General features: G+C 52.7%; 1 protein-coding gene and 1 long non-coding RNA gene across 6 annotated transcripts; one reads left to right on the top strand and one right to left on the bottom strand.

The window, feature by feature from the left end:
• The first annotated feature begins 3,724 nt into the window (after window positions 1-3,724).
• mmp24 (matrix metallopeptidase 24) lies at window positions 3,725-192,288 on the top strand. 5 transcript variants are annotated; one of them, XM_070896500.1, is made up of 10 exons: window positions 3,725-3,909; window positions 89,097-89,245; window positions 97,335-97,451; window positions 108,801-109,105; window positions 118,997-119,158; window positions 120,498-120,712; window positions 178,568-178,706; window positions 184,047-184,197; window positions 189,131-189,246; window positions 189,890-192,288. In XM_070896500.1, exons 1-10 carry the CDS (start codon window positions 3,781-3,783, stop codon window positions 190,225-190,227), a joined length of 1,821 nt encoding a protein of 606 aa, XP_070752601.1. In that variant the 5' UTR covers window positions 3,725-3,780; the 3' UTR covers window positions 190,228-192,288. The 5 variants fall into 5 exon arrangements, with proteins under 5 accessions (XP_070752601.1, XP_070752602.1, XP_070752605.1 ...); XM_070896504.1 differs by lacking the exon at window positions 3,725-3,909 and adding an exon at window positions 29,981-30,011; XM_070896502.1 differs by lacking the exon at window positions 3,725-3,909 and adding an exon at window positions 84,292-84,548.
• On the bottom strand, window positions 12,488-29,752 carry LOC139277686 (uncharacterized). Its single transcript, XR_011596129.1, has 3 exons — window positions 29,625-29,752; window positions 21,916-22,133; window positions 12,488-12,657 (listed from the first exon to the last, which is right to left on the bottom strand). It is a non-coding gene; the product is annotated as an uncharacterized lncRNA (long non-coding RNA).
• Window positions 192,289-233,838: the final 41,550 nt, after the last annotated feature.

Here is a 233,838-nt window from a genome sequence, read left to right as displayed (position 1 = left end):
TGTGCAGTGAGGACAGACTGGTGGAGGACCTTTGTCTTACTGATGTTTAGCGTAAGGCCCATGCTTTCGTACGCCTCGGTAAATACGTCGACTATGTCCTGGAGTTCAGCCTGTGTGTGTGCATAGACGCAGGTGTCATTTGCGTACTGTAGCTCGACGACAGAGGTTGGAGTGGTCTTGGACCTGGCCTGGGGACGGCGAAGGTTGAACAGCTTCCCACTGGTTCTGTAGTTTAGTTCCACTCCAGCGGGGAGCTTGTCAACTGTGAGGTGGAGCATGGCAGCGAGCAAGATTGAGAAGAGGGTTGGGGCGATGACGCAGCCCTGCTTGACCCCGGTCCGGATGTGGATTGGGTCCGTGCTGGATCTGTTGGTAAGGATCATGGCCTGCATGTCTTCGTGGAGCAGGCAGAGGATGGTGATGTACTTTTTGGGGCATCCGAACTGGAGGAAGACGCTCCATAGACCCTCACGGTTGACAGTGTCAAAGGCCTTTGTAAGGTCAAAGAAGGCCATGTATAAGGGCTGGTGCTGCTCCCTGCATTTTTCCTGCAGCTGTCACGCTGCAAAAATCATGTCCGTTGTGCCCATATAGGACGAAATCTGCACTGCGACTCCGGGAGGAGCTCCTCGGCCACGGGGAGAAGTCGGTTGAGGAGGACTCTAGCGACGACTTTCCTAGTTTCTGATAGCAGGGAGATTCCTCTATAGTTGCCGATGTCGGACTTGTCCCCTTTTTTTAAAGATGGTCACGATCACTGCATCCCTAAGATCTCTCGGCATGCTCTCCTCCCTCCAGATGAGAGATGAGGTCATGTATTCGCGCTAGCAGTGCCTCTTCACCATACTTCAGTTCCTCAGCAGGGATTTCATCCGCTCCCGTAGCCTTGTTGTTTTTTAGCTGTCTTATTGCTTTTTCTACCTCGTGCAGTGTTGGCGTTTTACTGAGGTGTTCCGACAGAGCGACAAATACAAGGCATCGTGGCAACACTCTCGTTCCAAATGTCATCGACCGAGCCAGGGATCGCAAGGATGTGTGCATCACCCGTGCCATGACAGCAGCTGATGACTGCTGGACGGACCACCGCCTAATCCAATCCATCATTGACATCAACATAGCCCCAAAGCGAAGGGGGCAGCAGAAGCAGTGTCGCAAAAAAGTCAATGCCGGGGCACTTAAGGACCCAGCTAAGAGAACCCTTTACAGTCAGCGCTTCATAGCTAATCTGGCATGCCTTGATGATCCTGAGACGCAGAATGCTCACAGCACTTGGTCTGCCCTCCAGGCCTCCATAACCAGTGCCTGCAAAGAGACACTCGATCACTCAACCAGGAAACACCAGGATTGGTTTGATGAGAATGATCAGGAGATTCAAGAGCTAATAGATTGCAAGCGCAGGGCATTTCTGAGCCTTAAACAACAACCCATCTCGGGAGCAGCAAAGCAGCATTACAGACGGCTAAAGGCTAAGGTCCAACAAAAAACCCTGGACCTAAAGAACAGGTGATGGATGGAGAAAGCACAGAAGATACAGCAGCTGGCCGACAGCCATGATGTGTGAGGATTCTTCATCGCAGTCAAGGCCACCTACGGTCCAAACACCCAAGGCCCCACCCCGCTGCTGGCCAAGAAAGGGGAAACACTCATCAAGGACACCGAGGCAGTCAGGGCCCACTGGAAGGAGCGCTTCGAAGATCTCCTCAATCAAGACTCTGCCTTTGACTCGAGTGTTCTCGACTCCATTCCGCAGCATGCTACCCGCCATTATCTGAGAGGAGCACAGACCAAAGTGCTATCCAGTGACCTGTCACAAAACTGCATCTGCTCCCTCCCCTTTATACCAGGATCCTACCCTTTATATCCGATTCCTGCCCCTTTATATCTGGTCTCTGTCCCGTTATATCCGATCCCTGCCACCTTCACATCACCCTGTGATTTCCGCTGCTCCCAGCAAGGCTCAGCATTGCCGTGTTGATGAGGCAGGAGATGCATTCCATGAGCACCCTGAGAAATTGGATCATCAGATCGAAGAGTCTGGGGGTTGGGGGGTTAGGTAGCAAGGCCAAGGCTGCCAAACAGGTAAGTTTTTGCCTCCAACAGAAGCCAGTGTCCCAGTACCCAATTCTCCAGTTCCCAATGCCCAATTCCTTGTTCCAAGTGACAAGTTCCCAATGCCCCAGTGCAGTGCCCAATTCCCAGTGCCCTAATTCCCAATGCCCCAGTGCACAGTGCCCAATTCCCAGTGCCCTAGTTCCCAATGCCCCAGTGCACAGTGCCCAATTCCCAGTGCCCTAGTTCCCAATGCCCCAGTTCCCAATGCCCCAGACTGGATCATTACTCCTGACTCCACCCTCTGGTCCCGGTGCAAGGTCTGAGCGGGACGTGGCGACTGGTCCTGTTAATGGCCCCGTCACCAAACTCTGGCCGAGCTCCGTCTGGACAAATGAAGACACCCGCTGCATTGGGTTCAGAAAGAAAGACTTGCAATTATATGCATTTGGGTCAGAGAAAGGACTTACGGGCACTGAATCTCTTTTCTACAGTACTACAATCACTGACCACTCATTCATGCACATCAAATTTCAATATTTTATTTGAAAGCCATATGACCCGTCCCTCACCCTGCCAGACTTTCTCAATTCAGCTTTTCTGGAAATAAAGACCCGCTGGAGAGGCGATGGAACAAATTCAGTGTCATCAGATTTCAAAATCTTCGTAAGTAAAGTGAATCTTCGCAATATTTTCCCTCAAACAGCTCTTTATTGGATCAGTTCAAACAAAATCTACCAGTGGCACAATATTTGAAGAGGAAATAGCTAAGGACGTGGGAATCGGAAATATAAAGTGCGGAAAATACACAACAGTGGGCTGGACTTGTGATAGAGTCCAGGTTGGTTAATACTCCGACTGTAATCATTCATCGGATGCAGGCAGGACCATAGAATGATACAGCGCAGGAGGCCACTCGGCCCATCGAGCATGTGCCGGCTCTTCGAAAGAGCGATCCAAATAGTCCCACTCCCCTGCTCTTTCCCCATAGCCCAGCAATTTTTATCCTTTTCAAGTATTTATCCAATTCCCTTTTGAAAGTTGCTATTGAAACTACTTCCACCCCCCTTTCAGGCAGCTTTGTGGCTTCTGTTTTCTGGCTTGGATTTCTAGCGTTTACAGTCTGTGTTTCTCTCACTGAGTGACCTGCATTTCCAGCATTTTGAATTTAATTTAGTAACAAAATGAATGTAAACTATTCCCAATTTAGGGTCTGTGTTATGTGGGTGTCAGAACCCCTTCAGCACCTGGTCCTTGAGAGTAATCCTACTGTGAGGATGCCAGGATGTTCGATCATTAACTGCTCCGATCCTGTTCTCACCCGATGTTTACTGTGCATAAAGCATCACTGGGTGGTGATGATCAGGGGGCCCTGGGCCCCGTCTCCTGAGTTTATCAGGAGGAGGGAGGGGTTTCGTTAGATGCATCAGGGCAGAGTGGAGAAGGCAGGTTTGCTGAGTAAATGCAAAGCTCAGTCCCGGAAGTGTGTAGGGTAACGGCAGGGAAACAGACGAGGCAGAGTGAGAGGGATAGAGGGAGATAGACAGAGAGAAAGGAGGGAGACGGACAGGCAATGTGAGTCCCAGAGACTGCCAGACAGTCTCGCTTTAAGACGGGAGCTTGCGCAGAGCCGGGCAGCGATTGGCGGCGGAGACACGGACTCTGCAGAGAAATCAAAGGGAGAAGGAGAGGAGCTGGAACCGGGAGCAGAGCTCGAGCGAGCCCGGGGTGATGGCGGGGGCCGGAGCCGGGGACCCGAGGAGGAGAGGGAGAGCCGTCCTGTCCTGGAGAACCTGCTACCTGCAGGCGGTGCTTTGGCTGCTCTCGGTGTGTGGAGAAGAAAGGACCTTCATCGTGGAGGTAGGCGGCGGGGGGGAGCCCGGTCCCGATCCCGATCCCGAACCGCAACCCCCCCGGTCCTGGCCCGAGGTGGACAATACATTGGCGGGGGGCCGTGCAATCTGCCCGCTCCACCGGCACCGCTTCATCTCAGAGCGGAGCTTTGTGCGATGGCGGAGCTGGGTTACAAGAGATCTGTTATTGAGGGTTTGCAGCATTTGCTGGGCTCGGGGTTGGGCTGGGCTGGGTTGAATTGAGCTGGGCTGGGTTGAGTTGAGAGCTGGGCTGGGTTGAGGGTTGAGTTGAGAGCTGGGCTGGGTTGATAGTTGAGTTGAGAGTTAGGCTGGGTGGAGAGCTGATCTGGGTTGAGGGTTGGGCTAGGCTGGGTTGGGTTGGGTTGAGAGCTGGGCTAGGTTGAGGGTTGAGTTGAGAGCTGGACTGGGTTGAGGGTTGAGTTGAGAGCTGGGCTGGGTTGATAGTTGAGTTGAGAGTTAGGCTGGGTGGAGAGCTGATCTGGGTTGAGGGTTGGGCTAGGCTAGGTTGAGGGTTGAGTTGAGAGCTTGGCTGGGTTGAGGGTTGGGCTAGGCTGGGTTGAGTTGAGATCGGGGCTGAGTTGAGAGCTAGGCTGGGTTGAGGGTTGAGTTGAGAGCTTGGCTGGGTTGAGGGTTGGCTGAGCTGGGTTGGTTTGAGAGCTGAGCTGAGCTGGGTTGAGGGCTGAGTTGAGAGCTGGGCTGAGTTGAAAGCTGGGCTGGGGTGAGGGTTGAATTGAGAGCTAGGCTGGGTTGAGGGTTGAGTTGAGAGCTGGGCTGGGTTGAGCTGGATTCCCTTGGGTGGTTTGTAGCCTGTGCTAGGAGGGTCGGTGACTGAGCCCGGGATGTTATGGGCTTTGTGTCTGTGTTGTGCAGATTACTGGGATGAGCGACTCTCTCCTGCTGCCTGGGCCCGCCTGATGTGCTGCAGTTTTACATCCAGATAAATTGCAGATGTTTCTCCCCTCCCAATAAAATACATCTAGGAACCGGACTATAAATAGCAGAGTGGGCGAGAGCCGGGGACGGGGGCTTGTTCTGTCTCGAGATGATTTTACAAATAATTTTGATGCTATTTTAATAAACCGAATTTATCGGAGGTTGTTCAATGTGGCGGTTGTGTGAATGAAAGGCAGAGGCGGCGGAGTGTGCGAGCTGATTGCAGAATCAGGACACGATTCCCGGTGTGTTCCTGAGCGTAGACTGCGCCCGGCTCCCGTCACAACCGCCCGCCCCAGCTGTTGTTTTGTTCCATTGAACCCGATCGCTGCTTAATGCAATGGATTCCGTCCATTTAGACACTGTGCACTGACCCAGATATGTACTGTAGATGGATCTGAAATGGTTAGCAAGGTGATGTATGAGTAATTTCCTATATTGTGTGTCCCTTGTTTTACAATGGCTGCACGTTACTGTTTATAACATCTCGGGAGTGCAACCTCTGGGATCAATCCACAGCGGGGCCTCCAGCTGCCAACAGCACAGTCTCTTTCTCTGTCTGTAATGATGTGTGTTTATATTAATTCCAATTCATGCGTCTGGCAGTCTGAGTCAGGATAGTTCTGAGAGAAAGTATGTTGTCATCCTGAAGTAGTCCCAGTGACCGATTGATGAGAGTGTCCTTGTGGAGAATGCAACCTACCCAAGGTGACCTCTTCACTTGAACCACATTTGACCTTGGTACTTTTATAAAACACTAACACCTACAATGTTGGAATGGATGGTTAGTGACTGAGATGTATTGAAAATCAGCTGTAATCTGTAGTTCCCTTGATAGCTCAGGAAAGTGTGGGGCTGACCACCCAACTAGCCATGGTCACAGGTCAAACCCTGGTCAGGGCAGTTGGAGATCTCAGCCAGGATTAACCCTGCGAGCTGCAAGTCAGTGTCCTGAGTTTGCATGCAGAAACAATCTATTTTCCCGCTCCTGATTGGGAACAAGGTTCACCAAACTGATTTCCCTGGATGACAGGATTGTCCTATGAGGAGCGATTGAGTAGATTAGCACTATATTCCATAGTGTTTAGAACAATGAGAGGTATCTCATTGAAACATTAAAAATTCTTAAAGGGTTTGATAGCGTAGATGCTGAGAGGTTATTTCCCCCGACTGGAGAGTCTAGAACTAGGGAGCACAGTCCTACAATAATGGGTCAGCCATTTCAGACTGAAATGAGGAAAAAAAATTTGGTTGTGAATTTTTGGAATTCTCTACCCCAGACAGCTTTGGATGTTCAGTCGTTAAGCACATTCAAGGCAGATTGTTGATTTTTGGATACTAAGGGAATTAAGGGATGTGGCGATTCGGCAGGAAGGTGGAGTTGAGGTGGAAGATCAGCCATGATTTTATTGAATGGCGGAGCAGGCTTGAAAAGCGTATGGCCTTCTCCTAATTTTTCTGTATGTTTTTCAGTGACTATGTTGATAATAACAGAAAGTTGCGGGAATACTCAGCAGGTCAGGCAGCATCTGTCATTAGGACTGGAAAAATTAGAGATATAACAGATTTTAAGCATTTGCAGGGGCAGGAAAAGGGGGAGGGGAGGAAAGAACGAAAGGAAAGGCAGGAGTGAGTAAATGACAAAAGGTATGATTGTACAAAGCAAAAGAAGATGGTAATGGAACAGGTAAAGAAACAAAAGCTGGGTCTGGAAGAGGTGTAAATGGGCATAGCAGAATCATCAACAGTTGCCATCTGAAAAAATGGGGCCAGAAATTATGATCTGTAATTGTTGAACTCGATGTTGAGTCCAGAAGGCTGTAAAGTGCCTAATCGAAAGGTGATGTGCTGTCCATTGAGCTTCGTTGGAACAGTGCAAGAGGCTGAAGACTGAAAGGGCAGAGTGGGTGTGGAGCAGAGAATTAAAGTGACAGGGGACCAGAAGCTCAGGGGTCACGGTGATAGAGTGAACGGAGGTGTTCTGCAAAGAGGTCACCCAATTTGTGTTTGGTCTCCCCAATATAGAGGAGACTGTATAGAGAGCAGCAAATCTACTAAACTGCAAGTAGTACAGGTAAATCTCTGTTTCACCTGAAAGGAGTGTTTGATGCCCTGTTGGTGGTAAAGGAGGAGATAAAAGGGCAGGTGTTGCATCTGCACGCTTGCATGGGAAGGTGCCGTGGGAAGGGGAGGAAGGCGGGTGAGATGGAGGGGGGGGGGAGGAGATGGTGGTGATTAAGGAGTGGATCAGGGTGTCTCAGAGGGAACGGTCCCTTTATTTCAGATTTCCAGTATTCCCAGTATTTTGCTTTTGTATAAGTGTTTGTCGATGTTGGATTAGAATAGGAATGAACCCGAGGATCCAGCAGCTTCTGGTAATCAAAGTCTAGCCTCACACATGAAGAATGACCACCCAGACAATGCCATAAGCCAATGGAATCACAACCCAGCAGCATCAGTACCATAACCCCAACTCCCTATAAACCCAGCAGCATCAGTACCATAACCCCTGACACCATATAAGAGGTTTAACATAACTTCCTTGCTTTTGTACTCAATTCCTCTATTTATAAAGCCAAGGATTCCATGCATTTTTAACAGCTTTTTCAACTTGTCCTGGCACCCTCAAAGACTTGTGTACAAGTGTAATGTAGCCAAGTTTGCTGATGACACAAAGATGGGTGGGAAAGCAAATTGTGAGGAGGACACACAAAGCGATATAGACAGGCTAAATTAGTGGGCAAAAATTTGGCAGATAGAGTATAATGTGGGAAAACGTGAGGTTATCCACTTTGGCAGAAAAAATAGAAACGCAAATTATAATTTAAATGGAGAAAAATTGCAAAATGCTGCAGTACAGAGTGACCTGGGCGTCCTTGTGCATGAAACACAAAAAGTGAGTATGCAGGTACAGCAAGTAATCAGGAAGGCAAATGGACTGTTGGCCTTTATTGCAAGGGGGAATGGAGTATAAAAGCAGAGAAGTCCTGCTACAACTGTACAGGGTATTGGTGAGGCCACACTTAGAGTACTGCGTACAGTTTTGGTCTCCGTATTTAAGGAAGGATATACTTGCATTGGAAACTGTCCAGAGATGGTTCACTAGGTTGATTCCGGAGACTTATGAAGCTAGGTTAAGCCTGTACTCATTGAAGTTCAGAAGAATGAGAGGTGATCTTATCGAAACATATAAGATAATAAGGGGGCTAGACAAGGTGGATGCAGAGAGGATATTTCCAGTCATAGGGGAAACTAAAACTAAGGGACAGAGTCCGAGAATAAGGGGCCGCCCATTTAAAACTGAGATGAGGAGGGATTTCTTCTGAGGGTTGTAAATCTATGGAATTCTCTGCCCGAGAGAGCTGTGGAGGCTGGGTCATTGAGTTGATTTAAGGCGGAGATAGACAGATTTTTGAGCAATAAGGAAATAAAGATATTGGGTTCCTAACACAGATGAGACTGCACACAGGGAGGTTAAAGTAACAGTGATCTCAGTCTTTATTAAGACACTCCAGAGTGAGGAACAGGCCTTAGGGGCTGGCTTATATACAGTGCTCCCAAGGGATGCTGGGATCCTTTGGGACTTCAGGGGATGAGCTCCCTGGTGGCGGAACATGGGAGTGCATGCTTTACAGATACACATCATTCCCCCCGGCAAAGTCAAAGTGAAAACTATTTACAAGGTGAGGCGATCGGGAGCCTTTCTTTCCCTGGTGGATCGCCTCGGTACAAATGTCTGTTCTGGTGTGTTGGCTGTGCCCTTGCTGGGCTGGCGTGTTGTTGGCCCTGCAGGGCTGCTGGGTGAGCCTGGCCTTGCTGGGCTGTTGGGCGTGATGGGTTCGATTTCCTGGTCCGGGGTGGTGTCGTTGATCCTTTGGGTGTGTGTTGTGGGCTCGAAAAAGGTGGTGTCTGCTGTGGGTTGTTCAGGGCAGTCTATGAATCGCAGCCTCGTTTGGTCCAGGTGCTTTCTGCAAATTTGTCCATTGTCTAGTTTGACTACAAACACCTTACTCCCTTCTTTAGCTATCACCGTGCCCGCGATCCACTTGGGATCATGTCCATCGTTTAGCACATACACAGGGTCATTCACATCAATTTCCCGTGACAACCATAGTTTACATTTTGTTGCTGCCGCCTGCTCTCTAGCTGATCATGCAGGTTGGGGTGAACCAGCAAGAGTCTGGTTTTAAGTGTCCTTTTCATGAGTAGCTCAGCCGGGGGCACCTCGTGAGCAAGTGGGGTCTCGTGCGGTAGCTGAGCAGTACTCGGGACAGGCAGGATTGGAGTGAGCCTTCTGTGACTCGTTTAAGGCTCTGTTTGATGGTTTGTACTGCCCGCTCTGCCTGCTCATTGGAGGCTGGTTTAAACGGGACCGAGGTGACATGTTTCATCCCATTGCGGGTCATGAATTCTTTAAATTTGGCACTGGTGAAACATGGCCCGTTGTCACTGACCAGTATGTCAGGCAGGCCGTGTCAAACATGGCCCTCAGGCTTTCAATGGTGGCGGTGGCGGTGCTTCACGACATTATTTCACATTCAATCTATTTTGAAAAAGCATCCACCACCACCAGGAACGTTTTACCGAGAAACGGGCCCGCATAGTCGACATGGATCCTTGACCATGATCTGGAGGGCCAGGATCACAAACTTAGTTGTGCCTCTCTGGGCGCGTTGCTCAACTGAGCACACACGCTGCATTGCCGTACACAGTACTCTAAGTCGGAGTCAATACCGGGCCACCACACGTGGGATCTGGCTATCGCTTTCATCATTACTGTACCGGGGTGCGTGCTGTGGAGATCTGAGATGAATGTCTCCCTGCCCTTTTTTGGTAGCACTACGCGGTTACCCCACAACAGCCAGTCTGTCTGAATGGACAGCTCGTCCTTTCGCTGCTGGAACGGCTTGATTAGCTCTCGCATTTCAACGGGGATGCTGGTCCAGCTCCCATGCAGTACACAGTTTTTTACTAGGGACAGCAGAGGATCTTGGCTAGTCCAAGTCCTAATCTGGTGGGCCGTGACAGGCGATTTATCATTTTCAAACGCTTCCATGACCATCAACAAGTCTGGGGGCTGCGCCACCATCAACAAGATTGCAGGCTGCGCCATTTCCACCCCCATGGTGGGCAATGGTAGCCGACTGAGAGCATCCAAACAGTTCTCGGTGCCTGGCCTGTGGCGGATGGTATAGTTATATGCCGATAGCGCGAGTGCCCACCATTGTATGCCGGCTGAGGCATTAGTATTTATCCCCTTGTTTTCAGCGAACAGGGATATGAGGGGCTTGTGATCGGTTTCCAGCTCAAATTTGAGGCCAAACAGGTACTGATGCATTTTCTTTACCCCGAACACACATGCTAATGCCTCTTTCTCAATCATGCTGTAGGCCCTCTCGGCCTTATACGAGCTCCTGGAGGCATAGGCGACAGGTTGCAACGTTAGCTTGTTGTAATACACACCCGGCTCTGTACGACGACACGTCACATGCTAGCACAAGTCTTTTACACAGGTTATACAGTACAAGCAGCTTGTTGGAGCATAAAATGTCTCTGGCTTTCTCAAAAACAATTACTTGTTTTTTTCCTCATACCCAGTTCTCACCTTTGCGCAATAACACATGTAGGGGCTCTAAGAGGGTGTTTAACCCTGGTAGGAGGTTACCAAAATAGTTGGAGTCTCAGGAATGACTGCAGCTCCGTGACGTTCTGCGGGCTGGGCATGTTCCTGATAGCCTCTATCTTGGTGTCTGTGGGCCGAATGCCATCCGCCGCGCTCTTTCTCCCCAAAAACTCCACTCCGGTTGCCATGAAGACGCATTTCGACCTCTTCAGCCGCAGCCCTACGCGATCCAATCGCTGGAGCACCTCCTCCAGGTTTTGTTAGGTGCTCGACGGTGTCCCTACCCGTGACCAATATATCGTCCTGAAAAACCACCGTGCGTGGTACCGACTTGAGTAGGCTCTCCATGTTTCTCTGGAAGATCGCTACAGCCGACCGAATTCCAAACGGGCATCTATTGTAGATGAACAGTCCCTTCTGCGTATTGATGCAGGTGAGGCCCTTCGAAGACTCCTCCAGCTCCTGCGTCATGTCGGCCGAAGTCAGGTCGAGCTTGGTGAATGTCTTGCCTCCTGCCAGCGTCGCAAAGAGGTCGTCTGCCTTAGGTAGCGGTTATTAGTCCTGTAGCGAGGAACGATTAATAGTTACTTTATAATCGCCGCAAATCCTCACCGTGCCATCACTTTTGAGTACTGGAACAATCGGGCTGGCCCACTTGCTGAATTCCACTGGGGAGATGATGCCCTCACGTTGCAGCCTGTCCAGCTCGATTTCCACTCTCTCCCTCATCATGCGAGGTACCGCTCGCGCCTTGTGGTGAATGGGTCATCTCTCTCGGACCAAGTAGATCCGCAACTTCACCCCGTAAAAGTTTCCAATGCCTGGCTCAAAAAGGGACGGAAATTTGTTCAGAACCTGGGTACGTGAGGCCTCATCGACATGTGATAGCGCTCGGATGTCATCCCAGTTCCAGCGGATTTTGCCCAGCCAGCTCCTTCCAAGCAGTGTGGGGCCATCGTCCGGGACAATCTAGAGTGGCAGTTCGTGCACCGTGCCCTCGTAGGTGACCTTGACCATGGCACTGCCCAGGACAGTGATAAGCTCTTTGGCGTACGTTCAGTTTCGTGTGCATGGGGCTCAGGGCTGGTCTGAGTGCCTTGTTGCACCACAGTCTCTCAAACATCTTTTTACTCATGATGGATTGGCTAGTGCCAGTGTCCAGTTCCATGGCTACGGGTAAGCCATTCAATTTTACATTTAGCATTATAGGTGGACATTTCGTCGAAAATGTGTGCACCCCATGTACTTCAGCATCTGCCTCCTCTCTCTGAGGCTCGAAATTGCTTTGATCCACCATGGACCGATCTTCCTCTGCCACGTGGTGGTTAGCAGGTTTTGCAGAGCTTGCAGCTCGTCTCTTGCAAATATACCCTTTGAAGCGGCATGAATAGTCTGAATGGAAGCCTCCACAATGCCAACAAGGTGTGAATTGCCTTGCATTCATCCTTTGTTGGGGACTCTGAGTCATCTGGGTCACCTGAGGCCTGCTGGCAGTTGCAGACTCGTGGTTTCTGCCCTATACATTTCTGCTCGCAAACACAGTTCCAGTTAATTTATGAACATTGCTAGCACTTGTGTGCTGAGAGATTTGTTTGGTGTTATCACTGGTGGACATAAACGTCTGTGCTATCGCAATGGCCTTACTGAGGGTCGGTGTCTCTGCAGTCAAAAGTTTTCGTAGGATGGTCTTGTGGCCAATGCCCAGTACAAAAAAGTCTGAGCATTTGCCCCAGGTAGTCATCAAACTCACATTGTCCTGCAAGTCGTCTTAGCTCGGCAACATAGCTCGCCACTTCCTGACCTTCAGACCGCTGGCACGTGTAGAACTGATACCTCGTCATCAGCACGCTCTCCCTCGGGTTAAGATGCTCCCGAACTAGTGTAAACAGCTCCTCATATGACTTATCTGTGGGTTTCACTGGAGCCAGAAGATTCTTCGAGGCTGTCGGTTGGTGCCCCACAGACCATGAGGAGGACCGCTCTCCTTTTTGCAGCGCTTCCTTCTCCGTCCAGCTCGTTGGCTACAAAGTACTGGTCTAGCCGTTCGACACAGGCTTCCCAGTCCTCACCCTCCGAGAACTTCTCTAGGATGCCCACAGTTTTCTGCATCTTTGCGTTGGATTCGTATACTCGTCGCCAGTTATTGTGTTCAATAAGGTGGCCAAGGTTAGTGGGAAACTGGAAGATTGGGAAAATTTTAAACGACAGCAAAGAATGACTATAAAGCAATAAAGAAAGGAAAGATAGATTACGAAAGTAAACTTGCGCAAAACATAAAAACAGATAGTAAAAGCTTTTACCGATTATATAAAACGGAAGCGAGTGACTAAAGTAAATGTTGGTCCCTTGGAAGATGAGAAGGGGGATTTAATAATGGGAAATGTGGAAACGGCTGAGACCTTAAACAACTATTTTGCTTCGGTCTTCACAGTGGAAGACACAAAAACTATGCCAAAAATTGTTGGTCACAGGAATGTGGGAAGGGAGGACCTTGAGACAATCACTATCACTAGAGAGGTAGTGCTGGACAGGCTAATGGGACTCAAGGTAAACAAGTTCCCTGGTTCTGATGAAATGCATCCCAGAGTATTAAAAGAGATGGCGGAAGTTATAGCAAATGCATTCGTTATAATCTACCAACATTCTCTGGACTCTGGGGAGGTACCAGCGGATTGGAAAGCAGCTAATGTAACGCCTCTGTTTAAAAAAAGGGGGCAGACAAAAGGCAGGTAACTATAGGCCGGTTAATTTAACATCTGTAGTGGGGAAAATGCTTGAAACTATCATTAAGGAAGAAATAGCGGGACATCTAGATAGGAATAGTGCAATCAAGCAGACGCAGCATGGATTCATGAAGGGAAATCATGTTTAACTAATTTACTGGAATTCTTTGAGGATATAACGAGCATGGTGGATAGAGGTGTACCGATGGATGTGGTGTATTTAGATTTCCAAAAGGCATTCGATAAGGTGCCACACAAAAGGTTACTGCAGAAGATAAGGTCAGAGGAAATGTATTAGCATGGATAGAGAATTGGCTGGCTAACAGAAAGCAGAGAGTCGGGATAAATGGGTCCTTTTCGGGTTGGAAATCGGTGGTTAGTGGTGTGCCACAGGGATCGGCGCTGGGACCACAAGTGTTTACAATATACATAGATGACCTGGAAGAGGGGACAGAGTGTAGTGTAACAAAATTTGCAGATGACACAAAGATTAGTGGGAAAGTGGGTTGTGTAGAGGACACAGAGAGGCTGCAAAGAGATTTAGATAGGTTAAGCGAATGGGCTAAGGTTTGGCAGATGGAATACAATGTCGGAAAATGTGAGTTCATCCACCTTGGGAGAAAAAAAACAGTAAAAGGGAATATTATTTGAATGGGGAGAAATTACAACATGCTGCGGTGCAGAGGGACCTCGGGGGTCCTTGTGCATGAATCCCAAAAAGTTAGTTTGCAGGTGCAGCAAGTAATCAGGAAAGCGAATGGCATGTTGGCCTTCATTGCGAGAGGGATGGAGTACAAAAGCAGGGAGGTCCTGCTGCAACTGTAAAGGGTATTGGTGAGGCCGCACCTGGAGTACTGCGTGCAGTTTTGGTCACCTTACTTAAGGAAGGATATACTTGCCTTGGAGGGGGTACAGAGACGATTCACTAGGCTGATTCCGGAGATGAGGGGGTTACCTTATGAAGATAGATTGAGTAGACTGGGTCTTTACTCGTTGGAGTTCAGAAGGATGATGGGTGATCTTATAAAAACATTTAAAATAATGAAAGGGATAGACAAGATAGAGGCAGAGAGGTTGTTTCCACTGGTCGGGGAGACTAGAACTCGGGGGCACAACCTCAAAATACGGGGGAGCCAATTTAAAACCGAGTTGAGAAAGAATTTCTTCTCCCAGAGGGTTGTGAATCTGTGGAATTCTCTGCCCAAGGAAGTAGTTGAGGCTAGCTCATTGAATGTATTCAAATCACAGATCGATAGATTTTTAACCAATAAGGGAATTAAGGGTTATGGGGAGCGGGCGGGTAAGCGGAGCCGAGTCCACGGCCAGATCAGCCTTGATCTTTTGAATGGCGGAGCAGGCTCGAGGGGCTAGATGGCCTCCTCCTGTTCCTAATTCTTATGTTCTTATGTTCCTAACACAGATGAGACTGCACACAGGGAGGTTAAAGTAACAGTGACCTCAGTCTTTATTAAGACACTCCAGAGTGAGGAACAGGCCTTAGGGGCCGGCTTATATACAGTGCTCCCAAGGGATGCTGGGATCCCTTGGGACTTCAGGGGATGTGTTCCCTGGTGGCGGAACATGGGAGTGCATGCTTTACAGATACACAACAAAAGGGTTGTGGGGAGCGGGCAAGGAAGTGGAGCTGAGTCCATGATCAGATGAGCCATGATCTTATCAAATGGCGGAGCAGGTTCAAGGTCCTGCTCATATTTCTTATGTACACCCCCAAGTCTCTGTTCCTGCATCCCCTTTAAAATTGTACCATTTTAGTTTATATTGCCTCTCAAAAATTCTTCCTACCAAAATGATTCACTTCACATTTGTGTTAAATTTTATCTGCTGTGTGCCTGCCCATTTCACCAATCTGTCTATGTCCTCCTAAAGTCTGTTACTATCCTTCTCACTGTTTACTACATTCCCGAGTTTCGTATCATCTGCAAACTTTGAAATGATGCCCTGTATACCCAATTTCAGGTTATTAATAAATATCAAAAAGAACAGTGGACCTAATCAACGTTCCCACTAAGCTGCGCGACCACGTAGTGGTCTGGAGGTCCCGCGCAAGCCGCTCACCAGCTTTACAATGGAAATAACCCCGCACAAAAAAAAATACAGTTAACGTTGGTCCTAATACCGACCCCTGGGGAACATCATTATACTTCATGCCAGTTTGGAAAAACAGCTGGCTGTACACTAATCTCTGCTTTCTGTCCCTTCGCCAATTTCATATCCACACAACCACTATCCTTTAATCTCCTGGGCTTCAATTTTGCTAACATGTCTATTATGTGGTACTTTGCCAAACACCTTTTTGAAACTACACATACACAACATCAACTGCGCTACCCTCATCAATCCTCTCTGTTACTTCATCAAAGAACTCAATCAAGTTGGTCAAACACAATTTGCTTTTAACGTGCTGGCTTTCATGCCTCTCCTGAACCCCGATCATGTCGCTCTACAATCGCTCGCTGCTCCTTCGCCCCGACCTCACCGCTCCTGCTGTACCTGCCCACGCTCCAATCACCTTAAAAGCGCCTCCAGTTCCTAAAATAAAGCTGTCATCATTGCCTCCTCCTTTACTGTGACATTGGCAGCATCCTCCTCTTTGGTGAAGTCAGATGCAAAGTACTAATTTAGTACCTCAGCCATGCCCTCTGCCTCCATAAAATCTCCTGGAAGCAATAAATCTGCGTGTGTGTGCCGGGTCCTAGTCCTGCTGGACAGTGTGTGCGCACACCCATTCCGGCCCCCGTGATGTTCCATCTAATCCCAGGCAACCAAATAATCAGTATCAAATCAGAATGATCAATCTCACGCCCAGTGTTTTCCTCTCTGGTGTCCAGCACATTGACCACACCATCCCAGTCTGACAGAAAGTGACAGGCCACCTGCTCGATCCTCACTCAGCACACGCTGTCCAGCAGGGCCTGGCCCCAGACACGCAGGGCCCAGATACAGTTTATTCAGACCCCTGCTTCTGCCTTACGTAAAACCTGCAAGCAAACGCAACCTTTTTATAATTTTTTTTTCTGCCACTTTTCTTCCTTTCTCTCCCGAAGACCAATCTTGCGAGTGTACTGGGCCAGAGGACGTAACTCCCTTTCCCCCCTCAGACCGGTCCCTCTGCCACCCTGTTGGCCTATACGGGGAGTTTAAGCTGAGGCCAATTTCCGTGGCCTGATCATCATTCTGGAGTCTGACCTAATATTCATCTCTTCCCTCCTGTAATAGTCACTCATTATTTCATGTTTGTTCCCAGGGTGTGGGCGATGTTGACAAGATCCCAATTATTGCCCATCCCTTGAAGGTGGTGGTGGGCCTTCACTTTGCGCCTGTGCAGACCCTGTGGTGATGGGATTGTGTCAATAATTCCAGGATATTGATCCAGTGACTGTGAAGGAACAGCAATACATTTCCAAGTCAGGAAGGTGTGTTACTTGGAGGTGATAATGTTCCTATGACATTGCTGCTCTTGCCTTTCTAGGTGGTGGAGGTCATGGGTTTGAGGTGCAGTTGAAGTAACCTTGGTGAGTTGCTGCAGTGCATCCTGCAGATAGTACACACTGCAGCCATGATGCACCGGAGGTGGAATGAGTGGCGATTGACCCCTGGGGTAGGGGTGCTGATCAAGGGAACTATTCTGACCCAGATGGTGAATAGTGATTAGCAGTGAGAACTCTGGTTGATTTCTCCCCACATAGTTAATACATGCTGGACTAATTGTAGAACCTCTTCTGTTGCCCCAGCTGAGATTCGCTGACTGAACACAGCTCAGGAGCAGACTGTAGGCCTGGTGTGTGTGTGTGTGTGTGTGTGTGTGTGTGTGTGTCTCACTATCACCTGCTTTACCCAGCTGAGGGGCGGTGGCAGAGGAGGACTAGGAGGTCAGGGCTGGGCACTTCCAATTCCACTTCTACCTCTCCTGTTACTGGGGATGTGGCTACTAAATGCTGGCAGTGCTCAGCTGGTTCAATGACTAATTTTTTTTAAATTCATTCATTCATGGGATGTGGACATCGCTAGCAATCCCTAGTTGCCCTCGCGAAGGTGGTAATGAGCTGCCTTGAACCGCTGCAGTCCGTGTGGTGAAGGTGCTCCCACAGTGCTGTTTGGGAGAGAGTTCCAGCATTTTGACTCAGCAATGATGAAGGAACGCCGATATATTTCCAAGTCAGAATGGTGTGTGATTTGGACGGGAACTTGGAGGTGGTGGTGTTCCCATGCGTCTGCTGAACTTGTCCTAGATGGTGGAAGTCGCGGGTTTGGCAGGTGCTGTTGAAGAAGCCTTAGTAAGTTGCTGCAGTGGATCTTGTAGATGGTACACACTGCAGCCAGTGTGCCAGTGGTGGAGGGAGTGAATGTTTAAGGTGGTAAATGGAGTGCCAATCAAACAGGCTGCTTTGTCCTGGATCGTGTCGAGCTTCTTGTGTTGTTTGAGCTTGCACTCATCCAGCCAATTAGAGTATTCCATCACACTCCTGACTTGTGCCTTGTAGGTGGTAGAAAGGCTTTAAAGAGTCCGAAGCAATGTTCTCGTTAAAGGGGCCACGCATCCAAAACAAATTTAAGGGTCTGCGTAGCCCATTCAAAATACCATGCATGCACTGTTTTTCCCAATGAAGAGCCGGCTGCGCGGGAAGTCCAGAGCGCAGTGCGAAAAGAAGTACTTGGATATGCACTTGAAGTACGGTAACCTACAAGGCTACGGACCAAGAGCTGGAAAGTGGGATTAGGCTGAATAGCGCTTTGTTGGCCGGCGCGGACACAATGGGCCGAAATGGCCTCCCTCTGTGCTGTAAATTTCTATTCTATGATTCTATGAATGCACAGCTTAAAGGGAAAATTGGTCAGGAGATGATTCACTCGCTCCAGAATTCCCAGTCTCTGGAATGTTCTTGTAGCCACAGTATTTATGTGGTTGGTCCAACAAGTTTCTGGTCAATGGTGACCCCCCCTCCCCTCCCAGGATGTTGATGCTGGGGGAATCAGTGATAGTAATGCCATTTAATGTTGAGTGGAGGTAGTTATACTCTCTCTTATTGGAGATAATAATTGCCTAGCACTTGTGTGACATGAATGTTACTTGCCACTTAGCGGCCCAAGCTTGGATGTTGTCCAGGTCTTGCTGCATGCGGGCATGGACTGCTTCATTATCTGAGGAGTTGTGAATGGAGCTGAACACTGCAATCAGCAGCGAACATTCCCACTTTTAACCTTGTGTTGGAGGTTAGATTATTGATGAAGCAGCTAAAGATGGTTGGGCCTAGGACACTGTCCTGAGGAACTCTTGCAGCTATGTGGGGCTGAGATGATTGGCCTCCAATAATCACAACCATCTTCCTTTCTGCTACATATGAATCCAGCCAATGGAGAGTATTCCCCGATTCTCATTGACTTCAATTTTACTAGTGCTCCTTGATGCCACCCTCTGTCAAATACTGCCTTGATATCAAGGGTAGTCATTCTCTCCTCACCTAGAATTCACCTCTTTTGTCCATGTTTGAACCAAAGCTGTAATGTGGTCTGGCGCCAAATGATCCTGGTGGAACCCAAACTGAACAGGTTATTGCTGAGTACATGCCACTTGATAATACTGTTGACGACACTTCCCATCACTTCACTGATGATTGCATAGGCTAATGGGATGATAAATGGTCGGATTGAATATGTCCTGCTTTTTGTGGACAGTACATACCTGGGCAATTTTCCATTTTGTCGGGTAGATAAGAACACAAGAATTATGAGCAGGAGGAGGCCATTCAGCCCCTCGAGCCTGCTCCAGCATTCAATATCATGGCTAATCTTCTACCTCAACTCCACTTTCCTGCACTATCCTCATATCCCTCGATTCCTTTAATATCCAAAAATCTATCGATCATTGTCCTGAATATACTCAATGACTGAGCTTCCACAGCTCTCTGGGGTAGAGAATTCCAAAGATTCACAACCCTCTAAGTGAAGAAATTTCTCATCTCAGTCTTAAATGGCCAACCCCTTATTCTCAGTCTGTGAACCCTGGTTCTAGACTTCCCAGCCAGAGGAAACATCCTCCCTGCATCTACCCTGTCAAGCCCTGTAAGCATTGTGTATGTTTCAATGAGATCACCTCAAATTCTTCTAAAATCTAGAGAATATAGGCCTAGTCTACTCAGTCTTTCCTCATAGGACAATACCCCACATCCCAGGAATCAGTTTGGTGAAACTTAGTTGCACTCCCTCTATGGCAAGTATATCCTTCCTTAGGTAAGGAGATTAAAACTGTACACAATAATCCACATGTGGTTTCACCAGGGTCCTATATCATTGCAGTAAGACGTCTTTACTCTTATACTCAAATCCTCTTGTAATAAAGGCCAGCACATACCATTTGCTTTCTTAATTCCTTGCTGTTCCTGCATGTTAACATTGTGATTCGTGTACAAGGACACACAGGTCCCTCTGAACACTAACATTTCCCAATATCTCTCCTTTTAAAAAATACTCTGCTTTTCTATTTTTCCTACCAAAATGGATAACTTTACATTTCTGTGCTTTATATTCCATTTGCCCTATTCTTGCCTACTCATTTAGTCTGACTATATCCCCTTGAAGCCTCTTTGCATCCTCCTCACAACTTACATTGCCACCCAGCTTTGTACAATCAACAAACTTGGATATATTACATTTGGTCCCCTCATCCAAATCATTGATGTAGATTGTGAATAGCTGGGGCCCAAGCTCCGATCCTTGCGGCATCCCACTAGTTACGGCCTGCCAACCTGAAAATAACCCGTTTATTCCTGCTCTCTTTTCTGTCCATTAACCGATCCTTAATCCATGCTAATATATTACCCCCAATCCCATAAGCTCTAATTTTGTTTAATAACGTTTTGTGTGGCACATAGAAACATAGAAAATAGGAGCAATAGTAGGCCATTCGGCCTTTCGAGTCTGCCCAGCATTCAATATGTTCATGGCTGATCCTCTATCTCAACACCATATTCCTGCTTTTCCCCCATACCCCTTGATGTCTTTTGTGTCTAGAAATCTATCTATCTCCCTCTTAAATATATTCAGCCTTCTGTGGTAGAGAATTCCACAGGTTCACCACCCTCAGAGTGAAAAATTTCTCCTCATCTCGGCCCTAAATTTCCTACCCCGTATCCTGAGATTGTGACCTCTTGTTCTAGACTTCCCAGCCCGGGGAAACATCCTCCCCGCATCCAGTCTATCCAACCTAGTCAGAATTTTATACGTTTCAATGAGATCCCCTCTCGTTCTTCTAAACTCTAATGAATACAGGCCGAGTCGATCCAATCTCTCCTCATACGATAGTCCTGCCATCCCAGAAATCAGTCTGGTGAACCTTTGCTGAACTCCCTCTATGGCAAGTATATCCTTTCTTAGGTACGGAGACCACAATATTCCAGGTGTATAACTGTAGTAGGACATCCTTGCTCCTGTACTCAAATCCTCTTGCAATGAAGGCCAACATACCATTTGCTTTCCTAACTGCTTGCTGCACCTGCATGTTTGCTTTCAATGACTGGTGTACAAGCACCTTATCGAAAGCCTTCTGAAAATCCAAATACACCACATGCACTGGTTCCCCCTTATCTATTCTACTAGTTACAACCTCAAAAAACTTGTGAAACATACCAATGTTGTAGATGTACTGGAACATCTTGGATAGAGATGGATGCGATTTCTAATACACCAGTCTTCATCAGTACAGCCAGAATGTTGTCAGGGTCCATAGCCTTTTCTGCATCCAAGCACTCAGCCATTTCTTGATATCACGTGGAGTAAATCGAATTGGCTGAAGACTGGCATCTGTGTTGGCAGGGATTTCAGGAGTAGGCCGAGATGGATCATCCACTCGGCACTTCTAACTGAAAGATGGTTGCGAACGCTTCAGCTTTGCCTTTTACACTTACATGCTGGGATCCTCCATCATTTAGGATAGGGATGTTCATGCAGCCGCCGCCACCTCCTCCAGTTAGTTACTGGATTGTCCTCCACCATTCTCGACTGGATGTAGCAGGATTAGAGCTTTGAGCTGACCTGTTGGTTGTGGGATCGCTTGGCTCTGTCTATAGCATGCTGCTTCTGCTGTTTAGTATGCATGAAGTCCTGTGTTGTAGCTTCACTAGGTTGGCACTTCATTTTCAAGTATGCCTGGTGCTGTTCCTTGGCATGCTCCTCTACACACCTCATTGAACCAGGGTTGATCGCTTGGTTTGATGGTGATGGTAGAGTGAGGGATATGCTAGGCCATGAGATTACATGTTATTGTGGTGGAATACAGATTGTAAGAGCTTCTACAAATATGTCCCCCCCCCCCGCGCCCCCCCCCCCCATCATAGGCAGTCCCTCAAATCGAGGATGACTTGCTTCCATGTCAAAAAGTTCACAGGTGTTTCAATGATGGACCTAAAATTCCAGGTCTGAACTCAATCTTGAAGGGTGGAAGATGCCTCTGCTTGGATTTTTTTAATGTGTGGTAACTGTTGCACACCAGCCACCACATAGGATTAACCAAGACGACTGGAGACCTGCTCTGCTGCACGGACCTAGTGCGCACACATGTTGTAGTGTGGGCTGGCCCGTGCTGCCCCTTGGCCCTCGCCTCTCCTGGGTCCCAATCACATCCCTCTATGAACTCTCGCCGCTCCTCCGCCCTGACCTTGCCGCTCCTGCAGTACCTGCCCACACTCCAATCACCGACCTGGACCTTGATGACATCACTCTTCGCTGCCGTTGCTCTCCTGTTCCAGCACGTGCTGCTCCCTGGAGTGGTATGCCGCCACGCTGCTCCTTCCGCTTCCGGCCTGCTCCGATGGTGCTCGCAGGCTGGGGGCCACTCAGCCTGCTGGGCTAGGCCGCCACACTGCTCCTTCCGCTCCCGGCCTGCTCCGATGGTGCTCGCAGGCCGGGGGCCACAGCCTACAAGTATGTAGAAAGGAAGCGAGTAGCAAAAGTAAACATTGGTCCTTTAGAGGCTGAGACAGGAGAAATTATTATGGGGAATAAGGAAATGGCAGAAACGTTAAAACAAATAGTTTGTCTTCACAGTAGAAGACACAAAAAGCATACCAAAAATGATGGGGAATCAAGGGTCTAATGAGGGTGAGGAACAACGTAATTAAAAAGGTAGAGAAAAAGTATTGGAGAAACTAATAGGACTAAAAGCAGACAAATCCGATGGACCCAACAGCCTACATCCTCGGGTTCTAAAAGAGGTTAATACAGATATAGTGGATGCATTGGTTTTGATCTTCCAAAATTCCCTAGATTCTAGAACGGTCCCAGCGGATTAGAAGGTAGCAAATGTAATACCGCTGTTCAAGAAAGGAGGGAGAGAGAAAACATAACTACAGGCCAGTTAGCCTGACATCAGTCATAGGAAAAATACTAGAATCCATTGTTAAGGAAGTGTTATCAGGGCATTTACAAAATCATCACATGATTAGATAGAGTCAACATGGTTTTATGAAAGGGAAATAGTGTTTGACAAATTTAGTAAAGTTATTTGAGGATGTAAATGGCAGGGTAGATAAAGGGGAACCAGTGGATGTAGTATATTTGGATTTCCAAAAAGCATTTGATAAGGTGCCACATAAAAGGTTATTACCCAAAATAAGAGCTCGTGGGAGTAGAGGGAACATATTAGCATGGATAGAGGATTGGTTAACGGACAGAAAACAGAGTAGGGATAAACGGGTCTTTTTTAGGTTGGCAGGCTGTAACTAGTAGGGTGCTGCAAGGATCAGTACTGGGGCCTCAGCTATTTATAATCTATATTAATGAGCTAGTTGAAGGGACCGAGTTTTTTTTTAATTCATTCATGGGATGTGGGCATCGCTGGCAAGGCCAGCATGTATTGCCCATCCATAATTGTCCTTGAGAAGATGGTGGTAAGTCGCCTTCTTGAACCGCTGCAGTCCGTGTGGTGAAGGTACTCCCACAGTGCTGTTAGGGAGGGAGCTCCAGGATTTTGACCCAGCGACAGTGAAGGAACGGCGATATACTTCCAAGTCAGGATGGTGTGTGACTTGGGAGGGGAACGTGGAGGTGGTGGTGTTCCCATGCGCCTCCTGCCCTTGTCCTTCTAGGTGGTAGAGGTCACGAGTTTGGGAAGTGCTGGCAAAAAGCCTTGGCGAGTTGCTGCAGTGCATCTTGTCGATGGTACACACTGCAGCCATGGTACGTTGGTGACTGAGGGAGTGAATGTTTAAGGTGGTGGATGGGGTGTCGATCAAGCGGGCTGCTTTGTCCTGGATGGTGTCTGAAAACACAGCATCAGTTTCCACATGTACAGTGATGACATCCAGCTTTACCTCACCACCACTTTTCTCGACCCCTGCCCCATCACTAAATTGTCAGACTGCTTTTCCGACATCTAGTACTGGATGAGCAGAAATTTCCTCCAACTATATATTAGGAAGACCAAAGCCATTGTCTTTGATGCCCGCCATAAACTCTGTTTCCTAACTACCGACTCCATCCGTCTTCCTAACATCTGTCCGAGGCTGAACCAGACTGTTCGCAACCTTGGTGTCATATTTGACCCCAAAATTAGCTTACGACCACATATCCACACCATCACTAAGACGGTATATTTCCACCTCCAGAACATCGCCCGACTCTGTCCCTGTCGCAGGTCACCTGCTGCTGAAACCCTCATCCAAACCTTTGTTACCTCTAGACTTGACTGTTGCAATGCTCTCCTGACCGGCCTCCCACGTTCTACCCTGCGTCAACTTGAGGTCATCCAAAATTCTACTCCCAGTGTCCTAACTCGCACCAAGTCCTGTTCAACCATCACCCCTGTGCTCGCTGATCTAGATTTGCTTCCGATTAAGCAACACCTCGATTTAAAAAAATTCTCATCCTCATTTTCAAATCCCTCCATGGTCTCGCCCCCTCCTTATCTCTAATTCCACAACCCTCCAAGATATCTGCGCTCCTCTGATTCTGGACCATTGGTGGCCGTGCCTTCACCTAACTTGAGGAAGGACATTCTTGCTATTGAGGGAGTGCAGCGAAGATTCACCAGACTGATTCCCGGGATGGTGGGACTGACATATCAAGAAAGACTGGATCAACTGGGCTTGTATTCACTGGAGTTCAGAAGAATGAGAGGGGACCTCATAGAAACGTTTAAAATTCTGACGGGTTTAGACAGGTTAGATGCAGGAAGAATGTTCCCAATGTTGGGGAAGTCCAGAACCAAGGGTCACAGTCTAAGGATAAGGGGTAAGCCATTTAAGCCCGAGATGAGGAGAAACTTCTTCACCCAGAGAGTGGTGAACCTGTGGAATTCTCTACCACAGAAAGTTGTTGAGGCCAATTCACTAAATATATTCAAAAGGGAGTTAGATGAAGTCCTTACTACTAGGGGGAATCAAGGGGTATGGCAAGAAAGCAGGAAGGGGGTACTGAAGTTGCATGTTCAGCCATGAACTCATTGAATGGTGGTGCAGGCTAGAAGGGCTGAATGGCCTACTCCTGCACCTATTTTCTATGTTTCTATGTTTCAGCTGCCAAAGCCCCAACCTCTAGAATTCCCTCCCTAAACCTCTCCGCCTCTCTTTCATCCTACAGGACGCTCCTTATGACCAACATCTTTGACCAATCTACCCTAATAGCTCCTTAAGAGGCTCGGTGTCAAATTTTATCTTATAAAGCTCCTATCAAGCGCCTTGGGAAGTTTTACTACTTTAAAAGGCGTTGTATAAATACAAGTTATAGTTGGTGATGGTGTTGTTGATGGGGTGCCAATCAAGCGGCTGCTTTGTCCTGGATGGTGTCAAGCTTCTTGAGTGTTGTTGGAGCTGCACTCATTCAGGCAAGTGGAAAGTATTCCATCACGCTCCTGACTTGTGTCTTGTAGATGGTGGAAAGGTTTTGGGGAGTCAGGAGGCGAGAAACTCACTGCAGAATACCCAACCTCTGACCTGCTCTTAGAATCATAGAAAAATTACGACACAGAAGGAGGCCATTCAGCCCATTGTGTTGGTGCCGGTCGAAAAAAAGCTACCCAGCCTAATCCCACCTTCCAGCACTAGGTCCGTAGCCCTTCTTGAACCACTGTTCTTTTGTAGCGGTTTGGTACAACTGAGTGGCTTGCTAGACCATTTCAGAGGGCAGTTAAGAGTCAACCACATGGCTGTGGGTCTGGAGTCACATATAAGCCAGACCAGGTAAGGACAGCAGATTTCCTTCCCTGAAGGACATTAGTGAACCAGATGGGTTTTTAATGACAATCCGGTAGCTTCAGGGTCACCATTACTGATGCTAGTATTTTTTTTAAACCACAGATTTATTTAATGAATTCCACAGGTGCCATGGTGGGATTTGAACTCATGTCTCCGGATCATTAGTTCAGGTCTCTGGATTACTAGTAACATAACTACTATGTTACTATTCCCGGTGCATTCAGTTCTGCAGCCCGTACCACAGGATGGATATATTGGTCTTGGAGGGGATGCAGTGCAGATTCACCAAAATGATAATTTAATGCTTTTAGCCATACTATGAGGACAGGTTGCATAGACTAGTTTTAGAAGATTAAGGGATGATCTAATTGAGATATTTAAGATGATTAAAGGATTCAATAGGGTTGATACAGAGAAACTATTCCCTCTGGTGGAGGAGTCCACAAAAGGCGTCTAGCCTTAAAATTAGAGCTAGGCCATTCAGGGGTTATGTCAGAAAGCACTTCTACACACAAGGGGTGGTGTAAATCTGGAACTCTTTCTCTTTCTCTCTTCCCCCCCCCTTCCACAGAAAGCTGTTGAGGCTGGGGGTCAATTGAAGCTTTCAAAACTGAGGTTGATAAATTTTTGTTAGACAAGGATATTAAGGGTTACAGAACCAAGGAGGGTCAATAGAGTTAAGTTACAGATCAGCCATGATCTAATTGAATGGTGGAACAGGTTTGAGGGACTCAATGGCCACCTGCTGTTGCTATGATGGATGGATGGATTGGAGGAGGTGCTGTACCTTCAGACGCGAGTGTAACATATTACTGACCGCCTGTCACTCCAGATTTAAGGAAAAATGTGCAGGGCTATGGGGAATGAGCAGTGGAGTGGGACTAATTGGATCGATCTTTCAAAGAGCCAGCACAGGCACCATGGGCTGAATGGCCTCCTTCTGTGCTGCAAGAGCCTATAATTCTATAATATTGGGGGTATTAATGATGATCAATGCCCATGGAATTGTCCGCCAACCCTGAGGTGCGCAGGGGATAGGCAGAAATCTGCACAACAAACCAGGTCTTACGCTGCTCGTATGGTACTGACCTCAGCTATCCTCGCAAACCTGTAACATGCTAAAAATAACGCATTGCCTCAGCCGCTAGCTGTGACCTCAGGTATGAACACTCATCAGATTTTTTTAAATAAATAATGGATAACGGGGAGTGACTGAGCCTAGAAACTCCAAGCTCAAGAGTGTGTTTGTTAAACACGTGAGCTTTGCTCTCTCAATTGGTGAGGTAATCTGAACCAGAGCTGTCAACACCAGCAATGTCACTCTTACCATCTCCCTGATCAGCTGGTGCCACTGAGGTGAAACCTGATTAACCATAAGAGAGCTGTGTCTATTTTTAAAGAATGACTTTCGCCAAAAATAGATTTGTTTAAAACCAAAATCAGTAATAATCACTCTTGATGCAGCACTCTCAGCCTACAGGAAATTTCAGCTAGAAGCACAAACAAATTGGCTGATAGTTCAGAGAACAGTTTAGGTGCATGAAAGCTCACAGAGCCAGACCTGGACAACATTCAGGCTTGGGCTGGTAATGTTCATGCCACCACACAAGAGAGTCTAACCACCTCCCCATGACATTCAATGGCATTACCACTGTCGAATCCTCCACCATTAACATCCTGGGGGTCACCGACCAGCTACTTAATTGGACCAGCCACATAAATACTGTGGCTACAAGAACAGGTTAGAAACTGGGTATTCTGCTGCAAGTGACTCACTTCTTGACTCTCCAAAGCCTTTCCACCATCTACAAGGCACAAGTCCTTCCTGAAGTTTGGCAGGAAAAAATTCTGCAAGTCAGATTTTCACCATATAAATGACATGGATGAAGGAATAGAGTTTTCAGGAGACAGGAGGCACAATGAGTTATGTGGATGGGAACATGAAGTTACAAAGGGACACAGCCGGATTGAGCGAGTGGGCAAAACTGTGGCAGATGGAGTTCAATGTGGGAAAGTGATAGATCATCCACTTTGCATCCAAGAAAGAAAAATTTGAATATTTTCCTAATTGTGCGAGATGAGGAACTGTGGAGGAGCAATGGGATTGAGGTGTCCAAGTACACCCGGCACTAAAGGCTCGTGGACAGGTACAAAAAGGATAATGGAATGTTAGCCTTTATCTGAAGTGGGGCTGGAAACCAAAAATGAGGAACTGATGCTTCAGTTGCACACAGCTCTGGTCATACCCCATCTAGAGTGCTGCGTTCGGTTTTGGGCACCGCACCACAGGAAGGCTTTATTGGCCTAGGAGGGAGTGCAGCACAGGTTCACGAGAATTATACCAGGGCTAAAATGGTTATATTATGAAGACTGGTTTGTATAAACTTGGCTTGTATTCCCTAGAGTTTAAACAGTTGCGGGAGTGAACTAATTAATGCATTTAAAATGATTAAGGGATTTGGTAGAGTAGATACGGAGAAATTAAATCAGGAAGCATTTCTTCACACACAGGGTAGTGAAAATCTGGAACTAGCCCTAGTAAAACTGAAGTCAATGGGAATCAGGGGAAAAATCTCCGCTGGCTGGAGTCATACCTAGCTCAAAGGAAGATGGTTGTGGTGGTTGGAAGTCAATCATCACAACACCAGGACATCACTGTAGGAGTTCCTCAGGGCAGTGGCGTAGGCCAAACCCTAACCCAACCATCTTCAGCTGCTTCATCAATGCCCTTCCCTCCATCATGTCAGAAGTGGGAATGTTCGCGGATGACTGCAGTGTTCAGTGCCACTTGCAGCTCCTCAGATAATAAAGCAGTCCATGCCCACATGTAGCCAGACCTGGACGACATTCAGGCTTGGGCTAATAAGTAGCAAGTAACATTCACACCACACAAGTGCCAGGCAATGACTATCTCCAACAAGTGAGTCTAACCACCGCCCCATGACATTCAACGGCATTACCATCACCAAATATCCCACCATCAAAAGACGTTCCACTAACTAAAAGGCACAAGTCAGGAGTGTGATGGAATACTCTCCACTTGTGTGGATGAGTGCAGCTCCAACAACACTGAAGCTGCTCAACACCACAAAGCAGCCCATTTGATCGGCACCCCATCCACCATCTTCAACATTCACTCCCTCCACCACTGGCACACCATGGCTGCAGTGTGTACCATCTACAAGATACACTGCAGCAACTTGCCATGGCTTCTTCGGCAGCAACTCCCAAACCCACCTAGAAGGACAAGGGCAGCAGGCACGTAGGAACACCATCACCTGCAAGTTCCCCTCCAAGTCACACATCATCCTGACTTGGAAGTACAGGTATAGCATCGAGAGCCCAGAGTTCCGGAACGAACCGTGGCAGGGTCGTCCAGAATTCGGAAAACGTTCCAGAATACGGACCCCTGCCGACATCTCCCCCGCCTCTGACCTCTCATCTGCCTTGGGCGGGCCGACCCACCACCCCACACCTACCTTGGCCCAGGCGTTTCAGGACTCGGGATGTTGGAAAGACGTTCCGAAGTTCGGAAGTACACGAACCTGGGCTTGGGGGTTTCTGGATTTGGGACATCATAAAGATGTTCCGAAGTTCATAAATACACAGAATCCGTAGCGGCCTCGGTCCCGAATTCTCGACGCTGTACCCGTATGTCGCCGTTCGTTCATCGTTGCTGGGTCAAAATCCTGGAACTCCCACCCCAACAGCACTGTGGGAGCACCTTCACCACACAGACTGTAGCGGTTCAAGGAGGCGGCTCACCACCACCTTCTCGAGGGCATTTAAGGGATGGGCAATAAATGCTGGTCATGGCAGTGATGCCCACATCCCACAAGCAAATAAAGAAATAATAATGATATATGTGTTAAATAACTCCCCGCTTAACTTTAATAGTGAGCTGAATTTGGCTATTACGTAGAAATGAGACTGTGAACACAGGCAGCAGAAACACTGAACCAGGAGCCAAATCCATAAGAAAACACCTGCATTGGACTGGTCAAACTAAACAAATGGTTTTCTATAATAGGGCTAGATATAAATAGAGACCGGGGACACTGCATGAAGGTCTGTAACGCACTGTGCTGTTAAACTAAATGCCCTGCAGTACAGCCACGCTATATGTGTGTATATAATGAATATACAGTATGTGTTATCCCAGCCCCCCACACCCGAGTCCCGTCTCTGTTTATACACCGCTCGCTCTCGCACTCACCCAGCTGTGAAGATGCCGGGAGCCGGTGTGTGTCCGTCCTGAAACCGCAGGGACTTTGCACCGGATGACTCCGGGCTCCCGCTGGGAGCGGCTCGGGAAATGTCAGCCCAGAGCCGGGCTAACCGGGGCAGCAGATTGCACTGGAAGCTGAAGCAAACCCGCAGCGCTCCCGACCTCCCGTCACTTTAAATTACTCGCGCCGAGTCCTGGCAAGGGGATTGGCCCAGGTCGGTCACATGGGGTGGGAAAGGGGCGGGGTCAAAATAACGGTCCACGACAAGAGTGGGAAACGTGAGGGGAAAAGCGGGAAACGTGAGGGAAAACACCGGGAAACGTGAGGGAAAACACCGGGGAAAGCGGGAAACGTGAGGGAAAACACCGGGAAACGTGAGGGAAAACACCGGGGAAAGCGGGAAACGCCGGGAAACGTGAGGGAAAACACCGGGAAAAGCGGGAAACGCCGGGAACCGTGAGGGAAAACACCGAGAAACGTGAGGGAAAAAAGCGGGAAACGTGAGGAAAAACACCGGGAAACGTGAGGGAAAACACCGGGAAAAGCGGGAAACGTGAGGGAAAACACCGGGACACGTGAGGGGAAACGCCGGGTAAAGCGGGAAACATGAGGGAAAACACCGGGAAAAGCGGGAAACGTGAGGGGGAAAAACACGGATAAGTGAGAGAGGAAAACAGCGGGAAACGTGAGGGGAAACGCCGGGAAACGTGACGAAAAACACTGAACCAGCAGCCAGGAGCCAAATCCATAAGAAAACACCTGCATTGGACTGGTCAAACTAAACAAAATGGTTTTCTACAATAGGGCTAGATATAAATAGAGACCGGGGACACTGCATGAAGGTCTGTAACGCACTGTGCTGTTAAACTAAATGCCCTGCAGTACAGCCACGCTGTGTGTGTGTATAATGAATATACAGTATGTGTTATCCCAGCCCCCCACACCTGAAACATAGAAAATAGGTGCAGGAGTAGGCCATTCGGCCCTTCGAGCCTGCACCACCATTCAATAAGATCATGGCTGATCATTCCTTCAGTACCCCTTTCCTGCTTTCTCTCCATACCCCTTGATCCCTTTAGCCGTAAGGGCCATATCTAACTCCCTCTTTAATATATCCAACGAACTGGCATCAACAACTCTTTGCAGTAGTGAATTCCACAGGTTAACAACTCTCTGAGTGAAGAAGTTTCTCCTCATCTCAGTCCTAAATGGCTTACCCCTTATCCTAAGACTGTGACCCCTGGTTCTGGACTTCCCCAACATCGGGAACATTCTTCCCGCATCTAACCTGTCCAGTCCCATCAGAATTTTGTGTGTTTCTATGAGATCCCCTCTCATTCTTTTGAACTCCAGTGAATACAGGCCCAGTCGATCCAATCTCTCCTCATTTGTCAGCCCAGCCATTCCGGGAATCAGTCTGGTGAACCTTCACTGCACTCCCTCAATAGCAAGAACGTCCTTCCTCAGATTAGGAGACCAAACTGAACACAATATTCCAGGTGAGGCCTCACCAAGGCCCTGTACAACTGTAGTAAGACCTCCCTGCCCCTATACTCAAATCCCCTAGCTATGAAGGCCAACATACCATTTGCCAACGTTCAATGACTGATGTACCATGGCACCCAGGTCTCGTTGCACCTCCCCTTTGTCTAATCTACCGCCATCCAGATAACATTCTGCCTTCGTGTTTTTGCCACCAAAGTGGATAACCTCACATTTATCCACATTATACTGCATTTGCCATGCATTTGCCCACTCACCTAATCTGTGCAAGTCACCCTGCAGCCTCTTAGCGTCCTCCTCACAGCTCACACCGCCCGCCACCTAGCTTAGTGTCATCTGCAAACTTGGAGATATTACACTCAATTCCTTCATCTAAATCATTGATGTATATTGTAAATAGCTGGGATCCCAGCACTGAGCCCTGCGGCACCCCAATAGTCACTGCCCGCCATTCTGAAAAGGACCCGTTTATCCCGACTCTCTGCTTCCTGTCTGCCAACCAGTTCTCTATCCACGTCAGTACATTACCCCCAATACCATGTGCTTTAATTTTGCACACCAATCTCTTGTGTGAGACCTTGTGAAAAGCCTTTTGAAAGTCCAAGAACCATCCACTGGTTCTCCCTTGTCCACTCTACTAGTTACATCCTCAAAAAATTCTAGAAGATTTGTCAAGCATGATTTCCCTTTCATAAATCCATGCTGACTTGGACCGATCCTGTCACTGCTTTCCAAATGCACTGCTATTTCATCTTTAATAATTGATTCCAACATTTTCCCACTATTGATGTCAGGCTAACCGGTCTATAATTACCCATTTTCTCTCTTCCTTTTTTAAAAACTGGTGTTACATTAGCTACCCTCCAATCCATAGGAACCTGAGTCCCGTCTCTGTTTATACACCGCTCGCTCTCGCACTCACCCAGCTGTGAAGATGCTGGGAGCCGGTGTGTGTTCATCCTGAAACCGCAGGGACTTTGCACCAGGTGACTCCGGGCTCCCGCTGGGAGCGGCTCGGGAAATCTCAGCCCAGAGCCGGGCTAACCGGGGCAAAGGATAGGGAAAGGCCTGATACCGCGACACTGATGGGTTTTTTTGTTTCAAAAATATACTTTATTCGTCTAAAAATTTTCACGATACATTGGGAAATAGTTCAGTACATTGCGGTCAGCAATTCCATACAATTCATTTGGATGCTGACAGCAGTTCCATACAATACACTTGTGTACATTTAATTTCAAGTTACAGTTTAGCAAATCACGTTACATGTAGTACTGTGCAAATAAGGGGATTACATGGAGCAGATAAGAACAGGTTTACATTACATTCCAGGATTTATTTCAATACCGATCACGAGTCACATTACATGTAACACTATGCAGATGAAAGCAGTACACGAAACAGATGAGAATACATTTACATTTCCTTACAAATTACTAAACAGTGCAGAAATTTCATTATACATGGCACAACACAGGTGTTTTTCAGTACATGGTGCTCTATGTATACAAACAGATTAACAAGTGCAGCCCGAGGGGGGTCTGATTCCATCCCCTGGGTTTATTGTGGCAGAAGGGCCCTAAACTGTCTTTGCGGGAACTGCACCAACCTTTAGTGCGTCCCTCAGCACATACTCCTGGACCTTGGATTGCGCCAGTCTGCAACACTCAGCCGTGGACATCTCCTTGTTCTGGAAGACCAGCAAGTTTCAGGAAGAACAAAGTGCGTCCTTCATCAAGTTGATGGCCCTCCAGCAGCAGATGATGTCTGTCTTGGTATGCGCCCTGGGAACAGTCCGCAGAGCATAGAGTCCTGTGTTACGGAGTTGCTTGGGGTGAACCTCAACAACAACCACTGCATCTCTTTCCAGACCTGCCTTGCAAAGGCGCAATCCTGAAGGAGGTGGATAATAGTCTCGTCTGCACCACAGCTGACTCGGGGGCAGAGTACTGTGGCACTGAAACCCCGGCTGTGCATGAAGGATCTAACGGGTAGGACCCTCCTCACCGCCAACCAAGCTACATCTTAGTGCTTGTGTGAAAGCTCTGGCGATGAGACATTCTGCCAAACGAGTTCGACAGTCTGCTCAGGGAACCGCCCAACAGGATCCACCATCCCCTTCTTCCGTAGGGCATCCAGGACCTTATGAGCCGACCACTGCTTTATGGCCTTGTGGTCAAAAGTGGTTTTTTTGAAAAACTTTTCCATGAAGGACAGGTGGTCAGGCATGGTCCAACTGGTTGGAACGTTCCGCGGCAGCCTGGCCAGACCCATCCTTCGCAACACCGGGGACAGATAGAATCTCAGCACGTAGTGACACTTGGTGTTTGCGTACCAAGGGTCTATGCCCTGCGACACTGATGTTTCGGGGCAGTGGACGGCATTGGAAGCTGAAGCAAACCCGCAGCGCACCTGATCTACCCTCAATTTAAATTACTCGCGCTGAGTCCTGGGAAGGGGATTGGCCCAGATCGGTTACATGGGGCGGGAAAGGGGCGGGGCCAAAATAACAGTCCACGGTGGCAGCAGGAACGTGAGGGAAAGCTCAGGGAAGCGTAAGGGGAAACACTGGGAAATGTGAGGGAAAATAGCGGAAAATGTGAGGGAAAACAGCGAAAATGTGAGGGAAAACAACGGGAAATGTGAGGGGAAACAGCGGGAAATGTGGGGAAACAGCGGGAAATGTGAGGGGAAACAGCGGGAAATGTAAGAGAAGAGACTGAGAAATGTGAGGGGAAATCACTGGGAAATGTGGGGAAATACCAGGAAATGTGAAGTTAAACACTGGTTAATGTGAGGGAAAGCATCGGGAAATGTGAGGGGAAACACTGGGAAATATGAAGAATTGTGAAGGAAAACACTGGTTAATGAGAGGTAAAACAGCAGGATATGTGAGGGGAAACAGCGGGACATGGAAGGGAAATGAGAAGGAAACGACGGGATATGGAGATCGGGCAGGAAAGTGGAGTTGAGGTCAATGATCAGCCACGATCTTACTGAATGGCAGAGCAAGCTCGAAGAGCTGTATGGCCTACTCCTACTCCTATTTCTTATGTTCTTATGAGACCAAAACTGGGCACAGTATTCCAAGTGTGACCTGACTAAGGGCTTGTACAAGAACAAAACAGTACACCTCGTCTTATATGGATACACCCTAACATCCTATTTGCTCTAGCTATCGCTGCACAGCATTGCTCATGTACCTTTAAGGATGTTTGCACTAGAATGCCTAAATCTCTTTCTATCTCCACTACCTTTAATGCCCCTACCTGGAGGGTGTATGAATGTTAAACATTTGCCTTGCCCACTTGCATAACACTACACTTATCTAAGTTATACATCATTTTCCAGTCTTGAGCCCAATATCCCAACATGTTAAGATCTGCCTGAATCAGACGAGCATCATCTACAGTTCTAACACTCGCACAGGTCTTGGTATCGTTTGCAAATTTGCTAATTGTGCTCCCAACCCCAAAACCCAGATCATTAATAAAAATAGTAAAAAACAACGGTCTCAACACTGATCTCTGTGGGACACCACTGGTGACCACTCTCCAAACAGTTCCAAATATATTTATAACTACTCTTTGCCTGTGTCCTGCCAGCCAGTTCTAAATCCAACTCAATATATTTCCACTAATACCAGAGGCTCCGATCTTTAGAGAAGCCTCTTATGCGGTCAAAAGCTTTTTGGAAAACTTTGTTGTAGACAGTGTCTACTGGCTTCCCTCATCTTTTTCAAAAAATACAATTAGATTTTTGAGACATGACCTAATTTTTATGAAGCCATGTTGGGTGTCTCTAATATGTCCCTCTCTATCTCAGTATTCAGATATTGCATCCCTTATGATTCCTTCAAGCATCTTGCCTATTACTGATGTTGAACTGATGGGCCTATAGTTACCAGGTCTGTCTTGTCACCTTTTTAAAAAATGGGGGCTACCATAGCCTCCTTCCAATCTGTAGGAACCATTCCAGAGTGCAGTGAGCTATTAAAAATACAGGCTAGGTGCTCGCACAGCACATATTCCATCTCCTGGAGGATCCTCGGGTGGATATCAGAGCATCGAAATATTAAATGAGTACTTTGCATCAGTCTTCACCCTTGAAGGAAAGGTGGAAATTGCGGAGGTGCTGATCATAATCTTCCAATCCTCCATGGATACGGGTCTGGTGCCAGAGAACTGGAGAATTGCAAATGTTAGATCCTTGTACAAAAATGGGTGTAAGGATAAACCTAGCAATTATAGTCCTGTCAGTTTAACCTCGGTAGTGGGGAAACTTTCAGAAACGATAATCCTGGACAAAATTAACAGTGACTTGGACAAATGTGGATTAATTAAGGAAAGCCAGCACGGATTTGTTCAAGGCAAATCGTGTCTAACTAACTTGATTGTGTTTTTTGATGAGGTAGCAGAGAGAATTGATGAGGTCAGTGCGATTGATGTGGTGTACGTGGACTTCCAAAAGGCGTTTGATAAAGTACCACATAATAGGCTTGCCAGCAAAGTTGAAGTCCATGGAATAAAAGGCACAGTGGCAGCATGGATATGAAATTAGCTAAGCGACAGGAAACCGAGTGGTGGTGAATGGTTGTTTCTCGGACTGGAGGTAGGTATACAGTGGTGTTCCCCAGGGGTCGGTACTAGAACCACTGCTTTTCTTGATAAATATTAATGACTTCCGCTTGGGTGTAAGAACAGAAGAAATAGGAGCAGTAGTAGGCCATATGGCCCCTCGAGGCTACTCCGCCATTCAATAAGATCATGGCTGATATGATCTTGGCCTCAACTCCACTTTCCTGTCACAAGGGCAAACATTCTCTCAGCATCTACCCTGACAAGCCCCCTCAGAATCTTATGTTTCAGTAAGATCAACTCCCATTCTTCTGCTCAACCTTTCCTCATAAGACAAACCCTTCATCCCAGGAATCAACCTAATGAACCTTCTCTGAACTACATTCAATGCAAATATATAATTCCTTAAATAAGGAGACCAAAATTGTACGCTGTACTCTAGGTGTGGTCTCACCAATACCCTGTACAGTTGTAGCAAAACTTCCCTACTTTTATACTCCATACTCTTTCCCTTGCAATAAAGGCCAACATTCCATTTGCTTTCCTAATTACTTTCTGTACCTGCATGCTAACTTTTTGTGTTTCATGTATGAGGACACCCAGATCCCTCTGTACCGCAGCATTCTGTAGTCTCTCGCCAATTAAATAATCTGCTTTTCTATTCTTCCTACCAAAGTGGATAACCTCACATTTTCCTACATTATACTCCATCTACCAAATTTTTGCCCACTCACATAAACTATCTATATTCCTTTGCAGATTTTTTGTATCCTCCTCACAACTTGCTTTCCCACCTATCTTTGTATCGTCACCAAATTTGGCTACAGTACACTCGGTCCCTTTATCCAAGTCATTAATACAGATTGTAAATAGTTGAGGCCCCAGCACTGATCCCTGTGGTACCCCACTCCTTACAGTTTGCCAACCTGAAAATGACCCATTTATCTCCACTCTCTGTTTTCTGTTAGTTAGTCAAAGGTATGAGGGTAGAGTTGGCTAAAGTGGACTGGGAAAATAGATTTAAAAGTGTAGGATGGTTGATGAACAGTGGCGTACATTTAAGGAGATGCATCATAACTCTCAAGAAAAATATAGTCCAGTGAGGAGGAAAGGGCATAAAAAAAAAGATAGCCATCCGTGGCTAACTAAAGAAATAAAGGATGGTATCCAATTAAAAACAAGGGCGTATAATGTGATCAAAATCTAATGGGAGGATAGAAGATTGGGAAGCTTTTAAAAGCCAGCAAAGAATGACTCAAAAAATGATAAAGAAAGGGAAGATAGACTATGAAAGTAAACTAGCACGAAATATAAAAAGATAGCAAGAGTTTCTACAGGTGTATAAAAAGGAAAAGAGTGGCTAAAGTAAATGTTGGTCCCTCAGAGGACGAGACCGGGGAATTAGTGATGGGGAACATGGAGATGGCAGAAACTCTGAACAAATATTTTGTATCAATCTTTACGGTAGAGGACACTAAAAATCTCCCAACAGTGGATAGTCAAGCGGCTTTAGGGGGGATCTTAACACAATCACAATCACTAAGGAGGTGGTATTCAGTAAGATAATGGGACGAAAAGCAGATAAATCCCCTGGACCTGATGGCTTGCATCCTAGGGTCTTAAAAGAAGTAGCAGCAGGGATAGTGGATGAATTGGTTGTAATTTACCAAAATTCCCTGGATTCTAGGGAGGTCCCAGCAGATTGGAAGACTGCAAATTTAACACCCCTATTTAAAAAAGGAGGCAGACAAAAAGCAGGAAACTATAGACCAGTTAGCCTAACATCTGTGGTTGGGAAAATGTTGGAGTCCATTATTAAAGAAGCAGTAGCAGGGTATTTGGAAAAGCATAATTCAGTCAGGCAGAGTCAGCATGGATTTATGAAGGGGAAGTCATGTTTGACAAATTTTCTGGAGTTCTTTGAGGATGTAACAAACAGGGTGGATAAAGGGGAACCAGTGGATGTGGTGTATTTGGACTTCCAGCAGGCATTTGAAAAGGTGCCACATAAAAGGTTACTTACTGCACAAGATAAAAGTTCACGGAGTTGGGGGTAATATATTAGCATGGATAGAGGATTGACTAATTAACAGAAAACAGAGAGTTGGGATAAATGGTTCATTCTCGGGTTGGCAATCAGTAACTAGTGGGGTGCCGCAGGGATCAGTGCTGGGACCCCAACTATTTACAATTTATATTAACGACTTGGATGTAGGGACCGAGTGTAACGTAGCCAAGTTCGCTGATGACACAAAGATGGGAGGAAAATCAATGTGTGAGGAGGACACAAAAAACCTGCAAAAGGACATAGACAGGCTAAGTGAGTAGGCAAAAATTTGGCAGATGGAGTATAATGTTGAAAACTGAGGTTATGCACTTTGGCAGAAAAAAATCGAAGAGCCAAGTTAATATTTAAATGGCGAAAAATTGAAAAGTGCTGCAGTACAGTGGGACCTGGGGGTCCTGGTGCATGAAACACAAAAGATTGGTATGCAAGTACAGCAAGTGATCAGGAAGGCCAATGGAATCTTAGCCTTTATTGCAAAGGGGATGGAGTATAAAAGCAGGGAAGTCTTGCTACAGTTATACAGGGTATTGGTGAGGCCACACCTGGAATATTGTTTTGTTTTCCATATTTAAGAAAGGATATACTTGCTTTGGAGGCAGTTCAGAGAAGGTTCACTCGGAGATGAAGGGGTTGACTTATGAGGAAAGGTTGAGTAGGTTGGGCCTCTACTCATTGGAATTCAGAAGAATGAGAGGTGATCTTATCGAAACGTATAAGATTATGAGGGGGCTTTATAAGGTGGATGCAGAGAGCATGTTTCCACTGATGGGGAGACTAGAACTAGGGGGCATAATCTTAGAATAGGAGGCCGCTCATTTTAAACAGAGATGAGGAGGAATTTCTTCTCTCAAGAGGGTTGTAAATCTGTGGAATTCGCTGCCTCAGAGAGCTGTGGAAGCTGGGTCATTGAATAAATTTAAGTCAGAGATAGACAGTTTCTTAACCGATAAGGGGTTATAGGGAGCGGGCAGGGAGGTGGACCTGAGTCCATGATCGGATCAGCCATGATCGTATTAAATGGCGGAGCTGGCTCGAAGGGCCGTATGGCCGACTCCTGCCCCTATTTCTTACGTTTTTATGTGGCACCTTATCTAATGCCTTTTGGATATCCAAATACACTACATCTACTGGTTCCCCTTTATCCACTCTGCTCGTTACATCCTCAAAGAACTCTAATAAATTTGTCAAACCTGATTTCCCTTTCATAAAATCATGCTGACTCTGCTTGATTGTATTATAATTTTCTAAATATCCTTACTACTTCCTTAATAATGGACGCCAGCATTTTCCCAATGAATGTTAGGCTAACTGGTCTATAGTTTCCTGCTTTCTGTCTTGCCCCCACCCTTTCCTGAATAGGGGTGTTACATGTGCGGTTTTCCAATCCGCTGGGACCGCTCCAGAATCCAGAGAATTTTGGTAGATTACAACCAATGCATCCACTATCTCAGCAGTCACTTCTTTTAAGATCCAAGGATGCAGGCCATCAGGTCCAGGGGACTTGTGCACCTTTAGTCCCATTAGTGTGTCTAGTACTTTTTCTTTAGTGATAGTGATTGTTTTAAGTTCCTCCCTCCATATAGCCCCTTGATTATCTATTATTATTCGGATGCTTCCGTGAAGACCGATACAAAATATTTGTTCAAAGTCTCTGCCATTTCCCTGTTTCCCACTATTAATTCCCCAGTCCCATCCTCTAAGGACCCAACGTTCACATTAGCTACTCGCATCCTTTTTATATACCTGTAGAAGCTCTTACTTTCTGTTTTTATATTTCTTGCTAGTTTGCTCTCATAATCTATCTTCTCCCTCTTTATTATTTTTTTTGTCGTCCTTTGCTGGTTTCTAAATATTTCACAATCCTCTGGCCTACCACTAATCTTCGCAACATTGTATGCCATTGTTTTCAATTTGATACCATCCTTAACTTCCTTAGTTAGCCATGGCTGGTTGATCCTTCTCATAGAGTCTTTCTTTCTCACTGGAATATATCTTTGCTCAGAATTATGAAATATCTCCATAAATGTCTGCCACTGCTTATCTGGCATCTTACCCTTTAATGTATTTTCCCAGTCCACTTTAGCCAACTCTGTCTTCATACCTTTGTAATTGCCTTTATTTAAGTTCAGGACACTAGTTTGAAACCCAAGTTTCTCACCCTCAAACTGAATTAGAAATTCTAACATGTTATGATCACTCTTCCCGAGAGGATCCTTTACTATGTGATCATTAATTAATCCTATCTCATTACACATTACCAGATCTAAAATAGCCTGTTCTCTGGTTGGTTCCACAACGTATTATCCTGAATACACTCTCTGAACTCGTCCTCAAGACTACCTTTGCCAATTTGATTTGTCCAATCTATATGAAGATTAAAATCGCCCATGATTATTGCAGTACCTTTCTTACAAGCCCCCATTATTTCTTGATTTATACTCTGTCCTACAGCTTAGCTACTGTTTGGGGGCCTATAGACTACTCCCACCAGTGACTTCTTTCCCTTATTATTTCTTATCTCCACCGAAACTGATTCTACATCTTGATCGTCCAAGCCAATATCATTTCTCACTACTGCACTGATCTCATCCTTTTATTACCAGAGCTACCCCACCTCATTTTCCTTTCTGCCTATCCTTCCAAGATACCCCTGTATCTTCAGTTCCCAGCCTTGGCCACCTTGCAACCATGTCTCTGTAATGGCTATCAGATCATACCCATTTATATTTATTTGTGCCACCAACTCATCTATCTTGTTACGACTGCTGCGTGCATTCAGATAAAGAGCTTTTAATTTTGTCTTTTTGCCATTTTTCCCTACTCTGACTCTAGTTTCTGATGCACTCTTTTATGTTTATATGCTCTGTTGCTTCCTGTCACACTCTGGTTATCATCACCCCTATCGCTACCCTGCATTATTGCCTTCTCCTTTCTCTTGACTTTTTAAATTTCCCCTCACCTGAACCCCCCCGCCCCCCACTATTTAGTTTAAAGCCCTATCTACAGCCCTAGTTATTCGATTTGCCAGGACACTGGTCCAAACATGGATCAAGTGAAGATCCGTCCCAACGGAATAGCTTCCTCTTTCCCCAGTACTGGTGCCAGTGCCCCATAAATTTAACCCATTTCTCCCACATCAATCTTTGAGCCATGCATTCATCGCTCCAATCTTATTTACCCTATGACAATTTGCTCATGGCTCAGGTAGTAATACAGAGATTATAACCTTCATGATTCTGCTTTTTAATTTAGCCCCCAGCTGCTCATACTCCCTCAGCAGAACCTCTTTTTTTTTTGTCCTACCTACATCGTTGGTACCTATTTGGACCACGACAACTAGATCTTTCCCCTCCCACTCCGAGTTCCTCTCCAGCCCAGAGGAGATGTCCTTAACCCTGGCAGGCAACACAGCCTTTCGGTACTCACGCTCTCGGCTGCAGAGAACAGTATCTATCCCCCTAACTATACTGTCCCCTACCACTACTATATTTCATTTTACTCCCCCAACTTGAATGGCCCCCTGTACCACGGCGCTGTAGTCAGTTTTCTCATCCTCCCTGCAGTCCCTGCTCTCGTCTACACAGGGAGCAAGATGTTGGACAAGTGCAAGGGCTGAAGCTTCTCCAATGCTACCTTCGGGATCCCCATGCCTGCCTCACTCTTGGTCACATCCTTAATGATGGCGCAGCCCTGCACGCAAGTGCAAAAGACAAGGCTGAAGCATTTGTAACCATCTTCAGCCAGAAGTGCCAAGTGGATGATCCATATCTGCCTCTTCCTGAGGTTCCCACCATCACAGCCAATTTTATTAATTCCACATGATATCAAGAAACGACCGAGTGCACTGGATACTGCTATGGTCCCCAACAACATCCCGGCAGTCGTGCTGAAGAATTGTGCTCCAGAACTAGTCACGTCTCTAGCCAAGCTGTTCCAGTACAGCTACAACACTGGCATCTATCCGACAATGTGGAAAACTGCCCAGGTATGTCCTGTCCACAAAAAGCAGGACAAATCCAATCCGGCCAATTACTGCCCCATCAGTCTACTCTGATCATCAGAAAAGTAAAGGAAGTTGTTGTCAACAGTGCTATCAAACGGCACTTATTCACCAATAACCTGCTCATCGATGTTCAGTTTGGGTTCCGCCAGGACCACTCGGCTCCAGACCTCATTACAGCCTCGGTCCAAACACGGATAAAAGAGCTGAATTCCAGAGGTGTGATAAGCGTGGCTGCCCTCGACATCGATGCAGCATGTCACCGAGTGTGGCATGAAGCAGCTCGAGTAAAGTCAATGGGAATCAGGGGGAAAACTCTCCGCTGGCTAGAATCATACAAAGGAAGATGGTTGTGGTTGTTGGAGATCAATCATCCCAGCTCCAGGACATCACTGCAGGAGTTCCTCAGGGCTGTGTGCTGGGCCCAACCATCTTCAGCTGCTTCATCAATGACCTTCCCTGCATCATAAGGTCAGAAGTGGGGATGTTCGCTAATGACTGCACAGTGTTCAGTGTCATTCGTAACACCTCAGACAATGAAGCAGTCCATGCCCACATGCAGCACGACCTGGACGACATTCAGGCTTGGGCTGATAAGTGGCAAGTAACAGTCACGCCACATACAGTGCCAGGCAATGACTATCTACAACAAGCGAGAGTCTAACCACCGCCCCTTGACATTCAATGGCATTACCATCGCCGAATCTCTCATCATCAACATCCTGGGGGTCACCATTGACCAGAAACTTACCTGGACCAGCCACATAAATACTGTGGCTACAAGAGCAGTTCAGAGGCTGGGTATTCTGCAGCGAGTGTCTCACCACCTGACTCACCAAAGCCTTTCCACCATCTACAAGGCACAAGTCAGGAGTGTGATGGAATACTCTCCACTTGTCTGGATGAGTGCAGCTGCAACAACACTCAAGAAACTCGACACCATCCAGGACAAAGCAGCCGCTTGATTGGCACCCATCCACCACCTCAAATATTCATTCCCTCCACCACCGGCGCACCGTGGCTGCAGTGTGTACCATCTACAAGCTGCACTGCAGCAACTCACCAAGGCTTCTTCGGCACACCTCCCAAACTCGCAACCTCTAACACTTAGCAGGACAAGGGCAGCAGGCATATGGGAACACCACCACCGCAAATTCCCCTCCCAGTCATACACCATCCTCACTTGGAATTATATCGCTGTTACTCATCGTCGCTGGGTCAAAGTCCTGGAACTCCCATCCGAACAGCACTGTGGGAGCACCTTCACTACACGGACTGTAGCGGTTCAAGAAGGCGGCTCACCACCACCTTCTCAAGGGGCAATTAGGGAGGCAATAAATGCTGGCTCTGCCAGCGACACCCACATCCCATGAATGAATTTTTAAAAATTATGTTATCTTTGTAAGCTGAGTCCCGTAGTTTGTTGACATCCTGGAATTGTGCGGATTCTCCTGACAGCTCTAACTTGGGCGAGCCCCGGGGAAACAGTGTTCATTGCTGAAATCCCTTGGGTTCCACCGGTCTCCGGCAGGAGTTCCAATGACACTGGGCACCTCATGGAGTTTCAGGTCCTACGTGTGTCACAATCATATTCTGTGGCATTCACAAATTTAAGGCTTAGTTTCTGGTTCAGTTTTTAACTTTAATTAAAACTGGCACTGTCCCTCCATGGTGAAATATGTCACTTTAAAGGAAAAAGTTTCTGAGAAAAGATTGCTTTTTTTTAATACTGAGAAACTTATCCTCTAGCACTGGACAGCAACAAGGAGAAACGTAATGATCAGATGACACCAGGTCGGGTCAGAAGATTACAGAAATAGGGGGATTTCAGCTTTGATCCTGGGAAAGAATGAGAAGGGTGAAAGACCCTGGAATGGGTCTTGATTTAGGAACATTATGAACAGGAGGAAGCCGTTCAGTCCCTTGAGCCTGCTCCACCATTCAGTTAGAACAATTTACCCACCTCTGCTCCATATCCCTCAATACCTTTACCCAACAAAAATCTATCGATCTCAGCACTGAAAGCTCCAATTGACCCCCAGCATCCACAGCCTTTTGGGGGTGGGGGGGGGGGGGTTGGCGGGGCGGCAGGGTTCCAGATTAAAGATTTACACTAGCCTTCGTGTGGCAAACATGCTTCCTGACATCGCCCTTGAATGGCTTAGCTCTCATTTTAATCCCCTCATTCTTGATTTACCCCACCAGAGGAAATTGTTTCTCTCTATCTACCCTATCAAATCCTTTAATCATCATAAACACCTCAATTATTTCACCTCTTAATTTTCTATATTCAAGGGATACAAGCTTAATCTATGTAATTTCTCCTCATAATTTAGACCTGGTATAATTCTGGTGAATTTGTGCTGCACCAATATATCCGTCCTGAGGCCCAGAACTAGACGCAGTGTCCTAGGTGAGATCTGACCAGAGCTCTGTACAACTGTAGCCTCACATCCTCCCTTTGTATTCCAACTCCCTTGAGATGAAGGCCAACATTTTGATTGATTTTTGTACCTGTGTACTAGCTTTAAATGATTTGTGTTCTTGGATTCCCAAATCCCTTTGCTCTTCTACAGCTCCTAGTTTCTCAACATTTCAAAAATACTCTGATTTGTCTTTCTTGGGTCCAAAGTGGATGACATCACATGCCCACATTGAACTCCATTTGCCACAGTTTTCCCCACTTACCTGTGCCCATCTGCACTACTTACTAGCCCTCCTTTGCTTCTGCGCAAATTGGCTGCTGCTTTTCCCACATTACAACAGTGACTACACTCCAAAAAGTACTTAATTGGCTGTAAAGCGCTTTGAGACATCCGGTGGTCATGAAAGGCGCTTTATAAATCCAAGTCTTTCTTTTCAACAGAGTGAGGATAGAAGATGGAAGAGTGTGTAGGACAAGATATTGGGAGTTTAGGAGGAAGTCCAGAGGTTGTAGCATCTTGATAAAAGAGAAAGACAAAAGATGGTGAGAAAGGGTGTTGGTTGGATATTAAGTATTTTCTTACATCTTGTGCAACTCCCTGCTGAGATGGCAGATTGCAGACTTGTTATTAAGAGATTTTGTATAAATTTGGCTGTCAGTAACACTGGTTTTAATTGATGATTTAAACAGAAAATGTGTTTTTTTTTTAAAGCAACTAAGGAGACTCAGTTACCCAGAGTGTGTGTGAGTCAAGGTCAGGCTGAAATTCATGAGATTGTCGGTGTGGGGGTGCGGTCATTGGGAGGGGACGGGGTGTCCATGGGCAGGGAGTCAGCAGGAGGGGAGCAAGACTTCCAGACACTTCTATATTGCCTGCGATGAGTCTATTAAGTGTCTTGGTTGTCATCTTTCAATCTTCGTAACATCTGTTAAACTGCAGAGAGGAAAGGGGTAGAAGACTCTAAAAACATCCCAATAGTGGATAATCAAGTGGCTATATGGAGGGAGGAACTTAATAAAATCACTATCACTACTGATGCAGTACTCGGTAAAATAATGGGTCTAAAGGCAGACAAGTCCCCTGGACCTGATGGCTTACATCCTAGGGTCTTAAAAGAAATGGCTGCAGAGATAGTGGATGCATTGGTTGTAATCTACCAAAATTCCCTGGATTCTGGGGAGGTCCCAGTGGATTGGAAAACCGGAAATGTAATACCCCTATTTAAAAAAGGAGGCAGACAAAAAGCAGGAAACTATAGACCAGTTAGCCTAACATCTGTCGTTGGGAAAATGCTAGAGTCCATTATTAAGGAAACAGTAGCAGGACATTTGGAAAAGCATAATTCAATCAAGCAGAGTCAGCATGGCATGTCGAGCCCGTGTGGTGGCTGATGTGCAATGGTCACCACATGTTAAAAAAATCCACGCGCATGCATCTTCCACCCCATCATTGGAGTTCAGGACTGGAATGTTGGGTCCTTCATTGAAACATCTGTGAACTCTTGTGGAAGCAAGTCATCCTCGTTCGAGGGATCGCCTATGATGATGATGAAAGGGAAATCATGTTTGACAAATTTGCTGGAGTTCTTTGAGGATGTAACAAGCAGGGTGAATAAGGGGTATCAAGTGGATGTGGTGTATTTGGACTTGATAAGGTGTCACATAAAAGGTTACTGCACAAGATAAAAGTTCACTGGGTTGGGGGTAATATATTAGCATGGATAGAGGATTGGCTAACTAACAGAAAAGAGAGTCAGGATAAATGGATAATTTTCCAGTTGGCAAACAGTAACTATTGGGGTGCCGCAGGGATCAGTGCTGGGGCCTCAACTATTTACAATCTATATTAATGCCTTGGATGAAAGGACCGAGTGCAATTTAGCCAAGTTTGCTGATGATACAAAGATGGGTGGGAAAGCAAATTGTGAGAAGCACACAAAAAATTTGCAAAGGAATATAGACAGGCTAAGTGAGTGGGCAAAACTTTGGCAGATGGAGTATAATGTGGAAAAATGTGAGGTTATCCACTTTGGCAGATAAAAAAGAAAAGTTATAATTTAAATGGAGAAAAATTGCAAAGTGCTGCAATACAAAGGGATCTGGGGGTCCTTGTGCACGTAACATAAAAAGTTAGTATGCAGGTACAGCAAGTAATCAGGAAGGCAAATTGAATGTTGGCCTTTATTGCAAGGGGGATAGAGTATAAAAGCAGAGAAGTCCTGCTACAACTGTACAGGGTATTGGTGAGGCCACACCTGGAGTACTGCGTACAGTTTTGGTCTCCGTATTTAAGGAAGAATATACTTGCATTGAAGGCTGTTCAGAGAAGGTTCACTAGGTTGATTCCGGAGATGAGGGGGTTGACTTATAACGATAGGATGAGTAGGTTGGGCCTATACTCATTGGAGTTCAGAAGAATGAGAGGTAATCTTTTCGAAACATATAAGATAATGAGGGGGCTCGACAAGGTGGATGCAGAGAGGATATTTTCACTCATAGGAGAAACTAAAACTAGGGGACTTAGGGCTAGAACCTCCACTTTTTTGCATGCTTAACGCCCACTTTACCGCTGAAATGATGTATAACGCCCAGATATCGCCCATTCTGGCACAAAATGGAATCTGTCGGGCATTTTTCGGAAACTTATCGGCGAGCGTTACTTTCCCCATGGGCTTAATGCAGGGAAAAAATATTACTGCCGCCCACTTTTTTGGGGCGGAATCATCAGAATGGGCGAAATCAACGCCCATAATATCGCCCAGCGTTACTTTCCACACAGAATTAACGCCGAGAGTCAATAATACCGCCCGCCCACTTTTTTTTGTTGTAAAGAACACATTTGGCGAAACTAACACCCAGGAGATCGCCCACCATCACTTTCATCACCTTGTACACACATCACCCACAATATCGCTCACCCAAAAAACTGCCCATAAAAAGTGGAACTGTTCTGAACGAACGGCAGCGGTGTGGCTGGCATTTTTAAAATCGCAGGTCGCTTCATTCAAAAGGCTGCTTCAACTTCGGGGGAGTTTGCATTGACTCTGGAGTTCTCTGGTGAAGTGAACATCTTAACAGACATATATTCAGACTCTGGACTATTGGGGGTTTACTCTAGGTGTATTTTAGTGAGGAAATCATTGCTTCTGATCAACCGCTATTATACTTTCAATGCAATGGGGCCATCATTTCTCAGCCTGCATCGATTAATACACTGATGCTGCAGAGTGCAGATGGCTCAATTTGTGATGCACATCATTATGTCCCCAATTTAAGACGTGCAAGAATGAGGAGGAGGGTCAGACCATACACACCCCGCATGTAGAGGAAAAGAGGTCTTACCTCGACATCTCCGACCACACCTGCCTTTGGAGACTGCACTTCCACAAGGTGGTGATCAATAAAATATGTGAGCTCATCAGGATGTTAGTGTCGGTCGAGGTCAAGGTCACCACTGCACTGTCTTTCTACGCATCCGGTTCCTTTCGGGCCTCCGCGGTTGAGATTTGCCCTCTGTCTCACCATGCAACCCATCGCTGCATTCGACAGGTTATGGAGGGCCTGTACGCGAGAAGGGTGGACTTTATCAGCTTCCCCATGACCGCGGAGGCTCAGACTGAGAGGGCTGGAGCATTCTACCGCATTGCTCAGTTCTCCAGGGTGCAGGGAGCTATACAGTGCACTCACATCGCCATGTGGCCACCTTCTTAGGACCCGGAGCGTTTTCGTAACACAAAAGGATTTCACTCCCTGAAGGTCCAACTAGTTGTCAACCACAACCAGATCATACTGGCAGTGAATGCCAAATGTCCAGGCACCTTCAATGAGCCTCACATCCTGCATGAGAGCGCTGTCTTTGACATCTTTAAGAGTCAGCCACAAGGACAATGCTGGATGCTTGGTGATAACCGATGTGGCCTAGCCATCTGGCTGATTACCCCCCCCTGCATGACACCCACACCGAGGCCGAGAAGCGATACAACCGAAGCTACAGAGACACACGCAATGTGGTCCAGAAAACAATAACTGTGTTTAAGGAGCGCTTCAGATGTCTTGACCACTCAGGAGGGGAGCTACAGTACAACCCTAAGCAAGTAGGTAAATTCGTGGTCGTGTGCTCGATGCTGCACAATCTGGCTATCAGGAGAGGCCAAGAATTGGCAGAAGGCACTAATGCTCCACCTCAGGAGAGAGAGGAAGAGGACGACGAGGGGCTGGGCACTGACCTAGGGCCAGATAATCAGGCTGGCTATGCAACCATGCCCACCACCCCCTCCAGACCGCAGGAAAGGGCCCGTGGTGGCTACATAGCTGCAAGACTTTACGTGAGGAGCTGATATCTGAACGATTTGCCTGAAAGAGTGTTGATGTGAGTGACAACCCTGACACACTGCTGTGTGTGTGCAGCTCAGACATCAATGGTACCCATCATCTTGGTGCCAGTTAAAGATAACGTTGATTGAAGTTTGTTGTATGTAACCCTTTCATGTTAAGGAATCACCAGTGTGTAACGGTCCAGCTATCCGCAACAAGGTTATGTTCAATAAAACAAATTTTATACCAACATTGGTCTGAAATCATAAGTATCACAGGCAATAACACCCAATCCCTACCCACACCCCACTTTTTCCACCATTGACATCAATCACATGTTCAACATGTCCAGCAACACAGAATACAAAGACAAAGCAGGAGGGTGGCCCCCTCCCCCCATACATTACAACAAATTGCAAACACCCAGATGGAAATATATCACAGCCATCACCTGTAGACATGCACCCCACTTTCCTTCCCCCCCCTCCCCTTCTTCTCCCCACCTCTACTCCTTCCCCGCCTCGCTCCATCGTGCCTGGCTGAGGAGCTCCTCAGGCGGTGCCTCATTGAGGGGGATGAAGGCAGATGTGATCATTGCACGGGTACGGGAGTAGGGGGTGCCGAGGAGGCAACATTCTCTGATGCAGAAGCAGGATCTTGGTCCTTGCTTTCATCTGTCATTGGCAGTGGTGGTGCGGAACCTAGGGGTGGAGTGCAGCGCTCGGGGACCACTGGGAGGCCTGTGCCAGCAGTGTTCCTGGCTATCGCATCCGCAGAATGTACTCGGTCATGGTGGCCAGCTGTCAGGATATGCCCCCCAGTGCTTCGATGAGCTGGTCACCAATGTCTACAGTCCTCCTGGGCAATTTACCATTTCTCTGCTCTCATGTGGCGCTTGTGGAACAGACCTGCTGCGTCCACGAGGTCTCCGCGGGGTCGGCGGCATCCTGGGGACAAATGGGGTGCCCTGTGGCGAGGTACTTGGGACCGGTACCTCCAGAGTGGAGGCAGGAATAACCGGAGGACCACTAGATAGCTTCTGGAGCGTGGCAATGCAGGTTCTTCGTAGTCCGCGCGCTCATCTGTGGAGAACAGACCCAGCGGATTGACGGGCGAGAATCGGAGCTCCTCAGCACCAGATGTAGGATCGTCTGGAGAGTCGGGCCCCACACCCCACCTTCTGGCCTGTGTGGTCTTGCCTTGGGACGAGCTGCTGGCTGAGCTGCAAAACACAAATGAGGTTATTAGAGGAGAAGGGGGTGCTCGGGTCACAAGGTGAGTCCAGCGCTACACACAGCACATGCACGACAAAAGCACCACCGCTCTCAAAATCATCACAGAAATCACATTTCATGACCATCAACACATTTGCATTCCAGTGATTTTCATTAGGCCATCATTATTTCTATGACAATTTTAGAAATCATTTATCATATGATTTTTCGGATATGAGTGGGTGTGGCATCTATTGATTTTACATTATGCAATGGTGTAAGCTTTACTCACTGGCATCACTTCAGGGTCTGCAGATGCGTCCGTGACTGTCCAGGTGTGCTTCCCCACGAGTGTGAGCACCCGCTCCTCTATCTCAGTGATGTCACTGGGGACTGGTGGCCCCCCATCCGTTCGCCTCTGCACGGATCTAGCTTCTGTAAAAGGTGACAGCATGAGATTATTGGGTGATATCATTGCTAGGTACTGTCACAGAGACTGATACAACACATAACCAACAGATATAATCATGATTATTATGAAAATGATCATTCTTTACCTGAAGACGTGCACCTTGACCGCAGGCTTTGAGTAAAACATTCCCGGTAAAAGTGAAAGACCTCACATCTGCTGATAGTCACTCATGACTGCTACAAATCAAATTATATAAATACATAAGTCCATGTAAATAAATGTAATACTTACTCTTGCGGATCCTACAAGGTCATTCCATCATTTGCGGCATTGGTTGCCCTCACGCACCTCGTTGGTCGCCGACGAGACCACCTCTGCTATCTCGGTCCATATCCTCTGGTAGGCCTTTGGGGTGGGCTTCCCACGCCCTCCCTGTGTCAAATCACCCCAGCGTGACTCAACTTCCTGCAGGAGGGAGGCATTTGCCTCGTCCGAGAGCCTCCTGGTTCTTTTGCGCCCTCCAATGTGCTTCTCTCCCACCTCACTGCTCTCTCCAGCGTCGTCTCCACAGCATGCTGTGATGCCTCCTCCTCTCCCTCCAATATAGGATAAATTCGGGCAAATATGTGGCTGGTAACAGCTAATTTTTCTTTCTCTATTTGCTGTGAAACTCTAAAGTCTCCCTCCTTCTTCCCAAAGCAGCCACACCACACCCAGACACGCCTTCAGTCCTTCTGAGCTCCCTCTCTCTCTGTCTCCTCTTCTGCGTATGTCATGATGACCCTTGACCTCCCGAATCACGGGAATCGAGCGTTGCCATGCCATTGCTAAGGACGGTGACGCTTTACGGCAGAAGGTCAGCGAAATTTAACGCTACCGCCCATTTCATATCGCTCACGGTAACGCCCATTTTCAAAAATGGAGACTAGGTGCTTTGACAATGGGCGAGAAGCCGGCGATCTGAAAACCCTTTTTTACCGCCCACGCCGGAAATAACGCCCATTTTTGGGCAATAAACACACAAATGGAAAATCTAGCTCATAGTCTCAGAATAAGGGGCCGCCCATTTAAAACTGAGATTAGGAGGAATTTTTTCTCTCCGAGGGTTGTAAACCTGTGGAATTCTCTGGCACAGAGAGCTGTGGAGGCTGGGCCATTGAATATATTTAAAGTGGAGATAGATTGATTTTTGAGGGATAATGGAGTAAAGGGTTATGGGGAGCGGGCAGGGAAGTGGAGCTGAGTCCATGATCAGATCAGTCATGATCTTATTGAATGGTGGAGCAGGCCCGAGGGGCCGTATGGTCTCCTGCGCCTATTTCTTTATTCTTATGAGTGAGTGGTGTTAGACTTGACCATGTGACAAGAGTTTTAAATTAGATTTCTGTTTTGTGTTTGGTTACAGGTGATTTTCTGAACATGTAAATGTGTAAACATTGCCTCATTCTGTATCTATTTCATTAATACAATGTGCAGGACTGCTCTCAGTGAATCTCACAGGGCCGGCTCACACCAGGATAGTGTAAAACCAGCAATAGATCACTGATCCCATGAAATAATTTTCTTCAGGTCTATGTCCAGGTTTGTGTTGGGAAATAGTGGAGTGGTAGACACCTTTAGTTGTGCTATTAATTGGAAAGGATGCAAGGAAAGGAGTTCCTGCCCTGAGCAAGCTGAGGGCAGCTGCTGCACAATGGAAAGACCTCCATTTATAAAGTACCTCATCATGAGTCTCAGAAACCTTTACAGCCAATGAAGTACTTTTGAAGTATCACCATCATCATCATCATCATAGGCGATCCTTCGAACAAGGATGACTTGCTTCCACATGAGTTCACAGATGTTTCAATGAAAGACCCGATATTCCAGTCCTGAACTCCGGTTAAGAGAGTGGAAGATGCCTGTATGTGGATTTTTTTTAATGTGCGGTGACTGTTGCACATCAACCACCACACGGGCTTGACAGAGTTAGGCCTTTATCCAGTGGCAAGGGTTAACCAGGACAACTGGAGACTTGCTCTGCTGCACGGACCTAGTGCACACACATATCACTGCTGTAATGAAGGAAATGTGGCAGCTAATTTGTGCACAGCAAGATCCAGCAAACATCAACATGGTAATGACCACGTTATCTGTTTTAGATCCACCTGAGAGGACAGACGGCGCTTAGATTTAACAGCTCCTCCAACAGTGCAGCGTTCACTCAGTATTGCCCCATATCATCATCATCATAGGCAGTCCCTTGGAATCGAGGAAGATTTGCTTCCACTCTTAAAATGAGTCCTTAGGTGGTTGAACAGTCCTACGAGAACCACAGTCCCTGTCACAAGTGGGACAGATAGTCATTGAGGGTAAGGGAGGGTGGGACAGGTTTGTCACACGCTCTTTCCGCTGCCTGCGTTTGATTTCTGCATGCTCTCGGTGATGAGACTCGAGGTGCTCAGCGCCCTCCCAGATGCACTTCCTCCACTTAGGACGGTCTTTGGCCAAGGACTCCCAGGTGTCAGTGGGGATGTTGCACTTTATCAGGGAGGCTTTGAGGGTGTCCTTGTAACGTTTCCTCTGCCCACCTTTGGCTCATTTGCCGTGAAGGAGTTCCGAGTAGAGCGCTTACTTTGGGAGTCTCGTGTCTGGCATGCGGACAATGTGGCCTGCCCAGCGGAGCTGATCAAATGTGGTCAGTGCTTCAATGCTGGGGATGTTGGTCTGGTCGAGGACGCTAATGTTGGTGCGTCTGTCCTCCCAGAGGATTTGTAAGATCTTCGGAGACATCGTTGTTGGTATTTCTCCAGCGACTTGAGGTGTCTACTGGACAGTGTGACTGGAAGGCTGTCTCCAGTGGGGTTCCGCAGGGCTCAGTGCTGGGTCCCTTGCTTTTTCTGGTATACACCAATGACTTGGACTTGGACTTAAATCGGGCCAGCCCACACTGCGATATGTGTGCGCACTAAGTCTGTGCAGTCTCAAGTCTCCAGTCGTCTTGGGTAATCCTTGCCACTGGACCAAGACCTAGCTCTGTCAAGCCCGTGTGGTGGCTGGTGTGCAATGGCCACCCCACGTTAAAAAAAAACCACGCACTGGCATCTTCCACCCTTCAGGATGTAGTTCGGGTTCTTCATTCGAAACACCTGTGAACTCATCCTTTTTTTTGGTGTGGAAGCAAGTCATCCTCGTTTCGAGGTACTGCCTATGATGATGATGGTCATGAACGTTGGGGGTATGATTAAGAAGTTTGCAGATGACACTAAAATAGGCTGTGTGGTTGATAATGAAGAAGAAGGCTGAGGACTGCAGCAAGATATCAATGTGCTGGTCAGGTGGGCAGAACAGTTGCAAATAGAATTCAATCTGGATAAGTGTGAGGTAATGCACTTGGGGAGGAACAACAAAACAAGGGAATACACAATTAATGGTACGACACTGAGAAGTGTAGAGGAACAAAGGGACTTTGGAATGCAGGTTGACAGATCCCTGAAGGTAGCAGGCCAGGTAGATAAGTTGGTTAAGAAGTGTTAAGGTTTTTGCTTTCCTTGTCCTTACTATAGTTCTTTGACTCTGGGATTTACAGGAACAAAATATTCACGACACAAAGGCTTAGGCTCAACCCAAAACAATGAGTTTTTTAAAACCAACAACACACGGACAAAACCCCTGAGATATTTGGTTGAAACATACAATCACCAATCCCTCGGCTGTCTCTGAGGCTGACTGTAGAGCCGTTCCTTGGTTGCAGCTTGTGTCCCGAATACTGGCTGTTCCTGTACTGCTTCTGTACTTTCTGCTGCTTTTTCCCGTTTCGTGCCTTCGAAAGTCAGTCTTTAGAAACATAGAAACAAAGAAAATAGATGCAGGAGTAGGCCATTCGGTCCTTCGAGCCTGCACCACCACCAAAAACCAACAACATGATGGCCGCATCAAATGTGAACTCTTGATGGCTAATTGTTCCTCATCTAGAGTCATTGTTCATGATTACTTTCCCAAGGTGACAATGGTTGGTTTCCTGGTAGCATTCATATCCGCGTGACTCGGGATCCGCTCCATTGTCTAGGCCTACCCATATACCAGCCTTTCTGGAGCCACAGTCCAGAAACAATGTAACCCCTTAAGGTAAATGAATATATGAATGTTTCTGTATCTTTTCCGACAGGAAGCCATTGAAGGTGTGAATGTCTCTTCTGCTGCCATTGTCCAGTGATTTAGGTTGATGACATATATCCTGAATTGTTGTTCTTTATGATGTCTGATGGTTTGGCTGCAATGTAAGAATTAACCCTTTCCTGCCCAGCTCTTTTTGCAGTTCTGAGGTTTTATATTCAATAGTCCAATTTTTACCGTTGGAGTTGGGGGGAAGGAACAGAGGCATATGGAATACTTGCCTTTATTAGTCGAGGCATGGAATACAAGAGCAAGGACATTATGCTTGAACTGTATAAAACACTGGTTAGGCCGCAGCTAGAGTACTGGACTGCCTATGATGATGATGAGAGTATGACGTGCAGTTCTGATCACCACATTGCAGGAAAGATGTGATTGCACTGGAAAGGGTGCAGGGGAGATTTACAAGAATGTTGCCTGGACTGGAGAATTTTGGTTATGAGGAAAGATTGGAGATGTTGAGCCTGTTTTCTTTGGAACGGAGGAGGCTGAGGGGAGACCTGATTGAGATGTATAAAATTATGAAGGGCCTGGATAGAGTGGATAGGAAGGACCGATTTCCCTGGGCAGAGGGATCAACAACCAGGGGGCATAGATTTAAAGTAATTAGGGGGAGGTTTAAAGGAGCTATGAGGGGAAATTTCTTTACTCAGAAGGTTGTGGGGGTCTGGCACTCACTGCCTGAAAAAGTGGTAGAGGCAGAAAGCCTCACCACATTTAAAAATACTTGGACATGCACTTAAAGTGCCAGAACCTACAGGGCTACGGACCAAGAGCTGGAAAGTGGGATTAGTCTGGATAGCTCTTGGTCAGTCGGCGCGGACACGATGGGCCGAAATGACCTCCTTCCGTGCTGCAAATTTCTATGATTCTATGATGCAGTGCAGCACTCCCTCAGAACTTACCCTCCAACAGTGCCGCGCTTCCTCAGTACTGCCCCTCCGACAGTGCCGCGCTTCCTCAGTACTGCCTCTCCGACAGTGCGGCGCTCCCTCAGAACTTACCCTCCAACAGTGCCGCGCTTCCTCAGTACTGCCCCTCCGACAGTGCCGCGCTTCCTCAGTACTGCCTCTCCGACAATGCAGCGCTCCCTCAGTACTGCCTCTCCGACAGTGCAGCGCTCCCTCAGTACTGCCTCTCCGACAGTGCAGCGCTCCCTCAGTACTGCCTCTCCGACAGTGCAGCGCTCCCTCAGTACTGCCCTTCCAACTGGAAGTGTTGGCCTGGATTATGTACTCAAGTTTCTGGAGTGGGACTTGAACACATGGCCTTCTGACTCGGGTGAGAGTTGATACATTTTCACGCCTTCCCCCACAGTGTCAACATCAAGCACTTGCAGGTCAGGTGATAACCAGGTTCTATGTAGTGTCAGTCTTCCTCAACTCCAGCCCACTGATGTGGCTCAAACCTGTAAAAAGAGACACAATTTCATGTCCTTCACCAGTCCTCCTTGTGGACATTGATAATTTGATGGAGGCTCAGGATCAATAGGGTCATATCAACTGGGAATGTTCAAAACTCCTGGAATGTGCGATCCCTGTACCCCATGGAGAAGGGACTATTGTGTCATCAGTCTCTGCGACAATGGAACCCAAATCTCAGCAATGATAGGTCAGACCTACTTCTGCACCCAATCTTTGGAATACCTGGGTTTTTAGATTGTGATTCGATGATTTAAATCAAATCAAATGACCTGATTTTCTCAATTCTGCTGCCAGATTAAATTGTCATTAAAGAGCAAGGAAAGCAGATGTATTCCCTTAAAGGAGAATCTGTATGGAAAATGATTGATTTCAAAGTATTCTTCTAATAATGTAAAAAAATATCTAATTGTAAACATATCTGTTACCAGATGTAAAATATGGCAGCAAGCAAGCTCTGCCCCTGTGGAGATCTGTCCTTTCAAGGTCACCTCCCTCTCAGAGTCTGTGGGGATGCTGGGAGGAACTGCCGACATATCGGGCTCTGTTCATTTTACTGCAGTGGGGAAAGTACTACTGCAGACTGTCCTGGGAGCATGAGAAGTGCAGCTTTAGAAACACACACACTCTCTCACACAGACAGGTACACAAATACACACACGGACTCAGACACAGAAGCACACCCAGATACAAACACACACACTGAGACACAGACAGAGACACACACACAGCTCATGAGGTATTTGTACCCCCAGATTGTTTTGAAAACACAGACCTTGTGTGCATGATTGCCACCTATAATTATAACCTCCAAAGATTGTACGCTGCTTTCATTCTTTCTCCACATGCCTCCTAGAACATCTCAACCAGGCACTGCAGCACTGCCACATAGAGCAGAAGGGTGAGTTAGTCATGGTGAGGCATTGGGGCCATCCCACTATCGGGTTGAAGCCTGCCCTCGGTGTCGGGGCTCGGCTAAAGGAAAATTGGGGCTGGGGGGTGAAATTACACAAAGTTTAAAAGCATCACAAAATATTGTCCATGCTGCAACATCAAGATTTCTACCAAGTTAAAACAACATCTTTAAAATGGAGCTAAGAGAGTGGAGTCTGAGCTGATCTACAGCAATGTTTGTACTTCTGGTCACAATAGACGTGAATGAGGAAGGCTATCGTCCAGTTCATCCTACTCCTTCCTTTACGATATTATTTAACTTGAGAGGTCCAGATTTGGCCGGCTTCAATGGTCCCAACATTATCACGAATAGTTCTCAGAAACAACACTTGGAATTATCTTTTCTCCACAAATCACTCCATTTGATGTGGAAGATTGGATCAAATAAATTACTAGGAAAAACCTTTTGAAATATAGTTTAAAGATATTCAAGAGGCAACTACATGTGTTTCTGCAGAGGGTTGAACAATATGGTGAGACAGAGAAGGGCAGTTGATACGATATGGTAGAGTTTGACTAATTTCTCTGTACCTACTTGGGCTGTTCCCAAGCCTGTTCCTAAAATAGAAACATAGAAAATAGGTGCAGGTGTAGGCCATTCGGCCCTTCGAGCCTGCACCGCCATTCAATGAGTTCATGGCTGAACATGCAACTTCAGTACCCCATTCCTGCTTTCTCGCCATACCCCTTGATCCCCTAGTAGTAAGGAGTACATCTAACTCCTTTTTGAATATATTTAATGAATTGGCCTCAACAACTTTCTGTGGTAGAGAATTCCACAGGTTCACCACTCTCTGGGTGAAGAAGTTTCTTCTCATCTCGGTCCTAAATGGCTTACCCCTTATCCTTAGACTGTGACCCCTGGTTCTGGACATCCCCAACATTGGGAACATTCTTCCTGCATCTAACCTGTCTAAACCCGTCAGAATTTTAAACGTTTCTATGAGATCCCCTCTCATTCTTCTGAACTCCAGTGAATACAAGCCCAGTTGATCCAGTCTTTCTTGATATGTCAGTCCCGCCATCCTGGGAATCAGTCTGGTGAACCTTCGCTGCACTTCCTCAATAGCAAGAATGTTCTTCCTCAAGTTAGGAGATCAAAACTGTACACAATACTCCAGGTGTACTTACCAAGGCCCTGTACAACTGTAGCAACACCTCCCTGCCCCTGTACTCAAATACCCTCGCTATGAAGGCCAACATGCCATTTGCTTTCTTAACCGCCTGCTGTACCTGCATGCCAACCTTCAATGACTGATGTACCATGACACCCAGGTCTCGTTGCACCTCCCCTTTTCCTAATCTGTCACCATTCAGATACTCTGTCTCTCTGTTTTTACCACCAAAGTGGATAACCTCACATTTATCCACATTATATTTCATCTGCCATGCATTTGCCCACTCCCCTAACCTATCCAAGTCACTCTGCAGCCTCATAGCATCCTCCTCGCAGCTCACACTGCCACCCAACTTAGTGTCATCCGCAAATTTGGAGATACTACATTTAATCCCCTCGTCTAAATCATGAATGTACAATGTAAACAGCTGGGGCCCCAGCACAGAACCTTGCGGTACCCCACTAGTCACTGCCTGCCATTCTGAAAAGTACCCATTTACTCCTACTCTTTGCTTCCTGTCTGACAACCAGTTCTCAATCCACGTCAGCACACTACCCCCAGTCCCATGTGCTTTAACTTTGCACATTAATCTCTTGTGTGGGACCTTGTCGAAAGCCTTCTGAAAGTCCAAAAACACCACATCAACTGGTTCTCCCTTGTCCACTCTCCTGGAAACATCCTCAAAAAATTCCAGAAGATTTGTCAAGCATGATTTCCCTTTCACAAATCCATGCTGACTTGGACCTATCATGTCACCTCTTTCCAAATGCGCTGCTATGACATCCTTAATAATTGATTCCATCATTTTACCCACTATCGATGTCAGGCTGACCGGTCTATAATTCCCTGTTTTCTCTTTCCCTCCTTTTTTAAAAAGTGGGGTTACATTGGTTACCCTCCAGTCCATAGGAACTGATCCAGAGTCTATGAAATGTTGGAAAATGACTGTCAATGCATTCGCTATTTCCAAGGCCACCTCCTTAAGTACTCTGGGATGCAGTCCATCAGGCCCTGGGGATTTATCGGCCTTCAATCCCATCAATTTCCCCAACACAATTTCCCGACTAGTAAGGATTTCCCTCAGTTCCTCCTTCTTACTAGACCCTCTGACCCCTTTTATATCCGGAAGGTTGTTTGTGTCCTCCTTAGTGAATACCGAACCAAAGTACTTGTTCAATTGGTCTGCCATTTCTTTGTTCCCCGTTATGACTTCCCCTGATTCTGACTGCAGGGAACCTACGTTTATCTTTACTAACCTTTTTCTCTTTACATATCTATAGAGGCTTTTGCAGTCCATTTTAATGTTCCCTGCAAGCTTCCTCTCGTACTCTATTTTCCCTGCCCTAATCAAACCCTTTGTCCTCCTCTGCTGAGTTCTAAATTTCTCCCAGTCCCCGGGTTCGCTGCTATTTCTGGCCAGTTTGTATGCCACTTCCTTGGCTTTAATACTATCCCTGATTTCCCTTGATAGCCACGGTTGAGCCACCGTCTCTTTTTTATTTTTACGTCAGACAGGGATGTACAATTGTTGTAGTTCATCCATGCGGTCTCTAAATGTCTGCCATTGCCCATCCGCTGTCCAACCCCTTAAGTATCATTCGCCAATCTATCCTATTCACGCCTCATACCTTCAAAGTTACCCTTCTTTAAGTTCTGGACCATGAATTAACTCCATATTCTCCATCCTAATGTAGAATTCCACCATATTATGGTCACTCTTCCCCAAGGGGCCTCGCACAACGAGATTGCTAATTAATCCTCTCTCATTACACAACACCCAGTCTAAGATGGCCTCCCACCTAGTTGGTTCCTCGACATATTGGTCTAGAAAACCATCCCTTATGCACTCCAGGAAATCCTCTTCCACCGTATTGCTTCCAGTTTGGTTAGCCCAATCTATGTGCATATTAAAGTCACCCATGATAACTGCTGCACCTTTATTGCATGCACCCCTAATTTCCTGTTTGATGCCCTCCCCAACATCACTACTACTGTTTGGAGGTCTGTACACAACTCCCACTAACGTTTTTTGCCCTTTGGTGTTCTGCAGCTCTACCCATATAGATTCCACATCATCCAAGCTAATGTCCTTCCTAACTATTGCATTAATCTCCGCTTTAACCAGCAATGCTACCCCACTTCCTTTTCCTTTTATTCTATCCTTCCTGAATGTTGAATACCCTTGGATGTTGAGTTCCCAGCCCTGATCATCCTGGAGCCACATCTCTGTAATCCCAATCACATCATATCTGTTAACATCTATTTGCACAGTTAATTCATCCTCTTTATTATGGATACTCCTTGCATTAAGACGCAGAGCCTTCAGGCTTGTCTTTTTAACACACCTTGTCCCTTTAGAATTTTGCTGTAATGTGGCCCTTTTTGTTTTTTGCCTTGGGATTCTCTGCCCTCCACTTTTACTATTCTCCTTTCTATCTTTTGCCTCTGTCTCCCTTTTATTTCCCTCTGCCTCCCTGCATAGGTTCCCATCCCCCTGCCATATTAGTTTAACTCCTCCCCAACAGCACTAGCAAATACTCCCCCCACGACATTAGTTCCGGTCCTGCCCACGTGTAGACCATCCGGTTTGTACTGGTTCCACCTCCCCCAGAACCGGTTCCAATGCCCCAGGAATTTGAATCGCTCCCTTCTGCACCACTCCTCAAACCACGTATTCATCTGAGCTATCCTGCGATTCCTACTCTGACTAGCACATGGCACTGGTAGCAATCCTGAGATTACTACTTTTGAGGTCCTACTTTTTAATTTAGCTCCTAGCTCCCTAAATTCGTCTCGTAGGACCTCATCCCGTTGTTTACCTATATCGTTGGTACCTATGTGTACAACGACAACTGGCTGTTCACCCTCCCTTTTCAGAATGTCCTGCACCCGCTCCGAGACATCCTTGACCCTTGCACCAGGAAGGCAACATACCATCCTGGAGTCTCGGTTGCGGCCGCAGAAACGCCTATCTATTCCCCTTACAATCGAATCCTCTATCACTATAGCTCTTCCACTCTTTTTCCCGCCCTCCTGTGCAGCAGAGCCACCCACGGTGCCATGAACTTGGCTGCTGCTGCCCTCCCCTGATGAATCATCCCTCTCAACAGTACCCAAAGCGGTGTATCTGTTTTGCAGGGGGATGACCGCAGGGGACCCCTGCCCTACCTTCCTTACACTGCTCTTCCTGCTGGTCACCCATTTACTATCTGGCTGAGTACCCTTTACCTACGGTGTGACCAATTCGCTAAACGTTCTATTCACGTCATTCTCAGCATCGTGGATGCTCCAGAGTGAATCCACCCACAGCTCCAGTGCCGCAATGCGGTCCGTCAGGAGCTGCAGGCGGATGCACTTCCCGCATATGTAGTCGTCCGCGTCCCTGACTTCCCACATGGTACAGGAGGAGCATAACACGTGTCCGAGCTCTCCTGCCATGACTTAACCCTTAGATACACTTAATGATTGTTACATGTTTTAGACAAAGCAGCTCTCGCTTTTCTGATAAAGAAACCTCCACTGAAGATTCTGCCTGAAGACAGCAACCAATCCAGAAATTAACTTCTGCATTCGAATTCTCAGATAAAGAAAAAAGTGGTAACTCCTGAAAAGATACAGAGACAGGAAAGGCAAAAATGCGAGGAATTGAGAATGTTAATAGAAATAATTTCCCCCACCCCAAATGTGCTGGTGTCGACCTGAATTAGAAGGCAGAAAGGTTTAGGTACCTGAGAGGAATCTCATCACAGCTACCCCTGGGCTGGGGAGTAGGATTACTATCCGGTGATAGAAAGTGTGCACTTAATGAGTCAAAGCCAGCTGCGATTTAGCCCTTGGCCGATTAGCCCCCTCGCACTCACTGTCGAGACTCACCCATAAAGGATAGCCACTTGAACAAGAAACCGGAGACTGGTAAACACCAGTCGGAACTGCCACATAATGCGTGTCTGCACCTTGAGGAGAGCAGTAGGTTTGGCAGTTTCTGTAGCTGATCTAGACATGTGCTGCCTTGTCTCTATTGCAGCTTCTCAGAATGATACCATCTGGAGAGAAGTTGAACTGAAAATTAATGTAAATGTGATGCAATAAATTGATCCGAGTGTTTCCATAGTGACAGGTAGGAAGGCAGTAAATGCAAGTTGGGTGAATACATGCAATTCTCAGCCAGAATTCTTATTGCTGGAGACTGTGGCCAAAGGAGGTCCTCCCAAAGGCCGTGTCCAGCCTCAATACTGGGCTCCACCATCACCTTCATCGTGACTTTGCGTGGATCACATGGGTGATGCTGAAAGCCATCAGTTCTGTTTCTAAGGCACAAGAGAGAGGGTGGGGTGCACCTCATGAGAGCAAGCCCAACCCAACAAAACCAAGAGATGATCACCTGGTCCATGAGAGTGTCGTGTTTCTCGCTGTAATCCAGAGCAGGTTCTGCTCAGGGATAATGACCCGTTTTCAGCTTGTTTGTGAGGACCTGATCGACATAGCACCAGAGTAAAATTCCAATGAAGGCCTTGTAGGTCTTTACTGAGATCAAGTACAGCAGAGGTGTCCTGGCTTTTAATCCTTGTGGATCATTTAGGTGAATATCATGGGGTCGGTAGGCCAGATATAAAGTGTCAATCAATCTACCCATTAATTGACTGTATCTCAAACTGTGGAGACGAAGAAATGTGGAGCTCCAATTCTGATTTATGAGTATCCCCGAATGGGGCAGCAGCACTAATAGCCACACTCCCCCACCCACAATCTATTGTGTTCCTAACACAGATGAGGCTGCACACAGGGAGGTTAAAGTAACAGTGACCTCAGTCTTTACTAAGACACTCCAGAGTGAGGAACAGGCCTTGGGGGCCGGCTTATATACAGTGCTCCCAAAGGATACTGGGATCCCTTGGGACTTCAGGGGATGCGCTCCCTAGTGGCGGAACATGGGAGTGCATGCTTTACAGATACACAACATCACTCCCCATCCCCCCAAAGTCAAAGTGAAAACTATTTACAAGGTGAGGCAGTTGGGAGCCTTTCTTTCCCTGGTGGACCACCTCAGTACAAATGTCTGTTCTGGTGTGGTGGCTGTGCCCTTGTTGGGCTGGCGTGTTGTTGGCCCTGCAGGGCTGCTGGGTAAGCCTGGCCTTGCTTGGCTGTTGGGCATGCTGGGTTCAGTTTCCTGGTCCGGGGTGGTGTTGTTGATCCTTTGGGTGTGTGTTGTGGGCTCGAAAAAGGTGGTGTCTGCTGTGGGTTGTTCAGGGCAGTCTGTGAACCGCAGCCTCGTTTGGTCCAGGTGCTTTCTGCAAATTTGTCCATTGTCTAGTTTGACTACAAACACCCTATTCCCTTCTGTAGCTATCACCGTGCCCACGATCCACTTGGGACCATGTCCATAGTTTAGCAATTCATGAAATACAGGGTCATTCAGATCAATTTCCCGTGACACAGTGGCGCGACCATCGTTTACATTTTGTTGCTGCCGCCTGCTCTCTACCTGATCATGCAGGTTGGAGTGAACCAGCGAGAGTCTGGTTTTAAGTGTCCTTTTCATGAATTGCTCAGCTGGGGGCACCCCTGTGAGTGAGTAGGGTCTCGTGCGGTAGCTGAGCAGTACTCAGGACAGGCGGGTTTGGAGTGAGCCTTCTGTGACTCATTTGAGGCTCTGTTTGATTGTTTGTACTGCCCGCTCTGCCTGCCCATTGGAGGCTGGTTTAAAGGGGGCCGAGGTGACATGTTTGATCCCATTGCGGGTCATGAATTCTTTAAACTCGGCACTGGTGAAACATGGCCTATTGTCACTGACCAGTATGTCAGGCAGGCCGTGGGTGTCAAACATGGCCCTCAGGCTTTCAATGGTGGCAGTGGCGGTTGGCTTCCCGACATTATTTCACATTCAATCCATTTTGAAAAAGCATCCACCACCACCAGGAACATTTTACCAAGTAACGGGCCCGCATAGTCGACATGGATCCTTGACCATGGTCTGGAGGGCCAGGACCACAAACTTAGTGGTGCCTCTCTGGGCACGTTGCTCAACTGAGCACACACGCTGCATTGCCGTACACAGGACTCTAAGTCAGAGTCGATACCGGGTCACCACACATGGGATCTGGCTATCGCTTTCATCATTACTATACCCGGGTGTGTGCTGTGGAGATCTGAGATGAACGTCTCCCTGCCCTTTTTGGGTAGCACTATGCGGTTACCCCACAACAGGCAGTCTGCCTGAATGGACAGCTCGTCCTTTCGCCGCTGGAACGGCTTGATTAGCTCTTGAATTTCAACGGGGATGCTGGCCCAGCCCCCATGCAGTACACAGTTTTTTACTAGCGACAGCACAGGATCTTGGCTGGTCCAAGTCCTAATCTGGCGGGCCGTGACAGGTGATTTATCATTTTCAAATGTTTCCATGACCATCAACAAGTCTGCGGGCTGCGCCACCATCAACAAGTTTGCAGGCTGCGCCATTTCCACCCCCATGGTGGGCAATGGTAGCTGACTGAGAGCATCCGCACAGTTCTTGGTGCCTGGCCTGTGGCGGATGGTACAGTTATACGCTGATAGCGTGAGTGCCCACCTTTGTATGCGGGCTGAGGCATTAGTATTTATTCCCTTGTTTTCAACGAACAGGGATATGAAGGGCTTGTGATCGGTTTCCAGCTCAAATTTGAGGTCAAACAGGTACTGATGCATTTTCTTTACCCAGAACACACACGCTCATGCCTCTTTCTCAATCATGCTGTAGGCCCTCTCGGCCTTAGCCAAGCCCCTGGAGGCATAGGCAACAGGTTGCAACTTCCCCGCAATGTTAGCTTGTTGTAATACACACCCGACCCCGTACGACGACGCATCACATACTAGCACAAGTCTTTTACACGGGTTATACAATACAAGCAGCTTGTTGGAGCATAAAATGTTTCTGGCTTTATCAAAAGCAATTACTTGTTTTTTCCCCATACCCAGTTCTCACCTTTTCGCAATAACACATGTAAGGGCTCTAAGAGGGTGCTTAACCCCAGTAGGAAGTTACCAAAATAGTTGAGGAGTCCCAGGAACGATCGCAGCTCCGTGACGTTCTGTGGCCTGGGCGCATTCCTGATAGCCTCTGTCTTGGCGTCTGTAGGCCGAATGCCATCCGCCGCAATCTTTCTCCCCAAAATCTCCACTTCTGTTGCCATGAAGACGCATTTTGACCTCTTTAGCCGCAGCCCTATGCGATCCAGTCGCTGGAGGACCTACTGCAGGGTTTGTAGGTGCTCGACGGTATCCCGACCCGTGACCAATATGTCGTCCTGAAAGACCACCGTGTGTGGTACCGACTTGAGTAGGCTCTCCATGTTTCTCTGGAAGATCGCTGCAGCCGACCGAATTCCAAACGGGCATCTGTTGTAGATGAACAGTCCCTTGTGCGTGTTGATGCAGGTGAGGCCCTTCGAAGACTCCTCCAGCTCCTGCGTAATGTAGGCCGAAGTCAGGTCGAGCTTGGTGAACGTCTTGCCTCCTGCCAGCGTCGCAAATAGGTCGTCTGCCTTAGGTAGCGGGTATTGGTCCTGTAGCGAGAAACGATTAATAGTTACTTTATAATCGCCACAAATCCTGACCGTGCCATCACTTTTGAGTACTGGAACAATCGGCCTGGCCCACTCGCTGAATTCCACTGGGGAGATGATGCCCTCGTGTTGCAGCCTGTCCAGCTCGATTTCCACTCTCTCCCTCATCATGTGAAGTACCGCTCGCGCCTTGTGGTGAATGGGTCGTGCCTCTGGGACCAAGTGGATCCGCACCTTTGCCCCGGAAAAGTTTCCAATGCCTGGCTCAAAAAGGGACGGAAATTAGTTAAAAACCTGGGTACATGAGGCCTCATCGACATGTAATAGCGCTCGGATGTCATCCCAGTTCCAGCGGATTTTGCCCAGCCAGCGCCTTCCAAGCAGTGTGGGGCCATCGCCTGGGACAATCCAGAGTGGCATTTCGTGCACCGTGCCCTCGTAGGTGACCTTGACCATGGCGCTGCCCAAGACAATGATAAGCTCTTTGCTGTACGTTCTCAGTTTCATGTGCATGGGGCTCAGGGCTGGTCTGAGTGCCTTGTTGCACCACAGTCTCTCAAACATCTTTTTATTCATGATGGATTGGCTAGCGCCAGTGTCCAGTTCATTGGCTATGGGAAAGCTGTTCAATTTTACGTTTAGCATTATAGGTGGACATTTCGTCGAAAATGTGTGCACCCCGTGTACGTCAGCATCTGCGTCCTCTTTCTGAGGCTCGAAATTGCTTTGGTCCACCGTGCACCGATCTTCCTCTGCCACGCGGTGGTTAGCAGGTTTTGCAGAGCTTGCAGCTCATCTACAAGCTCTTTGGAAGTGCCCCATTGTTCCATAGCTCTTGCAAACACACCCTTTTGAAGTGGCATGTATAGGCTGAATGGAAGCCTCCACAACGCCAACAAGGTGTGAATTGCTTTGCATTCATCCTTTCTTACGGACTCTGAGTCATCTGGGTCACCTGAGGCCTGCTGGCAGTTTCAGACTCGTGGTTTCTGTCCTGTACATTTCTGCTCGCAAACACAGTTCCAGTTAATTTATGAATGTTGCTAGCATTTGTGTGCTGACAGATTTGTTTGGTGTCATCACTGGTGGACAAAAACACCTGTGCTATCGCAATGGCCTAACTGAGGGTCCCTACAGTCAAAAGTTTTCGTATGATGGTCTCGTGGCCAATGCCCAGTACAAAAAAGTCTCTGAGCATTTGTTCCAGGTAGCCATCAAACTCACATTGTCCTGCAAGTCACCTTAGCTTGGCGATGTAGCTCGCCACTTCCTGACCTTCAGATCGCTAGTACGTATAGAACTGATACCTCGCCATCAGTACGCTCTCCCTCGGGTTAAGATGCTCCCGAACCAGTGTACACACCTCCTCATACGACTTATCTGTGGGTTTCACCGGAGCCAGAAGATTCTTCATGAGGCTGTAGGTTGGTGCCCCGCAGACCATGAGGAGGACTGATCTCCTTTTTGCAGCGCTTCCTTCTCCGTCCAGCTCGTTGGCTACAAAGTACTGGTCTAGCCGTTCGACATAGGCTTCCCAGTCCTCACCCTCCGAGAACTTCTCCAGGATGCCCACAGTTTGCTGCATCTTTGCGTTGGATTCGTATTCTCGTCGCCAGTTATTGTGTTCCTAACACAGATGAGACTGCATACAGGCAGGTTAAAGTAACTGTGACCTCAATCTTTATTAAGACACTCCAGAGTGAGGAACAGGCCTTAGGGGCCGGCTTATATACAGTGCTCCCAAGGGATGCTGGGATCCCTTGGGACTTCAGGGGTTGCGCTCCCTGGTGGCGGAACATGGGAGTGCATGCTTTACAGATACACAACACAATCAAGGTCTAATTATGGTATCCCTGCTTGCTGCCACCCTCCACCCACCCCACTTCAGGGTCTGTGTCAAAACCGCGGTTGGATATTCATGTGCAACATTTACCACCAGTGGAAGACTGGCCAGGAACTTTCTCACAGTGGGAAATTCCAATTGGTTGGTGTCTGTCAGTGACTGTGTAAAACTGTGGGGAGATTACCATTGATCAGTACGTGTAGTGAAGTTGTAGAACCTCTAAAAGAATGTGTTTGCAATTTAGCCACATTTATGTTGGGGAAATCTTGCTTCTAATACACGGTGACCGTTGAAATTTCCCCAACTATGGAATAGAACAGGATGATAAAGTTGTTTACTTGGGTGCATTAACGATATCAGTCAGCTGAATTAGGGAGAAAGTGAAGGTAGGAATGCGAAGGACGCTTTGATTGAATTGAAGGGGTTTCTGGGGTTGGAGAACTTGCCAACACTCCTGGCTTAGCCTCATACTTGAGCAACGCCCACTTACAGTACTGTCGGAGGGGCAGTGCTGAGGAAATGCTGCACTGTCGGAGGGGCAGTACTGAGGGAAAACTGCACTGTCGGAGGGGCAATACTGAGGGAGTGCTGCAATGTCGGAGGGGCAGAACTGAGGGAGAACTGCACTGTCGGAGGGGCAATACTGAGGGAGTGCTGCAATGTCGGAGGGGCAGAACTGAGGGAGAACTGCACTGTCGGAGGGGCATTACTGAGGAAGAACTGCACTTTCGGAGGGGCAGTACTGAAGGAGTGCTGCGCTGTCGGGCAGTACTGAGGGAGTGCTCCACTGTCAGAGAGGCAATACTGAAGGAGCACTGCACTGTTGAAGCGGCAGTTCTGAGGGAGTGCCGTACTGTCGGAGATGCCGTCATTTGGTTGCAACATTAAACCCTGTTTGCCCTCTCACATGGACATCCAAACAGATTAGCTGGTCATTTATTTAATTGTTGCTTGTGGGACATTGATGTGCTCAAATTGGCTGCCGTATTTCCTACTTTACAATTGTGACAAAAGTACCCTTCAAAAATACTTTGGTGGCTGTGAAGCACTTTGGGACGTCCTGAGGTCTTTTTTTTCTGCTATCACTAAATTGCAGCCTCTTGGTCTGGAGTTGCCAACAGTAGAGTTCAGCCCATTACCCTTAAATTCTGACATTTACACCCTAGGTCTTGCCAATTTCGTTATAAAACAGGGACAAGAGACCAGCAGCTGAGGAGGGATGATGCTGGGATCTGAATGGTGAATGCTGGATTTCACTGGGTTGTTAGAGGCTCAGAACTTTACTTTGGATTGGTCTTGTGTTAAAGTTCATTATGGATTGTTTTGGAGATTCTTGGCTTGATTTGGAGATCTCCTTCGAGACTGCTTCTTGCTAATGGAAATTCCCTAAAATGAAGGAAGTCTGCAATGTGATTTTCCCCAAGGTGATTCCCATCTTCATCATGTATTTTTTGGAGGAGGCAATCTTGGAAGCCAGATATCAAAGGAGGTTCAGACTCTTCTATAGATACCCATCCACCAGAAGATCAGTCCTCAATATATTCATGGAGTTATGTCAGGAGACCTCCGTGTTCTTGGAGGACTTATGGAGAGGTTCCTGGAGCTCCCACTCACTCCAAGCTGCTTTGCATTGTACAGGAACCCTCTCTGATAGTGCCACATAGAATGGCACTGGACACTGCCACCATCCATGCGATCTGTTGCAGATCTTCAGAGAGTTTGTGCTGGCCGATTCCTGTGGTTTGGATGCTCTGCAAGCATTTGTCTTCAAGATCATTATCTGACTATATCTGACCCCTCTTAAACTCCCACTCAGGTACATCACGATCCCCACCAACACCTCATCTTCTTGCCTCCCTGTGAGCGGTCAATCGCCCTCTTATCAATACCACATCTGGACTGTCTGTGTCACCCAGCATTTACCTACCTGGCCTGGTGAGGGCAAGTGATGGGTTTACTGATGGAGATGGACAATTTCTGCTGGCAATACCAGATGTTGACGATTCTGTACGATTCTTTCTGCAGCATCTTTTTCACTTTCAGTTGCTGTGGAGATGAGAAGAATGAGAAATGTAGTGAGTTTCCTGCTGTGTATTTTTGCTTTCCTGTGAAGCTCATGTAAGAGTCTCCTCAGAGTACGAACCTCAAATAGAGAAACAATTTCTGATCTTTTACCATTAGCACTTAGTCAGTGCAAACCATCCGTCACCCTCTGACTCTCCCGTCACCTCCCCCCATTTATCCCGTTACCCCTCCGGTGCCCTTTTGATACTCCCTGCCCCACCACTTCCCCAGTCCCTTTCCCTCCCCCCACCCTCTGTTATCCACTCAGTCTCTGTGATGAAGCTGAGAACATTTTTCTATATTTTAGGTGCTGTATAAATGTAAGAATTCTGTTTCACACAGAAACTGCCCTTTTGATTTTGGGAGAAAATGAAAGATTTGAAACAACACGAAAACGGGATTGAGCTCAGAAAACTGAAAGTGGGAATCTGCTGTAATTAGAGGCAGCGGGGCAGGAAGTAGCAGTGCAGAATACTTTCCCCGCTGGATTGTTTAGGTTTTTATCGGCTGCCAGTTCCTCCTACTTATGGGAAATGAAGAACTGACATTGTGGGCTAATGTAAACAAGTAGTAAGTGGTTATGTGGGCAACTAAATATTATGTCAGAAGACCAGGAGAAGTTCAGGGAGGAGATGGTGAGTCATTGTTAATAACAGCCAAAGTGGGAAGAACAGGGAAAAACAGAGTTAAAGTACAGCATCCAATCACGGGACACGGGAAAAACCTTATTGTCTCCCAGCCCTGGCCTCTAACCTTTATTCTCCCTGTTACAACCTCATTTTTCTCTAATTTATTGATGGGTTTACAGCCATTGGTCTTCTATATGTTGCTCTCTCATTTCCCCCCAAGCTTTAATCATCATTCCTGCGTCCCAAACTAAACCATCTCTGGAATCTCATGGCCCCAGACTGACCTCCTCGCCTTTCTCAACCTCCCTTCACCCCACAATCTACAGGCTTTTAAACCCCAATCTTGGCACCACCTCACCACGACCTCTCGATTTATCATCTCGTACAATGTGGGGCTTGACCCCTCCTCTCAGTTTTAATAACAGTGACAAACCAGAGTGTCAGAGGCATTTATCTGATTGTTTACTTTGCCCAATTTTGAGGAGTTATTGGGAGTGAAGTGAGAATATAAAACTGCTCAATAACTCTTTGTCATGTGACCTCATTACTATAACTCTATGGCAGCAGTTTAATTACATAGTATTACAGAGCATTTACAGCACAGAAGCAGGCCATTCGGCCCAGCTGGTCCATTGCTGGTATTTATGCTCCATATGAGCCTCCCCCAACCCTTTTTAATTTAATCCCATCAACTTATCCTTCTATTCTTTTCTCCCTCATGTGTTTATCTAGCTTCCTCTTAAATGCATCTATGCGCTTAAATGCGCTTGTTTCTCCTGAATTCCTTTTTGGATTTATTAGTGACTATCTTATATTTATGGCCCCTAGTTGTGGTCTCACCTGCAATTGGAAACATCTTCTCTATGTCTACCCTATCAAAACCCTTTCATAATCTTAAAGACCTCTATTAGGTCATCCCTCAGTCTTCTCTCTTCAAGAGAAAAGAGCCCCAGCCTGTTCAATCTTTCCTGTTAGGAGAGTGGGGATAAATGGATCATTTTCTGGTCGGCAAACGGTAACTAATGGGGTGCCACAGGGATCGATGCTGGGGCCTCAACTATTTGTGCTGTGTAATGAGACAGGATTAATAACGATTTCCTAGTAAAGGATCCTGCAGGAATGAGTGACCATAACATGGTTGAATTTCAAATTCAGTTGGCAGGTGAGAAAGTTGGATCTCAAACCAGTGTCCTAAGCTTAAATAAAGGAGACTACAAAGGTATGAAGGCAGAGTTGGCTAAAGTGGACTGGGAAAATAGATAAAAGTATAGAACGGTTGATGAGCAGTGGCAGACATTTGAGGAGATATTTCATAACTCACAACAAAAATATATCCCAATGAGAATGTAAGAGATGGGATAACCATCCGTGGCTAAATAAAGAAATAAGGGAGGGTATCAAATTGAAAACAAGGGCATACAATGTGGCCAAGACTTGTGGGAGGTCAGAGGATTGGGAAACTTTTAAAAGCCAACAAAGAACAACTAAAAAAAAATAAAGAGAGGGAAGAGAGATTATAAAAGTAAACTAGCATGAAATATAAAAACAGATAGCAAGAGTTTCTACAGGTACATAAAAAAGAAAAGAGTGGCTAAAGTAAATGTTGGTCCCCTAAAGGATGAGACTGAGGAATTAATAATGGAGAACAGGGAATTGGCAGAGACGTTGAACAAATATTTTGTATCGGTCTTCACGGTAGAAGACACTAAAAACATCCCAATAGTGGCTAGCCAAGGGGCTATAGGGAGGGAGGAATTTAATACAATCACTATCACTAAAGAAGTAGTACTCAGTAAAATAATGGGACAAGAGGCAGACAAGTCTGCATCCTAGGGTCTTAAAAGAAGTGGCTGCAGAGATAGTGGATGTATTGGTTGTAATCTACCAAAATTCCCTGGATTTTGGGGAGGTCCCAGCAGATTGGAAAACTGCAAATGTAACGCCCCTATTTAAAAAAGGAGGCAGACAAAAAGCAGGAAACTGTAGACCAGTTAGCCTAACATCTGTGGTTGGGAAAATGCTGGAGTCCATTATTAAGGCAGCAGTAGCGGGACATTTGGAAAAGCATGATTCAATCAAGCAGAGTCAGCATGGTTTTATGAAAGGGAAATCATGTTTGACAAATTTGCTGGAGTTCTTTGAGGATGTAACGAGCAGGGTGGATAAGGGGGGACCAGTGGATGTGGTGTATTTGGATTTCCAGAAGGCATTCGATAAGGTGCCACATAAAAGGTTTCTGCACAAAATAAAAGTTCACGGGGTTGGGGTAATATTTTAGCATGGATAGAGGATTGGCTAACGAACAGAAAACAGAGAGTCGGGATAAATTGGTCATTTTCCGGTTGGCAAATAGTAACTAGTGGGGTGCCGCAGGGATCGGTGCTGGGGCCTCAACTATTTACAATCTATATTAGTGACTTGGATGAAGGGACCAAGTGTAATGTAGCCAAGTTTGCTGATGATACAAAGATGGGTGGGAAAGCAAATTGTGAGGTGGACACAATAAATCTACAAAGGGATATACACAAGCTAAGTGAGTGGGCAAAAATTTGACAGATGGAGTATAACCTGGGAAAATGTGAGGTTATCCACTTTGGCAGAAATAATAAAAAAGCAAATTATTATTTAAATGGAGAGAAACTACAAAATGCTGCAGTACAGAGGGACCTGGGGGTCTTTGTGCATGAAACACAAAACATTAGTGTTATGTCCTTTGATGCTCTGATAATGACCCCATGAGGCAATGTGTTGTATTTGAACTGTAGTGACCTTAGTCCTTTATTGATAACTCCAGAGTGAGGATCACACCTGGTGGCCTGCCTTTTATACTAGGCCACACCTGTACAAGTAACCTACAAGTCTCCCACTGCAGTGCCCTCTGGTGGCACACCTTGTGATAGTACAAACAGCAGCCATGTAGGATACATGACATCACTCTCCCCCAAGCCTTTAGTGCAAATCACCTCTGCATTGACTGTGCTCTGGGCTTAGCTCTACCTGGTTGACCCTTGGCGGGTCATTTCAATCTTGGGTGAGTGGTTGATGTTTCGTTGGCAGTAGAGTACTGGTGGTTGCTGTTTGTGTGTGTCACTGACCACTCCATTCTCCCCCCCCCCCCCTCCCCCACATATAGATTATGCTGGAGGTTCAATGCATTCATATACATTCAAGTCCAGAAAAACAAGTTTGTATTACATTTGTGGTTCTATTGTGAGACAAGTACGTTAGACTGGTGAGATACATTATCGATACGTACTGGGGATTGGTAACCGGTGCGTAAGGACAAGCTAGTTCCAGAACTGCTGGATGGTGTCCAGGCAGTCTGGTGACGGCGCGGTGCCCAGTGCTGGCAGTGGGAACCCGGTTGGCTCAAGTTGCCTGCTCTTGGGGCTGTTGATGTTGCTCCTAGCGTCGGGCCAGTTCACAGATGCCTGTGACCTCCCTGTCCTTTCTTTGCACCCTGGGTCACTGCTGTTCCCTGAGGAGCTGTCGTCTATCATTACGCAGGGAACTGCTGACTCGTTGGCCTGGGCGTTGTTTGGTTTGGGATCCTGGCTGGTCCCAGTCCCCTTTGGGAGGATTGTTGCGGGTGACCCTTCGATCCCGGGTATGGCCTTGGGTGGCGATGGGGTCTGGGGGCTGCGCCTTAGCACAGTCTGCTCTTTCAGGCTCGGGAGAAATGGAGCCGATCAGGGGCAGGGTATTGATACCGGTGCCGTTGCCCTCCTGAGATCGCTTGCTCTGCAGCTCTTGTGTATTGGCAGCTTGTGGCCACATTCCATGGTGCATACCTCTGGTCTCAGGGACGCAGGCCACAGCGTTGGGTAGCTCGCTGGACCTGAGTGCTCCCGATGGATGTTTGCCCGCTGCATTGGCTGTGTGCAGTTGAAATCCTACATCGCACAATGTTTCATTATTTATTGTGAATACCCTGTAGCTCCGATCACGATCACACCACTTTTCCTTGCTTGTTGCATGTACACAACTCTGATCGTCACTTACACATTTTACATGATCGCAATCACTCAACTTTTCCTTGCTTACTGCATGTACACAACTCTGATCATCAGTTACACATTTTATCTCTAACTTACAGTTGCTACTACATTGATTGAGTGTGTGGAACTGTCCCTTTAAGTGTGGTGGGTTGCTGGCCTCCTTTAAGAGAGCCTTGCTTTCTTTACCCCAATCCTCTTCTCCGTTTGGTGCCATGTGTTGCTCCATCAGCACTGCACCTCATGGTCTGGCCGCCGCCATATTTTTCTTCAGCGCATCACCTCGTGGTTTGGGACCATCTTTCCTCCATCCACGATGTCGACTGCGGTGATCCTCTTCTCTCCGGGTTCTGCCACCGAAGCTGGGAAGTCGCCTCTGGATTCGATTTTCTTTCTCCGGAGTCCTGCCACTGGAGCCTGGAAGGTGCACTCGGGTCGTCCCAGCTGGATCATCTCCACACAGTCGTGCTGAGCGGTCTGTGCCTCGGGTGCTGTGCTGGTCTGTTCTCTGGTGCCGGATCCAACCTCAGTTGAGGGCTTGCTTTGCCTCTGAGCGCAGAGGACGTCGATCGCTGGAGGGGTGAAGTCTTCCCACTTCCAATGGATCTTCTCCATCCACCTTCTTCCGAGTAGCGTTGGTCCATCACCTGCAACAATCCACAGAGGTAACTTGTGCATCGCGCCATCATGGAGTACCTTAACATCCGCACTACCAACGACTGGGATAAGTTCATTGGTGTAGGTGCGCAGCTTTGCCTGAACCGGGACCAACTTGGGTCGTTCAGCTTGATTGTCCCATAGCCTCTCAAAGGCTTCTTGATTCATTACTGACTGGCTCGCCCCCGTGTCCACTTCCATGAAGACTGGAACGCCATCTATCTCGACGTCCATCCTCAACGGGGAACATTTGGTGGTGCAGGCAAACATGCTACATACCTCATCGTGGGGCTAAGCTGCCTCTCTGCCTATCGTTTCATAATCCACGCTGGATTCATGGTCATCTGCAGGTTCTTCATCGACACAGTGAGTCAGATTTCTCTTACACATTCGCTGGAGGTGGCCCTTTGTGCTGCAGCCTTTGCATACATAGTCTTTAAAACAGCACTGGTGAGCCCTGTGATTCCCTCCACAACGCCAGCATGGAGCTACTCGATTAGCCCCCCTTGGTGGACTCTGAGTTAAGGGACTCGGGGGCCTGGTCTCTCTCCCCTGAGAGGGTTCGGGCTCTACAGTCCAGCCTCTAAAAGGCGCCACTCTGTGCACAGTACTTGCCGGGTTTGAGTCCTGAGGGTGAGTCATCTGCCTAGAGCCGCAGGTCGAGGTCATGAATGACTGGCTCACAGAGGTGGCCTTCTGCAGTGTGACTGTGGTATTGGCCAACAGTAGCTTATGAAGAAGGCCCTCATGGCTGATTCCAAAGACAAAAATGTCCCACAGCGCTTCGGTGAGGTGGTCACCGAAATCACACGGTGCCGCCAACCTCCTGAGGTCTGCAGCGTATTTCGCGATCTTCGGGCCATCGGTGGGTGTAGAACCGGTGTCTGGCTGTGAGGATGCTCTCCTTGGGCTTGAGTTGCTCATGGATCAGGGTTACGAGCTCCTCGTACGTTTTAATCATTGTCTTCGCTGGTGCCATCAAGTCCCTGACGTGGCCATAGACGGTGGGCCCACAACTGGTCAGCAGGATAGCTCTGCACTTATCAGCCAGTGTGGCCGGGTCGTCTCCTGTCAGGTCGTTTGCTGTGAAGAAATGATCGAGCCTCTCCACAAAGGCGTCCCAATCATCACCATCGGCGAACTGCTGCAACATACCAAGGGTAGCTATTTTCGCGTGAAGGTCCGTAATCTCATCACCAATTATGTCCTTGGATGCTCTGATAATGACTCCATGAGGCAATGTGTTGTACTTGAACTGTAGTGACCTTAGTCCTTTATTGATAACTCCAGAGTGAGGATTACACTTGGTGGCCTGCCTTTTATACTAGGCCAGGCACACCTGTACAGGTAACCTACAAGTCTCCCACTGCTGTGCCCTCTGAACATAAGAACATAAGAATTAGGAACAGGAGTAGGCCATCTAGCCCCTCGAGCCTGCTCCGCCATTTAACAAGATCATGGCTGATCTGGCTGTGGACTCAGCTCCACTTACCCGCCCGCTCCCCGTAACCCTTAATTCCCATATTGATTAAAAATCTATCTATCTGTGACTTGAATACATTCAATGAGCTAGCCTCAACTGCTTCCCTGGGCAGAGAATTCTACAGATTCACAACCCTCTGGGAGAAGAAATTCCTTCTCAACTCGGTTTTAAATTGGCTCCCCCATATTTTGAGGCTGTGCCCCCTAGTTCTAGTCTCCCCGACCAGTGGAAACAATCTCTCTGCCTCTATCTTGTCTATCCCTTTCATTATTTTAAATGTTTCTATAAGATCACCCCTCACCCTTCTGAACTCCAACGAGTAAAGACCCAGTCTACTCAATCTATCATCATAAGGTAACCCCCTCATCTCCGGAATCAGCCTCGTGAATCGTCTCTGTACCCCCTCCAAAGCTAGTATATCCTTCCTTAAGTAAGGTGACCAAAACTGCACGCAGTACTCCAGGTGCGGCCTCACCAATACCCTACACAGTTGCAGAAGGACCTCCCTGCTTTTGTACTCCATCACTCTCACAACCAAGGCCAACATTCCATTCACCTTCCTGATTACCTGTTGCACCTGCAAACTAACTTTTTGGGATTCATGCACAAGGACCCCCAGGTCCCTCTGCACCGCAGCATGTTGTAATTTCTCCCCATTCCAATATTATTCCCTTTTACTGTTTTTTTTTCCCAAGGTGGATGACCTCACACTTTCCAACATTGTATTCCATCTGCCAAACCTTAGCCCATTCGCTTAACCTATCTAAATCTCTTTGCAGCTTCTCTGTGTCCTCTACACAACCCGCTTTCCCACTCATCTTTGTGTCATCTGCAAATTTTGTAACACTACACTCTGTCCCCTCTTCCAGGTCATCTATGTATATTGTAAACAGTTGTGGTCCCAGCACCGATCCCTGTGGCAAACCACTAACCACCGATTTCCAACCCGAAAAGGACCCATTTATCCTGACTCTCTGCTTTCTGTTCGCCAGCCAATTCTCGATCCATGCTAATACATTTCCTCTGACTCCACGTACCTTTATCTTCTGCAGTAACCTTTTGCGTGGCACCTTATCGAATGCATTTTGAAAATCTAAATACACCACATCCATCGGTACACCTCTATCCACCGTGCTCGTTATATCCTCAAAGAATTCCAGTAAATTAGTTAAACATGATTTCCCCTTCATGAATCCATGCTGCGTCTGCTTGATTGCACGATTCCTATCTAGATGTCCCGCTATTTCTTCCTAAATGATAGTTTCAAGCATTTTCCCCACTACAGATGTTAAACTAACTGGCCTATAGTTACCTGTCTTTTGCCTGCCCCCTTTTTTAAACAAAGGCGTTACATTAGCTGCTTTCCAATCCGCTGGTACCTCCCCAGAGTCCAGAGAATTTTGGTATATTGTAACGAATGCATCTGCTATAACTTCCGCCATCTCTTTTAATATCCTGGGATGCATTTCATCAGGATCAGGGGACTTGTCTACCTTGAGTCCCATTAGCCTGTCCAGCACTACCCCCCTAGTGATAGTGATTGTCTCAAGGTCCTCCCTTCCCACATTCCTGTGACCAGCAATTTTTGGCATGGTTTTTGTGTCTTCCACTGTGAAGACCGAAGCAAAATAATTGTTTAAGGTCTCAGCCATTTCCACATTTCCCATTATTAAATCCCCCTTCTCATCTTCTAAGGGACCAACATTTACTTTAGTCACTCTTTTCCATTTTATATATCTGTAAAAGCTTTTACTATCCGTTTTTATGTTTTGCGCAAGTTTACCTTCGTAATCTATCTTTCCTTTCTTTATTGCTTTCTTAGTCATTCTTTGCTGTCGTTTAAAATTTTCCCAATCTTCTAGTTTCCCACTAACCTTGGCCACCTTATACGCATTGGTTTTTAATTTGATACTCTCCTTTATTTCCTTGGTTATCCACGGCTGGTTATCCCTTCTCTTACTGCCCTTCTTTTTCACTGGAATATATTTTTGTTGAGCACTATGAAAGAGCTCCTTAAAAGTCCTCCACTGTTCCTCAATTGTGCCACCGTTTAGTCTGTGTTTCCAGTCTACTTTAGCCAACTCTGCCCTCATCCCACTGTAGTCCCCTTTGTTTAAGTATAATATGCTCGTTTGAGTCACTACTTCCTCATCCTCAATCTGTATTACAAATTCAACCATACTGTGATCACTCATTCCAAGAGGATCTTTTACTAGGAGATCGTTTATTCTTCCTGTCTCATTACACAGGACCAAATCTAAGATAGCTTGCTCCCTTGTAGGTTCTGTAACATACCATTCTAAGAAACAATCGCATATGCATTCTATGAATTCCTCCTCCAGGCTACCCCGTGCGATTTGATTTGACCAATCGATATGTAGGTTAAAATCCCCCATGATTAATGCCGTTCCTTTTTCACATGCCTCCATTATTCCCTTGATTATTGCCCTCCCCACCATGAAGTTATTATTTGGGGGCCTATAAACTACACCCACCAGTGACTTTTTCCCTTTACTATCTCTAATCTCCACCCACAGTGATTCAACATTTTGTTCATTAGAGCCAATATCGTCTCTCACAACTGCCCTGATATCATCCTTTATTAACAGAGCTACCCCACCTCCTTTCCCTTCTTGTCTATCTTTCCGAATCGTCAGATACCCCTGTATGTTTAATTCCCAGTCTTGGCCACCCTGCAACCACGTTTCTGTAATGGCCACCAAATCATACCCATTTGCAATGATTTGTGCCGTCAACTCATTTACTTTATTTCGAATGCTGCGCGCGTTTAGATAGAGTATTTTAATACTAGTTTTTAAACCATGATTTTTAGTTTTGACCCCTCCTGCAGCCCCTTTTATATTCAGTGGCCCTTTTTGGTTTTTGCCTTTGGTTTCTCTGCCCTCCACTTTTACTCATCTCCTTTCTGTCTTTTGCTTTTGTCTCCTTTTTGTTTCCCTCTGTCTCCCTGCATTGGTTCCCATCCCCCTGCCATATTAGTTTAACTCCTCCCCAACAGCACTAGCAAACACTCCCCCTAGGACATTGGTTCCGGTCCTGCCCAGGTGCAGACCGTCCAGTTGGTACTGGTCCCACCTTCCCCAGAACCGGTTCCAATGCCCCAGGAATTTGAATCCCTCCCTGCTGCACCACTGCTCAAGCCACGTATTCATCTGAGCTATCCTACGATTCCTACTCTGACTAGCACGTGGCACTGGTAGCAATCCTGAGATTACTACTTTTGAGGTCCTACGTTTTAATTTAGCTCCTAGCTCCTTAAATTTGTCTTGTAGGACCTCATCCCTTTTTTTTACCTATATCGTTGGTACCAATGTGCACCATGAAAACTGGCTGTTCACCCTCCCTTTTCAGAAGGTCCTGCACCCACTCCGAGACATCCTTGACCCTTGCACCAGGGAGGCAACATACCATCCTGGAGTCTCGGTTGCGGCCGCAGAAACGCCTATCTATTCCCCTTACAATCGAATCCCCTATCACTATCGCTCTCCTGGTGGCACATCTTGTGATAGTACCAACAGTAGCCATGTAGGATACATGACAGTTAGTATGCAGGTACAGCATGTAATCAGAAAGGCAAATGGAATGTTGGCTTTTATTGCAAGGGGGATAGAGTATAAAAGCAGGGAAGTCCTATAACTGTACAGGGTATTGGTGAGGCCACACCTAGAGTGCAGTGTACAGTTTGGGTCTCCTTATTTAAGAAAGGATATACTTGTATTGGAGGCTGTTCAGAGAAGGTTCACTAGGTTGATTCTGGACTTGCGGGGGTTGACTTATGAAGTAAAGATGAGTAGGTTAGGCCTATACTCATTGGAGTTTAGAAGAATAAGAGGTGATCTTATTGAAACATAAGATACTGAGGGGGCTCGACAGGTAGATGCAAAGGATGTTTCCACTTGTGGGGGAATCCAGAATTAGAGGACATAGTTTAAGAATAAGAAGTTGATAATTTAGAACTGAGATGAGGAGGAATTTCTTCTTTGAGAGTCGTAAATCTGTGGAATTCTCTGCCCCAGAGAGCTGTGGAGGCTGGGTCATTGAATATATTTAAGGTGGAGCTAGACAGATTTTTGAGCGATAAGGGAGTGAAGGCTTATGGGGAGCGGGTAGGCAAGTGGAGCTGAGCCCAAGCAGATCAGCCATGATTTTATTAAATGGCGGAGCAGGCTCAAGGGGCCAAATGGCCCACTCCTGCTCCAAATTCTTATGTAATGTATAACCTCTCAGTTCTGGTATCGTTCTAGTATATCTTTTTGGCACCGTTGCCAGAGCCTCTGTATCTTTTTTATAATACAAAACTGCGCACAGTACTCCAAGTGTGGTATAACCAGTTTAACATAACTTCAATTATATCCCTCCAGAAATCAGCCCCATTGCTTTGTTTGCTTTTTACAATTGCAACAGTGACTACACTGCAAAAGGCACTTCATTGTCTGTAAAGCGCTTTCAGACGTCCGGTGGTCGTGAAAGACGATATATAAATGTTAGTTTTTCATTTCCTTTTTTTATGGCCTTATTAACTTTTAGTGATTTGTGTATCTGTACCCCCAGCTCCCTCTGTTTCTATACCCCATTTAGACTCTGGGGTTGAAATTGGTTTTGGCCTTTTTTGAGGCGGTGTCACCGCCTGAGTACTGATTTTAGCGGCAGGTGTTAGGTGCAGGCTCAAATTCCCAAATACAGTTTATACACTCAAAGGTGAGAGAACAGTGCTAAAAGTGATGTTGCATACCCATCCTCGGGCTCCAATGGGACGGGAGCTCAGGAAGCCGACTCAATTTCGTGACAGAAGGCTGCTGGGAAAACGAGAAGAATTAAAAACTAAAACTTCCCTGACTCTCACACATACTTCCCCACTTGTACAACTAGTAAATAACTGTTGAAATAACGAAAGAAAAAACTTACCTTGATTTCTGGCCGATTTCACCCGAGATCCGCTATGTTAACCCAACGTTTTGCAGGCTGTACGAACGCCTGCCTGTATGGCCACCGTAGAAATGCAATATTGCAACAGCTGCGCCCAAGGTAGCATTGCACGTTGGATGATGTCACCACGTGGGTAGCATTAGAGGACACAGTGTTACCTCTTGGCGCCTCCATCAAAGACCAACTCAATTTTGATGGAGGCGTGGACACCGCTTACCACCAACAGTTGGCCTTTGCCACCCATCGCCAGCGTCAATGGGCGGCATTATCAAGGGAATTTCGGCCCCTTATTTTCCAAAGAGTGTGTGGCCTCCATTTCTTCCTACCAAAATGTGCCGCTTCACACTTCTTTATTGAAGTTTATTTGTCAATTACATGCTCATTACAATCATAGAAGCATAGTCAGCCCATGGATTCTGTGCCATCTCTTTCGAAGAGCAATCGAGTTAGTCCCACTCCCCCGCTCTTTACCCATAGCCCTGCAATTTTTTTCTCGAATGTTATTTATCTAATTCCTTTTTAAGGGCTGCTATTGAATCTGTATCCAAGACACTATCAGCTAGTACATTCCAAATCCTAACTACTCATTGTGTAAAAATGTGTTTCCTCATGTCGCCACTAGTTCTTTTGACAATCACCTTGACTCTGTGCCCACGTTTATTGCACCTTCAGCCACTGGAAATAGTTTCTCTTTATTTACTGTATCTAAACCCATTATGATTTTGAACACCTCTATCAAATCTCCTCTCAGCCTTCACTGCTCTAAGGAGAACAACCCCAGCTTTTCCAGTCTTTCCATGTAACTGTAATCCTTCATCCCTGGAACCATTCCATTAAATCTCTTCTGTATTCTGTAAATTTATTAATGTCTTCTTGTATTTTATCACAGTCCTCCTCTGCATTAACTACACCTCCCAATTTGGTGTTGTCCGCAAATTTGGAAATTGTACTTCAGATTCCCGAGTCCAAATATATCATTAATATAAATGGTGAACAACAGTGGTCCCAGCACCGATCCTTGTGGAACCACTTCTCACCATTTGCCAATCTGAGTAACTACCATTAACTCCTACTCTCTCTTATCTGTTTGATAGCCAGTCTGATATCCATTCTGCTACTTGTCCCGATTCCACATGTTCTGACGACCTTCATCATCATAGGCAGTCCCTCGAAGTGAGGATGACTTGCTTCCACGCCAAAAAGGGATGAGTTCACCAGTATTTCAATGAAGGACCTAATATTCCAGATCCCGAGCTACATCGTGAAGGGTGGAAGATGCCAGTGCGTGGATTTTTTTTACATGTGATGGCCGTTGCACATCAGCCACCACACGGGCTTGACAGAGCTAGGTCTTGGTCCAGTGGCAAGGATTAACCAAGACTAACTGGAGACCAGCTCTGCTGCACAGACCGAGCGCGCGCACATATCGCAGTGTGGGCTGGCCCGTGCTGCCCCTGGGCCTTCACCTCTTCTGGACCCCAGATTCACACCTCTCCTGGGCCCCGTCACTTCCCTCTACAAACTCTTGCCGCTCCTTCACCTCTCCTGCTGTGCCTACCCGCACTGCAATCAGCGACCTTAGTCATGAGTCGACTGTGCGGTTCCTTATCAAAGGCCTTTGGAAATCTAAATATATTACGTCTACTGCATTATCCCTATCTACCCTTTCTGTTACTTCTTCAAACAATTCATTAAGGTTGGTCAAGCACGACCTTTCCTTTTGAAATCTGTACTACCTACTCTTTATTATATTTTTAGTTTCTAGATTTTTTTCTATTATATCTTTGAGTAAGGATTCCATTATCTTTCCTACCACCAATGTTCAGCTAATTGGTCTATAGTTCCCTGGAGATAGTTCTATCTCCCTTTTTAAATATATGAATCATTTTAGCTGTCCACCAGTCCTCTGGCACTATTCCCTTTTTTAATGAATTTATATATATATATTTACATATATATATGTAACAGTGCCGCTACTATTTCTTTCCTAACTTCTTTTAATATGCGCGGATGCAATCCATCCGGACCAGGGGTTTTATCCTCTCTATGTTTGATCAATTACGTCCTCTCTTTCTATCTTAAATGTCTTTATATCTTTTTTGATCTCTTCTTCTAATGTCATGTCCACCATGTTAGTCTCCCTGGTAAATACCAAGGCAAAGTAAGTATTTAATATTTCTGCCATTTTGCTGTCGCTGGGTTTGATTTGCGGGTTGGGAAAGTTTCCCCACAATTTACAAACACGTGAGGCAGACAAACCGTGGCTCCAGACACTTTCACTCCACCAAGGTGATGTTTCTCCTTTAATAAAATGTTTTTCCAATTAAGTGGCCATGGGGTTTTAAGCTTCACTGGAATCACATTCTGTACTGCATTAAATTAGTAGAAATGAAACACCCACCGGTTGAGAGTTTCAAACCCAAATTTGACTTTGTAGGTGGCAGTATAACTCGTTTTTTTGGAGGTTCAGGTGTATATGTCCAGTTGTCAGCAATGGAAAATATAGAAAACAGTGCTGTTTTGTAACTATAGCCTTGCTCGTCCTTGCATATTAATTTTAATTTTCACCTCTAATACTGGTTTTGTACAGTGTACATGTTCGGCTCATGAGGTCAATATCATAGTTAGTTCGTGTTCTGCAGTGAGAAACTGGCTTTAGACTTGCTGCTAAATCCAAGGAATCTGTGTGACAGTATAACTCTGGTCATGGTAACCACGAAGAGTATATTGGTTTCAGATTGGCGCACACAGTTTCAGTTACAACCGTATTTCAGAGATCATACTTGGAATTCCATTCTTGAACTAGTTTCTCCACACTCCCTAATCGGTATTTACCCTGGTTTTCCAAACCTCCCACTGCCCCATAGGCCGATAGCTCCCACCCCTACTGCTGTCCCTCAGCGACCAGATGGTGCTTGGGCACTCGATGATTCATGCAGATGCGATCTGCCTCTTACTGCCTATTACTCTTGCACGGAGATTGGCAGGGGAGCAGTATTGATGGGGGGGGCAGTAGTAATGGTGGCAGTATTATTGTGGGGGTTCTCAATATTTGGGGTGGGTGCCCATTATTTAAGGGACTAGTATGGGGGGATCCCAATATTGGGGGGGGGGGCAATATTTGGGGGGGCAGTATTTGAAGCCGAGCTGTGGGCTGTTTGTGCGTCGCTCTCTCTCTCTCTCTAGCTAATTTATGGTCACTCCAGTCCACTGACACTGCAGAAGTTGTGAGACTGTTGACTGGTGTTTGGAGCACAGAGGTCACGGTTCTAAAAAGAGAAAATTGCCTTCTTGGAAAAGTAACAAGAGCTCCTTTGCTGCAGTGGGGAGCTGACAGCTTCACACAGAAACTGAAATTAAAAACACGCTTCCTGTGGACTGGAGCTAAGTTTCCAATAACTACTGAAGCAGTGCGGGAATGTGGGGTGCGATGGGCAGGATACTGGACTTTCACCTCCCAGCTTCGGCTGCTGGCTGTAAACATCCAGCATAACATGGGAGGGGACAACGAACTGGGAGAATCGGCCTATTTTCAGGGATTGTACAGCCCAGAATTTCGGGGCCTAACAGCACTGGCTTGTTCCTCAGCAGAAGGTTTGTGATCTAGAGGTTAGCCCAGGAAATGCGCAGGGAGATCTCTAGGCTGCGGTAGCTCCTGGTCTTGTGGTGTCCTCTGTCTCCGAGCCGTGTTTTGCTGGTTCAGGATCGGCTTCTAGATTTTAAAATTTTTTTGTTCGCTGTAGTTTTTCATTGCACTTCGAATTAATAATTTTGTTGAAATGTAATTCTCTTTTGTTTACCTCAGTGTGTAAATCATAACATCTCAGGCAGCTTAAAACCCCCTTCAAAACCCCTGCTGTGCTTGGTTGCCATTCCCTGGGAATTCCTTTGCCTTGGAGCCTGAGGATGAGGAGATGTCATCATCATAGGCAGTCCCTCAAAATCGAGGAAGACTTGCTTCCACTCTAAAAGTGAGTTCTCAGGTGACTGAACAGTCCAATACGGGAATTACAGTCTCTGTCACAGGTGGGACAGATGGTGCTTGAAGGAAAGGGTGGGTGGGACTGGTTTGCCGCACGCTCCTTCCGCTGCCTGCGCTTGTTTTCTGCATGTTCTCGGCGACAAGACTCAAGGTGGTATTTCTCCAGCGATTTGGGGTGTCTACTGTATATGGTCCACATCTCTGAGCCATATAGGAGGGTGGGTATCACTACAGCCCTGTAGACCATGAGCTTGGTGCCAGATTTGAGGGCCTGATCTTCGAACACTCTTCCTCAGGCGGCCGAAGGTTGCACTGGCGCACTGGAGGCGGTGTTCAACCTCGTCGGTGATGTCTGCCCTTGGCTGATAATAGGTTCCCGAGGTACGGAAAGTGGTCCATGTTGTCCAGGGCCGTGCCATGGATCTTGATGATTGGGGGGTTGTGCTGTATGGCGGGGTCAGGTTGGTGGAGGACCATTGTCTTACAGATGTTTAGTGTGTGGCCTATGCTTTCATACGCCTCGGTGAAGATGTTGACTATGACTTGGAGTTCAGCCTCTGAATGTGTGCAGACGCAAGCATCATCTGTGTACTGTAGTTCGACAGAGGATAGGATGGTCTAGGATCTAGCCTGGAGGCGATGAAGGTTGAACAGGTTCCCACTGGTTCTATAGTTTAGTTCCACTCCAGTGGGGAGCTTGTTGAGTGTGAGGTGGAGGACTGCAGCGAGGAAGGTCGAGAAGAGGGTTGGTGCAATGAAGCAGCCCTGCTTGACCCCTGTCTGTATGTGGATCCATCGGTCAGGATCACGACTTGCATGTCATCGTGGAGCAGGCAGAGGATGGCGACAAACTTTTAGGGGCAGCCAAAGCAGAGGAGGACGCTCCATAGTCCCTTGCGGTTAACAGTGTCAAAAGTCTTTGTAAGGTCAAAAAAGGCCATGTACAAGGGTTGGTGCTGTTCCCTGCATTTCTCTTGCAGTTGTCGCGCCATAAAGATCAGGTCCGTTGTGCCCCGTAGGGGACAGAATCCACACTGTGACTCCGGGAGGAGCACCTCAGCCACAGGGAGAAGACGGTTGAGGAAGATTCTGGCGATGACTTTCCCTGTGGCTGGCAACAGGGAGATTCTTCTGTAGTTGCCGCAGTTGGACTTGTCCCCTTTTTTAAAATGGTGATGATTACTGCATCTCTGAGATCTCCCGGCATGCTCTCCTCCTTCCAGATGAGAGAAATGAGGCATTCGTGCCATTAGTGCCTCTTCACCATACTTTAGTTCCTCAGCGGGGATTCCATCCGCTCCCATTGCCTTGTTGTTCTTGAGCTTCGGATGGCCTTTCTACCTCGTGCAGGGCTGGGGTTTTTGCTGAGATGGTGGCGGGTAGCATGCTGCGGGATGGGGGTCAAGGACACTCGTGTCAAAGGCAGAGTCTCGGTTAAGGAGATCTTCGAAGTGCTCCTTTCTGCGGTGTTTGTGATAAGTGTCTCCCCATTCATGTCCAGCAGTGGGGTGGGGCTTTGGGTGCTTGGGCCGTAGGTGGCCTTGACTGCGGTGAAGAATCCTCGCACATCATGGCTGTCGGCCAGCTGCTGAATCTCCTGTGCTTTCTCCACCTACCATCTATTCTTTAGGTCGCGGGTTTTTTGTTGAACCTCGGCCTTAAGCTGTCTGTAAAGCTGCTTTTCTGTTCCCGAGTTGGGTTGTTGTTTTAGGTTCAGAAATGCCCTGCGCTTGCGATTTATTAGCTCTTGGATCTCCTGGTCATTCTCATCAAACCAGTCCTGATGTTTCCTGGTTGTGTGGCTGAGCGTCCCTTCGCAGGCACTGGTTATGGAGGCGTGGAGGGCAGACCAAGCGCTGTGGGAATTCTGCGTCTCGGGGTCATCAAGGGTCGCCAGGTTAGCAGTGAGGAGCTGGCAGTATAGGTCTCTCTTAGCTGGGTCTTTGAGTGCCCCGGTGGCTGATTTTTCTGCAGCTTTTTGGGGTTATATTGATGTTGATGACGGAATGGATTAGGCGGTGGTCCGTCCAGCAGTCATCAGTTCCTGTCATGGCACGGGTGATGCACATGTCCTTGCGATCCCTGGCTCGAGCGATGATGTAGGGTGTTGCCACGATGCCTTGTACTTGTCCCTCTGGCGGAGCAAGGTGTTGGTGATGACTAGGTCGTGTTCTAGGCATTTTGTCAGGAGCAGGGTACCGCTGGAGTTGGTTTTCCCTACCCCCTCTCTGCCGATCACTCCTCCTCAGAGGTCTGTGTCCTTACCGACTCTGGTGCTGAAGTCGCTGAGCAGGATCAGTTTGTTGTCCATCGGGACGCGGGATAGGGATTGTTCGAGGCTGGAGTAAAATCCCTCTTTGGCCTCATCTGTTGTGTCAAGCGTTGGGGCGTACGCAAGGTCTTGGTCCAGTGGCAAGGGGGTCCAAGATGACTGGAGACCTGGTTGCCTACAGCGGGAATTCCTTTGCCTTGGAGCCAGAGGATGAGGCGATGTAGAGGAACAAGCAAAGGCTGAGTCAATGGAGAGATGAATAAATCTTCGACTGCAAATCCACACTTGAATTACATTGTGTCCTGTGCCCAGTTCTTGCTGCATCCAACCAGTGACCCAAAATTCTTTAAATGTGGTCATTGTACAGAGTGACAATGTTGGATGAGAGTGTGTGTGTGTGTGACGGGGCAGTGTGAGCAGGAAGTGTGTGTGTGACAGGGGGCAGTGTGAGCGGGAAATGTGATGGAGCAGTGTGAGCAGGAAGTGTGTGTGACAGGGGGCAATGTGAGCGGGAAATGTGATGGGGCAGTGTGAGCAGGAAGTGTGTGTGACAGGGGGCAGTGCGAGCAGGAAGTGTGTGTGTGACGGGGCAGTGTGAGTGGGAAGTGTGACAGGGGGCAGTGTGAACGGGAAGTGTGTGTGACAGGGGGCAGTGTGAGCGGGAAGTGTGTATGTGACAAGGGCAGTGTGAGCAGGAAGTTTGTGTGACGGGGCAGTGTGAGCGGGAAGTGTGTGTGTGACAGGGGGCAGTGTGAGCGGGAAGTGTGTGTGTGACAGGAGAATTGTGTGAGACAGGGCAGTGTGAGCAGGAAGTGTGTGTGATGTGGCAGTGTGAGCAGGAAGTGTGTATGTGACAGGGCAGTGTGAGCGGGAAGTGTGTGTGTGTGGCAGGGGCAGTGTGAGCAGGAAGGGTGTGTGCGGCAGGGGCAGTGTGAACAGGAAGTGTGACGGGCAATGTGTGACGGGGCAGTGTGAGCAGGAAGTGTGAGTGTGACAGGGGGCAGTGTGAGTGGGAAGTGTGTGTGTGACAGGGGGCAGTGAGAGAGGGAAGTGTGACAGGGGGCAGTGTGAGCAGGAAGTGTGTGTGTGACAGGTCAGTGTGACGGGGCAGTGTGAGCAGGATGTGTGTGTGTGACGGGGCAGTGTGAGCAGGATGTGTGTGTGTGACGGGGCAGTGTGAGCGGGAAGTGTGGGTGTGACAGGGCAGTGTGAGCGGGATGTGTGTGTCTGACAGGGGGCAGTGTGAGTGGGAAGTGTGTGTGAGACAGGAAGTGTGACGGGGCAGTGTGAGCAGGAAGTGTGTGTGTGACAAGGGGCAGTGTGAGCAGGAAGCGTGAGCAGGAAGTGTGTGTGTGACAGGGCAATGTGAGCAGGAAGTGTGTGTGTGACAGGGGGCAGTATGAGCAGGAAGTGTGTGTGTGATGGGGCAGTGTGAGCGGGATGTGTGTGTGTGACAAGGAGCAGTGTGAGCGGGATGTGTGTGTGTGACAAGGAGCAGTGTGAGCGGGAAATGTGATGGGGCAGTGTGAGCGGGAAGTGTGTGTGACAGGAGGCAGTGTGAACGAGAAGTGTGAGTGATGGACAGTGTGAGCAGGAAGTGTGTGTGTGACAGGGCAGTGTGAGCAGGAAGTGTGTGTGTGTGCTGACCCTCAAGTGGGCGGTATGACTCCAGGAGGAGGCAAGGCTGGCCCGGGCTCCAGTTGCTTGTAGCCACTATTTTCTTGGCAGACTCAATGCGCCCAGCACAGAATATGGTGGGATTTGGAATTGTCGTGGGCCTTAGGGCTTCGGTATATTGCTGTTCAACAGCATTCTCAGGTTCAAACTCTGCTCATTGTATAGAACTCTGTAAAGGATGTGTTCAGGTGACATATTTTTTCTTTTACAGAATTGGTTGAAGACCTACGGATACTTTCTCCCGGATGATATCCGTACATCAGCCTTGCGTTCCGCTCATTCTATGCAAGCTGCCATCGCAGCAATGCAACGTTTCTACAGGATCCCGGTCACGGGAGTGCTCGATGAGACCACCGTAGAGTAAGTTGCAGCAGACTTCCTATCTGTCTAGCCCAGAACTGGAAACTTGGACATTTCATATTGCAATGAATCACTTCACACTCCTCGGCATTAAATTTCATCTGCCATGTGTCTGCCCATTTCACCAATCTGTCCATGTTCTCCTGAAGTCTGTTACTATCCTCCTCATTGTTTACTACACTTCCGAATTTTGTGTCATCTCAAACTTTGAAATTATGCCCTGTATACCCAAGTTGAGGTTATTAATATATATCAAAAAGTGCAGTAGTCCTAATACTGATCCCTGAGGAACACCACTATATACTTCCCTCCAGTCTGAAAAACAACCGTTCACCACTAATCTCTGCTTTCTGTCCCTGAGCCAATTTCATGTCCATACAGATACTGTCCCTTTAATCCCATGGACTTTAATTTTGCTAACATGTCTATTGTGTGGTATTTTGTCAAACACATGTTGAAAGTCCATATACACAATATCAACTGCACTGCCCTCATCAACATTACTTCATCAAAAGCCATAAAAAGGCAAACCAAGCACTCGGGTTTATTTCTAGAGGTATAGAATTGAAAAGTAGGGATGTTATACTAAACCTGTATCGAACCTTGGTTAGAGCACACTTAGAGTACTGCGTACCGCTAATAAGAACAAAAGAACATAAGAAATAGAAGCAGGAGTAGGCCATATATCCCCTCGAGCCTGCTCCGCCATTCAATATCATGGCTGAGCTGATCTTGGCCTCAACTCCACTTTCCTGCCTGTTCCCCATAACCCTTGACTCCCCTATAGTTCAAGAATCTGTCTATCTCAGCCTTGAATATATTCAATGACTCAGCTTCCACAGCTCTCTGGGGTAGAGAATTCTAAAGATTCACGATCCTCTGAGAGAAGAAATTCTTCCTCATCTTCGTCTTAAATGGACGATCCCTTATTCTGAAACTACGGCCCCTAGTTCTAGATTCCCCCACGAGGGGAAACATCATCTCAGCATCTACCTTGTCAAGCCCCCTCAGAATTTTATGTGTTTCAATAAGATCACCTCGCATTCTTCTAAACTCCAATGAGTACAGGCCCAACCTGCTCAACCTTTCCTTATAAGACAACTCCTTCGTCCCAGGAATCAACCTAGTGAACCTTCTCTGAACTGCCTCCAATGCAAGTATATCCCTCCTTAAATAAGGAGACCAAAACTGTCGCAGAACTCCAGGTGTGGTCTCACCAATGCCCTGTACAATTATAGCAAGACTTCCCTACTTTTAAATCCCATCCCCTTGCAATAAAGGCCAGCATTCCATTTGTCTTCCTAATTACTTGCTGTACCTGCATGCTAACTTTTTGTGTTACATGTACGAGGATATCCAGATCCCTCTGTACCTCAGCATTCTGTGGTCTCTCTCCATTTAAATAATATTTTGCTTTTCTATTCTTCCTACAAAAGTGGATAACCTCACATTTTCCCACATTATACTCCAGCTGACAATTTTTGCCCACTCAGGTAGCCTGTATATCCCTTTGCAGACTCTGTGTCCTCCTCACAACTTGCTTTCCCACCTATCTTTCTATCATCAGCAAATTTGGGTACAATACACTCAGTCCTGTCATCCAAGTCATTAATATAGATTGTAAATAGTTGAGGCCCCAGCACTGATCCCTGTGGCACCCCACTTGTTACAGTTTGCCAACCTGAAAATTACCCATTTATCTTGACTCTCTGTTTTCTGTTAGCAAATCCTCTCTCCATTCTAATATAGTAACCCCAACTCTTATCTTGTGTAGTAACCTTTTATGTGGCACCTTATCGAATGCCTTTTGGAAATCTAAATACAACAACAACAACTTTTATTTATATAGCACCTTTAATGTTGTAAAGCGTCCCAAGGTGCTTCAAAGCAGTGTTATAAGAAAAAACAAATAAATTTGACACTGAGCCACAAGAAGAAATTACGGCAAAAAGCTTGGTCAAAGAGGTAGGTTTTAAGGAGCATCTTAAAGGAAGAAAGAGAGGCGGAGAGGTTTAGGGAGGAAATTCTAGTGCTTAGGGCCCAGGCGGTTGAAGGCGCGGCCACCCAATGGTTCAGAATCAGGGATGCTCAAGAGGGCAGAATTTGAGGAGCGCAGACATCTCGTGAGGTTGTGAGGCTGAAAGAGATTACAGAGATAGGGAGGGGCAAGGCCATGGAGGGATTTGTAAACAATGTAGGTCAGCGAGCACAAGCGTGATGGGTGATCGGGACTTGGTGCGAGTTAGGACAAGGGCTGCCGAGTTTTGGATGACCTCAAGTTTACGTGGGGGAGAATATGGGAAGCTAGCCAGGAGTAGTCAAGTCCAGAGGCAACAAAGGCATGGATCAGGGTTTCAGCAGCAGATGGGCTGGGGCGGAGGAGGGCAATGTTACGGAGGTGGAAATAGGCTGTTTTAGTTATGCCACGGACAGGTGGTCGGAAGCTCATTTCAGGGTCAAATATGGCACCTAGGTTGCGAACAGTCAAGTTCAGCCTCAGATAGATGTTCGGGAGATGGATGGAGTCAGTGGCTAGGGAACGCAGTTTGTGGCAGGGACCAAAGACAATGGCTTTGGTCTCCTCAATATTTAGTTGGAGAAAGTTTCTGCTCATCTAGTACTGGATGTCAGAATACACTATATCTACTGGTTCCCCTTAATCCACCCTGCTTGTTACATCCTCAAAGAACTCTAATAAATTTGTCAAACACGATTTCCCTTTCATAAAACCTCGTTGACTGCTTGATTTTCTAAGTGTCCTGTTACTACTTAATAATGGATTCCAGCATTTTCCCAATGACAGATGTTAGATTAACTGTGGCCTCTAGTTTCCTGCTTTCTGTCTCCTTTCTTGAATAGGGACGTTACATTTGCAGTTTTCCAATCTGCTGGAACCTTTCCAGAATCTAGGGAATTTTGGTAGATTACAACCAATGCATTCACTATCTCTCTGCAGCCATATCTTTTAAGATCCTCGGATGCAGGCCATCAGGTCCAGGGGACTTGTCAGCTTTTAGTCCCATTAGTTTGACTAGTACTTTTTCTCTAGTGGTAGTGATTGTTTTAATTTCCTCCCTCCCTTTTGTCCCTTATTTTTTACTATTATTGGGATGCTTTTAGTGACTTCTACCGTGAAGACCGATATAAAATACTTGTTCAAAGTCTGCCATTTCCTTGTTTCCCATTATTAATTCCCCAGTCTCATCCTCTAAGGGACCAACATTTATTTTAGTTACTCTCTTCCTTCTGATATACCTGTAGAAGCTCTTACTGTCTGTTTTTATATTTCTTGCTAGTTTGCTCTCATAATCTATTTTCTCCCAATTTATTATTTTTTTAGTCATCATTTGTTGGTTTCTAAAATGTTCCCAATCTTCTAGCCTACCACTAATCTTTGCAACATTGTATACATTTTCTTTCAATTTGAAACCATCCTTAGTTAGCCATGGGTGGTTCATCCTTCTCATAGAGTCTTCCTTTATCAATGGAATATATCTTTGTTGAGAATGATGAAATATCGCCTTAAATGTCTGACACTGCTTATCTACCATCTGATCTTTTAATCTATTTTCCCAGTCCACTTTAGCTAACTTAGTCTTCATATCTTTGTAATTGCCTTTATTTGGATTTAAGACACTAATTTCAGACTCAAGTTTCTCACCCTCAAACTGAATGTGAAATCCTATCATGTTATGATCACTCTTCTCTCGAGGATCCTTTACTATGAGATCATTAATTAATCCTGTCTCGTTACACATTATCAGATCTAAAATAGCCTGTTCCCTGGTTGGTTCCAAACATATTGTTTTAAAAAATTGTCCCAAATACACTATGAACTCGTCCTCAATGCTACCTTTGCCAATTTACTTTGTCCAATTTATATGAAGATTGAAGTCGCCCATGATTATTGCAGTACCTTTCTTATAAGCCCCTATTATTTCTTGATTTATACTCTGCCCTACAGCATAGCTACTGTTTGGGGGCCTATAGACTACTCCCACCAGTGACTTCTTTCTCTTGCTATTTTTTATCTCCACCGAAACTGATTCTACATCTTGATCGTCCAAGCCAATATCATTTCTCACTACTGTACTGATCTCATTCTTTATTAACAGAGCTACCCCACCTCTTTTCCTTTCCGCCTATCCTTCCGAAATGTCAAGCAGCCCTGAATATTCAGTTCCCAGCCTTGATCACCTCATAACCATGTCTCTGTATTTAGCTATCAGATCATAACCATTTATTTCTATTTGTGCCATCAATTTATCTGTCTTGTTACGAATGCTGCGTGCATTCAGATAAAGTGCCTTTAATTTTGTCTTTTAACCATTAATATCTGACCGTATTTGCTGGTGCACTCTTATGTTTGTATGCTCTGTCCCTTCCTGTCACACTGTAGTTATCATTACCCCTATTGCTACCCTGCGCTATTGCCTTGTCCTTTCTCTTTAACTTTCTAATTTTCCCAGCTCTGGTCGCCATATTATAAAAAGGATAGCGAGGCACTGGAGAGGATGCAGAGAAGATTTACAAGGATGATACCAGAAATGTGAGGGGATGCATATCAGGAAAGGATGAACAGGCTGGGTCTCTTTTCTCTTGAAAAAAGAAGGCTGAGGGGTGACCTTATAGAGGTCTTTAAAATGATGAAAGGTTTTGATAGAGTGGATACAGAGAGAGTGTTTCCACTTGTGGGGAGGAGCATAACTAGAGGCCATCAATATCAGATAGTCACTAGGAAATCCAATAGGGAATTCAGAAAAAAGTTCTTTACCCATTTGAGTAGTGAGAATGTGGAACTCACTGCCACAGGGAATGGTTGAGGCGAATAGTATCGATGCATTTAAGGGGAGGCTGGACAAGCCAATGGGGGAGAAGTGAATCGAGGGTTATGCTGATAGATTTAGATCAGGAAAGACGGGAGGAGGCTCGAGTGGAGCATAAACGCCAGCATGGACCTGTTGGGCCGAATGGCCTGTTTCTGTGTCATATATCCGATATAACCTATGTAAAGAACTCGCTCTGATCGTGAGTTCCATTTCACTTCCCATCAGGGCAAGTTGTGAAATTGAATTGAATAAAGAGGCCACGCACCCAAAAAAAAGAGGGAACATTGCCTGCCAACCTTCCCTGGTCTGGGTCGCACCTGACTTCAGTCCCACACTTTGTGGCTGACTCTTGGTGACCTCTCAGGTGGTCTAGCAAGCCACTCCATTTTAAAACAATTGCTAAAAACTGTCATTATTGTTTATCTATTTGCTCCTGATGTGGCCTATCAACCCCTTCTCAGGGCAACTGGGGAAGGACAATAATTGCAGCCTTGCAGCAGAGCCCATATTCTGAGAATGAATAAAAAAGTGATCAAATATGAAATGGATAGAGTACAAAATTCCCAGAGGATGAACAGAGGGTACATCAAAGGATAGAGTTCCGTGGATAATTACATTTAAGCTAAATTGAAACTTAAAAAGAAAAGAAAGACTTGCATTTCTAAGCACCTTTCATGGCCCCCGGATGTCCAAAAGCGCTTTACAGCCAATGAAATGTAGTCATTGTTGTAATATAGTGATGAATTTAAGAAGGAAGTATACGGTACAGGTTGAACCTCCCTTATCCGGCACCCTCGGGAGCTAGCCTGTGCTGAATAAGGGATTTTGCCGGATGAGGGGATGTCAGCGGCCTGAGGGGGGGTGGGGGGAGGGTAGGTGGCCCAAGGTCGGGAAGGGGGGAGAGGAGGTCGGCACCCCGGGTGGGCTGCGAAAGAAGTGTCGGCGGGCCCCAGCGGGTGTCAACGGGCCGAGTGTCGGCGGGCCCCAGCGGGTGTCAACGGGCCGAGTGTCGGCGGGCCCCAGCGGGCCGAGTGTCGGCGGGCCCCAGCGGGCCGAGTGTCGGCGGGCCCCAGCGGGCCGAGTGTCGGCGGGTCCCAGCGGGCCGAGTGTCGGCGGGCCCCAGCGGGTGTCAACGGGCCGAGTGTCGGCGGGCCCCAGCGGGCCGAGTGTCGGCGGGTCCCAGCGGGCCGAGTGTCGGCGGGCCCCAGCGGGCCGAGTGTCGGCGGGCCCCAGCGGGTGTCAACGGGCCGAGTGTCGGCGGGCCCCAGCGGGCCGAGTGTCGGCGGGCCCCAGCGGGTGTCAACGGGCCGAGTGTCGGCGGGCCCCAGCGGGCCGAGTGTCGGCGGGCCCCAGCGGGTGTCAACGGGCCGAGTGTCGGCGGGCCCCAGCGGGCCGAGTGTCGGCGGGCCCCAGCGGGTGTCAACGGGCCGAGTGTCGGCGGGCCCCAGCGGGCCGAGTGTCGGCGGACCCCAGCGGGCCGAGTGTCGGCGGGCCCCAGCGGGCCGAGTGTCGGCGGACCCCAGCGGGCCGAGTGTCGGCGGGCCCCAGCGGGTGTCAACGGGCCGAGTGTCGGCGGGCCCCAGTGGGCCGAGTGTCGGCGGGCCCCAGTGGGCCGAGTGTCGGCGGGCCCCAGCGGGCCGAGTGTCGGCGGACCCCAGTGGGTGTCAACGGGCCGAGTGTCGGCGGGCCCCAGCGGGCCGAGTGTCGGTGGGCCCCAGCGGGTGTCAACGGGCCGAGTGTCGGCGGGCCCCAGCGGGCCGAGTGTCGGCGGGCCCCAGCGGGTGTCAACGGGCCGAGTGTCGGCGGGCCCCAGCGGGCCGAGTGTCGGCGGGCCCCAGCGGGCCGAGTGTCGGCGGGCCCCAGCGGGTGTCAACGGGCCGAGTGTCGGCGGGCCCCAGCGGGCCAAGTGTCGGCGGACCCCAGCGGGCCGAGTGTCGGCGGACCCCAGCGGGCCGAGTGTCGGCGGACCCCAGCGGGCCAAGTGTCGGCGGGCCCCAGCGGGTGTCGGTAGGCCCCAAAGTCGGGGCAGAGGTAGAACGCATTCTGCGCATGCGTCCCCTGGCCGCCAGAAACTTGCCAGATGAGGGGTGGTGTTGGATAAGGGAGTCCTGAATAAGGGAGGTCCAACCTGTATAACTAAGGCTAAAAATTTTGTGTCTGCACACACTTTCTGTCCACAGAACCTAGCTTCCTTGTTATGTTTTTGTTAGGACTCTAGGATGGAGAAAGCTATGTCCACATACAGGGAAATTAGAAGGGCATAAGGGGAAATGGTAAAGGGTTAGCAATAGATATTAAAAGGAAATAGTTTGGGGTTTTATACGCATATGTAAAGTAAAAGAGTAGTTAAATGGACGATAGGACTATTCAGAGTAGAAGGGGCAAATCTAACTGAAGGTTGAAGGTTTGGCTGAGATATTGAATAAATATTTAGCAGCAGTTTTTAACACCTGATGGTGAGAATGTAGGTGCACTAGAGGAGGTGATGGAACTATTGTTAAGGATAATTGTAGAATAAGAATTGGTTCTGAACAAAATTCAGCAGAACTTGCAGTGGATCAGTCACTGAGCTTCACCCTAATCAGAGGAGAACTGCTGTGGAGCATTGGAATAGGAGGAGACCATTCAGCCCCTTGAGCTTGTTCCACCATTCCAATTAGATCATTCCATTTACCCGCCTTTGCTCCATATCCCTTGATAGCCTTCATTAACAAAAATCTATTGACCTCCATTGTGAAAATTTAAATATCCAGAGCCAGGTGATGGAGTCTGCAACGTGTGTTCACCAGGATGTGCCAGGAATGGGATCTATAGTGATGAGGAGAGACTGGAGATACTCGGACTATCCCCACTGGAACAGAGAGATTCAATATAGGTTTTTAAAATTATGAAGCTTCTGATGGAGTTAATGCGGAAAGACTATGTCCTCTGGTTGGGGAGTCAATGACGAGGGGTCATCAATTTAAAATTGTACGAGTGAGGAGAGGCGTTAGGAGGAATTTCTTGGAACAGAGGATTGTTAAAGCATGATTTGCCACAGGAAGTGATGGAGGCAGCAACTATTGCATCTTTTGAAGGAAAATTGGATAACTATTTGAAGTAGAGGAAAATACACGGCCATTGGTGAGAGAACCGAGCTGACAGACACAATGGACCGAATAGCCTCCTTCTGTGCTTTAATATTCTATCATTCAATGATGGTGGTAGATTCTGGTTTAACGGATGATTCTGCAGTGTTGCCTTTGTTTACTTGCTGTTAGGTGGATGAAGAAGCCTCGGTGTGGAGTCCCCGATCAGCCCCGGGTTACTCGCAGACAGAGGAGTAAACGCTACGCACTAACTGGGCAGAAGTGGAGACAGAAGCACATTACATACAGGTATTGTCCGAGCCACAGCTAGTGTTGGGCCAGCATGCTGCCGTACGTTCATGCTATACTGATAGAGGATTCTATTATAACGGGAATAGATAGGTGTTTCTGCGGCCGCAAAAGAGACTCCAGGATGGTATGTTGTCTCCCTGGTACAAGTGTCAAGGATGTCTCGGAGTGGCTGCAGGGCATTCTGGAGGGGGAGAGTGAACAGCCAGCTATTGTGGTGCATATAGGTACCAACGATATAGGTAAAAAATCAGATGAGGTCCCACAAGCTGAATTTAGGGAGCTACGAGTTAAATTAAAAAGTAGGACCTCAAAGGTAGTAATCTCAGGATTACTACCAGTGCCACGTGCTAGTCAGAGTAGGAATCACAGGATAGTTCATATGAATACATGGCTTGAGGAATGGTGCAAGGGGGAGGGATTCAAAGTCCTGGGACATTGGAACCGGTTCTGGGGGAGGTGGGACCAGTACAAACCGGACAGTCTGCACCTGGGCAGGACCGGAACCAATGTCCTAGGCGGAGTGTTTGCTAGTGCTGTTGGGGAGGGTTTAAACTAATATGGCAGGGGGATGGGAATCTATGCAGGGAGGCAGAGGGAAATAAACAGGGGGCAGATGCAAAAGGTAGGAAGGAGACAAGTAAGAGTGGAGGGCAGAGAAATCAAGGGCAAAAATCAAAAAGGGCCATATTACAACATGATTCTAAAAGGACAAAGAGTGCTAAAAAAGCAAGCCTGAAGGCTCTGAGTCTCAATGCGAGGAGCATTTGTAATAAGGTGGATGAATTAACTGCGCAGATAGCTGTTAACGGATATGATGTAATTGGGATTATGGAGAAATGTCTCCAGGGTGACCAAAGCTGGGAACTCAACATCCAGGGATATTCAATATTCAGGAAGGATAGACAGAAAGGAAAAGGAGGTGGGGTAGCGTTACTGGTTAAAGAGGAGATTAATGTAATAGTAAGGAAGGACATTAGCTGGGATGATGTGGAATCTATATGGGTAGAGCTGCGAAACACCAAAGGGCAGAAAACGCTAGTGGGAGTTGTGTACAGACCACCAAACAGTAGTAGTGAGGTTGGGGATGGCATCGAACAGGAAATTAGGGATGCGTGCAATAAAGGTACAGCAGTTATCATGGGTGACTTTAATCTACATATAGATTGGGCTAACCAAATTGGTAGCACTACTGTGGAGGAGGATTTCTTGGAGTGTATAAGGGATGGTTTTCTAGACCAATATGTCGAGGAATTAGCCAGAGAGTAGGCCATCCTAGACTGGGTCTTGAGTAATAGAAACATAGAAAATAGGTGCAGGAGTAGGCCATTCGGCCCTTCTAGCCTGCACCGCCATTCAATGAGTTCATGGCTGAACATGCAACTTCAGTACCCCATTCCTGCTTTCTCACCATACCCCTTGATTCCCCTAGTAGTAAGGACTTCATCTAACTCCTTTTTGAATATATTTAATGAATTGGCCTCAACAACTTTCTGTGGTAGAGAATTCCACAGGTTCACCACTCTCTGGGTGAAGAAATTCCTCCTCATCTCGGTCCTAAATGGCTTCCCCCTTATCCTTAGACTGTGTCCCCTGGTTCTGGACTTCCCCAACATTGGGAACATTCTTCCTGCATCTAACCTGTCTAACCCCGTCAGAATTTTAAACGTTTCTATGAGGTCCCCTCTCATTCTTCTGAACTCCAGTGAATACAAGCCCAGTTGATCCAGTCTTTCTTGATAGGTCAGTCCCGCCATCCCGGGAATCAGTCTGGTGAACCTTCGCTGCACTCCCTCAATAGCAAGAATGTCCTTCCTCAGGTTAGGAGACCAAAACTGAACACAATATTCCAGGTGTGGCCTCACCAAGGCCCTGTACAATTGTAGCAACACCTCCCTGCCCTTGTACTCAAATCCCCTCGCTATGAAGGCCAACATGCCATTTGCTTTCTTAACCGCCTGCTGTACCTGCATGCCAATGAGAGAGGATTAATTAGCAATCTTGTCGTGCGAGGCCACTTGTGGAAGAGTGACCATAATATGGTAGAATTCTTCATTAAGATGGAGAGTGCCACAGTTAATTCAGAATCTAGGGTCCTGAACTTAAAGAAAGGAAACTTCGATGGTATGAGGCGTGAATTGGCTAGCATAGACTGGTGAATGATACTTAAAGGGTTGACAGTGGATAGGCAATGGCAGACATTTAAAGATCACATGGATGAACTACAACAATTGTACATCCCTGTCTGGCATAAAAATAAAACGGGGAAGGTGGCTCAACCGTGGCATACAAGGGAAATTAGGGACAGTGTTAAATCGAAGGAAGAGGCATATAAATTGGCCAGAAAAAGCAGCAAACCTGAGGACTGGGAGAAATTTAGAATTCAGCAGAGGAGGACAAAGGGTTTAATTAGAAGGGGGAAAATAGAGTATGAGAGTAAGCTTGCTGGGAACATAAAAACTGACTGCAAAAGCTTCTATAGATATGTGAAGAAAAAAAGATTAGTGAAGACTAATGTAGGTCCCTTGCATTCAGAATCAGGTGTATTCATAATGGGGAATAAGGAAATGGCAGACCAATTGAACAAATACTTTGGTTCTGTCTTCACTAAGGAAGACACAAATAACCTCCCGAAAATACTAGGGGACCGAGGGTCTAGCGAGAAAAAGGAACTGAGGGAACTGAGGGAAATCCTTATTAGTCAGGAAATGGTGTTAGGGAAATTGATGGGATTGAAGGCTGATAAAACCCCAGGGCCTGATAGTCTGCATCTCAGAGTACTTAAGGAAGTGGCCCTAGAAATAGTAGATGCATTGGTGGTCATTTTCCAACATTCCATGGACTCTGGATCAATTCCTATGGATTGGAGGGTAGCTAATGTAACCCCACTTTTTAAGAAAGGAGGGAGAGAGAAAATGGAATTATAGACCAGTTAGCCTGACATCGGTAGTGAAGAAAATGCTGGAATCAATTATTAAAGATTGAACAACAGCGCATTTGGAAAGCAGTGACAGGATCGGTCCAAGTCAGCATGGATTCATGAAAGGGAAATCATGCTTGACAAATCTTCTTGAATTTTTTGAGGTTGCAACTAGTAGAGTGGACAAGGGAGAACCAGTGGATGAGGTGGTATTTGGACTTTCAAAAGGCTTTTGACAAGGTCCCGCACAAGAGATTAGCGTGCAAAATTAAGGTACATGGAATTGAGGGTAATGTATTGACGTGGATAGAGAACTGGTTGGCAGACAGGAAGCAAAGAGTGGGAATAAATGGGTCCTTTTGGCAGGCAGTGACTAGTGGGGTACCACAAGGTTCAGTGCTGGGACCCCAGCTATTTACAATATACATTAATGAGTTAGACAAAGGAATTGAATGTAACATCTCCAAGTTTGCAGATGATACTAAGCTGGGTGGCAGTGTGAGCTGTGAGGAGGATGCTAAGAGGCTGCAGGATGACTTGGACAGATTAGGCGAGTGGGCAAATGCATGGCAGATGCAATATAATGTGGATAAATCTGAGGTTATCCACTTTGGTGGCAAAAACAGGAAGGCAGATTATTATCTGAATGGTGACAGATTAGGAAAAGGGGAAGTGCAACGAGGCCTTGGTGTCATGGTACATCAGTCATTGAAAGTAGGCATGCAGGTACAGCAGGCAGTAAAGAAAAGAAATGACATGTTGGTATTCATAGCGAGAGGATTTGACTATAGGAGCAGGGAAGTCTTGCTGCAGTTGTACAGGGCCTTGGTGAGACCACACCTTGAGTATTGTGTGCAGTTTTGAGGATGGACATTCTTGCTATTGAGGGAGTGCAGCGAAGGTTCACCAGACTGATTCCCAGGATGGCAGGACTGACATATGAAGAAAGATTGGATCGACTAGACTTATATTCACTGGAATTTAGAAGAATGAGAGGGGATCTCATAGAAGCATATAAAATTCTGATGGGATTGGACAGGTCAGATGCCGGAAGAATGTTCCCGATGTTGGGAAAGTCCAGAACCAGGGGTCACAGTCTAAGGATAAGGGGTAAGCCATATAGGACCGAGATGAGGAGAAACTTTTTCACTCAGAGAATTGTGAACCTTTGGAATTCTCTACCACAGAAAGTTGTTGAGGCCAGTTCGATGGATATATTCAAAAGGGAGTTAGATGTGGCCCTTACGGCTAAAGGGATCAGAGGGTATGGAGAGAAGGCAGGAGTGGGGTCCTGAAGTTGCATGATCGGCCATGATCATATTGAATGGTGGTGCAGGCTCGAAGGGCCAAATGGCCTGCTCCTGCATCTATTTTCTATGTTTCTATGCTATGGAACCTGCAACTCACCCACATGGGAATAGGAATTTGCTCATGTTGTAACAGGGCCTGGTCAGGTGGTAGGTCACCCTGTGAGAGAGATGGACAGAAGGAGAAGAAAAGAGAAGGAATCATGTGTGAGTTGATCAATCTAATCCCGTCAGTCTCGTGGCTGGGAGATGATAATTCGGGCAGTGTGAAAAGGCAGAAAATTAAAACAAAACCCTTCATTGTTATGCTGCAATTAGCTCTAGAAACCCTTTGGTTCAATTGATATGCGCTATTAATAATGATGGTAATCCTTTGGTTAGAGTGCTATGTGCTATTACTAATCCTGCCCATTTCAATTCCTCAATTGGGTGTAATTTAAATCATTCTGTTTTGGCGATGCACTGTTGCAATTATGTCACATTATCATGTTGGTTTTTCTCTTGTTTTCAAGTGCCCAGGTTGAACAAACATACTTGACTATTCTCAGTTGACGTGCGCCGTGGTAACAGAATGTGTCTGAGCTGTTCCATCAACCCTTTAAATGCCAATAAGTAATTGGCAAGTTCGCCGGCAGAGAGACCAGTTTGCAGCCAATTCAGTTCACTATACAAATTATCAACGGTCTGAGTGCACTAATGGCTGTAGACCTCGGATATCAATCCCACCTTTAGTGTTTAGAAGTAGCAGCCTTTATACAAGTTATGGTGCTGGCATCTATCGAAGAATATTGGAAATTGTCCAGCACGTTCTGTCCACAAAACTATCCCAAACAATTACTGTCCCACCAGTCTCTCACAATGATTCAATTGGTGATAGGGAACATGAATAGTGTCAAGTGAATGAAAGACTAGAATTGAATGCCGGAAGAGAGGTGAGAGTAGCTGCTGTAAAACTTTTAAGGGTTCTTGACAAGACAAACCTAATAGGCCGCAGTCAGTATGGTTTGCACAATGGATTAGATTTATTAAACTTACAGCAATAGTATACTTAACAAAAAGCGATAGTTGACGAAAGCTCGCAGGCCCAGGTCCCTGGAAACTTTCGTGCACAGGTCGATGTTGTCCTAAATCTGTACATTGCTATTCCAGCCGTATCTGTGCAACGGTATTCTTTGGGTATCGATGTTTTAACCAATTTCTTATCAAAAGTTAATTTGACCAGTGTCCATATATGGTCACCTTGTTAAATTAGTTCTAATGGTCAAAATACCATTGTCAGTCAAACCAGAGCTAGCATGTGGCCACTCCTGTCTCCAGTAATTTTTCATCAATGCCTGCTTGTCCATGTTATCTTGTTTATAAATCCCTTCATCTCCTTGGAACCTCTTATTTATGCTCCTATGTTCTAACTGTTAGGTTTAATTAAACAGACTCCAATTTCTACTTTGTTATTATAATCATGTGACCTTGGCTCACAGCTTGTATTAGTTTGCTATTTAAGGAGCTTCTAACATTTCTAATGTCCACAGAGAATCATGGGTAAGATTAGTCGGTCAATGACTACAAATTGAATACATATATGAATCTCTAATACCAGTCTTTCTTACACTGCCTTGAACATCTCGGTAGCATTCGACCAAGAATGGAAACATCAACTGCTTGCTTTTAACGTAGTAAAACATCCTAAGGTGCTTCAGGGGAACGTTATTTGACAATATTTGACATCGAGCCACATGAGCTATTAGGACAGGTGACCAAAAGCTTTGTTAAAGAGGTAGGTTGAACGAGTATCAAAGGAGGAGAGAGAGGTTTAGGGAGGGAATTCCATAGCTTGGGGCCTAGACAGCTGAAGGCACGGCACCAATAGAAATCGGGATGCACAAGAGACCAGATTTGGAGGAGCGCAGAGATCTTTGAGGCTTATAGGGCTGGAGGAGATTATAGCGATAAGGAGGGGTGAGGCCATGGGGAGATTTGAACACAAGGATGACAATTTTAAATTTGAGGCGTTGTTGGACCAGGAGCCAATGTAAATCAGTGAACAGGACTTGGTGTGAGTTAGGATACAGGCAGCAAAGCTTTTGATGAGATTAAGTTTATGTAGGGTGGAAGATGGGAGGCCGGCCAGGATAGCATTGGAATAGTCAAGTCTAGAGGTAACAAAGGCATGGATGAGGGCTTCAGCAGCAGACGAGCTGAGGCAGGGGTGCAGTCGGGTGATGTTACAGAGGTGGAAATAGATGGTCTCAGTGATGGAGCAGATATGTGGTTGGAAGCTCAGCTCAAGGTCAAATAGGACACCAAAGTTGCGAACGGTCTGGTTCAGCCTCAGCCTCAGATAAGGAAGAGGCTTTGCTGGATCTGGTTCTGGGGAATGAGGTGGGTCAAGTGGAGCAAGTGTCAGTACGTGAACATTTAGGGAACAGTGATCATAGTATCATAAGATTTAGATTAGCTAAGGAAAAAGATAGGGAGCAATCTAGAGTAAAAATGTTTAACTGGGGGAGGCCAATTTCAGTGGGATGAGAACTGATCGGGCCCAGGTAAAGTGGAATCAAAGATCGGCAGGCAAAACTGTAGTGGAACAATGGGTTGCCTTTAAAGAGGAAATAGTTTGGGTACAGTCGAGGTACATTCCCACGAGGGGGAAAGGCAGGGCAACTAAAGCCAGAGCTCCCTGGATGGCGAAACAGACAGTGAATATTATGAGCAGAAAAAGAGCACGTATGACCAATATCAGATTGCAAATACATCTGAGAATCAGGCTATATATAGAAAGGCCAGAGGAAAAGTGAAAAAGAAAATAAGAGGGGCAAACAGAAGGTATACGAGTAGAATGGCAGCCAACATAAAAGGTAATCCAAAAGCTTTCTATAGGCATATAAATAGTAAAAGGGTAGAAGAGGGGGCATGGGGTTGATGAGGGATCAAAAAGGCCGCAAAAAAATCAACGCCAGTGCACTCAAAGACCCAGCTAAGAATGCCCTATACAGCCAGCGCCTTACTGCTAACCTGGTGACCCTCGATGACCCCGAGACGCAGAATTCCCACAGCGCTTGGTCTGCCCTCCAGGCCACCATAACCAGTGCCTGCGAAGAGACGCTCGGTCACTAAACCAGGAAACATCAGGACTGGTTTGATGAGAATGACCAGGAGATCCAAGAGCCAATAAACCGCAAGCGCAGGGCATTTCTGAACCTAAAACAACAACCCAACTCATGAACAGCAAAGCAGCTTTACAGACGGCTGAAGGCCGAGGTCCAACAAAAAATCCGCGACCTAAAGAATAGATGGTAGGTGGAGAAAGCACAGGAGATTCAGCAGCTGGCCGACAGCCATGATGTGCGAGGATTCTTCACCGCAGTCAAGTCCACCTGCAGCCCAAGCACCCAAGGCCCCACCCCACTGCTGGCCAAGAACAGGGAGACACTCATCAAGGCAGTCAGGACCCGCTGGAAGGAGCACTTCGAAGATCTCCTTAACCGAGACTCTGTCTTTGACTCGAGTGTCCTCGACTCCATCCCGCAGCATGCTACCCGCCACCATCTCAGCAGAACCCCAGCCCTGCACGAGGTAGAAAAGGCCATCCATCAGCTCAAGAACAACAAGGCAACGGGAGCGATGGAATCCCCGCTGAGGCACTAAAGTATGGCAGAGAGGCACTATTGGCACGAATGCATGATCTCATCTCTCTCATCTGGAAGGAGGAGAGCATGCCGGGAGATCTCAGAAAAGCAGTAATCGTGACCATCTTTAAAAAAGGGGACAAGTCTGACTGCGGCAACTGCAGAAGAATCTCCCTGCTATCAGCCACTGGGAAAGTCATCGCTAGAATCCTCCCCAACCATCTTTTCCCTGTGGCTGAGGAGCTCCTCCCGCAGTGCGGATTCCGTCCACTAAGGGGCACAATGGACATGATCTTTATGGCGTGACAACTGCGAGAAAAATGCAGGGAATAGCACCAACCCTTGTACATGGCCGCCTTTGACCTTACAAAGGCTTTTGACACTGTTAACCACGGAGCGTCCTCTTCCATTTCGGCTGCCCCCAAAAGTTTGTCACCATCCTCTGCCTGCTCCACGACGACATGCAGGCCGTGATCCTGACCAACGGGTCCACCACAGACCCAATCCATGTCCAGACCGGAGTCAAGCAGGGCTGCATCATCGCGCCAATCCTCTTCTCCATCTTCCTCGCTGCAATGCTCCATCTCACAGTCAATAAGCTCCCCGCTGGAGTGGAACTAAACTATAGAATCAGTGGGAACCTGTTCAATCTTTGTCATCTCCAGGCCAGATCCAAGACCGTCCCATCCGCCGTCGTCGAGCTACAGTACACAGACGACACTTGCGTCTGCGCATATTCAGAGACTGAACGGCAAGTAATAGTCAACATCTTCACTGAGGCGCACGAAAGCATGGGCCTTACACTAAACATCCGTAAGACAAAGGTCCTCCACCAACCTGGCCTCGCCACACAGCACTGCCCCTCAGTCATCAAGATCCACGGCGCGGCCCTGGATAACGTGGACCACTTTTCATACCTCGGGAGCCTATTATCAGCAAGGGCAGCCATCGACAACAAGGTTCAACACCACCTCCAGTGCGACAGAGCAGTCTTTGGCCACCTGAGAAAGAGAGTGTTCAAAGACAAGGCCCTCAAATCTGGCACCAAGCTCATGGTCTACAGGGCTGTAGTGATACCCGCCCTCCTGTATGGCTCAGAGACGTGGACCATATACAGTAGACACCTCAAATCGCTGGAGAAATACCACCAACGATGTCTCCGCAAGATCCTGCAAATCCCCTAGGAGGACAGACGCACCAACGTTAGCGTCCTCGACCAGGCCAACATCCCCAGCATCGAAGCACTGACCACACTTGATCAGCTCCGTTGAGCGGGCCGCATTGTTCGCATGCCTGACTCAAAGCAAGCGCTCTACTCAGAACTTCTAGATGGCAAGCGAGCCTCAGGTGGGCAGAGGAAATGTTTCAAGGACACCTTCATAGCCTCCTTGATAAAATGCAACATCCCCACTGACACCTGGGAGTCCCTGGCCAAAGACCGCCCTAAGTGGAGGAAGGGCGGTGAGCACCTCAAGTCTCGTCGCCGAGAGCATGTATAAAGCAAGCACAGGCTGCGGAAGGAGCGTGCGGCAAATAAGACTCCCCACCCACCCTTTCCTTCAACCACTATCTGTCCCACCTGTGACAGAGACTGTAATTCTCATACTGGACTGTTCAGTCATCTGAGAACTCACTTTTAGAGTGGAAGCAAGTCTTCCTCGATTTTGAGAGCATATAAATAGTAAAAGGGTAGTAAGAGGGGGTGTGGGGCCGATTAGGGATCAAAAAGGAGACCTGTGCATGGAGGCAGAGGGCAGGACTGAGGTGCTAAATGAAAACTTTGTATCTGTCTTCACCAAGGAAGAGGATGCTGCCATAGACAGAGTGAAGGAGGAGATAGTGGAGACACTTGATAGGATAAAAATTGATAAAGAAGAGATATTAGAAAGGCTGGCTATACTTAAAGTAGATAAATCAACAGGAGCGGATGGGATGCATCCTAGGATGCTGAGGGAATTGAGGGCGGAAATTGTGGAGGTACTTGCGATAATATTCCAATCCTCCATAGATACGGGGTAGTGTCAGAGGACTGGAGAATTGTAAATGTTACACCATTGTTCAAAAAGGGGCGTAAATATAAACCCAGCAATTACAGGCTAGTCAGTTTAACCTCGGTAGTGGGGAAGCTTTTAGAAATAGTAATCAGGGACAAAATTAACAGTCACTTGGATAGAGGTGGATTGATTAAGGAAAGCCAGCACGGATTTGTTAAAAGGCAAATTGTGTTAAACCAACATGATCGAGTTTTTTTCTGAGGTAACAGAGAGGGTTAATGAGGGTAATGCGGTTGACATAGTGTACATGAATAGTTATCCCCTCGCTCACTTCCTCCTCGCACGCCCAGCCCTCACCCCTCCCCCCCCTCCACACTATCATTAGCACATACACTCACACGTCCCTCCCACACTATCATTAGCACATACACTCACACCCCACCCCGCGCTGTCATTAACAAACACACAATGACACTCATTGGATTTCACTGAACACCATTTCATTCTGAGGCAGGACAATTGTTCATTGCGAGCCAGCGTGTTCTAGAGTTGAGTGCTGGGTGCAGTGCAGTAATCTAATGTTTTAACAGTTATTGTTTTGCTTAGTCTATATAAATGGATGAGTGAGGCATTGTTTCCGTCTTACAACAGTTCATTTTCAAGAAAGTGTAACAATTTGTGAAAAACTCTCATCTATCCACACCATATGCCTGGAGGTTACAGCTGCCCATGTTTGTTGGCCAATTGTTGGTTGATTTTGCTGTGCCTGCTATTTTTACTGAGGGATTAACCTGTTTATGATAACCAGGTGCTCGCTGGTCGGGGGAATCCGTAACCAGGTGTTCGCTGGTCAGGGGAACCTGTAACCAGGTGCTCACTGGTCGGGAGAACCTGTAACCAGCCGATCGCTGGTTGGGGGAATCCGTAACCAGGTATTCGCTGGTCAGGGGAACCTGTAACCAGGTGCTCACTGGTCGGGAGAACCTGTAACCAGCCGATCGCTGGTTGGGGGAATCCGTAACCAGGTATTCGCTGGTCAGGGGAACCTGTAACCAGGTGCTCACTGGTCAGGAGAACCTGTAACCAGGCGATTGCTGGTCGGGGGAATCCGTAACCAGATGTTCGCTGGTCAGGGGAACCTGTAACCAGGTGCTCACTGGTCGGGAGAACCTGTAACCAGGTGCTCACTGGTCGGGAGAACCTGTAACCAGGCGATCGCTGGTCGGGGGAACCTGTAACCAGATGTTCGCTGGTCAGGGGAACCTGTAACCAGGTGCTCACTGGTCGGGGGACTGCTGAGAAGTTCATTAACGGCTCGACTTTCGATTATACGGTTTTCATTTGTAGGCTCGAATCTTCAAGCTCTGTTTTTGTCTCAGTTTTGTCTCGAGGTCTGTCCAGTGCAGCTGATCTGGTTCTGACTGGGTTACGGTGGGGACAAGTTGTGTTTTTTAGGCTGCAGTATTTGCTTACAACGAATCATTTATTCTTTTCTCCAACAGCATTCACAACTACACCCCGAAGGTGGGAGAGTACGAGACTCGTCGGGCCATCCGCAGAGCTTTTGATGTCTGGCAGAAAGTCACTCCATTGACTTTTGAGGAGATTCCTTATCACGAGATTAAGAGTGACAGGAAGGAAGCAGACATTATGATTTTCTTTGCCTCGGGTTTCCATGGTGACAGCTCCCCTTTCGATGGGGAAGGGGGCTTCTTGGCGCACGCATACTTCCCTGGGCCAGGAATTGGCGGAGATACTCATTTCGACTCGGATGAGCCCTGGACGCTGGGAAACTCCAATCACGATGGTTAGAGCACATTTCCGTTTAACTCGTGTTGTTACGTCAAGTGATCGAAATAAAATGGTCCACGGGTCACAGCAAGACCCAAGAAGTGAAGACTTCAAGATCTTCACCAAAGGCCGTAAAGGGCTGTCCAGATAAGTGCCGTGTGATCTGGAGTGAAGACTTCCTCAGGCTTTGTCGTCATGACGGGATTTTTTTTACAATTTTCTTTCTTGGGCAAACGACGGAAGGGCCAAATCCTCCATTCTCACAGTGATGGAGTCAGGCAGGAGTGAGCCGAGGGAGTTGCTCAAACCTCTCGCTCCGCCATTTGCTAAAGTCTGGACTCGACCTGGAGGGTGCCGGGAGGGAAGGGGTTCTGATTAATGATGATTAATTGAAATCTTTCTTTCAATAATTGTTAACAACATCATGTAAAGCAAAAGTGAGGGGGCACCAGTTGGATTTTTATTGAAAAACAGACTTCAGCTTTCCTGACCGATTTGAACAGGAGTTTTACCGTAAACTGTTGGTGGCTGTGCTCTGCTGCCAAGTGGGTGGTGTGTGAGTAGCGGAGCTTCCTCACTGCTATAGTGGGAGTGGGTAATGCCAGTCTCACCAAAGATAAAATTCTGCTTTCCTGCTGGGACGGTCTCTCCGAGACAAAGGCCGGTGTTTGGGTGTAGTAATCAGGGCGGAGAGGGAGGGATCGGAGGCAGGTCGTACTGGCTATGTTGTGACAGTTCTTTGGGAGATGGATTAGGTCACACTGTACATTGGCTGCATGATTGTTGTACCAATCTCTGACCTCACCACAGCTGGAGTGCCTGCCTCCCTTCTGTCAGAAATTGAGGGAAACGTTTGCTTTCCCCAGATCCTTAACCATCCCGCTCAAATTGCATAATGTGCAAACCCAAATCAAGCTTGAATCTTTGTCTCCAATTTATATTTAAAACATTTCCAGACAGCACAAGAAATCAAGTTACATTGAGTGTTCAGCATAGAAGCAGGTCATTCGGCCCAGCTGGTCTATGCCAGTGTTTATGCACGACACAAGCCTCCTCCTACTCTCCATCTCACCCCATCACCATATCCCTCTATTCCTTTCTCCCTCATGTGTTTATCCAGCTTCCCCTTAAATGCATCGATACTATTCGCCTCAACCCCTCCCTGTGGGAACGAGTTCAACATTCTCACCCCTCTCTGGGTAAAGAAGTTTCTCCTAAATTCCTTATTGGATTTATTAGTGACTATCTGATATTTATGACCCCTTGTCCTGTCACCCACACACGTGGGAACATCTCTATGTCTGTCCTGTCAAACCCTTCATAATTTTAAAGACCTCTTATCAGCTTTCTCTTTCTAGAGAAAAGAACCCCAGCCGGTTCAATCTTTCACATTAGTTAAAACCTCATATAAGCCTAGCTGGACAGTGCAGGTTTGCTAACCATGTTTTCCTAATGATGTTCCTTGAATAAGCAGGGACCCTGAAGCACCTATTCGATGTTTACATTTAGTGGCTGTCAGCAGTTGGTGCAGTGATTCCGTTTGCCGTTCTGTGAGCACGCAGGAAAACACTTGGTCACTCTGCAGCCAGTCCCCATTTCCGTGTAGATTAAGCTGATCACAGCAATCGGTGTTTAGGCAAGGTCCTTTTTTTAACAAGGGTGTCTACCCAGCATTATTTCTTTTATAAAACAATCTCAAACAGCCACAATGAATTCGAGTCAAATTTAAATCCTTATTTATTTCTGCCATTCAGTTGATGTTTTTGTGGAATATTTTTGTTTAAGCTGCGAGTGACAATGACATAATCGAAGGAGCAGCTGAAGCTAACAGTGTAAGTGATAAACAAGTATCAGACGGGAAGGAGCCAAGCGCTGAGAGACCCGGGTACTGACTGTACCTCACGATCAGTGCCCACACACTGCCTGACTCTGCTCCCAATCACTTTACCTTGATGCTGTCATCACTAACTGCTTCTAAACAAATATTCAACAACACAAAAAGGGCAAACACAAATAAAAGGATGTTAATTGGAGTTATTGGAGAATAGGCAGAGTCCTGGTGATGAACTGCTCGATCGAACCCGAGAATCAAAGCCCAGCCAAGAGTTCAAGGACTGCTATTGAACCTTAGTAGCCTGCTACTCCATGGAATCTCGGTACTGTGTGAGCCATATATTAGACTTTTGGATGCATTCCTCCATTTTTCCCTTTGCCTAGCAGCCTCCTTCCTTAAACCCATCCTTCACAGCCATTCTCATTGTTGATTGGTGAATCCATCCTCTGTCTTTCTCCTCTAGTTTACTGAGCTCCTTGTGACTGAGCTCACAGTCTCTTTTCCTCATCCTGTTTGACCTCTCTGACACATTGCCCTCGGCCTCTCTATGGTACCTCACCCACTGTCAGCAGGTATTGGAATATGGCCGACACATTACCCAAACTGAGACCAGCAGTTCCTCATCCACACTGGCTGCAGGCGAAGTTACTCACCGCTGCCTCAGAATTGGAAAATCCAACCCTACATCTAATGTCCTTTAGGACAAGCCATTCAGTTGTCAAAAAGGCGGCACACCACCACCTTCTCAAGGGCAATTAGGAATGGGCAATAAATGCCGGCATTGGCAGAGACGCCCACATTCCATAAACAAATGTTTTTAAACTGTTGTTGAACTGTACTAGCTCGATCACCTTATGTAGTCAGGGCTCTATCATTTATACACTTCCACTTAGTGACATTGTCCAAGTGAATGGAGTCGGAATCCGCCAAATGCCCACTTTACCTCCTCCATTGATCCCAAAGCTGAACCTACACCTTCCCAACTACTCCCAATTACATGAGCTGAAATTCCCTCCAGCTTAATGTCGACTCAATCTAAACCATTCTCTTCAACACCTGCCAGCACCCACATTCTTCACTTCATCAATGTTCCCATCAGCAACATCAACAGAACCTTAGTGTACAGCTTCATCATGAGACGACTTTCCGTCCCCGCATATATCTCCCTGTCGGAGTCACTTTCCTCTACCTTTTCTACCAGTCCAGCACAGTCACCAAGACCCTTATCCAGGCCATTATTATCTCAAAGTTGGATTTATGAAATGCTGTCCTGGCCGGCATCCAGAAACTAGAACTCACTCAGAATGCCACGGCTGGTGTGATCAGAAAAGGAGGAGGCCAGTCAGCCCCTCGAGCCTATTCTGCCATTCAGTTAGATCGTGGCTGATCTGTACCTCAACTTCATCTACCCGCCCCGGTTCTATATCCCTTAATCCCTTGCCTAACAAAAACCTATCAATCTCAGTTTTGAAATTTTCAATTGACCTCCAGCCTCAACAGCTTTTTGGGGAGAGAGTTCCAGATTTCCACTACCTTTTGTGTGAAAAAGTGCTTCCTGACATCACCCCTGTAGTGTTTCATCATCATCCTAGGCAGTCCCTTGGAATCGAGGAAGACTTCCATTCCTGAGTGAGTTCTTTGGTGGCTGAACAGTCCAATACGAAAGCCACAGACTCTGTCACAGGTGGGACAGATAGTTGTTGAGGGAATGCGGGGTGGGACTGGTTTGCCGCACGCTCTTTCCACTGCCTGCGCTTGATTTCTGCATGATCTCGGCGTTGAAACTCGAGGTGCTCAGCGCCCTCTCGGATGCACTTCCTGGTGGAGGACCTTTGTCTTACGGATGTTTAGCGCAAGGCCCTTGCTTTCGTATGCCTCAGTAAATACGTCGACTATGTCCTGGAGTTCAGCCTCTGTATATGCACAGACACAGGCGTCATCTATGAACTGTGGCTCAACGACAGAGGTTGGGGTAGTCTTGGACCTGGCCTGGAGACAACACAGGTTGAACAGGTTCCCACTGGTTCTGTGGTTTAGTTCCACTCCAGCGGGGAGCTTGTTGACTGTGAGATGGAGCATGGTGGCAAGAAGGATTGAGAAGAGGGTTGGGGCGATGACGCAGCCCTGTTTGACTCCGGTCCGGATGTGGATTGGGTCTGTGATGGATCCATTGATAAGGAACACGGCCTGCATGTCGTCGTGAAGCAGGCGGAGGATGATGACGAACTTTTGGGGGCATCCGAAACGGAGGAGGACGCTCCATAGACCCTCGCGGTTGACAGTGTCAAAGGCCTTTGTAAGGTCGAAGAAGGCCATGTATAAGGGCTGGCGCTGTTCCCTGCATTTTTCCTGTAGCTGTCGCGCTGCAAAAATCGAAGGGCAGAATGGCCTACTTCTGCACCTATTATCTATGTCCGTTGTGCCCCGTAGGTGCCGAAATCCGCACTGTGACTTCGGGAGGAGTCCACATTCCTATCCTTGGCACTCTCCACTAGTTGTCTGTGCCTCACTGACTTTATAATTCTTTTCCTCACCTTCAAATCTCTCCATGGCCTTTCCTGTCCTCCAGCAGTTGGTCCTGATAACTACCATCTACTCCTTGTCCCCATTCCCTTCATCTCACCATCTGTTGTTACACTCCAGCCCTCGCATTGCTCTCTCTAAATGCCTACTTTGAAAAGCCCCCTAAGAAACCTTCCTCTCTGATTGCTTTCAGACTTTAATTCATTTCATTTTCTTTCCTCCTGCTTGGTACCGATCTTATCCTCCCCACTATCAAATGATTTATTTAATGAAGAATGTTATCGAAATGTGATTCTGGTCACGTGGACTGAATTCATAAACTGGAATATGAAACGCGGATTGTGTACATGAGGCAAAAGTGAAAAAAGGATCTGCTTTAGTTATTAACTATTCACTGAAAGTAGCCAGTCAGTGTGGAGCCATTACCATAGTCTCAAAGGATATGACTGTCCAAACAAGCTATCAAGAACCCAGATAGGTCATTGGTCAGATCATAGGGAGGAATTTCCAAGTCCCCCTCTACTCTGGTACTGGAGGGGGTTGACTCAAAGTGTTCTACTCTTGTCCAGTCCACGAATGCTTAATTTCCCATTGTGGGCCTTAGTGCCAGCAGAAACTAGAGGCAGGTTGTGTATCGGGCCTCTGAATTCAGAGCTTTTTGGAGGTTGAAGGTGAATGAGCCATGGGCTCCTGTTACCTCTAAACATCCTGGGGCAGTGGAGAAGGTTTCCCTATGAGGCTTCCTGAATTGCTGGAACCATGAAGGTATCATACAAACAAAGACTACTGGAGTGGAATGTGAAATGAAATGGACATTCTGGTGTCTTATACCATTTATATTTGGGAGCTATATGGGAGAAACTTTGCAAAAGCTCCTCAGGAGATTAAATGGGTGGGTATAGTCGATGATAGGGGAGAGAGCTTTGGGCTATGGGAGGAGATTCAATGGGTGGGTATAATCCATGATAGGGAGAGTGTACATGGGCTGTGGGAGGTGGGTTGGGGTTCATATTAGGATAGAGCAATGGCAGAGCCAGTGGGGTTTTGGGAGGGTTGTGGCTCCTCCTCTCTGTCATTTCGAGGCCGGCCAACGTGCTTTGGTGGGCCCCCTCCAATTTGATTGCAGGAGCCGCTCTGCCTCCAGGTTAGACCTGTGAGACTGCACACACCTCAGCTCCACCCTTAGTTTTTTGGTGTTCCGCGAGTCCCAGCTAATTCTGCATTCGACCCGCGCCGACTTAACCAAGCTGTACTGCTCGACTGGAGTGTACATGTGTCATGGAAGGAGAAAGTGAGGTGGCTCCAATATCTTTTCTCATTTCATGCTTGCTTGTTTTCATGAACTATCCCAGTGAGAGCAATCTCACGCAGAGCTCAGGTGTTTGCCAGCAGATTGATGTCATGTTTATTTCTGTTGTGATGTTTGTGTTCCTCCTACTTGTGGCATTAAAAGAAAAAACAGGAGACTATGGGGCTAAGCAAAGGCCATTTGTCCCTCTGATGCTGCACACAGACTCTTAGTGCAATGTCCACAAGTTGATGACTAAGGAGCTTCTAGTTTTAACCATTTCTTTGTAATCCTGCTGGTTGGCTCCCCAATCCTGGTATTTGCACAGAATTCTGCTCCACAACCACGGTATCTTGCCCTCTCCCTCTTTTTCCACAGTATCATTTTCCTTCTCTCCCTCTCACCTCAACTGTTCTTTCTCTCTCTCTCTCTCTCTCTCTCTCTCTCTCTCTCTCAATTTCTACCACTGTCTCTCTTCCTACTCTATCTATGTCTGTTTCTCTCCCCTCTCTGTCCCCATCTCTCTCTCTCTCTCTCTCTCTCTCTCTGCATCTGTCCCTATCTCTCTCTCTCTCTCTCTCTGCATCTGTCCCTATCTCTCTCTCTCTGCATCTGTCGCTGTCTCTCCCCTCTCTGTCTTGCTCTCTCTCTCTCTCTCTCTCTGCATCTGTCCCTATCTCTCTCTCTCTCTCTGCATCTGTCGCTGTCTCTCCCCTCTCTGTCTTGCGCTCTCTCTCTCTCTCTCTCTGTCACTCTCTCTCTTTCTCTGTCACTCTCTTTATCTCCGTTATGATCACAAATCTGAGTTCCCATCTATCAGCTTATGAAAAGATCCGGGCCCACAGACAATGCCTGTCCAATGGGGTGCTGTATAAAGTAAGCGAAAGACAGACTGGCATTTATATAGCAAATTTCACAACCTCAAGATGTTCCAAATTACTTTACAGCCAATGAAGTACTTTTGCAGTGTAGTCACTGTTACAATGTAGAAAACGCGGCAGCCAATTTGTGCACAGCAAGATTCCACAAATAGCAACGTGATAATGATTAGATAATCTGTTTTTACTGTTGAATGAGGGATAAATATTGGCCAGGTAGTGCCAAGGGACTTTTACATCCACCTGAGAGGGCAGGCGGGGCCTTATTTTAACATCTCAGCTGAAAGACGGCAGCTCCGACAGTCGCACTATCGGAGGGGCAGTACTGAGGGAACGCTGCATTGTCAGAGGGACAGTACTGAGGGGAGTACTGCCTCTCTGACAGTACAGCACTCCCTCCGTACTGCCCCTCTGACAATGCAGCACTCTCTCAGTACTGCCCCTGCAACAGAGCAGCGCTCCCTCAGTATTACCCTTCCAACAGTGCAGCGTTCCCTCAATACTGATGCTCCAACAGTGCAGCACTTCCTCAGTACTGCAACTCTGACAGTATAGTGCTCCCTCAGTACTGCTCCTCCGACAGTGCAGCACTCCCTCAGTACTGCCCCTCGACAGTGCAGCGCTCCCTCAGTACTGCCCCTCCGACAGTGCAGCACTCCCTCAGTACTGCCCCTCCGACAGTGCAGCACTCCCTCAGTACGGCCCCTCCGACAATGCAGCGCTCTCTCAGTACTGCCCCTCCGACAGTACAGCGCTCCCTCAGTACTGCCCCTCCGACAGTACAGCACTCCCTCTGTACTGCCCCTTCGACAGTGCAGAGCTCCCTCAGTACTGCTCCTCCGACAGTGCAGCACTCCCTCAGTACTGCCCCTCCAACAGTGCAGCGCTCCCTCAGTACTGCCCCTCTGACAGTGCGGCGCTCCCTCAGTACTGCTCCTCCGACAGTGCAGCACTCCCTCAGTACTGCCCCTCTGACAGTGCAGCGCTTCCTCAGTACTGCCTCTCCGACAGTGCGGCGCTCCCTCAGTACTGCCCCTCCGACAGTGCAGTGCTCTCTCAGTACTGCCCCTCAGAAAGTGCAGTGCTTCCTCAGTACTGACCCTCCAACAGTGCGGCACTCCCTCAGTATTGCCCCTCCGACAGTGCAGCACTCCCTCAGTACTGCCCCTCCGACAGTGCAGCACTCCCTCAGTACTGCACTACGAGTGTCAGCCTGGAGTTTGTGCTCAAGTCTCTGGAGTGGGACTTGAAACCACAACCTTCTGACTCAGAGGTGAGCGTGCTGCCCACTGAGCCACAGCTGACATCTTAGTGTGGATTATCGGGGTCTTCATCGTGTGGCAAACATCAGACTGAGAATGGCAAGAAGATAATATTGTGACTTCTTGCCACGTGAATAAATATTGAATACACTTTTGACATGATTTGAATTCACTGCTGGGTAGAGAAACCACCTGTGAATGGGGTATGTTGCAAGTGGGAACTGAGTGTAATAACCTGATGGAGTGCAGCAAACGACAGGTAAAACTAACCGAGATACCATCTTACAACAAGTGTCCAGCAGCAAGAGTCAGATCTGAACATCAGCAGCCCGGTCAGTGAACTCTGCCATCCTAGTGAGCCCTGCCATCCCGGTGAAAGATGCAATCCTGGTGAGCCCTGCGGACTGAAAGCCGATAAATCCCCAGGGCCTGATGATCTGCATCCCAGAGTACTAAAAGAGGTAGCCATGGAAATAGTAGATGCAATGGTTGTCATCTTCCAAAATTCTATAGATTATGGAACAGTTCCTGCACATTGGAGGGTGTTAAATGTAACCCCACTATTTAAAAAAGGAGGGAAAGAGAAAATGGGGAACTACAGACCGGTTAGCCTGACATCAGTAATAGGGAAAATGCTAGACTTTATTATAAAGGATGTGATAACGGGACACTTAGAAAATATCAACGGGATTAGATAACGTCAACATGGATTTATGAAAGGAAAATTGTGTTTGACAAACCTACTGGAGTTTTGTGAGGATGTAACTGATGGAATAGATAAGGGAGAACAAGTGGATGTGGTGTATTTGGATTTTCTGCAGGCTTTTGATAAAGTCCCACATAAGAAGTAAGTGTGCAACATTAAAGCACATAGGATTGGGGGTAATGTATTGGCATGGATTGAAAATTGGTTAACTGACAGGAAACGGAGAGTAGGAATAAACGGGTCTTTTTCGGGGTGGTGGGCATTGACTAGTGGGGTACCACAGGGATCAGTGCTGGGGCCCCAGCTATTCACAATATATATAAATAATTTGGATGAGGGAACCAAATGTAATATTTCCAAGTTTGCTGATGACACAAAACTAGGTGGGATTGTGAGTTGTGAGGAGGATGCAAAGACGCTGCAAGGCGATTTAGATAGTTTGAGTGAGTGGGCAAACATGTGGCAGATGCAGTATAACGTGGATAAATGTCAAGTTACCACTTTGGTAGGAAAAACATAAAGACAAAGTATTTAAATGGTGATAGCTTGGGAAGTGTCGATGTACAGAGGGACCTGGGTGTCCTTGTACAGCAGTCATTGAAAGCAAACATGGTGCAGCAAGCAGGTCGGAAGGTAAATGGTATGTTGGCCTTCATTGCAAGAGGATTTGAGTACAGGAGCAAGGATGTCTTACTACAGTTATGCAGGGCCTTGGTGAGACCACACCTGGAGTATTGTGTACAGTTTTGGTCTCCTTACCTAAAGAAAGGATATACTTACCATAGAGGGAGTGTAACAAAACTTCATCAGACTGATTCCTGGGATGGCAGGACTGTCTTATGAGGAAAGATTGGGTCAACTAGGCCTGTATTCACTACAGTTTAGAAGAATGAGAGGGGATCTCATTGAAACGTATAAAATTCTGACTGGACAGACTGGATGCGGGGAGGATGTTTCCCCTGGCTGGGAAGTCTACAACAAGGGGTCACAGTCTCAAGATATGGGGTAGGAAATTTAAGTCTGAGATGAGGAGAAATTTCTTCATCCAGAGGGTGGTGAACCTGTGGAATTCTCTACCACAGAAGGCTGTGGAGGCCAAGTCACTGAATACATTTAAGAGGGAGATAGATAGATTTCTAGACACAAAAGGCATCAAGGGGTTTGGGGAGAAAGCGGGAAAATGGTGTTGAGATAGAGGATCAGCCATGATCATATTGAATGGCGGTGCAGGCTCGAAGGGCCGAATGGTCTACTACTGCTCCTATTTTCTATGTTTCTGCCCTCCCGGTGAAAGGTGGAATCCCAGTGAATTGTGGAATCCCAGTGACTCTTGCAAACCAGCCACTTGAAGAGGTACATCGGTGCTGGGTAAGTGGATTTTCAGTATTGGCTCAATCCTCCTTTTCTTTCTCCCAGGGAATGATCTGTTCCTGGTGGCTGTCCATGAGCTGGGCCATGCTTTGGGACTGGAGCACTCCAATGACCCGAGTGCCATCATGGCTCCCTTTTACCAATATATGGACACAGAAAACTTCAAGCTACCGCAGGATGATTTGCAAGGCATCCAGAAAATCTATGGTTTGTATTCTAAGTATTCAGCTCCTTTCCATTTCTCGTGAACAATCTCCAAACCCTGCTTTTGCTGATGGTTTAAGCTACTTTCTCCACTTCCTGCAGCTTTTGGGTTTCATGTGTTGCCCACAAAGCTGAGTGGCCGGATAGGTGACTGACTCCTGCATGGCAGAGAGAGGCTCAGGGTAATAGAGATTGGTATCTTCTCAATCCTGCAGAGAAAAACCTAGTCTTCAGCTCAGCACCTTCCCAGATCAGAATTCAGGACATACAGTTTGAGAAGGCCATTCAGCCCATCCATTATAGAACTCCACTGTCTCAGAGGATTTCCCTCCACTTGGAAGTCCATTCTTGGGCCTGGGCTGGAATCTGTGCCCCGTGGGGGTAGGGGATGTGTGCCCTGGGGGGGGCGAGGGGGAGGATGGGGTCTGGGATCTGTGACCAGTGGCAGGTCTGTGTCTGGAGAGGGGTGGGGGGTGGGGGGGTGGTGGCAGATGGCCTGTGCCCCGGGTGGGGTCTGTGCCCCGAGTGGGTTCTGTGCCCGGGGGCAGGGTGGGATCTGTGCCACGAGTGGAGCTGTGCCCCAGGTGAGGTCTGTGCCCGGGGGCAGGGTGGGGTCTGTGCCCTGAGAGAGGTCTGTTCCCGGGGGTGCGGGGGGTTCTGTGCCCCAGGTGGGGTCTGTGCGCGGGGGCAGGGTGGTGGTCTGTGCCCCGGGGGCAGGGGGGGGTTTCTGTGCACGGGGTCGGGGGGTGTTCTGTGCGCGGGAGGGGGGGGTTATGTGCGCGGGAGGGGGGTTATGTGCGCGGGGGGGGGTGGTTATGTGCGCGGGAGGAGGGTGGTTATGTGCGCGGGAGGGGGGGTTATGTGCACGGGAGGGGGGGGTTATGTGCACGGGAGGAGGGGGTTATGTGCGCGGGAGGGGGGGGTTATGTGCGCGGGAGGGGAGGTTATGTGCACAGGAGGGGGGGGTTATGTGCGCGGGAGGGGAGGTTATGTGCGTGGGGGGGGGGTTATGTGCGCGGGAGGGGGGGGGTTATGTGCGCGGGAGGGGAGGTTATGTGCGTGGGGGGGGGGGGTTATGTGCGCGGGAGGGGGGGGTTATGTGCGCGGTGGCTGCTGAGCCTGCATCTGGAGACCTGTCTGAAAACGCCTGCAGGGAGACTGAAATCAAACACATCAGCTTTAACTTAATTTTCCTAATTTGAAGTTCTCCTTCGGAGATTGCAGTGCTAAGAATCCAGGAAATGGAATTGCGTATGCTTCTAGTTTGTGCAGACTGACTGTTGTCCTGTCTTGTTTGTTTTGGAAGCCCATCAATGATTATGTGTCTTGCGGTGATCTCTAGGCCCCCCCACTGAGGCCCTGGAGCCTACTCGGCCCCTGCCGACCATCTCTGCACGCAGGATCCATTCCACATCGGAAAGAAAGCACGACCGCCAATCCCGGCCTCCTCGGCCACCCTCTGGGGAGAGACCATCGTACCCTGGCTCCAAACCCAACATCTGCGATGGACATTTCAACACAGTGGCCTTGTTCCGAGGGGAAATGTTTGTTTTCAAGGTGAGTGGTGTTGAATATTAATGAGTTAGATTGAGTTTTGTTTATAAAGGTTAGGAATTTTGCTCAGTCTGTGAGCATCAATCCGTGGTCAGCAGAAGTGACGTGGGACTGGAGTCTCAGGGTTTGCCCCGGCGCCGCAGTGACCCCGGACCCCAGACACAGTGACACCGGACACAGTGACCCCGGACACAGTGACCCCGGACCCCAGACACAGTGACCCCGGACACAGTGATCCCGGGCCCCAGACACAGTGACCCCGGACACAGTGACCCCGGACACAGTGACCCCGGGCCCCAGACACAGTGACCCCGGACACAGTGACCCCAGACACAGTGACCCCGGGCCCCAGACACAGTGACCCCGGACACAGTGACCCCGGACCCCAGACACAGTGACCCCGGGCCCCAGACACAGTGACCCCGGACACAGTGACCCCGGGCTCCAGACACAGTGACCCCGGACACAGTGACCCCGGGCCCCAGACACAGTGACCCCGGACACAGTGACCCCGGGCCCCAGACACAGTGACCCTGGGCCCCAGACACAGTGACCCCGGGCCCCAGACACAGTGACCCCGGACACAGTGACCCCGGGCCCCAGACACAGTGACCCCAGACACAGTGACCCCGGGCCCCAGACAGACTTTGGAAGTTTCTGTCTTTGGAAAAAGCTACAAAAATCCGAGATAAAATACAGCATATGATGTGAACAGCTAGAGATTAAAATGGCAGCACCCGCAGATGTAATGGGACATTTGGGGGGAATATAGATATGACCAGGAATGTTTTAAAGCATATGTGGATCGGCTAGAAATGTATTTCACTGCAAATAACATAATCGAAGTTCCAGACAATGCAGTCCAGAACCGGGCTGTCTTGGGGTTGGGAACGTAAGAAAGCGATCTTCTAATTGGAGGCAGGTCCAACATTGTATGACACCCTTGTAAATCTGCTTGTGCCTGACGAGCCAAAGGACACAACGCTTAAAGAGATTTTAATGAAGCTGGAGCAGCACTATAACCCCAAACCGTTAGAAATTGCTGAAAGCTATCGTTCTGGGATTCGGAATCAAAAGTCTGATTAAAGTATCAGTGGTTATATCGTAGCATTTAAAAAGCTATCGATGCACTGTAATTTTGGAAACTTTCAAAACCGAGCATTACGGGATCATTTTGTTTGTGGGGTGAAAAATGATGAGATCAGAAGGAAGTTATTGACGACGGATGACTTGACTTTTGAGATTGCTTGTCAGACAGTGAGGTCGATGGGCATGGCCGAACAATATTCCCGAGAATTAAATAATAATTACGGTCGTCAGTCAACCGAAGTAAATCACCTGCAGGTTCAAAGTAAAAGATGGTGGGGGCCCAAAGTCTCAGAAAATGGAAATTCTAACAGAGCGTTGAAGTCCTGCTATAGGTGCCTGGGACAACACATTGCTCAAAGTTGGCCATACGTGAAGGCAGAATGCTTCTTCTGCTGGAAGACTGGGCACCTTGCGAAGGCATGCTGACTGAAGGGTAAACCAGCTTTCAAAGCTATGAGTCCAGCGTTCAAAGCTATGAGTAGAAATCCCAAGACAGTACATAGCATGGAAGAACAACAACAGGACGAGGAGATGTCAGAGTTACACGTCATCAGGAGCACGAGATTAACGGACAGCGATTCGGAAAGCATCAAAATCCACATAGATGTTGCGGGATTCAAGATACCAATGGAAATTGACACAGGTGCATCCATGAGTGTAGTACCGGAGTCACTGTACCTCGACAAATTGCGTGATTTCCAACTGGAGAAATCCAAAATAGAGCTGTGAGGCTACTCGGGAGAGAAAATTCCTGAGGTAGATCGTATCACCATACCAGTGAAATATAAAGATCAATTTCAGAACTTGCCTCTAATAGTAGTGAAAGGAGACAAGTCTGCCTTACTAGGAAGAAATTGGTTGAGCTCACAGAAGCTGGATTGGAGTAAGATTTTCTGTGTGGGAGCAAAATTTTCATCAACGGATGAGGTTATCAAGAAGTATCTGAAGGTGGTCTGCGAAATGGGCAGTCCGATCCAAGGCTTCAAGGTGAGTGTCAGGCTACAGAAGGACACTAGATCGGTTTACTACAAGCCACGTTCCATACCATATGCACTCAAGGAGAAAGTTGAGCAAGAACTCAAAAGGCTAGAGACTGAGAACATTGTTTGTAAGGCAGATTGATGTAATTGGGCTACACCCATTGTTGTACCTAAGTCCGATGGTAAGGTAAGATTGTGTGGTGATTATAAAGTAACCGTAAACCAGGTTCTGGAGGGCAATGTCCCGAATGTAGAAGATTTGTTCACAACACTGACAGATGGTCAGATCTTCTCAAAACTGGATTTTACGAATGCCTACTTACAGCTTGACCTCGATGAAGAGTCCAAGTCATGTTTGACTATAAATACTCAACTAGGCCCATATCAATTTAATAGGCTACCGTTTGGAGTATCTTCCGCCCCAGCCATATTCCAAGGGGTGATGAACCAGATTTTGCAAGGTATTGAAGGGGTAGTATGATATATGGATGACATACTAATTTCAGCATCAAATGGGCAAATTCATAACAACATATTGAATGAAGTCCTCATACAGCTAGAGAAGCACAGAGTACGAGTGTCTGCTCGTAAGTGTGAGTTATTTAAAAACTCAGTGGAGTACTTAGGGTACAGAGTAGACAAAGATGGTTTACATCCAACCATGGAAAAATTGGATGCAATCAGAAATGCACCCACTCCCAGGAATGTCACTGAACTTCGTTCATTCTTGGGTCTTTTGAACTATTATGGGAAGTTCCTACCAAATTTGGCTACAGTATTACATCCACTGAATTAACTTTTGAAAAAACAGGTCCATTGGAAGTGGTCAAAAGAATGCGATACAGATTTCAAGGAGTGTAAAAGCAAATTGGTAGAGAGCACCATGTTAGTTCACTCTGACATATCTAAGGAGATTAAGCTAGCATGTGATGCCTCTCCATATGGAGTTGGAGCAGTAATCTCTCATGTATCACGTAGTGGGGAGGAGAGACCAATTGCTTTTGCTTCACGCACTCTCAGTGCCAGTGAGAGTAATTATGCGCAAATTGAAAGGGAAACTTTGGCATTAATTTTTGGGGTCAAGAAGTTTCACAAATACTTGTATGGTCGTAAGTTTACCATCGTTACAGACCATAGGTCCCTAATAGCAATCCTCCATCCAAAGTCCCCAGTTCCAACATTAGCTGCAGCCCGAATGCAGAGATGGGCTTTGATTTTGTCAGCATATACATATGATATTGAATACAGACGATCAGCTGATCACAGTAATGCTGATGCAATGTCTAGATTGCCTTCCCCATCACAAGTTACACCTGATAGGGAAGAAGTGTTTTATTTTTCATACATTGATGAACTGCCAGTCACAGCTGAAGAGATTGGTGGAGCAACCAAACGTGACCCAGTGATGTCAAAGGTGTATGAGTATATTGCAAATGGATGGCCAAACCAGGTAACAGACAAAGATACACATCCATTCTTCATTCGTAGGAATGAATTATCAGTCGATAAAGATTGTATCATGTGGGGTGCAAGAGTGGTTATACCAAATAAATTCAGGTCCAAATTATAAGGAGACCTCCATGACCAGCACCTGGGAATGTGCTTGACCAAGAGTTTTGCACACAGGTGGCCAGGTCTTGATAAAGATAAAGAATTTTTTGAGGATGTTTCCAGTAGAGTGGACAAGGGAGAACCAGTTGATGTGGCGTATTGGACTTTCAGAAGGCTTTCGACAAGATCCCACACAAGAGATTAATGTGCAAAGTTAAAGCACATGGGATTGGGGGTAGTGTGCTGACGTGGATTGAGAACTGGTTGGCAGACAGGAAGCAAAGAGTAGGAGTGAGTAAATGGGTACTTTTCAGAATGGCAGGCAGTGACTAGTGGGGTACCACAAGGTTCTGTGCTGGGGCCCCAGCTGTTTACACTGTACATTAATGATTTAGACGAGGGGATTAAATGTAATATCTCCAAATTTGTGGATGACACTAAGTTGGATGGCAGTATGAGCTGCGAGGAGGATGCTATGAGGCTACAGAGTGACTTGGATAGGTTAGGTGAGTGGGCAAATGCATGGCAGATGAAGTATAATGTGGATAAATGTGAGGTTATCCACTTTGGTGATAAAAACAGAGAGACTGACTATTATCTGAATGGTGACAGATTAGGAAAAGGGGAGGTGCAACGAGACCTGGGTGTCATGGTACATCAGTCATTGAAGGTTGGCATGCAGGTACAGCAGGCGGTTAAGAAAGCAAATGGCATGTTGGCCTTCATAGCAAGGGGATTTGAGTACAGGGGCAGGGAGGTGTTACTACAGTTGTACAGGGCCTTGGTGAGGCCACACCTGGAGTATTGTGTACAGTTTTTGGTCTCCTAACTTGAGGAAGGACATTCTTGCTATTGAGGGAGTGCAGTGAAGGTTCACCAGACTGATTCCCGGGATGGCGGGACTGACCTATCAAGAAAGACTGGATCAACTGGGCTTGTATTCACTGGAGTTCAGAAGAATGAGAGGGGACCTCATAGAAATGTTTAAAATTCTGATGGGTTCAGACAGGTTAGATGCAGGAAGAATGTTCCCAATGTTGGGGAAGTCCAGAACCAGGGGTCACAGTCTAAGGATAAGGGGTAAGCCATTTAGGACCGAGATGAGGAGAAACTTCTTCACCCAGAGAGTGGTGAACCTGTGGAATTCTCTACCACAGAAAGTTGTTGAGGCCAATTCACTAAATATATTCAAAAAGGAGTTAGATGTAGTCCTTACTACTAGGGGGATCAAGGGGTATGGCGAGAAAGCAGGAATGGGGTACTGAAGTTGCATGTTCAGCCATGAACTCATTGAATGGCGGTGCAGGCTCAAAGGGCCGAATGGCCTACTCCTGCACTTATTTTCTATGTTTCTATATAGAGTACATCGTGAGTCAGTGTACGACATGTCAATCGGTAAGCAAACAACCACCATCAGTACCATTACAGTCATGGAAATGGCCTACCAGGGTGTGGCAAAGGTTACATATTGATTTTGCTGAGTTAGAAGGACAACAATTGTTCATTGTGATTGATAGCCATTCGAAGTGGGTTGAGGTGTTTCCAATGTAGAAAATAACAACAAGTAAAACATTGAACATTTTGTGAAAATTATTTTCTTCATTTGGCCTCCCTGAAGAAATTGTTTCGGATAATGGACCACAATTTCATTCAGAAGAATTTGTACAATTCACGAGCAAAAATGGTGTGAAACATACCAAGGTTCCACCATACCATCCTGCTTCGAATGGTGCAGCAGAGCGCACTGAACAAACTGTAAAACGAATGTTAGATCCAAATCCAAGGAAACAACAGTTGTCATTGGATCACAAATTGGCTAATTTTTTGATTACATATCAAAATACTCCTCATATAACTACTGATAGAACACCAGCAGAGTTGTTTCTCAAACGACAGCCACGAACCAGATTCTCGTTGTTAAAGCCAAATTTGGCACAGTCCGTATAAGAGACACAATTAAGACAGAAAGAGAATCATGATAGAGGTAGAGTAAAAGAGAGAAGTGTGAAATTAAACCAGAAGGTGAGAGTGAAGAACCATCACCATAAATGGTTAAAGTGGTTACCCGGAAGAGTAGTGAAGATATGTGGTCCTCGCACATATTTGGTAAAGATGTTTGATAATGGACAGGTTAGGTTTGATCATATTGATCATATTTTACCTACAGACATGGAAGGAGTTGAAGGTGGGAATGATTCAATTATTTCTGACTCATCAGATAGTTTTGATACACCAGTAACAAATCCTAAATCCAATGTACTGGAAACAAATCCAGGAGAGAATCAGAATGAAAGTCTGAGTCCCAGTCAGGAAAACAAAGAGCCTGAAGTTAGAGTGAGTTCAAATGAAAATCAAGGAAATTCCGTGGAGGAAAACGTTCCTCAGGATGAGCCTTGAATGAGTGTGAAATTGACACCATGTTTAGAAGGTTCTGTTCGAGAGCGAAGGTATCCTCTTCGAAACAGAAAATAAATGGTAAACAAATTTGTAAATATGGAAAAAAAAAGTTTATATCCTGTGTTATGTATAAACATGAAAGTTATGTATGATGTTTGTTATAATAACTTCTTCATTAAGGAGGGAGAAGTGTAATGTCTGTAAGCTTGTAATGTTTGTAGTTCCACACTGTGGATGTGGATGTATCGTGTACTGCAGAGTTAATAATAAACAGAACCAGGCAGATTCCGGAGGCTTCCGAGAGAGAGCTGCCTGCCATGTTAGGAGCTGTGTGTGCTTGTGCTCTGTGAATATATCACACAGACACAGTGACCCCGGGCCCCAGACACGGCGACCCCGGACACGGCGCCCCCGGGCCCCCAACACGGCGCCCCCGGGCCCTGGACACGGCGGCCCCGGACTCCAGACACAGCGACCCCGGACACAGTGACCCCAGACACAGTGACCTGGACCCAGTGACCCTGAGCCCCGGACCCAGTGACCCCGGGCCCCGGACACAGCAACCCCAGACACAGGGACCCTGGGCTCCGGACACACTGTCCCCGGACCCAGTGACCCCGGGCCCCGGACCCAGTGACCCCGGGCCCCGGACCCAGTGACCCCGGACCCAGTGACCCTGAGCCCCGGACCCAGTGACCCCAGGCCCCAGGCACAGCAACCCTGGGCTCCGGACACACTGTCCCCGGACACAGCGACCCCGGGCCCCGGACACAGCAACCCCGGGCCCCGGACACAGTGACCCCGGACACAGTGACCCCAGACACAGTGACCCCGGGCCCCGGACACAGCAACCCCAGACACAGGGACCCTGGGCTCCGGACACACTGTCCACGGACACAGCGACCCCGGGCTCCGGACACACTGTCCCCAGACACAGTGACCCCGGGCCCCGGACACAGTGACCCCGGGCCCCGGACCCAGTGACCCCGGACCCAGTGACCCTGAGCCCCGGACCCAGTGACGCCGGGCCCCGGACACAGCAACCCCAGACACAGGGACCCTGGGCTCCGGACACACTGTCCCCGGACACAGCGACCCCGGGCCCCGGACACAGTGACCCCGGACACAGTGACCCCGGGCCCCGGGCACAGTGACCCCGGGCTCCGGACACAGTGGCTCCGGGAACGGTGACCCCGGACACAGTGACCCCGGACACAGTGACCACAGACACAGTGACCCCGGGCTCTGGACAACGGGCTCCAGACACAGTGACCCTGGGCTCCGGACACAGCGATCCCGGGCTCCGGGCACAGGGACCCCGGACACAGCGACCCTGGGCTCCGGATACAGGGACCCCGGACACAGTGACCCTGGGCTCCGGACACAGCGACCCCGGGCTCCGGGTACAGTGACCCCGGACACAGTGACCCTGGGCTCCGGACACAGCGACCCCGGGCTCTGGACACAGGGACCCCGGACACAGTGACCCTGGGCTCCGGACACAGCGACTCCGGACACAGTGATCCCGGACACAGCGACCCCGGGATCCGGACACAAGGACCCCGGACACAGCGACCCTGGGCTCCGGACACAGCGACCCCGGGCACCGACACAATGACCCCGGGCCCCGTTCACAGCGACCCCGGGCCCCGTTCACAGTGACCCCGGGCCCCGTTCACAGCGACCCCGGGCCCCGTTCACAGCGACCCCGGACACAGGGACCCTGGGCTCCAGACACAGTGACCCCGGACACAGTGACCCCGGGCTCCGGACACAGCGACTCGGGCTCCGGACACAGGGACCCCGGGCTCCGGTCACAGCGACCCCGGGCCCCAGACACAGTGACCCCGGACACAGCGACCCCGGGCCCCGGGCACAGCGACCGCGGACACAGTGACCCCGGGCTACGGACACAGTGAACCCGGGCCCCAGACACAGTGACCACGGACACAGTGACCCCAGGTTCCGGACACAGTGATTCCAGGCCCCGAACACAGTGACATCGGGCCCCGGACCCAGTGACCCCGGGCCCTGGACCCAGTGACCCCGGGCCCCAGACACAGTGACCCCGGGCTCCGGACACAGCGACCCTGGGCACAGTGACCCCGGGCCCCGGGCACAGTGACCCCAGGCACCAGACACAGTGACCACGGACACAGTGACCCCGGGCACCGGACACAGTGACCCCGGGCCCCAGACACAGTGACCCCGGACACAGTGATCCCGGGCTCCGGTCGCAGTATCCCCGGGCACAGGGACCCCGGGCTCCGGACACAGCGGCCCCGGGCCCCAGTCACAGTGACCCCGGGCTCCGGACACAGTGGCTCCAGGTACGATGACCCCAGAAACACTTACCTCGGACCCCGGACACAGTGACACCGGGCCCCGGACACAGTGACTACAGACACAGTGACCCCGGGCTCTGGACAACAGGCTCCGGACACAGTGACCCTGGGCTCCGGCACAGCGACTCCGGGCTCCGGACACAGGGACCCGGACACAGTGACCCTGGGCTCCGGACACAGCGGCCCGGGCTCCGGGTACAGTGAGCCTGGGCTCCGGACACAGCGACGCTGGGCTCCGGACACAGGGACCCCGGACACAGTGACCCTGGGCTCCGGACACAGGGACCCCGGACACAGTGACCCTGGGCTCCGGACACAGGGACCCCGGACACCGTGACCCTGGGCTCCGGACACAGCGACCCCGGGCTCCGGGTACAGTGACCCCGGACACAGTGACCCCGGGCCCTGGACACAGTGACCCCGGGCCCCGTTCACAGCGACCCCGGGTCCCGGACACAGGGACCCCAGGCCCCAGACACAGTGACCCCAGACACAGGGACCCCGGGCTCCGGACACAGTGACCCCGGGCTCCGGACACAGGGACCCCGGACACAGTGACCCCGGGCCCCGGACACAGCGACCCCGGGCTCTGGGTAAGGTGACCCCGGACACAGTGACCCCGGGCCCCGTTCACAGCGACCCCGGATCCCGGACACAGGGACCCCGGACACAGGGACCCCGGGCTCCGGACACAGCGACCCCGGGCCCCAGACACAGTGACCCCGGACACAGTGACCCCGGGCTCCGGACACAGTGACCCGGGCTCCGGACACAGGGACCCCGGGCTCCGGTCACAGCGACCCCGGGCCCCAGACACAGTGACCCCGGACACAGCGACCCCGGGCCCCGGGCACAGCGACCGCGGACACAGTGACCCCGGGCTACGGACACAGTGAACCCGGGCCCCAGACACAGTGACCACGGACACAGTGACCCCAGGCTCCGGACACAGTGATTCCAGGCCCCGAACACAGTGACCCCGGGCCCCGGACACAGTGACCTCGGACACAGCGACTCCGGGCCCCGGGCACAGTGACCACAGACACAGTGACCCCGGGCCACGGACACAGTGACCTCGGACACAGCGACCCCGGGCCTCGGGCACAGTGACCACAGACACAGTGACCCCGGGCTCTGGACAACGGGCTCTGGACACAGTGACCCCGGGCCCCGGACATAGTGACCCCGGGCCCCGGACACAGTGACCACAGACACAGTGACCCCGGGCTCTGGACAACGGGCTCTGGACACAGTGACCCCGGGCCCCGGACATAGTGACCCCGGGCCCCGGACACAGTGACCACAGACACAGTGACCCCGGGCTCTGGACAACGGGCTCTGGACACAGTGACCCCGGGCCCCGGACATAGTGACCCCGGGCCCCGGACACAGTGACCACAGACACAGTGACCCCGGGCTCTGGACAATGGGCTCCGGACACAGTGACCATGGGCCCCGGACATAGTGACCCCGGGCCCCAGACACAGTGACCCCGGGCTCCGGGTACGGTGACCCCGGACACAGTGACCCTGGGCTCCGGACACAGCGACCCTGGGCACAGTGACCCCGGGCACAGTGACCCCAGGCCCCAGACACAGTGACCACGGACACAGTGACCCCGGGCTCCGGACACAGTGACCCCGGGCCCCAGACACAGTGACCCCGGACACAGTGACCCCGGGCTCCGGACGCAGTATCCCCGGGCACAGCGACCCCGGGCTCCGGACACAGCGACCCTGGGCCCCAGGCACAGTGACCCCGGGCTCCGGACACAGTGGCTCCGGGTACGATGACCCCAGAAACACTTACCTCGGACCCCGGACACAGTGACCCCGGGCCCCAGACACAGTGACTACAGACACAGTGACCCCGGGCTCTGGACAACAGGCTCCGGACACAGTGACCCTGGGCTCCGGCACAGCGACCCCGGGCTCCGGACACAGGGACCCCGGACACAGTGACCCTGGGCTCCGGACACAGCGGCCCCGGGCTCCGGGTACAGTGACCCTGGGCTCCGGACACAGCGACCCTGGGCTCCGGACACAGGGACCCCGGACACAGTGACCCTGGGCTCCGGACACAGGGACCCCGGACACAGTGACCCTGGGCTCCGGACACAGGGACCCGGACACCGTGACCCTGGGCTCCGGACACAGCGACCCCGGGCTCCGGGTACAGTGACCCCGGACACAGTGACCCCGGGCCCTGGACACAGTGACCCCGGGCCCCGTTCACAGCGACCCCGGGTCCCGGACACAGGGACCCCAGGCCCCAGACACAGTGACCCCAGACACAGGGACCCCGGGCTCCGGACACAGTGACCCCGGGCTCCGGACACAGGGACCCCGGACACAGGGACCCCGGGCTCCGGACACATCGACCCCGGGCTCCGGGGACGGTGACCCCGAGCCCCGGATACAGTGACCCCGGGCTCCGGGTACGGTGACCCTGGACGCAGTGACACCGGGCCCCGGACACAGCGACCCCGGGCTCTGGGTAAGGTGACCCCGGACACAGCGACCCCGGGCTCCGGGTACAGTGACCCCGGACACAGTGACCTCGGGCCCTGGACACAGTGACCCCGGGCCCCGTTCACAGCGACCCCGGGTCCTGGACACAGGGACCCCAGGCCCCAGACACAGTGACCCCAGACACAGGGACCCCGGGCTCCGGACACAGTGACCCCGGGCTCCGGACACAGGGATGCCGGACACAGGGACCCCGGGCTCCGGACACAGCGACCCCGGGCTCCGGACACAGTGATCCCGGGCTCCGGACACAGGGACCCCGGACACAGGGACCCCGGGCTCCGGACACAGCGACCCCGGGCTCCGGGGACGGTGACCCCGGGCCCCGGATACAGTGACCCCGGGCTCCGGGTACGGTGACCCTGGACACAGTGACCCCGGGCCCCGGACACAGCGACCCCGGGCTCTGGGTAAGGTGACCCCGGACACAGTGACCCCGGGCCCCGGACACAGTGACCCCGGGCTCCGGGTACGGTGACCCCGGACACAGTGACCCCGGGATCCGGACACAGCAACCCCGGGCACAGTGACCCCGGGCACAGTGGCCCCGGACACAGTGACCACAGACACAGTGACCCCGGGCTCTGGACAATGGGCTCCGGACACAGTGACCCCGGGCCCCGGACATAGTGATCCCGGGCTCCGGACACAGGGACCCCGGACACAGCGACCCTGGTCTCCGGATACAGGGACCCCGGGCTCCGGACACAGGGACCCCGGACACAGTGACCCTGGGATCCGGACACAGCGACCCCGGGCTCCGGACACGGGGACCCCCAACACAGTGACCCTGGGCTCCGGACACAGTGTCCCCAGGCACAGTGACTCCGGGCCCCGGACACCGCGACCCCGGGCCCCGGGCACAGGGACCCCGGACACAGCGACCCCGGGCACCGGACACAGTGGCCCCGGACACAGTGACCCCCGGGCTCCGGACACAGTGAACCCGGGCCCCAGACACAGTGACCACGGACACAGTGACCCCAGGCTCCGGACACAGTGATCCCAGGCCCGGAACACAGTGACCCCGGGCCCCGGACCCAGTAACCCCGGGCCCCGGACACAGTGACCCCGGGCTCCGGGTACGGTGACCCCGGACACAGTAACCCTTGGCTCCGGACACAGCGACTCCGGACACAGGGACCCCGGACACAGCGACCCCGGGCTCCGGACACAGGGATCCCGGACACAGCGACCCTGGGCCCCGTGCACAGTGACCCCAGGCACCGTTCACAGCGATCCCGGGCCCCGTTCACAGCGACCCCGGGCACCGTTCACAGCGACCTCGGGTCCCGGACACAGGGACCCCGGACACAGGGACCCCGGGCTCCGGACACAGCGACCCCGGGCACAGTGACCCCGGGCCCCGGGCACAGGGACCCCGGACACAGTGACCCCGGGCTCCGGACACAGTGACCTGGGCTCCGGACACAGGGACCCCGGGCTCCGGACACAGCGACCCCGGGCCCCAGACACAGTGACCCCGGACACAGCGACCCCGGGCCCCGGGCACAGCGACCGCGGACACAGTGACCCCGGGCTACGGACACAGTGAACCCGGGCCCCAGACACAGTGACCACGGACACAGTGACCCCAGGCTCCGGACACAGTGATTCCAGGCCCCGACCACAGTGAACCCGGGCCCCGGACACAGCGACCCCGGGCTCCGGGTACGGTGACCCCGGACACAGTGACCCCGGACCCCGGACACAGTGACCCCGGACACAGTGACCCCGGGCCCCGGACACAGTGACCCCTTAACAGCGACCCCGGGCCCCGGGCACAGTGACTACAGACACAGTGACCCCGGGCTCTGGACAACGGGCTCCGGACACAGTGACCACGGGCTCTGGACAACGGGCCCTGGACACAGTGACCCCGGGCCCCGGACATAGTGACCCCGGGCCCCGGACACAGTGACCACAGTCACAGGGACCCCGGGCTCCGGACACAGCGACCCCGGGCCTCAGACACAGTGACCCCGGACACCGCGACCCCGGGCCCCGGACACAGGGACCCCGGACACAGCGACGCCGGGCACCGGACACAGTGACCCCGGACACAGTGACCCCCGGGTTCCGGACACAGTGAACCCGGGCCCCAGACACAGTGACCACGAACACAGTGACCCCAGGCCCCGAACACAGTGACCCCGGGCCCCGGACCCAGTGACCCCGGGCCCCGGACACAGTGACCCCGGGCTCCGGACACAGCGACTCCGGACACAGGGACCCCGGACACAGCGACCCCGGGCTCCGGACACAGGGATCCCGGACACAGCGACCCTGGGCCCCGTGCACAGCGACCCCAGGCACCGTTCACAGCGACCCCGGGCCCTGTTCACAGCGACCCCGGGTCCCGGACACAGGGACCCCGGACACAGTGACCCCGGGCCCCGGGCACAGCGACCCCGGGCCCCGGACACAGGGACCCCGGACACAGTGACCCCGGGCTCCGGACACAGTGACCCGCGCTCCGGACACAGGGACCCCGGGCTCCGGACACAGCGACCCCGGGCCCCAGACACAGTGACCCCGGACACAGCGACCCCGGGCCCCGGGCACAGCGACCGCGGACACAGTGACCCCGGGCTACGGACACAGTGAACCCGGGCCCCAGACACAGTGACCTCGGACACAGTGACCCCAGGCTACGGACACAGTGATTCGAGGCCCCGAACACAGTGACCCCGGGCCCCGGACCCAGTGACCCCGGGCCCCGGACACAGCGACCCCGGGCTCCGGGTATGGTGACCCCGGGCCCCGGACCCAGTAACCACGGGCTCCGGGTACGGTGACCCTGGACACAGTGACCCCGGGCCCCGAACACAGCGACCCCGGGCTCTGGGTAAGGTGACCCCGGACACAGTGACCCCGGACACAGCGACCCCGGGCTCTGGGTAAGGTGACCCCGGACACAGTGACCCCGGGCCCCGGACACAGTGACCCCGGGCTCCGGGTACGGTGACCCCGGACACAGTGACCCCGGGATCCGGACACAGCAACACTGGGCACAGTGACCCCGGGCACAGTGGCCCCGGACACAGTGACCACAGACACAGAGACCCCGGGCTCTGGACAATGGGCTCCGGACACAGTGACCCCGGGCCCCTGACATAGTGATCCCGGGCTCCGGACACAGGGACCCCGAACACAGCGACCCTGGGCTCCGGATACAGGGACCCCGGACACAGTGACGCTGGGCTCCGGACACAGCGGCCCCGGGCTCCAGGTACAATGACCCCGGACACAGTGACCCTGGGCTCCGGACACAGCGACCCCGGGCTCCGGACACAGGGACCCCGGGCCCCAGACACAGTGACCTCGGACACAGTGACCCCAGGCTACGGACACAGTGATTCGAGGCCCCGAACACAGTGACCCCGGGCCCCGGACCCAGTGACCCCGGGCCCCGGACACAGCGACCCCGGGCTCCGGGTATGGTGACCCCGGGCCCCGGACCCAGTGACCACGGGCTCCGGGTACGGTGACCCTGGACACAGTGACCCCGGGCCCCGGACACAGCGACCCCGGGCTCTGGGTAAGGTGACCCCGGACACAGTGACCCCGGACACAGCGACCCCGGGCTCTGGGTAAGGTGACCCCGGACACAGTGACCCCGGGCCCCGGACACAGTAACCCCGGGCTCTGGGTACGGTGACCCCGGACACAGTGACCCCGGGATCCGGACACAGCAACCCTGGGCACAGTGACCCCGGGCACAGTGGCCCCGGACACAGTGACCACAGACACAGAGACCCCGGGCTCTGGACAATGGGCTCCGGACACAGTGACCCCGGGCCCCGGACATAGTGATCCCGGGCTCCGGACACAGGGACCCCGGACACAGCGACCCTGGGCTCCGGATACAGGGACCCCGGACACAGTGACGCTGGGCTCCGGACACAGCGGCCCCGGGCTCCAGGTACAATGACCCCGGACACAGTGACCCTGGGCTCCGGACACAGCGACCCCGGGCTCCGGACACAGGGACCCCGGGCCCCAGACACAGTGACCCCGGACACAGTGACCCCGGGCTCCGGACACAGTGTCCCCGGGCACAGTGACTCCGGGCCCCGGACACCGCGACCCCGGGCCCCGGACACAGGGACCCCGGACACAGCGACGCCGGGCACCGGAGACAGTGACCCCGGACACAGTGACCCCCGGGTTCCGGACACAGTGAACCCGGGCCCCAGACACAGTGACCACAAACACAGTGACCCCAGGCTCCGGACCCAGTGATCCCAGGTCCCGAATACAGTGACCCCGGGCCCAGGACCCAGTGACCCTGGGCCCCGGACACAGTGACCCCGGGCTCCGGACACAGCGACTCCGGACACAGGGACCCCGGACACAGCGACCTCGGGCTCCGGACACAGGGATCCCGGACACAGCGACCCTGGGCCCCGTGCACAGCGACCCCAGGCACCGTTCACAGCGACCCCGGGCCCCGTTCACAGCGACCCCGGGCACCGTTCACAGCGACCCCGGGTCCCGGACACAGGGACCCCGGACACAGGGACCCCGGGCTCCGGACACAGCGACCCCGGGCACAGTGACCCCGGGCCCCGGACACAGGGACCCTGGACACAGTGACCCCGGGCTCCGGACACAGTGACCCGGGCTCCGGACACAGGGACCCCGGGCTCCGGACACAGCGACCCCGGGCCCCAGACACAGTGACCCCGGACACAGCGACCCCGGGCCCCGGGCACAGCGACCGCGGACACAGTGACCCCGGGCTACGGACACAGTGAACCCGGGCCCCAGACACAGTGACCACGGACACAGTGACCCCAGGCTCCGGACACAGTGATTCCAGGCCCCGAACACAGTGACCCCGGGCCCCGGACCCAGTGACCCCGGGCCCCGGACACAGCGACCCCGGGCTCCGGACACAGTGACCACAGACACAGTGACCCCGGGCTCCGGGTCCGGTGACCCCGTACACAATGACCCCGGGCTCCGGACACAGCGACCCTGGGCACAGTGACCCCGGGCCCCGGGCACAGTGACCCCAGGCCCCAGACACAGTGACGACGGACATAGTGACCCCGGGCTCCGGACACAGTGACCCCGGGCCCCAGACACAGTGACACCGGACACAGTGACCCCGGGCTCCGGACGCAGTATCCCCGGACACAGTGACCCTGGGCTCCGGACACAGCGACCCCGGGCTCTGGACACAGGGATCCCGGACACAGTGACCCTGGGCACCGAACACAGGGACCCCGGACACAGTGACCCTGGGCTCCGGGCACAGGGACCCCGGACACCGTGACCCTGGGCTCCGGACACAGCGACCCCGGGCTCCGGACACAGTGACCCCGGACACAGTGACCCCGGGCTCCGGACACAGTGTCCCCGGGCACAGTGACTCCGGGCCCCGGACACCGCGACCCCGGGCCCCGGACACAGGGACCCCGGACACAGGGACCCCGGACACAGCGACGCCGGGCACCGGACACAGTGACCCCGGACACAGTGACCCCCGGGTTCCGGACACAGTGAACCCGGGCCCCAGACACAGTGACCACGAACACAGTGACCCCCAGGCTCCGGACCCAGTGATCACAGGCCCCGAATACAGTGACCCCGGGCCCAGGACCCAGTGACCCTGGGCCCCGGACACAGTGACCCCGGGCTCCGGACACAGCGTCTCCGGACACAGGGACCCCGGACACAGCGACCCCAGGCTCCGGACACAGGGATCCCGGACACAGCGACCCTGGGCCCCGTGCACAGCGACCCCGGGCCCCGTTCACAGCGACCCCGGGCACCGTTCACAGCGACCCCGGGTCCCGGACACAGGGACCCCGGACACAGGGACCCCGGGCTCCGGACACAGCGACCCCGGGCACAGTGACCCCGGGCCCCAGGCACAGGGACCCCGGACACAGTGACCCCGGGCTCCGGACACAGGGACCCCGGGCTCCGGACACAGCGACCCCGGGCCCCAGACACAGTGACCCCGGACACAGCGACCCCGGGCCCCGGGCACAGCGACCGCGGACACAGTGACCCCGGGCTACGGACACAGTGAACCCGGGCCCCAGACACAGTGACCATGGACACAGGGACCCCGGGCTCCGGACACAGCGACCCCGGGCACAGTGACCCCGGGCCCCAGGCACAGGGACCCCGGACACAGTGACCCCGGGCTCCGGACACAGGGACCCCGGGCTCCGGACACAGCGACCCCGGGCCCCAGACACAGTGACCCCGGACACAGCGACCCCGGGCCCCGGGCACAGCGACCGCGGACACAGTGACCCGGGCTACGGACACAGTGAACCCGGGCCCCAGACACAGTGACCACGGACACAGTGACCCCAGGCTCCGGACACAGTGATTCCAGGCCCCGAACACAGTGACCCCGGGCCCCGGACCCAGTGACCCCGGGCCCCGGACACAGCGACCCCGGGCTCCGGGTATGGTGACCCCGGACACAGTGACCCCGGGCCCCGGACACTGTGACCCCGGACACAGTGACCCCGGGTCCCGGACACAGTGACCCCGGACACAGAGACCCCGGGCCCCGGGCACAGTGACCACAGACACAGTGACCCCTGGCTCTGGACAACGGGCTCCGGACACAGTGACCACGGGCTCTGGACAACGGGCTCTGGACACAGTGACCCCGGGCCCCGGACATAGTGACCCCGGGCCCCAGACACAGTGACCCCGGGCTCCGGGTACGGTGACCCCGTACACAGTGACCCCGGGCTCCGGACACAGCGACCCTGGGCACAGTGACCCCGGGCCCCGGGCACAGTGACCCCAGGCCCCAGACACAGTGACGACGGACATAGTGACCCCGGGCTCCGGACACAGTGACCCCGGGCCCCAGACACAGTGACACCGGACACAGTGACCCCGGGCTCCGGACGCAGTATCCCCGGGCACAGCGACCCCGGGCTCCGGACATAGCGACCCCGGGCCTCAGGCACAGTGACCACGGGCTCCGGACACAGTGGCTCCGGGTACGGTGACCCCAGAAACACTTACCTCGGACCCCGGACACAGTGACCCCGGGACCCGGACACAGTGACCACAGACACAGTGACCCCGGGCTCTGGACAACAGGCTCCGGACACAGTGACCCTGGGCTCCGGACACAGCGACCCCGGGCTCTGGACACAGGGATCCCGGACACAGTGACCCTGGGCTCCGAACACAGGGACCCCGGACACAGTGACCCTGGGCTCCGGGCACAGGGACCCCGGACACCGTGACCCTGGGCTCCGGACACAGCGACCCCGGGCTCCGGACACAGTGACCCCGGACACAGTGAACCCGGGCTCCGGGCACAGTGACCCCGGGCTCCGGGCACAGTGACCCCGGATACAGTGACCCCGGGCTCTGGACAATGGGCTACGGACACAGTGACCCCGGGCCCCGGACATAGTGATCCCGGGCTCCGGACACAGGGACCCCGGACACAGCGACCCTGGGCTCCGGATACAGGGACCCCGGACACAGTGACGCTGGGTTCCGGACACAGTGACCCTGGGCTCCGGACACAGCGACCCCAGGCTATGGACACAGGGACCCCGGACACAGTGACCCTGGGCTCCGGACACAGCGACCCCGGGCTCCGGACACAGGGACCCCCGACACAGTGACCCTGGGCTCCGGACACAGCGACTCCGGACACAAGGACCCCGGACACAGCGACCCTGGGCTCCAGACACAGCGACCCCGGGCACCGGACACAATGACCCCAGGCCCCGCGCACAGCGACGCCGGGTCCCGGACACAGGGACCCCGGACACAGGGACCCCGGGCTCTGGACACAGCGACCCCGGGCCCCAGACACAGTGACCCCGGACACAGTGACCCCGGGCTCCGGACACAGTGTCCCCGGGCACAGTGACTCCGGGCCCCGGACACAGCGACCCCGGGCACCGGACACAATGACCCCAGGCCCCGCGCACAGCGACGCCGGGTCCCGGACACAGTGACCCCGGACACAGTGACCCCGGGCTCCGGACACAGTGTCCCCGGGCACAGTGACTCCGGGCCCCGGACACAGTGACCCCGGACACAGTGACCCCCGGGCTCCGGACACAGTGAACCCGGGCCCCAGACACAGTGACCACGGACACAGTGACCCCAGGCTCCGGACCCAGTGATCCCAGGCCCGGAACACAGTGACCCCGGGCCCCGGACCCAGTGACCCTGGGCTCCGGGTACGGTGACCCCGGACACAGTGACCCTGGGCTCCGGACACAGCGACTCCGGACACAGGGACCCCGGACACAGCGACCCCGGGCCCCGGACACAGCGACCCCGGGCCCCAGGCACCGCAACACCGGACCCCGGACACAGCGACCCTGGGCTCCAGGTACGGTGACCCCGGACACAGCGACCCCGGGCTCCGGACACAGGGATCCCGGACACAGCGACCCTGGGCCCCGTGCACAGCGACCCCGGGCCCCGTTCACAGCGACCCCGGGCCCCGTTCACAGCGACTCCGGGCCCCGTTCACAGCGACCCCGGGTCCCGGACACAGGGACCCCGGACACAGGAACCCCGGGCCCCAGACACAGTTACCCCGGTCACAGTGACCCCGGGCTCCGGACACAGTGTCCCCGGGCACAGTGACCCCGGGCCCCAGGCACAGCGACCCCGGGCCCCGGACACAGGGACCCCGGACACAGCGACCCCGGGCACCGGACACAGTGACCCCGGACACAGTGACCCCGGGCTCCGGACACAGGGATCCCGGACACAGCGACCCCGGGCTCCGGACGCAGTATCCCCGGGCACAGCGACCCCGGGCTCCGGACATAGCGACCCCGGGCCCCAGGCACAGTGACCCCGGGCTCCGAACACAGTGGCTCCGGGTACGGTGACCCCAGAAACACTTACCTCGGACCCCGGACACAGTGACCCCGGGCACCGGACACAGTGACCACAGACACGGTGACCCCGGGCTCTGGACAACAGGCTCCGGACACAGTGACCCTGGGCTCCGGACACAGCGACCCCGGGCTCTGGACACAGGGACCCCGGACACAGTGACCCTGGGCTCCGGACACAGGGACCCCGGACACAGTGACCCTGGGCTCCGGACACAGGGACCCAGGACACCGTGACCCTGGGCTCCGGACACAGCGACCCCAGGCTCCGGGTACAGTGACCCCGTACACAGTGACCCCGGGCTCCGGACACAGCGACCCTGGGCACAGTGACCCCGGGCCCCGGGCACAGTGACCCCAGGCCCCAGACACAGTGACGACGGACATAGTGACCCCGGGCTCCGGACACAGTGACCCCGGGCCCCAGACACAGTGACCCCGGACACAGTGACCCCGGGCTCCGGACGCAGTATCCCCGGGCACAGCGACCCCGGGCTCCGGACATAGCGACCCCGGGCCCCAGGCACAGTGACCACGGGCTCCGGACACAGCGACCCCGGGCTCCGGACACAGCGACCCCGGGCCCCAGACACAGTGACCCCGGACACAGTGACCCCGGGCTCCGGACACAGTGTCCCCGGGCACAGTGACTCCGGGCCCCGGACACAGTGACCCCGGACACAGTGACCCCCGGGCTCCGGACACAGTGAACCCGGGCCCCAGACACAGTGACCACGGACACAGTGACCCCAGGCTCCGGACCCAGTGATCCCAGGCCCGGAACACAGTGACCCCGGGCCCCGGACCCAGTGACCCCGGGCCACGGACACAGTGACTCCGGGTACGGTGACCCCGGACACAGTGACCCTGGGCTCCGGACACAGCAACTCCGGACAAAGGGACCCCGGACACAGCGACCCCGGGCTCCGGACACAGGGATCCCGGACACAGCGACCCTGGGCTCCGGACCCAGCGACCCCGGGCACCGGACACAATGACCCTGGGCCCCGTGCACTGCCACCCCAGGCACCGTTCACAGCGACCCCGGGTCCCGGACACAGGGACCCCGGACACAGGGACCCCGGGCTCCGGACACAGGGACCCCGGGCAGCGACCCCGGGCCCCGGGCACAGCGACCCCGGGCCCCGGACACCGCGACCCCGGGCCCCGGACACAGGGACCCCGGACACAGCGACCCCGGGCACCGGATACAGTGACCCCGGACACAGTGACCCCGGGCTACGGACACACCCGGGCCCCAGACACAGTGACCACGGACACAGTGACCCCAGGCTCCGGACACAGTGATCCCAGGCCCCGAACACAGTGACCCCGGGCCCTGGACCCAGTGACTCCGGGTACCGGACACAGGGACCCCGGACACAGTGACCCTGGGCTCCGGACACAGGGACCCAGGACACCGTGACCCTGGGCTCCGGACACAGTGACCCCGGGCCCTGGACACAGTGACCCCGGGCCCCGTTCACAGCGACCCCGGGTCCCGGACACAGGGACCCCAGGCCCCAGACACAGTGACCCCAGACACAGGGACCCTGGGCTCCGGACACAGTGACCCCGGGCTCCGGACACAGGGACCCCGGACACAGGGACCCCGGGCTCCGGACACAGCGACCCCGGGCTCCGGGGACGGTGACCACGAACGCCGGACATAGAGACCCCGGACACAGTGACCCCGGGCTCCGGGCACAGTGACCCCGGGCTCTGGGTAAGGTGACCCCGGACACAGTGACCCCGGGCCCCGGACACAGCGACCCCGGGCTCTGGGTAAGGTGACCCCGGACACAGTGACCCCGGGCCCCGGACACAGTGACCCCGGGCTCCGGGGACGGTGACCCCGGACACAGTGACCCTGGGCTCCGGACACAGCGACCCCGGGCTCCGGACACAGTGTCCCCGGGCACAGTGACCCCGGGCCCCAGGCACAGCGACCCCGGGCCCCGGACACAGGGACCCCGGACACAGCGACCCCGGGCACCGGACACAGTGACCCCGGACATAGTGACCCCGGGCTCCGGACACAGGGATCCCGGACACAGCGACCCCGGGCTCCGGACGCAGTATCCCCGGGCACAGCGACCCCGGGCTCCGGACATAGCGACCCCGGGCCCCAGGCACAGTGACCCCGGGCTCCGAACACAGTGGCTCCGGGTACGGTGACCCCAGAAACACTTACCTCGGACCCCGGACACAGTGACCCCGGGCACCGGACACAGTGACCACAGACACGGTGACCCCGGGCTCTGGACAACAGGCTCCGGACACAGTGACCCTGGGCTCCGGACACAGCGACCCCGGGCTCTGGACACAGGGACCCCGGACACAGTGACCCTGGGCTCCGGACACAGGGACCCCGGACACAGTGACCCTGGGCTCCGGACACAGGGACCCAGGACACCGTGACCCTGGGCTCCGGACACAGCGACCCCAGGCTCCGGGTACAGTGACCCCGGACACAGTGACCCCGGGCCCTGGACACAGTGACCCCGGGCCCCGTTCACAGCGACCCCGGGTCCCGGACACAGGGACCCCAGGCCCCAGACACAGTGACCCCAGACACAGGGACCCCGGGCTCCGGACACAGTGACCCCGGACTCCGGACACAGGGACCCCGGACACAGGGACCCCGGGCTCCGGACACAGCGACCCCGGGCTCCGGGGACGGTGACGACGAACGCCGGACATAGAGACCCCGGACACAGTGACCCCGGACTCCGGGCACAGTGACCCCGGGCTCCGGGTACGGTGACCCTGGACACAGTGACCCCGGGCCCCGGACACAGCGACCCCGGGCTCTGGGTAAGGTGACCCCGGACACAGTGACCCCGGGCCCCGGACACAGCGACCCCGGGCTCTGGGTAAGGTGACCCCGGACAGAGTGACCCCGGGCCCCGGACACAGTGACCCCGGGCTCCGGGGACGGTGACCCCGGACACAGTGACCCCGGGATCCGGACACAGCAACCCCGGGCACAGTGACCCCGGGGACGGTGACCCCGGACACAGTGACCCCGGGATCCGGACACAGCAACCCCGGGCACAGTGACCCCGGGCACAGTGGCCCCGGACACAGTGACCACAGACACAGTGACCCCGGGCTCTGGACAATGGGCTCCGGACACAGTGACCCCGGGCCCCGTACATAGTGATCCCGGGCTCCGGACACAGGGACCCCGGACACAGCGACACTGGGCTCCGGATACAGCGACCCCGGACACAGTGACGCTGGGCTTCGGACACAGCGGCCACGGGCTCCGGGTACAGTGACCCCGGACACAGTGACCCTGGGCTCCGGACACAGCGACCCCGGGCTCCGGACACAGGGACCCCGGACACAGTGACCCTGGGCTCCGGACACAGCGACCCCGGGCTCCGGACACAGGGACCCCCGACACAGTGACCCTGGGCTCCGGACACAGCGACTCCGGACACAAGGACCCCGGACACAGCGACCCTGGGCTCCAGACACAGCGACCCCGGGCACCGGACACAATGACCCCAGGCCCCGCGCACAGCGACCCCGGGCCCCGTTCACAGCGACCCCGGGCCCCGTTCACAGCGACCCCGGGTCCCGGACACAGGGACCCCGGACACAGGGACCCCGGGCTCCGGACACAGCGACCCCGGGCCCCAGACACAGTGACCCCGGGCTCCGGACACAGTGTCCCCGGGCACAGTGACTCCGGGCCCCGGACACCGCGACCCCGGGCCCCGGACACAGGGACCCCGGACACAGGGACCCCGGACACAGCGACGCCGGGCACCGGACACAGTGACCCCGGACACAGTGACCCCCGGGTTCCGGACACAGTGAACCCGGGCCCCAGACACAGTGACCACGAACACAGTGACCCCCAGGCTCCGGACCCAGTGATCACAGGCCCCGAATACAGTGACCCCGGGCCCAGGACCCAGTGACCCTGGGCCCCGGACACAGTGACCCCGGGCTCCGGACACAGCGTCTCCGGACACAGGGACCCCGGACACAGCGACCCCGGGCTCCGGACACAGGGATCCCGGACACAGCGACCCTGGGCCCCGTGCACAGCGACCCCGGGCCCCGTTCACAGCGACCCCGGGCACCGTTCACAGCGACCCCGGGTCCCGGACACAGGGACCCCGGACACAGGGACCCCGGGCTCCGGACACAGCGACCCCGGGCACAGTGACCCCGGGCCCCAGGCACAGGGACCCCGGACACAGTGACCCCGGGCTCCGGACACAGGGACCCCGGGCTCCGGACACAGCGACCCCGGGCCCCAGACACAGTGACCCCGGACACAGCGACCCCGGGCCCCGGGCACAGCGACCGCGGACACAGTGACCCCGGGCTACGGACACAGTGAACCCGGGCCCCAGACACAGTGACCATGGACACAGGGACCCCGGGCTCCGGACACAGCGACCCCGGGCACAGTGACCCCGGGCCCCAGGCACAGGGACCCCGGACACAGTGACCCCGGGCTCCGGACACAGGGACCCCGGGCTCCGGACACAGCGACCCCGGGCCCCAGACACAGTGACCCCGGACACAGCGACCCCGGGCCCCGGGCACAGCGACCGCGGACACAGTGACCCGGGCTACGGACACAGTGAACCCGGGCCCCAGACACAGTGACCACGGACACAGTGACCCCAGGCTCCGGACACAGTGATTCCAGGCCCCGAACACAGTGACCCCGGGCCCCGGACCCAGTGACCCCGGGCCCCGGACACAGCGACCCCGGGCTCCGGGTATGGTGACCCCGGACACAGTGACCCCGGGCCCCGGACACTGTGACCCCGGACACAGTGACCCCGGGTCCCGGACACAGTGACCCCGGACACAGAGACCCCGGGCCCCGGGCACAGTGACCACAGACACAGTGACCCCTGGCTCTGGACAACGGGCTCCGGACACAGTGACCACGGGCTCTGGACAACGGGCTCTGGACACAGTGACCCCGGGCCCCGGACATAGTGACCCCGGGCCCCAGACACAGTGACCCCGGGCTCCGGGTACGGTGACCCCGTACACAGTGACCCCGGGCTCCGGACACAGCGACCCTGGGCACAGTGACCCCGGGCCCCGGGCACAGTGACCCCAGGCCCCAGACACAGTGACGACGGACATAGTGACCCCGGGCTCCGGACACAGTGACCCCGGGCCCCAGACACAGTGACACCGGACACAGTGACCCCGGGCTCCGGACGCAGTATCCCCGGGCACAGCGACCCCGGGCTCCGGACATAGCGACCCCGGGCCTCAGGCACAGTGACCACGGGCTCCGGACACAGTGGCTCCGGGTACGGTGACCCCAGAAACACTTACCTCGGACCCCGGACACAGTGACCCCGGGACCCGGACACAGTGACCACAGACACAGTGACCCCGGGCTCTGGACAACAGGCTCCGGACACAGTGACCCTGGGCTCCGGACACAGCGACCCCGGGCTCTGGACACAGGGATCCCGGACACAGTGACCCTGGGCTCCGAACACAGGGACCCCGGACACAGTGACCCTGGGCTCCGGGCACAGGGACCCCGGACACCGTGACCCTGGGCTCCGGACACAGCGACCCCGGGCTCCGGACACAGTGACCCCGGACACAGTGAACCCGGGCTCCGGGCACAGTGACCCCGGGCTCCGGGCACAGTGACCCCGGATACAGTGACCCCGGGCTCTGGACAATGGGCTACGGACACAGTGACCCCGGGCCCCGGACATAGTGATCCCGGGCTCCGGACACAGGGACCCCGGACACAGCGACCCTGGGCTCCGGATACAGGGACCCCGGACACAGTGACGCTGGGTTCCGGACACAGTGACCCTGGGCTCCGGACACAGCGACCCCAGGCTATGGACACAGGGACCCCGGACACAGTGACCCTGGGCTCCGGACACAGCGACCCCGGGCTCCGGACACAGGGACCCCCGACACAGTGACCCTGGGCTCCGGACACAGCGACTCCGGACACAAGGACCCCGGACACAGCGACCCTGGGCTCCAGACACAGCGACCCCGGGCACCGGACACAATGACCCCAGGCCCCGCGCACAGCGACGCCGGGTCCCGGACACAGGGACCCCGGACACAGGGACCCCGGGCTCTGGACACAGCGACCCCGGGCCCCAGACACAGTGACCCCGGACACAGTGACCCCGGGCTCCGGACACAGTGTCCCCGGGCACAGTGACTCCGGGCCCCGGACACAGCGACCCCGGGCACCGGACACAATGACCCCAGGCCCCGCGCACAGCGACGCCGGGTCCCGGACACAGTGACCCCGGACACAGTGACCCCGGGCTCCGGACACAGTGTCCCCGGGCACAGTGACTCCGGGCCCCGGACACAGTGACCCCGGACACAGTGACCCCCGGGCTCCGGACACAGTGAACCCGGGCCCCAGACACAGTGACCACGGACACAGTGACCCCAGGCTCCGGACCCAGTGATCCCAGGCCCGGAACACAGTGACCCCGGGCCCCGGACCCAGTGACCCTGGGCTCCGGGTACGGTGACCCCGGACACAGTGACCCTGGGCTCCGGACACAGCGACTCCGGACACAGGGACCCCGGACACAGCGACCCCGGGCCCCGGACACAGCGACCCCGGGCCCCAGGCACCGCAACACCGGACCCCGGACACAGCGACCCTGGGCTCCAGGTACGGTGACCCCGGACACAGCGACCCCGGGCTCCGGACACAGGGATCCCGGACACAGCGACCCTGGGCCCCGTGCACAGCGACCCCGGGCCCCGTTCACAGCGACCCCGGGCTCCGTTCACAGCGACTCCGGGCCCCGTTCACAGCGACCCCGGGTCCCGGACACAGGGACCCCGGACACAGGAACCCCGGGCCCCAGACACAGTTACCCCGGTCACAGTGACCCCGGGCTCCGGACACAGTGTCCCCGGGCACAGTGACCCCGGGCCCCAGGCACAGCGACCCCGGGCCCCGGACACAGGGACCCCGGACACAGCGACCCCGGGCACCGGACACAGTGACCCCGGACACAGTGACCCCGGGCTCCGGACACAGGGATCCCGGACACAGCGACCCCGGGCTCCGGACGCAGTATCCCCGGGCACAGCGACCCCGGGCTCCGGACATAGCGACCCCGGGCCCCAGGCACAGTGACCCCGGGCTCCGAACACAGTGGCTCCGGGTACGGTGACCCCAGAAACACTTACCTCGGACCCCGGACACAGTGACCCCGGGCACCGGACACAGTGACCACAGACACGGTGACCCCGGGCTCTGGACAACAGGCTCCGGACACAGTGACCCTGGGCTCCGGACACAGCGACCCCGGGCTCTGGACACAGGGACCCCGGACACAGTGACCCTGGGCTCCGGACACAGGGACCCCGGACACAGTGACCCTGGGCTCCGGACACAGGGACCCAGGACACCGTGACCCTGGGCTCCGGACACAGCGACCCCAGGCTCCGGGTACAGTGACCCCGTACACAGTGACCCCGGGCTCCGGACACAGCGACCCTGGGCACAGTGACCCCGGGCCCCGGGCACAGTGACCCCAGGCCCCAGACACAGTGACGACGGACATAGTGACCCCGGGCTCCGGACACAGTGACCCCGGGCCCCAGACACAGTGACCCCGGACACAGTGACCCCGGGCTCCGGACGCAGTATCCCCGGGCACAGCGACCCCGGGCTCCGGACATAGCGACCCCGGGCCCCAGGCACAGTGACCACGGGCTCCGGACACAGCGACCCCGGGCTCCGGACACAGCGACCCCGGGCCCCAGACACAGTGACCCCGGACACAGTGACCCCGGGCTCCGGACACAGTGTCCCCGGGCACAGTGACTCCGGGCCCCGGACACAGTGACCCCGGACACAGTGACCCCCGGGCTCCGGACACAGTGAACCCGGGCCCCAGACACAGTGACCACGGACACAGTGACCCCAGGCTCCGGACCCAGTGATCCCAGGCCCGGAACACAGTGACCCCGGGCCCCGGACCCAGTGACCCCGGGCCACGGACACAGTGACTCCGGGTACGGTGACCCCGGACACAGTGACCCTGGGCTCCGGACACAGCAACTCCGGACAAAGGGACCCCGGACACAGCGACCCCGGGCTCCGGACACAGGGATCCCGGACACAGCGACCCTGGGCTCCGGACCCAGCGACCCCGGGCACCGGACACAATGACCCTGGGCCCCGTGCACTGCCACCCCAGGCACCGTTCACAGCGACCCCGGGTCCCGGACACAGGGACCCCGGACACAGGGACCCCGGGCTCCGGACACAGGGACCCCGGGCAGCGACCCCGGGCCCCGGGCACAGCGACCCCGGGCCCCGGACACCGCGACCCCGGGCCCCGGACACAGGGACCCCGGACACAGCGACCCCGGGCACCGGATACAGTGACCCCGGACACAGTGACCCCGGGCTACGGACACACCCGGGCCCCAGACACAGTGACCACGGACACAGTGACCCCAGGCTCCGGACACAGTGATCCCAGGCCCCGAACACAGTGACCCCGGGCCCTGGACCCAGTGACTCCGGGTACCGGACACAGGGACCCCGGACACAGTGACCCTGGGCTCCGGACACAGGGACCCAGGACACCGTGACCCTGGGCTCCGGACACAGTGACCCCGGGCCCTGGACACAGTGACCCCGGGCCCCGTTCACAGCGACCCCGGGTCCCGGACACAGGGACCCCAGGCCCCAGACACAGTGACCCCAGACACAGGGACCCTGGGCTCCGGACACAGTGACCCCGGGCTCCGGACACAGGGACCCCGGACACAGGGACCCCGGGCTCCGGACACAGCGACCCCGGGCTCCGGGGACGGTGACCACGAACGCCGGACATAGAGACCCCGGACACAGTGACCCCGGGCTCCGGGCACAGTGACCCCGGGCTCTGGGTAAGGTGACCCCGGACACAGTGACCCCGGGCCCCGGACACAGCGACCCCGGGCTCTGGGTAAGGTGACCCCGGACACAGTGACCCCGGGCCCCGGACACAGTGACCCCGGGCTCCGGGGACGGTGACCCCGGACACAGTGACCCTGGGCTCCGGACACAGCGACCCCGGGCTCCGGACACAGTGTCCCCGGGCACAGTGACCCCGGGCCCCAGGCACAGCGACCCCGGGCCCCGGACACAGGGACCCCGGACACAGCGACCCCGGGCACCGGACACAGTGACCCCGGACATAGTGACCCCGGGCTCCGGACACAGGGATCCCGGACACAGCGACCCCGGGCTCCGGACGCAGTATCCCCGGGCACAGCGACCCCGGGCTCCGGACATAGCGACCCCGGGCCCCAGGCACAGTGACCCCGGGCTCCGAACACAGTGGCTCCGGGTACGGTGACCCCAGAAACACTTACCTCGGACCCCGGACACAGTGACCCCGGGCACCGGACACAGTGACCACAGACACGGTGACCCCGGCTCTGGACAACAGGCTCCGGACACAGTGACCCTGGGCTCCGGACACAGCGACCCCGGGCTCTGGACACAGGGACCCCGGACACAGTGACCCTGGGCTCCGGACACAGAGACCCCGGACACAGTGACCCTGGGCTCCGGACACAGGGACCCAGGACACCGTGACCCTGGGCTCCGGACACAGCGACCCCAGGCTCCGGGTACAGTGACCCCGGACACAGTGACCCCGGGCCCTGGACACAGTGACCCCGGGCCCCGTTCACAGCGACCCCGGGTCCCGGACACAGGGACCCCAGGCCCCAGACACAGTGACCCCAGACACAGGGACCCCGGGCTCCGGACACAGTGACCCCGGACTCCGGACACAGGGACCCCGGACACAGGGACCCCGGGCTCCGGACACAGCGACCCCGGGCTCCGGGGACGGTGACGACGAACGCCGGACATAGAGACCCCGGACACAGTGACCCCGGACTCCGGGCACAGTGACCCCGGGCTCCGGGTACGGTGACCCTGGACACAGTGACCCCGGGCCCCGGACACAGCGACCCCGGGCTCTGGGTAAGGTGACCCCGGACACAGTGACCCCGGGCCCCGGACACAGCGACCCCGGGCTCTGGGTAAGGTGACCCCGGACAGAGTGACCCCGGGCCCCGGACACAGTGACCCCGGGCTCCGGGGACGGTGACCCCGGACACAGTGACCCCGGGATCCGGACACAGCAACCCCGGGCACAGTGACCCCGGGGACGGTGACCCCGGACACAGTGACCCCGGGATCCGGACACAGCAACCCCGGGCACAGTGACCCCGGGCACAGTGGCCCCGGACACAGTGACCACAGACACAGTGACCCCGGGCTCTGGACAATGGGCTCCGGACACAGTGACCCCGGGCCCCGTACATAGTGATCCCGGGCTCCGGACACAGGGACCCCGGACACAGCGACACTGGGCTCCGGATACAGCGACCCCGGACACAGTGACGCTGGGCTTCGGACACAGCGGCCACGGGCTCCGGGTACAGTGACCCCGGACACAGTGACCCTGGGCTCCGGACACAGCGACCCCGGGCTCCGGACACAGGGACCCCGGACACAGTGACCCTGGGCTCCGGACACAGCGACCCCGGGCTCCGGACACAGGGACCCCCGACACAGTGACCCTGGGCTCCGGACACAGCGACTCCGGACACAAGGACCCCGGACACAGCGACCCTGGGCTCCAGACACAGCGACCCCGGGCACCGGACACAATGACCCCAGGCCCCGCGCACAGCGACCCCGGGCCCCGTTCACAGCGACCCCGGGCCCCGTTCACAGCGACCCCGGGTCCCGGACACAGGGACCCCGGACACAGGGACCCCGGGCTCCGGACACAGCGACCCCGGGCCCCAGACACAGTGACCCCGGACACAGTGACCCCGGGCTCCGGACACAGTGTCCCCGGGCACAGTGACTCCGGGCCCCGGACACAGTGACCCCGGACACAGTGACCCCCGGGCTCCGGACACAGTGAACCCGGGCCCCAGACACAGTGACCACGGACACAGTGACCCTGGGCTCCGGACACAGCGACCCCGGGCCCCGTTCACAGCGACCCCGGGTCCCGGACACAGGGACCCCGGACACAGGGACCCCGGGCTCCGGACACAGCGACCCCGGGCCCCAGACACAGTGACCCCGAACACAGTGACCCCGGGCTCCGGACACAGTGTCCCCGGGCACAGTGACTCCGGGCCCCGGACACAGTGACCCCGGACACAGTGACCCCCGGGCTCCGGACACAGTGAACCCGGGCTCCGGACACAGGGACCCCGGACACAGTGACCCTGGGCTCCGGACACAGCGACCCCGGGCTCCGGACACAGGGACCCCCGACACAGTGACCCTGGGCTCCGGACACAGCGACTCCGGACACAAGGACCCCGGACACAGCGACCCTGGGCTCCAGACACAGCGACCCCGGGCACCGGACACAATGACCCCAGGCCCCGCGCACAGCGACCCCGGGCCCCGTTCACAGCGACCCCGGGCCCCGTTCACAGCGACCCCGGGTCCCGGACACAGGGACCCCGGACACAGGGACCCCGGGCTCCGGACACAGCGACCCCGGGCCCCAGACACAGTGACCCCGGACACAGTGACCCCCGGGCTCCGGACACAGTGAACCCGGGCCCCAGACACAGTGACCACGGACACAGTGACCCCAGGCTCCGGACCCAGTGATCCAAGGCCCGGAACACAGTGACCCCGGGCCCCGGACTCAGTGACCCCGGGCTACGGACACAGTGACTCCGGGTACGGTGACCCCGGACACAGTAACCCTGGGCTCCGGACACAGCGACTCCGGACAAAGGGACCCCGGACACAGCGACCCCGGGCTCCGGACACAGGGATCCCGGACACAGCGACCCTGGGCTCCGGACCCAGCGACCCCGGGCACCGGACACAATGACCCTGGGCCCCGCGCACAGCCACCCCAGGCACCGTTCACAGCGACCCCGGGCCCCGTTCACAGCGACCCCGGGTCCCGGACACAGGGACCCCGGACACAGGGACCCCGGGCTCCGGACACAGGGACCCCGGGCAGCGACCCCGGGCCCCGGGCACAGCGACCCCGGGCACCGGATACAGTGACCCCGGACACAGTGACCCCGGGCTACGGACACACCCGGGCCCCAGACACAGTGACCACGGACACAGTGACCCCAGGCTCCGGACACAGTGATCCCAGGCCCCGAACACAGTGACCCCGGGCCCTGGACCCAGTGACTCCGGGCCCCGGACACAGGGACCCCGGACACAGTGACCCTGGGCTCCGGACACAGGGACCCAGGACACCGTGACCCTGGGCTCCGGACACAGCGACCCCGGGCTCCGGGTACAGTGACCCCGGACACAGTGACCCCGGGCCCTGGACACAGTGACCCCGGGCCCCGTTCACAGCGACCCCGGGTCCCGGACACAGGGACCCCAGGCCCCAGACACAGTGACCCCAGACACAGGGACCCTGGGCTCCGGACACAGTGACCCCGGGCTCCGGACACAGGGACCCCGGACACAGGGACCCCGGGCTCCGGACACAGCGACCCCGGGCTCCGGGGACGGTGACCACGAACGCCGGACATAGAGACCCCGGACACAGTGACCCCGGGCTCCGGGCACAGTGACCCCGGGCTCTGGGTAAGGTGACCCCGGACACAGTGACCCCGGGCCCCGGACACAGCGACCCCGGGCTCTGGGTAAGGTGACCCCGGACACAGTGACCCCGGGCCCCGGACACAGTGACCCCGGGATCCGGACACAGCAACCCCGGGCACAGTGACCCCGGGCACAGTGGCCCCGGACACAGTGACCACAGACACAGTGACCCCGGGCTCTGGACAATGGGCTCCGGACACAGTGACCCCGGGCCCCGGACATAGTGATCCCGGGCTCCGGACACAGGGACCCCGGACACAGCGACACTGGGCTCCGGATACAGGGACCCCGGACACAGTGACGCTGGGCTCCGGACACAGCGGCCCCGGGCTCCGGGTACAGTGACCCCGGACACAGTGACCCTGGGCTCCGGACACAGCGACCCCGGGCTCCGGACACAGGGACCCCGGACACAGTGACCCTGGGCTCCGGACACAGCGACCCCGGGCCCCAGACACAGTGACCCCGGACACCGTGACCCCGGGCTCCGGACACAGTGTCCCCGGGCACAGTGACTCCGGGCCCCGGACACAGTGACCCCGGACACAGTGACCCCCGGGCTCCGGACACAGTGAACCCGTACCCCAGACACAGTGACCACGGACACAGTGACCCCAGGCTCCGGACCCAGTGATCCCAGGCCCGGAACACAGTGACCCCGGGCCCCGTTCACAGCGACCCCGGGTCCCGGACACAGGGACCCCGGACACAGGGACCCCGGGCTCCGGACACAGCGACCCCGGGCACAGCGACCCCGGGCCCCGGGCACAGCGACCCCGGGCCCCGGACACCGCGACCCCGGGCCCCGGACACAGGGACCCCGGACACAGCGACCCCGGGCACCGGACACAGTGACCCCGGACACAGTGACCCCGGGCTACGGACACACCTGGGCCCCAGACACAGTGACCACGGACACAGTGACCCCAGGCTCCGGACACAGTGATCCCAGGCCCCGAACACAGTGACCCCGGGCCCTGGACCCAGTGACTCCGGGCCCCGGACACAGCGACCCCGGGCTCCGGGTACGGTGACCCCGGACACAGCGACCCCGGGCTCCGGACACAGGGATCCCGGACACAGCGACCCTGGGCTCCGGACACAGCGACCCCGGGCACCGGACACAATGACCCTGGGCCCAGTGCACAGCGACCCCGGGCCCTGTTCACAGCGACTCCGGGCCCCGTTCACAGCGACCCCGGGTCCCGAACACAGGGACCCCAGACACAGGGACCCCGGGCTCCGGACACAGCGACCCCGGACCCCAGACACAGTTACCCCGGTCACAGTGACCCCGGGCTCCGGACACAGTGTCCCCGGGCACAGTGACCCCGGGCCCCAAGCACAGCGACCCCGGGCCCCGGGCACAGCGACCCCGGGCCCCAGGCACAGCGAACCCGGGCCCCGGGCACAGCGACCCCGGGCCCCAGACACCGCGACCCCGGGTCCCGGACACAGGGACCCCGGACACAGCGAACCCGGGCACCGGACACAGTGACCCCGGACACAGCGACCCCGGGCTCCGGGTACAGTGACCCCGGACACAGTGACCCCGGGCCCTGGACACAGTGACCCCGGGCCCCAGACACCGCGACCCCGGGTCCCGGACACAGGGACCCCAGGCCCCAGACACAGTGACCCCAGACACAGGGACCCCGGGCTCCGGACACAGTGACCCCGGGCTCCGGACACAGGGACCCCGGACACAGGGACCCCGGGCTCCGGACACAGCGACCCCGGGCTCCGGGGACGGTGACCACGAACGCCGGACATAGAGACCCCGGACACAGTGACCCCGGGCTCCGGGCACAGTGACCCCGGGCTCTGGGTAAGGTGACCCCGGACACAGTGACCCCGGGCCCCGGACACAGCGACCCCGGGCTCTGGGTAAGGTGACCCAGGACACAGTGACCCCGGGATCCGGACACAGCAACCCCGGGCACAGTGACCCCGGGCACAGTGGCCCCGGACACAGTGACCACAGACACAGTGACCCCGGGCTCTGGACAATTGGCTCCGGACACAGTGACCCCTGGCCCCGGACATAGTGATCCCGGGCTCCGGACGCAGGGACCCCGGACACAGCGACACTGGGCTCCGGATACAGGGACCCCGGACACAGTGACGCTGGGCTCCGGACACAGCGGCCCCGGGCTCCGGGTACAGTGACCCCGGACACAGTGACCCTGGGCTCCGGACACAGCGGCCCCGGGCTCCGGGTACAGTGACCCCGGACACAGTGACCCTGGGCTCCGGACACAGCGACCCCGGGCTCCGGACACAGGGACCCCGGACACAGTGACCCTGGGCTCCGGACACAGCGACCCCGGGCCCCAGACACAGTGACCCCGGACACAGTGACCCCGGGCTCCGGACACAGTGTCCCCGGGCACAGTGACTCCGGGCCCCGGACACAGTGACCCCGGACACAGTGACCCCCGGGCTCCGGACACAGTGAACCCGGGCCCCAGACACAGTGACCACGGACACAGTGACCCCAGGCTCCGGACCCAGTGATCCCAGGCCCGGAACACAGTGACCCCGGGCCCCGGACCCAGTGACCCCGGGCCACGGACACAGTGACCCCGGGCTCCGGGTACGGTGACCCCGGACACAGTGACCCTGGGCTCCGGACACAGCGACTCCGGACAAAGGGACCCCGGACACAGCGACCCCGGGCACCGGACACATGGATCCCGGACACAGCGACCCTGGGCTCCGGACCCAGCGACCCCGGGCACCGGACACAATGACCCTGGGCCCCGTGCACAGCGACCCCAGGCACCGTTCACAGCGACCCCGGGCCCCGTTCACAGCGACCCCGGGTCCCGGACACAGGGACCCCGGACACAGGGACCCCGGGCTCCGGACACAGCGACCCCGGGCACAGCGACCCCGGGCCCCGGGCACAGCGACCCCGGGCCCCGGACACAGCGACCCCGGGCACCGGACACAGTGACCCCGGACACAGTGACCCCGGGCTACGGACACACCCGGGCCCCAGACACAGTGACCACGGACACAGTGACCCCAGGCTCCGGACACAGTGATCCCAGGCCCCGAACACAGTGACCCCGGGCCCTGGACCCAGTGACTCCGGGCCCCGGACACAGCGACCCCGGGCTCCGGGTACGGTGACCCCGGACACAGCGACCCCGGGCTCCGGACACAGGGATCCCGGACACAGCGACCCTGGGCTCCGGACACAGCGACCCCGGGCACCGGACACAATGACCCAGGGCCCAGTGCACAGCGACCCCGGGCCCTGTTCACAGCGACTCCGGGCCCCGTTCACAGCGACCCCGGGTCCCGAACACAGGGACCCCAGACACAGGGACCCCGGGCTCCGGACACAGCGACCCCGGACCCCAGACACAGTTACCCCGGTCACAGTGACCCCGGGCTCCGGACACAGTGTCCCCGGGCACAGTGACCCCGGGCCCCAAGCACAGCGACCCCGGGCCCCGGGCACAGCGACCCCGGGCCCCAGGCACAGCGATCCCAGGCCCCGGGCACAGCGACCCCGGGCCCCAGACACCGCGACCCCGGGTCCCGGACACAGGGACCCCGGACACAGCGACCCCGGGCACCGGACACAGTGACCCCGGACACAGTGACCCCGGGCTACGGACACACCCAGGCCCCAGACACAGTGACCACGGACACAGTGACCCCAGGCTCCGGACACAGTGACCCCGGACCCAGTGACCCCGGACCCAGTGACCCCGGGCCCCGGACACAGGGACCCCGGACGCAGTGACCCTGGGCTCCGGACACAGGGATCCCGGACACAGCGATCCTGGGCTCCGGACATAGCGACCCTGGGCACCGGACACAATGACCCTGGGCCCCGTGCACAGCGACCCCGGGCCCCGTTCACAGCGACCCCCGGCCCCGTTCACAGCGACCCCGGGTCCCGGACACAGGGACCCCGGACACAGGGACCCCGGGCTCTGGACACAGCGACCCCGGGCCCCAGACACAGTGACCCCGGACACAGTGACGCCGGGCTCCGGACACAGTGTCCCCGGGCACAGTGACTCCGGGCCCCGGACACAGTGACCCCGGACACAGCGACACTGGGCTCCGGATACAGGGACCCCGGATACAGTGACGCTGGGCTCCGGACACAGCGGCCCCGGGCTCCGGGTACAGTGACCCCGGACACAGTGACCCTGGGCTCCGGACACAGCGGCCCCGGGCTCCGGGTACAGTGACCCCGGACACAGTGACCCTGGGCTCCGGACACAGCGACCCCGGGCCCCAGACACAGTGACCACGGACACAGTGACCCCAGGCTCCGGACCCAGTGATCCCAGGCCAGGAACACAGTGACCCCGGGCCCCGGACCCAGTGACCCCCGGGCCACGGACACAGTGACCCCGGGCTCCGGGTACGGTGACCCCGGACACAGTGACCCTGGGCTCCGGACACAGCGACTCCGGACAAAGGGACCCCGGACACAGCGACCCCGGGCTCCGGACACATGGATCCCGGACACAGCGACCCTGGGCTCCGGACCCAGCGACCCCGGGCACCGGACACAATGACCCTGGGCCCCGTGCACAGCGACCCCAGGCACCGTTCACAGCGACCCCGGGCCCCGTTCACAGCGACCCCGGGTCCCGGACACAGGGACCCCGGACACAGGGACCCCGGGCTCCGGACACAGCGACCCCGGGCACAGCGACCCCGGGCCCCGGGCACAGCGACCCCGGGCCCCGGACACCGCGACCCCGGGCCCCGGACACAGGGACCCCGGACACAGCGACCCCGGGCACCGGACACAGTGACCCCGGACACAGTGACCCCGGGCTACGGACACACCCGGGCCCCAGACACAGTGACCACGGACACAGTGACCCCAGGCTCCGGACACAGTGATCCCAGGCCCCGAACACAGTGACCCCGGGCCCTGGACCCAGTGACTCCGGGCCCCGGACACAGCGACCCCGGGCTCCGGGTACGGTGACCCCGGACACAGCGACCCCGGGCTCCGGACACAGGGATCCCAGACACAGCGACCCTGGGCTCCGGACACAGCGACCCCGGGCACCGGACACAATGACCCTGGGCCCAGTGCACAGCGACCCCGGGCCCTGTTCACAGCGACTCCGGGCCCCGTTCACAGCGACCCCGGGTCCCGAACACAGGGACCCCAGACACAGGGACCCCGGGCTCCGGACACAGCGACCCCGGACCCCAGACACAGTTACCCCGGTCACAGTGACCCCGGGCTCCGGACACAGTGTCCCGGGCACAGTGACCCCGGGCCCCAAGCACAGCGACCCCGGGCCCCGGGCACAGCGACCCCGGGCCCCAGGCACAGCGACCCCGGGCCCCGGGCACAGCGACCCCGGGCCCCAGACACCGCGACCCCGGGTCCCGGACACAGGGACCCCGGACACAGCGACCCCGGGCACCGGACACAGTGACCCCGGACACAGTGACCCCGGGCTACGGACACACCCAGGCCCCAGACACAGTGACCACGGACACAGTGACCCCAGGCTCCGGACACAGTGACCCCGGACCCAGTGACCCCGGACCCAGTGACCCCGGGCCCCGGACACAGGGACCCCGGACGCAGTGACCCTGGGCTCCGGACACAGGGATCCCGGACACAGCGATCCTGGGCTCCGGACATAGCGACCCTGGGCACCGGACACAATGACCCTGGGCCCTGTGCACAGCGACCCCGGGCCCCGTTCACAGCGACCCCCGGCCCCGTTCACAGCGACCCCGGGTCCCGGACACAGGGACCCCGGACACAGGGACCCCGGGCTCCGGACACAGCGACTCCGGGCACAGTGACCCCGGGCCCCGAGCACAGCGACCCCGGGCCCCGGACACAGGGACCCCGGACACAGCGACCCCGGGCACCGGACACAGCGACCCCGGGCACCGGACACAATGGCCCTGGGCCCCGTTCACAGCGACTCCGGGCCCCATTCACAGCGACCCCGGGCCCCGGACACAGGGACCCCGGACACAGGGACCCCGGACACAGCGACCCCGGGCACCGGACACAGCGACCCCGGGCACCGGACACAATGACCCTGGGCCCAGTGCACAGCGACCCCGGGCCCCGTTCACAGCGACTCCGGGCCCCGTTCACAGCGACTCCGGGCCCCATTCACAGCGACCCCGGGCCCCAGGCACAGCGACCCCGGGCCCCGGGCACAGCGACCCCGGGCCCCAGACACCGCGACCCCGGGTCCCGGACACAGGGACCCCGGACACAGCGACCCCGGGCACCGGACACAGTGACCCCGGACACAGTGACCCCGGGCTACGGACACACCCGGGCCCCAGACACAGTGACCACGGACACAGTGACCCCAGGCTCCGGACACAGTGATCCCAGTCCGCGAACACAGTGACCCCGGGCCCTGGACCCAGTGACCCCGGGCCCCGGACACAGCGACCCCGGGCTCAGGGTACGGTGACCCCGGACACAGTGATCCTGGGCTCCGGTCACAGCGACTCCGGACACAGGGACCCCGGACACAGCGACTCCGGACACAGGGATCCCGGACACAGCGACCCTGGGCTCCGGACACAGCGACCCCGGGCACCGGACACAATGACCCTGGGCCCCGTGCATAGCGACCCAGGGCCCCGTTCACAGCGACCCCGAGCCCCGTTCACAGTGACCCCGGGCCCCGTTCACAGCGACCCTGGGCCCCATTCACAGCGACCCCGGGTCCCGGACACAGGGACCCCGGACAGAGGGACCCCGGGCTCCGGACACAGCGACCCCAGGCCCCAGACACAGTGACCCCGGTCACAGCGACCCTGGGCCCCGGGCACAGCGACCCCGGGCCCCGGGCACAGCGACCCCGGGCCCCAGACACCGCGACCCCGGGTCCCGGACACAGGGACCCCGGACACAGCGACCCCGGGCACCGGACACAGTGACCCCGGACACAGTGACCCCAGGCTACGGACACACCCGGGCCCCAGACACAGTGACCACGGACACAGTGACCCCAGGCTCCGGACACAGTGATCCCGGCCCCCGGACCCAGTGACCCCGGGCCCCGGACACAGCGACCCCGGGCTCCGGGTACGGTGACCCCGGACACAGTGACCCTGGGCTCCGGACACAGCGAGCCCGGGCTCCGGACACAGGGACCCCGGACACAGTGACCCCGGGCTCCGGACACAAGGACCCCGGACACAGCGACCCTGTGCTCCGGACACAGCGACCCCGGGCACCGGACACAATGACCCTGGGCTCCGGACACAGCGACCCCGGGCTCCGGGTACAGTGACCCTGGGCTCCGGACACAGCGACCCTGGGCTCCGGACACAGGGACTCCGGACACAGTGACCCTGGGCTCCGGACACAGGGACCCCGGACACAGTGACCCTGGGCTCCGGACACAGGGACCCCGGACACAGTGACCCCGGGCTACGGACACACCCGGGCCCCAGACACAGTGACCACGGACACAGTGACCCCAGGCTCCGGACACAGTGATCCCAGTCCGCGAACACAGTGACCCCGGGCCCTGGACCCAGTGACCCCGGGCCCCGGACACAGCGACCCCGGGCTCAGGGTACGGTGACCCCGGACACAGTGATCCTGGGCTCCGGTCACAGCGACTCCGGACACAGGGACCCCGGGCTCCGGGTACAGTGACCCTGGGCTCCGGACACAGCGACCCTGGGCTCCGGACACAGGGACTCCGGACACAGTGACCCTGGGCCCCGGACACAGGGACCCCGGACACAGCGACCCCGGGCACCGGACACAGTGACCCCGGACACAGTGACCCCGGGCTACGGACACACCCGGGCCCCAGACACAGTGACCACGGACACAGTGACCCCAGGCTCCGGACACAGTGATCCCAGGCCCCGAACACAGTGACCCCGGGCCCCGGACCCAGTGACCACGGGCCCCGGACACAGGGACCCCGGACACCGCGACCCCGGGCCCCGGACACAGGGACCCCGGACACAGCGACCCCGGGCACCGGACACAGTGACCCCGGACACAGTGACCCCGGGCTACGGACACACCCGGGCCCCAGACACAGTGACCACGGACACAGTGACCCCAGGCTCCGGACACAGTGATCCCAGTCCGCGAACACAGTGACCCCGGGCCCTGGACCCAGTGACCCCGGGCCCCGGACACAGCGACCCCGGGCTCAGGGTACGTTGACCCCGGACACAGTGATCCTGGGCTCCGGTCACAGCGACTCCGGACACAGGGACCCCGGACACAGCGACCCCGGGCTCCGGACACAGGGATCCCGGACACAGCGACCCTGGGCTCCGGACACAGCGACCCCGGGCACCGGACACAATGACCCTGGGCCCCGTGCATAGCGACCCCGGGCCCCGTTCACAGCGACCCCGAGCCCCGTTCACAGTGACCCCGGGCCCCGTTCACAGCGACCCTGGGCCCCATTCACAGCGACCCCGGGTCCCGGACACAGGGACCCCGGACACAGGGACCCCTGGCTCCGGACACAGCGACCCCAGGCCCCAGACACAGTGACCCCGGTCACAGCGACCCTGGGCCCCGGGCACAGCGACCCCGGGCCCCGGGCACAGCGACCCCGGGCCCCAGACACCGCGACCCCGGGTCCCGGACACAGGGACCCCGGACACAGCGACCCCGGGCACCGGACACAGTGACCCCGGACACAGTGACCCCAGGCTACGGACACACCCGGGCCCCAGACACAGTGACCACGGACACAGTGACCCCAGGCTCCGGACACAGTGATCCCGGGCCCCGGACCCAGTGACCCCGGGCCCCGGACACAGCGACCCCGGGCTCCGGGTACGGTGACCCCGGACACAGTGACCCTGGGCTCCGGACACAGCGAGCCCGGGCTCCGGACACAGGGACCCCGGACACAGTGACCCTGGGCTCCGGACACAGCGACCCCGGGCTCCGGACACAGGGACCCCGGACACAGTGACCCTGGGCTCCGGACACAGCGACTCCGGACACAGGGACCCCGGACACAGCGACCCCGGGCTCCGGACACAAGGACCCCGGACACAGCGACCCTGTGCTCCGGACACAGCGACCCCGGGCACCGGACACAATGACCCTGGGCTCCGGACACAGCGACCCCGGGCTCCGGGTACAGTGACCCTGGGCTCCGGACACAGCGACCCTGGGCTCCGGACACAGGGACTCCGGACACAGTGACCCTGGGCTCCGGACACAGGGACCCCGGACACAGTGACCCTGGGCTCCGGACACAGGGACCCCGGACGCAGTGACCCTGGGCTCCGGACACAGCGACCCCGGGCTCCGGGTACAGTGACCCCGGACACAGTGACCCCGGGCCCTGGACACAGTGACCCCGGGCCCCGTTCACAGCGACCCCGGGTCCCGGACACAGGGACCCCAGGCCCCAGACACAGTGACCCCAGACACAGGGACCCCGGGCTCCGGACACAGGGACACCGGGATCCGGACACAGCGACCCCGGGCTCCGGGGACGGTGACCTCGAACCCCGGACACAGAGACCCCGGACAAAGAGACCCCGGCTCCGGGCACAGTGACCCCGGGCTCCGGGCACAGTGACCCCGGGCCCCGGATACAGTGACCCCGGGCCCCGGATACAGTGACCCCGGGCCCCGGATACAGTGTACCCGGGCTCCGGACACAGCGACCCCGTGCTCCGGGGACGGTGACCCCGAACCCCGGACACAGTGACCCCGGGCCCCGGACACAGTGACCCCGGACACAGTGACCCCGGGCTACGGACACACCCGGGCCCCAGACACAGTGACCACGGACACAGTGACCCCAGGCTCCGGACACAGTGACCCCGGGCCCCGGACCCAGTGACCCCGGGCCCCGGACACAGCGACCCCGGGCTCCGGGTACGGTGACCCCGGACACAGTGACCCTGGGCTCCGGACACATGGACCCCGGACACAGTGACCCTGGGCTCCGGACACAGCGACCCCGGGTCCCGGACACAGGGACCCCAGGCCCCAGACACAGTGACCCCAGACACAGGGACCCCGGGCTCCGGACACAGGGACACCGGGATCCGGACACAGCGACCCCGGGCTCCGGGGACGGTGACCTCGAACCCCGGACACAGAGACCCCGGACAAAGAGACCCCGGCTCCGGGCACAGTGACCCCGGGCTCCGGGCACAGTGACCCCGGGCCCCGGATACAGTGACCCCGGGCCCCGGATACAGTGACCCCGGGCCCCGGATACAGTGTACCCGGGCTCCGGACACAGCGACCCCGTGCTCCGGGGACGGTGACCCCGAACCCCGGACACAGTGACCCCGGGCCCCGGACACAGTGACCCCGGACACAGTGACCCCGGGCTACGGACACACCCGGGCCCCAGACACAGTGACCACGGACACAGTGACCCCAGGCTCCGGACACAGTGACCCCGGGCCCCGGACCCAGTGACCCCGGGCCCCGGACACAGCGACCCCGGGCTCCGGGTACGGTGACCCCGGACACAGTGACCCTGGGCTCCGGACACATGGACCCCGGACACAGTGACCCTGGGCTCCGGACACAGGGACCCCGGACACAGTGACCCTGGGCTCCGGACACAAGGACCCCGGACGCAGTGACCCTGGGCTCCGGACACAGCGACCCTGGGCTCCGGGTACAGTGACCCCGGACACAGTGACCCCGGTCCCTGGACACAGTGACCCCGGGCCCCGTTCACAGCGACCCCGGGTCCCGGACACAGGGACCCCAGGCCCCAGACACAGTGACCCCAGACACAGGGACCCCGGGCTCCGGACATAGTGACCCCGGGCTCCGGACACAGGGACCCCGGACACAGGGACACCGGGATCCGGACACAGCGACCCCGGGATCCGGGGACGGTGACCCCGAACCCCGGACACAGAGACCCCGGACACAGTGACCCCGGGCTCCGGGCACAGTGACCCTGGGCTCCGGGCACAGTGACCCCGGGCCCCGGATACAGTGACCCCGGGCCCCGGATACAGTGACCCCGTGCCCCGGATACAGTGAACCCGGGCTCCGGACACAGCGACCCCGTGCTCCGGGGACGGTGACCCCGAACCCCGGACACAGCGACCCCGGGCACCGGACACAGTGACCCCGGACACAGTGACCCCGGGCTACGGACACACCCGGGCCCCAGACACAGTGGCCACGGACACAGTGACCCCAGGCCCCGGACACAGGGACCCCGGACACAGCGACCCCGGGCACCGGACACAGGGACCCCGGGCCCCGGACACAGCGACCCCGGGATCCGGGTACGGTGACCCCGGACACAGTGACCCTGGGCTCCGGACACAGCTTATCCGGACACAGGGACCCCGGACACAGCGACCCCGGGCTCCGGACACAGGGATCCCGGACACATCGACCCTGGGCTCCGGACACAGCGACCCCGGGCACCGGACACAATGACCCTGGGCCCCGTGCACAGCGACCCCGGGCCCCATTCACAGCGACCCCGGGCCCCGTTCACAGCGACCCCGGGTCCCGGACACAGGGACCCCGGACACAGGGACCCCGGGCTCCGGACACAGCGACCCCGGGCCCCAGACACAGTGACCCCGGTCACAGTGACCCCGGGCTCCGGACACAGTGTCCCCGGGCACAGTGACCCCGGGCACAGCGACCCCGGGCCCCGGACACCGCGACCCCGGACCCCGGACACAGGGACCCCGGACACAGCGACCCCGGGCAGCGGACACAGTGACCCCGGACACAGTGACCCCGGGCTACGGACACACCCGAGCCCCAGACACAGTGACCACGGACACAGTGACCCCAGGCTCCGGACACAGTGACCCCAGACCCAGTGACCACGGGCCCCGGACACAGCGACCCCGGGCTCCGGGGACAGTGACCCTGGACACAGCGACCAAGGGCACCGGACACAGTGACCCCGGACACAGTGACCCCGGGCTACGGACACACCCGGGCCCCAGACACAGTGACCACGGACACAGTGACCCCAGGCTCCGGACACAGTGATCCAAGGCCCCGAACACAGTGACCCTGGGCCCCGGACCCAGTGACCCCGGGCCCCGGACACAGCGACCCCGGGCTCCGTGTACGGTGACCCCGGACACAGTGACCCTGGGCTCCGGACACACCCGGGCCCCAGACACAGTGACCACGGACACAGTGACCCCAGGCTCCGGACACAGCGACCCTGGGCCGCAGACACAGTGACCCCGGTCACAGTGACCCCGGGCTCCGGACACAGTGTCCCTGGGCACAGCGACCCCGGGCCCCGGGCACAGCGACCGCGGGCCCCGGGCACAGCGACCCCGGGCGCCGGACACCGCGACCCCGGGCCCCGGACACAGGGACCCCGGACACAGCGACCCCGGGCACCGGACACAGTGACCCCGGACACAGTGACCCCGGGCTACGGACACACCCGGGCTCCAGACACAGTGACCACGGACACAGTGACCCCAGGCTCCGGACACAGTGATCCCAGGCCCCGAACACAGTGACCCCGGGCCCCGGACCCAGTGACCACGGGCCCCGGACACAGGGACCCCGGACACCGCGACCCCGGGCCCCGGACACAGGGACCCCGGACACAGCGACCCCGGGCACCGGACACAGTGACCCCGGACACAGTGACCCCGGGCTACGGACACACCCGGGCCCCAGACACAGTGACCACGGACACAGTGACCCCAGGCTCCGGACACAGTGATCCCAGTCCGCGAACACAGTGACCCCGGGCCCTGGACCCAGTGACCCCGGGCCCCGGACACAGCGACCCCGGGCTCAGGGTACGTTGACCCCGGACACAGTGATCCTGGGCTCCGGTCACAGCGACTCCGGACACAGGGACCCCGGACACAGCGACCCCGGGCTCCGGACACAGGGATCCCGGACACAGCGACCCTGGGCTCCGGACACAGCGACCCCGGGCACCGGACACAATGACCCTGGGCCCCGTGCATAGCGACCCCGGGCCCCGTTCACAGCGACCCCGAGCCCCGTTCACAGTGACCCCGGGCCCCGTTCACAGCGACCCTGGGCCCCATTCACAGCGACCCCGGGTCCCGGACACAGGGACCCCGGACACAGGGACCCCTGGCTCCGGACACAGCGACCCCAGGCCCCAGACACAGTGACCCCGGTCACAGCGACCCTGGGCCCCGGGCACAGCGACCCCGGGCCCCGGGCACAGCGACCCCGGGCCCCAGACACCGCGACCCCGGGTCCCGGACACAGGGACCCCGGACACAGCGACCCCGGGCACCGGACACAGTGACCCCGGACACAGTGACCCCAGGCTACGGACACACCCGGGCCCCAGACACAGTGACCACGGACACAGTGACCCCAGGCTCCGGACACAGTGATCCCGGGCCCCGGACCCAGTGACCCCGGGCCCCGGACACAGCGACCCCGGGCTCCGGGTACGGTGACCCCGGACACAGTGACCCTGGGCTCCGGACACAGCGAGCCCGGGCTCCGGACACAGGGACCCCGGACACAGTGACCCTGGGCTCCGGACACAGCGACCCCGGGCTCCGGACACAGGGACCCCGGACACAGTGACCCTGGGCTCCGGACACAGCGACTCCGGACACAGGGACCCCGGACACAGCGACCCCGGGCTCCGGACACAAGGACCCCGGACACAGCGACCCTGTGCTCCGGACACAGCGACCCCGGGCACCGGACACAATGACCCTGGGCTCCGGACACAGCGACCCCGGGCTCCGGGTACAGTGACCCTGGGCTCCGGACACAGCGACCCTGGGCTCCGGACACAGGGACCCCGGACACAGTGACCCTGGGCTCCGGACACAGGGACCCCGGACACAGTGACCCTGGGCTCCGGACACAGGGACCCCGGACGCAGTGACCCTGGGCTCCGGACACAGCGACCCCGGGCTCCGGGTACAGTGACCCCGGACACAGTGACCCCGGGCCCTGGACACAGTGACCCCGGGCCCCGTTCACAGCGACCCCGGGTCCCGGACACAGGGACCCCAGGCCCCAGACACAGTGACCCCAGACACAGGGACCCCGGGCTCCGGACACAGGGACCCCGGACACAGGGACACCGGGATCCGGACACAGCGACCCCGGGCTCCGGGGACGGTGACCCCGAACCCCGGACACAGAGACCCCGGACAAAGAGACCCCGGCTCCGGGCACAGTGACCCCGGGCTCCGGGCACAGTGACCCCAGGCCCCGGATACAGTGACCCCGGGCCCCGGATACAGTGACCCCGGGCCCCGGATACAGTGTACCCGGGCTCCGGACACAGCGACCCCGTGCTCCGGGGACGGTGACCCCGAACCCCGGACACAGTGACCCCGGGCCCCGGACACAGTGACCCCGGACACAGTGACCCCGGGCTACGGACACACCCGGGCCCCAGACACAGTGACCACGGACACAGTGACCCCAGGCTCCGGACACAGTGACCCCGGGCCCCGGACACAGTGACCCCGGGCCCCGGACACAGCGACCCCGGGCTCCGGGTACGGTGACCCCGGACACAGTGACCCTGGGCTCCGGACACATGGACCCCGGACACAGTGACCCTGGGCTCCGGACACAGGGACCCCGGACACAGTGACCCTGGGCTCCGGACACAAGGACCCCGGACGCAGTGACCCTGGGCTCCGGACACAGCGACCCCGGGCTCCGGGTACAGTGACCCCGGACACAGTGACCCCGGTCCCTGGACACAGTGACCCCGGGCCCCGTTCACAGCGACCCCGGGTCCCGGACACAGGGACCCCAGGCCCCAGACACAGTGACCCCAGACACAGGGACCCCGGGCTCCGGACATAGTGACCCCGGGCTCCGGACACAGGGACCCCGGACACAGGGACACCGGGATCCGGACACAGCGACCCCGGGATCCGGGGACGGTGACCCCGAACCCCGGACACAGAGACCCCGGACACAGTGACCCCGGGCTCCGGGCACAGTGACCCCGGGCTCCGGGCACAGTGACCCCGGGCCCCGGATACAGTGACCCCGGGCCCCGGATACAGTGACCCCGTGCCCCGGATACAGTGAACCCGGGCTCCGGACACAGCGACCCCGTGCTCCGGGGACGGTGACCCCGAACCCCGGACACAGCGACCCCGGGCACCGGACACAGTGACCCCGGACACAGTGACCCCGGGCTACGGACACACCCGGGCCCCAGACACAGTGGCCACGGACACAGTGACCCCAGGCCCCGGACACAGGGACCCCGGACACAGCGACCCCGGGCACCGGACACAGGGACCCCGGGCCCCGGACACAGCGACCCCGGGATCCGGGTACGGTGACCCCGGACACAGTGACCCTGGGCTCCGGACACAGCTTATCCGGACACAGGGACACCGGACACAGCGACCCCGGGCTCCGGACACAGGGATCCCGGACACATCGACCCTGGGCTCCGGACACAGCGACCCCGGGCACCGGACACAATGACCCTGGGCCCCGTGCACAGCGACCCCGGGCCCCATTCACAGCGACCCCGGGCCCCGTTCACAGCGACCCCGGGTCCCGGACACAGGGACCCCGGACACAGGGACCCCGGGCTCCGGACACAGCGACCCCGGGCCCCAGACACAGTGACCCCGGTCACAGTGACCCCGGGCTCCAGACACAGTGTCCCCGGGCACAGTGACCCCGGGCACAGCGACCCCGGGCCCCGGGCACAGCGACCCCGGGCCCCGGACACCGCGACCCCGGACCCCGGACACAGGGACCCCGGACACAGCGACCCCGGGCAGCGGACACAGTGACCCCGGACACAGTGACCCCGGGCTACGGACACACCCGAGCCCCAGACACAGTGACCACGGACACAGTGACCCCAGGCTCCGGACACAGTGACCCCGGACCCAGTGACCACGGGCCCCGGACACAGCGACCCCGGGCTCCGGGGACAGTGACCCTGGACACAGCGACCAAGGGCACCGGACACAGTGACCCCGGACACAGTGACCCCGGGCTACGGACACACCCGGGCCCCAGACACAGTGACCACGGACACAGTGACCCCAGGCTCCGGACACAGTGATCCAAGGCCCCGAACACAGTGACCCTGGGCCCCGGACCCAGTGACCCCGGGCCCCGGACACAGCGACCCCGGGCTCCGTGTACGGTGACCCCGGACACAGTGACCCTGGGCTCCGGACACACCCGGGCCCCAGACACAGTGACCCCGGTCACAGTGACCCCGGGCTCCGGACACAGTGTCCCTGGGCACAGCGACCCCGGGCCCCGGGCACAGCGACCGCGGGCCCCGGGCACAGCGACCCCGGGCGCCGGACACCGCGACCCCGGGCCCCGGACACAGGGACCCCGGACACAGCGACCCCGGGCACCGGACACAGTGACCCCGGACACAGTGACCCCGGGCTACGGACACACCCGGGCCCCAGACACAGTGACCACGGACACAGTGACCCCAGGCTCCGGACACAGTGATCCCAGGCCCCGAACACAGTGACCCCGGGCCCCGGACCCAGTGACCGCGGGCCCCGGACACAGGGACCCCGGACACAGCGACCCCGGGCACCGGACACCGTGACCCCGGACACAGTGACCCCGGGCTACGGACACACCCGGGCCCCAGACACAGTGACCACGGACACAGTGACCCCGGGCTCCGGACACAGCGACCCCGGGACCCAGACACAGTGTCCCCGGGCACAGTGACCCCGGGCCCCGGACACCGCGACCCCGGGCCCTGGACACAGGAACCCCGGACGCAGCGACCCCGGGCACCGGACACAGTGACCCCGGACACAGTGACCCCCGGGCTCCGGACACAGTGAACCCGGGCCCCAGACACAGTGACCACGGACACAGTGACCCCAGGCTCCGGACACAGTGATCCCAGGCCCCGAACACAGTGACCCCGGGCCCCGGACCCAGTGACCGCGGGCCCCGGACACAGCGACCCCGGGCTCAGGGTACGGTGACCCCGGACACAGTGACCCTGGGCTCCGGACACAGCGACCCCGGGCTCCGGACACAGGGACCCCGGACACAGTGACCCTGGGCTCCGGACACAGCGACCCCGGGCTCCGGACTCAGGGACCCCGGACACAGTGACCCTGGCCTCCGGACACAGCGACCCCGGGCTCCGGACACAGGGACCCCGGACACAGTGACCCTGGGCTCCGGACACAGCGACTCCGGACACAGGGACCCCGGACACAGCGACACCGGGCTCCGGACACAGCGACCCCGGGTCCCGGACACAGGGACCCCGGACACAGGGACCCCGGGCTCCGGACACAGCGACCCCGGGCCCCAGACACAGTGACCCCGGTCACATTGACCCCGGGCTCCGGACACAGTGTCCCCGGGCACAGTGACCCCGGGCACAGCGACCCCGGGCCCCGGGCACAGCGACCCCGGGCCCCGGACACCGCGACCCCGGACCCCGGACACAGGGACCCCGGACACAGCGACCCCGGGCAGCGGACACAGTGACCCCGGACACAGTGACCCCGGGCTACGGACACACCCGAGCCCCAGACACAGTGACCACGGACACAGTGACCCCAGGCTCCGGACACAGTGACCCCGGACCCAGTGACCACGGGCCCCGGACACAGCGACCCCGGGCTCCGGGGACAGTGACCCTGGACACAGCGACCAAGGGCACTGGACACAGTGACCCCGGACACAGTGACCCCGGGCTACGGACACACCCGGGCCCCAGACACAGTGACCACGGACACAGTGACCCCAGGCTCCGGACACAGTGATCCAAGGCCCCGAACACAGTGACCCTGGGCCCCGGACCCAGTGACCCCGGGCCCCGGACACGGCGACCCCGGGCTCCGTGTACGGTGACCCCGGACACAGTGACCCTGGGCTCCGGACACACCCGGGCCCCAGACACAGTGACCACGGACACAGTGACCCCAGGCTCCGGACACAGCGACCCTGGGCCGCAGACACAGTGACCCCGGTCACAGTGACCCCGGGCTCCGGACACAGTGTCCCTGGGCACAGCGACCCCGGGCCCCGGGCACAGCGACCGCGGGCCCCGGGCACAGCGACCTCGGGCGCCGGACACCGCGACCCCGGGCCCCGGACACAGGGACCCCGGACACAGCGACCCCGGGCACCGGACACAGTGACCCCGGACACAGTGACCCCGGGCTACGGACACACCCGGGCCCCAGACACAGTGACCACGGACACAGTGACCCCAGGCTCCGGACACAGTGATCCCAGGCCCCGAACACAGTGACCCCGGGCCCCGGACCCAGTGACCGCGGGCCCCGGACACAGCGACCCCGGGCTCAGGGTACGGTGACCCCGGACACAGTGACCCTGGGCTCCGGACACAGCGACCCCGGGCTCCGGACACAGGGACCCCGGACACAGTGACCCTGGGCTCCGGACACAGCGACCCCGGGCTCCGGACTCAGGGACCCCGGACACAGTGACCCTGGGCTCCGGACACAGCGACCCCGGGCTCCGGACACAGGGACCCCGGACACAGTGACCCTGGGCTCCGGACACAGCGACTCCGGACACAGGGACCCCGGACACAGCGACACCGGGCTCCGGACACAAGGACCCCGGACACAGCGACCCTGGGCTCCGGACACAGCGACCCCGGGCACCGGATACAATGACCCTGGGCCCCGCGCACAGCGACACCGGGCCCCGTTCACAGCGACCCCGGGCCCCGTTCACAGCGACCCCGGGCCCCATTCACAGCGACCCCGGTTCCCGGACACAGGGACCCCGGACACAGGGACCCCGGGCTCCGGACACAGCGACTTGGGACCCAGACACAGTGTCCCCGGGCACAGTGACCCCGGGCCCCGGACACCGCGACCCCGGGCCCCGGACACAGGAACCCCGGACACAGCGACCCCGGGCACCGGACACAGTGACCCCGGACACAGTGACCCCCGGGCTCCGGACACAGTGAACCCGGGCCCCGAACACAGTGACCCCGGGCCCCGGACCCAGTGACCGCGGGCCCCGGACACAGCGACCCCGGGCTCCGGGTACGGTGACCCCGGACACAGTGACCCTGGGCTCCGGACACAGCGACCCCGGGCTCCGGACACAGGGACCCCGGACACAGTGACCCTGGGCTCCGGACACAGCGACCCTGGGCTCCGGACACAGGGACCCCGGACACAGTGACCCTGGGCTCCGGACACAGCGACTCTGGACACAGGGACCCCGGACACAGCGACCCCGGGCTCCGGACACAAGGACCCCGGACACAGTGACCCCCGGGCTCCGGACACAGTGAACCCGGGCCCCAGACACAGTGACCACGGACACAGTGACCCCAGGCTCCGGACACAGTGATCCCAGGCCCCGAACACAGTGACCCCGGGCCCCGGACCCAGTGACCGCGGGCCCCGGACACAGCGACCCCGGGCTCCGGACTCAGGGACCCCGGACACAGTGACCCTGGGCTCCGGACACAGCGACCCCGGGCTCCGGACACAGGGACCCCGGACACAGTGACCCTGGGCTCCGGACACAGCGACTCTGGACACAGGGACCCCGGACACAGCGACCCCGGGCTCCGGACACAAGGACCCCGGACACAGCGACCCTGGGCTCCGGACACAGCGACCCCGGGCACCGGATACAATGACCCTGGGCCCCGCGCACAGCGACCCCGGGCCCCGTTCACAGCGACCCCCGGCCCCGTTCACAGCAACCCCGGTTCCCGGACACAGGGACCCCGGACACAGGGACCCCGGGCTCCGGACACAGCGACCCCGGGCACAGTGACCACGGGCCCCGGACACAGCGACCCCGGGATCCGGGTACGGTGACCCCGGACACAGTGACCCTGGGCTCCGGACACAGCGAATCCGGACACAGGGACCCCGGACACAGCGACCCCGGGCTCCGGACACAGGGATCCCGGACACAGTGACCCCGGGCTACGGACACACCCGGGCCCCAGACACAGTGACCATGGACACAGTGACCCCGGACCCAGTGACCACAGGCCCCGGACACAGCGACCGCGGGCCCCGGGCACAGCGACCCCGGGCGCCGGACACCGCGACCCCGGGCCCCGGACACAGGGACCCCGGACACAGCGACCCCGGGCACTGGACACAGTGACCCCGGACACAGTGACCCCGGGCTACGGACACACCCGGGCCCCAGACACAGTGACCACGGACACAGTGACCCCAGGCTCCGGACACAGTGATCCCAGGCCCCGAACACAGTGACCCCGGGCCCCGGACCCAGTGACCGCGGGCCCCGGACACAGCGACCCCGGGCTCCGGGTACGGTGACCCCGGACACAGTGACCCTGGGCTCCGGACACAGCGACCCCGGGCTCCGGACACAGGGACCCCGGACACAGTGACCCTGGGCTCCGGACACAGCGACCCCGGGCTCCGGACTCAGGGACCCCGGACACAGTGACCCTGGGCTCCGGACACAGCGACCCCGGGCTCCGGACACAGGGACCCCGGACACAGTGACCCTGGGCTCCGGACACAGCGACTCCGGACACAGGGACCCCGGACACAGCGACCCTGGGCTCCGGACACAGCGACCCCGGGCACCGGATACAATGACCCTGGGCCCCGCGCACAGCGACACCGGGCCCCGTTCACAGCGACCCCGGGCCCCGTTCACAGCGACCCCGGGCCCCGTTCACAGCGACCCCGGGTCCCGGACACAGAGACCCCGGACACAGGGACCCCGGGCTCCGGACACAGCGACCCCGGGACCCAGACACAGTGTCCCCGGGCACAGTGACCCCGGGCCCCGGACACCGCGACCCCGGGCCCCGGACACAGGGACCCCGGACACAGCGACCCCGGGCACCGGACACAGTGACCCCGGACACAGTGACCCCCGGGCTCCGGACACAGTGAACCCGGGCCCCAGACACAGTGACCACGGACACAGTGACCCCAGGCTCTGGACACAGTGATCCCAGGCCCGGAACACAGTGACCCCGGGCCCCGGACCCAGTGACCCCGGGCCCCGGACACAGCGACCCCGGGCACTGGACACAGTGACCCCGGACACAGTGTCCCCGGGCTACGGACACACCCGGGCCCCAGACACAGTGACCACGGACACAGTGACCCCAGGCTCCGGACACAGTGATCCCAGGCCCCGAACACAGTGACCCCGGGCCCCGGACCCAGTGACCGCGGGCCCCGGACACAGCGACCCCGGGCTCCGGGTACGGTGACCCCGGACACAGTGACCCTAGGCTCCGGACACAGCGACTCCGGACACAGGGAGCCCGGACACATCGACCCCGGGCTCCGGACACAGGGATCCCGGACACAGCGACCCTGGGCTCCGGACACAGCGACCCCGGGCACCGGACACAATGACCCCGGACCCAGTGACCCCGGGCCCCGGACACAGCGACCCCGGGCCCCGGGCACAGGGACCCCGGACACAGCGACCCCGGGCACTGGACACAATGACCCCGGACCCAGTGACCCCGGGCCCCGGACACAGCGACCCCGGGCCCCGGACACAGCGACCCTGGGCTCCTGGAACGGTGACCCCGGACACAGTGACCCTGGGCTCCGGACACAGCGACCCCGGGACCCGGGCACAGGGACCCAGGACACAGCGACCCCGGGCACTGGACAGAGTGACCCCGGACACGGTGACCCCGGGCTGCGGACACAGTAAACACGGGCCCCAGACACAGTGACCACGGACACAGTGACACCAGGCTCCGGACACAGTGATCCCAGGCCCCGAACACAGTGACCCCGGGCCCCGGACACAGCGACCCGGGTTCCGGGTACGGTGACCCCGGACACAGTGACCCTGGGCTCCGGACACAGCGACTCCGGACAGAGGGACCCCGGACAGGGCGACCCCGGGCTCCGGACACATGGATCCCGGACACAGCGACCCTGGGCTCCGGACACAGCGACCCCGGGCACCGGACACAATGACCCCGGGCCCTGTTCACAGCGACCCCGGGCCCCGTTCACAGCGACCCCGGGCCCCGTTCACAGCGACCCCGGGTCCCGGACACAGGGACCCCGGACACAGGGACCCCGGGCTCCGGACACAGCGACCCTGGGCCCCAGACACAGTGTCCCCGGGCCCCGGACACAGGGACCCCGGACACAGTGACTCTGGGCTCCGGACACAGGGACCCCGGACACAGTGACCCTGGGCTCCGGACACAGGGACCCCGGACACAGTGACCCTGGGCTCCGGACACAGGGACCCCGGACACAGTGACCCTGGGCTCCGGACACAGGGTCACCGGACACAGTGACCCCGGGTCCCGGACACAGGGACCCCAGGCCCCAGACACAGTGACCCCAGACACAGGGACCCCGGGCTCCGGACACAGTGACCCCGGACACAGCGACCCCGGGCTCCGGACACAGGGACCCCGGACACAGGGACCCCGGGCTCCGGACACAGCGACCCCAGGCTCCGGGGACGGTGACCCCGAACCCCGGACACAGAGACCCCGGGCACAGTGACCCCGGGCTCCGGGCACAGTGACCCCGGGCTCCGGGTACAGTGACCCTGGACACAGTGACCCCGGGCCCCGGACACAGCGACCCCGGGCTCTGGGTAAGGTGACCCCGGACACAGTGACCCCGGGCCCCGGACACAGTGACCCCGGGCCCCGGAAACAGTGACCCCGGGCTCCAGGTACAGTGACCCCGGACACAGTGACCCCGGGATCCGGACACAGCAACCCCGGGCACAGTGACCCCGGGCACAGTGGCCCCGGACACAGTGACCACGGAAACATTGACCCCAGGCTCCGGACACAGTGACCCCGGGCTCCGGGTACGGTGACTCCAGACACAGTGACCCCGGGCTCAACAGTGACCCCAGTCACCGGGCACAGCGACCCCAGGCTCCGGGCACAGTGACCCCAGTCTCCGGGCACAGTGACCCCAGGCTCCGGACACAGCGACCCCAGGCTCCGGACACAGCGACCCCAGGCTCCGGGGACGGTGACCCCGAACCCCGGACACAGAGACCCCGGGCACAGTGACCCCGGGCTCCGGGCACAGTGACCCCGGGCTCCGGGTACAGTGACCCTGGACACAGTGACCCCGGGCCCCGGACACAGCGACCCCGGGCTCTGGGTAAGGTGACCCCGGACACAGTGACCCCGGGCCCCGGACACAGTGACCCCGGGCCCCGGAAACAGTGACCCCGGGCTCCGGGTACAGTGACCCTGGACACAGTGACCCCGGGCCCCGGACACAGCGACCCCGGGCTCTGGGTAAGGTGACCCCGGACACAGTGACCCCGGGCCCCGGACACAGTGACCCCGGGCCCCGGAAACAGTGACCCCGGGCTCCAGGTACAGTGACCCCGGACACAGTGACCCCGGGATCCGGACACAGCAACCCCGGGCACAGTGACCCCGGGCACAGTGGCCCCGGACACAGTGACCACGGAAACATTGACCCCAGGCTCCGGACACAGTGACCCCGGGCTCCGGGTACGGTGACTCCAGACACAGTGACCCCGGGCTCAACAGTGACCCCAGTCACCGGGCACAGCGACCCCAGGCTCCGGGCACAGTGACCCCAGTCTCCGGGCACAGTGACCCCAGGCTCCGGACACAGCGACCCCAGGCTCCGGGCACAGTGACCCCAGTCTCCGGGCACAATGACCCCAGTCTCCGGACACAGCGACCTCAGGCCCCGGGCACAGTGACCCCAGTCTCCGGGCACAGTGACCCCAGTCTCCGGACACAGCGACCTCAGGCCCCGGGCACAGTGACCCCGGGCTCCGGGCACAGTGACCCCAGGCTCTGGACACAGCGACCCCAGGCCCCGGACACAGTGACCCCGGGCTCCGGGCACAGTGACCCCAGTCTCCGGACACAGCGACCTCAGGCTCCGGGCACAGTGACCCCAGTCTCCGGGCACAGTGACCCCAGTCTCCGGACACAGCGACCTCAGGCTCCGGGCACAGTGACCCCAGTCTCCGGGCACAGTGACCCCAGTCTCCGGACACAGCGACCTCAGGCCCCGGGCACAGTGACCCCGGGCTCCGGGCACAGTGACCCCAGGCTCTGGACACAGCGACCCCAGGCCCCGGACACAGTGACCCCGGGCTCCGGGCACAGTGACCCCATGATCCGGGCACAGTGACCCCAGACGACACATCAACATTTGTTTGGCAAATTGTCTTGTTTCTAGAAACCGAGCAGCTAAAGCCACATCTGAGCAGCAACTGCACCACTATCGCACAAAGCCCGTTGATCGCGGTGCTCTCTTCCTCTTAACATAGACAGAAGCGCTTGGGATCATCATACTCTCATCATCAACAGCCGGATATCATCCAAAGTCCAGCTATCTCCATGATCGGGTACAACCAATGGAAACCTTGCCCCGCCCCCTGCACCCCACTCCCAGACACCAGCTCCCTGTCCACTACCTCCCCCCCCCCGACCTGCACCCTGATCTCCCTGCCCTCCACTCCCTGCACCCCCTTGTCCCCCTGCCCCCCCCCCCCACCCGGCTTGCTCCCTACTCACTGGCCCCTACTCCCTGCCCCGTCACTCCCAGCCCACCTGCCCACTCCTTGCCTCCCGCTCCCTGCACCCCCTCACTCCCTGCATCCCACTCCCTGGCTCTCTGCCTCCCTGCCCACCCCCGGACCTTGCTTCCCAGTCCCTGCACCCACCCGTTCCCTAACCCCTGCCCACTCCCTGCCCCCACCCTGTCCGCTTCCTGAACCCCCTGCCCCCCCTCTCCCTGCACCCCCCTGTTCCCTGCACCCCCCCGCTCCCTGCACCCCCCCATCCGCTTCCTGAACCCCCTGCCCCCCCCTCTCCCTGCATCCCCCCCCCCCCGTCTGCTTCCTGAACTCCATGCCCCTTCCGCTCCCTGCACCCCCCTGTTCCCTGCACCCCCCCGCTCCCTGCACCCCCCCCACCCCGGTCCGCTCCCTGCAACCCCTGTTCCCTGCACCCCCCCGCTTCCTGCACCCCCCCCCCCACTTCCTGCACCCCCACCCCCACTTCATGCACCCCCCACCCCCGTCCGCTTCCTGAACCCCCTGCCCCTTCCGTTCCCTGTACGCCCCCCAAAGGTCCTGCACCCCCTCTCACTCCCTGCCCCTCCCTGCTTTACCCCACCCCCGCTCCAGTGCAGGTCGCTACTGTGCCATCCAGAAATGATTCGAGCTCTAGAATGTGCTGCTGAACAGTGTTTCTGTGCTGAGTGGTAAAAATTGGACAGGTGAAGGATTCAGTGTGATGAGTGATTGGAGAGGTCTGATCCTATATATTCGGACAGATTGGGAAAGGGCCATGGGGTGAATGGGAACGGGATTGATCTATTGCTCTGATCAGCTCTCGGGATGATTATGCTTTGTACAATGATCCTATGCTCTCAGTGCGGAGCCTCACTCGAGGAGCATGTTCAGAGATAGGGCCGCAACACGAGCACCGCCTCTGAGCCAAGGATCGATCCGCATATTTACCGCCAGTTTGATGCAGGAGATTGTTGTTACAGGATCGCTGGTTCTGGCGTCTCCGCAATAACCGTGTCCAGGAGGGCTATCCAATGCAGATCGAGCAATTCTGGAAAGGACTTCCCACCAGGATTGATGCAGCTTATGAAAGGTCGGATGGGAAATTTGTTTTCTTTAAAGGTAAGACAGCATTGTAATTATAGAATTAGAAATTTCAGCACAATTGTAGGCCATTTGGCCAATCAGTCTATGCTGGCTTGTTTGCTCCAATCCTGGTTCTCTGCAAAGGCCGGTAATTGAGAGCAGCAAGGAGGCAGAGGATGGAGATTAAGGGCAGAAGCTGGCAATGCCGTTCTGGGGTGGGAATGGAATGAGAGTTGCAGCATTAATTGTGTGGGGGGGTGAGGGGGTGTGGTGGGTCTGTGATCTGGGGGGTGGGGGGAGGTTCTGTGAGGAGGGGTCTGTGATTGGGGGAAGGGGAGGGTCTGTGATCTGGGGGGGGGGGGTTCTGTGATCGGGGAGAGGGGGTGGGGGATCTGTGATCGGGGTGAGGGGGGGGTCTGTGATCGGGGAGAGGGGGTGGGGGGTCTGTGATCGGGGTGAGGAGGGGATCTGTGATCGGGGAGAGGGGATGGGGGGTCTGTGATCGGGGTGAGGAGGGGGGTCTGTGATCGGGGAGAGGGGGTGGGGGGGTCTGTGATCGGGGTGAGGATGGGGGTCTGTATCGGGGAGAGGGGGTGGGGGGGTCTGTGATCGGGGAGAGGGGGTGGGGGGGTCTGTGATCGGGGTGAGGATGGGGGTCTGTATCGGGGAGAGGGGGTGGGGGGGTCTGTGATCGGGGAGAGGGGATGGGGGGTCTGTGATCGGGTTGAGGAGGGGGATCTGTGATCGGGGAGAGGGGATGGGGGGTCTGTGATCGGGGTGAGGAGGGGGGTCTGTATCGGGGAGAGGGGGTGGGGGGTCTGTGATCGGGGTGAGGAGGGGATCTGTGATCGGGGAGAGGGGATGGGGGGTCTGTGATCGGGGTGAGGAGGGGGGTCTGTATCGGGGAGAGGGGGTGGGGGGGTCTGTGATCGGGGTGAGGAGGGGGGTCTGTGATCGGGGTGATGGGGGGGTCTGTGATCGGGGTGATGGAGGGGGTCTGTGATCGGGGAGCGGGGGTCTGTAATCAGGGAGGGGGTGTCTGTGAGCGGGGTGGGGGGGCTCTGTGATCAGGGTGGGGGGGCGGGGTCTGTGATCGGGACAAGGAGTGGTCTGTGATCAGGGTGAGGGGAACTTGGTGATCGGGGCGAGGGGGGGGTCTGTGATCGGGGCGAGGGGGGGTCTGTGATCAGGGTGAGGGGAACTTGGTGATCGGGGCGAGGGAGGGGTCTGTGATCGGGGTGAGGGGGGGCTGTGATCGGGGTGAGGGGGGCTCGGTGATCGGGGAGGGGGGGTCTGTGATCGGGACAAGGAGGGGTCTGTGATCAGGGTGAGGGGAACTTGGTGATCGGGGCGAGGGGAATCTGTGATCGGGGCGAGGAGAGGTCTGTGATCAGGGTGAGGGGGGTTCTGTGATCGGGGTGAGAGGGGGGGCTGTGATCGGGGTGAGGGGGGTTCTGTGATTGGAGTGAGAGAGGGGTCTGTGATTGGGTGCGATGGTCTCTGGGTGGGGGCGTGGTGGTCTCTGGGTTGGGGGGGTGCTTTAAGTGGGTAGCAGTTACTGAGAAGTTTTTGGGAAGCGATGGTTTGTTGAAAATTGATTTCCATTTTTTAGATTAAAAATCTATTAAGTGTGAAATAAAATGCTTAAAATTAACCAGAAAGCATCATTTTTGATGTAAAGTGGAAGCGGACAGCTAGGCCAGTGGAACTGGGTCTCCAATTCAGTGGCGGTGCAGGTCACTGACTGCGTCTGGTACAAGCCGCAGTCACCAGTCAGGGTATTCGTGAGTTGACAGTCTTTGACCTGAATGTAGAATACTTTGCCGCTAACTTTAGCCAGTTACAGTACCAATACTGCAACTCCAACATCAGGGCAGTGACTTGAGACCTCATGAATACCGAGACCTTAATATAGGATCTGGTATATTGGGCATATTTGGGACCAAGCCTATAACATGGGAGTGACAGGCTCAACATATAGAGCCACGAAGTTATGTGGAAGAGCTGGGAGAGATGGACCTTTGCTTTCCCAAGCCCAGCAGAAACAGCAGTGGTTCCTTCATCCCCAAGTTGCTGGCACAATATCAGACTCATATATTACTGCGCAAGTGGGGCCAATCTGGGGCCCAAGCCTGGTGCCCCTAATAAAGGGGTGCACTTTATCCTTTTTTTCCAAACCCACGCCTGGCTGCTGACATACTCCACTACTCACCTCCTGCCCACTCCAACACCACCCCGTCCCCCGCCCCCCAGTCTCTCTATAAGACTCAAGTCAGGAGTGTAATGGAATACTCTCCATTCCCCTGGATAATGCAGTCACAACAGCATTCAAGAAGCTCGACACCATCCAGGACAGAACAGTCAGTTTGATCAACACTCCTACCCCAGGACACAATCTGCACTCCCTCCACCACCGGCACACCGTGGCTGCAGTGTGCACCATCTACTCACCAAAGCTACTTCAACAGCATCACCCAAACCCATGACCTCTACCACCTAGAAGGACAAGGGCAGCAATGTCATGAGAGCAATTATCACCTCCAAGTCACACACCATCCCAACTTGAAATTAAATTGCCGTTCCTTCATCGTCGCTGGGTCAATAACCTGGAGCTCCCTTCCTGACAGCTCTGTAGTGATGGGCCATAGTGCCGGCAGTACCGAGAAATGATAAAGATAAAGCTTGTGGCCTCCTGGCACAGTCGAGCCCCTATTGGTACAGGCGTCCGAACAAAACATTGAAATTGTGAGGTCCCCCTGACCCTGTGAACTTTGGGGTCAGCGTCAGAAACCCTGACAAACCCAACCTGGAACCCCCTGATTTTTGAGGCTGGTGTTTGAACAGAATTCCAAACCTTTGTTTTTAGAAACTTGCTGGAATTATTTTCATTTTAAGTGCCTCGATTTTTCAGCCAATTCACATTATTCATGTTTAAATAGCTGGTTAATTGCTACATCCTCATTTTCGCATGTAATCTGCTAGTGATGTTTAAGTGCCACATTTGTAAAAAAGGTTTTCCCTCATGTCACCTTTGGTTCTTCTGTCAATCACCTTAAATCTGTGTCCTCTGGTTCCCGACCCTTCCACCAATGGGAACAGTTTCTCTCTCTCTACTCTGTCCAGACCCCTCATGATTTTGAACACCTCGATCAAATCTCCTCTCAACCTTCTCTGCTCCAAGGAGAACAGCCCCAGCTTCTCCAGTCTATCCATGTAACTGAAGTCCCTCATCCCTGGAACCATCTTTTCTGCTCCCTCTCTAAGCCTTTCACATCCGTCCTAAAGTGCGGTGCCCAGAATTGGACACAATACTCCAGTTGAGGTCAGACCAGTGTTTTATCATAGGTTCCTCATAAGTTTCATCATAACTTCCTTGCTTTTATATTCTATGCCTTTTTTTATGAAGCCCAGGATCCCGTAAGCTTTTTTAACCGCTTTCTCAACCTGCCCTGCCACCTTCAACGATTTGTGCACATATACCCCCAGGTCTCTCTGTTCGTGCCTTTAGAATTGTACCTATTAGTTTATAATGCCTCTCCTCGTTGTTCCATTTTCATCTCATACGAAAGACGGCACCTCCGACAATGCGGCACTCCCTCAGTGCTGCATTGAGAGTGTTAGCCTAGATTTTTGTGCTCAAGTCTCTGGAGTGGATCTTGAATCTACAACCTTCCGATTCAGGGGCGAGTGTGCTACCCCCACTGAGCCATGGCTGACACCTATTCCTTCCACCACCGGCGTACACTGGCTGCAGTGTGCAACATCTATAAGATGCACCGCAAAAACTCAACAAGGCTTCTCCAACAGCACCTCCCAAACCCCCGACCTCCAACACCTAGAAGGGCAAGGGCAGCAGGTGCATGGGAACACTCTTACCTCCAAGTTCCCCTCCAAGTCACACACCGTCCTGACTTGGAAATATATCGTCATTCCTTCATCGTCGCTGGGTCACAATCCTGGCACTCCCTCCCTAACAGCACTGTGAGAGCACCTTCACCACACGGACTGCAGCGGTTCAAGGCGGCGGCTGACCACTATCTTAGGGCAATTAGGGATGGGCAATAAATGCTGACCTTGCGAGCATCCTCCGATTGAATTTTAAAAACATATAAAATTACATTTTCTCTATATTTTGGGTGAGCAGTTGGAACAATTGTGAAGAATCAGTTGAGTTGGGTAGTGATTGGGTCCAATTCAGGCTGAATGAGAAGATCTGCACTCAACGGATTTAATAGTGGCAGACATTCTGTTGCTGTGGTTACTGGGAAGTTTGTAATCCAATGATTTCTTTCCTAGACATACTGGCCCTGATTTTACTTTCCCCAGTGATGCCCATTAGCAAAGCGGAGACCAGTTACATCACAGTCTCTTTGCCCCAGGATTTCCGGGCTTTCCCGGGCCACGGAGCTAGCCACCAACAGGCCGATGCCCAGCGTTGGGATGTTACTGAGGTGGGGGGGTGGTTTCTGGCCCTAGGTTGGCAATGTGCCTTGTACTGCGACCCCGGTAGCAAGACTGACGAATCAAAGCTAAGTGCCTGACCTTTGACTGCAAGGCAAGGCCGTTTAAGGTGCCTGGAGGCCTTCTGACCTCCTCCCTCCAGGAGCCGCCCCTGAGGTTGGCAGCCAGGCTGTGCTGGGGTTAGGATGGTGGGAGCGCAGCCTGGCGTGCTCACCGTCCAGACCACCATATTGAGGTGCATGGCGCCTGGACAGACAGTACACTCCTCCAACACAAGGTGGCAGCATGACCCGGACCCTTGGCCCTGGCCAGGGACGGATTGATAGCGAGTGGTTGGTTTACATCCGGATTGATGGTGGGGTCGGGATAGTCTCCACTCTCCCAATCAGAACTGGGAATGAAATGGGAGCGATGTGCCTAGCCGGACCCGCAGCTGCTGTTGACGGGCTACGCTGGGCATTGACAACATTGAGGCAATCTGTGTGCTGCCATCGGGCCCAACAGGGCAGGGGGGCGGGGTAAAAATACCAAAAACAAGGAGGGGCGGGATTGAACCAATCCTGAAGATACGGTTCCAACATCCCTAATATTTGACTCAAGTCGCCATTCTTCAGATACCAGCCTACGTAGTGAGCGACAGGAGGACACCTCCAGTTGAGCATTCTGTTCTGTCCAACATCCACACACTGGAACTTTCCACGGAGATGTCTGGATATCAATCAACTCTCCTTTGCCCAGACGCACTATCCCGATCTGATGGGTGTTGAATCTGGGGGCAGGCATTTCTCCATGATGATGTTGGATGAGCTGTCTTGTCCAGACAATAAAACAGAAAGGGATTTAACAATCAATCAATCACTGCTCTCTGCTTTTGTCAAGATGAATGATATGACATTTGGTGTTACTGATTCACAGGAGACAAGTATTGGGTGTTCAAGGAGGTGACAGCAGAGCCTGGGTATCCTCACGGACTGGTGCAGTTGGGCAAAGGCCTCCCAAGGGAAGGAATCGATACGGCACTGCGCTGGGAGCCAGTTGGAAAAACCTATTTCTTCAAAGGGAACAAGTAATCTCAATCTTTTTGCGATCTGGAGTTAGAATACTGACTGTGTTTCCAAAAGTGAGCTGTATATGTGAAACATATTAGTGTTTTGTTTAGTTATTCAGAGAAATATTCCTTATTGGCAGTCTTGCCTCTGAGTCAGAGGTTGAAGGTTTAACCCTCCCACCCCAGAATTTGAGATCTTAATCTAGGCTGACACTACAGTGCAGCACTGAGGGAGAGCTGCCTTGTCACACATGCATCTTCTGACCTCTCTGCCTGTCCCAGTGGTTCATTTGGGTGCTAAAAATCCCACAGCACTATTTGAGGAGCAGGGGAGCTGTCCCCAATATCCAGGCCAGCCTTCCTCCCTCAACCTAAACCACCAAGAACAGATCTCATTACTTTGTGTGGGATCTTGCCATGCACAGATTTGCTGCCAAGTTCAGTCATTCAGTTGTTATATGTGAAACGCTTCGAGACGTTTCTGAGAAAAGTGATAAGGCGCAATATAAATGCAGATCTTTCTTTGTTTAACCTGTTAGAACCAGGTGACTGTGTTTCAGTGTCTCTGCTTGTGGAATTAATAGTGCCTGTCATTGTAACTGCGCATTGTGGCACTGGAGCTGTGGGTGGATTCACTCTGGAGCATGCACGATGCTGAGAATGACATGAATAGCACGTTTAGCGAGTTGGTCTTACCGCAGGTTGAAGATACACAGCCAGATAGGGGATCGGTGACCAACAGGAAAAGCAGTGTAAGGAAGGTAGTGCAGGGGTCCCCTGCAGTCATCTCCTGCAAAACAAATACACCGCTTTGGGTACTGTTGAGAGGGATGACTCATCAGGGGAGGGCAGCAGCAGCCAAGTTCATGGCACCGTGAGTGGCTCTCATGCACAGGAGGGCAGGAAAAAGAGTGGGAGAGCTATAGTGATAGGGGATTCGATTGTAAGGGGAATAGATAGGCATTTCTGCGGCCGCAACCGAGACTCCAGGATGGTATGTTGCCTCCCTGGTGCAAGGGTCAAGGATGTCTCGGAGCGGGTGCAGGACATTCTGAAAAGGGAGGGTGAAGAGCCAGTTGTCGAGGTGCATATAGGTACCAACGATATAGGTAAAAAACGGGATGTGGTCCTTCGAGACGAATTTAGGGAGCTAGGAGCTAAATTAAAACGTAGGACCTCAAAAGTAGTAATCTCAGGATTGCTACCAGTGCCACGGGCTAGTCAAGAGTAGGAATCACAGGATAGCTCAGATGAATATGTGGCTTGAGGAGTGGTGCAGAAGGGAGGGATTCAAATTCCTGGGACATTGAAAATGGCTCTGGGGGAGGTGGTACCAGTACAAATACACCTGGGCAGGACCAGATCTAATGTCCCAGGGGGAGTGTTTGTTAGTTTAACTCCTCCCTAACAGCACTAACATGGCAGGGGGATGGGAATCTATGCTGGGAGACAGAGGGAAATAAAATGGAGGCAGAATTACAGCAAAATTCTAAAGGGGCAAAGTGTGTTAAAAAGACAAGCCTGAAGGCTCTGTGCCTCAATGCGAGGAGTATTCAGAATAAGGTGGACGAATTAACTGCGCAGATAGCAGTTAACGGATATGATGTAATTGGCACCACGGAGACATGGCTCCAGGGTGACCAAGGCTGGGAACTCAACATCCAGGGGTATTCAACATTTAGGAAGGATAGACACAGAGGAAAAGGAGGCGGGGTGGCATTGCTGGTTAAAGAGGAAATTAATGCAATAGTAAGGAGGGACATTAGCCTGGATGATGTGGAATCTGTATGGGTGGAGCTGCGGAATACCAAAGGGCAGAAAACACTAGTGGGAGTTGTGTACAGACCACCCAACAGTAGTAGTGAGGTTGGGGACAGCATCAAACAAGAAATAAGGGATGTGTGCAATAAAGGTACAGCAGTTATCATGGGCGACTTTAATCTACATATTGATTGGGCTAACCAAACTGGTAGCAATGTGGTGGAGGAGGATTTCCTGGAGTGTATTAGGGATGGTTTTCTAGACCAATATTTCGAGGAATCAACTAGAGAGCTGGCCGTCCTAGACTGGGTGATGTGTAATGAGAAGGGACTAATTAGCAATCTTATTGTAAGAGGCCCATTGGGGAAGAGTGACCATAATATGGTAGAATTCTTTATTAAGATTGAGAGTGACACAGTTAATTCGGAAACTCGGGTCCTGAACTTAAGGAAAGGTAACTTCGACGGTATGAGGCGTGAATTGGCTAGAATAGACTGGCAAATGATACTCAAAGGGTTGACGGTGGATAAGCAATGGCAAACATTTAAAGATCACATGGATGAACTTCAGCAATTGTACATCCCTGTCTGGAGTCCAAATAAAACGGGGAAGGTGGCTCAACCGTGGCTAACAAGGGAAATTAAGGATAGTGTTCGAACCAAGGAAGAGGCATATAAATTGGCTAGAAAAAGCAACAAACCTGAGGACTGGGAGAAATTTAGAATTCAACAGAGGAGGACTAAGGGTTTAATTAAGAGGGGGAAAATAGAGTACGAGAGGAAGCTTGCAGGAAACATAAAAAGTGACTGCAAAAGCTTCTATAAATATGTGAAGAGAAAAAGATTAGTGAAGACAAACGTAGGTCCTTTGCAATCGGATTCAGGTGAATTTATAATGAGGAACAAAGAAATGGCAGACCAATTGAACAAATACTTTGGTTCTGTCTTCACGAAGGAAGACACAAATAACCTTCCGGAAGTACTAGGGGACAGTGGGTCTAGTGAGAAGGAGGAACTGAAGGATATCCTTATTGGACGGGAAATTGTGTTAGGGAAATTGATGGGATTGAAGGCTGATAAATCCCCGGGGCCTGATTGTCTGCATCCCAGAGTACTTAAGGAAGTGGCCCTAGAAATAGTGGATGCTTTGGTGATCATTTTCCAACAGTCTATCAACTCTGGATCAGTTCCTATGGACTGGAGGGTAGCTAATGTAACACCACTTTTTAAAAAAGGAGGGAGAGAGAAAACGGGGAATTATAGACTGGTTAGCCTGACATCAGTAGTGGGGAAAATGTTGGAATCAATCATTAAGGATGAAATAGCAGCGCATTTGGAAAGCAGTGACAGGATCGGTCCAAGTCAGCATGGATTTATGAAAGGGAAATCATGCTTGACGAATCTTCTGGAATTTTTTGAGTATGTAACTAGCAGAGTGGACAAGGGAGAATCAGTGGATGTGGTGTATTTGGACTTTCAAAAGGCTTTTGACAAGGTCCCGCACAAGAGATTGGTGTGCAAAATCAAAGCACATGGTATTGGGGGCAATGTATAGACGTGGATAGAGAACTGGTTGGCAGACAGAAAGCAGAGAGTCGGGATAAACGGGTCCTTTTCAGAATGGCAGGCAGTGACTAGTGGAGTGCCGCAGGGCTTAGTGCTGGGACCCCAGCTCTTTACAATATACATTAATGATTTAGATGAAGGAATTGAGTGTATTATCTCCAAGTTTGCAGATGACACTAAACTGGGTGACGGTGTGAGCTGTGAGGAGGACACTAAGAGGCTGCAGGGTGACTTGGACAGGTTAGGTGAGTGGGCAAATGCATGGCAGATGTAGTATACTGTGGATAAATGTGAGGTTATCCATTTTGGGGGCAAAAACACAAAGGCAGAATATTATCTGAATGGCGGCAGATTAGGAAAAGGAGAGGTGCAACGAGACCTGGGTGTCATGGTTCATCAGTCATTGAAAGTTGGCATGCAAGTACAGCAAGCGATGAAGAAGGCAAATGGTATGTTGGCTTTCATAGCTAGGGGATTTGAGTATAGGAGCAGGGAGGTCTTACTGCAGTTGTACAGGGCCTTAGTGAGGCCTCACCTGGAATATTGTGTTCAGTTTTGGTCTCCTAATCTGAGGAAGAACATTCTTGCTATTGAGGGAGTGCAGCGAAGGTTCACCAGACTGATTCCCGGGATAGCTGGACTGACATATGAGGAGAGACTGGATCAACTGGGCCTTTATTCACTGCAGTTTAGAAGGATGAGAGGGGATCTCATAGAAACATATAAGATTCTGACGGGATTGGACAGGTTAAATGCAGGAAGAATGTTCCCGATGTTGGGGAAGTCTAGAACCAGGGGACATAGTCTTAGGATAAGGGGTAGGCCATTTAGGACTGAGATGAGAAGAAACTTCTTCACTCAGAGTTATTAACCTGTGGAATTCCCTGCCGCAGAGAGTTGTTGATGCCAGTTCATTGGATATATTCAAGAGTTAGATATGGTCCTTGCAGCTAAAGAGTTCAAGGGGTATGGAGAGAAAGCAGGAAAGGGGTACTGAGGGAATGATCAGCCATGATCTTATTGAATGGCGTTGCAGGCTCGAAGGGCCGAATGGCCTACTCCTGCACCTATTTTCTATGTTTCTAACTGAACACGGAAGGGCAGTCATCTGGTCGTCATTGCTTAGTACATTTACGTCATTTTTTTATTCAATGCTGTTTTTCTCTCCAGGGTGAGTCCACAGCTCTGTAAACACAGTTGTGAAAGTCACCTTGAATAGAAGCAGGGACCCAGGCTAATTTCTCATGCTCTACAGTCCAGGTGTGTTGTGGTCAATTGTAGCGCCACTAACTGCTGCCCAGACTGACACCAATCAACTCCGCACACACCACAGTCCAAGCTTGTACCCTCCCGTCTGTTGTACCCCTCCCCAGTCTGTGTACCCTCCCCAGTCTGTGTACCCTCCCCAGTCTGTTGTACCCTCCCCAGTCTGTGTACCCTCCCCAGTCTGTTGTACCCTCCCCAGTCTGTGTGACTCAGTCCTGCCTCAGGTGTGAGGGTGACCCTCATTCACCTTTCGACGCTGTTGTGGTTTGCTAAGAAATATTGAGAGTGGTGAATGATGCGGCGCTGAGCCAGTGGAGGGATGATGAGATGATGAGATGATGCTGTTGCTTGTTTGACAGGTACTGGAGGTATAATGAGGAGAAGCAAGCATCAGACCCTGGATACCCCAAGCCCATCACCATCTGGAAAGGAATCCCAGAGGCACCACAGGGAGCCTTTGTCAGCAAAGAAGGAAGTAAGTCTTTGGCAGAGAGCTGGTGCATTTATACGCTTGCAGGGCCGGTGAGTCGGTGCAGTGACCTAGTCGTTCTGGCCCTGGATTACCAATCCAGGGCAAGTTGTCAAATTGAATTCAATAAATCTTGTAATTTGGCTGCTGCCACCAGAACAAAATGACCATGAAATCTGTTGGATTGTCCTGAAAACCCATTGGGTGTGCATGTCGGCGAGTGCTGATATCAATCTGCTGCCAGTCTCCGGGGTACCAGTATTTGATTATCACATCTGTTTCCTGAGGAGTGAAAAGGAAGGTGAGGTGAGGTGCTGAGAGCTGCTCTCTACAGTTCATTGGCACTATTTCCTGCACTGGATACTGGCAAACACGAGTAAAGTTAATAGTAATGATCCTTTCAGACACATACAGCACAGAAGGAGGCCATTTGGTCCATCGTGCCTGTACTGCCCCTTTTGCTAGAGCAATCCAACACTAATGCTACTCCCCAAGGCTGCTCTCTCCATAGCCTTGTATCTACCTCTGCAATGCTCTCTGCCTCAACTATTCCCTGTGGCAAAGCATTCCATGATCCAACAAACTTCTAATCAAAGATTGCATATGATCTTCCTCTTGTTTTAATGTTCTTTCTTTTTTTTCCAATCAGCTTACACGTATTTTTACAAAGGGAAACAGTATTGGAAGTTTGACAACCAGAAGTTGCTTGTGGAGCCCGGGTATCCCCGATCAATAGTCAAGGACTGGATGGGCTGCAATCACAAAGATGTCGACACGAGCAAAGACCGACATCGTCCCAGTGATGATGTGGACATCATGGTCCAGATCAATGACGTGCCCAGCACAGTGAATGCCATCGCCGTCGTCATTCCTTGCATCCTGTCCCTCTGCATCCTGGTGCTTGTCTACACCATCTTCCAGTTCAAGCAGAAAGGGTCTCAGCAGAACCTGGTGTCTTGCAAACGCTCAGTGCAAGAGTGGGTATAAGATCTGCGTACAAAAAGACAGGTGTTTTTAAAACGTCATTGGTTCACATGAGGGCTATTTGTGAATGAGGCAGTACTCTTCCGACCATGGGAAGGATGACTCGAGAGCCTAGAATCTCTGAACCTTGGGGTATTTGTGGTGTTTCTACTGCTGAACGAGGGAACAGATAGGGAACTGGGTGCCTCCTGCAACACACATCTCACATCGTTACTGCAATGCCTCATTCATGTTTTGGTGTGCCATTTTGTACAGGCCCAGTCTGCGTGTGTGCTTTGACACGTTGTTGGGTGGACCTTCTCGGGTGAAGAAGGAAAGTACCATGGAAGAAATGAGGACAAACTCCGGCTCTAACTCTTCATTCTGCAAACCAACAACCTTCAAATGTAGTTGGACGTTTTTTGTTTGGGATACACTTACGCCACAATATATTCGTTGAAAACTAAAAGCATCAATGGAAAGAAATGTTGAATGAGAAAAGATTTTACTAGTCATGAAAGATGAGAGAACATATAACACTACTTGGACAGAGATCTGGACTCTTAAAATAGGAGCGTTATTTTATTACTCATTAACTGGAACAATAGGAAAAAGAGAAAATGTGGATTCATTAATCTACAGGGGATTTAAACAATTTCAATGTATTTTGAAATAAGTGGGGGCCAAAATATCTACAATAGTTAAACAGCCTTAAAACATTTTCTTTTGTTAGTTGTTTGGTCAAGTCTTTGAATGTCAACATTAACGAGTCTTTGTGAACCTTCATCAGTATGTCATTAATGAAACTGTGACTATGGCAACAGAGGCCTAATTACATTCAGGCCTAATTAGGCCTAGCATGCTAAGCGGTCAGTGTTAGCATTACCTGTCTCGTGTACTGGTAGATCCAGAACCATGGTGCCACACATCCAGTCATTGAACTAACAGAAGTGCCACTTGATAAGTCTGTCAGAGGACAGGTGGAGTAGTTACTACCTGAAAAAAACAATGGCTTGGACATGACCAGGATTTGGTGGCGGAGCTGAACCAGTTAACTGATCATCACAGTATTATACAGTTGCAGATACCACTTGGTGTGTGTTAAAATTGGCTGGCGTGGTTAGTGACAGTCAGTTAATGACATAATATAGTTACTGATGGATGAGGTATTAAACAGGATTTCAGATGAAGCTCATTTGCCAGTTAAAGTTCTTGTAGTTGAGCTGGTGTTCCTATTGACTGTCAGTCACAATGCTGACCATTGCACTGATTCTGAGAGACACGAATGCTTTAAAGAGGTTTGCAATAAGACATTGATTGAAAGCGTAGTAAAGTTCTTATGTAGTCAATCTCTTACTAAACAGGTTTGCCAATTCAAAGAAAGTCAAATTTTCATTTGTCTACACTTAAATAATTTGAAAAGCAAGGAAATATCATTTTGCATCATACGTTTTAGAGTTCGCTTTCACAACCCAAATTTCAAATGGCTCATTTTAACCGTGTGCCATGCAGTGTCAGGGAGTGTTTTCTGGATGGGGAAGGGAAGGATTTATGTAGATTGGCACCACAGAAATGAGTTGTGCAGGACTGCTGTTCACCCACCAATACTAATGCGTTTGATGGATAAAATGGCTGCCATGAACCCATTGTCGACTACCAACCATTTTGTCATGGTTGTCAATTTTATCTGGCTCAATTAAAATGTATTCTCCCCGTGGACTCGGACTGCAAAAGATTATCTTTTATCAGCAGACGGGAACTGCATAGTGAGAGGTGCAGCCATTTGTCAGAGGGAGTCAGGGTTTTTAATCCATCACCAGTGATTGCTCATCACTCCTGAGTTTACAGTCCAATAGGAACCTGTTCCATTCTGCTTTTAAAATCTGCAGCTATTGATACGCTTATTCGAGTTTTTAAACACTGCCCCAACGAAACAGATGGAAACACAGACAAGCTGAAAACTGTGGATCAAAAGGTGTCCTTTGATTTTTGTAAGTTTTGGGATGAAATTATGGATCTTCTTATGAAAGTGTTTAAGATGATCGCTTACATGAAAATTGATTGTACAAATATATTGTTACCACAGCCTGGTGTATGTGATTGTCTTGCTGCAACTATCAACAGGCACTTGGAAGGTTTAAATATTATCTGATAATTCATTTATTTTGTAAACTGTCTCTGTTTCTCTGGCCTCCCGTCTTCCTCTGGAGACTGGTAAAATGTGACGGTAAATATTGTAGCAGTTACATAAGGGACCATTTCAATTACCGATGGCCAAGGGGGTCAAGAGAGGTCAATCTTTCTACAACTTCTGAATTATTTTCAGATGATTTATTTTTTGCATTGACCGATTTCCCTCCCGATTTTAGCACTCCAACGGCACTGATATTCAGACTTAATGTTCTGATTTTCTCAGTTTGTTTACACAGACCAGCCTGGCATCCTTCAGATGTTACAGTTTTTGCTTATCCAGGTGGCTATGGGCTGTAGCTGAATTTTAAACTTCAAATTGTGAAATTTTTAAATGCTATTTGAATCCATTCATGTTTCATCTGTGATATGATTATGTTTCAAACATTCCCCAATGGCCACAAACAGCCCTTGTCACACAAGATAGCTGCCAATGCTGCGTGGCCTATAGTCAGTCCACTTGTGTTGAAGGAATCGGATTTATCAGTAATGTTTGATGCAATCTGCTGTTTTGTGCACCAGTGCAAACCTTGCGTCTTTGAGCTGAGCCTAAGGCGTGTGTAGATATAAATGTTGGGAAAAGATAATGTAGAAATTCTTTGCAAAGTTTAACAAAAATCATGGAAAGTTTCACATAAGATTGTCATGGTTTTTTTTGCTCAACTTTTCCTGTCATTGTTATATAGTAGGAATGTTAAAGAGTGCAACGTGTATCCAAGGATTTAGTTTCCTTTAGAAGAAGTTAAAACTGCTCATTTTTGGGATAGGGCTGATTTGCAATATTGAAGTTGTCCAATTTTTGAGGAATTTCTTTTGCTATTTTTGTGTGAAAGTGAAATAGATTGTGGAAATCTCCAGCTTAAATGGAAGTGAAAAACTCTAATCCCTGTGCTCAACTTTATTGAACAGTGCTTCCAGTGAGAGAGCCAAGATCAGTCTGCCCCTTTCTTCATCCAACCCAGCACCATTCGTCCTTTTTGCAGAATTCTCACATTTTCTTGAAAGGCTTTTAGAACGATCCAATTATTGTTGAAACAAAAACAGAAAATGCTGGAAATACTCAGCAGGTCAGGCTGTGGAGAGAAAGAGTGTTAATGTTTCAAGTCAAAGACCTTTCATCAGAACTCAACCAATTATTATTGGGTTCAGGCTAGAAACATAGAAAATAGGTGCAGGAGTAGGCCATTCGGCCCTTCGAGCCTGAACCACCATTCAATAAGATCATTTCTGATCATTCCCTCAGTATCCCTTTCTTGCTTTCTCTCCATACCCCTTGATCCCTTTAGCCGTAAGGACCATATCTAACGCCCTTTTGAATATATCCAACAAACAGGCATCAACAACTCTCTGCGGCAGGGAATTCCACAGGTTACCAACTCTCTGAGTGAAGAAGTTTCTCCTCATCTCAGTCCTAAATGGCTTACCCCTTATCCTTAGACTGTGACCCCTGGTTCTGGACTTCCCCAACATCGGGAACATTCTACCCGCATCTAACCTGTCCCGTCCCGTCAGAATCTTATATGTTTCTATGAGATCCCCTCTCATCCTTCTAAACTACAATGTATAAAGGCCCAGTTGATCCAGTCTCTCCTCATATGTCAGTCCTGCCATCCCGGGAATCAGTGTGGTGAATTTGGGAAGACCTCTGAACCCACAAATGATTGGCTGTCAACACAAAGCTCATCTTTCGCACTGGTTTTTTGTGGGGGTGGAATGCAGTTTCAGACGGCAAATTTGGGCAAGTTCAGATTGGAAATAAAGAACTTGGATTCAGGTAGGTATGAGATCTGTTCTCACTTCTAATATGCCACGAACATTCATGCTACATCAGCTATTTCTGTGTAATCAGGCCAGTAACCTTTGTGGCAGCAAAATGAGGCAGAAAGTGATCTCCAATTTCCATTGAGCTATTTGTCCCTTCCAGAGTGAGCTTATTTACACACATTATATTGAGGCCATTGGCACTGTCCCGGGTTTTCTGCTTTGACCCTCATGGTATGCTCAGGAGGAGTTACACGATGCAGCCGCTGCCAGGGGACACAGGCAAGAGGGAGGGGTTTCTGATTCACGAATGTGGAGAGGTTCAGCAGCGATTGTTGCAGCTCAGTGACTTTTTCCAGAGGTTTTTGACATTCTGCTAACACAGACCTGGACTCATTACTCTTGACAGTGAGTGAAATGGGAGAATCCCCTGCCTCTACCACACTGGGTGCTATATCCTGTCTCCCGGAATCTGGATACTCACTTTTCTCTCCCATTGCCACCAGTTTGCAATGTTGGCAGAGACTCTGACTGCTCCCTGGCTGTTTCTTCATCGGGATTTGATGCAGTTTCCAGTGACGTTGCCACTCACTCCATTGGTGTCTACAATAAAAGAGCAGCTTCCCTAAGGTTGGTGCAATTAAGAGACATTGACTGGAATCACATCCTCAGACTGATCTCCCCCTGCACCTATGTGCGAGGTCCCTCCAATATTCTGGGATGGAGTTGGTGGCAGGGCACAGAGTATGATAGGAGACTCGGTCCTCCCTCGGTTGAGATAGGGGAAGTTGTGACTCAGCCAAGAGGGTGTTAGAGAAATAGTCTGATAGACAGAGGCAGCTGAGCCAGCGAGGGGAGATGGTGGATCAATGGAATTAGTGTCAGTGTGGAAGATAAGTCCATGGCTGCAGGTGGTGATATGGGGAGGCAGTATGTAGGTGAGGGAGAGTGTTGGATGACAATATTTTCTTCATTTCAGGCCGATTTATTCAGAATAAAACACAACGGATCAATCAGAACCTGAGATTCTTCCAATTAACGGCCACAGCCAGAAACATTTCTGACATGGACTCACCTGTGGATTTGTAGCATTCACGTTTTTCGAATTACATGTACAATTTGGGCAATTGCCAGATTAGGACAGAGATCAACTTGCCATCACCAAAATCAATTTACAGAGCAATGAATGCGAGACAAAAGCTGGCCTTAAGTTTTCACTGACCCGTGCGAGCGACCAGCTGGGGCTAAAAAGGCTTGTCCAAAATTTGGTTCATATTCTTAATTGCCTCAAATCATTTTTTGAGTTGACAAATCTCCTGCAAGGAATAGGCCTTAAGCAATTCTGTTCAAATTCTATCAAAAAAAGCAACTCTTGTCCCGATGGGATTGGAACCAATCTGGCAATTTTCAGTTCAACCAAAAAAACTTGAAAATCTACAATGTTTTAATTAAAAAAGTGACAGAAACATTTCTTTAATTTCTTCCTCTATTCCCCATAGTGACCCACTCAGAATGGCTTATGCTGGAAGGACCACTTCAGTTCAATGAAGATGAGGCCTTACTCTAAACAGTGCCATTAATTTAGAAAATCATCCCAAGGTGTTGAAGGAGCAATGAACATAAGCTACAGAAGGAGGCAGATGACCCAAAGCTTGGTCAAAGATGTAGGTGTTAAAGAGGTGCTTTAAGGAAGAAAGTCGGAGGAGTTTAGGGAGGGAATCTACATGTGAAACCTGACCCCATGGATTATATCATCAAGGGACAGTACGTAGATGCGAAAGAAGAGGGATCAAGAATAAACTCTCGGAGGACTCGAGGTAATGGAGCGGGAAAGAAAGACTTGAATTTCTACAGCACCTTTCGTTACTTCCGGACCTCCCAAAGCACTTTACAGCCAACGAAGTACTTTTTGAAGTGTAGTCACTGTTGTAATGTAGAAAGCGCGGCAGCCAATTCGCACACAGCAAGCTCCCACAAACAGCAACGTCATGTTTTTGTGATGTTGGTTGAGGGATAAATAGTGGCCAGGACACTGGAGAGAACTCTTCTTCAAAATAGTGCCATGGGATCTATTTACAGCCACCTGAGACAGCAGATGGGGTCTCGGTTTAACGTCTCACCCGAAAAACGGCACCTCCAACAGTGCAGCACTCCCTCAGCACTGCACTGGGAGTGTCAGCCTGGATCTTCTTTTGTGCTCAATTCTCTGGAGTGGGACTTGAAACCACAACCTTATGATTCAGATGCAAGGGTGCTGCCCACTGAGCCACAGCTGACACTGAAGAAAAGCTGGCGATGTCTGTCTGCGATTGGATAGGTAAGAGTGGAAGAAAGGTGTTGGGAGAAAATGATCTGGTTGATCGTGCCAAAGGTTGCAGAGAGGTCAAAGGGGATGGTCACAGTCACAGAATATCATGAGTGACTTTGGTTAGTGCTGTGCAAGAGGAGGAAACCCGATTGGAGTAATTCAAACAGGGAGTTTTGGAATGCAGGGGAGGCAGGCAGGGAAATTGGGTCAGTTTCTGGGAATGGAATTGAGAGACAGGCGGACAGAGGGTCTCAATCTTGAGCAGAAAGGTCCATGAGCTGCCTTTTTATTTGGAGATGAGGAGAGAGGGTTTAAGGAGATGGTTGGCAGAGGAGAAAGGAAGCCAGCTGGGGTAAAGGAGTACCATCACATCTCTCACCTACTTGCGACCGATCACTCTTAAAGACATGAGCGCTTCTCACGGAACCCACCTGATTCTGGTCACCCCACTTACCCTCTAACTTGCTGTCCATTTTCCTTCCGCCCATTTTCACTCGTATGCAACACAATAGCGTGTTTTCAAGTAGCTTAAATTATCTCGTTGAATGTTTGTAAAAAAGATCTTCATTAATACAAAACAGGGAGTCACGGAAAGGAAATGGTTGGCACAAGATTACATGGAGTGAAACAACATGGACTCTGTCCTGGATCAATGCCAGCGAGGCACCTGCAGACTTTCTTTGAATAAATATTGGTTAAAAAAAATCAGTTTGAATACAATTGTCCTGGATTTTGGCTAAATTGAGCAATGAACTGGAGCTGCCGAGTGAATGATAACTTTTAATCGATGTTTATCTAAGTAAGTGAGACAAAGGGCGCCGGGCAACATGGAGTGCCTGCTGGAGCGAGGGAGAGTGCTGAAGTGATCTGTTTTGGTCTGATGATGTTCGAGTTTACGAGGATGGGCTGATGGTCCCGATTATTGGAAGCGAACGATCAGCTCAGACTCACGAGCTGTGAGATACTCAGCTTGGGACTGCACTCATTCTCTGTTTGTGCACAGCACCTTTTATTTTCCCTTGCTAATTTCTCCGCTCCCTTCGCCCCCTTTCCTTTGGCCTCCATTCCCTAAGACCTGGCTTCTTGATCAGTGGCCATTCTTTGTGGTTGGATAGTGAGCAGGGGGAAGCCATTTGACCAATGGAGGAGGGTCAAAGCCCAGCCCGTCCCATCCCATCCTCCCCCAACAGAAGCCACTACAGCGGTTACAGCATCGGTCTACTGGCACCGCCAACATCAGCCAATAAAACTCAGGAGCTTCAACTTGGAGGGGTCGCTGCCAAATATTTAGCAGGGCACAGATTGAAGGTGATTGGATATATACCGTGATAAATATCACAGGAACCGTAGCATGGTAGGCCATTAGTCTGGACTAATGATGTTCAGATCCCACCGCGGCAGCTGGGGAATTTAAATTCAGTTAATTAAATAAATCTGGAATAAAGAGCTAGTGTCAGTAATGGTGACCATGGAACTCATATTACTGGAAAACCCCATCTGCTTCACTAATGTCCTTTAGGGAAGAAAATCTGCTGTCCTTACCCGGTCTGGCCTATATGTGACCCCAGATCCACAGCAATGTGGTTAACTCTTAACTCGGAGTTAATGCCCTCTGAAATGACCTAGCAAGCCACTCAGTTGTATGGAAAACAGTAATAAAACTAGACAAACCACGCTGCATTGACATAGGCACTAGATTTGGATATAGTAAAGGCTCCGTCAACCCTGCCAAGTCCTCCTCACCAACATCTGGGGACTTGTGTCAAAATTGGGAGAGCTATGCCACAGACTAGTCGAGCCTGACATAGTCATACACTACTCACAGAATCATACCTGTCAGCCAATGTCCCAGACTCCCCAATCACCACCGGCAGGACAGACCCACCAGAGGTGGCAGCACACTGGCATACATTCGGGAGGGAGTGGCACTGGGCACAATGTTCCCTCTAATTTTGTTTTGTACGGAGTGGGCTTACCTTTTGTCTGTGAGCAGATTTTACAACAACAACTTTTACACCAACAACGGCAGCAACAGCAACCACTTAAAAAGCATAACGGTTTCAAATCATGCGACAATCAGACAAGGTTTGATTCAAGTTTAACATAACTTCTCAGCTTTTGAATTATATTCCTCTAGAAATTAGCCCCTGTGCTTTATTTGCACTTTTATAGCTTTTTTAACGTACTTTTAATGATTTGTGAATCTATACCCCGAGATCCCTTTGCACCTCTCCCCATTTAGTCTCTTATTTATCAAGGAGTATGCGGCCTCTTTATTCCTCCTACCAAAATGCACCACCTCACCCTTATCTATATGGAAATTCATTTGTTATTTACATGCCCATTCCGCAAGTTTGTTTACAGTAAAATTACCCCCCCCCCCGCCGGCAATTTGAACCCTTCAGCAGACAGAGCTGCTCATTGGGTTGGCCTGGAGAAAGTGAGGTGTCTGAACAGTTCTAAAAATACAAGTCTGACTTTCAAAAGAAGGCTCCAATCTGCCCCACTTTTTATGTTATTAAGGTTTTTATTAACTTTCATCAGCAACAAGATTAAAACCATAAATTCACCCCTGGTGCAATATTGGATTTATTAAACAGTAGCAAATAAAAGTTAAACTTGTGTTAATCATTCTTCTTCCTTCTGCTAAAATACTGCCTTACTTCACTCAATGATTGAAAGTCTGATCTTACAAACCCATCTGCAGTCTGATATCCGACAGCAACAAAGTCCCTTCTTGCTCACCTGGTGCAGGTAAAACTCAGCGTCTCGCTCACCTGTACAGGTTTAATAAGCTGAGGTACAAGGGGTTATCTCCCCACCCATTGTTAAAGCTTCGTCCAGCCCCATAGCGGCGGCTGACTACACTGAGCCGGACTGGCCCCGGCTCGGAATGGTCCGCTCCGGACTGGCCCCGGCCCCGCGGGGACCGCCGGAGTCGCTGCCCCAACTCTTGGTATTTCCCAACTGGGCTCCGCTCGGAGCTCTCAAACACTCGCTTCCGGGCCATTGTGTACAGACCCCTCCCCATGGTGTACTGGCCCCTCCCCATGGTGTATTGGGCCCCTCCCCCTTGTGTACTGGCTCCTCCCCATTGTGTATTGGGCCCCTCCCCATTGTGTACTGGCCCCTCCCCATTGTGTATTGAGCGCCTCCAGCTCTCTGCGTGAACCTTGGGACATGTGCGCAGCCGTGTACCTTAGAGGGATCTAGCAGCTCAAAACTGGGCATCCATGAGGCGCTGTGGGCCATAAGCAGCAGAATTGTATTCCACCACAATCTATAACCTCATGGCCAGGCATATCCCTCACTCTACCATTACCATCAAGTCAGGGGACCAATCCTGGTTCAATGAGGAGTGCAGAACATGCCAGGAGCAACACCAGGTGTACCTAAAAATGAGGTACCAGCTTGGGGAAGCTGCAACACAAAACTCATCATAGGCAGTCCCTTGAAACGAGGATGACTTGCTTCCACGCCAAAAAAGGGATGAATTCACAGGTGTTTCAATGAAGGACCTCATATTCCAGGTCCCGAACTACATCCTGAAAGGTGGAAGATGCCTGTGCATGGATTCTTTTAACGTGTGGTGACCGTTGCACACCAGCCACCACACGGGCTTGACTGGTCTTGGTCCAGTGGCAAGGGTTAACCAGGACGACTGGAGACTTGCGCTAGTGCGCACACATATCGCAGTGTGGGCTGGCTCGTACTGCCCCTGGGCCCACGCCTCTTCTGGCCTCGAACTTGCGCCTTTCCTGGGCCCCAATCACGTCGCTCCACAATCTCTCGCCGTTCCTTCGCCCCGAACCCGCTGCTCCAGCTGTACCTGCCCACATTCCAATCACCGACCTTAATGACGTCTCTCTTGGCTGCCGTCGCACTCCTGCACCAGCTCACGCTGTACCTTGCAGTGGTATACCACCACACTGCCCATGGCCGCTGCTCGACACTCCTTTTATGGCCCTGACCTGCCGCTGATGGTCTTTCACAGGTTGGGGCTAAACAGCGGAAGCAGGATGCTATAGACAGAGCTAAGCGATCCCACAACCAATGGATCAGATCAAAGTTCTGTAGTCCAGCCACATCCAGTCATGTATGGTGGTGGACAATAAAACAACTAGTGAACATCTCCATCTCAATGATGGCGGAGCCCAGCATGCAAGTGCAAAAGATGAGGCTGAAGCATTTCAGACCATCTTCAGCCAGAAGGACCGAGGTGATGTTCCACCATCACAGAAGGCAGTTTTCAGATAATCCGATTCACTCCACATGATACCAAGAGACGGCTGAGCGCACTGGAAACACCAACGGTTCTGGGCCCCAACAACATCCCAGCTGTCGTGCTGAAGACTTGTGCTCCAGAACTAGTCGCGCCTCTAGCCAAGCTGTTCCAGTACAGCTACAACACTGGCATCGACCCAACAATGTGGAAAACTGCCCAGGTATGTTGTGTCCACAAAAAGCAGGATAAATCCAATCCGTCCAAACATGGACAAAAGAGCTGAATCCAGAAGTGAGGTGAGAGTGACTGCCCTTGACATTAACACAGCATTTGACCGAGTGCGGCATCATGGAGCCCGAGTAAAATTGAAGTAATTAGGAATCGGGGAAAATGCTCGACTGGCACAAAGGAAGATGGTTGTGGTTGCTCAAGGCCCAACCATCTTCAGCTGCTTCATCAATGCCCTTCCCTCCATCATAAGGTCAGAAGTGGGGATGTTCACTGATGATTGCACTGTGTTCAGTTCCATTCGCAACTCCTCAAATAATGAAGCAGTCCATGTCCGCATGCAGCAAGACCTGGACGACATTCAGACTTGGGCTGATAAGTGGCAAGTTACATTCGCGCCACACAAGTGGCAGGCAATGACCATCTCCAAAGCAAGAATCTAACCCCCACGCTTGACATTCAATGGCATTACCATCGCCAAATCTCCCACCATCAAAATCCTGGGGGTCACCATTGATCAGAAACTTAACTGGACCAGCCACATAAATACTATGGCTACAAGAGCAGGTCAGAGGCTGGATATTCTGCAGCGAGTGTCTCACCTTCTGACTCCCCAAAGCCTTTCCACCATCTACAAGGCACAAGTCAGGAGTGTGATGGAATACTCTCCACTTGTCTGGATGAGTGCAGCTCCAACAACACTCGAGAAGCTCAACACCATCCAGGACAAAGCAGCGCAGTTGATCAACACCCCATCCACCACCTTCATCATTCACTCCCTCCACCACCGGCGCACTGTGGCTGCACCTCCCAAATCCATGACCTTTACCACCTGGAAGGACAAGGGCAGCAGGTACATGGCAAACACTATCACGTTCCCCTCCAAGTCACACATCATCCTGACTTGGAAATATATCACCGTTCCTTCATCATCGCTGGATCAAAATCCTGGAACTCCCTCCCTAACAGCACTGTGGGAGAACCTTCACCACACGGACTGCAGCAGTTCAAGAAGGTGGCTCACCACAACCTTCTCAAGGGCAATTAGGGATGGGCAATAAATGCTGGCCCTGCCCATATCCCAGGAATTTTTTTAAATTGAAGGGGAAAATTTGCAGGGATTAGGGAAAAGAGGTGAGTGGAACGAATTGGATCGTTCTTTCAAAGAACCAGCATAGGCACGATGGGCCGAATGGCCTCCTTTGGTATTCTCTGTTAATTACTTGCAGTTATATAGCACTGTTAACGTCGAGGTGTAATCCGAGTAAAATAGACACCAAGCCAAAGAAGGACTAAAAGCTTAGGCAAAGGAGGGTCTTAAAGAAGGAGAGATTTAGGGAGGGAATTTCAGAGCTTGGGGCCCAGGCAGCTGAAGACAGGGCAGACAATGGTAGAGTGGTGAAAATTGGGAATGCGCAAGAGACCAGAATTGGAGGAGCAGAGATCTGAGAGGGCTGTAAGAGGTTACAGAGATATAGAGGAGTGATTTGAACATGAGGATGAGAGTTTTAAAATTGAGCTGTTGCTGGACCAGGAGCCAATGTAAGTCAGTGAGCACATGGGGTGATGGGTGACCAGGACTTGGTGCGAGTTAGGACACAGTCAGAGAGCACAGGAGTGCACCAACGATGTCTCCACAAGATTCTACAAATCCCCTGGGAGGATAGATGCACCAACATTAGCGTCCTCGATCAGGCCAACATCCCCAGCATTGAAGCACTGACCACATTTGATCAGCTCCGCTGGGCAGGCCACATTGTCCGCATGCCCGACACGAGACACTCAAAGCAAGCGCTCTACTCGGAACTCCTTCACGGCAAACGAGCCAAAGGTGGGCAGCGGAAACGTTACAAGGACACCCTCAAAGTTTTCCTGATAAAGTGCAACATCCCCACTGACACCTGAGAGTCCTTGGCCAAAGACCGCCCTAAGTGGAGGAAGTACATCCGGGAGGGCACTGAGCACCTCGAGTCTCATCGCCGAGAGCATGCAGAAACCAAGTGCAGGCAGCGGAAGGAGCGTGCGGCAAACCAGTCCCACCCTCCCTTTCCTTCAACGACTATCTGTCCCATCTGTGACGGAGACTGTGGTTCTCGTATTGGACTGTTCAGCCACCTAAGGACTCATTTTAAGAGTGGAAGCAAGTCTTCCTCTATCCCGAGGGGCTGCCTATGATGATGATGATGGGTGAACGTGACTTGGTGCGAGTTAGGACATGAGTCAGTGAGCACAGGGGTGATGTATGAATGGGACTTGGTGCGAGTTAAGACACGGGAATGAGAGTTGTGGATGAGCTGAAGTTTATGGAGGGTGGACGATGGAAGGCCAGCCAGGAGAGCGTTGGAATAGTCGAGTCTGGAGGGAACAAAGGCTTGGATGAGGGTTTCAGCAGCAGATGAGCTGAGGTAGGTGCGGAGACGGGCGATGTTATGGAGATTGAAGCGGGCAGTCTTGGTGCTGGAGAGGATATGGAACGGAAGCTCAGCTCAGGGTAAAATAAGATGCTGATGCCGGGTTCAGCCTGAGACAAAGGCTGTGACTTTTCCTGCAAACTAACTCCATTTAACCTACAAATAATTATGTGGCAGGAGATGCAAATTGATGGCCCAAGGTTCGAGTACTGATGTTCGGGTGTCAGCTGTGGCTCAGTTGATAGCGGATTCAAGTCCCACTCCAGGGACTTGAGCACATAAATCTAGGCTGACACTCCAGTGCAGTACTGAGGGAGTGCTGCACTGTTGGAGGTGCCATCTATCGGATGAGATGTTAAACCGAGGCTCTGTCTTCCCTCTCAGTTGGATGTAAATAATTCCACTAGAAGAACAGGAGAGTTCTCCCCGGTGTCCTGGCCTATATTTATCCCTCAATCAACATCGCCAAAACAGATTATCTAGTCATTAGCACATTGCTGTTTGTGGGAGCTTGCTGTACGCAAATTGGTTGCCGCGTTTCCTACATTACAACAGTGACTACACTTTTTTTTTAAGTACTTCATTGGCTGTAAAGTGCTTTTGGACGTCCTGAGGTACTGAAAGGTGCTATAGAAATGCAAGTCTTTACTTCTAATTGTAAAATGGGTCAGAATCATATTCATGCTAGTTTCGGAACAAAAGAAAAATAGAATTCTTTTTTCATTTCGGTGGAAGGATTGATTCCTTCAGTTTCCGCTTTCAATTTCAGGGTAGACGGAGTTTCTGGGTAAATGTTGTTTGATGAGATGGAGTTTGTATGTCTAACCGAGCTCTCTCTCTCACTCCGAGTCTGTCAAACCATGTCAAAAGTCTCTTAAAATGCCTGGATTAAGGAGATTAAAGTCAATACTGGATCACTGTGTGTTTCAGGAATCACACGTTTAGTGGTGTACAATACAGACCTGTTACAAGTACTCCATGGTACGTACATTACAAGCCAAGCAGAATGAGGAGAGGCAATATAAACGAAAGGGTATGATTGTAAAGAGGGTGCAGGAACAGGGAGACCTGGGGGTGTCTGTACACATATCACTGAAGCTGGCAGGACAAGGTGAGGAGGCTGTTAAAAAGCATAAGAACATAAGAATTAGGAACAGGAGTAGGCCATCTAGCCCCTCGAGCCTGCTCCGCCATTCAATAAGATCATGGCTGATCTGGTCGTGGACTCAGCTCCACTTACCCGCCCTCTCCCTGTAACTCTTAATTCCCTTATTGGTTAAAAATCTATCTATCTGTGACTTGAATACATTCAATGAGCTAGCCTCAACTGCTTCCTTGGGCAGAGAATTCCACAGATTCACAACCCTCTGGGAGAAGAAATTCCTTCTCAACTCGGATTTAAATTGGCTCCCCCGTATTTTGAGGCTGTGCCCCCTAGTTCTAGTCTCCCCTACCAATGGAAACAACCTCTCTGCCTCTATCTTGTCTATCCCTTTCATGATTTTAAATGTTTCTATAAGATCACCCCTCATCCTTCTGAACTCCAAGGAGTAAAGACCCAGTCTACTCAATCTATCATCATAAGGTAACCCCCTCATTTCTGGAATCAGCCTAGTGAATCGTCTCTGTACCCCCTCCAAAGCTAGTATATCCTTCCTTAAGTAAGGTGACCAAAACTGCACGCAGTACTCCAGGTGCGGCCTCACCAATACCCTATATAGTTGCAGCAGGACCTCCCTGCTTTTGTACTCCATCCCTCTCGCAATGAAGGCCAACATTCCATTCGCCTTCCTGATTACCTGCTGCACCTGCAAACTAACCTTTTGGGATTCATGCACAAGGAGTTTTATTATTTAAAGGGGCTGCTCCTGAAATTCTGGCTGCACTTCAGTCCCACTCTCCTGATCTTTGGGCACCCTGTGCGGAGGGGAGCGGGTAGGTCCGAGGGCCTCCTCGTAGGACTGTTCCTGGGCACGGCCAAGGGTGCCATCAACCGGTCCAGGCAGCGGGCGGTCGAGGGGGTCGTTCAACCTGACTGCCTGCCTCTCTTCCGCTCTTACATCCGGTCCAGGGTGTCCTTGGAGATGGAGCACGCGGTGTCCACCGGTACGCTCGCGGCCTTCCGCGAGAGGTGGGCACCGGAGGGACTGGAGTGCATCATCACGCCCGGCAACCAAATTTTAATTTGATTTTACGTTTTAAAGTTTAATTTGTTTTAATTGCCGGTGCTTTTAGTGTCCCCTCCCCTTTTATAGGGGGCACTGGAAGGAAAAAAAAAAGTGATATTAGTGCCCCAAAAAAAAAAAAAAAAAAAAACCTAAAAAAGGAAAAAAAGGGCCTTGTAAATGTCTGGTGTGTCATCCAGGTCGGGGGGCACGGATTAATGGTTATGTTTTTTCAGGTAAACTCCAAAAGAGTTTCATGCACAAGGACCCCCAGGTCCCTCTGCACCGCAGTATGTTGTAATTTCTCCCCATTCAAATAATATTCCCTTTTACTGTTTTTTTTCCCCAAGGTGGATGACCTCACACTTTCCGACATTGTATTCCATCTGTCAAACCTTAGCCCATTCACTTAACCTATCCAAATCTCTTTGCAGCCTCTCTCAGTCCTCTACACAACCCGCTTTCCCACTAATCTTAGTGTCATCTGCAAATTTTGTTGCACTACACTCTGTCTCCTCTTCTAGGTCATCTATGTATATTGTAAACAGTTGTGGTCCCAGCACTGATCCCTGTGGCACACCACTAACCACTGATTTCCAACCAGAAAAGGACCCATTTATCCCGACTCTCTGCTTTCTGTTCGCCAGCCAATTCTCGATCCATGCTAATACATTTCCTCTGACTCCGCGTAACTTTATCTTCTGCAGTAACCTTTTGTGTGGCACCTTATCGAATGCCTTTTGAAAATCTAAATACACCACATCCATCGGTACACCTCTATCCACCATGTTCGTTATATCCTCAAAGAATTCCAGTAAATTAGTTAAACATGATTTCCCCTTCATGAATCCATGCTGCGTCTGCTTGATTGCACTATTCCTATCTAGATGTCCCGCTATTTCTTCCTTAATGATAGTTTCAAGCATTTTCCCCACTACAGATGTTAAACTAACTGGCCTATAGTTACCTGCCTTTTGTCTGCCCCCTTTTTTAAACAGAGGCGTTACATTAGCTGCTTTCCAATCCGCTGGTACCTCCCCAGAGTCCAGAGAATTTTGGTAGATTATAACGAATGCATCTGGGATCCTGGGCTTTATAAACAGAGGAATACGGCACAAAAGCCAGGAAGTTACACTAAACCTTTATACATCACGGGTTAGGCCCCAGCTGGAGGATTGTGGCCAATTCTGGGCCCCACACTTTAGGAAGGATGTTGGGGCCTGGGAGAGGGTGCAGGGGAGATTGACCAGAATGGTCCCAGGGATGAGGGACTTCAGTTACGGGGAGAGACTGGAGAAGCTGGGGCTGTTCTCCTTAGAGCAGAGAAGGTTAAGGGGAGATTTAATAGCGAGGTTCAAAATCATGAGGGGTTTGATAAAAATAGGAAAAGATTGTTTCCATTGGTGTGAGGGTCGGTAACCAGAGGGCACAGGTTTAAGGTAATCGGCAAAAGAACCCGAGGGGAGAGGAGATATTTTTATTCACGCAGCGAGTTGTTGTGATCGGGAACACGCTGCCTGAAAGGGCAGTGGGGGCAGATTCAATTGTAACTTTCAAATAGGGAATTGGATAAATACTTGAAAAAGGAAAAATTGCAGGACTGTGGGGAGAGAGCGGCGGGGGGGGGGGGGGGGTGGGACAAATGGATCGCTCTTTCAAAGAGCGGGCACAGGAACGATGGGCTGAGAAGCAGCCTCCTGTGCTGTGTCATTCTATACTTCTATGACAAACCTAATCTATGCAACCCGTCCTCATAATTTAACCCTTTAAGGCCCGGGATCAGTCTGGTGAATCTGCGCTGTTCCCCCCTCCAGGCCGCTATACCCTCCCTGAGGAGTGGGACCCAGAACTGGACGCAGTGTCCCGGGGGGCGGGGGGGGGTCTTACCAGATCTCTGTACAACAACAACTTGTACTTTTATACCACCTTTAAAGTAGTGAAACATCCCAAGACGCTTCACAGGAGAATTATGAGATGGACAAAAGTTGACATTGTAACATCACTTCCTCCCCTTTGTGTTCCAGCCCCCTTGAGATAAAGGCTTTGATGTGAAACTAATTTCTCTGGTGGGGGAGTCCAGAACAAGGGGCATAACCTTAAAATGAGAGCCCGGCCATTCAGGGTGATGTCAGGAAGCACTTCTTCACACAAAGGGCCGTGGGAATCTGGAACTCTCTCCCCCAAAAGAGGCAGGAAGAATAAAAAAGTCAATTATTACTTGGAGAGTACAGAATGCTGCGGTACAGAGGGATCTGGGGGTCCTTGTGCATGAAACACAATAAGTTAGTATGCAGGTACAGCAAGTAATCAGGAAGCCAAATGGAATGTTGGCCTTTATTGCAAGGGGGATAGAGTATAAAAGCAGAGAAGTCCTGCTACAACTGTACAGGGTATTGGTGAGACCACGCCTGGAGCACTGCGTACAGTTTTGGTCTCCTTACATAAGGGATATATTTGCATTGGAGGCAGTTCAGAGAAGGTTCACTTAGTTGATTCCTGAGATGTCTTATGAGGAAAGGTTAAGTAGGTTAGGCCTGTACTCATTGGAGTTTAGATGAATGAGAGGTGATCCTATTGAAACATGTAAGATTCTGAGGGGGCACGACAAGGTAGATGCAGGGAGGATATTTCCACACGTGGGGAATATATGCATCAGTTGTCGTGGTGCATATAGGTACCAACGATATAGGTAAAAAACGGGATGAGGTCCTACACGACGAATTTAGGGAGCTAGGAGCTAAATTAAAAAGTAGGACCTCAAAAGTAGTAATCTCTCAGGATTGCTACCAGTGCCACGTGCTAGTCAGAGTAGGAATCGCAGGATAGCTCAGATAAATAGCTGGCTTGAGGAGTGGTGCAGGAGGGAGGGATTCAAATTCCTAGGACATTGGAACCGGTTCTGGGGGAGGTGGGACCAGTACAAACCGGACGGTCTGCACCTGGGCAGGACCAGAACCAATGTCCTAGGGGGAATGTTTGCTAGTGCTGTTGGGGAGGGGTTAAACTGATATGGCATGGGGATGGGAACCTATGCAGGGAGACAGAGGGAAGTAGAATGGGGGCAGAAGCAAAAGATAGAAAGAAGAAAAGTAAAAGTGGAGGGCACAGAAACCCAAGGCAAAAAGGGCCACATTATAGCAAAATCCTAAAGGGGCAAAGGGTGTTAAAAAGCCAAGCCTGAAGGCTCTGCCTTAATGTGAGGAGTATTCGGAATAAGGTGGACGAATTAATTGCGCAGATAGCAGTTAACGGATATGATGTAATTGGCATCACGGAGACATGGCTCCAGGGTGACCAAGGCTGGGAACTCAACATCCAGGGATATTCAACATTTAGGAAGGATAGACAGAAAGGAAAAGGAGGTGGGGTGGCGTTGCTGGTTAAAGAGGAAATTAATGCAATAGTAAGGAGGGACATTAGCTTGGATGATGTGGAATCTGTATCGGTAGAGCTGCGGAACACCAAAGGGCAGAAAACACTAGTGGGAGTTGTGTACAGACCACCAAATAGTAGTAGTGAGGATGGGGACAGCATCAAACAAGAAATTAGGAATGCGTGCAATAAAGGTACAGCAGTTATCATGGGTGACTTTAATCTACATATTGACTGGGCTAACCAAACTGGTAGCAATGCGATGGAGGAGGATTTCCTGGAGTGTATTAGACCAATATGTCGAGGAACCAACTAGAGGGCTGGCCATCCAAGCATGGGCGATGTGTAATGAGAGAGGACGAATTAACAATCTTGTTGTGTAAGGTCCCTTGGGGAAGAGTGACCATAATATGGTAGAATTCTTTATTAAGATGGAGAGTGACACAGTTAATTCAGAGACTAGGGTCCTGAACTTAGGGAAAGGTAACTTCGATGGTATGAGACGTGAATTGGCTAAAATAGACTGACGAGTGATACTTAAAGGGTTGACGGTGGATAGGCAATGGCAAACATTTAAAGATCACATGGATGAACTTCAACAATTGTACATCCCTGTCTGGAGTAAAAATAAAACGGGGAAGGTGGCTCAACCGTGGCTAACAAGGGAAATTAAGGATAGTGTTAAATTCAAGGAAGAGGCATATAAATTGGCCAGAAAAAGCAGCAAACCTGAGGACTGGGAGAATTTTGTAATACAGCAGAGGAGGACAAAGGGTTTAATTAGGAGGGGGAAAATAGAGTATGAGAGAAAGCTTGCTGGGAACATAAAAACTGACTGCAAAAGCTTCTATAGATATGTGAAGAGAAAAAGATTAGTGAAAACAAACGTAGGTCCCTTGCAGTCAGATTCGGGTGAATTTATAATGGGGAACAAAGAAATGGCGGACCAGTTAAACAAATACTTTGGTTCTGTTTTCACAAAGGAAGACACAAATAACCTTCCAGAATTACTAGGGGACCAAGGGTCTAGTGAGAAGGAGGAACTGAAGGAAATCCTTATTAGGCGGGAAATTGTTAGGGAATTTGATGGGATTGAAGGCCGATAAATCCCCGGAGCCTGATAGTCTGCTTCCCAGAGTACTTAATGAAGTGGCCCTAGAAATAGTGGATGCATTGGTGATCATTTTCCAACAGTCTATCGACTCTGGATCAGTTCGTATGGACTGGAGGGTAGCTTATGTAACACCATTGTTTAAAAAAAGAGAGAGAAAACAGGTAATTATAGACCGGTTAGCCTGACATCAGTAGTGGGGAAAATGTTAGAATCAATTATTAAAGATGAAATAGCAGCGCATTTGGAAAGCAGTGACAGGATCGGTCCAAGTCAGCATGGATTTATGATAGGGAAATCATGCTTGACAAATCTTCTGGAATTTTTTGAGGATGTAACTAGTAGAGTGGACAAGGGAGAACCAGTGGATGTAGTGTATTTGGACTTTCAAAAGGCTTATGACAAGGTCCCACACAAGAGATTAGTGTGCAAAATTAAGGCACATGGTATTGGGGGTAATGTATGGACATGGATACAGAACTGGTTGGCAGACAGGAAGCAGAGAGTCGGGATAAACGGGTCCTTTTCAGAATGGCAGGCAGTGACTAGTGGAGTGCCGCAGGGCTCAGGGCTGGGACCCCAGCTCTTTACAATATACATTAATGATTTAGATGAAGGAATTGAGTGTAATATCTCCAAGTTTGCAGATGACACTAAACTGGGTGGCGGTTGTGAGCTGTGAGGGGGACGCTAAAAGGCTGCAGGGTGACTTGGACAGGTTAGGTGAGTGGGCAAATGCATGGCAGATGTAGTATAATGTGAATAAATGTGAGATTATCCACTTTGGGGGCAAAAACACGAAGGCAGAATATTATCTGATTAGGAAAGGGGGAGGTGCAACGAGACCTGGGTGTCATGGTTCATCAGTCATTGAAAGTTGGCATGCAGGTACAGCAGGCGGTGAAGAATGCAAATGGTATGTTGGCCTTCATAGTTAGGGGATTTGAATATAGGAGCAGGGAGGTCTTACTGCAGTTGTACAGGGCCTTGGTGAGGCCTCACCTGGAATACTGTGTTCAGTTTTGGTCTCCTAATCTGAGGAAGGACGTTCTTGCTATTGAGGGAGTGCAGCGAAGGTTCACCAGACTGATTCCCGGGATGGCGGGACTGACATATGAGGACAGACTGGATCAACTGGGCCTTTATACACTGGAGTTTAGAAGGATGAGAGGGGATCTCATAGAAACTTATAAGATTCTGACGGGACTGGACAGGTTAGATGCGGAAAGAATGTTCCCGATGTTGGGGAAGTCCAGAACCAGGGGCCACAGTCTTAGGATATGAGGAGAAACTTCTTCACTCAGAGAGTTGTTAACCTGTGGAATTCCCTACCGCAGAGAGTTGTTGAGGCCAGTTCATTGGATATATTCAAGAGGGAGTTAGATATGGCCCTTACAGCTAAAGGGATCAACGGGTATGGAGAGAAAGCAGGAAAGGGGTACTGAGGGAATGATCAGCCATGATCTTATTGAATGATGGTGCAGGCTCGAAGGGCCGAATGGCCTACTCCTGCACCTATTTTCTATGTTTCTATCTAGAACTAGGGGGCATAATTTAAGAATAAGGGGTCGCCCAATTAGAACTGAGATGAGGAGGAATTTTTTCACTCAGAGGGTCGTGAATCTTTGGAATTATCTACCCGAAACTGTGGAGGCTGGGTCATGGAACATATTTAAGGTTTTTCGGGGAGTCAAGGGTAATGGGGAGCGGGCGGGAAAGTGGAGTTGAGCCAAGATCAGATCAGCCATGATTTAATTGAAGGGCGGAGCAGGATCGAGGGGCCGAATGTTATTTATATTCTTACAAAAAGCTGACCATTGAGGGAGGTCAATTGGAAATGTCAAAAGTGAGATTAAGATTTTTATTAGGCAAGGGTAGTGAAGGTTATGAAACCAAGGCAGTAAATGGAATTAAGATACAGATCAGGCCTGATCTAACTGAATGTGGTACAGGCTGGAGCGACTCGCTCTGGGTTTGGTTAGTCTCGTGGTCTCGCCTGGGTTTCAGTCTGTGATGAATGAACATTTTCCACTGTTAAATCTCAGCTATTATTTAGGGAGCAGACTGGCAAATACTGCTCTCACGAAGCAGATTATGCACCCAAACCACAAAGCAAACCTTCAGCCCGTTTATTTATGAATGCACAAATTGATGATGGAGATATTGGAAAACGGCTGTCATGACATCATGGCAGAAATTACACTCCCCTTCCCGTCACCGATGGTACAGTCCAGCATTCTCCTCGTGTGAAGATTCCTCTTTATTCTGCTGATTGACGAAGGACATGTTGCAGATGAACCCTAATCCACTCTCGACATCTATACACCAGTCACCTCCTGACCCATCCCCTATCTGATCCCCCGCTACGCCCTGTGCCTCAGTACCAGTTGGTGCAAGCCATCATAAAGCGCATGTCATCCACCATCTTGCCCCCAATCGGTGTCTGGGGAACGGTGCTGTGTTCAGCCTGGGCTGGCTGGCCTGAGGGAGCCGATGATTCTGATGTAGTCACTTCCTTTTCCTTTTCCAGCTCCTGGCCCAGATTGGTTGTTGGTTTGTGTTCTTTGCTCTGCTTCCCACCCATTGCCTACTGGGAAACTAAATCAAATCACAAGAGTTGGTAAAATTCAACAATCTTCGGGAAGATTAGCCAAGTTCATTTTTCCCTCCAACTACTGACCCCTCCCCCACGGACACCTCCCCCACGGACCCCCCCTCCAAGGACATCTCCCCCCCCCCACGGACACCTCCCCCCCCCACAGACCCCCCCCCTCACGGACACCTCCCCCCACGGACACCCCCCCCCCCCCACGGACACCTCCCCCCCCCCACGGACACCTCCCCCCCCCACGGACACCTCCCCCCACTGTTGTGTTGATGATTATCTACCACCCACCCAGGTACTATAAACATTTTATTAATATTTCTTCACTCCTTTCCTCCCTCAGCCTCTGTACCAAATTACTTCTCATCCTCCATCTCAATTCACCGTGTTCTCCGCATGCTGAGAGCTTCATGGATAGCATGTTTTAGGAGGTGGTCCTCCCGCAGCTAAGAAGTGCACAAGCAGAGAGGGAATGGTTGACTGCCAGCCACAAGAGGAGGACCAGACAGGTAGTGCAGGAGTCCCCTGAGGGCATCTCGCTCTGCAATCAGTATTCTGTTCTGAGTACTGGTGAGAGCGATGGTGGCTCTGGGGAGTACCGCTAGAGCCAAGTCTATGGTACCACGGGGGGCTCAGCTGCACGGAGGGGAGGGGGGTGAGGAGGAAGAAGAATGGAAGAGCTATAGTGGTAGGCGATTCAATACCCAGGGGAGCAGACAGGCGTTTCTGCGGCCGCAGACATGACTCCAGGATGGTATGTTGCCTCCCCGGTGCCAGGGTCAAGGATGTCACTGAGCGGCTGCAGGGCATTCTGGGGGGGGGGGGGGGAAGAGGGTGAACAGACAGAGGTCGTGGTCCGTATTGGTATCAAGGACAGAGGTAGAAAGAGGGATGAGGTCCTGCAGGCAGAGTTTAGGGAGCTAGGAAAGAAATGAAAAAGCAGGACCTCAAAAGGTAGTAATCTCCAGATTACTCCCAGTGCCACGTGAGTACAGATATAGGAGGATAGAGCAGATGAATACGTGGCTGGAGAGATGGTGCAGGAGGGAGGGCTTTAGATTCCTGAGGCATTGGGACCGCAGAGAGTTGTTGATGCCAGTTCATTGGATATATTCAAGAGGGAGTTAGATATGGCCCTTACGGCTAAAGGGATCAAGGGGTATGGAGAGAAAGCAGGAAAGGGGTACTGAAGGAATGATCAGCCATGATCTTATTGAATGGTGGTGCAGGCTCGAAGGGCTGAATGGCCTACTCCTGCACCTATTTTCTATGTTTCTGGGGGAGGTGGGACCTGCACAAGCCGGACGGGTTGCACCTCCACAGAATCGGGACCAATATCCTCGCTGGGGGGGGGGTTGTTGCTAGTGCTGTTGGGGAGGGTTTAAACTAGCTTGGCAGGGGGATGGGCACCGGGATGTAACATTAGAAAGGGGAAATAAAGTGCTCAAAGGATTGGGAGAGGCAGAGGGCACTGAAGTAATAAATCGTAAGGTATTGGATGGGGTCCAACTAAGAGACTCTACAGGATGATCTAAGATGGGTTTACAGTGTATGTATGTGAACGCACGAAGCGTAGTAAACAAGTGAGCTGCAGGCACAGATAGTCACATGGGAATATGATGTGGCAATAACTGAGACCTGGCTCAAAAAAGGGCAGGATTGGGGATTAAATATTCCTGGTGATGGGTGTTCAGGAAAGATGGGAGGTGGTATGGCAGTATAGGCTAAGGAGAATGTTCTAGTGCTGGAGAGGGTGTCCTGGTTGGAGTTAAGAAACAATAGAGGTGCCATTAAACTACTAGGTATATTTTATAGGCTGCCAAATAGAGGGAAAGATATAGCGGAGCAAATTTGCAGGGAAATGACAGAGAGGTGCAAGAGCTATCGAGTAGTGATAATGGGGGACTTCAACTATCCGAATATAGACTGGGATTGTTATAGTGTAAAGGGCAGAGGGGGGAGAAGAATTTCTGAAGTGTGTTCAGGAGAACTGTCTGGATCAGTATGTTTCCGGCCCGACGAGGGGGGAGGCATTGCTGGATCTGGTTCTGGAGGATGAGGTGGGTCAGGTGGAGCAAGGGTCAGTAGGGGAACATTTAGGGAACAGTGATCATAGTATCATAAGGTTTAGATTGGCTATGGAAAAGGACAGGGCAAAATCCAGAGTCAAAATGTTTAACTGGGGGAAGGCAACTTTCAGTGGGATGAGAACGGATCTGGCCCGGGTAAACTGGACTCAAAGATTGGCAGGTACAACTGTAGTGCCTTTAAAGAGATGGTTCGGGTAAGTCGAGGGGGAAAGGCAGAGCTCCCTGGATTGTGAAACAGATAGAGAATATGATGAAGCAGAAAAAGAGCACGTATGACAGATGTCAGGTTGCAAATACATCGGAGAATCAGGCTATATATAGAAAGGTCAGAGGAAAAGTGAAAAAAAAAATAAGAGGGGCAAACAGAGGGTATGAGAACAACATAAAAGGTTCTCTAGGCATATAAACAGTAAAAGGGTAGTAAGAGGGGGTGTGGGGCCGATTAGGGACCAAAAAGGAGACCTGTGCATGGAGGCAGAGGGCAGGACTGAGGTGCTAAATGAAAACTTTGCACCTGTTTTCACCAAGGAAGAGGATGCTGCCATAGACAGAGTGAAGGAGGAGATAGTGGTGCCGGAGGACTGGAGAATTGCAAATATTACAGCATTGTTCAAAAGAGGGTGTAAAGATAAACCCAGCAACTACAGGCCGGTCAGTTTGACCTCGGGAGTGGGGAAATTTTTAGAAACAGTAATCAGGGACAAAATTAACAGTCACTTGGACAGGTGTGGATTAATTAAGGAAAGCCAGCATGGATTTGTTAAAGGTGAATCGTGTTTAACCAACTTGATCGAGTATTTTGATGAGGTAACAGAGGGTTGATGAGGGTGATGTGGTTGACATGGTGTACATGGATTTTCAAAAGGCGTTCGACAAAGTGCCACATAGTAGGCTTGCAACAAAGTTGAAGCCCCTGGAATAAAAGAGACAGTGGCAGCATGGATACAGGATTGGCCCAGTGACAGGGAACAGGGAGTAGTGGTGAACGGTTGTTTATCGGACTGGAGGAAGGTATACAGTGGTGTTCCCCAGGGGTCAGTACTGGGACCACTGCTTTTCTTGATATATATTAAAGACTTGGATGTGGGTGTATCGGGCACAATTTCAAAATTTACAGATGACACAAAACTTGGAAGTATAGTGAACAGTGAGGAGAGTGATCGACTTCAGGAAGGCAGACAGGCCGGTGGGATGGGCGGGCACGGGGCAGATGACATTTCGGGGCAGGAAAGTGTGAAGTGATACATTTTGGTAAAAAGAATGAGGAAAGGAAATATAAACTAAAGGGTACAATCCTAAAGGGGGAGCATGAACAGAGAGACCTGGGGGATATATGGGCACAAATTGTTGAAGGTGGCAGGGCAGGTCGAGAGAGCGGTTAAAAAGGCATACGGGATCCTGGGCTTCATAAATAGAGGCATAGAGTACAAAAGCAAGGAAATTATGATGAACCTGTATATAACACGGGTTCAGCCCCAGCTGGAGTATTGTGTCCAATTCTGGGAACCACACTTTAGGAAGGATGTGAAGGCCTTAGAGATGGTGCAGAGGGAGATTTACGAGAATGGTTCCAGGGATGAGGGACTTCAGTTACGGGGATAGACTGGAGAAGCTGGGGTTGTTCTCCTTGGAGCAGAGAAGGTCGAGAGGAGATTTGATCAAGGTTCAAAATCATGAGGGGTCTGGACAGAGTAGAGAGAGAGAAACTGTTCCCATTGGTGGAAGGGTTGAGAACCAGAGGACACAGATTTAAGGTGATTGGCAAAAGAACCAAAGGCGACATGAGGGAAAACGTTTTTACGCAGCGAGTGGTTAGGATCTGGAATGCGCTGCCTGAGAGGGTGGGGGAGGCAGACTCAATCGTGGCTTTCAAATGGGAGTTGGATAAGTACCTGAAGGAAAACATTGCAGGGCTCCGGGGAAAGGGCAGAGAGCCGGCACGGGCTCGACAGGTCAAATGGTCTTCCTCTGTGCTGTAACCATTCTATGAACCTACCCTCTCTTCTCCCTCCATGTAAACTCCCCAGCCTATATTCACAGCCACCCCCTCGACCTTGCCATCTCTCGTGGCTTCACTACTCCCATCGTGTCAATTGCAGAAAAAGCCATCGTTGACCACTTCCTCGTATCGCTCTCCACCCACATCCCCATCCCCGTCCCCCTCCCCCACCCCCACACCCCCCTACCTCCTCCTCCTGTGTCTGCCTCTGGAGAAAACACTCTCCCGACTCTCTCTCAACTGAACTTACCAACTCCCAACTGTCCAGCCTTTGGCCCTCCATTCACCGTGCCATTTCTGCAGCTACCGATCTCAACCACACCCTCACCATCACCTTTGATGCCCTACTCCCTGTTAAAACCATTACCCTGGCCGTTCCCCCTGGTATAGCCCTCACCTTCACTCCCTTAAGTCCAAGGGGCACAGACTTGAACGGATATGGCGGACAACTGGTTTAGCCATTCACTGGCTGGACCACATCATCGCTCACTATTCCATAATCATTCTGGAAGGTAAAGATAAACCCCCGCATTTAATCTCCACTGTAAACCATCTTTTTAATCCCCTCTCCCTACCTCAACCCTCACCTCCAACAATAAGTGTGAGGAGCTCATGGACTTTGCTCTAAGACTGAGACCGTCCGTTTGGCCCGCCTCTTCCCTTCCCCTAGCCCACCGGGTCAAACTTCCTCTAAGGACCCCCTTGCCCTAGCACTGACCTCACATGATCACCTCCAGTGATCACCGATCTCCCCTCATGACCTCTCCATCCTGTCCATGAGACCCACTTCCTGTTCCCACCAAACTGCTGACCACCCAACTATCTTTTCTGGCTCCCATGTTAGCCGACATTGTTAACGGTTCCCTCTCCTCAGGTACTGTCCCCCTCTCCCTCAAATCTGCCATCATCACCCCTCTCCTTTACACATTAAATGGTACAGCACTGAAAAGTGTAGAGGAACAGAGGGACCTTGGAGTGCATGTCCACAGATCCCTGAAGGTAGCAGGCCAGGTAGATAAGGTGGTTAAGAAGGCATACGGAATACTTACGTTTATTAGTCGAGGCATGGAATACAAGAGCAGGGAGGTTATGCTTGAACTGTATGAAACACTGGTTAGGCCACAGCTGGAGTACTGCGTGCAGTTCTGATCACCACATTACAGGAAAGATGTGATTGCACTGGAGAGGGTGCAGAGGAGATTTACAAGAATGTTGCCTGGACTGGAGAATTTTGGCTATGAGGAAAGATTGGAGATGCTGGGTCTGTTTTCCTTGAAACAGAGGAGGCTGAGGGGAGACCTGATTGAGTGTATAAAATTGAGTGTATAAAATTATGTGTACAAAATTATGAGGGGCCTGGATAGAGTGGATAGGAAGGACCGATTTCCCTTGGCAGAGGGGGCAACAACCAGGGGACATAGATTTAAAGTAATTGGGGGGAGGTTTAGAGGAGATATGAGGCAGAAAGCCTCACCATATTTAAAAGATACTTGGATGTGCACTTGAAGTGCCGTAACCTACAGGGCACTAGACCAAGAGCTGGAAAGTGGGTTTAGGCTGGATAGCTCTTGGTCGGTCGGCGAGGACACGATGGGCCAAAATAGCCTCCTTCCGTGCTGTAAATTTCTATGATTCTATGACCCCTCTGTCCTTGCAAACTACTGCCCCATCTCCAACCTCGCTTTCCTCGCCAAAGTCCTTGAGCGTGTTGTCACCTCCCAAATCTGTGCCCATCTTTCCCGCAATTCCATGTCTGAATCCCTCCAATCCGGATTCCGCGCCTGCCACAGAACCAAAACGGCTCTCATCAAAATCACAAATTACATCCTTTGTGACTATGACAAAGGCAAACTATCCCTCCTCATCCTTCCTGCAGACTCCTCCAACGCCTCTCCACCATGGTCCAGCTGGGTGGGACTGCACTCGCCTGGTTCTATCCTCCTCCAGCACCTCTCCACCATGGTCCAGCTGGGTGGGACTGCACTCGCCTGGTTCCATCCTCCTCCAGCACCTCTCCACCATGGTCCAGCTGGGTGGGACTGCACTCGCCTGGTTCTATCCTCCTCCAACGCCTCTCCACCATGGTCCAGCTGGGTGGGACTGCACTCGCCTGGTTCCATTCTTATCCATCTAATCGTAGTCAGAGAATCTCCTGCAACGGCTTCTCTTCCCACCCCCACATCGTTACCTCTGGTGTCCCCCAGGATCTATCCTTGGCCCCTCCTATTTTTCATCTCCATGTTGCCCCTTGGTGACATCATCCGGAAACACGGCGTCAGTTTCCACATGTACGCTGCTGACACCCAGCTCTACCTCACCCCCACTTCTCTAAATTGTCACACTGCTTGTCCCACATCCAGTCCTGGATGAGCAGAAATTTTCTCCAATTGAATATTGGGAATACCGAAGCCATTGTTTTCGGTCCCCGCCACAAACTCCGTTCCCTCGCCACTGACTCCATCCCTGTCCCTCACATCTGTCTGAGGTTGAACCAGACTGTTCGCAACCTTGGGGTCATATTTGACCCTGAAATGAGCTTCCGCCCACATATCCGCAGCATAACTAAGACCGCCTATTTCCCCCTCCGCAACATCGCCCGCCTCCGCCCTTGCCTCAGCTCATCGGTTGCTGAAACCCTCATCCATGCCTCTGTTACCTCAAGACTTGATCCAAAACCCGGCTGCCCGTGTCCTAACTCGCACCGAGTCCCGCTCACCCATCACCCCCTGTGCTCGCTGACCTACATTGGCTCCCGGTTAAGCAACGCCTTGTTTTCAAAATTCTCATCCTTGTTTTCAAATCTCTCCATGGCCCTCGCCCCTCCCTATCTCTGTAATCTCCTTCTCCCCCCTCCCCCCCCCCCAACTCCCAGATATTTGTATTCCTCTAATTCTACCCTCCTTAGCATCCCTGATTATAATTGCTCAACCATTGCTGGCCATGCCTTCTGTAGCCTAGGCCCCAAGCTCTGGAATCCCTGCCGAAACCTTTTCGCCTCTCTGTAAGACGCTCCTTAAAACCTATCTGTTTGACAAAGCTTTGAGATACCTGCCCTAATTTCTTATGTGGTCAAGCTTATTGTGTCATAATACTCCTGTGAAGCGCTTTGGGACATTTCACCAAGTTAAAGGCCCTATATAAATACAAGTTGTTGTTGTTATGATTGTTTGTTGCAGATTTCTGATCTCGCTCCAAACTGGAGTGTTCACTCTGTGTCCACGTTCCTCCATTGTGATCTCCCCCCCTCTCCGACTCTCCCCCCCCGCCCCCCACTCTCCGACTCTCCCCCGGACCCCCTCCCCCCCCCCCCCCCCCCCCATGCGGATGGTAATCTGCACAAAAGGATCTCCGGGCTTCCCGCCCAGAACTCCTCTCTTTCTCCCCCGGATCCCCCCCCTCTCTGACTATCCTCCGGACCTCCCCCAGTCTCCGACTAACCCCCGGACCCCCCTCCCCCCGGAACCCCCGTCTCTGACTCTCCCCCGGACCCCCCTTCTTCGACTCTCCCCAGCCCCCGGTCTCCTCCCGCACTCTCCCCTGGCCCCCCCACTCAACTCTCCCCAGCCCCCGGCTCCCTCTCTCCGACTCTCCCCCGGCCCCCTCCACTCTCCCCATTTTTCTATCAGTCGCAGACAGGGATTAAATCAAAGGGGAAAACTTAAGTTTAAATCAATTTCTGCTCCCCAGGCCCTTCATAACATATTCCATATGAGGTCAGCACACATCACAATGGGCCACTTTGGGTCTGGGGGCGGGGTGGACACAACCAGCGGCACGATCTACACCGGTGGGTGCACAAACTCACACCTTCCCCACTCTACGGGTTGCGTATTAACGCCGCAGGATCTAGCGGTAAACCAAACTCGCCACCCCCCCCCTCTCTTGGTAGGATCCCACTGAACCCCGTTAGAGAATGAGATGGCATTTACCGGACATTTTGGGGGGGGGGAGGATGGGGGATGGGGGATGGGGAGAAAGAGAGGAGTTCTGGGCAGGAAGCCCGGAGATCCTTTTGTGCAAATTTACCACCCGCATGGGGAGGGGAGACCGGGGAGGGGGGGGGGGGGGGTGGGAGAATCGGGGAGACCGGGGAGGGGGGGGGGGGTGGGAGAATCGGGGAGACCGGGGGATGGGGATCGGGGAGACCGGGGGCGGGGGGGCAGAATCGGGGAGACCGGGGGCAGGGGGGAATCGGGGAGACCGGGGGCGGGATCGGGGGGAGGGAGATCGGGGAGACCGGGGGCAGGGGGGGTCGGGGAGACCGGGGGGCAGGGTGACCGGGGGCGGGGTCGAGGAGACCGGGGGCAGGGGGAAATCGGGGGGGGAGACCGGGGGGGGGGGGCAAATCGGGGGCGGGGTCGAGGAGACCGGGGGCAGGGGGGGGGGGTCGGGGAGACCGGGGGCATGGGGGGGGAAATCGGGGAGACCGGGGGCGGTCGGGGAGACTGGGGGCAGTGGGGTGTCGGGGAGACCGGGGGCATGGGGAGGGAAATCGGGGAGACCGGGGGCGGTCGGGGAGACTGGGGGCAGGGGGGGGGGGGGGAAAATCGGGGAGACCAGGGGCGGGGGGGGGTCGGATCGGGGAGTGTAGTTGGGCCAGAGGGATGGTGGAGCTGGAAGTGGGATAGTTTGGGGAGCTCGGGGGGACACTGCTCTGCATGGCCCACATGGGCTGGAAAGGCCTGTGTCAGGTGGACCCGGCCTCCTTGCCTACTTTATGCAGCTGGGTTTCCCGAGGCGGGGAAACATTGGTGGCACTTGCTAACAATGGGGGCTCGCAGCCTCCTTAACAGCGGTTACCTCCCGACCCGTCTCCGAGAGCTGATTGGTCGCCCCCTCACCTCCCGACCCGGCTCAGAGAGCTGATTGGTCGCCCCCTCACCTCCCGACCCGGCTCAGAGAGCTGATTGGTCGCGCCACCACCTCCCGACCCGTCCCATTAAAACGCAAGCTGTGTTGCAGCGTATGGGCAGCAAGTGGATGAGGACGGTGTGGCCTGATGGTCTTTGGGGTGTTTTGGAGGCGACAGTGTGGGTTGGGAAGAGAAGCCATTGCTGGCGATGTGTTGGTTACACTTGGGCAGTATGGAGGTTCTGTTACTGAGAACACGAGTGCAAAGCCTCCCATGGGCAGTTAGAATTTAATATCAGTTTTTAAAAAATCTGAAAATCAGAATCTGGGATCAGTAAAAGTGACCATGAAGCTGTCAGATTGTTGGAGAAACCCAACTGGTTCCCTGTCGTTTCTAATCTACTGCCATCATCTACTCGGGTGCTTACAAATTTCGTCCTTTGCCACTCATGCATGGGGGGGGTCAACGGCCACCCGTGCCTGGAGATTTATTTCCTTCCGGTGTAGAATTTACATTCCATTTCTAGCAAACGTCGTTATGTGTTTGAATGGACACAATCTCCCAAGGCACTACTGAAAGAATAACAGGGGTGTGCTCCCCATATCCTGGTCAATATGTATCCCTCAACCAACACCGAATAATGGGTTATTGATCTTATGCTGTTTGTGGGACCTTGCTGTACACATGCCCTCTCCCTAACTCAGGGCACCGTGATCAATTGTCGCACCCTGACCACTGCTCCCGATACAGATAACTGAGAATCAACCTGGGGCCAACAAACATTGAGCCTCTGTCACAATCTGGGCTCACACGCGGGACTGCCCCTCGAATGAGGTAGTGGGGACTGGGTTGTCTGAGGACCTCTGCCCAGCCACACACCCCGTGTCACAGGGAGCAGAATGAGAAACATTCATATACAATTACAATCTCACTGACACTTGACATCACTGCAGCTTTAGGGGACGTTCCAGGAAAGGCAGTCCAGTAATAATGCTCAGATGGAATTATGCAATCTATTCCCCAAAGCATTTCTTCAGTAACTTGAGATGGCGTTTACTGGAACTGTACGTCACATCAGACTGATGCCACCTCCCAATATTTGACGTCCTTGAAACATAATTTGAAATTTGGAGATACACGTTTTGATTCTAGTGAGGAGGAAAGGCCCTCTGTGGCTATGTAAAGAAATAAAGGATGGTATCCAATTAAAAACAAGGGCATACAAAGTGGCCAAACTAGTGGGAGGACAGAAGACTGGGAAGCGTTTAAAAGCCAGCAAAGAACGACTAAAAAAATGATTAAGAAAGGGAAATAGACTATGAAAGTAAACTAGCACAAAATATAAAAACAGATGGCAAGAGTTTCTATAGGTATATAAAAAGGAAAAGAGTGGCTAAAGTAAATGTTGCTCCCTTAGAGGACGAGACCAGGGAATTAGTGATGGGGAACATGGAGATGGCAGAAACTCTGAACAAATATTTTGTATCAGTCTTTACGGTAGAGGACACTAAAAATATCCGAACAGTGGATAGTCAAGGGGCTATAGGGGGGGAGGAACTTAACACAATCACAATCACTAAGGTGGTACTCAGTAAGATAATGGGACTAAAGGCAGATAAATCCCCTGGACCTGATGGCTTGCATCCTGGGGTCTTAAGAGAAGTAGCGGCAGGGATTGTGGATGCATTGGTTGTAATTTACAAAAATTCCTTGGATTCTGGGGAGGTCCCAGCAGATTGGAAAACTGCAAATGTAACGCCCCTATTTAAAAAAGGAGGCAGACAGAAAGCAGGAAACTATAGACCAGTTAGCCTAACATCTGTCGTTGGGAAAATGTTGGAGTCCATTATTAAAGAAGCAGTAGCAGGACATTTGGAAAAGCAAAATTCAGTCAGGCAGAGTCAGCATGGATTTATGAAGGGGAAGTCATGTTTGACAAATTTGCTGGAGTTCTTTGAGGATGTAACGAACAAGGTGGATGAAGGGGAACCAGTGGATGTGGTGTATTTGGACTTTCAGAAGACATGTGACAAGGTGCCACATAAAAGGTTACTGCACAAGATAAAAATTCACGGGGTTGGGGGTAACATATTAGCATGGATAGAGGATTGGCTAACTAACAAAGAGAGAGTCGGGATAAATGGGTCATTCTCTGGTTGGCAACCAGTAACTAGAGGGGTGCCGCAGGGATCAGTGCTGGGACCCCAACTATTTACAATCTATATTAATGACTTGGAAGAAGGGACTGAGTGTAACGTAGCCAAGTTTGCTGACGATACAAAGATGGGAGGAAAAGCAATGTGTGAGGAGGACACAAAAAAATCTGCAAAAGGATATAGACAGGCTAAGTGAGTGGGCAAAAAATTGGCAGATGGAGTATAATGTTGGAAAGTGTGAGGTCATGCACTTTGGCAGAAAAAAATCAAAGAGTAAGTTATTATTTAAATGGAGAAAGATTGCAAAGTGCAGCAGTACAGCGGGACCTGGGGGTACTTGTGCATGAAACACAAAGGGACAGTATGCAGGTACAGCAAGTGATCAGGAAGACCAATGGTATCTTGGCCTTTATTGCAAAGGGGATGGAGTATAAAAACAGGGAAGTCTTGCTACAGTTATACAGGGTATTGGCGAGGTCACACCTGGAATACTACGTGCAGTTTTGGTTTCCATATTTACGAAAGGATATACTTGCTTTGGAGGCAGTTCAGAGAAGGTTCACTAGGTTGATTTCAAGGATGAGGGGGTTGACTTATGAGGAACGGTTGAGTAGGTTGGGCCTCTACTCATTGGAGTTCAGAAGAATGAGAGGTGATCTTATCGAAACGTATAAGATTATGAGGGGACTTGACAAGGTGGATGCAGAGAGGATATTTCCACTGATGGGGGAGACTAGAACTAGGGGGCATGATCTTCAAATAAGGGGCCGTCCATTTAAAACTGAGATGAGGAGGAATTTCTTCTCTCAGAGGGTTGTAAATCTGTGGAATTCGTTGCGTCAGAGAGCTGTGGAAGCTGGGACATAGAATAAATTTAAGAGAAATAGACAAGTTTCTTGGGCGATAAGGGGATAAGGGGTTATGGGGAGTGGACGGGGAAGTGGAGCTGAGTCCATGATCAGATCAGCCATGATCTTAGTGAATGGCGGAGCAGGCTCGAGGGGCCGCATGGCCTACTCCTGTTCCTATTTCTTATGATTTTGGAAAACGACACTGAATGCTGGTCTAGGGCTGGCCATTTCTCCTTGGGATGTGGATATTTACTTGGCTTTACCCACGGCGACTGGGTAATCCCAGATCCTCAATGGTCGCTATTTTTCATGCAAGGTGAAAAACAGTGAGCTTAGACTGGTCGGCTGTGTGGTGTGAGGCAAGGCACCGTAATTGAACTCTGGCTATCCAGATACACACAGCTTCAGTCCTGGCAGGAGCAGAGAGCCTGTCTGATCCTCACTTAACATCCATTCGTGCACAATTCATACCGCTCATCAACAGCCAGAGTCAGATTGCAACTTTCGTGCAAAATTACAGCCAATTTTCTTCCATAATCATCCTCCTCTCATAAACGTTCTGACCTGCTGGGGTCCAGTTCAAGGATAGTAGTCACTCTCTGACCTGCTGGGGTCCAGTTCAATGGGTAGTAGTCACTCTCGGACCTGCTGGGGTCTAGTTCAATGGGTAGTAGTCACTCTCGGACCTGCTGGGTCCAGTTCAATAGGTAGTAGGTCACTCTCGGACCTGCTGGGGTCCAGTTCAATGGGTAGTAGGTCACTCTCGGACCTGCTGGGGTCTAGTTCAATGGGTAGTAGTCACTCTCGGGCCTGCTGGGTCCAGTTCAATGGGTAGTAGGTCACTCTCGGACCTGCTGGGGTCTAGTTCAATGGGTAGTAGTCACTCTCGGACCTCCTGGGGTCCAGTTCAATGGGTAGTAGTCACTCTCGGACCTGCTGGGGTCCAGTTCAATGGGTAGTAGTCACTCTCGGACCTGCTGGGGTCCAGTTCAATGGGCAGGGTCACTCTCTAGGACTATACCCAAGCGGCATTATTCAGTTGAACATTGCTATCCGGAACAGCTGGATGTGGGGATGTGACCAGATTATGGAGGGGGACAAAAGGACACCAGCCTGCGTCTGGCACGGAGGAGTGGAGCTTGGTATGTGCCACACATGATCCAGAGCTATCGAGGCTAAAAGGGTTAAATTATGAGGACAGGTTGCACAGACTGGGCTTGTATTCCCTCGAGTTTAGAAGATTAAGGGGCGATAAATTCGAGGTGTTTAAGATGATTGGCATACAGGTACAGCAGGCGGTAAAGGTGGCAAATGGTATGTTGGCCTTCATAGCTAGGGGATTTGAGTATAGGAGCAGGGAGGTCTTACTGCAGTTGTACAGGGCCTTGGTGAGGCCTCACCTGGAATATTGTGTTCAGTCTGGTCTCCTAATCTGAGGAAAGACATTCTTGCTATTGAGGGAATTCAGTGAAGGTTCACCAGACTGATTCCTGGGATGGCTGGACTGACATATGAGGAGAGACTGGATCAACTGGGCCTTTATACATTGGAGTTTAGAAGAATGAGAGTGGATCTCATAGAAACAAGATTCTGACGGGACGGGACAGGTTCGATGCAGGACGAATGTTCCCGATGTTGGGGAAGTCCAGAACCAGGGGACACAGTCCAAGGATAAGGGGTAGGCCATTTAGGACTGAGATGAGGAGAAACTTCTTCATTCAGAGAGTTGTTAACCTGTGGAATTCCCTGCCGCAGAGAGTTGTTGATGCCAGTTCATTGGATATATTCAAGAGGGAGTTAGATGTGGCCCTTACGGCTAAAGGGATCAAGGGGTATGGAGAGAAAGCAGGAAAGGGGTACTGAGGGAATGATCAGCCATGATCTTATTGAATAATGGTGCAGGCTCGAAGGGTCAATTAAAGGATTCGATCGGGGAGATCGAGAGAAACTATTCCCTCTGGTGGGGGGAGGCTCCAGAACCAGGGAGCATCACCTTAAAATTAGAGCCCGACTGTTAGGCGGTGATGTCAGGATTTCTTCACACAAAGGGCCGTGGGAATCTGGAACTCTCCCCCAGAAAGCAGTTGAGGCTCGGGGTCAATCGAAAATGTCAAAACTGAGATGGATAGATTTTTGTTGGGTCAGGGTATTTAGGGTCACGGAACCAAGGCAGGCAGATACAGTTAAGATACAGATCAGCCCTGATCTAATTGAATAGCACTGTGCATGGTGTAAACTCGGAGGGGTTATGTTAGCAGTCCCTCTATATGTTGGAAACTCTGTATAATGGATATATAAGGAGGAAGAGAGTGAAATATTGGATGGGATGAACATAGTGAGAGAGGAAGTATTAAGGGGTTTAGCATCTTTGAAAGTAGATAAATGGCCAGGACCAGATGAAATATATCCGAGGCTATTAAAAGAAGCAAGGAGGAAAATTGCGGAGGCTCTGACCATCATTTTCCAATCCTCCCGGGCAACAGGAGTGATGCCGCAGGATTGGAGAACTGCTAACGTTGTACCGTTGTTCAAACAGGGAGGAACCGAGTAATTACAGGCCAGTTAGTTTAACCTCGGTGGTGGGCAAATTACTGCAATCCATTGTGAGGAACAATGTAAACCTTAATTTAGAAAGACACAGATTAATCAAGGTCAGTCAGCACGGATTTGTTAAGGGAAGATCATGTCTGACTAACTTGATTGAATTTTTTGAGGAGATAACCAGGAGGGTCGATGAGGGCAGTGCGTATGATGTAGGTCCCACATGGCAGGCCGATCAAAAAAGTAAAAGCCCATGGGATCCAAAGCAAAGTGGATCCACATTTGGCTCAGTGGCCGGAAGCAAAGGGTAATGGTTGATGGATGTTTTTGCGACTGGAAGGATGTTTCCAGTGGGGTTCCACAGGGCTCAGTACTGAGTCCCTTGCTTTTTGTGGTATATATTAATGATTTAGACTTAAATGTAGGGGGCGTGATAAAGAAATTTGCAGATGATACAAAAATTGGCCTTGTAAGGAGGGAAGTTTTAGACTGCAGGAAGATATCAATGTACTGGTCAGATGGGCAGAACAGTAGAAAATGGAATTCAATCCGGAGAAGTGTGAGGTAATGCATTTGGGGAGGGGCAACAAGGCAAGGGAATACACATTAAATGGGAAGGTACTGAGAAGTGTGGAGGAATAGAGGGGCCTTGGAGTGCAGGTCCACAGATCCATAAAGGTAGCAGGCCAGGTCGATAAGATAGTTTAAAAAGGCACATGGAATGCTTTCCTTTATTAGCCGAGGTATAGAATATAAAAGTAGGGAGGTTATGCTTGAACTGTATACAACACTAGTTAGGCCACAGCTAGAGTAGTGTGTGCAGTTCTGTTCACGACATCACAGGAAAGATGTGATTGCACTGGAAAAAGAGTACAGAGGAGATTTACCAGTGTGCTGCCGGGACTGGAGAATTTTAGCTATGAAGAAAGATTGGATAGGCTGGGGTTGTTTTCTTTGGAGGAGGCTGAGGGGAGATTTAATTGAAGTCTATAAAAGTATCAGGGGCCTAGATAGATTGGATAGGATGGACCTATTTCCCTTTACAGAGGGTTCAATAACCAGGGGGCATAGATTTAAAATAGTTGGGAGAAGGATTAGAGGGGAGATGAGGGGGAAAAAAATCACCCAGAGGGTGGTGGGGGTCTGGAACTCACGGCCTGAAAGAGTGGTAGAGGCAGAAACCCTCACCACATTTAAAAAGTACTTGGATGGGCACTTAAAGAGCCGTAACCTTCAGGGCTACGGACCAAGAGCTGAAAAGTGGGATTAGGCTGGGTAACTCTTTTTCGACCAACACAGACAGGATGGGCCGAATGGCCACCTTCTGTGTGGTTATTTTCTATGGTTCTATGTGATATGAACAAAGAACATAAGAAATAGGAGCAGGAGTAGGCCATACGGCCCCTCGAGCCTGCTCCGCCATTTAATACGATCATGGCTGATCTGATCATGGACTCAGGTCCACTTCCCTGCCCACTCTCCATAAGCCCTTATTCCCATCAAACAGGAAATTAGGTATGCGTGTAATAAAGGTACAGCAGTTATCATGGGTGACTTTAATCTGCATATAGTTTGGCCTAACCAAACTGGTAGCAATACGGTGGAGGAGGATTTCCTGGAGTGTATAAGGGATAGTTTTTTAGACCAATATGTCGAGGAACCAACTAGAGAGCTGGCCATCCTAGACTGGGTGTTGTGTAAAGAGAGAGGATTAATTAGCAATCTTGTTGTGCGAGGCCCCGTGGGGAAGGGTGACCATAATATGGTAGAATTCTTCATTTAGATGGAGAGAGACACAGTTAATTCAGAGACTAGGGTCCTGAACTTAAAGAAAGGCAACTTCGATGGTATGAGACGTGAATTGGCTTGGATAGACTGGTGAATGATACTTAAAGGGTTGACGGTGGATAGGCAATGGCAGACATTTATAGATCACATGGATGAACTTCAACAATTGTACATCCCTGTCTGGTGTAAAAATAAAACGGGGAAGGTGGCTCAACCGTGGCTAACAAGGGAAATTAGGGATAGTGTTAAATCCAAGGAAGAGGGATATAAATTGGCCAGAAAAAGCAGCAAATCTGAGGAATGGGAGAAATTTAGAATTCAGCAGAGGAGGACAAAGGGTTTAATTAGGAGGGGGAAATAGAGTATGAGAGTAAGCTTGCAGGGAATATAAAAACTGACTGCAAAAGCTTCTATAGATATGTGAAGAGAAAAAGATTAGTGAAGACAAACGTAGGTCCCTTGCAGTCAGAATCAGGTGAATTTATAATGGGGAACAAAGAAATGGCAGACCAATTGAACAAATACTTTGGTTCTGTTTTCACGAAGGAAGACACAAATAACCTTCCGGAAAAACAAGGGGACCGAGGGTCTAGCGAGAAGGAAATCCTTGTTAGTCAGGAAATTGTGTTAGGGAAATTGATGGGATTGAAGGCCGATAAATCCCCAGGGCCTGATAGTCTGCATCCCAGAGTACTTAAGGAAGTGGCCCTAGAAATAGTGGATGCATTGGTGGTCATTTTCCAATATTCTATAGACTCTGGATTATTTCCTATGGATTGGAGGGTAGCTAATGTAACCCCACTTTTTAAAAAGAGAGAGAAAATAGGGAATTATAGACCAGTTAGCCTGACATCGGTAGTGGGGAAAATGTTGGAATCAATTATTAAAGATGTAATAGCAGCGCATTTGGAAAACAGTGACAGAATCGGTCCAAGTCAGCATGGATTTATGTTAGGAAATCATGCTTGACAAATCTTCTAGAATTTTTTGAGGATGTAACTAGTAGAGTGGACAAGGGAGAACCAGTGGATGTAGTGTATTTGGACTTTCAAAAGGCTTATGACAAGGTCCCACACAAGAGATTAGTGTGCAAAATTAAGGCACATGGTATTGGGGGGTAATGTATGGACATGGATACAGAACTGGTTGGCAGACAGGAAGCAAAGAATGGGAATAAACGGGTCCTTTTCAGAATGGCAGGCAGTGACTAGTGGGGTACTGCAAGTTTCAGTGCTGGGACACCAGCTATTTACAATATACATTAATGATTTAGACAAAGAATTGAGTGTAATATCTCCAAAGTTTGTAGATGACACTAAGCTGGGTGGCAGTGTGAGCTGTGAGGAGGATGCTAAGAGGCTGCAGGGTGACTTGGACAGGTTAGGTGAGTGGGCAAATGCATGGCAGATGCAGTATAATGTGGATAAATGTGAGGTTATCCACTTTGGGGGCAAAAACAGGAAGGCAGAATATTATCTGAATGGTGACAGATTAGGAAAAGGGGAGGTGCAACGAGACCTGGGTGTCATGGTACATCAGTCATTGAAAGGTGGCATGCAGGTACAGCAGGCGGTGAAGAAGGCAAATGGTATGTTGGCCTTCATAGCTAGGGCATTTGAGTATAGGAGCAGGGAGGTCTTACTGCAGTTGTACAGGGCCTTGGTGAGGCCACACCTGGAATATTGTGTACAGTTTTGGTCTCCCAATCTGAGGAAGGACGTTCTTGCTATTGAGGGAGTGCAGCGAAGGTTCACCAGACTGATTCCCGGGATGGCAGGACTGACATATGAAGAAAGACTGGATCGACGAGGCTTATATTCACTGGAATTTAGAAGAATGAGACATATAAAATTCTGACGGGATTCTGACGGGTTAGATGCAGGAAGAATGTTCCCGATGTTGGGGAAGTCCAGAACCAGGGGTCACAGTCTAAGGATAAGGGGTAAACCATTTAGGACCGAGATGAGGAGAAACTTCTTCACACAGAGAATTGTGAACCTGTGGAATTCTCTACCACAGAAAGTTGTTCAGTCCAGTTCGTTAGATATATTCAAAAGGGAGTTAGATGTGGCCCTTACGGCTAAAGGGATCAAGGGGTATGGAGAGAAAGCAGGAATGGTGTACTGAAGTTGCAAAAATGATCAGCCATGATCATATTGAATGGTGGTGCAGGCTTGAAGGGTCGAATGGCCTACTCCTGCAACTATTTTCTATGTTTCTTATCTTTTAAGAAACTGTCTATTTCTGTCTTAAATTTATTCAATGTCCCAGCTTCCACAGCTCTTTGAGGCAGTGAATTCCACAGATCCACAACCCTATGAGAGAAGAAATTACATCTCATCTCAGTTTTAAATGGGCGTCCCCTTATTCTAAGATCATGCCCTCTAGTTCTAGTCTCCCCCATCAGTGGAAACATCCTCTCTGCATCCACCCTGTCAAGCCCCCTCATAATCTTATACGTTTCGATAAGATCACCTCTCATTCTTCTGAATTACAATGAGTCGGGACCCAACCTTTCCTCATAGGTCAACCTCCTCATCTCCGGAATCAACCGAGTGAATCTTCTCTGAACTGCCTCCAAAGCAAGTATATCCTTTCGTAAATATGGAAACCAAAACTGCACGCAGTATTCCAGGTGTGGCCTCACCAATACCTTGTATAGCTGTAGCAAGACTTCCCTGCTTTTATACTCCATCGCCTTTGCAATAAAGGCCAAGGTTCCATTGGCCTTCCTGATCACTTGCTGTACCTGCATACTATCCTTTTGTGTTTCATGTGATGGACAGAGTTTGATGGTCGCACTTCCTATCTCCAGCCTGACTGGCACAGAGTGAATGACACGTTCCCGCCGTTGTCTGTGCACTAGCAGACAGGACACTGCTCACTGAGGCACCCTTTGAAAAAAAATTCAGATTGAAAGGCTGTGTGTGAGGAGCAGCACAAGGAGTGCTTGGACTATCAGCTCTTACTGCAGTGCTGCCAAACACACAATACCAGCCCCAGCTTAACATGTCGGTCTGTATTGATTAACATAATAGCAGGAATTGGCCATTCGGCCCCTAGAGCCTGCTCCGCCATTCAGTAAGATCATGGCTGATCTTCTACATCAACTCCACTTTCCCACCCACTCCCCATATCCCTCGATTCCCTAGATCCAAACAGTTTAGAGAGAGGGATAAAACGCACCATTCTGAAGGAACACAAAAAAGATTGCTAATTTATAAATTTTAAATGGAAAAATGGACAGAATCAAAAATTCAATTTCAACATCGCTGATTAAATTCCTTAATCTTGTAATAAAAACCAATCTAACCAATTCAGTCATCTTAAACACATTAGTGCAACAGCCTCAATGTTACACTGACTCGCCCCAAGCAACAACTTGCATTTATATAGCACCTTTAATGTAGTAAAATATCCCAAGCTGCTGCACAGGAGTGTTATAAAATAAAATTAGACACCGCCATGTAGGAGATGTAAAGAGGTAGGTTCTAAGGAGCGTCTTAAAGGAAGAGAGAGAAGTAGAGCTGTGGAAGGGTTTAGGGAGGGAGTAGCAGAGCTTGGGGCCCAGGCAACAGAAGGCACGGCCACCGATGGTGGAGCGAGGAAAATCGGGTTTGCTCAGGAGGATAGAATTGGAGGAGCACAGGCAACTCCGGGGGGGTTGTAGGACTGGAGGAGATTACAGAGATAGGGAGGGTCAAGGCATGGAGGGATTTCAAAATAAGGATGAGAATTTTTAAATCGAGGGAGCGCCGCACTGTCGGAGGGGCGGTGCTGAGGGAGCGCCACACTGTCGGAGGGGCGGTGCTGAGGGAGCGCCACACTGTCGGAGGGGCGGTGCTGAGGGAGCGCCACACTGTCGGAGGGGCGGTGCTGAGGGAGCGCCGCACTGTCGGAGGGGCAGTACTGAGGGAAGAGCTATGTCGGAGGGGCAGTACTGAGGGAGCGCCGCACTGTCGGAGGGGCAGTACTGAGGGAGCACCGCACTGTCGGAGGGGCAGTACTGAGGGAGAGCTGCACTGTCGGAGGGGCAGTACTGAGGGAGCGCTACTATAAGAACATAAGAAATAGGAGCAGGAGTAGGCCATTTGGCCCCTCAAGCCTGCTCCGCCATTTAAGAAGATCATGGCTGATCTGGGTTCAGCTCCACTTCCCTGCCCGCTCCCCATAATCCTTTATTCCCTTATCGTTCAAAAATCTGTCTATCTCCATCTTAAATATCATTTAAGAAACTGTCTATTTCTGTGTTAAATTTATTCAATGACCCAGCCTCAACTGCTCTCTGGGGCAGAGAATTCCACAGATTTACACCCCTCAAAGAAATTCTTCCTCATCTCAGTTTTAAATGGGAGGCCCCTTATTCTGAGGCTATTTCCATTAGTTTTCGTTTCTCCTATGTGGAAATATCCTCTCTGCATCCACCTTGTCGAGCCCCCTCATTATCTTACATGTTTCTATAAAATCACCTCTCATTCTTCTGAACTCCAATGTGTATAGGCCCAACCTACTCAACCAATCTTCATAAGACAAACCCCTCATCTCCAGAATCAACCTAGTGAACCTTCTCTGAACAGTCTCCAATGCAAGTATATCCTTCCTTAAATACGGAGACCAAAACTGTACACAGTACTCCAGGTGTGGCCTCACCAATACCCTGTACAATTGTAGCAGGACCTCTCTGCTTTTATACTCTATCCCCCTTCCAATAAAGGCCAACATTTCATTTGCCTTCCTGATTACTTGCTGTACCTGCATACTAACCTTTTGTGTTTCATGCACAAGGACCCCCAGGTCCCGCTGTACTGCAGCACATGCCAATTTTTCTCCATTTAAATTATAATTTGCTTTTCTATTTTTTCTGCCAAAGTAGATAACATCACATTTTCCCACATTATACTCCAACTGCCAAATTTTTGCCCACTCACTTAGCCTGTCTCTATAAGAACATAACATAAGAAATAGGAACAGGAGTGGGCCAT

Source organism: Pristiophorus japonicus, chromosome 12, assembly GCF_044704955.1.
Source record: "Pristiophorus japonicus isolate sPriJap1 chromosome 12, sPriJap1.hap1, whole genome shotgun sequence".
Classification (NCBI taxonomy): domain Eukaryota; kingdom Metazoa; phylum Chordata; class Chondrichthyes; family Pristiophoridae; genus Pristiophorus; species Pristiophorus japonicus.
Note: the sequence above shows the minus strand (reverse complement) of the source record. Positions and strands in the feature narration are given on the sequence as shown.

Excerpts from the sequence above, each read along its gene's own strand:
- mmp24 (XM_070896500.1), top strand. The coding sequence starts at position 3,781 with ATGGCGGGGGCCGGAGCCGGGGACCCGAGGAGGAGAGGGAGAGCCGTC. Across the intron at positions 109,106-118,996 it reads GGGAAACTCCAATCACGATG|GGAATGATCTGTTCCTGGTG; the intron begins GTTAGAGCACAT and ends TCTTTCTCCCAG. Across the intron at positions 189,247-189,889 it reads CTTTGTCAGCAAAGAAGGAA|CTTACACGTATTTTTACAAA; the intron begins GTAAGTCTTTGG and ends TTTTCCAATCAG.